At 43.5% G+C, this 243,793-nt stretch overlaps 6 protein-coding genes across 10 annotated transcripts; 3 read left to right on the forward strand and 3 right to left on the reverse strand.

The window, feature by feature from the left end:
* Positions 1–97,153: 97,153 nt before the first annotated feature.
* Positions 97,154–170,574, reverse strand: LOC133974938 (mediator of RNA polymerase II transcription subunit 13-like). Of its 2 annotated transcripts, none has more exons than XM_062412764.1 (31): positions 170,279–170,574; positions 154,071–154,308; positions 126,633–126,717; positions 121,741–121,824; positions 112,122–112,267; positions 111,251–111,457; positions 110,268–110,432; positions 109,862–110,018; positions 109,648–109,752; positions 108,456–109,106; positions 108,125–108,338; positions 107,723–107,801; positions 107,489–107,628; positions 107,249–107,327; positions 106,816–107,030; positions 105,544–105,722; positions 104,358–105,268; positions 104,063–104,242; positions 103,743–103,972; positions 103,442–103,640; positions 102,802–103,075; positions 102,453–102,705; positions 102,157–102,345; positions 101,843–102,066; positions 101,591–101,733; positions 101,226–101,384; positions 100,882–101,046; positions 100,467–100,630; positions 99,389–99,553; positions 99,170–99,279; positions 97,154–99,046 (listed from the first exon to the last, which is right to left on the reverse strand). In XM_062412764.1, the coding sequence occupies exons 1-31, from the start codon at positions 170,348–170,350 to the stop codon at positions 98,914–98,916; spliced, it is 6,315 nt and encodes a 2,104-aa protein (XP_062268748.1). In that variant the 5' UTR covers positions 170,351–170,574; the 3' UTR covers positions 97,154–98,913. The 2 variants fall into 2 exon arrangements, with proteins under 2 accessions (XP_062268748.1, XP_062268747.1); XM_062412763.1 differs by having other exon boundaries at positions 106,816–107,033.
* A 16,549-nt stretch (positions 170,575–187,123) lies between these two features.
* On the reverse strand, positions 187,124–193,005 carry mtfp1 (mitochondrial fission process 1). Its single transcript, XM_062413578.1, has 4 exons — positions 192,850–193,005; positions 189,793–189,920; positions 188,712–188,944; positions 187,124–188,306 (listed from the first exon to the last, which is right to left on the reverse strand). The coding sequence occupies exons 1-4, from the start codon at positions 192,917–192,919 to the stop codon at positions 188,240–188,242; spliced, it is 498 nt and encodes a 165-aa protein (XP_062269562.1). The 5' UTR covers positions 192,920–193,005; the 3' UTR covers positions 187,124–188,239.
* Positions 193,006–193,770: 765 nt separating this feature from the next.
* lman2la (lectin, mannose-binding 2-like a) lies at positions 193,771–198,843 on the forward strand. Its single transcript, XM_062413575.1, has 9 exons — positions 193,771–194,090; positions 194,433–194,551; positions 194,796–194,913; positions 195,006–195,088; positions 195,211–195,243; positions 195,473–195,634; positions 195,951–196,065; positions 196,767–196,892; positions 197,024–198,843. Exons 1-9 carry the CDS (start codon positions 193,808–193,810, stop codon positions 197,164–197,166), a joined length of 1,182 nt encoding a protein of 393 aa, XP_062269559.1. The 5' UTR covers positions 193,771–193,807; the 3' UTR covers positions 197,167–198,843.
* Positions 198,844–203,466: 4,623 nt separating this feature from the next.
* On the reverse strand, positions 203,467–208,186 carry wbp1 (WW domain binding protein 1). 2 transcript variants are annotated; one of them, XM_062413576.1, is made up of 5 exons: positions 207,924–208,186; positions 207,150–207,197; positions 206,619–206,721; positions 205,810–205,977; positions 203,467–204,755 (listed from the first exon to the last, which is right to left on the reverse strand). In XM_062413576.1, the coding sequence occupies exons 1-5, from the start codon at positions 207,984–207,986 to the stop codon at positions 204,226–204,228; spliced, it is 912 nt and encodes a 303-aa protein (XP_062269560.1). In that variant the 5' UTR covers positions 207,987–208,186; the 3' UTR covers positions 203,467–204,225. The 2 variants fall into 2 exon arrangements, with proteins under 2 accessions (XP_062269560.1, XP_062269561.1); XM_062413577.1 differs by lacking the exon at positions 207,150–207,197.
* A 1,076-nt stretch (positions 208,187–209,262) lies between these two features.
* Positions 209,263–212,188, forward strand: LOC133975092 (ADP-ribosylation factor-like protein 3). Its single transcript, XM_062412975.1, has 6 exons — positions 209,263–209,399; positions 210,414–210,557; positions 210,689–210,805; positions 210,908–210,958; positions 211,131–211,316; positions 211,599–212,188. The coding sequence occupies exons 1-6, from the start codon at positions 209,334–209,336 to the stop codon at positions 211,644–211,646; spliced, it is 612 nt and encodes a 203-aa protein (XP_062268959.1). The 5' UTR covers positions 209,263–209,333; the 3' UTR covers positions 211,647–212,188.
* A 17,894-nt stretch (positions 212,189–230,082) lies between these two features.
* pax8 (paired box 8) lies at positions 230,083–242,435 on the forward strand. 3 transcript variants are annotated; one of them, XM_062412206.1, is made up of 12 exons: positions 230,083–230,207; positions 233,004–233,159; positions 235,923–236,088; positions 236,274–236,471; positions 236,711–236,787; positions 237,010–237,135; positions 237,826–238,001; positions 238,207–238,324; positions 238,548–238,787; positions 239,083–239,184; positions 240,354–240,443; positions 241,589–242,435. In XM_062412206.1, the coding sequence occupies exons 2-12, from the start codon at positions 233,126–233,128 to the stop codon at positions 241,657–241,659; spliced, it is 1,398 nt and encodes a 465-aa protein (XP_062268190.1). In that variant the 5' UTR covers positions 230,083–230,207; positions 233,004–233,125; the 3' UTR covers positions 241,660–242,435. The 3 variants fall into 3 exon arrangements, with proteins under 3 accessions (XP_062268190.1, XP_062268191.1, XP_062268193.1); XM_062412207.1 differs by having other exon boundaries at positions 235,947–236,088; XM_062412209.1 differs by lacking the exon at positions 233,004–233,159 and having other exon boundaries at positions 230,085–230,207.
* Positions 242,436–243,793: the final 1,358 nt, after the last annotated feature.

Raw genomic sequence — 243,793 nt, forward strand, 5'->3', positions numbered from 1 at the left:
CTCCCTCTGAGGAGCTGCATGCTGGTGCTTAGATTCCGGGAAGTGTGTCTGACACACACATACACACAAACGCACAGGCAGACACTAGTGTGGCGTCATCGCCTGCATTCGCTCGCCATTGTGTTTTTGTATCCAGCTGCGTGTGCCAGTGTCTATGTGTGTGTGTGCACTTTAAATCACAGAGAGGATTTTATGTATTTAGTGGTGTGCTTGTTTGTGTGTACAGTCACTTATTATTGTGTTACCTCAGATCGTGGGACCACAACATCACTTAACTGATGAGATTTCTGAAAGTACCAGCAGGGCAACCTGTGCAGGATACATAACAGACATGATGCATGTGTGTGTTAGTAAAGCTAGATATGGACTGTATGTTGACATAAACTAAATACAGGAGCACAGAGATACTGCAGCAATTACCAAATGCTTTGTCCAGAGTCAAAACTTTAAATATGCTTGAGTATGAAGGATAATTTCGTTCTTATTATTTTAAACTTAAAAAAATATGTATTTCTCTATAAATCAGTAAAAGGAATTGTGTTTGAGCAGATCAGCCTCAATTAGCCACGTTGTGAAATGCTTTCACTTCTGGGTGGAGAAGAAATGTCAGCACATCCTGGATTAACTAGTTTATTTTCCCCGGGGGCTAATCCATTCCAGTAGCACAGCGGCTCGTTCTGGAAGAATTAAGGAGTTTGCTCAGTGTCTTTACAATTCTGTCTTGTTTTGCTCTTTTGTTGTCTTAACTCTTGCACTTCACCTCATTCGTCATCCCTCCTAATTCTTTTTCTTCTGCCACTCCCTTCTGCCTTGAAGAGCCACCTCGTTTGAACCTTAAACAGCAAGACAAATACAGAGAAAATCTCTTGAAGGTAAACCAAAAGAAACAAAGAAGTGTGAGACAAGTGCTGATTGAAAAAGAGATTTAGGTGGGGACGACTGCTGGAAGTCCAGGACACATTTAAACTCAGAATTGCAATTCCTCTGTACCTTGCATTCTGTTTCTTCCTCTTTCCTCCAATCTTGGTTTTCCTCCCTGCTTCACCCTCAGTTTGGGGGGGATAGAGCAGGTCAGAGGTTTGGGGCTAGGGTTATGGAGAGCGTAGCGGCGCCTGGGTGCTGCAGATGCAGTAAAGCGATTCTGATTTGTGCCCACAGCCATCAGCGTCACTCTGCTCGGCTTGTCAGTCTGTAGGAGCATCAAAGCGCGCTGTCCGGGACTGCTGTCACTAGCAGTAATAGATATCATTTCAAAAACCATTGGACCTGCCCATTGTGTCTGGCTCGAGCCAGTGGCTGGGGCCCACCTTGGCCACGGTTGGATGGGCCTACTCCGCATGCCGCACACAGAGGCCCCGGCGCCGGGCTTAACTGTTGGGTCACGGTCTGATATGTAGACATTCATGGATGGTTAACTCAGTAAATGTGTTGATATGGCCGGGGAGCTGCACTGAGTGGATGGTTAAGAATATGTTCGGGCATAAGCACTGTCATGTGAGGTGGGTTTTACAAGTGTAGGAACGATTTAGGAAATTTGCGGATAAATGCACTGACGTTTGATTTGGCTTGTGTCTGGTCGGGTTGGGTCGCCGCCTCGACTGGGACGGCGTCATTGGCGAGCGCACATTCCGGGTCACGTTGTCCTCTTGCACCAATCACAGTCTCTGCATAGCCTCTAATGGCCATTAACTACCCAGCTGGTGGTGCAAATAATCTGACATCACAAGTGTCGCTCTGCATTAGACCCACTTTACGTCAAGACTCCCTCCGAGATAGTTAGACTCTCTGTCGCTATGTGAGTGTGTGTGAGTGTGTGAGTGTGCACGTGAGATTTAGCGCGTGTGCATTTTTGAACATGCATGTGTAGTCTGTAGTCTGTAGTCATGTGCCTCTGTGTGTGTCAATGCTCTTATTTGAGAGAACCATGTTTTGCCATGGAGGATGTTCTGTGCACGTGTGCGAATCGCCACTGCTTTTGTGCACTTGCACCTGCACAGTGTATACTTGTGTGTACTTGTATTTTTTTAGATTGCATGTGAAATGTGTGCCTGTTCCCTCTCATCTTGTCTTTCTCATTGGTAGCATTGTTCCGTCATTCACGTCCAGTGCGAGCACCTGTCAACCACACATCCATTCATACAGCGGACGCAAAGATCCAACCCTTTGAGAAGCCTGTTGTGGTCGCGTATGATTCTTACCATGATGGACTACAACACCATTAGCCTCATCCGCGCTGTTTGCACGACACGGTTACAATGGCCACCGTAGACTCCCCAAAGAACTAGGGCATCCAAACAGCACATGACACCGTCTGCTTACAGAATACTGCCTCGTGACAATATGCCCCGAGCAAATAACAGGGTCATTCATTGCTTTAGCCACCTTTATAATTAATGGAGCACTTACATGTTGATAAGCATTCTCGGACGTACAGAGTATCCAGTTTCACCCTGGTGCTACTGTGCACACCAACCCCGTCTATGAGAAGTGCTCTCAGGGCAACATATGTGCTCCCCGGACTTTGCTCTCCAGCTTTGATTCCAAGAAAAAAAGACAAAAAGTCACAGAGAGCTGATGGACGATGAGCAGAGAAAGAGTTGGAATTCATACCAGCTTCGTTTGCTTTGTCTGGATATCATAGGATAGTAAAACTGACAAATGGTCATGAAATATTATCAACAAGAGCTCATAGGTCTTTGTCCAAGTATAAGGCCAGGCTCTAAACAGATCTTAGAACATTTATTTAATTTAATTTAATTAATTAAATTTTTTTCCACTGCTGTTATGTGAATAATTGTTCACTATGTTATTTTTATTTTAAGACAATCAGCTGGTGATGCTGAGTCTCTAGTTGTCTGCCATCAAATGTCCTTGTTGTCATTGTCATTATAGATACCTGTTTCGTGTACAGATTCACATAATTTTTTTAATGAAAATTTATGCTGAAAATTACTTATTGCATGTATGTATAATTCAAATTCAGGTCCTAATAATATATTCAACACATTGCCTAATGCTCAAAAGATGAGATTGTTTAAGATTATATCGGGCCATGTTCTTATGAGGTCATCGGTTTTACATGAGGAGGACGTGTCTCATTGCCGGCCCTTGGTGAGCGATGTGTGAAGCAGTTCCAGTGAAGCAGAGAGTGACAACAAGACAGACAGAGAAAGGGATGGACGGCGGAGGGAGAGAATAGCAAAGAGAGAATGGAGATCAACAGTAAGTTGACAGAAAGTGCTCACGACGCACTGCCACTTTGCCTCATCCCTCCCCCCCTCACCCCCCCCCCCCCCACCTCACCCCCACCATCGTGCTCTCGTCAGCTAATTATCAGGAATTAGAATCTTCGTTCACACCAGTGGTGTCAGGTTGCCTTAGCCTGATCTGTCAAGGCCCCTCATGACTGGGTGCTAAACTCACGACAGTTGATGAGTGCGAAGCCCGCCACAGCTAATTGTAAGTGAAAAGCTGGACAGGCCTGACAGTGCAGACGGAGAGAAAAAAAGCGAGAGGAGAGCCGATGGAGGGAGGGTGTCTTTGTTTGAGGACGGGTGAAGGAGGGACGTTTTGTTTGTGTTTTGCAGGTGGGTAGAGGGTGGCATCGGGAGCTGGTGCCGGTGGTTGATGAGCGGCTGGGGGTGTGGGAGAGGGGAGGGAGGCTCAGAGGTTCCTGAGGGCACTGGAATATCTGCTCAGCAAAGGAGGAGGGGGAAAAAAAAGATGGACGAGAGGGAGGAAAAGAGTAGAATGAAGCCAAGTGTGAAAAAAACAGGTAGGTGCGATGGAGGAGGACAACACATCCTTTCTTCCAGGGCATGTCCACCAAGATCTTGCTCATCAGCCCTCATGGCCTGTCACCACCATCGGTATGACAACATGGAGGCTGTGTGTGTGTGTGTGTGTGTGTGTGTGTACATATTATACAGTTACATTTTTCAGTACATGCAGCTACCACATGCTCCAGCAGAGAGGCCTGTGACATATGTCCGTGCATTTGCATTTTTTCTGTGCATGTGTCAAGGACATCATTTGCATTTTAGTGTGGGTGTGTGTCAAAGCATGTACAAATCAATAAATTAATTTATTCAACAACATCAATATCACACCTCCTTATATTTAAGAAAATGTATAAAACGTTATATAGGTGCATCCGCAGCATATTTAGGAATTGTCATCATCCGTTGGACTTTTTTTTTTTTTATTCCTTTAGTGTGTTTCTCTTCAGATGTGACGGTGTGCAAGTGCATTCACGTCTTTGTGTGCCAGTTGGCCTGCTTTGAATGTCTCTGAATGTAATCTTAGGTTAAATGCTAACTTGCCACGCCAAATTAAGTGTGTCACCAGCAGAGAGAGGGCGTGATGTGGCATGATGGGAGGTTGTCACCTGTCTCTTCGGGGCATCTGAGTGTCTGACGGTGGCAGAATCCACTCTCATCCCACTGTCAGTCGACGAATAAATAAATAAATAGTTTTCAAAAAAAAAATCCCGAAACGCAGAAATTGTTCAGGATTTTTAGGTGAATATTACATCAATTTTTTTCTGTCCCTGAAAGAAAGATAAAACGATATATTGCAATTTATCATTTAAATATATTTGTCCAGAAACGTTTCAGTGACATTTTGATTAAGCCAACATATTAGACTTTAAAATTGTATTTATTTAAAAAATGCCCATTTTTATTTGGTTACTCTGCTTTCTGTTTTTAGATTCCTGAAATTTCTGACGCACAAGCTGGAAACTTACCTCATCCAAACATTTCAGAACAAACAAGCTGTCTGTAAACAAAGAGACGACCCGGTATGTGCTCCTCAAAAAACAAAAGTATTTCCCTCGCCCTTAAAAAGTACGTGAAGACACTTTGTAAAAAGGATAATTTTTCAAATTCAACAATATTTCTTTATTATTTTCAAAATGTATTTGAATCCTCCAGAGAATTAAAGAGTGTCAATTGTTACGATAATTCATTGTTGTGTTAATGATTACACCCATTATCTTATGAATCCGGAGGAGCTGTTGACCTTCCGTTTATGTGTTTGCTCGAAAGCTAAACAGGCATCCACCAGGATTCAGCAGTCGGCCAACAGCCTCCACTCCAACAGCGCTTTCACCCACTTGAAGGCTGGAAACAGCTTCTTTTTTTCCAGCTCGTGTAGATTTGTGTGGATTAGGCCGCGGCTCTACGGCTGAGGGGCTGGAGGGACTCCGCAGAATAGGCCAGGAAGCTGTTTGGAATTGGATGTTGTTCCTCCCCTCTCATCATTACCGTCAAACCCTCACAAAGGCCCCAAATCTCCCAGAACCTTTGAACCTGTGTTCAGAACTGAAAGACACGTCCACTGGAGGGTCTTTCCTTAGTCCCCTTTTTACTGAAAGGAGGAGAGAGAGAGGGAGAAACAGAGGGCGAAAGGAGCTTTAGAGCCTAATTTTCCTTCCAGCTCTCCCTCCTTGGTTGTCTTCCGGCCCTGAGCCACTTGTTGGAGGAAAAGGCAAATTTCTGGAAAAATTCCTAGAGTTCCCCCCCTCCCAATCAACCAGAGCCCTCATCCCCTATTTCAAGGCAGAGAAGGAGAGACCCAAAGAGCGGAGGGGACGCATGGTTAGAGGAGGGGACAAGAAAGAGGGGTCTCTGGAGACAGCTGCTGGAGAGGTTAGTTAGAGATTTCCAGCCATTAACTTCAGTCCGAGCCAGTTCGCCCACTTGAAGCAGACAAGGGCCGGGGGTAAGCCAGAGGCCCAGAATGAAAGGGGACGGGACCCAGCTTGATCTTGTGGGGAAATTGTTTACAAGTGGAACCCTCAAATCCACAATGGAGCGGAGTGCAAGAAAGAGGGACGGGAAGAGGAATGAAAAGAAAGGGTGGAGGGACAAAGGAAATAGTTTATTGAAAGAGTGAAACAAATCTGCCAAAGGACAGGAGCAAAAGTGAAAGAGCATGGAGCGAGAGTGATTAAGGATGGACCAATGAGGGCCTCAGACGGGCGTTGTCTGTGGTTGTGACACAATAAGTGGAGGACCTATGGAGGGCAGTGTAAGGGGAGGGGGGGCGGTCTCCTTCTCTTTTCAAAAGCAGGATAAACACGGAAATGAGTCTGTAATCATTTCCAGAAATTGCCTTCCTCTTCGCGTCTCCTTCCCGGGGCCGTCGACTCGCCTCCGTTCATTAGCGGGCAATGGGCCTGATTAAAGATAGTTCATTGTCCCACAGAGAGATACAGGCAGAGGAGCTTCAGGTCAGTCTGCTGTGAACCCCGAGTGATACATCGGGTATGGTCTGTGTTTTTACTGCCATCCTGGTTTACACGTGACAATCTGTTGGTACAATTGCACTGTACTGGAAGAGTAGTAAGATCCTCACGCAAAAGACATATATGACATATATATGTTTATATTTAAATGCAAATGTCAGATTAAAATCATTACCCATTAAAAAATTAATAATTAATAAAAGTGGTAAAGGTCTTTTCAGTGTATAAGTGAAGTTGTTGATCACGACAATGGCACATCCACAGCAGCCGATTCTGCAGTTCTGGGTTTCTCATACTGCGTCAAGTTTCACAGAAATTTGAATCAACACTGCACACGTTCCTTCCAATCAAATACATTTATCATAAATCATAAAAAGATGTCATGAACATACATGTTCTAAATGGTATCGTGACACTGAAATAGAGATACTGACATAACCTTGATCTCCTGTGTGTGCCGAACATTTCCATTCAAGCCTGGCCGGACACTCGTGGAAACGATGAACTCACCACACGGACGTCTAAATTGTGCAATCCATTAATGAACTATCATATCCCTCCATCCCTCTCTCTGCCCTGCAATGCTCTGCAGCGATTCATGCTTTAAGGATTCCAGTGCTCACTGCAAATCTCACTGAGTAAAACTTAATGAGCTTTTTGCTCAGTCAGACGTCCCAGCGGAGAATCTCTGACCTTGTCGAGATGAGCCAGATATTGTCTTTGCAGCGTTTAAGTGGTTTGTTTTTAATGGGGCAAACAGTCAAGTGCAAATATGATTGTGTGTCCTCACATATAAGGGTGCACACCACTAATCACATTCAGAGGAAGCTTGGATGGTTTCAATTTCGTTAAAGTATTTTTAAATGCAGGGAATTTGAAAAATCTTTAGACATTTTAATTGGTACCATCGAGAATCTATTATTTACATCCGTTCCATTCTGGTAAAAGGTTGTTATGCTTTTCACACCATTATTGCTTGGACGTGTTATAGTAATATAATATAATTAAGATTTACAATGATCTTTGTAATAACTTGTATCATCCACATGCAGTACTTTTGAAATAATCTACATACGTCCTTACGTTTTTAAAAAGTTGCATTTAATATCATTGCGTGCCAAAGATACATTTCAGTGTTAGGTAACCTAACGTAACCCTCAGAGTTTCGGTATTGATGACGGGGAACAAACAAGGAAGGCAGGCGACGTGATGCAAATAGTGAAACGCTCTTTATACAAGGAGGATACGTCAGATGGATCAATTGATAAAGAGACTGCTGTTCTCATTATTTTTTTAATCCAACAACTTTAACGCCATGTTTAATATTGCAACCAAGATCATGACTCGTCCTCTAACCTTGAGGAAGTACTTATCTCAACTGAAAACACAATCTTAGCCCACGCCAGTTTCAGTGTGGCGACATAACCAAACTGTTCCGTGAGCTCTAACCACATGTTTATTAATGTAATGATACCCCTGGCGATGAAGGCACGGTTCCAGGAGACACTCCCATGTGTCGTGTCAGAGGCTCGGCACAACCAACCTATAGGGCTGCTCAGGTTGGAGGACTTGTTGATACAGAATCATTTCACACGTCTAATCATGGGAACCAGTCGTGCAGGCTCTCTGATTGTATGCGTGAGCTCTAAGTGCTGATCAATGACATCAGCAGAAAAAACTAAATGTTGGGAAAAGGGTAGGGTGTGAGTACGGAGGTCAGAGAACAGTAGCTCAGTAGCTTCTATGTGTTTTTTTTTTTGTCTGGTTTCTTGCGGCCTCACAGTGTATTTTTTCCATTTATATGAACTCTTACGGAGTGCTGGCCATTCCTGTACGCTTAAATCCTCTAAAACCATGAATCTGCATCAATTTCCTATGGAAAGGGAATGAAAAACAGCATAGAAAAAAAGGTAGAAAGAGGAATAAATCCACGCCATGGTGAGAAATGGTGCCAAGTACAAAAAAAAGATAAAAAAGAATGAACGTAGTAGCCTAAAAGCAAAAGTCTGGTCTGGTCCGGGCAGATGCTGAGTTGTGGTAGCCTTTCCATGCCCGGGGAGGAAGTGTTTGGGTTTTATTGGTTTCATATGACACGACAGAACCTTTTTAAGATGTTGTAGACGCGCTGGTAAAAGAGCAGTCTGCCCACCCCTGCATTAAGTGCCCCTGTGATCTCGGCCATATTTATAGGCACTGTCTTGTGTCACATGGCTTCCATTTCTTCACTTGTTGGGACCCCCTGTGTCTGCTTTTACAAGCACAGGTATGAAGAGGTCAAGAGCAGTGGCCTGGTCAGAGAGGAGATGAGGGTGAAGTCCATTTCTTTCTCTTTTCTTTACTTAATATGTATGTCTGTGATTTTCCATGAAAGGACATGTTGCTTGTAAATCTGGAAACTTTATTTAAGATATTTTTTAAGTTATTCATTCCATAAACTGAATGAAATGGGCTTTCAATTTCCCAAGATAAATGCTTCAAAGTCTTAAAAAACGTTCATGTTGTTTGTTTTTCCATTTTCCAAAGAAGGTTGTTTCTCACTCTTGTGCCTCCCTGACATCGCTGGAGGATGAACAGACGTGTTTGTAATTCTTTAACAGTAATTCTTCTTCTGTCATAATGTTAGTATAAGGGGTGTCGAGTAGCTACAGGTGTGGTTTACCCAATCTGCAAGACAATGGCAGCTTTCATCTTCAGATCAACTGACAGTTTTTTTCAAAATGAATCGGTTTGACTCCTGGACGGAGAAAAAAGAGATTCATTGAATTGACTGATGTTTTCTCACCTCTGCGGAGGAAGACTTGCTGGCGGGCGAAGGTGCCGACAGTTAACAGCCATCAAAAGACGTGATGTGATTTATGACCTTCATTGTTCTATCAATAACATTCAGAGTCCATGATGTCACTGAATAGACAACAGTCGCACCCTGGAATGCTTCTGTGATCGGAGGCAGGAGTGTGAAGTTTATAGATATAATTACAGTGTAGTGAGGCGGAACTAAATACTTTTAAATTCATGTCATTTGGTGGTGACGAGGTAACTGAGCTCTGTTCAGTAAGGTGCACATTTAAGTCATACCTTATATACGGTTAGCTCTATCTTTGAGCAAAACTGTCATTGAATTAATTTTGAAAATTAGACGACTGATAGGACAGGGTCACTTCAGGGGCCAATCAGATTTCAGCAAGGGCACAGCTGAGAAAAACACAAAAAAAGAATTCTAAAACAAACCAAAAAGCCTAAAGCAAAGAACGCACACAGAAACATAAAGCGGTGACGGTGAGGATAATGACTCCAAGCCCCAATTATAGAGCAATCTGACTGGTAGTTGTTTTGATATCTACCAGAAAAGGAGATATTGATCAGTGACGGAGAAATCAACGTTGTCATTCTTGTCGTTAACCAAACAAATCCATGTCTGGTCCTGCTCGTCTCTGTCTCTCTCTCCTCTCATCTTTCTCCCACTCTCTCGGATGCTGCATCTCTCTCCATCTTGGCCATGTGGCGCGGTGTGTTAGTTTTAGTGGGCACTAAAAACACACTGTTAAACACAGTTTTAAAAGTTCCTAAAAGCATTTTTCCCTCTCTGGGGCTGGCACTTTAATCTACTCTCAGGTTTCACATGCTGTACGGGCACACCTGGGGAGAGGAATGAAATAAACCGGCTTTGAGCGCTCCCACGCATCGGAGACTCCTTGTAAAATAACTAAGAAGGAGAAGACTAATCAGATTTATTGTTTTAATCATAGAGGGCGGTGTCTCTCTCGCTCTCTCTCTCTTTGTGCACAGGACTTTATGACCTCTGAACTATCCGGGCTAAGAGTCCTGAGTGCAGCTCAGATCTGAGAGAAAGAGATAAAATGGTTCATCTCAGTGGCTGCTGCTTGTTCTTCAATTCATTGCTTCGTGATGACCGATACCCGACAGATAAAGAGAATTGGATGTTCTTTTGAAGTCACGTCATCAAATCCAGGTTTTTTCTTTGACTTGGTCATAATTTAATGGATGTGGTTCGGAGGGAATGAGGTCAGATCCAAATGTAACGCGGCTCACCGAGAGGAGGCTCTCTCCTCTTTCTACTGTCACATAAAAACTATTTTATTTGCACTTGTTCCACTTTTACAGTCATATGTGTGTTCTGGCAAACATTTGAAAGGAGGAGGAAGGAGTGAAAGATGCCCCCCCTCCCTCTCTCTTTTTCTCTCCCTCTCTCTCTCTCTCTCCCTCTCTCTCTCGCTCTCTCTCTTTCTCTCTCTCTCTCTTTCGTGGTTCCAAGAGTACGAGGCTGTGGGTCACTTCACAGGAGTTCAGATTCTTCATAAGGTCAAAGGTCATGTTCAGTAGGGATAGAGGTGAGTTGTGTGGAGTTTTAAGAACTTCTTTTTATCTGGTGTCACTGGTGAAGTGTTGGGGGGTGAGGGGTGGGGCAGTCCCTTTAAACTAAGGGGTCTCCCAACAGAGCAGCTGTGAAGAAATATACTCATCAATATTCATGGGGAGGAATGGGGATCTGGCTTTGAACTGCACTTGGCTGTGAAACTTTCGGTAGAGACTCTTCAGATTGCTTTCAGACATGCACTGAACTTTTTCTCATAATTTTCCACATTGGTGGCTGTTGGTGAGACTTCAGACATTTTCCGCTACTTTTCCCATCAGCCCCCTTATAACGTATTAGGGAAAATGTCCTGATGAGCTCATAAGAAAATACAGCAGGAAAATATTGGGAGAATTCAATTTTCTTTCACTCATCACACGGATGCAAAACTGAGACAAACAAACATCTTTGGATGATAAGAGCCAGCGCCAGTGTGGATGTGCTGTTGACAAAAACAGGAGATTTCCATTCATTCTCTGTGTCGGGCCTCATTCATGACTTACCTTGGCACCACACCTCGCCTGCATGTTCTGGACATTTTCCTGTTGTTGTGAATGTATCTGACCTGGACAATCTACTTCTGCGTTCTTCATATGTGAGAGACAAACGCCCATATCTCAAATTTCATGTCCGAAAACGGCTTGAGCAAAGTCTTGACTTGTTAACTTCCGATCATAAATCCCCAACCCTTTGCCACACAAACCACTTTTTTGCACTCGCCCTCTTCATGGCCGGATTAAGAGATGAAACATCAGTCATGAAAAGCCACCGACAATTGTAATTTCTGCTGCACAGATCTCCAGACAGGCTTGATTGGATTATAGATATATCTTGCTCGACATGTAAATGTCCCTCATTGGTGCTATAGCAACAACGGTTTTTATTTACTGTTTTGGTAATTGTAATCGGGACCAATCCAATCAAAGCCATGAGCCATACCGCTGCTTTAATTTTCTTTTTTGGGGAGTTGATTGTCTTAAATTTTTCGAGGACAGGTTGATCATCCCTGTGGCCGAGAATGGCAACATCTGTGTAATGAATAGCCTTTCTGCTAAGCTTTTATGATTGGATCTGGGAATCAAAGACTGGGCACTTCACCAGTCGCTAGCAGCTGTGCATACTGTACCGCACAGTGAGGACAAGTCCTACATTTGGGGGAAAAAAGGGGATTAGAACTCAAAACAATTAGTTTGTAAGGCTGAATGGAAAACGACTCTTTAGCCAGGGAAGTGGATTTTCCAAGGCAACAACTTCTTCTGCCTTAAATATCTGAGAGAATGCTTGTATGAATGTGTATTATGCTACATCGGATTAGTGGGATGATTTCACCCAAAACAGTTAAACTACACTACTGGTTTCCGATAAAATGGTACCCTTTCTCTCTTAGCTTTATCCCCTACCCACATCCCTTGGTGAAAATAAAAGAGTAATTTGTGGAACCCTTTCTGTGGAGTCAAATGACTGAACAGTTCTTTTTCAAGTCCTGGTACCAGCCTTTGTTTTAGAATCTGTGAGAATGGCACATTGTTCCGCAGAATCTGATCCATATTTATCAAGCAGTTTTTCCATACACTGTTTTGGGGGATAACGGTTTTAATGTGATGGAAGATGGTGGTTTCTGATCCCTTTGAAGGAATTTAAAAAGAAATGTTATTTCAGAAACAAGAGAATTAATGTTTTGACCCGAGCTAAGCAGCAATAACGAAAAAAATGTCCAAACTGACCCTCCTCACCTCTCTGCAGTGTGCAGGGGTGGGAGTGACAGTGAGGGCGGGTGTGTAAAGAGGTGATCCCCCTGTCACTGATAACTGCAGATAGGATTAATTCAGGATAGATCAGATTAGGGATTGTTTGGGAATAAACATTCAATATGAAACTAATCCTCGCAGATTTCTGTGGACCTGTAACTTAATGAGAGGCTCGCTGAGGAGAGGAGAGGAGAGGAGAGGAGAGGAGAGGAGAGGAGAGGAGAGGAGAAGAGAGGAGAGGAGAGGAGAGGAGAGGAGTGGAGAGGGACACAGGGGCCATCCTGTGTTATTCCTTGAGTCACTGTCTCAAGTATGAATTATTATCACAAATACTACAATTTCTTTCTTTTCTTTTCTTTTATAATTTATTTTTGTTAAAATAAAGTACGGTATATTTGATTATAATTCATACTTGAGACAGTGACTCAAGTATTAGTCACTGTCAGCAGATATGTGTCCTCATCACCGACAATTTTCTAAAACAGTCTTGAGTACAACAAACAAACACACAGACACAGGTAATGTCCACTGGAGACAGAAAAGATCTCCTCTTGGCCTGAGGTCCAGCATTTCATCCAGTTCTTCTATTGATGGAGTACTAAGCCTCTCAATCCCAGATAATTATTGAAACACTTGACAGAATAATATAAACAGTGGTCAAGGATTAAGATTGTTACTGGAGAGGAAGAGTCGAAAAACAAAAGGAAATCATTCATGAAATGACAGAAACAACCTCTGAGAATAAACTGATGTGTACTTAGACTTTTTAGTTTGGTCCATGTCCTATCCACAAACATGGAGGAGGCAGAGGTCAAGATGCTTTGTCCTCACTCCTGGTGAGCCCGCATGTCGTCCATCTGTATATGCAGTCTGAGGTTTGAAGCAATTGGAAGATGAAGTGATAATGAAAAGACTGAGGTGGTACGAGAGAGAAAAAGTCGAGCCATGCACTCGGGACGAAAACAACAATTTTTTTTTTTATAAGTGGCATAAAATCATGGCAGCAGCAGTGGCCTTAGCTCCACAAGCTTTTCCAATGATTTGTCATTATTTGCACGAACAGACGACACAGAGAGTAAAAAGATGGACAAGTCGATCGCAAACTGTGATGTCATTTACAGTCTTTCATGGTCACACTTTATAAGCTGGCTGGGATCCAGGTCCAGCTCAATCAAAAAAAGTGTTGGCTCTTAGGCTGTTGCAACCTTTCTCATCGGCCTCTGTAACCTAAACACTCGGAAATTAAATTTGTAACTTGCTGAATTAAAATGGACCGGCCAGCTCACGTTCTGAGGCTGCCGTCACACGCACAAACACACACACACACACACACACACACACACACACAAGCACACACACACACACACACACACACACACACACACACACACACACACACACACACACACACACACACACACACACACACACACACACACACACACACCCTTTGAATCAATTCCTGTCTCCGCTATCAATCCATATCTCGATCGTTGGGCCTCCTGATGTGAATAAACTAGGATATAAGCCCAACAGCAACCCAATACTTTATATATTTCACCGATGTCAAAGTGTCAGGGAGAAGCGCTGCTCGCCGGCACTTGGCAAACCTCTCCTCTCCTTCCAGGCCAAGTCTGTCTCACGTTTCCGTCGCCTATCGAATGTGTGAGGATGAAAAGTTTCGCGACCTGTCAAACGCAATGCTATTTTCATTCCATGATCGTGCATTTTCCGCAAAATAAATTCCCTGGAAAGACGACTGAAACTATCCGTTTCCCTGCGAATCACCGTTTTCGGTGCCATCACAGCAGCGACCTGCTCGATCAGTGGGAAATGGAGCAGGGCTCTTGTTCAACATGCAACAGTAGCGGTGGTATAGCGTCAGGTATCCAGCAAGTGTAATTACGGGTTTGTCCGATCTGTGTGAAAGCTCTTCCCGGCCACTTTCTCCCCCTGTACCGAAGACTTTGGCACAAGTGGCAGAGCGGGTCACTGTTTAATAATGAACAGGTCGAGCCGGCTGTAACGGATACATGCACCTGCTTTATACATCAGTCAATTACCTAATTAGAACTCTCCCTCAGGGGAAAGCTAATACCTCATCCTAGAGTGGGAGGACAACCCTTTCCTTGTGAACGGAGAGGCGCTCGCAAGACGAACGGATACCTGAACATTTGTGCGTGCGTGTGCGTGTGAGTGTGCGCATTGGCATGTAGTGGTTAGGAACAATAGAGAGTGGGGTCCAGTATTTCTTAGCACAGATCAGGTACCAAGGACACTCATGGGAAATGGCGCTCTACGCGGCCGTGATCCAGCAACAGCCCATCCTCTGCCCAGCTCCTCGCACACACTGCCCTCTGCCCCTCAGCATTCATCCCGCCATGAGAAAGTGCAAAGTTTACATTGTAAAACTGTATGATGGGTCGGTCCTGCTTCTTTCCAGAGGGCACAGATTAAATGGTAGGTTAATAGTCAGCACCTCTCATGACGACCACTTCTCCAGTAGCTGCAGAGAAGATGTTTAGAAATCTATGCGTTGTCCTCGACCAACCTGGAGTCTGTTTATGGAGAATGATGCCACTGATGAATTTTCAAATGTAATTTTTCAACATTTTCCATCAGTGTGACTGATGGACAATGTTGGGGGAGGGAAAGCTTTGGATATTTCAAAATAAATACAGCATAAATGGGGCTACTCTGTGGGTAACGGTGTTATGCATGTATCTTGCAATCAAAGAATCTTGACATATTTCCCATTAAACAGTGATCGTGTTACTCTACTCAGCAGAAAAAGTATGCGATTGTTGCTCATGGCGCAAATAAGACGGCTATGGTTGGACCAGTCAGTGCATGTTTACGTGGCAGATCTGGGATTTTTCAAAATCAGAAGAAATAAAACAAGCACAATCACTGTTTAATGTAAGCTCTAACGTTTTCGAGCAAAGTCACACGTCAATGAAAATCATTAGATAGCTTAGAAATAAGAAATAGAAATAGAAATCTTGACCAATACCATATTTTTTGTTCGTATTATTAGTTAGTGAATAGTTTATAAATAACTTCAGTGGCCAATCAGACCTCAGCTGTGGCCAGTGCCTCCTTAGCCCCACCCCTGGATCCGCCCCTTGCATTTCTTCTCCTTTGGGAAGGAAGAACCCTTTCAAACCACACCCCCAGCCCCTGCTTGCAACTTACATGCCCCTGGACCAATATGTCCGGGTATAGGAAGCAAGTCGACCCCCCAAAATGTTTTCAAATGTAATATGGAGATTTCACATTGCCGCAAAAGTAATCACATTACTTTCATGCTTTGCTTCTCAACTCTAAAGTTGAGAATCACAATAGGTGCCATATCTGAGGTGTGGGTGTTTTCCTAATATGATCAAACCGTCTGCTTCTATGGACATTAGGTTTTGTGTCGGTCACCAGCAGCTCGGAGGCAATCAGGGACACTTCAGCTGTGATTAAGTCACATACTTAAGGCCCTGAAGGGGGGAGAGAAAGGAAAGAGGGAATGAGTGATGAAGCTCTCACTTCATGAAGAGGGAGTGTACAAGGGTTGACCGTTCAGGATCACTAATGTTAGTCTATACATCCTCATATAGGTTTCCCTCGTGACCTCTGCCCCACCCGTTCCTATCAATCAGGCAAATGTAAAACTCGCACGCACCTCCCCGTCCTGAAGCCAACAGGGCTCCGTAAACCAACACCAACCCGCCCTCCTCATGTGATGTTCCTACTGCACAGCTAAATCAATCTTTGCTTATTAATAACAGCTACGGTGTAAATATCCGTTCTACGAGGGAGATGGATGGAATTGAAAGAAGGAAAAGAGGACTGAGATTGTGATGGTGGTGCAGGGAGCAGGCGGGGTCACGGAACATGCTCCTGAAAATCAATTTTCACACAGGAGGACTATTAGGTTATTGAGAAGTGGGATGACTGGGTGTGTTCGTGCATGCTCATGTGTGTGCATGTCAGTGTATATGCGTGTGTGTGTATGTGTCATTACTGTAAATTACCTCACTGTGTGTGTGTGTGTGTGTGTATTTGTGTGTATGTCAGTGTGTGTGTACTTAGTACATATTACCTCACAAGTTTCAAGATGTGAGACTCAGGACTTTTGAGTTATTCTTCATACCAAAACTTGACAAATGATGACTGATACCTTGCAACCAATTTGTATTCAAGGCATTTACTTAAAATTCAACTTTAGAAATAGAATACACATTAAATGAAATAAATGATCCTACCTGTCTCTGTTTGACTGTTCCTTCCTCCTTCTGCTCTCTCTCTCTCTTTTTTGAGATACCATGCCCACTCCGGTGCGGTTGTACCAGAAGGGGGAAAGCGCGGAATGTGTCCTGCCTCAGCAAGAAATTCCAAAGTGCTTGCCGACTCCATAGCTGCTAATACAACTAATGCAGTAATGTAAGGGCCAAGGCGATTAATGAGAGCGCTCTGCCCCTGACATCTCAGACACCCTAATGTTGCTGCAGTGTCTCCCTAGCCGTGCTTTAATCCATCACTGGTCCCTGTAACCCAATTATGGCCTGACACTTTACTTTTAGCTCCTCTGCCGGGTCCTTCACACACATCTGTAAAAGGGCAAACACGGACACATGCGTGCACACACACACATGCACACGTACGCACGCTTAGACAAGGGTGTTTGAGCATCATCATACAAGCACATTTGACAAAAAACTAAAATAGACCTGATAGGAATTGACGCGCCCTCATATCCCCCTCTCACATATTGACAAAGTTATACACTTGGGGCGTCAGGTGAGCTCACGGGACAGGACACTTTTGTATATTTAGCTTGAACTGTATTTTTATTGCATTTGTAAAAATAATTAACTTTCACCCTAGAAATCAGGACTTGCTCTTCTAAATCCGACTTCACCCCATTTTCACACGTTCGATTCCCTGTTGCGTTCCGTGATGCGGCTCTGAGGCTCTCAGCTCATCGTGCTGAACTCTGATTACCGAGATTAACTAACTTCCTGTGTTTCTGTTGTCATCTCCATAAAGCCCCTTTCTTGTTATGATTGTAATCGGAGCATGATGCTACACTAACATGCTTGGTTCCCAGAGGTCCATCAGTGCTCTGTTTTAGCTAAGGGGGGCGTACATATTGAATTTTTCATGAGGTCCCCGTGCAACATTTATGATTCACCCTCAAGGCTTTAAAACAACACTTAACTCCCTATCCCACTAGCATAAGCCCCAACATCTGGAACCTACTGTACATGAGGGCATCTTGATACGACGCAGGACCTGGGAGAGCAGCACTGGTCCTCCCGAAACCCCTCCCTCCCTCCCTCCCTGCCTCCATGCTTTCTCCCTGTCTGTCAGTTATGTCACATGCAGAGTAACAGCTCTGTCAATCAAGAGATCTATGCGCTCGCTTCCTCTAAATCAGGTGGATTGACTCTTTAAGAGTTACTGGAGGAGCCTACTTCCATTAGCCACTCCCAACGGCAAATTAACTTAAATGTACCCGCTCAATAAAGTTCAAGACAATCATTTGCATGTCAGTGTCCTTTTTTTTCTCTGAAGGCTTTTCCCAAACATACAGCTGACCCATGCAAATCCCAAGATTGCTGTGATTCCGTTGCACTAATAACAATTAGCTAGAAAGCCAATCGCAAAGACGAATCGGTTAATTGGGAGAGAAATGCATACGATGTAAAGAAGAGCATATAGACTTGAGAGAAATTAACTCCTTTACGTTAAACAGACATAATCATAGGCTAACTGGTTACTTCCTCCTGCTCTAGTTCTGTATATCCATGCACTGAAAAAAACTGAAATTGTTGGACTTGTTGGAGAAACAGATTAAGTTAAACAATTGTTAACATTAAGTTCCACTAATCACGCAGATAATTATTTAAATTGTTTGATCAAACTTCTTTTTTTAGCGTGTACTTTTCAAAAATAGCAGACCAAAAACTGCTTTTTGTGTCAAATACCTAAAAACTGATAGAAAGCAAGATGCGGACATTAATGTTATTATGCATTCGTCAGGAAAATCGTGTTGTTACTGTCAATCACCTCCTGCACCTGTTTTCCTAGACTTCAGGTTTTCCCTTTTACTCCTTGGAGAAGGAGAGGTGTCACCGCTGGGTTATCTAAAAACATAATTTATCATGTCCATATAGTCATAGGAAGGGTTGCACTGTAATTAATTATTCAAAATCAACCTAGAGATGGAGATCAGCGCGGTTCAGAATAATACGAAGGATCAGTGTATGCACACGTGGGGCTGATGCGGGTCAGAGTAAGCTGACCAGGCCGATGTGATGACAACAGGAAGCCCAACCTGTCTGGTTGAATAATGAAAAGACTGGGAATTATATCTATTTGTGTATCATGGTATTGGACAAAGAGATTAACGCTGCTCCTCCTCAGTGCCGGGGAATCTGCTTATGAAGGATTTGGATGAACACGGGGACTCGGTTTCCTCCGCTTCTTTCTCTCCTATCGTGTCTTTTTAATATACAGCCCAGGATCTCTGCCCAGTTCACTCCTCTCCAGCCCCTGGGCGTCTTCAGCATCAGATGTCATGCTGCCAGAGACAAAGTAAGTCAGACAAACACGTAGGCCGGACCTCTGAGGAGAACCTTGCAGAATGCTCAAGTGCTGTAAGTGCCCCGGAGTCGTCTTACAAGAAACACTTATTGCATTTTGTATTGAGCATGATGTTATGAAAAATTAATACCAGGGTGGTGTGCCTTCCTCTGCTTAGCGTCTCTGTGTGAGTCTCAGTGTCCATTTGTATGCATGTAAATGCACTGTCTTAGTGCCTATATTTATGTTTTGGAATTATGCATCCACTTGAATGCAAGAATGTGGTTCCATATACAGTATATATGATCTTGACATCAGCTGCAATGGTTAATTGCAGTCATATGCGTATCATAGAGGTTTCCCTCTCCAGAGACCTGGTGTTTCGGTGAAAGAGTTTATGATACCCAACTGGACTATTGACAATAGTTTCTGTACAGACCTCCTTCCATTTGGAGCATTTAGTGCATCTATTGACTTGACTATTGGCAAAACAACAGTGAAAAATACTACCGTAAAGTAAATTGATATGTATATGAAAACAAATGGCTGAAACTAGCAGATACACTGCCCGAAATCGAAGTTCTTTACAATAATGTATGTGAAACATATTGTGATATGTTACATATACCATAAACTCAAAGGGATATCATGTCGCACACTCATTTCATGAGAGAACTTTAGCAATAAGTACGAGTCCTTTGAACTGAGCTCTTGTCAGTTTCCAGAGGAAAGCTCCCACTCATTTATTCCCTTTTTTCTATCCCATCTTTATTTCATTTCATTTTGGAAATTGACGCAGCTAACCTGTACTCTTTAAATCATGGTGGATTATTTTGAGGAGATCAAAGGAAATCTCATAAAAACGGATTGCACATAAAAAAAATGTTAAATGCAATATTCCTAAATTTCCAAATCTATGGTATTGAATGGGATTAGCGGATTATTTTTTAAAACAACCTTTTCCCCCGAGAGAACTTCTGCTGCTTAATTTTTTGGTATTAAACTATTCATGCATTCATGCAGAACACCGTCTTTCCCAAGCCTTTGTGTGGAAACGCAGGAATTACCGAAGTGCATTTACTAGAGCTCCTGCCTATGAAAAATGTCACTAAGCTCTTCATAATTTATCAATATTTAAGGATAGTATTGAAGCCAAAGTAATAAACACTGAGTGCATTCTGCACTGAGTGGCTGCTGTAATCAAAAGTTCATGTTTTCGATCATTAACAGCTGAGAGGATGTTGCTCTGACCCTGGTGGAGCAGTGGTTTGCAGCCCCTCAGGTGGGACACCAACACTTAAAAGAGTGCGTGCCATTCGGTCAGCTGGTTCCAGTAGAAAAGGCCACAATATGATTTGCAGAAACCAGATTTAGGCAACCAGGGAGTGATTGAATAATAAATCTCCCAGCTGTTTATGACAACAGCACTCCTTCTCTTCTCTTCTCTTCTCTTCTCTTCTCTTCTCTTTTCTTTTCTTTTCTTTTCTTCTCTTTTCTTTTCTTTTCTTTTCTTTTCTTCTCTTCTCTTCTCTTCTCTTCTCTTCTCTTCTCTTCTCTTCTCTTCTCTTCTCTTCTCTTCTCTTCTCTCCCCTCCTGTCTTTCTAAAAATAGCCATCAACTCTCTCTGGACATTGATAGATGGACTGTGAACTCTTGACCCAGTGAAATGTAACAAGAAGGACTCGTAGCGCCACATGGAGTGTGTCAAAGGTCACAATGTTGTGTTAACAGCCTGCCTTGGCATTGTAGCGCTGTATGACACACAGAGTAGTTTACTCATGAATGTGCACATACAGAAAAAGGCACAGAAAACTAGGTATATAATACCCAGGGCCGGTTCATTGTATAGAAGACCAAGGTAGCTGGTTGCAGGATGTAATTTTTTTCAAACATAATCAACAAAACAACATGTTAAATATGATAATAAAAAACATACGTTCCAAATTCTGACAACATGATGTGTTTCCGTTGGTATTGCATGTTATTGAATGATATGATGCCTATGATTATTATCATTAATAATAGGTATTTCCCCCCTGTTAGAAATTATATGTAGGTCTTGGTCAAATGATGATTGTTTGTTTAGTTCTACCTTAAATCTAGTAGAATAATGTGCTTAGGGCATTGATGTAACAGTATGGATTTACTGTATGTTATATATGAAATAGCTAAAGGTCACCCAGCACTGCCGCTGCCTCCTGTGACACACAGCCTGCAGGTGAAGCAACATCAAATTTCCGTCCATATGTATGATTACATTATTCTAATTTAGAAAAATAAAGGTTCTATGTTTTGCCCTGAAACCAGTGTATCGTCTGATGTTTGTAGTTCTTCTTTTCACGTTTCAGTGAGTGGGTGGTGACGAGACAGTAGTGCGGGGGTGATGTTGTGGTGGCGTAGGGGAACATTTGATTGTGATCTCACTCAGGGCACCAAAATGTCGAGGGATGCCCCCGATGAAGCCTGTTTGTGACACGAACAGACAGCTAGCCATCGATCCACAGACAGGAAGTCAGCTGTCTCACAAAGCTGGAGGTTAGAGCGGCCGAACTGCTGATCAGCAGATGTTGCATCTGGAAGCGGTCTGCAAGTATTAGAACAAGCCTCAGCATCAGCCCTCTACCTCGAAATCTCATCTTAACCTCTGCATAACCTGGCGTGTACCAAGAAACAGCACTGCTCGGAGCTTAATATCAACATCCCTCTGCTAACACATTACTAATACAAATGCTAACATGCTTGTGTTCAGCAGGTATCATGTGCACCCTGTTCACAGCATATTTGCATGTTAGCATGAGGACACTTCCCAATATGCACCAGTACAAAGTACAGCTGAGGTTAATGGATGGTAGTGGTTTTTAGCCATAAACCAAAGTATTGGACAAGATGATGTGGCATCAGGGGAGCTTGAAAGTCGGAGGTATACTGGGAACCATAAAATATCCATACAAAGTTTCATGGGAGGCCGTCAAAGGTCCAGACATTTCACTAAAACCCTCACATATATACCCACTAGTGCTGGTCAGTGATCAGCAATCTAAGTAAGGTTAATTCTCTGGTAACCATGAATGTCAAGTGGTGGTTTGACCCAGTCCAATCCCACCATCATGGATTAAAAACATGTAGAATCACAATTAGTTTAAAAATGAAACTCACTAAGTTTGGGTATGCCGACTTGCTGTGGCAATGATTTATGCTTTTTGTATTGCTTTACTTTGAAAGCCATAAGGGTCGGTTTTCCCCAGAGGAGGAAGAAAGGATGGACTGACATGGAGCTCGTTGGATGGAGCTGAGGTTCTCTCATCACTCTGCCCTGAGGTAAAGTGTGATAAAAATATGACATGTCAAAGACACATAGTTAAATGCTGAGATAAGCCTCTGTCTATCCTTGTGGTGTAATGCTCCACATTTAATTTATTATCTGTTTTCAGAAAATAACCAAAGGCTTGAGGCACTGGTAACCTCGCCTCCCCAGCTCCCACCACTACACACTCTACAGCAATAATCTTAATGACCCTCTCCTCTGCGTTTCCTCGCATCCTCCACCCCTGACCCCCTCCCCTCTTTCCGTCCATTCCCTCTCCCAGGTTACTTCCACCACAACGGAGACGACCAAACACACCCCCTTTTCACTCCCCAACCACACACACTCATACACACCCCGAGGCTGAACCCAGTAGGTCCACCGCGTGTGACTCGTAGCGTCCCCCGTCTCAACTCCCCACCTCGCCGTGTTTCTTCCTCCTGCCTCTGGGGCTTGAACACGGACACCGCTCTCCTTCCCTTCTTTATCCGGTCTAGATAACCTTATGTGTTGGACAGGACGGAAGGACGCCCACTGATACAGTAATAAGCATGTTTGCTGTCACTGAGGAGGCGACGGGCATCATCTCAGGGTCTTACTCCGGGCCAAAGTGACGATGAGGTGCTGGGGCAGTCCGCTGGGGCTGGCGTAAAGGTGGGCCGAGAATAATAGAGGATGTATCATATCTTCATATATTGCGTTCAAGTTAAGCACTAGACTGCTGGAAGGCAAAAAAGGCCAGGGCATAGGGATGATACACAACACAGAGCAAGACCACATCTTGTTTGCCATGTCTCATTAACATGGAGAAGACTTTTTCAAATTTGTGTAATTTAGAGTATGGAAATCATACGGTCAGTGCTGTGTCAAACTTTTGAGAATGTATTTTTTAAAGTGTATTTTAGCCTCCTCAGATGAAATACACACAAGGAGAATATGGTTTCTTATGCTATCGATTCCACGTCTATACCCACTCAAGCCTCTCAAGGCCAACATTAAAATGTCTTGCTTCCTATCTCCATCCTTAATTGATGGTGGATATGACTCTCATCCACACACTCAATTCTCTGCTCTTCACTCCTTGATATTAAGTGTGTGTGAATGTGTATGGACTGTTAAGGTTGCTTTTGTACACTTTACTGGTTATGGCGGCCTTAAGAGCTTATGGATTAAAAGAAGGATGTGCACCATCAGTGCAAGACGAGACATTAGGAGCTCTTTGTTAGCTAATCACACAGACAATGGGCTTCAAGCACTTCGATAAAACATAATGACAAAGGCAGAGGATTATTTGCGAGACTCAGACCCTGCTCTCTGTCTGCATTAATTAAGGGGGTGCCGGTCTGTATCGCAGCAGTTAAGAAAGTGCGGCTGTTAAACTGAGGGTAGAGTTTGAATGACTCCAGGTAACTTATACATGTGCAAAAAGAGGCAGGCCTAAAATGGATGTGGCCGGTCAAATGATTGAAAGAAAAAGCTGGAGTTGATGTGTATTACTCATTATCTGTTTGACTTTTTTATACAAACTAGTGTCAGTGGTCAGTGTTGCCTGGTCAGTCGACTCACTTGGTCCAGGCTGAAAAACCTCAGCTGTCAGATGGATATTTATGGTCCCGTGTGGATGAATTGAGTTTGAGGATCCCCTGACTCTTTATGTAGTATCTACCACATGTTAGAATGCATATAATGTACTTAGCTAGGATGTTTAACATTATACTAGCATTTAGGTCAATGTATGGCTACTCTGTTGTACATCTCATTGATATGATAGGAGGGTTGCATTTGGCATCACCTGTCAGTCTGGCAGCTGTACTGCAACAAAATCTTCTGTGTCAGCAATAAACTCTTTTATAATGGTAAAAGTATCTGTGTCAAAGTCTCACTGATACACGTGCTCGACCAACTGCGAGTCAGTTTCAACTGTCAATCATGATGTTTCACCCGATTTTTATAGCATCAAATAACAGATGCCCCCCCCCCCCTCCCTTACAAAAAGTAATAAGAAACACTTGGACATGATTAGAGCCACCTAAAATGACAGAAAACATCCTTGAGTTTGTCCCATGTCCCATGCGCTAACATGGAGGCAGCATGGTTTATGGTCGTTATTACAGCCAGCCACAAAAGTGCGATCGAGACGCTTTGGTTTCACTCTTGGGGAGTTGTCAGGTTGTCCCTGTTTTTTATCCAGTCTACAATTTACGATTTATCTTATGATTATTTCTGTATTGCACATGGAGATGTTAAACGTTAAAAACAGCTAAAACATAGACACAGCAGAGAAAATATGTCAGTGCCACGGTGCTTATGTTTATCTGCAGAGCAGGATCAAGGGGGACGACACCATTACACACAATACAAACCTGATACAACCACATTTATTTTTGGCCTGTAGAGAGCAGTTCCTCAAAGGAATGGGCGTAATCTTCGAGCTTGGTTTTCGGTTCTCATAGAAGTCACAAAGATCTTCTTGCATAGCTTCTTTAAATATCACAACAAAAAACAGTATAAAAAGTTCAATAACTAAGTATGATGATTTATAAGTATATTTCCACTTATAGATAAATCTCAGTCAAAATTGTAATCCTGTTTTGAATGTTATTGCTATATTTAAAAATGTGAGAAAGCTCCTTCAGTCACCTGTCAATCTCTCAAAAAGCTGTCTCCCCATCAACTGTCCGTCAGCCGTTGACAGCGTGTGGATGGGAGGAGATGAGAAGCGAGCAGACAGATGTGTGGCCATTATATCGCTTGGGTTTTTATAATCTTTCAGCCCCCCCCCCCCCCCCCCCGCCCTGCAATGATTAGAGAGCTAGGAGGGAGTTTAGCACACATCTGTGATGTGTGAAAGCCTGACATGGTCTGCATGGACAGACAGGCCCAGACAACACGTGCATAAAGATCACTTGACGTCTTTATTTAAACACCTTTATGGAATTTACTATACCAGTATAAATTGTATGTGGCCAGTTATCAAGAAGAAAAAGGCTTTTCTTTTAGGGATATTGTATACAATGTAATTCAGTGTTTTTCCTTTTAATGAAAAATAAATTTAAAAAATCACTTATGGGTTTTGACAATCAGATTTATAAAATTACAGCACGCTCAAGGGGCTTTGACAACACACCTCTCGATGGATGTGTCATCATTTTGGCAAAGGGATGAAATCAGGTCACCTAACTTGTTATTAAACACTTTTCATCATCATCAAGGGTGTATGTATGTATGCATGTACATACATGGCACAGTTTTATAGTGTGTGTTGGTGTGTGTATGTGTGTGTGTGTCCTTGAGGGCATGACTGAAGTAATGATTTACTAAATGTCAAATGAACAGTAGTGAGGAGAAAACACCATGCAGGCGTGTTGGCTGGAAGCTCTTTAGCATTTCACGCCCTGATTGTGAGACAGCTCCTTTGGTCTATCCACATCACTGAGGCAGCAGCATGTCCTGAGAATTAATGCCCAAGGATTATATGCACACACTCTTGGTCACTTTAAGCAGCACACTCAGCTCTTAATATGGAGGCAGAACACACACACACATACACACATACACACACACACACACACACACACACCCACACACACTAACCCCCACACACACACAAACACACTCTGTGTCAGCGGCGTGACATGATAAGGTCAGGATGAGCCTCGTTCTCTGCTTCTTACTCCAGCTCCTGAGATTTCTCTCGATTGTTGTCACCAAATTCTGAGCTCTATCACCGACAGCTTTTGAGCAGAAAAGAGCACATTCCATCTGCACAATAATAGCTTTTATGAGTTTGTTCCCTCTCATGGAGAGCACACTGCGGTCTCCTGGGTGGACATCGCAGCAGGCGACAGCGTGATGTGGGCTGAGAGGTTGCCATGTCGGCTGTCTACCCCCTCTCAGGCTCATCTCCAGGGTCCACAGAGACTGTGAAGAGAGGCCTGTCACCAACGCTGCTGTTGCCTAATCACTGTCTTTCTCTCTCCTCCTCTTCCCTGTAGCCTTTCCTGTTGCCACTCGCATTTGCACTCTTTCTGCACAGCATCATTTATTTATTTATCCATTTCCCGAGTGTTGTTTTCCTCTCAGCACTCTGATTTTGCCCGATTTGTGAGGAAAAGGACACAGATGGCACCAAAATGGAAATGCACGCAAACAAACAAACGGCACATTCAAAGCCAATGGTCACCCTGTCTGTAGTCACACCGCATCTTTGACCGCTAATGCTCCGCTCACTGTTAGCGCTCCTGACAGGTGTGTTTGTTGACCACCAGTCTAAGAATAGTAGATGACCAATGACCAATCTAATCTGCCAACAGAGACTTTATGCAAATGTAGGTCATCATGCTTGGTGCAGTTGGTGTGAAGGGGCAATATGACAAGGGAGCAAGCAGTGAGGGTGGTGGTGGTGGTGTGGGGGGGGGAGTGGTGGATGTTGGTATGTTTGAGGAATTGAGTTGTCGCTTCACTCTGCAAATCTGGAGAATGTTTGCTATCCTGAAGTGACAGTGCCTCTCACTAATGAGAGTGACCTCTTACCTTTGCATCTTCCTCTGCCCTTGACACACAAGCACCCACACGGAGACGTGCGGGTCGTTTTGGCCTCATGCTTGATGCGCACGGACAGCTCATCTGACGGGTGGGTCTGGTGGTTAATGGGATTCGAGGTTGGTATGTTGGGGAGGGTGACGGCGGGTTGTAATGTGGGTGTGGGCACGGATGGATGAAAGCTCATCAAAGTCAGAGGTCGTTAATGCACTATGCCAGAACAGGCACACACATCTACCTGGGTTACAGCTGTATATAGGTTGTATATATAGATGGATGATGGGTTTTTGCTTCAACACTCTATGCAGAAATGAAGAAAATAATATACAAACACTGATATCTCGCACATTAAGGAGCAAGAGTCTGGAAGGTAGCGATTGGGGGATGGGGCTGCGGTATTGAGGTTCCACCGATACAAGTGCTCGACCAATTGGGAGTCACTCCCATCTACTAATCATAATATTTCACCCCATTTTTAGAGCATCAAATAACTGATTAAAACCGAATTTACCGGAATAATATACACTTGTACATACAATGGCCCAATTTCCCACTTTTGATGATCTTTGTTGCAATAATGACTTCAATTGTTGTTTTCTTTAACAAATCAGTGTGTTACTGCATCAGCGACTCATTCTCCAGTGCTTGAGGTAATTTATTTCATCAACTTATGTCAGGTTGAGGTTAACAAGTCGGCCGATGAAACCGGGTACATTCTCTCTATATTTTTACCACATACTGCATGTCATGAAATGGGCCGATCATAAATTTTTATGAGAAAATGTCCTCGAGCATAAAAGACTGAGACAAGACTTCTGAGCGAGCCTACCTGACAGGAAGCAGATGCTGCCACATTAGACATGCTACTAAATATGTCTGCGTTCAATTTCCCCGAAAGAATAGCGTTGCTGTTTTGTTCCTACCGACCACTGGTCCGAACACGGGACATCACGTTCAGGACAAATCAATGCCTGAAGACAGCCGTCCACATTTGCATGGCAGATAGCAGGTTATCAGATACGGGCTATTAACAGGTAAATACAATAGATACGCCTGTGTTTTAAAAGGCATTATTTTTTTGGAGCTCTGTTTGTTTTGCCTCTTCGTTGAGAGTCAGATGAGAAAATTGAAAATCTAATTTCTGCCAGATGAATTTGAAGCTATAGCCAGCAGCGAGTTAGTGCAAAGACTGCAAACCGGGGGAAACGAGGGCGCAGGAAGCCACTGCGGCCAAGAAATTGTGCGCCACATAACTCCCCTTTAACCACAAATTGATGTTTTGCATTTAGAATTTTGTAGAAGCCAAAAAACAAGATATAACATAATAAATAGTGAGCGTGGGAGTTGATAACAGAGAAAGGTTGCTACCTTTGGACAGAATTTCAGTGTTTTCACACCAAAATCTATGAGATTTATCCTTTAATTCATCTACATTCTCAGCGCAGGCGAATGAACCTTTGGACCATTGCACATAGCCAGACGAGCTGTTTCCTCCTGGTTTGAGTCTTTGTGCTAAGGTAATCCAAACAACTGCTGCCCGTAGCTTCCTGTTTATGGCTATATTTATCTATCTATCAACACACTGTCTGCGTCCATACTTTTTGTGTGTTCGTTTGTGTGTGTGTGTGTGTGTGTGTGTGTGTGTGTGAGAGAGAGAGAGCTTTAACCCAATTTCCTTAACACACTTGCTCATTTCTTCTCTTTTGTCACCTCTCGCTTATCTTGATTTCTGTGCACAGAAGCAGACAGGTGTTTCTGATCGGTGTTGCTTTCCATCAACGAGAGTGGTAAGGCAACACCTTCGACCCAACTTTGATCCGTCTATCCTACACAACTGTGGTATGGTAACATAACCACTGTCCACTGTGTGCGTGTGTGCATATGTTTGTGTGTGTCTGTCGGTGTAAGTGTGTTCCGTTCTTGCGTTTGGGGGGCTGGGGGTTAGATTTCATCCCGATAGCGGGGGCAGCCATGGAGGAGGGCCAAACATATGTTCCGAGGGCCAGGAACAAAAGCACTGACACGTTAGCCTTTTCACGGAGATGACCTTTCCGCCGCTCCCTATCCGAGCCTCTCCGCCTGCCGCTGTCCTTTTGTCTGCCAGCTTGCCCCGGGCCCAGCTCTAGCCCAGCGCTAGAATTTCTCCTCATCTCCCCAAATCTCCCTTGACTAAATGTCAGGATTACATATTTCCCTGCTCACACTGAGGGCTTTAATTAGCACTATACTGTGTGTGAGTTTGTGTTTGTGTGCTTGTGCATGAGAGGGTGAATAAATGTGCGTTAAGAGGTGCGTGTCACGTATACACTTTTGTGTCCTGAGCAGATTTCTCCGTTCGGTACCCGCGGTCCTCTCTCACTCCGGGCCAGAGCGGCTGACAGGAGGAGGGAGGGGAAGAGGGAGGGTGAGAAAAAAAGATGGGGAATCACACTTAACGGTGGCAGCAGATCTGCTAATGTGCAAAAAAGCTTCACCACAAACACACGCACACCCGTACACAGAGGTGGACACGCGAAACACTGAAACCTGAGGCCACCAGAGGGATTCTCATACAGATGTCATCATTAATCCTTGTCGAGAATTTCCAAATATCTTAATATAGGCTCCGAATAATAGGTTTTTATAATATCAATTAAGCATAAATTCTTCCACAGTGCGAAACAGTTATGAAGCTGGCTTCTATGTTTTAGCTGCTTGACTTCAGAGTAATAATCTGCATGGAAGGATGAATTATTAAAGTGATTGTATGGCGATAAGAACAGGCTGCATGAACTGCACCATCAGCGGCCGGCTACCTAAGTTGCTAACCTCTTTACTAAAAGTCCAACGTGATGTCCCAGAGGACCATTATAAGCCTGCATAAAAACAGCTGTGGCTGAAAAGGTCTCAGGGCTCGGCAGCTGTAGGATAATGTACGTGTGTTAATATGAAGTCAGCATCTGGTGAATGTGATGTGAATGTGTAGCAGAGAAGTCCTTCCTGTGGAAATCTCCCTGCACCTGCAGAGATTTCCTTTTCACTGACTCTTACATAGTGTTGTTATAGCTCCTCGTCTGCATACGAATACAATAGATATTGAAAGTTTAAGAGACACCATTGTGTGTTTCATATCTTGAAATTATTCATTTTAATATATTTAGACCAATTTCAATTGCTCTCAGCTCGAGAGGCTATTTTGTGTCTTGGGCCTGATGTTAATTAGGGAACAATGATTTAATAATTCACGCTCTTCTACCCTGCCCACTGACACTGTTCTCAGAACCCCCCCGCCAAAACATCTCAGCTTCACAGCATGATAACAAATCAACGAAAAAAAATTCACACTACTCTGGCAATACATAACACCAGTGAAACTACGGATTTCCATTGTTCCAGGGCTCCTATAAATATCTGGAGGTTATGCTAATAGATGTGGGACATAGCAGAATTATTAGTGTGTGTTTGTGTTTGTGTGTGTGTGTGTGTTTGGGGGTCTGATAGGGAGAGAGAGTGTGTGCAGGCACGTCACATCACACTGTCAAGACAGGCCCTTCCTCTCCCCCGTGCACTTGGAGAGGCTGGCAGTTACCCAGTCCTCCATGAGCGCACGCCGCGGACTGGTTCTGAACTGGTTCCCTCACTCGGGGCTAGCCTGGGACCAAACCCTGCGTCGCCTCTAATTAGGAGAGGCGCCCAGGCTCGGGCATAACGAGCTGATGAATAATTAGAATTGGAGGAAATTGTGCAGCCAGGGTGGCAAATCTGGAGGGACAAGTGCTGAAAACAAGGCAAGCGGCATTAAGTCCACAGTCAGTCAAATCTGTGAACTTGGCCAGTGGCGTTAACACTAGGCCTGTGTGAAGAGGAATAAAGCTCCAGCACTGGTGGCCAGCCAAGGCCACAGTCAGACCCTGAGGGTCGATTAAGAGAAACAAATAAGATGTGGGTGATAAATGAATCCATAAATTGCAAGCACTGAATATTAATTCCGCAGCTCTCCGGCATCGGGAGGATGCTAATCCATGTGCAAAACGACGCAGTGTTGATAGTCTGATAGTATCTCAATGTTTTGGAGGCAGCATGACATGATGATTGACAGACATGTTTGGCTGCAAGTACTGTTCTCACTTCTAAGCACCATGCTGAGGAGAAAGTAGCCCAGCCACTCTAATGTGTATAGGAGAGTGTCAAAATGTTGGCCACGCGGCTGTAAATTGTCACGTGGGATGCCTCAGCATGTAAACATGTTTTATAATAAACTGGATGAATGTTGCAGCCCCTCACACTGCAAGTTTTCAAGGTGTGAATTTTCCAAAAGTAGAACAATGAATCATCGATGGTGTGGTGGTAAGCGGAAGTGACAGTAATGATGATGGGGTGTTTGCGGGCTAGCATTTGACTGACACACTTTGGGTCGGCCCTTTCCTCCACAATCATCCCCCTCATTAACATGCAAGGGGTCGAGGCTGGCGGGAGAGAGGGGGGGGGGGGCGGGCGGCCCTCTCCGGGGTCTTGATTGGGGTATGGTGGCGGGGGTAGTGACGAGGACATCCATGGGGGAGAATCCAAGGACTGTGCCCCTCCGATGATGTTCTGACAGTCAACGCGGCTGCCCAGCGTTAATTAGTGCTGGCCTTCCCCAGTCACCAAGGTTGTCCACGTCCGTGGGTCATCTAACACGCTGCCTGCTTTCCTCTTGCTCTTTTCTCTGCCAGCTGTGCCACTTTGTCTGGCAGAGTGGAATCACGCCTGGCGATGCAGGGCATTAGACGTGTGACTTTCATGTTTCCACCTCACGTCTGGTGGCCTGTTTGTTTTCGCCGAGCGCACCACGCTGATACGGGCGACATGTTTGCAGTCGCCCGAGAGACGTGACGTTCGTTTCAAGGCCTAAAATGACTTCAGACCTCGTTTTAATGTTATGACAATGTGGTTTTCTTTCATTGAGGTTTTGCCCTTGACAACACCTCGCTCACAGTAGCTGTTAGGGGGGTTATAAAGCTGTTGGCAAGGCAATCATAAAGTATGCCACGGGGAATGTGCTCTAGAATATTACAGCAGTGAATTTGTGTCCATGAGGAGATTACAATAACAAAGGGCTACACAAACTGAGACAACTCTGGAATGTTTTTTAAAAACGACATAATGATCACAGAGAACCCTAGTGATAAGACTGTGTGTGTGTGTGTGTGTGTGTGTGTGTGTGTGTGTGTGAGTGTGTGTGTGTGCAAGGTCAAAGAAGGGACACTATTCCGTAAATTGGGTTTATCTAAGTGAAGAGCTCTGTTCGAAATATATGATTTATCTTTTCAGAGCTTGGATCTTCCTTTTTCCGGCTAATCACCATTGTTTCCCCTGTTCTCTGTGCATCTGTCTCTCTCTAAATGATTTCTTTCCCTCCATTTGCCAGAGCATCCACGTGAGGCTGCAGCCTGTTTTCTTGCATATTATGGACTTATTTCAGGATTGTTGATATCTGAAAACATGTGGTTAAAATAATAAGCAGCCTCCGTGCAATGTGAAGCAGAAAACAGGGCCCAATCATGCAATGATAAACACGACTTCTTTCCCCCTTTCCCAATCTTCCAACTCATTTGAACTTAATGCTGCATTCATCATTTTGATAAGCATCAGCATGCGGCCGATATAGTAGTTGAGGGACGCAGCTAGGCGAGCGAGGCCGAAGCTTGTTAGAGCCACCTATTATAACATTTAGGAGTGTTCTTAATGGAAACATGCCTCAGAGCTGATGGCTTTTAAAAGGAGAGGAGTTTTTGGTTGCCGTGCAGCACGTCATATCATTAACCGTGAAAGGAGGAGTGCAGAGTGTCTCACATCCCGGCTCTCCGTCCCTTTTCCACATACATTAGTGTCCTCATGTCACATTTCATGTGTAGCGGAAGGGGAAACGCGTTGGTTCTCTGGCCGAATGTGGGCTAAGGGGAAAAAGCCAAGCCTTGGGCAATCAGAGCCGGGGAGATTCTTGGCATTAATGGTGATGAGTAGTGATCACAGACTCTGGTCATTAGACTAATAAGACTGTATTTAAATTAGCCAGGGATGTTTTTTTCCTTTCTCTTTTTCCTCCCCCCTTCCTGTTATTTTCATGGTCATGCATTGGAAAACGCATCCACATATTACGATCAGAGTCCCCCCCCCCCCCCCCCCCTCATTTCCTTAATGAAAGAACTAATTATATGAGGCGCTCCATCTTAATTCATAATTATTTTTCCTCTGTCAAGCGGAAGAATTTTAGTTCCCCCCCCACATTTAACATCTCCACATTGTTGTAAACTGTATTTTATTTTTGTAATGTTTTTTACATGGTTTGGAAATGCTCAAGTCAAAATATATTAAGGAAATCTGAAATGGAACAAATTACCATTGCTGTCAGCAAGTATTTTAGATTTCATGGTCAGTCTCTCGGTTTCACTTGTTTCTTTGTTAATCTAATATTTAATAACCCTACAACTTCCGCACAGTCACTGAGATAAGAAAATTGATGTGTGTGCAATAGGTTATTTAAAATGATTCATCTTGGTGCTCCGTGTGTAAAGTGCAGGTGAGACCTCAAGCATGTAAACCTCACGTATTACACGATTAAACATGCTCTAATTTAATCATTAATTTACTGTAGTTTTAGAGCAGTACTTCAATATTGGCTTCACAATGCACTGGTGAATATGAAGCACGTAGTCCCCCAAAAATCGATAATATACACATTGTAATACTCCTATTGCGTGAGCTTCAAAAAGACAATAAGTCCGAAGTGATCTTTATCTCCTCTGTAAGCCCATCGGGTTCTATTATGGCTCGTAATGCCACACATGCGTCGCCTTCCTGCAGGTGAAGGCAGAATAAAGGTCCTTGCGGTCGCTCTGCGTTTAAGCCGCGCCCGCCGCCTGTGCAGAGTGATCATGGCCGACAGTACCACAGGCTACGGTGTGATCAACAGGAAGCCTCCGGTGATAGCGGGCCGCGCATTTTGTCCGAGGCAAACCGCTCTCCTTTAGCTTTCAACCTGCTCGCACGGATGAAAAGCCATTTGGGCAAAGGCACGGGCTTCACCCCGCAGCTCGCCCGCCGCGCTCCCTCTAGCCCGGTGCTGCGGGCGCTGGTGTGATTTTGCAGGCTGACAGTGACCCCGGCAGCGCTGGGGTAGGACCTCTCTGTCCTCCTCCCTTTGGAAATGTCCAGGGGAGTGTGTGTGTGTGTGTGTGTGTGGGGGGGGGGGGGATTGCTGGGGGGGGTCAGTTTATATACCGCGCCCCTACATGCCCCACTCAGCTCGGTGCTGACCTTGCAGGGCCACTCTGCCCAGTGGGGAGAGCAAGGGGAGGGGAAGCGGAAGGTCACGATCCCTGCGGTGCACGTGTTGGACGCAGATGCTAACGCAGCCTGACGAGGGTCTATTGGAAACATATTCTCCGGGCTCCCACCACTTTAGCCGGCTTTTTTCTTCCCTTTCTGTGTTTTCGTCTGACCTGACGGAGCTGAGTAGCGATAGCTGACCTTTTCCCTGACACTGAATTGTTCCGCCCTGCGCCATAGGATCACTGTTTACGCACCCGCGGCTAAGCCCTCGGGGAGGAAAGTGTGATGCCCCGCATAAGCACACGCACACAGACACACACACATACACACACACATGCACGTGGGTCTAACCAAAGTGCCGTGTCTCACGAGGAGCCCTCTCTTCCTCTCTGTGAGTCTTTTGTTTCTGCAAATAGTTATCACGCAAGTTTACCCAGGAGACGACTATGGAGAAACGTCTGAATGTATAATCAACAATGTCTTATTGTGCCGATCCAATGGGGAATCCTCATATATCCAAAATCTGACACATGCTCAGGGTTTCATGTGCTGCAGTTGTTTTTTTTTTTTGTTGTAAGTTTACATCAGGACCAGATAAAGCGTCTCGCCAAAATGTGTTTCTTTGTTCACACCGTACCGCCCCGAAAGCCCGCATTCAAATTTCTTTTTGTGCTTTTGTTTGTTTGTCAGAAAGCTCATAACGTTAACCGCCGAGACGAGAGGGAGCTCCATCAAAGGGGAGCGGGGCGGTGGACGGACGGAGTCGAGTGTGTGCGATGCTCCAGTGCCTCACCACGGTCCTGTAATCTCCCATCTGGAACGTGTAAATCAGGACTCTGTATACGCTCAACTCTGCAGCCCTGACAGATTTATACAGCACAAGCTTGTGTTTCTAGGGCTCCAGAGGCAAAGAAAATGTAAACTTTTTGAAAAGGTTTATCACACGGACCACTGTTGTTACAAAGGCTGAAGATCCCGACCGCTTCGGGTGAGAAATTGATCACTTCCAGGATATGTAGTAGTGAGCTTTAAATACTATACAAACAAGATCATTAGTTAAGAGATGGACGAAAACTATCCCACTTTTCTCTAGCTTTCAAAACACTGGACTGAAATATTTAAATGGATTTCGGGCTTTTCAGTCACCGTTTACCTTCTCTTCCCCCTCCTGAGTTTGGGGGTCACAACTTCCCACAGTGCGTGCGTCGTGTTCGGTGTCAGGGCCGGGGCCGGGGCCGGGGCCAATTGAACGGCGGCGGCAGGGGAGCTGACATCTAACATGAAGGTTAAGTGACAGGCGGGGCACAGTGAGGTCAGCGTCGGCGTGTCACACTTCCAGACCTCTCAGGGAACAGAGCGGCAGGAAAAGGCCCGAGTCAACTGCTTGCAGATGTGTCCGGACGCATGTTTCACTGACAAACACGAGGCAGGCGCCGCTCTCTGATGGTACCACCGGTCACTTCTAATCTGCATCTCGCCGCAGATGAAGCTGCAACACTCCAGTCGGGGTTAGTGTTTGTAATCTCAGACCTCCGATCGGCCCACTTTGGCCCTCGAAGGGGATATTTTGACCGTTCTCCTGATAGCTCACACATTGAGCTGGCTGAGAGGCTCCAGCCCTGTGACATTTTTATGGAAGTGTTTACGTTTATGCGGCCGCTGAAAAGTTTTGGCTCTTTTCAAACTTTTCTTTTGTTTGTTCCTTGTTGATTCATCCATCTTTCTTTAATGTAAATGACAAAAAACAAACGTATTTATTTCCTTTTGCCGTCAACAAAAGAAGCTATACAGTGCATGTTGTCTTCAAAGCACCAGTGATGCATGTGTGACAGCTGTTTCTAATGGATTTTTACAAACACTGGGAATCTACAGTGACTTCCCTGAGGAGAGGCAATCCTTCAAAACAAAAGGCGCTCTTCGCTTCTGGCTCTGGGGGAAGGCTCGGATGTTTCTTGAGTGTTACCATGATGACAGCAAAACCTAAACATCTTTTCAGCTAATTATTTAATGTAGCTGATATGTTGTAATAACATGTTGTCAACACTATATATTTTTACTTGACACTTTAAAAGGAGTCGGCCTGCATAAGGAGAACCTTAACTTTTAACACTTTATTTTGTAAAAGTTAACTTTTAAAATGTGAAACTTTGTTTAAGTGTTGTAAATAATATGAATTTACCATTATAGTGAAATACTGGTTCCCAGTTGAATGATATCACAGAGGCCATTTCACCAATTTCTTCAGCCCTCTCATGGGAAGGTTTATGACACAGCATCACTTCTGACTCAGTAAATGGACTCTTATTGAATGAAGCTAATGAAAAACATGGGATGAAAATATATATACTGCTTTTATATTTGATCATGTGGAAAGATGCAGTGTCACACTCAAAGATTCCTTTCATCCTCACAATAAGATCATTGATCTATGTTGGTAGCGGAGGAAGTTGTGATAATGTAGCTCTCACAGATGCCTGCAGTTTCTTACCAACTTGCAAAGTCTGTCCTCCGAAGGTTTCCCCATCGTTGAAATCTCTTTGTCTCGCTTAAACTATTGGCCTCCCCACGATTTCAAGTGGTATCTATAAGCTTTCAGCATCCGTGCATTTATACGGACAAAGGGAACGCAGAGTAGGGACAGAGGGCTCCATCCGTGTCCACATTGGTCTCTAATGGTGAGGACAATGGAGTCTTTACAAGGCCTGTGTGATGACAGGGCTCAGGGGAGACATGATGATGACCAAAAAACTGGAGGCAGGCGTATTAAGCGGTTTTATTTGAGATAATACATAAAAACATAGGGAGGCACTGGGAAAAGTTCAAAAAACAGTAGAGGGATCAATTCGTTTCAGTGATTACTTAATTAAAGGGGGGGGCGGGGGGCTAAAGTGCTCATGCAGAAAACAATGGGGGCATCTGGTGGACAGGTGAACACGTTGATCTGCGCTCAAGACAGAGGGGAGCACGTAGAGCTCAGCAGAGGAAGTGGCCCGGCTTCATCCGCCACGGTGCCACAGGCAGGTATAATGGGTCTTTTGCATGGGTAATTGCAGAGTGTCATTCCATGCAGACAGGTCCTGATTTTCAAGAGCGGCAGCATCAAACCGTTCGCTTTTCCCCTCAGATGTCTGTGAGGTGTCAGAGGAGAGCAGGGAGAAAGAGACAGGCTCTTTCCTTCCTGACACAATGATGCAAGTGTTCGTGAGAGGAGGCGGGACCCCGGCTCTGCTGCAGTTGATGTCTGGGGTATGTGTGTTTACACATTCGTACACAAACACGCAATAACACACATCCAGCAGCAGTGGCCTAGAATGAGGGACAGCATAACGCTGTGTATTAATGAATCACCTGCACACACAAACACACACACACACACAGCTTCTCCACCTCACCCCTATTCAAGCCACTTTAGACAATGAAGACCTCAGTGTGTAAACAGCAACCTTGGCCTGGAAAGAGTAGAGTATATGTATTTGTGTGTGTGTGCAGTTTTAAAGTGTGCATAAAAAGACTCGAAGGTGAACATAAAGATTGCCTCACTGAAAAGGAAAAGCACAAAATATCTGTCAATATTTTCTGTTCTCTGTCATCGTCTCATTTCTTTCTTCCGCCTTTTTCCCGTCTTGTTTCTGCCTGATTGTGTGCACCTATTGATTGACAACTGGCTCCAGAGCCACTCAGGCCTCTTAAAATACCAGGTTGGGGCTTCAGGTTTCAGGCCCCGGCCTCGGGCCCTGCTATTGTCTGCGTCTGGAAGGCTGGCTCCATTAGGAGCCAAGCCCAGTCAGTCCCCATTCAGCCGGCCTGCTTTGTGTACCTCCACCTCGGCCGCCTGCCTGCTACCCACAGGGCCCCGGCTAGGTGGGGCTGACAGGGTGTCAACACTGACAAGAACATGGCAGTTAGGAAGAGAGACAGGTAGACGGCACACAGGGCCAGGCGCCTGTCGTGGCAGCCATTCTCAAGAGTCTTCCCTTTCTGACGCCGTTCACTCGTCTTTTGTCCCCCATGGTGTTGGCATTCTGTTCTGCTTGTCAGGGCTTCACAACTTCTCCCGCTGGGTTCACTGCAGAGAGTGCCGCAGTGTGAAAGGGAGGAAGCTCGCGTTACATTTATATCCCACAAGTTAAATGGCTGTTTTTGTCTGATGCAACTGAATCTCCAGGATTGTTATATCGTTATTTACACTGCAGTTTTCTTTTTTTAACAATTGAAATTCTGCTCAATATTTATGCTGACGCAGCAGACAAGAACATTCACTCGTCTCGAGTTACTCTGCTTTTATTGTGTTTAGCATCGTGGATCAACAACGGGGGGAGAACACACACACTTTCTTTTCTTCCTCATGAACTGAACATGTCATCTCAGCTGTCGGCTCTACCTGACATTTTAATCAGGCTGAGTTGTTGCAGTGCCACATCCTCTTAGCCCACAGTCTCATCCGGAGAATGCATGTAATGAAATTTGCCCTAAATCACGGACATCGGGCTGCAGGTCCAAAAGGTTAAGAGGAGCACAGGGTCAGGTCCCATATAACGCTCCCTGGGCAGAATTAAAAGGGAAAGGCTTCCTTTGTCCAAGCTGCCCCACATGTCAAGGAGGTCAGGAGGTCAGTGTCAGAGGGAAGTGCCGGCTCCTCCGCCCTCAAAAGCAACAACCAGCCCCCCCTTAAAAAAATCGAACACACCTCCCCAAAAATTAGCGTTGTTTTTATGGGCAGGGTTCAGCTCGGGGCACGCTGACATGATTCGTCGTGCCTTAATCGGGAGAAGAGGAAGTCTGTCTCCGCAAATCCACACACTTCGGAGGTCAGAGGACAGCACCAGCACCTGTGACATTGCTACACGTGTTTGCGTATGAATGCAGACAACATAGGGACAAGAGGTTTCAGGGAGCAAATTGGATTTACGTCAGACCCTCCGCTTATTGATAAAGATGACAGATGCTCGCATAGGCACGGCGGGGCCAGATTCAGACGTTAACGCAGTTAACTGCTGTTTGGTCACAGTGCTGTTATTCTAAATAGCATTACGGTGGGATGCTAGGCGGCAGGGCCCGCTGGTGTCCTGCTAGGGGGGTGTGTGTTTGCTCGTGTGTGCACAAGTTGCTGCTGGTTTCAATATTGAATGGGTACACGGGGCAAAATGGAAGCAGTGGCAGCTGATTGAGACAAATGGTGTTGAGGCCTGGTGTCTCGACTAGGAGAGACAAAGAGCAAAAGATGGACACGTTCTGTGTAATGATATCATCCTGGATAAATGCCACATTAGTGCTTTTGCTGGACATAGTGACACACTTAAAATAGATGTCTAAAGCGGCCCAATAGATGGTGAATGTGTTTGAAAATGCAGAATATAAACCTGCACGTTCACTGCTATAAATCCTCAGAAAAACAACAGAGGGATCAGATAAAATAGTTTGCGTCTGGCTCTGTGTCTTCGGGGCAGATCAAGAGATGTCTGCCATGTTTACGTGGACCGACCCTCATTCTTCTCGTCCATCCCAAGGGCTCTCCCTCTCCGTCTCCCTCTTTGTGTCTGCCTCGGCCTCGCTCGCTCTTATCTGGCCGTCTGTGCTTGTTGACCCTACCTGAGTTGGTTAGTCATCCTCTCCAGGCGTCACTAAGGCAATTTCAGGGATGACCATAAATCAGCTGACAGGCTCCACTATCAGTGAGTGTCACATTCAACATCTAAGCAAAGTTTAATGGCGAGCTGTAAACATTTATGAGTATACCTTTAGTGTGCAACTCTCTGCTTGAGTGTCTCTTCTGAACTCTATCGGTGCCTCCTTATCAGGCCCGCCGTGTCACAGGTAGGAGTGGATGGAGACGGAACAGGCCTTTTTCTTCACCTGAATGCTTAATATATAACCTGTTAAGATCACCATCTCAACAGCGGGTATTGATTGTGTCTACCTGGGTGATTGACTTGTTGAAAAGTTCAGGGTTTAAAGGCTCTGTTAAGCACACAGAGAGGTGTGAAAAGCCAGCTTTGTAAAAAAAAAGCTGCAACGTGGAGGTGCGTTCATTCTGGAGGAAGAGGAATATAAAATAATCCAAGGAGATCTGTGTTTACAGTACTCCCGCTGTGCAAACACTTAAATCAGATAAGAGGAAGGAAGACAATGTCAAGTGGCATTGACTCCTCTGTGATCGCGACAATTTACCAGAACTGTCAAAGGCATTTCTTACTGTAATGGGCTTCCTGATCAGCAATAAGCTCAAGCTCCACTAAGTAAATAGAGAAGGGAGAGAAGAAATGCAAGGGCAAGAAGAAGCATGTCACATTTGTATATATCCACAATATCCACTTTTGATACAAAATGTTTTTGCGCTCACTACTTTTTTAGGGGTAAAGAGGCTGGTGGTGCCAATTACCATGTATGGTTTTTTTTGACTGAAACTAAAACAAAAACATAATCTGTCAACATCGTTTAGAATTCAAATTAAAATTACACACGTACAAGCTGTATGATATTTCGCACACTCATAGTTAAAGGGTAAGGGTTAGGGTTAATGTAGGGTTAGGGTAAAACAATCATACAGTCTCCTGAATCGAGATTCACGATTTTTTCGCTGGGAAATTAATGAAAATGTCAATCTCGCAATTTTTGAGGAACTGAAGGAATAATAACACCTAACTCCGAACCACAAAAAGTTCTTCCCCGACCCATACCACATCATTCCACCAAGCTTCCTGGAAATCCAGCCAGTTGTTTTTTTGTGGGATCCTGCTTACAATTAAAGAAACAAACAAAGCGGACAGGGGTTAAACCATAAACCATAACGTAGTGAATGACTCAGTTGATATAAATCTAATATCATTTCATTTTTTTGAATTTGACAGAGACAGGGACATTTTGGACAAGTCATCAGAAAGCTACAGATCTGCTGACAAACACGCTCACACCTCGGGGCACAGGCGGCACATAAACACCACTGAGTCTCCAGCTGCAGTTTATTTTTCCATTTTCTGAACCTTCTGAGTGTATTTTAATGAAATGGTGCCAGTGCACAGCATGTCTGTCCTGCTTGAGTTACTTCCCTCTCAATGTGATCTATTGTTTTATTGACATTTTGTACAGTTCACTGCACCAAATTGTATGCAATTACAGTGATACGGTGCAATTTTATGTTGGAATAAATCATAAAGGAAAATATTTCTCCATTCTCTGAGAGTGCAAGACAAGATGTTCTAGTATTTTTTCTGTACTGTGGAGATTTGACACCGTGCGTCAAAAGCTGGAACAGCGGGCGGTTGGGGGCAAGCGTGACCACGTGGGTTTAATATGAGCGTCAACACCAGCGCACTGCGCCGGCCAGCTGATAAGGAGGGCAGACAGATGACAGGAGGTGTGCGAGGCCGGTTGGAGACAGGCTTATCTCAGGGCGGGGAGAGACTGCAGCCGCCCAGGCTTCCTCACGCAACGGAGGGAGGGGTAGAGGAGGAAGATGGGGGAGAGGGTGCGATAGGCAAATTACCTGTGAGTCATCCGTCTCTTCCTCCCCTGCTGCGCAGATTGTGGAGGTAAGCTGGCAACAGGTCGTGCCTGTGTCAAAGGTTTACCAGGTTGCAGAAGCCACGAGATCTCAGTGCCACCTTGTGTTGCCAAGGTGTCTCTCTGTTTGCTCATTGAGGATCAGCTGGAATCCACGGAAGTGTCACGTAACCTTGAATCTGAAGGTTAAACCCAGCGAGCACAGGGTTGAGCTCTGTGGCTTCACAAGGTCATCTATTGAATCCTATTGGTGCTGAATCCACGTGTTGGCTACCCCTTTAACAAAGAGTCCATTCTTTTCAAAATGTGTCATAACAGTTTCTGGTTTTCAGCCTGGTATTAGAACTGTGAGTGGGTTAAGACGGGAGAGTGGACGGAGGAGAATAAGTGAAAAGAAAATGGTGAGACAGATGTTCAGTTAGTTTTTTTTATCTAATCTGGAAGAAAGACACGAGATGAGGTGTGAGTACGACCTTGTCTTTCTGTTTGTGTACTTATACGGTTATTTAGTCGCTGAGTGAGATATACATACAAGAGGAGAAAATCCTTATAGCTGGCTGAAAGAGAATGTGTGTGTGTGTGTGCGTGTGTGTGTGTGTGTGTGTGTGTGTGTGTGTGTGTGTGTGTGTGTGTGTTGCTCTGGCTCCTAGCTGTCTGCGCCTCGCTCCCCGCCGCTCACTGCACACCACATTATTTTTAACCCACTGCCTCCGAGAGGAAGCAGGAGACGCTTGGGCCTCTGAAGTCCAGCACAATGAGGAATAAGATCACACACACACAGACACACACACACACACACACACACAGTCACTGAGTTGCGCACATGTGCTTAAACACCGAGACACACACACACACCAGCTTTTGTCATGTGCCGACAGACACTATTGGACAGCGCCGTACCTGCACACACACACGTACACACGGGCAGAAATGCACACTCACTCACTCTCTCGGCACCAGACGTCCATCCTCAGCTCCTCGCAGACACACACAGTGGAACGACACACACACACACCCTCACGCGGCCGGCCCCCCCCGCCTCACCTTGGGCCCCGCCCGTCTCCACGGCGGCGCTGTCTGTCCCCGCTGACCCAGATCCGAGGAGGTCACCCTGGGTCAGTGGGCTGCAAATGACCTGATGCTAATTGCGGTAAACAGCAGCACATCAGAACGTGCGCGCCTGCATGTTTGTTTGCATGCAAGTGGTGAAACGGGACAGGCTTAATTCACGGAAAAGGGAGGTCCCGCACTGCAGCCCCGAGCGGCAATCAGGAGTGTTTAATTGTTCATGCAGAAGTTCTCGGGCTTGAGAGGGCGGGGGGGGGGGGGGGGGGGGGGGGGGGCTGTTTAGCTTTTAGGCTGAGTTCTCTCATCTATTTTCTCACTTCCTCTTGTGAACACTTCGTCATCAGCACGGTGATTGCTATTTGGATTTGGGTGCCATGAGCCGAGACACGGGTTTTCGACACTGCATTCTCTCCGTTACTCATTCGAGTGTGACGTCGCCTCGAATGTTTTTGGACGCAAGCCTGCGAGCCACCTGTTGATGTGGTCTGTGATCCCCTTCACCCGTCATCTCACATGACTCCACGTTGTCTAATTGACTCCACTCTGTGTAACTCACCCAATCAAACGCTCCCATGACGCCCTCCACAGGAAAGCGACTGGCTGACTGAGTGGTGCCTTGTAAGTGTTTAACCTCCTGCAGTGGAGACACACACGTACACACAAACACACACACACACACACACACACACACACAGACAAAGACACACGTACACACACACATACACTCAGCCAAGTCACTCAGTCAAGGCAGAAAATCAGATTGACTCGGCCTCTAAAGGCAGAGCCATTGAAATCAGATTACAGACGAGGGAGCCCACGATTTCCAGAGCACCACATCCACCGCAAAACGCTCTGGCCTTGAAAAACATACACCTCTTCCTTTCGCTCTCTCTCTCCCCTGACAGACGCACGTTCGCGCAACGGTACCCGCACATGCACGTTTACTTGAGGGTGGGGGGGGGGGGGTGATCAACGAGGAAAGTGATGGCTCGGGGGGGAAACTGAAGGTAATTAGGTCCAGCCCTCCCTGTCTGAATCGATGAGATGAGGGGTCGCAGGCCCATCTCACGTTGCACCTTTCCTGTTTCTCTCTCACTAGTTTTTCGACCCCTTACGTCTTCTATACGAACGCACGAGTATGTTTGTGGAGGAGTTCATTAAGTGTTCATCAAGGAGTACTACTCAAAGACCCAAAAACGACTCTCCCTCCACTCCTGCTTTCAATGCGTCACTGCAGCAGCCCTCAGTTCTCTCCATGAGGGCTGATGTTGACATCCTGCTTCACAGCCTGTCCAGCCGCCACAGTGTGTAGCCAAACGCCCTGAGAGTGTCTGCCACATTGTTCTCCCACTTGAAAGTCAGCAGAGCTTTGTCAGCGCCCTCTCATGTAGTCCTCTATCGTATTCACACGCTGCGCTGTATTTTTAGCCCATCCAAGTTCGCTCCCTTTGTTCCGGCAATTCTTGAGCAATCTTTCAGACACCCCCCGCCCCTTCACCTCCTCCATTGTATTTTTAGACAAAGGTGAAAAATGGCAGACCTGACTGGGAATTATGAGGGACCCTCCCCTTGATGAGGGCTGGCTTCGGAGAGGGAGGGAGTGAGACTAGACAAGATGTGTCAGAGGACACTCAACCAGTCTTGGACCACCATGAATCCAAATATAGATAGTTCCATTTACTTCACAAAAGGACCTGCATATTATCAATTTTTCACAGGTAAAATAACTTGATGACTGCGGTTCCTTTTATTTTTTTAGTTGTTTTAACGTTTTGGAAACTTGCTTATTGGCTTTTTAGAGTTGGATGAAACTGAAACCGTAACTCTTCATGAAAATCAAAGTGTCATAGGCCAGTTATGGGTTTCTTTGTTGCCTAATAGCTGTGACTCCATATTTTTACACTTCACATTTGCACAGATTAAACTATAAAGTTTTAAAGAAAGGCAGTTTTCATACTTTTAGGCATAAGTACATGTTTCCAACATTTTAAGTCTAAGCCAAGTGATTCGGCTCCTGGTCTCAGCTTCATATTAACAATACATTAATGAGAAATACATCTTGAATTCAAGACATCTTGTTTAAATTTCACTGAAGATGCTACTGAGAAAAAAAACAATCCAAGGAGTTGGGATGTGAGCGCCCTGCCCTGCTGCCGGCACCCGTGACCAGAAACTATGATTTGGGATGGTGCCAACGTGTTTCTTCATGTAGCCAAGGAATGCTGTAGTAGACAGACGATGCTTCACACAATCACATGATAGTGTCACGCGTCTGAGGTTCACCCACAAGTCGCCTAAACCTTTTCATCAAACAAGAAATATTTGTTCTGATCCAACCGAAAAGTGACTAAAATGTGGGGCATATGTAGAGTTCATTTGTAGAGTTCATTTACAAATACTTAGCAGTCAGAAACTATAACTTATTGTATGCATAAAAACTCGATTCAAGTTCCTTCACAATAAAATACTTCAAATCCATTGCTTGTGGAAATGCAGCCTCAGGAAGGGCTGAGTGGATGAACAAGCAGGATAAAAACTATTTAGAAATTTGATGATCTGTTATTTTAGACCAAAACTGAAAAGCTTACAGCCAACATAACAAGACCACCTGCCTCCAGTTGCTGGCATCACTATTGGTTGAGACCATCAGTTGTTGACAGCCTGGTTGAGGTTGGGGACAAACATAAAGTCATAAAGATGTGAAATATCAACAAATTGCTACCATAAATAAAACTTGAAATGATGCATATGTTAATGAAGAAAGACATTATATGCAAGAAAATGTGCAAAAACAATTATTTTGATAACTATGTTGGACACTTTCAGGAGGTATGGGTATGGCCTTCACGCTTAAGAACCATGTTACCGCAATATATTTGTGCAGCCCCTTTCCAAGGCTTCTTTTTAAGGAGCAGTTTAAATGGGATGTATTTAGCATCACGCTAATAGTAAAAGTGCATTAGTAAACTGAAGCCTGACATATTCACATCATTGCTAATGTGTCCATGTCAGATCTTGACTTATGAAACAACTAGCTTAGATGTAGCCAAAAGAAAACGGCTATATAATAAAATCACAACCAATGATGTGGCAAAACCTGGTGGTCAAGAGGTAATGGGGCCCTATATGAACAGGGCTGCAGCCGGCCCAATTAGAGAATATGTATGTGCTGTTAGGAAGTCGATGGAGTATTTGTGTGTATGTGTGTGTGTGTGTGTGTGTATTTGTGTGTGTATGAGTAGTTGTGCATGTGGATGTAAGTGTGCCGGTCTGCTCCAAGTTCAGGTCTCACGGTAACAGATACGGCCAGATACGTTCCATAGAGAGCGTTTTATTCCAAGACTTAATTGTTTTTTTCTAGTTAGCCTTGGTTCTGACTATAGGCCTGAACGTGGGAGGAGGGGGAGTGTGGGGTATAGAGGGGGAGAGTCGAGCTACTACTTCAACAATCCATGTTAAGGCGACCGTGTTTCATTTCCTGGTGCCTGCCTTAGTTCCCCTTAAATAGCATTACCTGTTGAAGCCAGTTAAATCACCGACAGCATGATTAGAAGGCCACTGAGGACCCAGAGTCTGGGCAACAAAGCACAGACTAGCCTTTAATTCAATTTATCTTTATAAACATACACATCTGCCTCTGATTTACCACAAATTTTCAAGATGTCTTTTGCTGCTTTGACAGAAAATGTTTGGGCTCAATTTACCTCCTAACGAAAAAACACTCTCTCCTTCCCGAACCACATTTATCTGGATATTGATCATTTTGCTCATAATAAGGCCAAAGGTAGTGAGTGCTGCATAAAACAGTACATAAAATATAGTCGTAATGGCGCATAAATGACTAGGATCAAAAGACAACTGTATTAGCCGGGATGATATAAATTTCCTGGGTCAGTTCATGGTTAATGAGGATATATGTTTTCTGTATCAGAGCAGATATAGTGAAATGTAACCCTGATGAATGAGTGCATTTGTGCTCTTTGTTAGTTCGTGATATTTAGCAGAAAATCCCAGGAGCAATGGATTTTTATGTCACTGTAGGAAAATGTTATTGTTTGGTTATTGTGTCCACAACCCATGAATGTCTCCACATGCATGGGTTAGGTTTAAAATCTGCCTTATGATTACATCTTTAATATAAAAAAGACCCTCACACACTCCTGTATCTTAACAGTGTATAAAAGGGCAAATAATACCTGTAGTATGACCTTGTTGCTCCATCTAAACATCTTCACCGCTGGGGACTGGAGACGGGGGAGGGGACAGATGGGTGCTGGAGGACATCAGCTGTGGCCCGTTAGCCAGGTCACCACGCTCGCCATTGTCACAAGCAGACTCGAGCCCCATGTCTACATTCCCAGGTCATGTTCTGGAAGTGCGGGGTCATGCCCCTTCACCTCCAGCCCCCCACCGAAGAGTTAGGAGCCAAACACGATGTAATTACACCCATTTGGCTGGGGACTGGTAGCCGCACTGGCAAGTGGTCTGCAGGCTCTTGCGCCTGTCTCCACGGACGAGGCCACTCAGAACAAGGGCCATGACCTGCCTCTGTGAGCCTCAGACCTCTGAGACGATTGGGTGATCCTGAGACATTTGGAGCAGACAGTGGAGCCAGCGCTATGAGGCTCTGCTAAACAATGTGATTTGATTAACCATATTGTGCTTTTATTTTGTAAAAAGAATGTTTTCAAAGGCTCGATAACTCAATTTCCAATTGTTGTGCATCAACTCAAATGTATTTCTAGGGAGTGAGAGAAGTGGGAAGTCGGTTTCCTGATATGAAACCGTGTTACACCATGTATGGTAAGCCACAGACGTGCCACAGATCATTATGGTGTTATCAGTGGCTGCATCAAAGAATAGGCAGAGGGAGAAGTGTAACAAATCCTCGGTGCTTTGGGTATGATAAGCATCATTTATCACTGAGAGTGCTGCTGGCCCATTAACAACCACGGCTCCATTAGCACTATCTACAAGGCTTTTATAATGCCTTGTCTGTCCACATCTTTATGTTTGTATGAGGAAATCATTAAACATTGTTTGTGTGAGACGGATGCAGCTTTTAGTCTATCTAGCAGCCAGGCTGCGTTCTCTGGGGTCCTGGGAGGTGGAGATATGGAAACTGTTTTGATTTCCAATCGTAAAATAAGTTTTGAAGTGTTGCTAACCGCCCGTCTCCTCATGTGTCTGTTGCTTCTTCTCTGCACAACCCAGTCCTTAGGTGTGCAGGTCAGATGATCTATAAGTGGATTATCTAGGATCGGAAACCCAGCAGAGGATGATTGTATTTACATCTTCATTTCGGATGATTCATGGATGTGTTTTTGAGAAGAATGTGTCGTTGCTCTTTGTGGCAGCGAGCGTTGATGACCACGCAGCTGCAGTCTCTTTAACACAGGAAATGACACTTTCCATTGTTGTGTCACACGCTGAAGTCATGGAGTTACTTCCTGTTGCCTGCACATATCTATATGTGCTTTGTCCTCTGTGTTGCAGGCAGTTGTGGATCTGAGATTTGCTTTAAATCAGGGGCCATAAAAGGGCCACAAGTTCAATTTACAATTCCCGATTCAGTAATCATTGAATATATTTTAAAAGGGTTTCTTGTTCAAGCACATTGCGTAGGCTACTTAAAAAAAGCTTAAAAAATTTTAATTCTTCACAAATTGTCATATTTATTGGGAGTTTTTGTTAATAAAGATATTTTCAGACATGACCTGCGGATAAAGACGAAATAATTGGGTACGGACATTAACCACAGTTTGCCTTTCGCACATGCACAACACAGCTGAAGATTCTCTGCACATACGCGTTCGCAACAGGAAGGAAGTAACGTATTAATCCGCGGCCGAGGTCACGTGATGTTATCTACAGCACGTCGCCACTAGCATCGTCTCTTGTCACCACCAACTCTCCTTACGTCTTTGTCTGTGCCTTCTACATGTGTGGCTCCACTTTTTCAGTTCTTTTTTTTTCTGCGTCTGTCACATGTGACACATTTAATTGTGTTGCAGCGCTTCCATCAACAATGTTTAGTCAAATGAATGATTTGCTTGTAAATTTGCTTGTTTACTCTTAAAATGAAATATGGCAACATTTGTTCAAATGTCTTTTCACAATAAAAAAAAACCATTAAATGAGTAAAGATTATTTCAGATGCAGATTAAAACAGTTTTAGAGCTCGTAAGGAGTCATAGTTAAACAGTGTTTCACATTTTTATTCAGCAAGAGAGCTGTTTGCATCTCACACAAGACTGCTGAAGCTATTAACCGTAGAAGGAGACATCAAATAAATGAATGTATGTATTTTGCTTTAGATGGAAGGTACCTGTTGCCCGACAGCCTATCAGAACTAACGGTTTGCTGGACGAGCCCCTGTGGTCTGTAATCAGGTCTTGTTCACGTCCTGAAGGGGCTGAAAAGGTTTTAAGGGGAAAGGCTGAGCAGTAATTACTATCTGACCCCTGCGCTGGCTGATGGGGAGTTGGGGTTTATAGTAATGGGTGAGGGGTTGGGATTAAGAACAGGGTAGAGGAGGCCTCTCGCTCAGGGAGCAGATGAAGACAGTCATGTTTGTATGAACAGACACTGGAGTTCATTGTCCTCCAGCTTCCTGTGCCCCCCCCCCCCCCCCCCCCCCCCCTCCTCTCCAACATAAAATGACCCCAGACTCATTCTGGTGAGGTATCTTCACCCACCAATATACACACACACACACATACAGACCGTACTTTGAACACGCAAATGCTTATACCCACACACACACACACACACACACGCACACACACACATCCTCCTCTCCTGATCAGATGACATCATTAACAATCATTAGTGGGACACCAGGAAGTGCAGAGATCTCCGGCTCAGAGTCTGGCTGCACGGGATCAGGTTAGCCTGTTAGAGATGAGAGATTTGAAAAGGAAAGCAGCCTCCAAAGCTATTTTACTTCTGGATTTCATCAATGCCTCGGTGCTAGGAGAAGGCACGAAGGGAAGAGGGCAGAGAGAAATTCCAAGCCACCTTAATGTTTTGTATACTTTGTATGTCTGGATATCCGTAAACATGTTTATTTAAATTCTTCCTTAATACACTAACTTGATTTTTCTCTTGTTTGCTGTGTGAAAATCATAAACATCCTTAGAGCTGTTTGTTTCCAATGGTTTTAAACATGTAAGAAAGGCATCCAGATGCCGCCTTGATCAGATATTAAGGCCTATTTACATTACTGCACAGGCAGACAGTCGATGTACAGTGCATTATGTTTAGGGCGCCTCTGATGTTGAATATTTAATTAGAGTTGGATGATCTGTGTTGTCTTATCCCGTCAATTTAAACTGGATACAGGGCTTTGGGGTTTCTGTGGCCAGGTTAGAGATTTGGGCTGGGGCCTGATGCGTGCTGTGTGCTGGAGCCATGGCTCCTCAGAGTGAACGGCCTTCCCCTTCGGGCCCAGAGAAAGCTGACACACCAGGCCTGGGTTAGTCAGTGACAGGCCCCTGGCAGGAAGCTCTTCCAAGTCCACAGGCGTCTCAGTAGCTGCTCTTGTATGACACTAACCACAGCTACCACAAGACAGGGAATACTGCTCACGCTGTCGGAGGCTATGTTACTGTGATACGATGCATGCAGACCTTTCCGTGGGATAAGGGAGAGCGGCCAGTGCATGTGGCGTGCGTGCATGTGTTCATGCGTGCACGCCATGCTACAGACACATGCACGGACGTGTGATTTAATCTTGGCCTGTCAATGCATTTGTGTGTGTCAAGATTTTCTGATCTACTATGAAAGCTTCAGGAGGCAGGAGAGAAGAGTGACCCCTACTGTTAAGAAGAAACACACTAGCTCCGTACCAAGTGGACACAGGACGCCGCAACTGAATCAATTAATTTCCTCCAAAATAATCATCACAGATCATCATCTTAAACACGTACTGTTGCAATATTATTAGTATTAACTGTGCACAAGATGAATCCCTGGCAATATTTCACAAAGAACACAATATTTTTCATGTGGGTTGTCTTCCCAGTAGCCTTCACTGCAGGCAACAATCATCAGTTAACATCACAGCCAGGGCAGTACTTTTATATGTTCCATCACAGTCCACTTGAGCTTTCTGTTGTTTTTTTTTTTCTATGAATAGGGGCTGTGATTGGAGCAGGGAGTGCTGGAAATCCTTTGAAAGAGAAAAACAAAAGGTCTCCTCTGCTGCGATGAAGCAGACCTCTCAAGAGACTGGGGCTGGGCCTGACTCAACCTTTCACACAATCGAAAGCCAACAATACAACAAACCCTGCCCTCGCCGAGCTTCCATTGTCCTGGAGCACGCCACAGCTGTGGAGAATCACATTTAGGTGTCAGAGGCAACAAATGTTTCTTTAATTGGAATAGTGGTATTAGCTCATGTTTCCTCCTCGTGCTTTACGAATCCCCAGTGTCTATTGTTTGGAAGTTCGCGTTGACGTCGCCTTGGCGGCCCCGGCTAATTGAGAGAGTGTGTGTTTGGACCAGGTTCAAAAGGAACTAGTGTGTGTGTGTGTGTGTGTGTGTGTCTGTGTGTGTTTTAATTTCCAAGGTTGTGTCTGGGACAGTAAGTCTGCAGGATCCTGGCGCTGTGTGTGTCTACTCTGTATTTCTCTAGTATTTTATCTCACTTACAGTAAGTCTTTATTCTATTTATTGTAAATGGGAGTAGACACACGCACACACAGACACACACACACACACAGCCTCCACTCTCAGACGGATTAAATCAACACGAAAAAGTGACATTCGATAAATAAATAAAAAATCATAAACAATAACCCAAAACAATATGTATCCATAAGAATTAATCGGATTTCCGGATTCACTTGCTTAATATCCAATGTTAATATTTGATCTGATTTTGAATAAACACTCAAAATATTTTGTTTTTCACTCCCTGAGATTTGTGGAACGTAAGCAGCTTTTGATCAGCTGTCTACACAGTTGACAAGTAGAAAACTTTGTACACAAATTAATTTAATATTCATAATTCATTTAATTAGTAAAGTTGCACTTTGTCTATCTTTCAGTGCCACAATTAATAAGAAGTGTTTATTATTTCTTATTCGATTTAAAGTCGGAAGTGAATCCCTATTGGCCCGATTAGTACCTGATTTTTTGCACTCTCCTAATCTTTCCTAATCTGAGGAGATAAGATTACTGATAATCTAGGGCATCAAAGACACACCAATCCCTTTCCTAATATGGGATCTTAACACTGGATCAAGACAATTCGCCGCTATCCAGGTCACAAGCCCGGATGAGAAAGATTAAGGAGAGGAAGAACTCCTTATTTTCTCACTTTCACTCACTCAAAGAAGTGTATTGTTTATCCAATGTCGAATATAAACAGTGTGTAAATCAGTTTTCTAACTTTTGACTCACTCATACGTATTTCGACAGTCAAAGCCATGCAGGTAGAAAACACATATATATACATGTTATTTTATCAGCATCAATATGATAGAGGTTCTTATTCAAAGTTATGAGATTGTAAAATAATAAGATTTATGAAAAAGTGAACAATTCCTGCATTAAGGAGAGCCTCAAATTTTCTCAATTACACAATCAAGGGTATCTACTGTCGACTCCAGGGGTGTGAGCAGCAGCTACTAATGCTCTCTTGTTTTGATATTGGTAGAAAAAGAATAATAGACGATTATAATACCACTGAGAAAAATACCGCATTTACATTGCGATTCATTTACTCATTTTATGTTTAATTTCAAACTGGACAATTCAAATAATCCACATGTTTGTTCCCAACAACCTGTTTACAGTACGACTGTTTTAATCTTTGATTTCTAATGAACAATAAAATGGAATATCTACAAAGGACAAGTGTGGCGTGTTGTCTCCCATCTTGAGACAGAACAGGTGCTGTGGCCTCCAAGATCAGTGTCAGCCGCGGATTACAGCATGTGTCGCTGAGGGATTGTGAACGCAACTCAAGAATTACTGTCATAGGAACTGAGATTACAAATATGGATTATATGGCGAGGGATAAGACGCAGATAGTGCTAAATTCACCAGATAATCTGTCAGCATGCCCTGATGAAAATATTCCTTATTTGAAAACAGAATTAAGATGGCTTTAGTGGGGTGTGTGTGTGTGTGTGTGTGTGTGTGTGTGTGTGTGTGTGTGTGTGTGTGTGTGCAGGAGGGACTTTTTCATATGTTTATGTGCGTTGCAGAGGACATACTGGGATTATTTCAGTAGAGCGCGCTCTGGGCATCATATCTGTATCCATAACATGAAAATAACTTCATCAAATCAATGGCAGGATTTATATTGATATAAACGCCTTATTGATAATATTTTACCTTTAATATTAGATAATTAACTTTTCATTTAACCTGTAGTCTTAGGTACTGACAAACAATGTGAATCTCATCTCCACGTTATGTGTGTGTTTGTGTTTCACACATTTATTCGACTGTGACCAGTCTAGCTAAAACTGACCTGATAAGAGCATCGAGAGTGTGATGGAGTGTGTCTGTGTGTGTGTGTGTGTGTGTGTGTGTGTGAGAGAGTGTGTGTGTGTGTGTGTGTGTGTGTGTGCAGCGGTGGGCTCAGAAGTGAGTGGTTTGGAGAGAATTCATTAGCGTGTAGACAGGTGGCTAATGTTACACTCTACTGGTGAAAGTCAGAAGCCCGAGGGGTCCTGCACTCTTCTCTCACCCTCTCTCTCCCTCCCTCACCCTCCTTCTCTCCCCTCCTCTCCCTCTGTCTGTCTCTGTCTCTCTCTCTCGCTCGCTGTGTGATCGGTATAGCTACACCGGCCAGGATGACATTTCCAAAGACAACAGGCCACTGATTAGAAAATGGTCTGCACTGAAGCGACAGCCTCAGATCTTTATCAAAGTTTAACATCTCTCTGCCTCTCTCGCTCGGCCTCTCTCTCCCTCTCTCCCCAACCTTGCTATCTATCCGTCTCGAAGGCCTGTCTCTCTTGGGAGCCAACTATAAGTACTCCATCAGGCAAACCGCATTAGTGTAATTTCGTCCCAGGAAATTAGCAGAGCAGAGCGGCGCCAATTAGAAGTCAATAGCTGGCTTTATTAATCGAGCTAGCCATCGCACTTGATTAGATTAAGCTGGGGCTGAGCTCTGTTTGTGTGTATGTGCGAGGGTCCCTGTGTTTATTCATCTGTGTTCCTGCCTGTCAGTGTATTGCTTTTGCATCCTTGGCTCCCTCACTCTCTCTCTCTCTCTGTCTCTCTCTCTCTCACTCTCTCTGTGTGTGTGTTTGTGTTTGTGTGTGTGTGTGTGGGTGTGTGCGTGAAGGCCTCATGCAGCGAGCGGCAGGTGCTGCTGACTTGCTGATCCTGTCTCATTGGGACTGTCTGCGACTCCGTCAGAGCTCAGTAATATGTTGATATTGACCCTCTTCCACTGTTCTCCGGAGCCGCGCTGCAGAGGGAGTCGAGGGGGCCGCGGCCAGAGGCATCGGTTAATACAGAGACGGCTCGGGCCAATCGGATAAATTAAACTGACATCATTACATTAGACCACTGTAATCGTATAGATGCAATTAGCGTGCCACATGCAGAGCGTAATATCATACGATCACAGCGTGAATCATAACACACAGATGGATATTATGGGTAAAACAGCTTCGCAGGTTATTCAATATGCGTGTGTGCCTAGTGTGAAAAGCTGTTTGCAGTCACCTACAGTAGATCAACATACTTCAGTGGATTGGACGGCTTAGGTGGTGTTATTCACTGATACGCCCGAGCGCACACACACGTATCCTGAAAACATGGACATATCTTCCCAGTTTTATCCCCGGTAGATCCTCCACATGCAGATTAAAGTGTGAATTTCCTGTGTTATTACTGCCCCTGCCCATATGGGTAATCTCCAGATCCCGGCTCTCGCTGGCAATCCCTCGCGAACTTGTTTTAATCCATCTGGGATATCGGCCGGCTAACACCTGTTCCTAGAGGAGCGCGGAGCAGAGGAGATGCTGGAGGAGACTCGGGGAAATAAGCATGCACTGAAGGTTCCCAAAGAAGCACAGGTCTTTGTGTCATTACTGTCCATCTGTTTATAGATCCGGTTGTGCTCGTGCGTTCGGTTTCTGTCAGTGTGTTTGCATATCTGTCAGTCTTTTGTCACTCGGCCCCTTTCTCCCTCACTCCTGAAATAAATCTTTTCAATCTGCATCCTGGGCAGCGCTGGAGACGAGCCTGTCGCTTTTTAAACAAACACACTTCAAAGGCATGCGGTGCAGTGGCGTGTATACAAATTACGCACACAGAGAAGGAACGGAAACCTACATTAGAGTGACAAGGTTATAATTTTCCTTTTTCAGCACCAGTCCCTTTGCTGAGGTAAGAGATCTAATCACCGCTGCCGGAGCGGAGAGCTGCGAGTGTTAAATTTCCTGCTAAAAACACTGGAAATCCAAGGCCCCCGTGTGTCTTTAAAACATGGAGTTAGAGAACCACACAACGGTCAACAAAACCAAACCACAGAAACCCCACTCCCTCTACGCACACACGCACACACACACCAGTATCGCTGCTGCCAGCGGTGGCAGCTCAATCTGTGGAAAAAAGCACCATCAGATTTCCAACACAGCTGGCACCCTTAGCTTAGCATTCATTTCAATCTGTGTCGATAGAAGATAAAAATGTCTCTTTCTACACCCGTATGACCCGTCATTCCATCCAGCCACAGACCTGCTACCAAAGCCGAGGCCCCAAAACAGCATCGGGCTTCACTGGCCCAGAAAGGACAGCTCCCCCTGGGCTGCATCTGAGAGGCTGGTGGCTAAGTTGCTCTGACAGCTACATGCTTTAACAGATGCAGTTCCCATCCGGTGAAACAGCCTCTTTGGGGGCAGATAAGCTAAAGAGAGTCGCTATGGCTTCAGCGGCACTGGGTCGCGAGAGTTGATGGAGTGGAGCCGGTTGATATCCGTAGCTGCTGGACAGACCTTGTCCACTGTGATTGAGCTCATGACTATTGCGACTCGTGACCTCATGGACGACATCGTGTCAGCAGAGCGGACGGCTGCGAGCGGGGTTATCAGTGAGTTCAGAAAGTTCACTGATTTGAGAAGACGTGGGTATCACTGCGACAGAACTTTAAATGAAAACTATATTTTCTACTTGTTACAGAATTTATGAGCATAGTTTCAACTTATAATCAAAAAAGTTGAGTGGACCTAATGGCATTGCAACCACCTCAGCTCTACTTCCAATGTGTTTTTGATAAAATGGTCCACCTCGGCATAGCTGCTTTCGGTGATGCAGTGAAATCCGGACATTTTAATGACATTTTGTAAGACAAAAGCAGGAAAATGTCTCTAAAGTTCACAACGAGCGAGTGTCAGATGCAAAACTAAAAGAATACTTATGCCTCAGGATGAAAAAGCGGTGCCATACACAAAGACGCCGCTAAACGTGTGATTTCTGCATTAGAATATGAATCGTGTCCTTCGTCCTGCGTGCTCTACCCAGGCGTCATCCCTCCAAATTATCCTGTCTATGTGAACACGTCTGACTCTGACAATCTTCTGCTGCGTTTTTCAAACTAGAAGGACAACTCTGGAGAATGTCCGGACCTGGTTTACTAAACATACTCTGGAGTTCATCTGAACGGCTTATGAATACCAGCTTGGTCCAAGGACAACAAGTGCCATGGAGCTGTGCGATTTAATACAGCAGCGATCAACTGTGCATCACGCCAGGGGTGGCAGCCCTACACCCCAAGCAGCTTACCGGGCACTTCAGTCTCAAATCTAATCACAGAGGCAACAATAGCTGTGAAGGGAAACAAAGCGAGAGGCATTTCATATTCATCTCCCCTGTGTCAGGTGGACTGAGTGCCAGCTGGACTGTAAGGGCCCGCGAGGAAGCAGGTAATGTTCCCGACTGCAAAACAGTCTTAGGTTACCGAGTAAAACTGGAATCATTGATCTGTGCCACCAGCGGGGAATTGTAACTGCGCTGTCTGAAGATATAGGATTTAAATGTTTCTGACAAGGGGAAGTGAAAGAATGTGGAAGGATTTTCAAAAAGGTTAGTGGTGAATAATTAAAAAGCTGAATTATTGCTATAATCCAACAAAGCTGGTGAGGTTTCAAGTAGATTTTAAAGACGGGGGACAGACATTTTATTTCTCATTGGGCAATATTGCTCATGTGCAGTCTGAAGGGGATGTTCATAGAGCCAACAGAGGGGGTGTGAGGTATAAGAAGGTATATGAGTCAAATGTCCAATATGTATACAAAGTGCTCGGGGGTCTCAAACTAAAGAATAACTAAGACCTAGTTGGTGACTTCTTGAGCAGTGTGCAATCATGGGATTTGCAGATGAAATGATGTGACTATGACTCAGGCGCAAATCATGTTCATAAATGTATTCAAGTTTTAATCATGGTACAGAGGAAAAAGGCAATTAATCATCCATTATGAGTGTCCAGTACAAACAGTGGAGGGGGAAAAAATTGTGTTTTTCCATCGACAAAGCAGATGTGAATTAAAATTGGGTATTTCTCTCAGTTTGACTATTATGGAAAATTTTTGATAATGTTAGCACACAGTCAACAAAATATATAACAAAGGTATAATTGTTCAAATTTTAATGAAAAATTTGTAGATATTATATTTTTTAGTGTGTAAAATAGCAAGGGCATACATTTAAAATGTTTGCAAAGAGCCATTCTCTGCCTTTCAACCTGAATGAACTCTCAAACCCACAAAATAACATCCAATTAAATTCTTAAATTATTTGCTGTTCCCTCTCAAAATTGTAAAATTATGGTGGAACATCTGAGCTTGTGCACTCGTCTCAAAAATTCCCCAGATTTGACAATGGGCCCATTCCCTACCCATTTCCAACAAACGGCACCATTCACATTGGCTAAATCATGTGAAGTATTACAGAGCCATGACCAGCTGCTAACCTCGCTGTCGCAGACTCGACTGTGCCCCGGGAAAACAATGTAAATGAGTTAAAAATGTAGCATAAACAAACAAAAACCATAATCTGGGGCTTTTTAACACGATACTCACGGAGATGTTGATGTTTCCAATTCTTTCCTTTAGTTTCTGAGCCTCGGTGAGGACACGTAAACACCGAATCAAAGAGTGGAAAGTCTGAGAAAAAAAAAATTATCTGTCAGTGCAGCTGAATGTTTAAAATACCATGCAAACAAAATGAGAAAAGCTAAAACTATTTCCATTCTATTCGAAACATTACATTAGGGATGTCTGTGGAGGCAAAACTTTCTGAGGGGCTTTCATTTCTGTTTTTTCATCTATTTACACGAAAAACTCTCCTCTCTTTTATTATTTTGAGAGCCTCCCGGCGCCATGTTCATGTGTGTGTGTGTGTTAGTGTGCGTGTGTGTTTCTGGAAGAAAGACACCACTTATTAGGTGTCACGTCGTGTTAGAAGCTGTGACCTGTCAGGGCTCGTCTCGCTACTTATCTGTCACCACTCGCCTGCTCTGTGTCTGCGGGTGGCTTGGAACACTGCACCTCAATACACATATTTGCTGTTCGAGCACGACCCGAACAACAGAGGGGTCAGCCATCAAGATGACCCTGATTGTCAAACACAACAAATACAAAGATGTTTTAGAAGCCTTCCAACCCTCGGGCGGGGAGGGCCAGACTTTCATTCTCGGCAATTATCGTGTAGCTGAAAAAGCCAGCGAGAGTGATTTTACACCTAATTACAAACACGGAGTTAGTTTAGGAATCGGTGATATTTCAGGGAAGCCATTAATGTTGGCACGCATCAGCTGCAAAGAGAACAAACGTGAAGACAAAGTTCTGAAGCGTTGCCCCGGCGTTCACCATTTTTCCAGGGCTATAAATCATGCTCGTGATGGGGCCTCGAGAAACTGGAATGTGAGAGCATGACAGTGATGGAGGTGAACTGCCAGACAGGGCGTCAGGTAGCTGCCACACAGGGTTGATCAGCCCCGTGACACGCCAAGAGGCCCAGCCTGTGACATGCAGTGCTGTCCAACAGGTTATAAAGGCAGGCAGGACGGCGTTGGGGCGACAAGAACCAGGGGCTGTCAAGAGGAAAACGCGAGGACAAGATGTTCTATTCGCCACATCAACCAGGCGCCACCATCTTTGATTTTGCTCCACTTGGACAGCTGTGAATATGGTGTCCGCATGGCACTGACAGATGCGTGTGTGTCTGTTCCTGTGTGTGTGTGTTGCGTCTGAAGGATGAGGGGTCCCTGTTTGCCCGTTTGTACAAATACTGAGTGTTTAATATCCTTTAGCAGGAAACCGCTGATCCAACTTTTTCTCACACATAAAAACTGATTTAATGACCCTTGGATTTTGAATTCCTCTGCAAGACAGTGGCTCTGCTGTTCCATCCAGATAGACGATAAATTCTTCATTAGAAATCACATTGCTGGCCATCGGTTTATTCATAGCATAGGTGAAGTGAGCCTCTGACGTTCAGTTTAGCTCCGAGCTCAGTTTATTCTGTCATCCGTCCCAGACAAAGCCGGAGGTACCAACTGTCCTCAGCAGATGGATTTGGTGGTGAACTCCTCTCCACGGTTGTTAGCTCAATATTTAACCGAGCTGTTGGGAATAAATCGACAATTGTGAAACGGAAGAAATGCGGCCGGGTTGCGCAATGGGTTACTTTTAAGGGATTCTCATGATGTTGTGAGAGGGAACAAGATGCCTTTTCTTTATGCGAATTGCCATTGAAAGGCAGCATTGAGAGTCTGTTTTCGACATCCCCGGGGGCTAAAAATCCCTGTCATGGTACTCAGTGGTCGGGAAATGGGGAAAGCAAACTCATGCTGCTCTCTGTCTGATAGTGTGTCAAGATTATGACCTGGGCTTTGTGGGTCCCAACCCGTAGACAGAGTGACAGGCCAGCGAAGGGTTTGAGCTACAGCGCTTTGTGTTTCCAAGTAAATTAAAATGATTTAAATGTATTATCTTTTTATTACCTTAAATATGGATGCCCAGAGAGGACATGTTATTGTGCAATACCAGCAACCTCATTTCCTAGTGTTGAAAATCTGTTTTTTATTTTATGTTCCCAACTAAATTTAATTATCAAATTTGATCCAGCAATAACAGTCGATTTGCTCATGATCACAGAACTATCAACTTTTCAACTTTACATGGCTTTTTATTCAATGAGTTTTAAAAATCATATAACGACTTATTTAGAAAATATTAAAGAACCAATTATTTGCATAGAGAACGGTCGGAATTTAGCCTTTCACGATGTCAAAAAGTCAATTTGGCTGCCTCAGCCCACCTCAGGCCACTAAACAACACAAAACAATGCAGTGCTTTACAAAAGACAACCGTTATCGGGTCCATCAGTTGGACATATTCCAGACACAGCAGAAGTTAAGTGATCAAGGTCTGCAGCTGATCACAGCACCTCGGGCCATGTTTAAGGTGCCGTGAACTCAGCGATGAGGGCGTCCCTTTCCAGACACGCACGTATTCCAGCAAAAGGCCTCACACACTTAATAACCATACACACTGACACCAGGCCATGTTCACACACAGACCTAACCTCACCCTGCCCCATCATTTCATGCTCTGCATCAGAGTTAACCTGAAAAAAAAAAAGCCATCCCTTGTTCAATCATGGCCTGTTGTTGACTGAGAAGTTTAATGATAGCTCTAGGGCCTCCTTATGGGCTAGAATCTACTATCGGCAGTCAGTCATTTTTGTCTCTCAATCATTCCTCCTGCTGTCTCTGAAGGACAAGGGTTGAAGTCACGGTCAGGACCCCTAAAAGGGGCCGTCTTTCCAGTTGCTCCACCAATCACAAGACCTGCCTCTGAGAAGCATCGGTGCTAGGTCAGATGACATAGCTGCAGCAGGAGCATGACACTGTTCTGTGCCAGCGGCGAACACACGCACACACACAAACACACACACAACAGTGTGCTCTGCATATTTGCTAAATTTTAAGTGTTACAACATCATGTCATGTGAATCGCCATATCTGATTTCTCATTAATCTACTCACTGACAGCTCCTTGTATCCAAATCTGAACACACACACCAGTTATGCAAGTTCATCCAAAAAAACATCTGAATGATTTCATTGACTACTAGAATGGGAATGTTCCCTTTAACGAAGAAGGACGATTTTTACAGTCCAGTGGGGCTCTTTGTTATCATTTGTGTGGGAGCGACTTCTCCTTGTATTGAAATATCCTTTGGATCTTTAAAACAGCACGGCATACTGTATGTCTCATCATGTAATATTTGAACTGTTGTATCCATGTCAAACAAGCCGGAGAATAGAATGAGAGATGAACTGGGAAAAAGCTTTAGGGTGAATTAGTCTGCGGCAGAGTGCCTTATGCAGTAACAGACAGGAGATCAATATTTACAGACACTCCCTTGCTTTAGACAGCATTCATGTCAGGACGAACAAACAAGGCCTCACTGCAAACGAAATGTCCAGCCCACACACACTGCACTACACAATCAACGAGACAAAAGTACACACGCTTTCTCCTACCCCGTCCCAATCCCACGCCTCCGCACAGAGGCACTCCGCCATGAGACAAAAGCGCAGGCAAAGGTTGACAAAAGGTGTCTATGGATCTTCTGTGTCACACACGGCAACCGCTGTCTACATTCACCCTGCAATTATCTCCTTACAGAACTAATACCGGCAGTTAAGTGGCTGGCTAAAAGCATGTGCACACAACCAGGGCCAGAGAGCAAGGTGGTGCACTTTGTTTATCTGCCGGCTCCATCACATACCTGATATACTGCTATCATCACCGCGCCTGACAGGAAACTACTCAATCTGACCATACGGGCGAGTTGAACAACAAATGTGATGCATCACAAGCCATCATATTTTCACATGCACATACAAGAGAAGAGTGAAACATGTGAGGAGGCCAATTACGGACGATTACAGGAAGCTAATGGCAAATGTGCAAGCTATAATTCAGCAACATTAGGCCAGTATGACTGTTTCTGCATTGTTTAATTACTTAACACCACCAGCCTCGCCCTACCCCCCCCCCCCCCCCCCCCCCAAGGCAACATGCTTTCATGAAGGTTCATCGCAAGTTTAAGCTGCTGCTTGAAGAAATACTGGTGTGTTGAGTCTCCGAGCAGTCGATGACAAATTGGTGTCACTAACACAAGTTTGTGTAGATTTTTAACACTTCCTGTAAATTGTGATTGCGTTGAAGTGATCTATAGGTTAAACCAAGACATGATGTGGTTTCTGGACATGACCTCCAGAAGCCACATCTAAATTGCATTCTAGAAGACCGATATTAATGAGTGTGTACTCAATCTGTCTTGTTGTTTTGCTCTCTAACTGACAAACTACCGCAGAAGATTGGCTCTCTGGAGGAAGGGATAACATAGATAATTAATCTTAAATTTAGTTCATGAGACCAAAATATTATTCACGCAGCTGGTAAATGAGGATGCATGGAAGACAGTACAAGAGATGGTAATATAATAGCTCTCAAATGTCCAGCCTCCTATCTGTCCATGAGCTAGGAGCTAGTCAGTTTACCCCAGCTAAAATGAGCAAAACTGTCTCTAAAGGGAGCGGTGACAGAGGTAACTTGAGCCAGTGTGAATGGACTCATTGTTGCATTGGCTTAATTAGGCGTGACAAGCGAGGCGTGAACAGATTCCCATCATTAGGCCCCCTAAAAAGCCCATTAGAATCAATGGGCCACACTCCGGTCAGACTTTCTGTCTGCCAGCCAGCCAGCCTCCTGCCCCTTCAGCAGGACACTGGATATAGTTACAACCACCCAGCCACAGCTAACTCAAACAAGGCAACTCTATCGCTGCAGCCTTAACACCCGGGGTAATGCAATTGACGCCATGTTCGAGGGAAAAGTGGAGCTTGATAAGAAAGGTAGGGACGTGCGTGTGTGTGATTGTGTGTGTGAGGGGTGGCTCGGTGCGAGGAGCTGTGTGTAAGGGAGAGTGTATGTTTGCGCGAGTGAGAGTCCACAAGCATCAGCCTGTCTGCTCGACAGAGAACCGTAGCAGACAACGCATCCAGGCAGCCAGTGTGGCTGATGAACTGCATGGATTAGCAGGCACTTCTGGAGCCCAAGTGGCCCTATCAATACAGGACCGGGCCCATTGATCTGTTGTCTGGCAGGGTGCTGGGGCTAATTCCTGGACCTTGGCTCTGAGTGCTCCTCGCTGGGGAGGTAGGAGGAGGGCGGAGGTGGGGAAGAGACTCACTGACTACGGGTGGCGCCATCCACAGACCCTACTGGATTTGAGGGCTCAGCGCTGCACATGTACCAACTCAATAGACTCATTACCGCAGCGCGGCCGATTAGGCCTCAGCAGGAGTTGTAATTTTTTTTTAATCGATAATTATTCATTTTAAACAGAGACATGGCTGTGAGTGGCAAGTGCGATCACAGAAGAAGAAGTTGACTAAGCCTATGCTGTAGATATGGCAGAGTTTAATTTGTCACATGACGTGTAACATCAAAAATAGACTATAAATCAAAAGTATTTCAAAAATTACCAATGAAGAATGGTCAGTTGATTAATGTTTAATCTCCTTATTTATATTTAGTTTCTGTTGAGAGTTGTATAGGTAAAATACAAAACCCCCTCAAAAAAGCTACAATTACCAGGTCACCAAAACTTCACTTAACTTTAATTAGACTTTACTGTAAACCAATGCCTCTCTCTAACATTTGTCACTGTCTGGTATGTAAATTGCAGTGTGTTGACAAATGGAGCTTATCTAGAGTAGAGTAGCCTGCATTAGCACCTCCATGTAATCCCTGTCCGTCAAAGATACGGCCGGTGGACAAAGTGCTCAGAGGAGTTAAAGGGATGGTGTGATAAGAGGGGAGTTAACAGGGGCCAAGGTACCTGTTGAAGAAAGGGAGAGAATTACAAGCAGAAGAAGAGAGAATGTAAGAATGTATACAAAAAAAATTGGAAGGAAAAAAAAATAACATGTTAAGAAGTAAGAGAAGGAAGACGGAATTGTTATTTTTGCAGGGAAATTGAGCGGCAGCCTTTTTTCCCCCTACATACCCGAGGCTGTTGTTTTAGCTACATGTACACACTGCTACTGCAACTGATATTGTTAAACACACACATGCACAGCACATAAATCTGCGGAGCCATGCCCTGCGGTAGTGAGCTGCAGTGGGAATTTGTTGTTGCAACATGGAGTTGGACATTTGCAGAAGAGAAGAAACCGTGAAGCAGACTGTGTGGAAATGGAGAAATAGAGAGGAGTGAGTGATAGACTGCTTCTACCTTAATCAGTGGTGAAGACAGAGGATAAACACCTACTGCTGAATATTTGATGACTGAACCTGATTGACTATCTGACTGAGTGACTCATTGTGGCGCTGAGGTGCACAACATCTTTTACAGAACCTGGAGATTCTTGAGGATTCACACAAAGATTAAGATTAAGATTAAGATTAAGATTAAGATACATTTATTTATCCCAAACACATGCACAGACTGTGCATGTCAAACTGTACAAACTTTACACAAGTAGGAAATATGTCAGAGCAAAGATGGTATGCATTGTGCTTTTTAAGATTTCTGCAAACATTTGAGCTTGATGCTAACGTCAGCATGCTAAACGGCTAATAGCATAGATTGCATATAAAAGTGGATTACATGGCTCCATTTTCTCCTGTTGCACAAATATGAAGCTAAAATATCCTTGATTTTTGGAAGCTGGAGTCGAGGTATATATGAGTCAGTCTCAATTATGGCATGACACAACATTAATAAAGCATCAGATAACTAATTCAAATCTATTTAACATGGATGAGGTGGGGTTTATGACCTTTATTGCAGCCAGCCAATGCTTACATGTTGACGTTGAGTTTGTCAAACTATGATCATCATTTTAGTTCATAATGTTAGCATGATAACATTTTCTAATTGGCACTAAATACAAAGCTGAGGTAAACAAAAGTCTTGGATAAACCGTAGACCGTATGTAAAGGATAACGTGACTTTTCATATGATAATGTTGGGTTGAATTAAGCGGTAATGGGACAAAAAAAGTTTCATGGCAAAATACTAACTCACTGTTCAAGTCAACTTTATTATCCCAGATGAGAAGCTTGGCCGACAGTCAGGTGCACAGGACCCACAAATCACCCTGAAATGTCATGTGATACTTCTAAAAGTCAGAAATATATAAAGGAACTAAAAACTAAAGTTCCCTTAAAATCACAAATTTTAGCCTCATTGTGGGTCTAGAGAACAAAAAAACATCAGGATAACTTCTGGGGACCATGAATGTCTAAACGCAATGGTTTTGTTTCAGTCTACACCACAGAGAGCCATTCCACTAGCATGGCTAAAAGAATGATTATAGTGAAGTATTATTACACGTGATGATATTACTTTGGAGAATTCATTCTGCACAAGTTACAAGGAATCCTGCACTTGATAAAGAAATGTTCAGTTGGCTCATAGAAAAAAACTGAAGACATCTAGCTATACACCAAAAACTCATCGCTGCCTCTGTGTCTAGTATCCTATGCAGTACAGAATGTCAGATTTATAAGGTGACACCGGCCCATGTCAGCATGTGATCGTATCAAACGTTTTGACCGTTATTCACTTGATCTGTGGCCGACCGGCTCCTCAGTAAGTACACTCTATGCACAGCTGCAGAGTCATTTCAACTCATTTTATGAAGTGCAAAGTTACAACAGTTTTTGAAGGAGAAAATTCGGCAAAACTACACAGACCTTAACAAATACATCTGAGTATGTATACTCTGATATATTGGCTGTTTGAGGACTAAGGATGTATGGTTTGAAAATAAGTGTCTTTACTGGAAAACGTTTTTCCTCATTAGTGGAGCAGAGTGCTACATGTAGCACTACATTACTCCAAGATCAAATATTTAGGTTTAGAATTTGTGTAAATATTTCTGCAGCACGGAGAAAGAAGCTTCAATATGTTATTCTGAATTATGATATTCAGATTTCCTTGTTTAATATTTAGCATGCAAAGTAGATCCGGAAATCCTTTGTGGCTTGAAATGTCAGGACTGAATTTAAAAGTTAAAATTGGTGACAAATGACAACAGGTGGAGTTGTGATGACCAAATACGCTGTTATATTACTGAATAAATGGCCGATGGCAAGAAGTAAAGTATGTGTTCTCCGTTTATTCCAGCCGCCATTCCACCTTGTCACCACTTTCCCTCATTTCCCCCTCTCAGCCCTTACCGGGTCATCTCCGTCTCTCCATCGATTCTCATCTTTCAGTCAAACTGTCTCCCTAAAATCAACTCGGAATAACTTTTCACCTCCAAATTCCTTCCAGAGACATAAGTTACCTCTCGGCGCCCTTAAGAGAGAAAAGCCGCTCATATTTGATTTATGTCTGAGCAGAAAAGGCAGTAATGTCTCCTGTAAACGCGCCGTGAGTAATCAGGCAGGCTTTTGATGGGCTAACGGTCGGACGTGCACTCCACTTGTGTATCGAGAGGGATATTATATTTGGCAGCTGTGTCACTTTTTTTTTTTTCCTTGTAAAAAGCTTCTCTTTGATTTCCAGAGAAATGGTGATTTTCGAGATTCCACTGACATTTAGAACAATTTTCTCTAGTGTGTTTACTTTTTTGTCAGACAAGGAAAGATAATGAATTTTAGGGTTGGAGTGAGTTGTTTTAACTTTTTTCTTTTTAGTTGCTGCAGTACAAAGCTTAAATGAGAGAATGAATTTCAATAGGTTGTTTTAAAACAGCCCAAAATAGCAAAATAGCAATTTCAGGCCACATATATAGACTAATAACCTTTTTTTGGTTTTTACCTAGTATCATTGGCGGGTTGTTTCTTAACCTAGTCTCACTTTCCCTGGTTTTGTTGGCTGGAGCCTCTTACCGACACGGTGTACTGCAACAGTCTATTAATAAAAGGAGACATTCCTACAGGTGAAAAGGGGTCTGTGATGACTGAGGGGAAATTGGGGGGAAAATGTTGGCACAGAAACTGCTTTAATGTGTCATGTAATCGCAACAAGTGTGAGATCAAGCGGCTTTTGATGGGCTAACTGCTCAAGTGCTCTCCACTCACATGTCACGAGGGATATTACCTTTGGCAGCCTTGTCACGTTTTTCCGTTAAAAAGCTTCCCTCTGATTTTTTTCCGACTAAAAAGCTGCTCTGGCGACATTTACATCCATTTCCCTTCCCCACATGTGCCGGGGAGGGAGGGGAGCCGTCACAGGCTTCAGCCGAAGAAATCCTCTGACACGACCGGCGTCGAATGGAGGATCTACGGTAAATCAGTGAGAATTCCTTCATTAGCCTGCCTGGTGCTGCGTCGCCTTCCTCAAAATGGATGATACTACACTACTCTTTATAGATAGTTTCTCCATGCATAGTGTTTTGGCATCAGGTTCTGTATGGATAAGCACATGACGGTTCACGCACATTTGCTGCTGTTTGCGTCGTGTCAGGGGTTCAGGATCCCCGTAATCATGCCTGACACCAGACCAGAGGCCCCATATGCTCCGCACTACCCCTCACTAATTTCAACCTCACCGGCAACCTCTCTCCCCTATCCCTGCACCGGGCTGACAGGGGCCAGACTGTGGCTCCAATCAATCCACACTGATGGCAAATAGCTTCCAGAGCCGTGCCAGGCTTATTATTTCCCACCCAGAACCTGCACAGGCTCAGGTGAAATTGGCCAAGCTGAAATAAGGACGGAGGGAGGGGTCATCGTGGGGCTGACGCACACAAGCACACGCAAACCTACACACACACACACACACAGACACACACACACATCAGAGCAATCACCCCACCATTTGCGGAGATTCTGACAGCATAAGTGCCGTCATAACCATACACGCTAATGCTATCATGTGAATTTAAATTTACACACACACACACACACACCAGCAGGAAGTTAGGATTCTGGCCTAAAAAAACTCAGGATGCCAGGGCGTGTGGGTCTTAAAACGCACTTCCACAAGGGATCAGGTGGCTTCTGATGAGCACTAGTTAAAGTCTTGAATGTCCTCCACAAGTGCATCCACATTGCCCAGATAATCACGCAGGGACCTCAGACTCCGAGGGAAATATCATGTCAATTTTGAGTGATCATTATCAATACAAAAGATAAATTCTTCTGTCAATCAGTGATGAATTCTAGCTTCAAAATCCTTAATACTGCGTTTTGGTTCACAAACAGCGAAAACAGCATTTCCAAGCGAAAAACGATTTCTGTCGACGTGACTGTCCATACTTATGCGCCTACCAGACATGTGCGTGGTGGTGTACACAGGCAGTGCTTCAGTAATAGCTGGTGTCCTACACATTTAAGCAGTTGTATCATCGCACACAGCATCTGTTAGCAATGGCAGCATGGTCAGCGACTCTTCCAATTGATTATCCAGGCTGCGTGCGACCCCTTCCGGAAGGGGGTCATGTGCTAGGAGCCGGGAAAATCAACGAAGGCTACATCGTGAGGGAAATCAGCAAGAGGTTGTAAGCATCTACATCATTATTGTCATATTGGGCCAGCAGCTTTTCCAAAACTCCTGAGTCGTGTGGACGCCAGGTCCATAGCAGAGTTGTTGCATTTTTTTCAACTAAACGTGGTATTATAGATGTGGCCCTAAGATTGCCACAACCCATCATTAGACACATGACCTGCTGTCCTTTGAAATGTTAGCTGCCAATATCCGAGCCAGTAGTTCTATTAATGAGCTTCCTGTCTTTTTTTGCCAAGCAACACACAGACAGGAGAGAATGGCATGTTTACACAAAAAGTGAATGAACTCGTTTTTAAGCCGCTTGTGATCCTCTAAATCATCCCTGTGACTGACGCATGGGTAACACCTCCAGTGACAGCGCCCCAACCACCGCAGCGAGGCTCGTTCCCCGTTGAGGAAGATGCTGACGCAGAATTATGTTTTGTTTGTTTTAGTTGGAGGTGAGAACATATTTCACAGAGCTGAAGGTCACAGGGCAAGTCGACTTCTACCTGACGAGGGGAGGAAATATGAGCCTTTAAAGCCCTTTAAGTGATTCCCTCACTGTCTTGGCCTGAGGGCGAGGCCAGGCTTGTTTCAACACACCCAAACAGAGCAAGGCCCCAAGCTGTACGTGGACAGGGGAGTGATTTGCGAGGTTGTTGGGGGGCATCATGTGGTCACAAACAGGAGGAGGGAACCACTGTCTCTTTTTCGGTATTTCCCCCCCACGAACACACAGTCACCTGCTCCCGCCTGATCACTCTGCCCGGATACGAGCGCTGCACCTAGACGGCCGGTCACGTCTCCACTTGTCAGATGCCGAGTACAGGATGCTCTTCAGCAACGGCCGTTTGGCTTCTGAATGGCTCCCTTTCTTTTTCCGCTAATGAGAAGTTCATTTTCGGGACGTGACCTTTTCAGAGATAAACCACAACTATCAACATAACGGGAAATTTGAAAAAAAAAGACACACATGGGAAAACACATTTGGGGCTTTCCCTGTTGCGTGAAGCACAAAAACAACTTCTGGTTGGCTGCAGCAGTGAAAGGAAGAAAAAAAAAGCAGAAACAAATACCCAGGGATGTGATAGAGAGCAAATAAATGACTGTAGTGTGTACGTGAGTGTGTGTGTGTGTGTATTTGCAGACAGCCTTGTGCTCATTTTGGGAACCCGCCAGTTCAACTCAGCTGAGGGAAATAACTGTGATCGCTGTATGAGAGAGATTCAGTGTTGCTAAGAACCGACAAAAGTCAAAACAAGCACTGATCAATACAACTCATCACTTGTTCCTTCCGTAATCTCAATTTCGGAGCACTCTACTCAGCTCATTAAGGGATTTCACACGCTACATGTATGAGTGTTATGAGTGTAAGCACAAAGGAGTAGCCCTCGACCGCTCTCTGTTGCTCTCTTTCGCCGTCTCTCTCTCTCTTTCCCTCCCGTCTCTGCTCTCTGTCTCCTTCACCTCATCACCTCGCTGTGTCTCCACCGTGAGGGCGGGAAGCCACGGAGAGCATCGCAGCCTGATTTGTTTAACGGGCCGAGTTGGTGTATGAGGTGTGTCTTTGTGCGTGTGTGTGTCTGTCTGTGTGTATGTACACAAGTGGGAGACAATGAATCAGTCAATGAGGGGGGGGGGGAAAGAGGAGAGATAAGACGAGGTATATTTAATAGCACCGTGTATTTGACGTGAGGTCTGGGTGAAGAGGTGGGTAAGCTGGATGAGATCCATGGCAGACATATTGCACACATGCACAAACACATATACACACACTCATCCCTGGAGTGTGCACCTCCTTGTCAGCCAAGTGGTGCTATGCTTTGATCTTGACACTGTGGGTCAACCCGAGCCCCCATCTCTCTCTCTCTCTCTCTCTCTCTTTCTCTCTCCCTTTCCTTTGCTCTCTGTCTCCCCTCTCTCTCGCTCTGGCTCCCTCCCTCCCTCCAGCCGTCTGCGTGGCTGGCCCGACAGCCTTGGGGTGTTTAGGTTCTGGAGGGATCCCAATTTCCTCTTCTAATCATGACATCATCCTGCCTCGATGGGTTAAAGATGTGGCCAGCATATTCCCCGCTTCCTTGTTCCGCAGCTTCCCATCAAATTACACACATTACATGTTGCCAGCCACGCCAGCAAACTCCATTAGTTGCTAAAAACTAATGTGCCAGGAACTGGCACAAACATGGAGGAGATGCATGTAAATGCTGTTCGCTTGAAGGATAAAAATCATGTGTAGCCGGGCAAAGCATGTGAACACATTTGTGCGTTTTGTTTGTCGATGTGGAGAACACAAGTCAAAACCATGTCCAGGTCATGAGGTAATCCAATAGGGCTGTTCATCAGTAGTTTGGAGATTGTGCCCCAGCCTCAGACTTGATTAAAGGCTAAGGCTGATTAGAGGTGAAGAGTAGCCATGGCCTGCCTGGCCTGTCAATAGCTGTTAACTTCACCTCCACCAGCTTGACTAATCACAACGAGAGTGGCTCATCTGACCTGCTTCTTCTCTTCTCTTCTCTTCTCTTCTCTTCTCTTCTCTTCTCTTCTCTTCTCTTCTCTTCTCTTCTCTTCTCTTCTCTTCTCTTCTCTTCTCTTCTCTTCTCCTCTCTTCTCTTCTCCTCTTCTCTTCTCTTCTTCTCCTCTGTTTAGTTTCCCCTTTTTACCACCACACTTTCACCGTGTTAAGTGAGTAATGAGAGAAGTACAGTTAACCATCGAACTCTTCATTTTTCTTTCAGGCCGACATCTGTGCTCAGCCATCAAGCAAATCATGATGCATCGTTACTGGAACAATTCTGGCCAATATCAGCATTGCCATCACGGGCGTAGGTCTTGTCATAGCGAAATTGAAATTGACTAAAAACCTATCAAATTAATTTTATTTTACATGTAGCATAGTACTGTATACGATAGCATTACAAATTCCAAAACAGAATTTACAGTGCTGAAGTAATCATCTGCAACTGTAGAATGTAAGTTACATTATATAAGGGTTTCTATATATGCACCTTGGGTCTTTACAAGCATAACAATGAGGAAACCGTCCCAGCATATCTCATTTAATGTACCCTGTCTAAAAAAAATATTTGTCTAGGAGCTAATTTATGAATAAATATTTGCACGTATCATTATTAAAGATGTTACGTTCAGATTTGTTTTCTCAGCATATTTACGCTCACGCTCTTGTGTTTATATTGTGGAGGCAGCAACAGCAAACACACACTTCTGCATGTATGATTTCACTCCACAGGTAATTGAAGTGAATGTTATTCGCTGATCTCAACCAATCGAAGGGCTGAATGAGGAATTATGGGGTGTGGTCCGAAATCGGCCTGCTGCCAGTTAGCAAGAGCCAGGCGTGCTGTTCAAAGTAAATGAAACCCCACGTGCGCCAACAGCATCATAAATAAGGTGAGGATTTTTATGTGACCTGTCATGTTTGACATTTTGGCGTCTTTGCCAAAATGTACAAGGTGTACAAAAATAAAAAGAAGATGAAAATCAAGTTTATCCTAGCGCCTTCGCCGCCGGTTGCCCTTTGATGATCAGGTGATTGAGCTTCCATGTCATCCCTCAAATGACACCTGCTCTTTGACTGGGTTCCCTCGCCAGTTCCACTACATTAAATCGGTCATGATCAAAAGGAGCCGAACACAGGCTAAAACAACAGTGTTCTGCGTGTGATCAGAGGTGTGACATGTTAAAGGTGTTTGAACTCACCGATGGAAGCGACAGCAGTTTTTTGCGCGTTCTGGTTTTTATTGTGGCTTGTCCATTTAAAGTCCCATGTGTGGATATCATCGACTGTATATATAATGATGGACAACAAGTCTCCAGTTCTTCCCACCATCCAGAAATGAAGCCAAAATATTCCCCTTATGAACGCTTCCATCTTGTGCCAGTGACATTATTTGGATCGAGAGTCGCGATATTGAGGTCCAGCTGAAACACGTGCTTGACCAATTGACTGTCTCAGCTGTCAATCATGTTTTTCATTTCACCCAGGCTTTATATAACCAAATAACAGGGAAAATGGCAGTTATTACTGTGCTCTGTTTCAAACGGAAACTAAAATCTGGAGGCCAACAAACACTTCTGTTTCAGTTTGAATCAAAATATGCTACATATTCTGGGTCACATTTCAAGTGTATATCAGATTAAAGAGGATAAATAGCAGAGTGTATCATGTCTTTTTTTTCCCTCAAACCCACCATCCAGTGGAATGGCTCCATCATTGCGGGCAGTTAACGTTCCCGTCCACCTGTTACTGAATCTGCTCCTGACAAGGTCTCATGGGCTTGACTCAGGGAAAGGATCATTCTGCACCCTCTGCCCAGAAACCCGAGCCCTGGATTTTAACTCCACAGAGAGGAGCTTTCAACCCAAGGCGAGCCAACAGGGATCTACAGCTCTTAGACAGATTTCAAGCTCCTGAGTATAGGCCCTGACATCCTCACCAGCCATTAACGTTTCCACTTCCCACTGGCTTCTCTTGTGGTCAACTTGGTCAATAGTTTGTATATTATACACACAGAGTCTGCAAAAACATACATGTTGGCCACAGAGGAACGAATCACAACTTCCTTTTCCTTTGGAACTGATATAAGCATTTTAAACCTAATGATGATACTCTACTCAGCTCCTTAAATGTGTTTTTAGAGTATGCCACCACTGGTTTTAGTAGCTGATGTATATTTTGCATTGTGTTGTTATTTTCTTTGTATTTATTTTTTCTAAAAGAACTTAAAACTGTGACAATGTGACACTCTTTTATTTGAATTGTGGCTACAAACATTTAGGTGTTTAAACCCTTTTGAAATTCACGGCTGCAAATCTGATGCGACGTTTTCCAAAGCCGGTTAATGGCAAACCACAGTGGAATTAATTTCAGACCATTTTCCAGACTTTAAATCGAATACATTTAGTTTCTGTGGTCACGACTTTGAGAGTTTTGTTCTTAACATTGACTCCTTTGTACTTTCATTGTCTACGTTGTTTTAAATTAACACATTTAAGATACATATAACAAGTAATCATTTCTCATCTACAAGAAAAGCACAGCAGTGGAAGATCTAAAGATCCCTCGAGAAAAACCTATCCATGCAAAGTTAGCACTTTTAACATTTACTGTAGGCCGGCCCGCGCACAGCCGAAAGTGTGTTTCACATTAGGGAATAAGAGAGTGATACTGTGCTTGAACCTGGCATGTAGCAACCTTTATGGTGGCATGAGAGGCGGTTGAAGTCAAACTCACACAGCCGTTTTTCATTCCTTTCTACTTTTTCATCTTCCACTCAAGCTCGCTCTCGGGAGATCGTACTTTTCTCACAGTGGAGATGACGAACAACGTTTGTTAATGTTACGGCAACACCTCTACTGGGGGGGGGGGGGGGGGGGGGGGGGACTCAGCAGATGAAGGTCTAGCAAATGAGTTCACCTGACATTTATGAAAGAGATATTACCCTGGCAGTATCCCAGTCCGACAAAACAACATACCGCGGGCCTGATGACCGGCGTTCACATGTGTACCCGTGCACTTACGAGCGTATCTCCTCTTTTATTTGCAAAATGAGAAAGGTGGGAGAGGCAGGGAATTGGATTCCTCCGAGCCTGCTGTTCCTTGTCAGTGCGGCTGCAGACAGCTGGGCGCCCACTACAGTTAAGATCAGAGGCCTTGATAACCTGGGCCCTGATTTATGGAGAGCAAACGGCCTCTGCAATCACCTAATGAGGTAGAGAACGCAGAGTGTTTACATGTTTATTAGATAGCCCGAACCAGCTGGGGACAATGTTTTCCTCCACGGCTCCCTTTGTCTCAACACTTAGAGGGTTCGCTCTCATTTCACTGCCGTCACATCAAAGGCATTAATAGCGTATGAAATCCATCTATACATCCATCCATCCATCCGTCTCAGTTCTCTTTTGCCATTTTGCCTGAAAAATTATACAATTATTTTCATTAGCAGACCGTTGCTGAAGAGCGTCATTAGGTCTTAACGTGTAACACTGATCCAACAAAGAAGAAAGGACAGCTGACACTGAAATCCCGGGGAAAACAAACACCCCATTTTAATTCTGTTGCCAGTAAATAGCCAGTTAATGGTGATACACCCATGAGCATGTAACAATGAATATTTGCTTTCTTCCTAATCAGTCTGGCGTAGGTACTTTACGATCCCCAGCAGACCCTATTGTCTGCCTCCGCAACCAAACTTCACCACATACTTTGCTGTTCTCATTACGGGAGGTCATGGAAAGTGTCCTCTGTAGGGGCTCGTCTACCTCTGGGCTTTTTCACAGCAGGGAGGAGACTGGAAGTTACATGCCACTGCAGCTTCACCGGTTCATGCACTGCAGCTTTTAACGGTTTAACATCCACCGACATAAACAAACAACTAACCTATCTTCGTGCTGGTAATTCAGTTGCGTGCATCCTTATATAGAGTTTTTTAGTAACCAGATTTCACTGGAAACCTGATCTTCTAATAATATATTTATTGGTACTTATCATGCCTCTGTATCATGTGCGTTTGTACACATGCGGACGACCTTTGAGGGAACATTGTTCTCTAGGTCAGATTAATAAATTACAGAAAAACATGTGTGTGTGAACACACAAACACAAGCAGAACCCGACACATCAGCATCTCTGGAATCCCTCAGCACCTGGGAAAAACTCTTTGCTGTCCAAAAAAAGTTAATCCACAACAGACCGCCTTCTCGATCTCACCCGCTCTTTCTCCGTTTGGCCTTGTAAAACCTTCGCAAATCAAATCCGCTCTCCATCAGGGTTCTGTAATTGTCGTGTTTGTTAGAGGAACAGTGGTTCTGAGGCTTTTCAGAGCTTGTTTTGTTGCCCAGACAAGATCTTCGCCAGGGCTTGCTTCTTGTTATCTACCGCTGTGCACGAGTGGTGAGCAGATTGTGTCAGAATACAAGCTGAATAAAGGAGCTCTTCTGACTTGTTTTGAAGGCTATGTGACTTATGCAGTGTAAACTGAAACTTTTCTGCTTATTATTAATTTAGTTTCATCCGGTTTCCTGTTTATTCTACAAAATATGCATGGTCCAACATAGAGTGACTTGATAATGAACTTTTGTCAAATCTAAACGTCTGTCTTCTTTGACAAATTGCAGAAAGAAAAATACAGATACAGATGCACATTCATCCATTTATATATGTATTTTTATATTTTCAGATAGACTCCAATGTCATTTAACATTCAAAACAATTAAGCGAATTAATAACCATGAAATTGCATTATTATTTCCTGTTAAATTTTGTGTTAATTTATGGATTCCAACTCTGGGGGAGACAAGGATCAAACCACTGACCGTCTAGTTAGTGGGCAACCCGCTCAACCTCCTGAGCCACAGCCACCCCTCTATTTTTACTTTCGATGTTGTATTACTCAAATACCGTGCTCTCCTAAAGCTTCTGTGAGAATGACTCCTTAGGCCCTTGACCTTCTCTTTGTTCCTCTGGATATGCACTGTACCTATGATACATGGAAAACACAAAGAAGTGATTCCCAAACAGCCCCTGTTAGCAGCAGCAGATTCACGCACCTACTGGTGTTACAGTAATTCCGTCGTCTTAACTTCTGTATATATTCCCCTCCTTTGCCCTTAGAAGCCGACCGGCCGGCGCTCCTGACCAGCCCAGACCCTAACAAATCACTCATTTTTATACAATTACCTCCCGCTCCCTTCCTGCGCATGGCTGGGTGCAAGTGTCGCCCGCCTGCCTGCCATTGTGTGCTAATTTTAGGCCCATTATTTGCTGTAACAAACGTGTAATGGGCAGAGTCACTTTCACATTAATAGTTTGCACCCAGAGGGGAAGTCTTCCCCCTCATCATGGATCAAAGGTCTCCTCTATTGTATCTGACTTCCTGTTTCCCTTTTTAGCCACCGCGTGTTGTTTTTTCTCACTCTCTCAACCTGGACCAAAGTGCTCGGGCCGTCCACGGCTTGAAAAATTGGACACTGCTGTGACTGACAAGCATGAGGAGATGCCCTGTGACCCCGGGGGTGGTTGCCGCAGAGCTGACTCGTGATTTGTGGAACCAGCAGGAGATGAGAGGATATGCATGAAGTGAAAGCTCACGCTCCCGATATCATGTGTCGGCAGATGGGAGGAGAAATCTGGATTCCATTGTTGCACTGTCAGCAGAGGTGTCCGGATTTGATAAAATGCCACGTCACCTCTCTCGGGGTTCAACTCCCACAGATGGTGAATGGTAGACGCAGAGCAGCTGAGATTACTGCGACCTTGGTGCCTAAAATAAGTCTTTTCAGAGTAAAAGGGGACAAGTGTGCGCTCTTGACCGTGCTCTGATAGTCTTACCACGTCCCACTGAGAGGTTAATGCCACTCGTTGCCTTCAGAAGACCGATGTGTCACAGGAAGCGGTTCAGTGTAGCCCACTGTGAAGGCCCTTACGTCACAAAGCTAAACAAACCTCCTCACACAATTGTGCTGCGAACAACCGACACAACACATGCCCGCTATGACTCACATGGACACATCTGTGGGGGAGATAAAGGACAGTAAATAATCAGGCGGAGAAAAGTCGCCATTAGTGTCTGAGTAAAGCGATCAATACATCCTGTGTTAAACCTGAACCTTAAATGAGGTAAACATTTATATTGATGGTAGAGATGAATGATTTCTTTCACATTAGTCATTCTAAGTGTTGCACTTTTCTTTGTGTGAAAAGAGTGAGGATACTGTAAGCTCACTCCCCGGAGGAGGACCCATCGATACCTCTTTACACTATACTTTCACCAGGCTTACTCCAACAGATGCCGGCCAATAAACAGAAAATGTGGATGAGCAAACTCGTAATTACATGAATCTGCAAATATTTCAAACACACGGCCATCTCTGCCCACACAGCACACAGCAAAACAGTCACGCGTTCTGATTCTGTGATAAACAACCATCAGAATACGAGGAGGACCGGGAGGTTCCAGCACGACACGGCGTGGAGGCGTCTCTCCGAGCCCAGTGATCCTGTAATTAGGGCCACACAGAAGGTGAAAGGGATTGCTGATTGCCCAGGGGACGGCCTCTGGGGCGATGATGGGGGGACGGAGGAATATGGGAGCTGTGTGGCCAGTGCTGCAGCCACGAGAGTGTGTCATCCTCCGCCAAGTGACGTGTCCATGTTAATGCAGAACGTCCCCTGTGGGGCGAGGACGGGGCAGAGCCCTGCAGACCTGCAGAATGAGCTGTTTGTTCATGATACTGTAGGTCAAACATTCTCCACCCTACAGTCAAGGCTGATGATTTCACAGAAACTGTGTAGAGAGCCACAGCTAACTCTCGGCAAGTGGAAATTCAAAGAACGTCTGCAGAGTATGAAACACTCAAAATGATTCATATTATTAGCGTTGTGTAAATATTAAGCATCAAACAGAATATAGCCTACATGGAATAAACTAGAATGGCACTCACAGAAGAGCACATTCCTCCACCAAGGCAAAACAGTCCCCTTATATGTAATCACCAAGTTTCACACACTCATAGATATCGGGCCTGATTTGTATGTATCAAATTAGTGAAACTGTCCCACTGGTCCAGATCCACCCTATAATCGAATGGGTTCTTCCCTGATCAGAAACCACATCTGTCCACTAAGGTTGATGTTGATCCATCCAGTAGTTTCTGTGAGATACAACTAAAACAGACAAACACACAAATCCAGGGCAAAACAAATCAATTATCCCCCACAAAAAGTTGATTACCACTGTCACAATTTTACATTTAATATAATGGTTATTATTTTTTTACCTGCAATTTTCACCTTTAACTAGTAGAGGGAATAGAAAAGACAGAGAGAGGGGCATGGTCAGCATGTGACTTTAAATGATAACAGATACAATCTAACTGACTTAGTCCTTTGCTGCTTTTGCTCTATTGCCATTAAGGTACCAAAAGGTACGTGGAATAGGATAATCACTAACCTATGACTCTGAAAACAACAGAACTGCAAGTAGATTTGGCAAAAATAAACATGACCACTTGTTTGTGTTTCTGTGACTCTCACATACGCCCTAATCCAATTTTTCATTAGTGTAAATAAATAACAATAATCCTGCTCTTCACCAGATATGTTGCAGTACTATTAAACTTCTGACTGATTTTAAAATCATTATTTCCAAGAGGAGAGTTCCCTGTTTGCATGCAGGCACACAGGGATGGACAGGAGATCAGTATCCAGCTCAGTATCCCCAGGAGGGAATTTCTCATTTATCACTTCCCCACTGAAAATAATCAAGTCTTATGTGCATAAGCTAAACAGAATCACTTATTCATTTAACTATAGGACACGTCTTCTAAGGCCTCGGTGCCAGAGCCAGCAGTTTTTTTTTCTGTTTCCCCCCGGAATATAAGTTGTTAAAGCCACACTGGACTCTCTGCCTGGAACGAGCACAGACAAATTGACTTTATCCTCTATTGTGAAGTTCAGGGGTCTGACAGACGCACAAACCCGCACAGATGAGGAAGAATATCTCCAAGCATCTGTATGTCACGGAGTCACAGGGCATCTCATGGGGCATGTTAGTATAGTGCGCGGTGAGGGCGGAGAGACAGCGGGGCTGGCGTTGTGTGGAATGGAGCAGTACAAGGGTGGGGGGAGGCGGGTCACTGTGCCTTCGGGCAGGTGGGGGTATAGGCTCAGGAGTTAATTGGTAGTTTGGGGTTTGATGGTGAATGTTGGTGACAAGCCTGTGTGGCCGGACCCAGGGAGCCCCGGCTTCATGTTCACTGTGTCGCCGGGCATCGCGGCAACTGTCACAGCTCGCCAAGCCAGAGAGATGGAGGAAAGAGAGAGGGGGCAGAGTAGAAGGATGGATGGAGGGAAGAGTGACAGGAAATGATAGGTTTACCTTTCTTCAATCTTTTCTCTCTTTTTTCTGTTTTATTTGCACCTCCAGGCAAACTAAACTCAAAGTGATTCTCTTTTCCCCAAATGTTTCTTCTCGTTCAACAACCGTCCAGAGCTATAGTTGCTTTTCCTGGTGAGAGTGGAGAGATGTGAGTGTTTCAGAGGCTGGAGAGAGAGAGAGGGGGGGGGGGGGCGATGGGGCCAGATTGAGGCTCGGTGGAAGCATGACGCTGGGGTGACTCAGTGAAGCCCTGGTCCTAATTGTGGCCCAGGGAAACTACTGTAGCCGGGTTGTAGGTCACCCCGGGCCCCAGGAAGGTTACACTGGCCCTCTTAAACCTGTTGTTGCCTGGCGCTCACATAAAAATTACACCTCGTAAATACGGACGGCTGGGGAGTGTGTGCGGCAGGACGGGGCCGCTTACTTCTCTGAACCCTGCCCTTTAAACTCGCAGTCACCTTGGCCCCGCTGCAGACTGCCTGTTAGGTGGGTTGCTCTCGGCCTGCGTGGCAGAATCAGAGACAGGCAGCGGCGCGTTTACTTGCTCGTCCTGGTGCTGGGTTCGGGTTTTTTGGCACCTCGTGCTCTTTAGCAGAGCAGCGGTGATTTATCTCTCATGTGTTCTCATCTGCTTATTGCATTGACTTTGATGGGTTCTCATACACACCTGCTGAGCAAAATTACACTTTGATTTATTGTCAGGTCGCGATGGCTGTCATTTGATTACTATTTTCTGCATCTAATGTTGTTGAATTTTTATTACATTGTTGAAGTTTCTCCAGCACAGGCAAGCATTCAATTATGTGTGATTATGATCTAGTTCAATAATTTCCTATAATTCAGTAACTCCTGAGGCAATCACCACAAGCCACACAAAATATAACCTCAATCATTCAGCAAATACTCAAAAAATATTTGCTCTTCCTTCCACTAATTAGGATTCTTATCTGCTGGGAGTAATTAGGAAAGCTCTGGTTGATTCAGGGGCAAACAAAATGCAACAATGCAATCAATGTTCACTAACCGAGTGATTATCATTGTAACCATGACAAGAAAGGTTTCCTAACCTTAACAAAGCAGAATTATTTGCCAAAACCTGAAGCTGTGTTTGTCTTAAAGGGATAATTCACTCATTATCAACTCATCACTGTGCTGTTGGAGGGGCGGGTGAAGGGTTTGAGTCAACAAAGCAGTTTTGGAATTTTGGGGATAAACAGCGTTGCAGCCAAATCCAATACAATAGAAGTAAATGGTGACCAAGTCTTCAAATGTAAAAAACAACACAAAAATGCCTCCTTACTGCTCGTGTGGTGTCATCCAAGTGTCCGTAAGCTGGAGCCAATCCCAGCTGACATTGGGCGAGAGCCAGGCCACACCCTGGACAGGAAGCCGGTCATAGTGAGACATGCAGCCGTTCACACTCACATAAATGTCAGATTCCTACATCTTCCTCCTCCAGTTACCTTTTCAGTGTCGCCTTCCAGACTGTAATGGTTTACTATACTCGGATCAGTTTTTGGACACAATTACAGAGCACCTCTCTAAATATTCTCTGGTCCGCCTCCAAAGGCTTAAGCATGAGGTGTACTATATGGTGCGTAGGTAGCTTGGGCCGTGTTATTTTTAAGGTGAGTGTCGGGGATATGGGCTGCAGAGAGCTGAGGAGGAGGCATAGAAAGCTTTGTCGGTCCCATATTGTTCTTAAACGTATTTATTCAGCTTCATCTCTCCCGTTCTCTCTCCCTCCCTCTAACTCTCTCTCTCCTCGCTAGGCCCATTTTCTCCTTCTTTGGTTTCCCAGGGACCTATGTGGGAACAATAGATGGGCAATTAATGTGGGCCAGGCACGAGAGAGTGAGCGTTTGATGTTCCCGTTGAGTGGCCTCCTCGCAGAGGGTAGGAAACCAATGTTCGGCCGTACTCAAGCTTTACTGTGAGCTTCCCTTCCTTCTGAAGCATATTAGCTCCCAGAATATTAAAATTCAGGCCATAAATAAGCTGATGGCAGCTGCAATATGCCAGAAATAATGTTTACAAAGCCAAGGCCCTCATTATCTCCGCAAGGCCTGAAGTAGGAAGACAAGGAGTGGGGGGAAATAAAGGAAAAATGCTTTTAGCCTCCTCCATGCTCACTTTCACCCTGCTCTTCTTGACTCTCAGTTCCTCCTGTGCCATTTAATGGGAGGAGCAACAAAGGGCAAGATGCAATCATGCAAATACTGGACTGATGATAAAGAGAGGCTCTCCACTAGTTTGTAATGATGAAGACAAAAAACGAAATATATACAGTACTTTGCTTCGAGGAAAGGTTTTACTGCCCTTCATTTTCTGTGCGTAAGATTCCAAGGCAGCATTCCCACAATACAGGTTAATTCCTCCAATGGTTATCATGGTGTACGCATTGTGGTGAGCTTCTGTCTTTTAAAAAGGAGAAAAAACATCATCAAGAAGTAGAAAACCCCTCTGCTACCTGTCCTCATCAGATTTGCTGGACTCAGGTTTCTGACGGTTATCCAGAGTCATCAGGAAAGAGCGAGACAATTAGTGCCAAAGGGGAACTGTCCACTGGAGTGGTGCAGCCAGACACAAGCCACGGACCTGAGGAATACAGCCAATTCATCCTGAAATGTGAAAGGGCAGCTGATTGCCTGCATCTTTTGTGACGGCACAATGGCCACCTTTTTGGGGAGGGGAAATAGAGGGAGTCTTGAATTGGTTTTCTTTGGCAACATGAGACCAAGTTCATATAGAGCCTCTGTCATGAAAAGTGTCCCTGGTGAAGGGACACCTCCGCAAACACAGACACACTCTTTTGTGACTCATTTATTTGGCTGCAGGTGATCCTGGATGAAACATGAATCACAAAACCATAACTCTTGTCACAGACAGTTATACGAGCAAAGTTACGCAAATACAAAAACATGAAGGAGATCTATCACTCATATTTACATACAGGCGTTGGTGGCAACAATGACAGGCTGCAATGTGGGTCACACAAAGAAAACACAATCCCTGTGTGTGTGTGTTTGTGTGTGTGTGTGTGTGTGTGTGTGTGTGTGTGTGTGTGCATTATTGCATGGCCGTGTGAAGTAATGAGTGCTCAAACATTCAATAACAAAGGACACATACTGTTGACACACACACACACACACGGACAAACTAGTCGCAACCACACCCGCATACACACTCGCTCGCTGCCAAATCAAGAAACACACCTAATGCATACAGGTTGCGCAAAGTCGCGGCAGGTGCTCGCTCTAAATTTAGTTGTATTGTCAGAGTCTTTGATCAGCAGTGCTGCTGATGGAGGGCGGTGAGGGTCAGAGTGTGTTTTCATAAGAGACGAGGGGAGAAGGCGGACCGAGTGTCACATGAAAGCCTGCTGCTTTGTTGGGAAAGCAAACCGGAGGAAGTGTATTCTGAAGTGTGAAGTAATGAGAGGGTGGTGAATCTTCTCAGGCAAAGTGTAAGCAAATGTGCATCCGCACAGATGCTCACTCACAACGTCACATGTGCTCTCACAACCGCACACAGTGGATGCAAAGAGTCGAAGAACCTTATAAAATATATTGTAGTTTAATATGCGCTGGAGGAAACATACGTGTTCCCTTCATAACCTTCATCTTTTTTTCACCTAGAGCTGGTTGCGTGTTGAAAGCAAAAGCCTTGGACCTCGGAGATGGAAGTTTGCTCACTTTTTGGCAGGATGTCGGCATCTGTCAGGCACGAAAAGGATTTGGTTAGGGTTTGGAAACCATCATTGTTTCACCTTGAAGATCTACAGTGATATCAGCAAAAACAATCTGTTTGATTTGGCGAGTGAGTTATAGGACACACTGCACATATTACTCACAGACAGGACACATAACACACTGTGTAAAAGTCAAACAATATATGAGAAGTGCATAAGAATTGAATGTGATGCACCAGTAAATGTGCATTATTCTCAAGTGTGAGCCTGGAGGAGAACACTGGGTTTGTGGTGTCGTGAATGCCACTGTCATCTTTTCATGAGGCTGATTGCAAAGGAGAAAGTCTGATGTTTTGTTGACTGTTTTCACAAAGACCACAAATCCGTCCCCAATCAAGTACTATGAGTTTTTCTTTTAAAAACAACCATATAGCACGGGGCTACGTGGAAGCATGAGTCATCCTGCTGCGGCCCAAGCTTTTGTTTGGTCCTGGCACTTTGCTGCATGTCTCCCTGGCACAGACTCAAACTGTGAGCGGGTGCCGCGGGTGAATGTCATTTTGTCAGAGACAGGGACAACAATAAGACAAAAGAAAGAAATTACATTTTTTTTTAAGCTCCACATGGAGCGGAAGGATGATTAGAGGTGGAACTTTCTTTTTTCCTTCATTTCATTGTTTTTCTTCCCTTTCTTCTGTTGTGGCCCGTCTCTCTTGGAGTGTGTCTAAGACTTTCCACTTGGCTGTCACAGGAGATCTGTTTCTAATCTGCTGAGAACTCATCTGCTGCTCTCGCCAGCTAATGGAAGTGGTGTAGAGGTGTGGCATCAGAGGATGGCACACAGGCAGAGCTGCTGCAGTGTCCTTGTGTATGGCTTTCACTATCACAGGCATGAGAGGGGAGGATGAGGTGGTGAAAGAGAAAAATCACGTCCCTAATTTAGGGACTCTGCAGCCATTTGGGTCACAAGACACAGCAAAGTTATTAAAGCCTTTTAGTTTGCAAACAATGACCTCCATACGTCAACACCAGACAGTGTTTTGCAGCGAGCAGGCCATTAGAGATAATGTAGTTTGCTCCTTTCAAACAAAACAGTTCAATAAACCCACGACAGCGGCACCAAAGAGTGGTGAAATTTATCGGCGGCACCTAAACGAATTGGCGAGATGGAAAAAACTTCAATATACTCTGCATAGGCTTTAATGAAACGGATACTACTCATGCAATTGCTGTCAGCTGCAGAGCTCCATTTGCAGCGGAGAGGCAGAGAGGATAAATCAGAAGTCAAATGCCAATACGCCATCGGCCAAATCTCTCAACCTGATGAAACACAAGAATAATCAGATTTGGAGACGCTTTTTTTTAGGAGTGGAAGTTCTGGGGGAGCGGGGGTGTTGGGTGATGATATGAGCAGAATGGACAGAACAAGGAGTGCTTTTACCTGACTGACAGGCGGTCCCAAACAAGGCCCGTTGTCTCGGAGGAGGGGGAGACGCACCGGGTCCTGTCCTCGGACTCAATCCCAGCAGCTTAGAGAAGAAAAAAACTCTGAGGAGGAAAATGAAGTTCTTTGTGGAGGACTGAGGAGGCATTGGTTGATCTGTGAGTCAGATAAGGAGGGAGGAACTGAGAGGTTGACGGATGAATTAGTGTTGGCACTTTTTCCTATGTGTTTTTTTTTGTTGTGCTTGCGAATTTGTTTGTTGGTTTCAACTGAATACGTGTTTGTATGTACGATCTTCCTCGATGGTATTTTTATTTACATGCACGATGCAGGATTGTGGTAATTGCACAGTTTTGCGTTTGTGCATTTTGTGTGTGGCTGTAAACACTCTCACACACAAACACAAACAAACACAATAATTCCTGAGACATTTAGAACAAACTCTTATTTATAATTGCAGCCTGGCGAACTTCAACAGCTTTTGTGGAAAGGTGTAAGGGATAAAAACAAATGAAAGGAACAGGACGTCCACGGTGACAAATGTGTGTGTCTGTGTTGCCTGTCACAGGTATTTCATCTCCTTGTTCATCAGTCACAGCCGCCGACAGAACAGCCCGAAAACAACAGAAACATAGCCGCTTCTCTGTCAAGCTGAACACGAGACACCTCGGCTGTCGTTACACGCGCACACAGCCCGGGCCCCGGACTTTATCACACTCTCGCCATCGCCGAGTCTGCCGCCAACTGTTTGCAAACATTCTGCAATGACATGCATGTGTCTGTGAAGACTTAATGAAACGTGAGATTCCTCCTGAACGGGGGTATGTAAGAGTTTCGAGAGCGATTCATCCATCACAGGCAGAACATGTTTGGACAGGGGACTTTGTCACAGTAGTCATAACACTCTTCAGCTCGGTTCAACGCAGTCAGAACTTTACGACTGGAAAGAGGAAGAAAGGAGAAACGGTTCAATGATGAAAATTACTATGCAACACCTGCCGTTATTTATAGATTTAAAGGAAAATAAAACAATAATCTCACATGGAAAATGTTAAAAACTATAAATCTCCATCACAGTACATCCTGTCTGCACTGAATTTATCTTCTATTCGACCACAGAGGAAATTATTTGCAGGAATAAGCTGGTTTACATCTGTTTGTGTTTGTCAACATGAACAAGACCCCCACCACCCATAGGTCACCTACAGTAACAAATAAATAAACCAACAACCCATTAACCCATAATGCAACCATATTGGTTTGTTATTTTAATAAACTTGAGCAGAAGTATAATATTTAAAGTGAAAATCGATATCTATGATCAAATTGATCTTTTTTATTTAATAATTATGTTCACCAAATTATTTTAAGCCTGCAAAGGTTCAGAAGTTAGACAATAATATTACTTTAAATACATTGCATCCATTGTCCATCACAAGTTGTCCACTCAAGCAAGCATTTTAACTGATCTTGCTTTTAAAGTGTTTTCCTTGGAATTATGAATGGTTCTGCAGAAGTCGGAGAAAAGCTGCTGAACTTCACATGTTCCCGTGTGGTGCTCGGTGCTCCTGATTGTGTGTGTTGTTATTTCCAGCCACTGGAAACGAGCAAACACACTGTCCACACAGTGACAATGTCAAACTGAGGAGAGGCTTTTCACATGATGTCAGAGGGCCAGCTGTGTGTGTGTGTGACTCTGGCTGATCCATATACTGTTCATCGCTCTCAGTGAGGGAGCAGCAGCAGGGGAGAGAGAGAGGGAGAGGGAGAGAGAGAGAGAAAGAGAGAGGGCGGAGGACAGCAGGCTACTGTAACGTGAACTAAAAGAAAACACTGGGTGTATTTGTATTAAGGGACATGTCCGCTTGTTGGGAAGATTCTTCTGTCTCTCTGCCTCAAGATGGAGCAGCACGAGGCATGAGGTCTTATATATTTTGTCCTGGTGTCGGGAGCTGTGTGTGTTTGTTTGTGTGAGTGTTTGTGTGTGTGTGTGTGTGTGTGTGTGTGCCAAATGCCAGCCATGCACTGCTCAGTGCCAGGTAGGAAGCCTGAGCACACAGTGCATTGTGTTTCCGTTGAGCAGAGGCCGGCAGAGAACAAGAGCATCACCCGTTTATTTTGTCATGGTTTGAAAGACTAACAGAAAGTGAGTTATTTAATGTGAGTTTATAACGTTAGAAGTTGCCTATACTGTCATTTGTTGCATGCTTATGTAAAAGGGCCTTTTTTGTAATTTTCCTCACCAAATGTGAAACTTTAAATGTATACAGTCATAAATACAGTAATATTTATTTCCGTAATTTAAAGTTCCAGTTACACATATGGCTTAGCATTTGTGTAAGTTAACAATTTTATTATACATAAATATTATGATTGTTAGGTTTAATTTATTTTTAAGGAAGAAATCCAAGACAGGTGTATAATATCACAAGCCTAGGGGTAAAAAAATATTATTTACTACTTTAATTACTTTTATTTATTTTAATTCAATTGTCAAAAATGGTTGCATGCATAGGAAGTTCAGGGCTACATATGAAATTGTCAGTATTCTTACGTTCAAAATGAATCCTCTTTATTATTAATATTATTATTATTATTATTAATATTATTAAATACAGAATCCCGTGTGTCCTGTACAGTTCCCTAGCGCCATGCAGTGGCAGGAGAAAAAGGCTGTTTTCAATCTGGTGTCCAAAATGTCCAGCAGTGATTTATTCTCCACGTGTGTCGCTTCTTTTTTTACAAGCTGAACTATAACTCCTTCCCGGTTAAAGCCCATTGATAATTCTCACGGTATTAATCCAGCCAATTGATTCGATTGTTAGACAATAATGAAATATGGCCTGCGCAGTAAATAAGAGAATTACCCTTTGACTCGCACGCGGCCTGGATGTGGTTTGTCGAAGCCCAAACACACTTTTGTCCGAGTCAACTTTGATGTGAAGTATCAGAGGCGCTTCAGCTGGAACTCTGCAGCAGGAGCAGAGAGACATAATCACCTAATTGGCTCTATCAATTCAAATTGGTACAATAACATCCTGTCGCTCGGTTCAGAGAATGCGCAAAGAAAACGGTGACACTTTTTCTTTCTCTTTCTATTTTCTTTTTCTATTATTTTTCTTGAGGTCTAAGGATTCCTGCAATTTTCCCTCAGCAGGACCCATTTGGAGACGAGGGAGTATTACGCGGGACCGTTGGGGGGGGGGGGGGGGGGGGGGGGTATGCGTGTCTCTACTGAGGGGGACCTGGAAACACGTCGGCCGTTATTAGCGCTTCAGACGTCACACACCGGTTCACCAGCTTCTCTGACACTGGACAGTATAAAATATTTGCTTTTTTTAATTCTGTTTTATTATGATTTAATTATTATCATTATTATTTCTTATTCCTTCTTATTTCTAATTGCTTATTATTTCTAGTAGTGAATACATTTTGTTAATAATACTAGACTATTTCAATATTTATTTTATTATCTTTATGTAGGACTAAATATATATATATGTTGTGTGTGTGCTCGTGTATTAGTACGTTATTATTTTTAAAGAGAACACGTAAGAAAAAAACGTCCTGAGAAATAATTCACATTGAAGAAGTTGCACTGTAAAATATTTCCCCGCTGAATATCTTAGAAGTGAAAAATATCTCAATTATTTATATTTGTTTAGCAGTTTTGCTCAAGCAACACAACTTATAATTAATAATAATAATCATTAATCCAAGTCATTTGTAATTTAAAAAGTCTGATGTATTAACAGAAATATAATTTCTTATTTATCCAGGGACATGTTTGACATTAATTCACTCCCAACATTATTTTTACATATCAATACCAGCTTTAGGTCTTGAATAAATAAAAAGATACAGTCATACTTTCTGCACAGTTTAGCTCTCTTCCTTTTTACCCACAGACAAAATGACCTAAGCAGAATCAATCACATTACAGCAGTGATGATACCAGTATCATAGCAGTCATTTACCCCAGTTGCCTATTAATCACCTTCCATTAGTGTCTTTGACCAGGCTTTCACAGAGGTTCCAGGATCCCCGTCCATGTTTCGAGATAAATGAGTCATCAGGCCGACCGCAAAAATACAATAACCAACTGCCTTTTGTCCCCCGTGTGTCACGCCAGCCTCCTTTTTCATTTGGGTCCGGCACACAATTAAAATATGTTTTCCCACCATCGGGCCTGGACTCGAAGCGTTGTCCCCCGGGACCCAGAACGTAAGTGTGGGCAGAGGGAAGGAAAGGGGAGAAGGGAGACTCATGTGCAACACTTTAAAGGAGGAGGGTTCTCCATCTTGCTTTGTCAGGGGGCCTGCTGACATGGGGAAACATCTGCTGCGTAGAAATAGAGACTGATGACTCGAATTATATGCAGTCAGAGGGCCTGCCAGCTTAGATGGGATACGTAATGGCGGAAAACAAGATAGACAGCATCCGTTCGACCCCGTGGCCCAAAAAGGGAACGGGCCCGAAACACGCTAGATCTAACTTTTCCTCTTTCATAAAAAAAAACAACAATCTGGCACGTCGGGGGCTTTTGTGGGTGTCGAAGATGAGGGTTGGAAAGATAAGCTGTGTGCATGTTCACCCGAAGTGGATCCACACATGTCGGAGTGAACCTCACCTTACGTGCGCACAGGGACGACCACAACAAAACACACATCGCCTTGTTTGTTTGTAGTCCGTCTCCAGTGATTAAGCTCTCTGACATTGGATCCGGCAGCTGAGGAGTCTGTCTCTGTCCGTCTGGGTTGGTCCACTTGAGTGAAACTGGAATTTTTTTCAAGGGGCCGGTTTCACCTCTTGGTTGACTCTGCGACAAGCAGCCCGCCGATGCTTTTATGATTAGGTCGACTAAATTAGAACCAGAGAGGAGCCGAGCAGGAGGAGAGACGGGGGGGGGGGGGGGGGGGGGGGGGGGGGCGGAAGCGCTCGTGCAGCCAAGCGAGGATCACTTCTGCCTGCTACCTTTTCTAGTATTTACCTCACAGAGCCAATAAACCTTTGTTTCAGGAGGGATGGATGTTGTCATTGTTATTGCAACGATGATCGACATATACAGTGGCTCGTGGCACGAGGTAGCCCACTGTTCCTTGATAGCATGTCAGTTGCTGTGTTCATCAGGGCGGACAGGCACAACATCGGGCCCGAGAAGGCTTCATCAAATTTCTCCACCACAATAGTGTTGATTCACATGCAATTGTGAATCGACCAAGTGCCCAACAAAGGGAAGCTGGAGAGTGCGGTAAGGGGAACCTGTGCTCATGATCTCGGTTTCAGTCAGGCCGGTAAGACGGTTTGTCTCACGGCGAGAGGCGGATCTGGAGAAACGTATGCAAGGGGAGGAAGCTAATGGATCATTATTGTGTGTTCTTCACTCGCCCTATCTCCCTAATAACGGAGGGGCTTTGTGATTCCAGCTTTGATTCGGAGCCCGTTCTCCCAATGTGACCGGCGCGGAAGAGCTGAGCTAGGAAACAATTTCTGGGAGATTGCAGAGTAAGTGGCCCCCTGGCAAGACGTTTTTATTTATGTGGCACTTGACTTTTCTCTGTCTCTCGGTGCTGTTTCGGGGGACGGGGGAAACGAGCGAGGCCGAGAAAGAGAGGGAGCGCTTCCAACCGTTATTGATTGGATTTTAGAGGATTGAGACTCACTATCAGACGCAGGTCAAAGCAAATATTAAGAATAAAAACAGTTATTTCTCTAATGGCCCTTTAAAAGAAGAAAGTTGATACTTAGTCTGGTGATTTCTGAATATGTTCACTTTCTTGCCTACAATACAAATCACCAAAACAATCCAGTCTTTTTTATATGATGACACTCAATACATTTCAATGTTATTAGGATCTGTATAGCAGAAGGACCTGAGAGAAAATAGTTCTCACTGTGCAAGTAGACTTAAATTTACCAATTTTCACAGAAAGTGTTCATGGAAATAAAACATGTTTGCATGAATATATTTATAACCTACATATTTGCATGTATTTGAGGAGAAAACAACAAACTCAAGAGTCAGAGTCGACAAACGTTCCTCTGTCTGAAAAGCTTAGAGACTTTTCTGAGGATTAGGTTTCAGTGTAAGGGTTAGGGTTAGGGTTAGGTGTTTACATGAGGACACTGAGCTCTGCTGTTAATTTGCATATGTGAGTTGCAAAAGACTAACACTTTTTAATTAGTATATCTAAATCCATTATCATGTGTTCTAACTACCATTGACATCTAATAATTCCTGTCCACGTGGGCGTGGAGGTGTCACTCGTTTATTCTCGTCGCTGAGCGTCAGCTGTTTTATTCAAAGATTATTCCAGCAATTTTATTTCGCTGGTCATAAGTTGATTGAATAAAGTGGTGAAGGATGAGTGTTATGTTGAATTTACAGTAATACTGTATGGGCAGACCTTTTTTCAAACAATTATTTCATGCAATGCAAAGTCCATCCGTTGACGAACGACTCTCCCTTGTGGGCATGAAGCACATTGCATGAGAAATACATAAAAGGACAGTTTCAAAATGTCCTCCGACCCTCCATCAAACCTCCTGTAACCTCACAGATTCTTCTCTGCCTCACATTTAATCAGTGTTAAACTGTTAAACTGGGTGTTGTACAGCAGGGAGGCAGCTGTGAGAAAGGAAAACAAAAACATTGTGTGAAGGGCAATCCAAATTACAATGTGCGATTGCACTTTCATCAAATAATGATTAAATGCAAACACGCACAAACAGCCGAATGAAACAATAGGCTGTTGCTAAATAAAACAGTGCAGTTGCTAGGCGACCCACACAGGAGTGTATAATTACCAGTGTGAGTGGCAGTTTTCCATCGGCGTGTGTAGCATTAAAATTCACCGTGATTCAGTCACAGGTGTGCCGCTGCTGGGTGTTTTACAACCGCCTCCAACATGTCTCAGCCAGTCGCCGCGGCACACTGGAGCCTCCTCCTCACAATCAGGTCAAATGATGAATGAAACGATGAGAACAATGAGGCTGGAGAGGCCGTGTTTTACATGTCAGAGGCGTTGATAGGCCTCAGCGTGATGCCGAGCAGGGGCTGAAGTGGCCAGGGGCTCAAGGGTTTGAGGAAACGGCAGCAAAACTCCTTTTGTGTTGAGAAACATTTGTATGTTTTGTCTTTAATTTATAATATCGGCACAGTCTGAGAACAATAAGCACTTTGATATGTATTTTGATTTAGCTTTCATAGGCCTGTATGAATATGTATGTCTAAGAGGCGGCAGCAGCATGTTGATATGTCACCGACAAGACACAAGTTTGCAGTAACGACTGTCGGCTTCCAACAAGCGAACGTGGAAAATGTGACTGAGTGAAAACATGGTGCCAAATATGCTGAGGCCACACCCACACAAGTGCTCAATTAATTTTGATTGACTTAATAATGTGTGAAAATGAAAAATGTATTTGCGTGACATTGAAGTGCAGATCTGCCGTATAGACCAGGAGCGATCTTCATAAACGCTGACTCCTCAGGAGGCAGGTGAACCAACACGACAGCAGGTACAGTGTGAAAAACAACACACTTTTAAAACTGAATTCCATGTGTCCTACATCAATTCTATTTAATTTAGTTAAATCTGCAATTTAACTTCTTTTCACCTTTACTAACGTTTACTTATATCTATTTTCTTTAACATCAGATAATGACATTTTTAAAATCAACTACAACCTTCGTACTTTTTCTACAATCTGATTTGCTTCCAGTCTTCAGCCATTTGATCACTCTACTCTACTGATTAAAGTTCAACTTGCGGTTCAAATTAGCCAAGGTTGACATTCAATAAAAGAAATATGAGACAGAGGAGAATTCATGAGAACTCTCTTGTTTACGAGCGGTTACAGATCATCTTAAAAAAGAAAAAGAAGGGAAACTTGGAGCGAAACGCAAACAAACAAAACTGATTGAATAAAATCATCATTTTAAATGTCGGCGTGTCAAAATAATATGTGACAGGGATATTATTAAACACATTCAAACGTGACACATCAAAGTTAATCTTGATTTCAGTTGACTGCTAATGGTCACTAATTCTACTTAAGTTATTCCAGCTCTAGTGATAATTAGTATAAAGATGTTAGTTAGTTGTTTTATGGCTCTATGGCTTTATGACGTGGATTAACCTGCTGTGTACAGTCATCAAGGGGATTAATGTCCCCCAAACTTTTATATCCGACATAAATGGCAGTTGGTTTTCTCTGTGGCGTTTTGATGTGTGTGAGAGAGAGAGGCGCACGGCGGCCGCTTTGAAGTCTGCAGAGCTTTAATCTCTCTATATTTACACTGACTAAAGTGTTAAGTGGACTTCTCTCTCGGTTTGAAGGATGCAATACGCCGCAATGAGGAATTTACAGGACGGGAAATTGCAAACTCTGCCTGGCCTTTTTTGGCGGGGCCCCTATTAACAAAAACTATTTATGCAAATGCGAAGAATGGAGACGGGAAAACACTCCCAGACATAATCAGATGTTTTTCGAGCGGGCTGCCGTGCTGGGCTGGCAGATGTTCTGTCGCTTCAGCTGACACAAAAGCTGCCGATGGCTCTCGACGTCGAGCGAGAGCTGCGTCGAGAGCAGCATTTCCTTGGAGCCATCTGGAAGATGGTCGTGGATGTGCTCGGCTGGGGCAGGCCCGAGCACAGGGGAAGTGAGAGAACTTACGGAAACGACTGAATAGCTCTACTGCTGATGGGAGGGGACAAGATATTGGTATTTGCACATATCTTACATGTAGCAAATATGAATGGGTAGTAGCACTAGTTCAGATGGTGCCCTTGTACCAATCCTTGCTTGGTGCATTAATCTGTTTTTATTTCGTTGTGGGCAGCATGGTGGTGCAGTTTTTAGCACAAGCTCCTAGCATCAACATTCTGGGTTCAAAACAGCCCGGGCCTTTCTTGCACATTCTCCTCCTGCCTGCTTTTGTGTTTCCTCCGGGCACAGTCCAAAACATGCAGGTTAGGTGAATTGCCGACTCTTAATCTCCCATCGCTATGAGAATGAGTGGTTGGCCTTGTGATGGACTGGCAGCGTGTACGGGAGAAACTCCATTGAAAGAGATTAACGCTTAAGACGTGCAACGATTCGCTAAACTAGTCAAATTAGAGTTCAAGTCAAATCAAAGCAGGCACCGTCAGTCCTGCAGCCTCTGAAAGGCCTACTGCCACGTCACCCATCTCACTTTGGATGTTGAGGACCACGACCTGTACCACCCACAGCTCTCGCACGGCCATTGAACCCTCGCTGACCCGGCTGGCACGTCAGCGATCAGGCAGAGACACAGGACCCACCACATTGACCAACCCCCCACATGACCACTGACAGAAGACGACCGAGACTGTGTGTCTGTGTGTGTGTGTGAGAGTGTGAGAGTGTGAGAGTGTTTCTGTTGGTCCCTCTCTCTTCAAAGTTTAGAGAGAGCAGCAGCCCTTACCACCATCTACAAAGCAGTGTGAAGCTACAGCCCCCAGCTGCCTCCACTTCAGAGGGAGAGGACATGTCAAAACAGCACATGGCTCTGCCCTGCCGAAGTGGAGCACTCTCACGGGTCATCTGGAGTGACAGAATGGCTGCGACCCCCTGCTCTGCTCTTCTGAGGCCCAGGAGACGGGACAGTCAAATCTGTGAAAGATCTGGACTCACAGCTAACATGTCAACTGTGTTCTGTGTTCTGTGATTTGTCTACGATGATCTCTGGTGCTAGTCATTGGTACCAAGAAATAGTTTAGCAGTATTTGTAAACGGTGCGTGTTGTGAGTCCAGCAGCAATTTTCCCTTTTGTTGATCTATTATGTTGCTTGCCTGCCTTTTTGTGTGTTTTTTTATCTGCTCTTAGAATGGATTTACAAATACAACCATGACTCAATTCATGTAAATTAAAGTGGTTGTAAATATAATGTAGGATCCTTGGATTCTATAGACATGAATCTAAAATACATTTCAATTACACATCAATATTCAGTCAAAAGCTCCATTAGTAGTGTTAAGTCAACCCATCTGTTCTCCTCACTGGGCTTCTTTGAACAACCTTGTTGCCTTCCCTCCCCGAGCACTGGAGGCTGAACAGCGACATCAAATGTCATTGATTTCTAATTGTGTTTGCGCTAATGCTATGTCAAACCGGCCCTGGCCTCCTTTGTCCAGTCTGTAGGCCATTTGGCTGCAGTGATGCACTTGGCAAGCCAGATAGCAGGTGAATGGCCATGGTCTAATAGGCCATCTGTGGAAAACACATTGCAGTCAATTAAGAGTCCACTTCCTCCAGTTGTGATGGCCATTAGACGGCCCCACCACGACAAGTGACTCTCCAGTTGCTTTTACTCCTTTTCATTCACAGCGTCCTCGAGCTGCCCAGTCCCTCAAACACTGACTCTCTATTTAGTTCTGTTGTCCACTCGCTGTATTCCACTCAAGGATTTTGCATGACCCTGATGGTCAAATAGAACTTCCCTCACTACCTTGTTTCTTCTCTGGTCCAAACATATTCTAACTGCCCCATTACATCACACAAAAGGAGCATAAAGCTCTTAGCTGCCCTCAAGAGGACATCCTTGAGAATCATTACATGCACACAATGAACTAATTTAGGAGCAATTAACATTTGTTTGACAAATCTTCACTATTTTTCATATCGCGGCCCTCAAAAAGCCCAGTGGACTAACACACACACAGGCACACACACACACACACACACACACGCACACACACACACACACACACACACACACAGACACACACAAATACACTGTTGTGTCTCCATGGCTTCAGAGTGCATAGCATTGAATTACATTTAGAGAACATAATTTTTTATAATCATATAATAGAATCCCTAAAATATTACTCTAAGCCTAACCATAGTTACTACTTGCCTAACCCTGACCCTAACATTGACAAAACCCTAACCCTGACCTTAACTTATACGTAACCTTAACATAACTATAACTATTTTGGTCCCCAAAACATGACTACACACAAACACACACAAACACACACATTTTGGACTGAGACAGACAGCATGAGGAGCATTTCAAGGGACTTTGCGGCCTTTAGACGTTCTAACGAAACCCTAATATGTTTAAGCTTCCATTGGAAGTTTTCGGGCCCTGGTGTCCTTGCCTTCTGGGGTATTTCGCCACTCCTAGAGTTTAAGGGGGTTCTCACCAAATGAACCCAGGTGAACACCTGCTTGGCCGACCCTGTTTCAAGGCTCTTGAACAGGCTTCGAAATTAGAAATCACTGTTACCCGCATCTTCCTGCAGCCTTCAGTCCCGACACTGCCCCTCGTTGTGAGCCAATGTGTCACACCCTCCTCCGCCACCACTTCGCATTTCACTCTGACCAATGCCAGCTGACGCAGGTAAGTGCAAGGGAAGCACTGTTTTCTGTGGAGATTCAAATGTTTGTTCATTCTAATCCCTCTCGTTTCTACTCTTTGTAAAGGGATTGAATCAGCTCTTATGTTCGCGCTGGTGAATTGATCACTAGGTACAGACATGATCCTGTTTAACCAGACGAACAACAGATGGGAGACAGTCATTCATTATTTTCAATTGCTTCAATAAACTAGTCAGTAAACATTGCTCCTCTCCAAAAGAGGAGGATATCATGTTCAGTCTCATTTACAATGGAGGGTGTAATTGCTTATTGTCCTGACCAAGCCTGAGACGTGATCTCCGGATGATGCAAAATGGAAAACAGACGTATGAAGACAATTGTTCGCACCTTTTCACTGAACGGTGTAATTACAGGTGTGTCTCTCTTCACTCAGCTTGTTGTGTGGCAAGTTGTGTTTGTTCCTGCTGCATCCCGTATTCAAACCATCTAACGCCTGAGCTGCCGTACTCCAGTGGTTCAGAATTTAGTGTCTCTGAAAAACATATATCTTAAGTTATATATCTTAGATGAATTAATCTGCCCTACAGCTGACCTGATAAAAAAATCTGATAATATTTTGTGTTACTACACGTGACCATGGTTCAAACCTTGTGCAGAACACATCCCTTTTCCATCTTTAACAGCTTTTAGACTTTTTACAGCCACAATAAACTGTACATGCTTCATAGTTAGGGATGTGTTCAGATAATTAAAAGTAGGAATACCACAGTGTAGAATGACTACCGTAAATGCAAGGCCTTTACTTTAAAGGCAAAGGGAACAGAAGTGTTGTAGTAAAGGGAGCAAGTTTTCATATTTTAAATTCATCATGTGTTTTCAGCAAATTCTTTAACCTGGAACTTAAAGCAACACATTGAAGCCTAAAATAGCAGCTTCTAATTGATGGTACTCTGACTTGGAACAAGAAGAGTGGGCATTCCCACTCCAACTGCTGATATCTGGCCCGGCAAGTTTAGGAGCAATGTTGAGCTGTCGATCAGCTAAAAAGACTTACTGCTCTTGTGTCATCCATTGCTGTGATCCACGCATGAACGAGGAGGATAACGGCGATAACCATGGTGGAAATGAAGCAGTTCATAGTAGAATTTGAATGTCGGGGGTTACGGACACTTGGATGACACCAGAGGAGCAGTATGGAGGCGTTTTATGTATCTTTCTGTTGTTTTTTTATTACGTTTGAAGAATTGGCCACCAGTTACTTGATTGTATTGGATTTGGCTGAATCACTGTTTGACCCTGAAACTCCAGAAGAGTTTTGTGAACTCAAACACTTCACCCGTCACCTCCATCGGCGCAGTGGCCAGTAGATAAAGAGTGAACTTTCATTTTTGGGTGAACTGTACCTTTAAGGCCTTGTCTTGTTTCTCTACGTGATAACACCTTATAACAGGGTTAGTCCCCCTGTGTTGCTGCAGAGGGCGCTGTTGCTCACTTAAAGTTGCAATTTGTTGTTTTATATGGCGTTACCTGTTCAGATAAAGTTTTTTTAGGCAAATATAGAGCAGTATAAATTATTAAAACCGTCTGCATTAAAAGAGGAAACCAACCACAACATAATTTTCAAGAGTTTTAATAATTTACTAAAAAAGAGTGTAAAAGTAACAGATCTCTCCCAGTAAAGTGGATCTGTCTGATATTCAAAGTGATGAGAGATGTAACAATTGTTTTTGCAAACTTGCCCTTGTCTGTACATTTGTGTACACTTTACTTGGCAATTCAACCTCTTGGCTGTAATCAAATGGGTTTTGCGCTGTATACTATATATATATATAGATATATAGATATATATATTTATATATATCAAAAGCTCACAGCAAAAAAATACTTTGATATGAATCACTTGAAAGTAAACCAACCAGCATGAAATGTACAGCTTTAAGAAATTCCAAAAAACACAGCTGAAAAGTGTATATACAAACATGCTAGGAATCTAACAAAGAGCAGACCGGGCGGAGCTGGAGAGACGGGCCTTTCTAATGGTTTGCTTGACATCATTTCGGAGAGCCACTGAAATAAAGCATCATTTTTAAATATTTAATTTCCTTGCAACGTTCAAATACCATGTTTTTTTCTATTGCCTATTTCAAGTCTTTTAGCAGAAGAGGAACACTTTATAAATATACAGTATACTGTATCTCCTGCATCAGTTCGTTTAATTTAAACATTTAAATAAAAAGATGTTCAGTATCTGTAGAAAATAAAAAAGACAGAACAACTCAAATGCATTTTCTTTGATAAATGTTCATACTGTGTGTAGGGAGATGGTTGTGTCCCCCAGCCTTATCATTAAGTGCCTGCTTGGAAGAGGTAATATATATTTATGTATATACATATAGCATATCAAATTCTATGACATGATATAATTTGTATAAATATGGCATCTTTACAATTGCATTTAAATGACAAATTTTTATTTCAGATCCCAAGACAATTAACTGTCGACCGGGAAAAAAGGCCTTGTTTAAGTTTCTCGTTTTCTCATTTTAAATATTAAAAATAAGTCTCAATTCTTTGCAAAGGTATGTCATACATTATAAACAACACACCTGCGCCTTAGCTGATCAAATATTTCCCATCGTGTTTCGCATCTACAACACTTTGGAAGGTGAGGAAAAAAGTGCCATTATCAAATGCTCCCTCTTTGGAGTAAAGGAGGACGTTTGCCCTGTTCAGAGTAAAGGTAAGAGGTTCATCGACCGACTGCAAGTCCCAAGAAGCTCAACAGTGCAGCTCTGTACAAAAACATGTAAAAACATTAATGCGACATCGATGTAACAAAGCCATGGGCGTGTGTTGTCATGCCATTTTGCTGGTTGTACAACATGGAGTTAATGTGGCTCTGCACAGACGTCCCCTTTGCACAGGCGAGAATCAGACGCTGTCGCCCCTTGTCATCCACAGATGCTTCAAAATGCCACTGAGATGTGTCGCCCTTGTGGGACCTGACGCTTCTTCCATCAGCAGAGAGTTAACGTTGTGATATGTGTCAACGGGCACAGTTGGACACACATGTTTCTTCCTCAGAAAGCACCAGGACTGGCACAGTGTCAGTTTTGAAGGTACAAACTGGACTTCCACCGAAGCCACGTTGAACCCAAACTTATTGTCCGAAGCATTTCACTTTTCTTTGTCATCACATGCCAGCCCCAGGAGAGTCGGACATGCCCTGTCCTTTTTTTGGCCCTTAGAAATGTATTTCTACCCACAAGCAACAGAAGAGTTCTGGCGCTCTCTGGTGCCTGTTCGGAGGAAGTGTAGGCACGGAGGGAATAAAACCGTCTGTCCCCTACAGATGTCCTTCAAGTCTCCACTGGCTAAAGCATGTTCAGGATGGCATTGTACATTTGGATCAGCACAGCCAGGTGGACAGGCAGGCAGGACTGGCGGTCTTGGGTGGCAGGGGTACACGTCAGCCAGGAGAGGGCGTTGTACTGTTCCAATACAAACCTGTGTTTGGAAAATATACAATTGAATCAAGGACAAATATTTATATATTATATTATAAAGTTTAAGTATAATTCACCAGCATCGCTATACAGTCTAAGGGGGTAATATGAGTTAAATATTTACCTGAGCACATCAGAGGTGGTCTTTGAGTCTAATGGGTGAGGGGTCCTCTTACTCTTGTCTGACACCAGCTCATCTGACTGGGTGATGGAGATATGGTGGTGGAGCGACGCCTGAAGTGAAGAGGAACAATGTAATGTTACATTTTGAAGCAAATGTTTCCCTATAAATGTTTTTTGTGTCCTTTCCAGCACACACACACACATGCAGCACTGCGAGTACCTTGAGGAAGAGCGGACACTGACTCTCAGCCTGAGGGCAGGAGGCCCAGAACCAGTGAGGGAGTCCGTTTGCTTGTGCAGTGGAGACGTAGTAACCCAGAGCCAGTGGCTGCTGCTTCAACTCCTCCGGTGGATTGTCCCTGGACAGCAGGCGCTCTCCCTGGCTCTGTAAACAGACGGGAATGAATTCACTGAAGTAGATCGCTCACCGGTACTACCTGCGCTCTGAGCTGAACCTTAGAATTATGCTACGTCATATATTCCTCGGTTAAAGTATGCAATCCTAGTAAATCCCCATAGAAATATAGCGTCATACTGTAAAGTATAGTTTTTAAATTATACATACAGCTACAGCACCCTCATTTAAACAAAAAGTAATGGTTTGGACTGTCAAATTTCTATTATTTTTTATGTAATTTTCTGCCTGCAGCTCAATGTTGTAATGACACATACAGCACAAGGAGCTCACATGTCCGACCTATAAGTTACTGATATACAACTACACTTTGTCAGAGCCGTATCAAACCTGGTGTATTACAGGTTGTCAGCACAGCTCCGTCTTCCCCTCGTGCCTCCGAGACAAATTCCTCGGCATCTATTATACTTGTCACGGCTAAAATTCTGATTCTGGTTTGATGAAGCGAAGTGTTGAGTGGCAATAAAGACCGCAGAGAAGTATGCATTGTTGTTGCTCCAGATTACACCTATAATAAGCAACGAGGAGGCCAAAAAGGTCTAAACGTCAAATCATGACGCCTGAGTTCCAATAAAAAGTGTGATTATAGTATATGCTATTATTATTCTTATAATCAAACTCTGTGAAATCTGTGTTATTAAGTAAGACAACCAGGTCTTATGAAAACAGTATCTTACTTCTCTCTTGTGCCGGGACAGAGCAGCTAAAAATCCCACAATTGCTAACAGCAACGATTTAAGGGTGAAATGCATAAATACACTAGTTTGTTTTCCCCGTATGAAATGTATGAGTGTGGACATACCATCCTTGTTTTCTTTGTTACACGGTTTCATTTGCTTCAACTGCAGGATGATTTCTTAGTTTACACCAATCACTGACTCACCCTGGTGTGATTGAAGTTGGATCCCATTCCCATCCCGGACGGAGAACCGGGCGAGGGCACAGGGGAGGTGTTGGGGGAAGGGTGGAGGTTCCCTGTGATCAGCATCATGTCGTGGCCGATGTCGTTCTCCAGCTCGTCGGGGAAAGGCAGATCGAACATGTCATCTGAGGGACGGAGCACAGAAAGAACAGTGTCAGCCCAGTCCCAGACCTTAATGCTGGTCATCAATAATGACACCTGTCCAGGCTATGATAATTTCTCAATGATCCAATTAATACTACATCTTTAGTTCACTGCAAAATGGAACAAATGGCACAAAGATGCCCCCTGCTGGTACACAATAATATCCAAACCATTTGAAAACCAGGTCCACAAGCGACAACCACAGTTTGACTATGATCCTGCTAAACGTTACCATTATTGTCCTCTGTGGGGTAGGAGCTGGGTGCCAGCTGGGTGGTGGAAGAAGTGGGGAAGACGAGGATGTGAGTACAGGAAGCATCCTGAGGTGTGTTCAGCTGCGACGTCTGCAGGTTCAGAGCTGTGCTGCGTCCAAACACTGAGCCCATGGTCACTGCGTCTATAGACACACACACACACAGAAACACAGCACAGGTCCGGTTACTGTGTAACTGTTGTGTTAACGTGATACTTAACTAGTGCACAGTAAGATCTAATACTTATATCAACCTAATTATGACCACAAAGATCACAGTTCTAATCGTCTTTTAAGACACACAAAGTGGACGGATTACTAACCAGGCATGATGACAAAGGAGCCCTGTGGCTCCATGGCTACCAGGCAGGCGCTGAGAATGCTGGGAGATTCGGCAGCTGAGATCCCACACATGCGACAAGCCTCCCTCAGCTGGCGCCCTATTGAATGGAGGGAGTGTTCCCCGAGCAGCGAGCTCCAGTCTGGTGGAGAAAGAGAGAGGGAGGTGAAAAGTCTTTTACTGAATCGTTCCCCAGTGAATTTCACCTGTTAAGAGACATCAATACATTAAATGAGAATACAAAAGTGGATAGAACAACTATAAAACACTTTAAAAGAAGATAATAAACTAATAATTTGATTATATGATAATCAGTTTGAGGTTTTCTCCAAAAAGTATGTCACTCACCTTTTAGCTCCCCATGCCCGAGTCTGCCTAATCGACCAATCACAATCCTCCATGGCAGGGAGGTCATCTGGATGATGCCAATACACCACTCCCACAGCTTCTGCAGTCCCATCTTCCTCGCTGAAACCTTTGGACGCCGCGCTCTGAGGAGAAACACGAAACGATGTGAGATATAAGAGGTCATAACATTAAACCGCATGTCGTGCATGAACAGCAAAAGTTACACAACCCTAACTCACGACCCTAACTCACCTATTGGGTACGTCAATGTTGATGATACAGGACTCCAGGAGCTCCCCCTGACGGTCAGTACAGGACACCAGGATCCAGCGCTGGTCATGTGATAGGCAGTATCCTACATAGAGGACGTTGTATCTGGGAGGGATCTCTGCCCATATCTCTCCTTGCTCTGGCTGCTTGGGACGAGCCGGAGTGAGGATGAACGGGGCCGTGTAGAGCTGCAGCGGGCTCGGATGCTGGAGGAGGAAAAGGACAAAGTGTGAGCAAGGATTTTTAGTTTATCCGCATTCAATGATGTGACATATATACATGTTTTTTATACTCGCCTCTGGACCTTTAAGCACAGAGTTGACAGTGGACACTGGTCCAAAGCCAGTGAGGGACTTGATGGGTGTTTTCTGGGGCAGCAGACGTCTGCACTGGGAGTAACAAGAGAAGGCCAGGGAGCGCAGGTGCTGCAGGTACAGGTGACTCTCCCCGCTGGCCGGCTGCAGAAGATACTGGCATGGCACCACCTGCATAAAGTAAAGACAAAAGACGTAAAGAAAAGATTGTGATGATCTCAAGAGCGAGAGCAACTTCTGTTCAACACAATCCGGTGTGGATCTTAGAGCGTTCGTACCTGTAGCACCAGTGCAGGTCTCATCACCTCAGGCAAAGTCTGGAGCATCTCCGTGTAACAGCGTAGGAGCCCAAGCAGCCATATGCTACCGGCCTCTACCTTGTCGCCCTCCTCTTCCTCTCCGCCTTCACCTCTCGCTTCACCTGAGCTGAGAAAAGCATCCACTATGTAAATGACAACCGCTGGTGGGTTGGAGTGGCTGTCCACGGAGTCAGCCAGGGTGGGGATGCCGATTCGAGCCTGCTCTGCAGTTCTGGAAGAGAGCAAGAGAAGGGAGAAGTCGTACTAGTTCAGACGCGAGGAGCAATCAGTGAGATCAGGTCAGTTCCAGCAATAACTCAGGTCTTACAGCTCAGGGGGTTCTGCTGGTGTGTTAGCTGGTGGCGTGGCGCTAGAAGACCCCTTCGAGTCGCTGGTTCCTCCTTGAGTCGTCTCCCCTGCTGGGCCCGAGGTCGCTCCAGTTGGGGTCGGAGCGGTTGCTGAGCTGACAGGACCTTGAGCCTGCTCTCCTTCAGGAGCCCAGGCTTGAGTCGGGCCAGACGAGGCAGGCTGGACTGAGGACGTGTTGTTAACGGGAGGCAGCAGGAGACTGCTGTCCAGAGGCAGAGCGGAGAGCTGGGGACCTGAGAGGAGGAACACATCTCTCTCATCAGTTTACATACAACAGAAGTGGGCTGGGCACGAAGGACGACAACAAAATACACAGTTTTCTAGTATTTAGTTGCTCCTGCAGAAACACAATATTGCAACGCAAAACAACAATGTATGGGGCCGGCGGGAGGAGCTACGGAAGCCCAGGAGGCAACAAAGGGCTAAAGGGCAGTATGGTAATTTAATAATGAAAAACAATGTTGGCAAAATAATTCCATAAACAAAGAACATAACAACTAAATGATAAACAAAATCCATAAATACAAATCTAGAATTATTACTTATTAAATGCATTTTATACATGCTAATATCTGTTCACTAAATGTAAATATTCTCACCTAGCTGCTGCTTGCAGGCGTAAGCATAGAGTTTAAGTTTGCTGAGGTTGTCATTGTGCTGCTGTCCAGCCCAGGGTCCAGTCAGCCACTGCTCCACATCGAGCTCCTCCAGCTTCTCCGGCTCCACGTCCTCGCCCACACGCACAAGACCCTCCCTGGAAACCTTGGCCAGAGGACGGTGCTTCCCAAGGCGGCAGGTCTGGGAACGAAGTCAAGATAACAGTTCATTCTCTCATTACAGACGTCAATCACAATAAACCTTCATCGGGTGATCCAAATGTGTGTTTCCGAAATGACCTACCTCGTAAACAGCGCTGAGCTCCTGGAAGAAGGCCCGGGCCGCCGCCAGCAAGGAGGGGCTGTTGGGGCACAGCACCAGATAGGCCACGTCCCGCTGCCCGCCGTACGGCTCCAGTAGCAGCTTCTCCCAGAATGGTAATGCTAAAGGTGACAACGCTAAAAACTCCTTCTCTCGGTCGTAGCCCAGTAACACCGTAGGGATGGGTAAGGGCTCCGGGGACTCTTCCGAACCTTTGACAAGTACAAAATAAGGAGAGTTTTAGTTTGCTGCAACCTGACAACGTCCCCGAGACTGTAAGGGAAGTGTGTGTGCTGGCTCACCGTAGGAGCCTCTCCCAGCCATCTTATGGAACTGCTGCCAGGTGAGCGGGCCTTGAACGTGTTGGATGTTTTCCCAGGTCCGTCCTGTTCTCTTCTTCTGGATGGCGTCCTGCAGGAAAGGCTGCAGGGACAGCAGCATACGCACCATATCCTGGGACGACAACTTGCTCATGTCCACCACTGTGGAGACACACACACGCATCACACAGTTTATGATCAGTAAATCATTGGTGGACTTATAGTAGTTTGTGGCAGATGTTATTCAGATCCCTTCCATGGGAGCTGAGCTTCTTACCATTAGTGTGCGGCCAGGAGTGAAGAGCTGTACTTCTGACAACAGCTGGATCTACTTTCCCTCCTGTGGAGTTATCCACGTACTGCAGCCCCTGTTCCAAGGCATTGTAACACTCCACGCAGGCATCACTCCCGTCTGCCCACTGCTTCTCAGACATCCAGCTCTGCAGCAGTGCCCCCTTGCGGCCGTGACAGGAACAGCTGAGAGGGAGGTGCAGTGCTGTCAGGGAGGAAATGGGCTGGGAGCACTGCTCCTGCAGAAGAATCATGACCGCTGGCGAGGCCGGCGCCGCGTCCTGAGGCCGCTTGGCCCTGGGGTCTCTCATCGTTGGGTCCCGCCGACAAAGAGCCAGCCTCCTCTCGGCTGCCCGGCCCACCTCAGAAGTCCGACCGTATATATCCAGCTCGTCCTCCAGGAAGAGGCCCGTGCCGTGGGCCAGCCGCCTGTTCACGATGGCACTGAAGCCACACATACAACGGTACTGATCTTCGCAGGTGGAATCAGGGATGTACACCCCCACATCTGCTCCTTTGACATTCATATTGCAAGCACAAATACAGCAGCTGTCAAAGTTGCGATCCTTGAAGACATTGAGGACGGAGTCTGACAGAAGCAAGATAGAGTACAGGCTGTGGGCCTCGGGCAGGGAGGGTCCTGGCCGGGCTTGGGGCTCGACCGAGCTGAGAGGCATGCTGGTGGAGGCAGGTGAGCTGAGCTCGGTACCGTCCTGCTTCACCGAGCCGTGCCCAGAGCTCGCAGCGTTGATACCCCGCGGCGTGCGAGGGGTGCGTGGCGTGGGCACGGAGAAGCGGGGAGTGGCAGGAGACGGGAGGATGCCAACCGTGGTGCCCACAGAAGCAGAGTTGCCGCTCATCTGTGCATACTCCTGGTCTGTGACGCTGGGGACGTTTCTGGAAAACGAAGAATAAAGGGAAAAAACACAAATGGTCGATAGAGAAAGAAGATTATTGTAAGTCTCTGGAGATTGTCTCTTTAATGGTCACGATGCTGCTTTACACCTGAACAGAGCAAAATCCTCAGAGCACTGCAACTCTCAATAGAGGCCAAAAAGTCACCCTTTCATCCTTCAGAAACCACATAGTCCTGCACAACATTTATAAAAGGTTTAAAGATAATGACATGATGAGATAATGAGATGTTCTGCTCGTGATAGCTGACAACTCACGTGTATCCATCCTTGATGAAAGGGTTATTCTGGGGATGCATGACTGCAGGGAAATGCTCCATTTTGGGCATGAGGGCCCAGGATGGACGGTAGTAACACTGGTCAGGAAGCTTGAGTGGCGGTAGAGTCTGGCTGGGTAGGCAGGACAGTGGGGCAAACATGGAGGAACCTATTTGTGGCTGGATTAGAGGGAAAAAATATAAGATTGTGGTACAGTTACAAAGTAACATGATGCATGATACAGAACTAAGCAGTCGAGTTGTGTGCCAGAGGCCGTTTAGTCCTAATCTCACTGTCACTGTCTCAAATCAAAATAAAGTTGTAACATCATTTTTTTGTGGGGACTATTTTTAACAGCAGATTAATGCATTTGTTTCTCTAGTTATTATTTACAGTAGCAGGGGGTGTTTATGGAGTATCACTACAATAGTCAACAAGAAAATAAACTGCACCCAGTGCAACACTGAAGCTCACTGGTGCACATGGAGCTCTAAGGCAGAGTAATAAGCAGCTCATGGCTTAATTACAAAAGCGATAAAGCCAATGTTGTAGTTTTCTTTTCAAGCTGAACTCCTCAGTCATTTATTTATTTTGGTTATTCTCTTCAATTTGTTAAAGTCGGTAAATTCCAAAATCAAATTACACAGTAAAGACTCATTCTATGAACAGAAAAGCAGGAAAAAGAAACATCTTATCTTACCTTTCCCTTTCATATAAATAACATAACCTTAATACAGATGGCCATTCCTTTTCATTCACTGCATTTTCACATCAATTATACATCAATGAAGAGCCTTCATAATGTTCTAAAAAAAGTCTGTTTTAGCAAAATGTTAAATCCTTTAACAGAGAAATTCACTGTTTCTCTAAAATGTTTCTCTCAAATCAAGATCAAGTCCTGTTTGCATGTTTCACACGTTGAGTTAAAGATGCCTGTTGTTTGGAGGAGCTTGTTTTCCGTGCACAGATGCACCTAATGCTGTCCACTAAGTGCAGTCGACTATAATTAGCATCTCCCAGCTCACAGAGCCTGCAGTCAGTGCAGATGTCTGACTCACACCACACAGAGAGTTAATTAGCCAGGTTCAGGTATCAGATTCCAACATGAAGAGCCTGACCAGTCGCTCGGTCAACAAGTACTTGTACTGACTTTCATGACATACATCTATGGATTTTTTAATAATCAGAGTAGAAGTGTAATTTTCTCTCAAAACGTGTGAAGCACAAAGCTCAGTCTGCTGCTCTATGTGGTGACAATTCGCCCCTCCTCACCTTGAGCTCCTCCTGCCTGGGGCTGGCCATGCCCTCATCCATCTCCATCCTGTACTCATTGAGGTGCATGGCGGCTAAAGTCGCCATGTGGTCGGCTGCTCCGCTGGGCGCGGGGGGCTCTTGGCTCGGGGTGTCACGATACGTCGTGATGGGGGAGAAGGCCGGGTGCTGCTCGAGAGAGGGCGGGGTGGGAAACATTCGCTGGAGGTCTGCTACTGCTGAAAGGAGAGAGACAAGGAGATGAGGAGACGGGGAGGACAGACAAAAAGAAAAAAACAGATTCACAGAGGTTTAATAGGATAAAGAGTTTGTAACTTCTATTTCCCAATAAATATTACCCCACATGGAAGTATGAATAGAGTTGCTGTGAATAAAAACTGTGACTAAAATGTATTTAATCGAGATCAACTAAATATGCATTAGTGTGACTCACTTGATGGATAAGGTACTGCAACTCTCCCTTCCTTCCCATGGGGGCGATCTTCAGTCGACAGCGGCTGCTTTGTTGAGTGCTGGTTGGGGTAAACAGTCGACAAATTATTACACACAAGATGAGAGGATCTTCACTGCTTCAGAATATTAAACTCTAAATGGTACTAAGACCTGATATTAGTGCAGCCGCTCATATTCAAGTCATTCAGGTCTATAATATACATAAACTCTGATGTCTCACCCCCAGCTCGTCCTCGTCTTCGTCAAAGATGTTGTCGAGATCAGAGATGTTAACCACCAGATCTTTTTCTCTGGTCAGAGAAGGATTCGCTTTGGCGGCTGCGTCGTCCTGACCCGATTCATCTCCAGCCGCACAAACATCTTCAGACAAACAGTTTAATGTGAAACATCCCACTCTGAAATATGGATTTCATTTAGTTTCATGTTAAAAATGTACATGATGACTGTGCCTCACCTGATTTTGGTGCCGAGTTAAAAATGGACATAGCGTCTTTCCCATCGGGCAGCACTCCATTGCTGGTGATTTCTTCTCCCTGGTGAGAAAAGAAAAAGGAATATTATCATTTCAGTTCAAGACACTTTTTTTTTTATAGAATCCTAAATGTGTCATGAGCATTCAAATTTAAAGCTGTGGTATGTGATGTTTTCAGCCACTTGAGGGCATCAGAACTAAATTGTGAACACAACTCTTGACACACTATCATCGCTTTTTAAGTTAAGCTGGCGAATGTGTTATCGTATAGTTGTTGGTTTCTACATCAAGCAGATATACAGCAGCATTAGCATTCATCTGCTGTGTGCTGGCTAACATTAAATCCAATATTCAGTGTCTTTTACACTCTGTGTGTGTTTCTACCTTGGCCTTCTTGCTGGGTTCTCGTCCTTGGCCCTTTAACCGTTTGGAGGAGGAGAAAGTGTACTCGATGTCTCCTTCTTTAAAGTCGTAGGGATCCTCCCCGGGCTCGCGCAGTGTCTCCACCCCCGGCTGCTGGAACAGCCCCAACGTGTGGATGTGTTCCTTCACCCTGTCCTCTGAGATTTTAAACCTCTTGAGAGTCTGTGTGTATAGTCTGGAGAAAAACAAGAGACAAAAGTGATCATTCAGTCTGTGTTAGTAGTGTTAGTCTTAGCTCCGTATTTCTAGAAGCCATGGTTCTCGATACACACTCCTGTCATGTCTCTCCTACCTCTTTAGCGGAGCTCCTTCCGTGAACGCCTCCGTCTTCACTTCCTCTAATTTATCAGCGGGGAGTTCGGGGGGTCTGAAGTCAGTCTTATCAGTTCTGGGCGTCCTGAAGCCTCTCCACCAGACGGCTCCACTCTCCCTCTGCCTCAGGAGAGCTGTATACACAGCTGTCTCGCTGCTAATCAGCCCCAGACCTGACACTCCGTCTGGACACATAGGCATATCCACGGGCCCGTCCAGAACCTCTGGGTCCTGCACCCGGGGGTGCGGGCTGAGCGTGGGTGGTAGCGGAGACATCGGTGAATGGAGGAGGGACTCGCCAGCTTTCCGGGAGAGCATTTTGGGATACTTGCAAGTCGGCAGCGCGGCCAGAGGCTCCATGGATGGCTCCAGCGCCACAAGACCCCCGAGCTGGGGCCCTCCCGGCGAGTCCTGTTCCAGAGGGGAGTCCTGCATGACAGATAGACGGTGGTGGAAGGAGATCATGGCTGGCCTCTTGGACTGTTTGTCCGCCTTCTCTGTCTTCTCACTTGTCTTGTGTTTGGGCAGGGAGGGAGAGTATAATGACGGCCCGGAGGGCTGAGTGGGGTTGGCACTGGTCTGGGTGTTGGCACTGGATGTATTGGTCAGGTTTAGCTTCTGCTGCCTCACCCTGTAGCAAAGTCAAGAAAAATACCCAAGATTACAATCAAACTGAAGAGTCTTGTTTTAAACAAATGTATTATTTATGTTTTTAATGAGCCTTCTTCTAATCATAAAAGTCTTCAAAAAGATTAACTATAAGAAGCGTTTTTGCTTCATTATGAGATTATGGGAGTCCTTGAGCTGCAAAATCTCCAACTTACATTTTTCACTGGTCATTCAAAAACAGAACAGGTTGAGCTCATCTTTCTTATGGCAAATTAATTTTCATAATACAGGTTTTTGAGTCTTTTGTGCAGAACATTGACAGACTTTACTGCTATCATCCAAAAATACGACTACTCTTGACCTCCACATACTTTTAAAGACTGTATGTTATGTTGGCATCGCTGGAAAAAGTTTAAATCCTTGAACATCTCTTTATTGGAGCATCCGGGATTTGAAAGGCCTTTTATCAAAACCTATTTCTTTTGTGATGAACATGAAATCCGAGCTCAGATACTGTACACGTGGCGCTGATATCGAACAGCTTGGCTGCAGCTCTGTTCTACCTGGAGCAGCTGCAGGGCGCTCTCGCTCCCAGATCATTGAAGTCCCATGTGGTAACTCCATTTGGCACTTCCTTCTTAGGCGTGGAGTCAGATGGTGGGTTCGGTCTGCGGGGAACAAACAGATCCATGAGGGCTGCGGCTCAACTGAAATCGCCTTATTTCAGCGATAAACGCACCGAGCAGAGAACACAAACTTGGTAATGGCTCAACGTACACATGCTTAGGCTGGCTGAGGTAGCACTCCCTCCAGGCCTGGTGCACCACCTGACACGTGAGTTTCTTCCCAGAATGCTTTGGGCTGACGCTAGCGACCCCCATGCTGCTGTCCATTGTGGGAACACTGGAAACAGAGGTCACAAAGCCACTGTCCGCTGAAACGATAAAAAGTGGAACACACATTCAAATACTGGACTTGACGTACTTCAGCCATGATGTTTAATGTCATTTTCCTTTACTGGTACCGGGAACATTCTGGATTATGTAACTACACAAAACAACACAACATATATAACAATATCTTCAAATCAATGCATTTCAGGTACCCTTTTCTGTGATGTGTCTATACGTGAATAAATCTGCATAATGTGGTATCTAATGTTCTAAGTGTGCGTCTCTGTTACCGGAGCAGGGCTGTTCCGGGGACGTTGGCGGCGTGAGCGGCACGCTGCAGTGGTTCGATTCCCTGCTGAGGCCCTGAGCCGCAGGAACAGGTGGAGGCTGCTCCACCGGTAGGTCCCCCTGGGCAAGCAGCACAAAAGCAGCTGGGTAGGTCATCCTCACTCCACCTAGGAAGATAAAAGAGAAGAGATTTATTTGTGATTATGAAACAAGAGGATGGTCGCTGCTGACAAAGATTTATTTAAACTGTCAAAATAGTTTTTCCTTTAAGTTGCTTTTATTGCGCTTAAAGATATCAACACCCTCCCCAATGTCTCTATTCATATATATTTTGCTGAAGAAATGATATGTGAACCAGACATTCCTGATATTGGGTGGCAGCATCTATATAATTACGTATATCCTATGGATTAGCTCCTTATCCACTGATGTGATCACACACTTACTGCTCATATAAAACATATGATCTTAAATCCCTTTGCACTCACAGCTCGACTCCAGTTTCAGGCAGCACATCCAGACAGACTTTCCTCTTTAGATGTAAAAGCCACTGGTATCCATGGGAGTTTTGATTATAATCAGGTCAAACCAATGCTCTGGGATCAGACTGATTAGACAAAGCTGTTAAAGTAACTCCCTGCGGCTTCTGCAACGACTTCTCTATCGCTCCTCTCCGCCTCTCCTCCCCTCTCCTCTCCCCCAGTGCAGTCATTTCCTCCTTTCCTCTCCGAGACGTGCTAAAAGACTAAAAGGATCACTGCAGCAGAGGGACATTTCAATAGCTGCCCATACACTGCTACATCAGCTCAATCTGCCAGAGTCCACATGGAGACCGAGGGTAATCCATGCGATGTTGATCCCTTAGTGTTTGCTTTAGCAGAGCAACATCACCGTGGTCTAATGGGCTTTTATTACTCTGCAACTGCTGTGCTACTGGAGATGCATTTGTTATGTTCCCCGCCGAACGTGTTGACTTTGTCCTCACCTACGATGACCTCCACAGCCACGTGACTGTTGGGACCGTAGGCCTGACTGGCTTCCTCTTTCTCCTTCTCTCCGCCCCCCTCTTTCTGCTGGAGCACCATGGGGTAGAAGTAGCTCCAGTCCTCCATCAGCTTCCGTACGGCCGGGTCACTCATCTTGTAGGCCTGACCGGTGAGAGTGCCACTCAGACCGTATGGACTCAGGATCACTGAAGAGAGAAGAAACCACACTTGAAAGGGGTTCGGGTGCTGGCTCACGTTAAAGCATTCAATTACACCTAGACAAGAAACTGAAAAGTACAGTGGGTTTTCAGAGGGCTCCTTTAACTTTTTGTTATTAAGTAGCCATATCAAAATAAAAGATAAGCTTATTTACTCTTAAATATATTTTCTATTCTTGCACCACTCTATTAAATACTTTTGTTCTGTTTGATCTTGTTTGGTTCATGTAACCTTGTTTAGACGTGCTATTGAAATACATTATGAGTATCATTATTATCATTACACTCCACTACAGTTCAAACTGAAATATTATACTTTACAAGCACATAAAACATGAGATTTTTAATTAATCAAACCTTTCTAGAGGTAAAGTTATCATCACTTTGACCAACTTTAACACTTTATTAATATATATGCATAGTAATAATAATCTGTATCATTCTCAATGCATTTACTGTCATGAATTCATCCTTCACTACTGATATTTTGTTAAATACATGTGATGTTTGGACAATGCGACACTTGTACATCACTAGTGTAACACATATCTGCTTGTACTTCATTGCAGTTCATTCTCACTGAACATCGTTCACAGTTTTGTTGCTGTGCACATAAGCCCCTAGAGGAAAACAATGGCTTTTGTGGTGTTACCTTGCACTGGCGTAATGGAGGTCTGCACAAGACGGATGTGGTGTTCTGTGATGTGGTACGCGGGCTGGTGCTGGGCGATCTCCACGCTTGTGCACACGTTGCTCTCCCCGTGGAGGAAGAAGGTGAAGGAACATGACAGGTGTTCACTGGGGACAGAGGACGGCAACGGTTTAAATCAGGAGAGCACAGAGAGAAGGAGGCAGGGCCGGGAGTTTACATCTCCTGTGTGTCGGCTGTGAGCTGATCATGATCATCTCTGGGTATCATAAAAACAAATCCAATGGCAACATGAACCGGCACTGTAAAAACAATCTGCATTAGAATTAACCTTAAGACAACCGTTAACATATTTAAACTGACACTTGAATTGGAACAAAATTCCATTTATTTATGTAAAACTTCAGATGAAATAAACTAATAATTTGAATCTATTGGAAAAACAAATGTACAATGCGAATGCAGTTTTTCAAGTGCCGTGACAGATGAAAAGTACAATTCTCCAAACACCAATTTAGAGGCCACGCTAAAAATGTGTCTTTGTAAAAGCCTTGAGTTGATCATCTTCATCATTTCCCATGTAGGCTCCTTATTGCAGATATAAATCCTCATTTGTCTCTGACTGATTGTGGTGACTGCATGTTTACATATGCACAGCCCTCTTTATTACACAGCTCAGGCATAGTTCATCATGCATTCTTCTCTTTTTTTAATCATAGAGGAGTAATTGTTGGGGCGTTATTGCAATCTATATACCAGTGGGCGGGCTGGACATCATTAACTACCAACACGGCTTCACTGATGTATATTTTTAATCTATAAAGCTCCTTACCACCTTGGTTTATATATATCAGACTGACAATAAAGTCAGCAGGTACCGTAATCTCCTTGTGATTGCCCTGCTGCCTATGCAATATCTCCTTTGCCCTGAGGGAGCCGGACCTCCATTTGAGCCGTAATGGATCATCAAATTCAATAAAATGGTCAGTTCCACAGTTACTCATGGGCAGAGCTAAACAGTCATGAGGGAGCCAAAAGATCTCGTGGCGCTAACCGCGACGGCCTCCAGGTGGCGCTGAGCACACCTGAAGCGAGAGGAGGCCACTTTCTCTGCTTCATCAACATTCCTGATGCTGGCAGAGAAAAGCATATCCTCCTAACAGCAGGTGGTTCCAACACAGGTCTGCACAATTACAGGAGGAAGAGCAGAGCTGAGGCACATACGTATGCATGCACAAGCCTGCAACACACACCAGGCGCACCAGCACATGTCACACTCACACCTACAGGCGCACACAGACACACACACACGGACACAAACACAGCAGCAGTTCATCATCTCCACAATTCACATCTCTGCAAAACATGAGTCGAAATGCTTTCAATGTCACTGCCCTCCAACCTCGTCCTCAGTGCATCATTACACCATAAGAAGAGCTATATATAGCTGCATAGGGAAGCTCAGGGGAGCAGCTGCGAGTGAAGAGTACCAGTCAAACTCAGTGCTGCGCACACGTGCACAAACAACCACAGTTTGCATTCAAGTATCTTTAGGATCTGGCATGCAAATTGACCCCATTATCCTCCCAGTGTAAAGTCACACGCGGACAGATGCAACATTTCGGTAACAAATTGTCCTTTGTTTCATTTACTGAATGATTTTCTTTATCTTTCACACGTTGTGTTATACTTACATTACTGACAGCCCTGCACAGTTTTCATAGGGATGTGAAATAAAGCACCCATTAGAATGTTTGTCCCTCTCCTGTTGATTATTCTGTTTATATTGGTATCATGCTGCACATTCTTTAAGGGCTGTGCGACGCTGATGGGGACGGATGTGTGTAGAACAACACTATACCTTTAAGACCCCTCATAAAACCGCAGCCTTCACAGGGAATCACAGCTTTTATTTCTCTGTCGCTGCTTTCAAATCAGGCAATGATCCAACAGAATTAGGAGCTGGTTCTCTCTGTGTTCCATCTGAAACAACCATTTATTCTACCTCTGTACTTTTAATTGACCTGATACACATCCTGTATTTTGTTCCAAAGACTAACAAAGGCTACTGAATAAAATAATTGAAATAATTCAATATTGTGTGGAGAGGGAAACAGTACATTTGATAAACTACACATGAACGGTATAACCAGCAACGAATGTGCTGGAATTATGACCTAAGATTAATTATGAGTGCAATAAAGTGCAATTAAATGTGGCGGGAAAAGCAGAAGTAGAAAAAGAGCATTAAACTGTAGGCTGACGCAGCTGGGAGATTGATGCTCCCTGTCCTTTTACAAAGGGCATTTTCCTGCACAGTAAGCTGGTGTGAGTGTGTGGACACACTGGGCTTCTTGCATCCTCCGGGACATTTGTGCAGTCGGCAAGTGGACGTGCTTGTGCTTGTGTGTGTGTGTGTGTGTGTGTGTGCGTGTGTATAAGCGTGTGAGAACAGCGGACAGAGATGTGAGGCAGCTGTGTGTGATGGGCTGTATGAGTACAGGTATTAATAAATGAAGAGGAGTGATGGCTGAGACTCGCCTCAGGGCTGACAGTCCTGTTGAGAGATAGAGAGAGGAAAGAAGAGAGGGAAGGGGAGAGTGGGGGGTGGTTGAGAGAAAGAAGAGAGAGTGAGAGTGGGAGTGAGACGCGGAAGAAGGGAGGGAGGAGAGAATGGTAAGAAAGGACGGCGATGGAGACAGAGTGAGTAGCAGAGGTTAGGAAGGAAATGCTGGGATGAGACAGAGACAAAAAGGGGAAATAGAGGATTAGAGAGGAAATGAGGAGAACAAGGAAAGAAGGATACAGTATAAAGAGCAAAATGTGTGTGAGAAAAGAAGAGGAGTTGAATAATTCAGTGCCACGCACTGCAATTGCTGCACACATATCGATGAGATCAGAGTTTTAATGGGTGGCTACTGAGCACAATTTTATGGTGAAATCAATCAGGGAATGTAGAGCTACAGAACACAGAGACATCACATGCTGCCCTTGGGTGTGTGTGTGCGCATGTGTGTGTGTGTGTGAGATTGTGAGTGTGTGTCTATTTAATTTGGCTATATATTTACAGAACAGCCTACGCTTGTACTGTGCGACACAGTTATCAGCACAAATTCAAGTAAATTTAGGGTATCATGTAAGCAAATGTGCAAATACCGTGTGCATGTGAGTGTATATATCTCTGCAAGGCACTGCATGCACATTAACTTACATATGTATCTTATAATAACACGTGAACATACATATGTATACAGGATATGCATGCATAAATGCCACTGCAGTAAAATGCATTGTGCGCTGGGTTCATGTGTCTTTTCACCCCATCACCATGCTGCCAGCCACCAAGCATGAAGAGCTGGTTAAGGTCTGAAATTCACCATGGATTTCACACACACACACACACACAAACAAACGCGCACATGTGTCACACACTAAATAACAATGGTTGTCTTGCCTGTCAGGCTGCTCTCTTGTCAAACCCAGTGAGAAAAAAAAAAAAAAGATAAAGCAGGATTACATAAAAGAAGAGGGAAAAGAACAAACACTAAAACACACACAAAAGCTTCCGTTTCCACTGTCACACGCAGCTAAAGATTACAATCTGAAAAATGTGTTTAGAAATCATTAACTACCATCACATGCGCTAAGCAGGCATGATAGCATATTCTTAGATTATCTCAGATAAGGGGATTAATCTGCTTAGGTTGCACCTTAAATTCTCTGTCTGTCACCACAGCGGCGCTATTATGAGTTATCTTCATCCTTCATCGCCTCTCGTCTTCTAACCCTAAACCTACACAATCTCAACGCATCTCCCGGAGACACAAGAGCGTAGCTGCTATTCCGGTGTGTGTGGACAGATGTAGACGCTGTTTATCCTCTTGTAAGCTCTTGTGAGCGGCATGTATACACTTCTTCCCCGTGCACTGGCACAATAAGTTCACTCCATAAAAACAAAATCCTACCCAACATTCATAATACACTCAGGCTTATGCAGGTGTGTGCTTATGCCTCTGCATGCATACATAACGCGCAGCCACACGCCACTATTAACACGAGCATGAGGGGGATTCAGTCAGCTTGATGTATTATTCAGTTGCCCCCACTGGGCGGCTTTAGCCAGTGTTACTATCACAATGTTTGTGCTCAAACACGACTCAATCCGGCTATCTATATGGATTCACGATGAAAAGGTGCCACACTCGGGGGGACGCACACTGTGCACACTCATTGCCCTCTGTACGGGCTCAAGCGCCACAGAGGAATAAAAGTCTGCCGCGGTTAAAATTAGATTAGAGCTGAAAAATCACAGAGAGGAACTATGAATACTTTGTCAGTGGGTTCTTCCCGCACAGACGCTGCCAAGAGGAAAACTCGCTAACGTCATGGAGAGCACCCGACGCTACCTCGGGCTTCTACCTTCATATCTCTGGCCCTAATTAAAAAAAAAAAGAGGATCTCTTGGTGAGGCCACTGCTGTGATGTATCACCCCGGTGTCTATTGATCTATGTGTTTTTTCTCTTCCTTCCCTCGCTGTGTGTGTGTGTGTGTGTGTGTGTGTGTGTTTCTACCTTGAGAATCTGGGTGAGAGTGTATCACGTGTGCTCTTTTGTCTCTAGGGAGGCTCGACACACACGTTCAACAACACGTTTCAAAGGAGAAAATGGAAATATTCCATTAAATCAAATACTTAACGGAGGCGTTTACATTAAAGTGGCTGACCTGAACTTGTATATTTTTTCTTATTCTCTATTGTAAGTATTTTAATATTGTCACAGTTCATGTATTCAATCAATGAGCCACTGTGTAGACCTATAAACTGCTTTAGAAATACAGTATCATTTCAAGTGACTTCTCTGTAAAGGCCATTCTGCTGCTAATGAGCTGAAGCACATACAATTATAAAAATAGTGAATGACTGCTAAAGTGCTGTAATGATGAGGTTTCCTGCACACACACACGCTGTACATTTCAGTCTCATTTATATGATACCGGCTTTGAGTTGGACACATTAATTATAGTAGCCAGCAAACTTCAGCATATGCAGCAGTGCAGTCGTGAGGCTTAGGAGTAATTAAATGAATTCCCTGTTAAATGTAAGGGAACCGACACAACGGGGACAAAAAAGGAGTTAAAGAATAAAACTGAAAAACAAGTTTCCAGCTGATGGTGTTGAAAGAGAAGATACACTGAAAGCAGGAGCTGTCAGTTGCATTCAATTGACTAACTGATTGATTTCCATAAGTGAGCTCAACCACTTTGCCGAATTATAAAGACTTCCATGAATCAATGGGATGTCTTCTACTTAATGATGGTCAGGAAGTCCAGAGTGAAGAACTAATCTTATGAGGAAATCCTCATTCAAATCACTATAAAAATTCTCTCTATTCTGAATCCTGAATTCAAACACCTAACACTCACCATTCATCACTCAGTATAACTCAATTAACCTTCTCAACCTGGTCGGCCAACCCGTGCCAAAGCTGTCACCATTGAGACATTTTTCTTGTTGGTCACTTTTACAACCAGTCAAATAATCAGCTGGACACTTAATAAAGAGAAATCTGTTTTCTATCTGATTAAAAGGATTGTTCAGTTGATTTTACAGTTTAATGTTCTAGAATTGTGATGGGTCTAAAGCTTTGGACCATAAACTGAACATTTTCCTCTTTCACACAATGCATATTGCTTGAATGCAAATGAGGAACAAAGTCTGAATGAGCTGGGATTCTGGGTGTTTCACTTTCATTCATCACAAGTGGGAGTTGAGAGTTTTTCGAAGCCCTGAAGGCCCAAAGAGTAAATAACAAAAAATGATGCGTATATATTTGTTTTCTTCTCACAGTTGTGTTTAATTAGTTTCAACCTCATGTTCATGATTAAATGTTGCTCTGCTGCACCCTTCCTCTTAACGTGACACTTATATGGTGAAAACAAATAAAAACAAACAATGTTTAAGAGGAGTCGTGAAGTAGGATGGGAATGCTTTTCCTACTTTTTTTGTTACTACAGTGGTTTTTATTTCTGGTGATGCTATGACCTTCTTCATTTGACCTAACACAGAATGTCTGTTGCCTAGGCGATGGCTAATATCTCAGTGTCCCTGAGAGGAGAAGAGAGGGGACAACTTGAAGTGCATTAAAAAAATCTATTCACTCGGGTCAAGTAAGCATTTCTCAGATTTGGAAAGTATTTAAACAGGCAGCGCAGCTTGTTTTTGTTTCATGGTCAAGCACCAGAGGAGAACTCTGTTACGCTGCAAAATATGAACATTATTTATGCATATGGGTGTGAATGCAGATGAGAGCACCTCGACAAACAAATATACAGTGTACAGTACTTGGCATGCATAGACCTGACTGAACTAATGAGAGAGACAGACTAATACATCCATTCACCCGTCTATAGCAATGATTAATTTATGACCCCCTGCCTCCTCTGATCCCCACCTCCCTACCACACACACACGCACAGCCACCCCCCCCCCTCGCTGCTCTTCCTCTCTCTCACACAGACACTCTCTCTGCGTCCCTGCAACTCTCCCTCTCTCGCTCACATCAGTGTCTGATGCAATCCGTTACCAACCCAGAGTGCTTTCCTCCCATTCAGACACAAAGAGAGCGGGAGAGGAGGGATGAGGAGGGATGGGGGGAATGAGGAGGGATGACGAGAGGGGAGGGGGGAGGGGGGAGGGGGGTGAGCTGAGTGGAGGTGGTGGTGGTGGTGGTGGTGGTGGTGGTGGTGGGGGGGTTGGTTTGGGAATCTTCTCCTGGATGTGCCAATCCTCGCCGTGCCCGGGGAACACATACAAGATAAACACCAGATAAGCCTGACAAAGGCAGCGGTGCCAAGGAGCAGGAATTCAGGAATTGGCACGGGCGGGGGGGGGGGGGGGGGGGGGGGGGGCATGGCATGGACGTAAGTGCCGAAGCACCCCCTGTTGGGGATAAAAGGCAAGGTGTGGGGAGTGAAGAAGAAGACAAAGGAGCTGGCTACAGCTGAGGCAGGAGGTCAGTGTATGTCCAACTGAGCAATGATTCCCTCGTGGCAGGAAAACACTGATGGCCAGGGATCTGCAGGGGTGCTGGGGTCTCTCACTGTCAATTGTGAGGCAGCACTGCTATTCTGGGAACAAGGGACTGAGTGTGTGTGTGTGTGTGTGTGTGTGTGTGTAGCAAGCGTGTGTGAGTCTTTACGACTGCTGTTGGCACATGTGCTGGAAGCCAGTATAGTGGAGAAATGCGAAAAGATACTCATGCTTCACTCACACACCGTGACACAGGCAACAGCTGCAGAGGGTAAGCATGAAAAAAAAAAATACAATATGAGCTGTGCAGCATCTACATACGATTTTGATTCGCGACTGTCTGCGTGTTCATATTTCTCCCTGTTTCTCTTCCTCCTCCTCCGTCTTTCCTTCCAGGATGTTCAATAATTCACAGACAGTTCAAGTCAGGATTGGCACAGCAGGGGGCGTACCAGCTGACAACATATTCATGGAGCAGACTAAATGATAAGAAAATGTACGAAAGAATCACTGCACACACTCACACACTGGGTGTAATTCTCTCTGCACTGAACATATGTCTGTATGCATGTACAGACACACACATCTTAGTCCTGAATTTCTTCTTCTTCAATGGCTCTCTTCAATTTTGAAATCAGCGCTCCCAGCAACTTGTAACGTTTCATTATTTACTTGGTCGTATTTTGCATTTATTTATTTCATTATGCTCATTAAAGTAAAATCATGGCATTTCAAATGGGCTAATTAATGTGCAGCCTTCACAGGATAAATGCACAGACAATCTGTAAAAGTGTCACAACCTCTAAAATAAAACGCAGAAGGATAATAATTAGTTTAATTGTACATGTTGGTCTTTCCATACTGTATATACAGGTTTGCACAGAGCAGCTGTGACTCAGGAAGGTCGAGAGGGTCGTCCACTAACCAGTGGGTCAGTCTCAGTCCCCTAGAGGACACTGAACCCCAACTGTAAGAATGCGCAAGTGGCAGAACTATACTTATATACTTCAAGATTTGAAAAGCTGCTAAAGAAATACAGACCATTTACCTTTGGTACAAAGAACGCATCCTATACAGCAGCAGTGGTTAAGAAAAGAACGGAGGTACTACTGGCATGTGCCATGTAACTCGTCTTTGAACACAAGTTAACTCTGTCTACAACAGTGTCTCAGAAGGGTCCTGTCATCTTCCCCCAACACACAACAATACCACCACTGGATTGTTCCTGTTGCTCTACAGTTCCTGTTCTGCACCACTGAGCTCTCGCTCACTCCAGAAACTCAAGTCCATCATCATCCATACTTAAGTGAACCTAGTTTTATACCTGTCTCATGCTAAATATTGGATACCGGGAAATAAGTTAAAAACACTAAGTATTAGTATGTATAGCCTGTCTACTCTGATTATAAGACATTACTCACACATATAACATTCATCATCATTTATATCAATCACTTTCCCATTTCTATTACACACTTTAACCGCATTCTCTTATTCTTATTCATAAATCCTGACACAGGTAATAATGGATAAAGAAAAAAAGTGTGTAAAGAAGATAAACAAGACACAGAGAAAGATGAACGTCTACAGTGTGATAGTATTTTTGTACACATATTAAAAGATAAATTTCACCCTTTAAGAAGCCACCAGCATTATTCTTTCTCCTCTAATATATTACCAGTAAGAACAGTATATTTCATATTAAAATGCTTTTAGGGACGAAAAAGAAATAGCTATATTATTTTTCTTGTCAGAACACTATTAAGAATGCAATACCAGCGACACACGCTGTGGCACCTCACTGAGGGACTTCCACCTGCTTGGAGCAGCTGAACCTGAGCACAGCACACTGCACTTGCATCAGCAACTTTCTGCAGCCAGAGTTTCCTGCTCGCCGTCTAATTCCCTCCACATTTGAATGACAATGCAATTTACAGCTTTCACAGTTCAAAAGCTGCAACACAAATATAAATAAATGGTAGATCTTTCTGTTTGCTGCCTCTAAGCAATATTGAAACAGATTCCGAAAATGAGCCACTTGACAGCCGCCGTGAGTGGTTTCCTATTTCTTTTTGAATACTTAGCATTTGGGGATCGAGACGTGACTGCCGCTGCGTCGTCACCTGCAGGAGAAGGAGGAGCGGGACGGGCTGAGCTGTGTGACGGGGCTGTAATGGCTGGAGCAACAAGTTGAGCTACTGTCATCACACCCACCCCTCCTATTTACTCAGTTTCAGGCTCTCCCACACCGCCTCCACAGTTACACAGCGTGACACCGACACAAACAGCCGCCCTCCCCTCAGAGAGAGAGAGAGAGAGAGAGAGCCAGTGAGAGTGAGTGGTGAGAGCTCGACTCAGCTCATCTCTCACCTCTCACCACCGCTCACTGTCCGGCTTTTTAATGGTCTCATACCATGAGCCAGCCACTGGAACATCAAGGAGAGACACTGCCGAGCGGCGTCACTCTTTCACACACAGGGTCACACACGTGTTTGCCGATCAGCCACAACATTTAAACAGCTGACAACATCTTGTGTGGGTGTGTGTGTCGGTGTGTGTGTCTGGGGAGGGGGGTCATCTGAACGCTCACTCACCTGTTGCCCAGAGTCTTCTCTTCCAGGTCGTGTGGCTTGAAGAACCACTTCCCGAGTCGCACAAATCCTTTATCCATCAAACACCTGCAGCAGCGAAGAGAACGGGGGAGAAAGAAAATCAGTCAAATAAAAAAACAAATACAGACAGGAAATGATTTAATCTCTCTCTGTGCATCTCATTTAGTCGTTCGCTCACAGGAGGAGAGTTCAACACAGTACAGGAGCCTGACAGAATTAAAACTTCAGTAATGCAACAGGTAGCAATTCCCACGAAGAGGTTCTCACTCAACTCACTGATGATGTCTGAAGCCTACAGGGAAAAACAAACCACTCACACTCACATTCACACCTATGCACAGTCTAAGGTCTCTTACTGCAATCTGCATGTCTTTGGACTGTGGGAGGAATCCAGAGTATCAGAGAAAAACCCACGCAGACATGTTGGAAAACATGAAAACACCAAACAGAAAAGCCCTTGAAACCTCCTGGGTGTAGGACCACAGCAGGCTGACAGAAGGGTGATAGTTGGACGACACTGGGGCGACAGTGGGGCGACAGTAGGTAGACAGTAGGGAGACAGTAGGGTGACAGTAGGGAGACAGTAGGGAGACAGTAGGGAGACAGTAGGGTGACAGTAGAGAGACAGTAGGGAGACAGTAGGGAGACAGTAGGGTGACAGTAGAGAGACAGTAGGGAGACAGTAGGGTGACAGTAGAGAGACAGTAGAGAGACAGTAGGGAGACAGTAGGGAGACAGTAGGGAGACAGTAGGGTGACAGTAGGACGACAGTGGGACACCAATGGGGCGACAGTAGGGCGACAGTAGAGATACAGTAGATAGACAGTATAGGGAGACAGTAGAGAGACAGTAGAGAGACAGTAGAGAGACAGCAGGTTGACCATAGGGGGAGACAGTAGAGAGACAGTAGGGAGACAGTAGGTTGACAGTAGGGAGACAGTAGGGAGACAGTAGGGAGACAGTATAGAGACAGTAGGGAGACAGTAGAGAGACAGTAGAGAGACAGTAGAGAGACAGTAGAGAGACAGTAGGGAGACATTATAGAGAGACAGTAGAGAGACAGTAGAGAGACAGTAGGGAGACAGTAGGGAGACAGTAGAGAGACAGTAGAGAGACAGTAGGGAGACATTATAGAGAGACAGTAGAGAGACAGTAGAGAGACAGTAGGGAGACAGTAGAGAGACAGTAGAGAGACAGTAGGGAGACAGTAGGGAGACAGTATAGAGACAGTAGAGAGACAGTAGAGAGACAGTAGGGAGACAGTAGAGAGACAGTAGAGAGACAGTAGGGAGACAGTAGGGAGACAGTATAGAGACAGTAGGGAGACAGTAGAGAGACAGTAGGAGACATTATAGAGAGACAGTAGAGAGACAGTAGGGAGACAGTAGGGAGACAGTATAGAGACAGTAGGGAGACAGTAGGGAGACAGTAGGGAGACATTATAGAGAGACAGTAGAGAGACAGTAGGGAGACAGTATAGAGACAGTAGAGAGACAGTAGGGAGACAGTAGGGAGACAGTATAGAGACAGTAGGGAGACAGTAGAGAGACAGTAGAGAGACAGTAGAGAGACAGTAGGGAGACAGTAGGGAGACAGTATAGAGACAGTAGGGAGACAGTAGAGAGACAGTAGAGAGACAGTAGAGAGACAGTAGGGAGACATTATAGAGAGACAGTAGAGAGACAGTAGGGTGACAGTATAGAGACAGTAGGGAGACAGTATAGAGACAGTAGGAGACATTATAGAGAGACAGTAGAGAGACAGTAGGGAGACAGTAGGGAGACAGTAGGGAGACAGTATAGAGACAGTAGGGAGACAGTAGGGAGACAGTAGAGAGACAGTAGAGAGACAGTAGAGAGACAGTAGAGAGACAGTAGGGAGACATTATAGAGAGACAGTAGAGAGACAGTAGAGAGACAGTAGGGAGACAGTAGGGAGACAGTAGAGAGACAGTAGGGAGACAGTAGGGAGACAGTATAGAGACAGTAGGGAGACAGTAGAGAGACAGTAGGAGACATTATAGAGAGACAGTAGAGAGACAGTAGGGAGACAGTAGGGAGACAGTATAGAGACAGTAGAGAGACAGTAGGGAGACAGTATAGAGACAGTAGAGAGACAGTAGGGAGACAGTAGGGAGACAGTATAGAGACAGTAGGGAGACAGTAGAGAGACAGTAGAGAGACAGTAGAGAGACAGTAGGGAGACAGTAGGGAGACAGTATAGAGACAGTAGGGAGACAGTAGAGAGACAGTAGAGAGACAGTAGAGAGACAGTAGGGAGACATTATAGAGAGACAGTAGAGAGACAGTAGGGTGACAGTATAGAGACAGTAGGGAGACAGTATAGAGACAGTAGGAGACATTATAGAGAGACAGTAGAGAGACAGTAGGGAGACAGTAGGGAGACAGTAGGGAGACAGTATAGAGACAGTAGGGAGACAGTAGGGAGACAGTAGGGAGACAGTAGGAGACAGTATAGAGAGACCGTAGGGAGACAGTAGGGAGACAGTAGGGAGACATTATAGAGAGACAGTAGGGAGACAGTAGGGAGACAGTATAGAGACAGTAGGAGACATTATAGAGAGACAGTAGAGAGACAGTAGGGAGACAGTATAGAGACAGTAGGGAGACAGTAGGGAGACAGTAGGGAGACATTATAGAGAGACAGTAGAGAGACAGTAGGGAGACAGTATAGAGACAGTAGGGAGACAGTAGGGAGACAGTAGGGAGACAGTAGGGAGACAGTAGGGAGACATTATAGAGAGATAGTAGGGAGACAGAAGAGGGGCAGTAGGTTGATAGTAGGGTTAAAGAAGGGTGACAGTCAGTAAGGCAACACTGCTAACACCAGGCCGCCCTGTATAGAAACAGTTAGATGTATTTTATATTGAGTGTAGTAAGTTTTAGTATCTCTCTTAAGACAAATTGAGCAGAAAGAGATGCAGAAAAGAAATGTTGACTCTCTCTCTCTGACTTCTGCCTCCCTTCACCGACAAGACTCAGCGGTCAATGCCCTCGTCTCTGTGTGCAGGTGCCAGAGAACTCCCCGCTAGATCCTCCGACTCCGGTCAAGGAATTACAAAATGATTTAACGGCCTCCTCTCCACTCAGCCAGACTGCAGCCAGCTATCCAACTCACTCAGCCTCCAGCTCTCCCATCTTTGGTACGTTCTTATCATAGTATCGCTTCCTTCTCTAAACCACGGCTGCTCACTTCACATGTGATCTCTCTCTCTCTCTCTCTCTCTATCGCTCTGAAACTTCTACTTTTATCATGAGATTTACAAAGAACTTGTCTCAGGCAAGAGGTGGAGCAGCCGAGTGCAGTAGACAGTCACAGGGAATCCAGCGGGGGGGGGGGGGGGGGGGGGGGGAATCCCCTAGTGTGTTCACTCATCTAGTTATCCTGGATTTCCACAGACATTACACTAGGAGGCCAGGCAGAGAAAGTCCACAGAGACTGCAGAGTGTCATATTCTTACAGTTGAGTTCACGCATGCACCTCATTCAGAGAAAATACAGAGCTCAGTGCATGTCCGAGATCAGAGCCACGGTAAAGTTCCTAAAAGCTCCACTATGCAGCAATTGCTACACACACCATTAAACATTCACAACAGCTTTACTTGTCATTAGCATCTGAAGCGGTTCTGAACAATGATAGGAAAAATACAAGCGGCCCGACACAGAGGTCAGTTTCCCCTGTACCCTATGACAGAGGAAGTGGAAGTGATCCCCGCTGTGTTGAAATAGTGAGTTATAAAAGGAGTTAGCTTCAAGGTTAATTCAACCTGCCCCCTATGATGATCACTGATGCTTAACTTAATAGAGAGCAAATATGTGCTGCTTCATTTAACAGATGGCTCTGACTCAGAAAGGAGAGCTTTGGGTACTTGAGCAAGTGATTCAGTGCTCAGGTTATAATTTCATTAAGGTGAAGCTTCTGGAAGGAACTGCAGCTGCCTATCAATAAGACCTTAAGTTGTTTTGTTTGCTGAATCAAGTGTTGTATCACGTATCTTTCTTGTGACTTTTTTTTATAAGAGAAAGATTATATTTAACGTTTTGAGGACGGTTAAATGTTCGAGAGTTCTAGTACTGTAGTATACTCTACTCTAATACAGTATTCTGGTCAATGCATGTGGGGACGTTTTAACCGAAGTCTGTCTTATCTGCTAAACAGTCTAATCACGATCTCAACACTGTAAATACAACAGAGCGCATATGTCAGCTGATGTATACATTTAAAACCTTTATGACAAAGAAATGTAATTAAGGTTTGATATTTCACAATTTAACCATGAACTTTATTATAAATAGCTAGTGAAATGTAAATAGTAATGCAGATCCTTTTTTCCTTCTGGCAGATGTAGATGCCAATATGTCTATGAAAGGCTCATGTTGTTGTAGTTGTAATTATTATTGTATTATTGGTGTACAATGATATAATGCAATGGTTTCACGTTATTATGACATTCAAAGATATCAAGATACAATGTAAAACATTATATATCCAATGCTCTAACAGTAGCATTATTTCTCAGTGACCAGCTAAAGTGGAAAATATCAGAAAATACCTTGTTATAATAAATGTTTGACCTTGTGCCATAACACTAATATTGTCATTGCAGGTGTAGATGCATAAAGCAGCCTTAAAGGAAAAGAACCTTAAAAAAACAGCAGTTCTCAACAGGTCTTAAGTCAATGTTTTCTGTTACATTCCAAGTTGAACTGGGGAAAAACAAAAAAATGCCTCTGCATGATATTCCTCATTAAAAATGTATGACATTACAATGTGACTGTTCCTGTTATGTAACATGTTTTCATATTCTGTGTGTGTCATGATGAAGTGCCTCTGGAAGTCGATGATGGTTTTACCTTTCCAGCAGGTTGTGAATGGCCTTGAACAGGAGAGTCCTGCACTCGTAGGACAGTCCGCACTCCCACAGTCCCTCCTCTGCCACTGAAACACAGGGATAAAAACACAACCATCAAATTATGAATCTGAATATGTTATTTAACATACGAATTAAGTGACGGGCAGACATCTACATTCACATGCTTGAAGGCAATAAGCAGCACATAATTCAGCAGCGTGTGTTTATAGCTCACTCGGTAAAAACATGTGCTGATGAGAAAACCTGCACATCACATCAGATATTACCCTTGAAGTATGGTGTGCACGTGTGTGTGTGTGTTTGTGTGCGTGCTTGCTGCCTGTCAGTGTATGTGTGTGTGTGTGTGTGTGTGTGTGTGCAGAGGATGCCTGACTGTACAGCTGTCAGGTTGGCTGCAGCGACAGCCCAGTCAAACCACATGCAGTTGTCAAGCCCAGTTAGGAGGAGAATGAAAGTGTGCCTGTATCCGTGCAGGCTGACACACATGCTCGCGTGCTCAGGTCCCTACATGCAAACAAGAGTTTCGGATCAACTGTTTTTTTCCACGCGTTTGAAATCTAAGAAATCAGCAGCACTTTGGTTCGAGCCTCTGACGCACCAGCAGCCAGTTCACATGTGTGTCAAACAACTCTCCTCATGCCTTTTACCCTGCAACCTTAAACCAAGACACCCCCCCCCCCCTCCCCTCCTGTCGCCCTTCTCCCAAAAAGCAGGAACACACACACACACACACACAGCAGCCAGTTAACAGTGTTCCTCTTTGTTCTTTGCCATATACCTGCAGGGCTGCTGGGAGAACTGGATGATTGTGGGTGGGTGTTTGCTTATAGGGTGGTGGCAAACAAACCAGGCATCACAGAAATACACAAGAAAAAGAATGAGAGACAGTGGCAGATCGCCTGGGGGATGGGTGGCACACGAGGTTCTCTCTTTCCTCCTCCTTCTCTTATTTCTCATTTCCTGATTTTCTTTGCTCTCCCTGTTCTGCCCGTGTATTCCTTTCTCCTCCTTGGTTGCTTTGTTGATATTTCCCTCCTTTTTTTTTCCCTTCTTCCTCCTCATACCACAGTGAATGAAATTTCCTTACTCGCCAGAATTACCCCTGTAACCATGGAAACGCTGGCGGTGAGAACATGGCGCCCTGGCATTCAATTTCAACACTGGTCCCTCCCGCCCCTCTCCCTCCTCCTTCTCCTCCTTCCTCTGTTCTATTGCTTCCAACGCCCCTCCACCACCACCACCACCACCACCGCCGACGCCACCCGCCCCCCCACCCCTCATTTACTCCTGCTTCAGGGCTCAGACAGGAAGCTCGCTCGAGCCAGCTCCTCCACAGAGGAGAGAGATAGAGCAGGCACCACGAGCAGAATGCCAAGTCGCCAGCAAATCCAGCTCATTAGCTCTCGCCGTCTCTCTACCTCTCTCACTCTCCCCCGCTCTTAAAAATCCCCCCAAACTTTTCTCCTTTCTCCCCAACTCTGCCATTCCTCCGCCACTCATCTTCATTTACTTGTCATGACCAGCTCCCACAGCAGGCTCCTGACCCCCCCCCCCCCCTACTCAGAAACTGTGTCCCACTCCCCAAACCTCACGTCCTCCCAGCGCCTCCCATCCAAAAGTTGACAAAACGGAACCGCAAGCCCGCTGATAAAGATACTAAGAAAAAAGACTTCCACCTCTGATCTTTTTAAAGCCCCTGAAAGAGGAAGAGTAACATGTTCCACACATCCTAACAGCGGCGGCAGCACAAACATGCATGCTGGAAACACGCAATCCACATGAGAGGCTGCTGTTTATACTGTAGTTGTCAAAGAGCCAGCTCACTGCACCATATCAACCCGAGGTGTGACAAATCACTTCTGCAGGCAAACAAGGTCGAGCGTCCACACGAGCTACACATACATTATAAATACAGGAAAGGGAGTTTGAGATCCACTATGATCTGATATATTAAAAACTGGGATGTGAGAGGCATGTACTCGGAGGAAACGCCGTGAAACTGTCAATTCACCGACAGTCAGTCAGCGACCAACAGGATTTGAGTTTTTTTGCTGGCTGTTAATCAGAGGAGGAACACAGATGGCCCAGGGGAGAAGCGTGCTGCAGACACTAAATGCACAGCTAAGTGCAATAGGGCTTTAAAGCGTCGCGATCCATCGTTCATCACAGCCTGAGCTACAGGGAACTGCATCATGCCTGAAAGACTGTGAAAGAAGTGCATGTAGTCAACCTCACTCTCAATTAGATTAAACTGAAGGCTCATCATTTCTGTGTTTTTACTGAGAACCACTGATAAACATCCAGACGTCCTTTTTTTTTCAGATGATGCAGATACATTTAAAAGTTGTTTATATCACGATTTTCTGTCCCACGTAAACACAAATGTAATGATTGATTCCAATGAAAGAAAAATGGATTAAACTCCAGATTATGCAAGTTACATTTTTTTTAAGTTATATTGATTATTGATAATTAGTCTGTAAAATGTTTGAAAAACCGCTTTAAAAAAAAAAGGTATTTATCATGTGAATCTTCTTTAAAACGCAAAGATATTTAATATACTTTTGATTGCTAATCATCCTATTCGAAAAGCAGACTCACTCAGACAGCGCGTCCCTCCTCCGAGGCTCACTATGAAACCACAATTAAATTAACTAGATCCAAATATTTATTTGGATGTGCACAAAATTTCACACACTCATAAATATCATGCCTGAGTTTTTTCAGCATGATATATTAATCATTCTTAAAAAAAAAAAAAAATCAATGAAAATGTTATTAAACTCCCTATATTGCAATATTAAAGAAGGGGGAGAAAAAATCCTGGATCCCACAAGAATAAATAGGTTCTTTCTCGGGTCATGTACCGCCCTCCTACAAAAACTGACATACAAACGCAGGGAAATACATGTTGCAGTAGTTTTTTATAATCATTTTTGTTAGAATTAAATCCAAATGATCACACAAAAATGTACAGATGTGCATGAGTACAGTGTATTTGTGGTGTGTACATGGATTTGTTTTCCCCTCACTGTCACAGAAAGATCAGGGATTTAAATGATCAGCATCATGACCAAACGACCCGTGTACTTATGCGTCCATGTTCATTTATGCAGTGTGTGTGAGAAGTGGCTTCCAAAGTGCCCCAGTGCACATGCAACCCCTGTGCCCGACTTTGCATGCGTCTGCCTGCGTACTGTACGTGTGTGCGGTTGTGTGTGAGTGTGTGTGTGCGCGGTGAGGTAACGTCCTGACAAATTCATGTTTATTCCACACAACCCCCCCCCCCCCCCCCCCCATCCCCGTGCCACAATGCTCTTAACTGCAGCGCCACCCCAAACACAAACAGGCAGTGATGGAACTGGGTCGCCTCCACCACTCCTCTCTCTGCAGCTTCCACCTCTCCTTCCAGTCCTCTGTATCCAAACCCCGTCTCTCCATCTCTAGCTGCCTGTTTCTCTCCGTCTCTCATCTTCTCTGAGCACGTCTCCCGCCTCTTTCTCCCCCGTGCCGGTCTCGCACCGCTAGGGGGAGTGACCACTCACAACTACAATGCTGTGCTAACAAACACAAAGATGGTATTGATCTGAGAGGGAGAGGAGGCGGGAGTTGAGGTGTGACAACACTGTCTCGCACACGATGACACTTCTCCACACATTTCCTTCCTTCCTTCTTTTCCTTCCTTCTTCCCCCCTCTCTACCTCTGTCTCCCTCTCATTTGTTCATGTGTCCTGGATCAATAGCACCAGCAGACTTGGCGTCCAGTGGTGTCTCTGGACTGTGCGGGCTGTGGACTCTCACTGGGCAGTTTGTGTGCATGTAACATTGTGTGTATGTGATTTCACACAAAACCCCAGCGCCACTTTACTAATTAGCTGCCCTGCTGCATGTCTGAGCAGAAGTGGGTCTCTGCTGCATATGTGTGTGTGTGTGTTTGTGTGTGTGTGTGTGCCTGTGTGTAAACATAACTTACTATATGTGCTTTACCGATAAGAGAGAATGATTACAAGGCTGCGCAAATGGACAGAAAGTGAAAGAGAAATAAAGGGAGGAGAAATGAGGAATAATATTGACGATGGTGATGATGCGTCTCTATTGTTTTTGTGTGTCTGTGGATATGAGAGTTAGTGCCATTTTCTTGCCTTCAGAATTTCATAATTAAATAGTAATTAATTATTTAAATCTAAGCTCTAGCATTTGTTTATTCTTCAGGAACATGAACATGTGGGGTACGACAATGAAATAAGAATTGGGGCGAGGGAACTTGATCCTTCCTCAGCGCAGACAACGTGATCATCCATGTGGATAATGTCAGATATGTGCTCTGATGAGAAACTACACATGTAAATGACACGTGTATAATCGTGTTAGTGTCGGGTAAAGCTCTCGTTGCGTTTTAAACGGCTCCACCTGTCGTGGCGCGAGCGTTAGCGACTCGTGAACGCTGAATGAGATCTGAAGATGTCAAATGAGAAAACAGTAAAAGCAGAGAACAGGCTGGACAGCGAGCAAAGAAAAGTGATAGTTGACACTGATATAAGAATGCGATCCAACCCTGCACAGGCTGTATATTATTTTTGCCTTAGTGCTACAATTTGGGTTTTGTTTTTAAAGTAATTAATTGATTGTCACGTTTAGACAGTTATCCACTCCCTCCTCTGTTCTTGTTTCTTGCTCCTCTACACTCCGTTGTATTTTCCAAAAACAAATGGGGGGAAATTCCCACTGAGATAGGATGTGAAGCAGTTTGCTGAAATAAGCAAGCAGGGCCAATTTCTCATTTAACACTCACACAAACATTACAGTATCATAAAGTTATACCGTTATTCGTGTAGAGGGAGACACACAAAGCCCAGAAGGAGCTATTTAGAAATCTTTGCGTAAACAATAACAGCGGTTCATTGTCTTCATGCTGGCTGTTAATACGGCAGTAATATGCTGGCACTGAGCAGAAGACAGGTACAGTAGAAGTTCATTCATGGAAAGAAGAGGAACAGCTTGTCAGTACGACTCATTTACCAGTGTGGGAAGTTTTTCTAGAAGGATATTAGAAGAACTTTTCCAGGAGTTGTTATTCAGGAACTTTACTTCCATGTCCACTGGAAAAACCTGCTTCCGCATGAGCTCCAGTTTGAGGTGTGGCAGGTAAATATGAACATGTCGATTCATTTGTAGGTTTGTAAAACATAATGTTTTGAGTTTGGCTGTTGAATATTTTTCAACAAAAAGGTCAAAGCTTTGCTATATGTTTATTTTAATTTGGTTATAGTCCCTCACTTAAAGTTTTAAGACTCAAGAAAACTGTGCTAGAAACGCGCCCACTCACCCGCTATGAGTCACACATTTTAATGGTGTATTCTCAGATGGGCGCGCTCAACTATTTTGCCTGAAAATGTTACAAAATTCAGGGAAATATCCAGACTAATCTGAAAACAGCTTTAATCTTATTTCCTCACATCTGGACGACGACGCTCTGTCCACTTTCCTTTACTTTTTCAAACTTTTACTAATTTACCACTTTCCAGCTCTTTTCGGCCCTACCACAGATGTCTAGACGCTGGGGCCGTCCTATCTTCATAAGCCTGCACTTAATGAAGATGCCTCAAGTTGGTGGGGACATGCTCCGCTGCCTGCTCTATAATCCAATCACATTCCTAAAGTGGGATTAAAGTCGATGGCTAATGAAGCTGAAAACAGCAACCTGCAGTGAGAGGGAGACAGAACTCTGCAGAATATCGCTCTATCAGAGACTGAGATGCTCAGAGACACCTTCAGGGGAGGACCCTGACCTGTGCTCCATGCAGCCGATGGGTTACATCATAGCACAGTCGATCCAGTTCGGGACTTTTCCGATGTCTCAGCCGGTCATTGGTGACACAATCCAAACTGTAACATCTCAGATTGTTATCTTCTGGGGTGAAGCAAGGATTAATCTCTGTGTTTGCTACCATATCAGAATACGGACACTTCCAACCTCGGTGTTGAAGAAGAAGCTTGTTTGACATCAGATGTACATTTCCATGGAATTTAGAAACATTCTCCATCCATCAGTCTCAAAAGATTAAAAGATAATACAGGCTTTTATGTGCACCTGTCAAATTTGTTCAGCTTTGTCAATTTGTCCTGATCACAGACACATGGGTATCTATTATAACTGTGGAGAGTTTTGTGCTCTGTAACAGCAGCTAATTCTTTGCTCGAGCCCACTCTCTCTGGCTTAGGAGGAAGACTGTGGAGCGAGAGCAGAAAGAAAATCTGAGCACCATTTTGTCTGTGTGCTACATCGAGGAAAGCAGCCGCTCTGTGCAGACCCAGGTGGTCTGTTATTGCTCCTGTGTTTTTTCTCTGGTTTGAGTCACAAGAGCATCAAGCTGGCAGGCGAGGAAGAATAACCTCACACTCGAGAGCAATTTACAGGACCAGGCGAGGTCAATTAAACAGCTGGCACTGATGGTAAAAGGAGGACATGGCCTCCGATCCAGCGTTTTGTGAATGCATGTGATTTGTATTGTATGCTGGATTAAACATACAGAGGTTATACTTGCATGAAACACAATGCATGACATGTAACAGGTTCTGATTCCAGCCTCAACATTTTCATTTTGCACCAAAACAATGACAAGGACACACTTTCTTACCTCATCTCTATCTACTCTCCCAAAACTTTTATCAACACCCCTTAACTCAACACATCAGTGTGTGTCTGTCGCGCTTGTAGTCACAATTTAAGAATTCGGACGGCAGTGAACCGGCACCTCTGCTGGCTTTTGAACAGGAAGATACATATTTTAGTGTTTTCTGTAAATGTCAGGTTAGATTTACAACTTCTGGTTAAATCCACGAATTCTGGCAGTGTGCTTTTCAAATTCTTAGAGTCTCTCTGGCTGTCCTTCTGTACTGCTTATCCTTTTAAGAGTCACGGCGGGCTGAAGCCAATCCTACAGCTGGCATCGAGCAAGAGGCACGGTTCACCCTGGACGGGTCGCCAACGCATCGCAGGGCTCAAACCTACACAAAACCAAACACCACACAGAAAGGCCCCGGGACAATCTGGGATTCAAACCAGAAACCATCTTGCTGTTCTGTGCCCATTAGCCATACAGTCTAACAAACATACACTGAGTACATATATGTAATGTCAAACAAGCTGAACGCACACATGGCAGGCACTGAGACCCAGGAAGCCAAGAGAGGTGGACAGAACGAGGGGCAGCAGTGACAGCGGGGAGGAGGAGGAGGAGGAGGTTCAGAGAGAGTGAAGGGATGAGGGGGAAATCTGGAATCAATTAGGTGACTGAGATGGAGTTGCTTGCATAGTTGTGGGAGTGAGTCAGACGGAGAGAGAAGAGAAGGGTGTGAGTGTTGTGCCATGGGTGTATGTATCTGTATAAACACGAGCTCACAAAAGGCAACTGCGCCATATCCCAGCTTAGTATTTAAGAAAGTAACGGTCCACACGTCTATTCTGCCCATCTCCATGTTTTTGTCCATCTTATTCCCCCCCCGACAGCAGCACTCTGGAGTCGAGTTGCAGCCAGAGAAGCCCCACCTCTCCCGAGCTAAGGTCAAAGTGGAGGGTAAGAATGACTTGCTGGCAGCGACCGAGGCCATGTCAACACAGCGGCTCTGAATAATCCCTTACACAACTTCCCCTCATTACTTCTACGCACACCGAACTCACTGCTAAATGTTTTCTCTACCCCCTCCCCCCCCCCATCGCTGGCTATGACGACAGGGGAATTTGACTTACAAAAAAACTTTTTAGAGCACACGCAGAAAGAGCGGTGAGGCTCTGGCTGTGTGTGCAGCTGAGGTTTGCAGAAAGAAAAATCGGAACATGGAGACATGTGCATAGAATATATCATGTCACACGTTGAAGGAGTCACACACAGATTGTGGTTTATTCACATGGGCTCTGCTGCACGGCACGTCACACTGCTTCCAGCAATGTGAATATGCTTGGAGCCTGGAGCACCTCTGCTGGCATGCAAGAGGAGGAGGAGGAGGAGGAGGAGGAGGAGGAGGAGGAGGAGAGGACAGAGAGCTGAAAACAAGGGAGTGCGAGTGTTACTGCGAGTGTGTGTGTGCCTCTGTAAAACAGCAAGAATAACAGGAGGTATGGAGAAGAGAAGCAGACGGACAGAGGGACAAAGTGACCAGGTGTTATTCTCCGAGGGCTCATTCTCTCCAGGCGCAGACAGGGACCTTTTCCACAGACAAACATTTTAAGCACTCCAGAGTGAGGGAATCGTCATGGCAATGTGCAGGAAACAGGGTGGAAGATAAATAATTGAACAACAAAGAGGGCTGATCCCAGGCATGATGTTACAGCGCCACGCAAACACGAGCGCACACCAGTCGCTCACAGCTCAGACTCTTCTCATCACCGCCTGGCCTTTCACTTTCTGAGAGATCGAAAAGATTTTGTTTGTATTTCTACAGAATATTGTTCATTTGTCTTTCATTTAATAAACAGAAATAGAAACAGAAAAGTTTCAGTTCCTGCAGTTGCTCTTCAGTGCGATGCTGCTCGTGACTCCGCAGAGACTGTCATTAGTAAAAGAGCATGTTGACGGTGTGATTTAGAATTGACAAGTTGTTGATGGTATTAGTGCAGAGTCAATGTTGTGATAAATAAAGTGACAGTCACACCGGCGTCAAGAGCAGAGTGCGATTATTCTCTAATATAAAGCACCGTATTATGTGTTGAGGTGGAGATTAGAGGCTCAGGTCGTGTGGAGGAACGCCGTGGAGAGAGGAATAAAAAGAACGTTAGCGTAAAAGAGGAGAGGAGAAGAGATAAGATGGGGAACTCTGGCAGGAGAGTCCTAACAGATGAGGGTTAGAGATATAAACGGGCTCTGTATGATGCTGACAGTTTAACAGTGTGTAGGCCTCTCGCCAGCCCTGACAATCAAATAAAGAGCCAACTGTGCAAAGAAAAGCCAGCAACAGTATTATCCCACATTCTTATGTAATTTGACAGTCACTTAGCCCATTCACTGCAACACACACACACACACACACACACACACACACACACACACACACACACACACACACACACACACACACACACACACACACACACACACACACACACACACACACACACACACACACACACACACACACACACACACACACACACACACACACACACACACACACACACACACACACACACACACCCCTTTTGATGTTTGGCTTGCTGCAGACGAATGGATGCTAAGTGATACGTGCCAAATGTTTTCCCATAAGTCAGTGGGAAATAAATAAATGACTGGCACTTGGTGTCTAAACTGTTTTGCACGTTTATATGAAGACACATTTTGTTATTGTGCTCTCGTGGAATCACAATTAGAATATTGGATTTCATCACAGAATTAAAAGTAAAAAAAAAAAATAGATTAATTCAAATCTTTAAGCACATTTGTGTATTTATATTTGTTTATACATGTTTTCAGCTGATTGTGGGGAGGACAAAATGTATTTATAGTTTGTGTATAAAGATGTTTCTAAGTGGTGATGGTCTGCATGATGGCATTAATAATCCATGCACCTTGGCCCTTTAAAACCTGAATTTGACCACTTTGTGCTTCATCTGAATTATATCATGTGACCCTGGGTGGATGTTATATGGTCAGATATACTGTAAATGGGCCATAAGGGGATTAAACAAAGTGAGTGCAGGAGAGGACATGAGAGGCCACCTGAATTTATATATTTCTTGCATTAAAAGACCTTAACAAGTTTATTTCAATGTACCCAGACCCTAATACTTCTCTCTATAGACAGATGTGAATGTGAATATGTAGAATAGATGAGGTCTAGTTGCCCCCAGGTTAACAGTCCGTGTGGAGAGACACAGAGGCGGATCAAATCGACCAAAATGCATCGGCTAGCTGCTTTTTAACATATCTGCATTCATAGCTAGATAGCTGATTATAGAGATGAGCCAAAGTAACGTCTGGATCTAAAACACCTATTACCTAAGGATCGCTGTTTGGGTTTTGTGTAGAGAAACATGTGGACACGATTGGAAACTGTTCGCAAAAAACGGAATGCAGAGCCTTGGCCCAAAAATGCTGAGTAAACAAGAAGTCCCAAAATATTAGTTGTTACCCCCAGAGGCCCAGAGCCTCCTCGGCAGCTGACGGGCTCTGAAGACAGTTGTGGAGTGGAACAGTACACACACAACAACCCGGGCTGTGCAGCAGCAAGTGGTTGGCGCTAACTCAAAAATGCCACACTCAGAAAATATCAAATTAACATCAAAAGAGAACCAGCCCTTAAACCTTCACCTCTCCATAAAAACACAGCGCCTGCTCTTTTCTTCTGACTTCCACCTCGTGTGAGTTGCTTCTCTTTCCCCAACCGTGTCATCGACTTGACACTGAACTCTGCCTGTGCCTGCTCAGACCGAATCCACCGACTGACTCCCTTCGGGGCCACGCAGCCTGCTCGCGCTCGGCTCACACCACGGCACCGCATGAGGGCGGGTTATTGACGAAAAGAGACGCGTTCGACTCGTCGTTCCAGCAGACGAGGAGCATGGGAAGTGGGAGACGAGAGATCGACCGCGACCAAAGTGGCCTTTTGTCTGTCGTGTGCGGAGCCGTCCCCCGGGGCACGAGGTCAGGCCGGGACCTTGGTGTTTGGATTCAGGTGGAGCGAAGGGAGTGCACCTGCAGCTGTCACAATAATCTGTCACGTGTCAAACAGCTAGAGAAAGCCGGTACATCCATGCAACAAGTATCTGATACATTTCAACACAGAGAAGAAGAGAACACCTTTGTGATTATCACGTGAGAATTAAATAAATGGAAATGTTCTGAATAATGCAACTATAAGACCGTGTAAGCGATTAATATTCACGGTGACGACGTTGCATATTAAAACCAAAGAGGCTAAATTAAAATATAAGAGCACGATATCATTAATCACTGCGGCATTCGCCAGGGATGCCGGAGCTAGCCGCGTAAAAAAAAGGGCCGGTTTCTGTGGTGTTGACCCTCATGTTAAGCCACAGACACTTGAGCACCTCATTAGAAGTGAATGGGCCTCGAGGTGGGAGGCAGGGCGGCTATTGAGAGGCTTAGCGGGACTCCACAGGGCTTCCTAACTGCCACTAGAGGGGGAGAGGAGGGAGACGGAGAGAGAGGGAGAGAGAGACTGATTGACAGCGAAGGCCCCCCCCCCCCCCCCCCCCCGTAAGGATTGTGGGAGAGATGGAGCAGTCACATCGCTGCAGGCAGCAGCAGTTTTATTCATTCATTCCCAGCAGTGCCTGCATGGTGTGTCTGCTCCATTGAGAAGTTAATGTAAAGAATGAGGACACATTTCTCAGTCAGGTCCTCAATAGTTGTGGAACCATTGAAACTGCTGAGATGCCTCACGTCACTTGTGAGGACGTGTTGAATTCAATCTCTTCAGAGCAGCAGCAGTTTCCCAGGCGCGGTGTTGCATGTTGTGGCCACAGTTCGAACCATTTGGTCCCAGTTGCACCGGCACCACACGGTGTTACGTTACCGTGGATTTGTTTACGGCTGCAGGAGCGAGACGGCAGCAAATTAGATAAAGTAGAGCTTGATCTTCTTTTTCTTTCATTTTCAACCACATTGAATGCATGTATCGTTTTGTACATAATATGATGTATTATGTGGTTTTTACATCTAAGCCGCTTTAAGTGATATGTTGATGAGTTTAATATCTCAAGGTAAATAAATGTATCACAGAAGTAAAGTCATGATTTGAAATAAATAAAATTGGAATTTTATGGGTAAAAGTAATAATATTTCAAAAAAATGAAGTCGTAATTTTAGACTACATGTCAATTACAGATGGGAAATCAGATATCGCCTGTTGTTCAATTGAGGGATGTGGAGCATCTTGTCAAATTGTACTTTAACAAATAACAAAATACTTGATTTGCCTCACTAGCACCAAAATATAATAAGTTTTAGGACTTTGTTAACCTCACTGACCTCTAAGCCATTCTGTTATTTCGTAGTAGTATGACTTGTGTTCTAATTAACAACTTTATTCTTGTAATATTACAACATTCCTCTCAATAACCCTATTCTCAATTAAATGTTCCTTAATTATGTCACTTATACTCAGAAAAGTGTGAAAATTTGACCAATCCAAAGAGAGAAACATCCAGACTTACAGTTCTTACAGGGTTGTTATGGATGTTCTCAGAAATGATCGCTGCTGACGGGATCTCATTATCCCAGTTTTTTTAACACTATAACCTAGTACTCTGTCTTTTCATCAAATGTGTGGTTAAACAATATTAAAGATACAGATATGGATGAGGGCCCATTCTAGCTTCACCGGTATCACCAAGCAGTGATTTTCATTGCAATTGGAAGAAATTAAAAAGGGGGGAAAAAGAGGAACCTAAAAATAAAATATAAAACTGAAAACCAAACAGCTATTATTGTCTTTTCAGGCCTGTGTTTAACTTCCTTCTCTGCTTTAAGTGGTTCAAAATGTGACTGAGCTCATTCCTGACAGACAGCCGAGGCTAGGAGTCAACATGTGGAAGCTTTCAGTCTCCCAAAAAAAACTCTCAAGTAATTTTCATAATTGCTTATTGTTTTACCAAACAGCTGTGGCCCCTATAGGAGAAATAGCAGCCATTGTGGAGGCATTGATTGAACGGTTACTGCAACAAAATCAGCATTTCTATGCTGGTCATAAAATACGCCCGGGGAGAAAATCAATCTGTCCGTTGTGGTCACCTGATGCAGACGGAGAGGCCTCGATAGCTGCAGAAATCAAAGGCTGCTGGCGCGTCTTCAAACGGGAGGAAGGAAGGAGACAACAGCCGTATTCATCCCACTTAATCCTCCAAAAATATTTACATCATATGGCTTCATTTTTTGATGTTAAACAAATTTCGCTTTAGTCGGCATACATGTCCTGAAGCGACATAAACTCAATGTTCGAGTCAGACTGAAATAAGATGAAGAGGAGGGCTATTTTTAAAAAGAGCTAACATGGGGGCTTTTTGTTCTCAAAGTATTTCATTATTGTTGAGGTTTTTTGCCATGTACTTAAACTGCTGAAAGCTATTGAAGAACATTTTTAGTACTTATACTGCTTTGTATCATGTGTTGAGATATGATGACACAGGGTCAGGCCAAGTCAATTTGATGCAGTTTTTCCCTTTCCAATAACGATTATCTAATACCATTACATTTATGAAAAATAACAACTTATGCAACATATTTTTACAGTTGCCTGCTACTAACCCTGAATGTATGTCTTGGCTGAGATTAAACAACTTGAAAAACTAATGCATACAGATTAAGAATGCCATTTCATTATCTAGTTTGACAATCGTAACTGAAAAATTACACAAATACATAAATCTAGGGGAAACACAACAGTAACTTCCATAATTAAATAGCTGTAAATATGCACTTCCAGCGTGAAACATTACCAAGTTGCAGATATTTTAGCTACCTCTGGCTAAACGTTACACAACCGGGAATTACTTCTGCATCGCTGCTCGTAAAACAATGCTCGCCAATGGCAGTTCAGCGCAGCTTCTGTTCTGGTGCGGTGAAGAAGAAGTGACTGATAGGAAAAGAAAACTGCAGTTTTATCCGGGTGAAACTAATTTAATGGATCGGGTCATAGAATTTGCGCACTCACTGATGCCCAACATCGCAGATGACTGACCGTTTTTGGTATTTCAGAGGGATTTCCAGTGCTGGTATCATTATGGGACCATCTTTGATTAAAACTAAAAAGACAAGATAGGACTCTATACTGCACCAGGTGTAAAACAGAATCTATGTTTCAGTGAAATGAGGGTACAATACAGAATTCGTGGATGGTGAGGCAGCTACTAACAACTATCTGAAGAAAGAACTAAACTATGACTGATCAGATGCTGGATCAACTTTCTGCTGCTTATGAGGGCGATGGCGTGAGAAAAGAAGTGGATCCTGTGTTTGGTCATTTCGCTGCTGGAGGGGAGGGGCTGGAAAAGGTTGTGACCACGCTGAGTGTGAGATGCCTGTAATGACTTTTCCTGTTTCCTGTGCTCTTGAAGAGTCTCCTCTTTTCTAACTTAAACATGAGTCACGCCACTGGAACACAGGCGCCTTTGTAACGAGCTGCAGAGGCAAAACACAGGAGCAAAAACAAATACATAAACAGACTCTATTTGTATTTGGGGATTCCAATAACGGATATTATACACAAGCACTGGATTGTTAATCTTTCTGAACACAAAAGCAAAAGTGTCACACTTTATTTCCTCCCTTTCCCTCGTGCTGCCCTCCAACTTCCAACTCAGGCTTTGCCTCCCCCCGCCCCCACTGTTATTTCCCATATTTTCCCAGTTTCACCATCTCATACTTTACCCAAATATAATTTCCTCACAAACTCTTTCTGTCCTCATCTTTTCCCTCTCTCCGTTTCTCCACCTCTTTCTGGTGCTCTAACTCTCCCACACACACACATACACACACACACATACACACACACAAAGCTCTCATTCTTTCAGTGTGTGGCTTTTCTTTCAAAACTGAAAGCTTGCAAAGGAAAAACGTACACCCCCACCCTGTGCAGCTGGGAAACTTCACCCCTACCATCTCATCTCTCTCTCTCTCTCTCTCTCTTTCTCTCTCTCACACACACACACACGGCACGGGGTCAGGAGGTCACAGGCCACGCCCTGACGGCCCACAAGGGGTGGAGAGACGAAGGAGGAGGGAAGGTAATCAGAGATTCTCCGTCCTTCCCCGCAAATTTGCAGACAAATAAACATGAGTGAGGCGATTCTTTCCTCACGCCTCGCTCTGCTTCCTTCCCTCCTTGTTTCCTTGCGACACGTGCGTTTGCCTGCCTGCCTGCCCCCCCCCCCCCCAAAGCCATCCCGCCGCCGCCCCCAGAGGAAGCTTTTCATCTCCGCACCATGAATTTTAAAAGTGCCTATGTGACAGCGCTTTGTCCACCCCTGTCTGGAACAGCCAGAGCCTCGGAGCAGACTGAGAGTTTCTCGCACGCAGATATGAGACGAGGGAAAGAAGTGAACAGGAGGTGCGAAGTGGCCGGTTTTTCAAAATAAGTGTTGTTTTTGCTGGCAGGGAGGCCAACGAGAAAATAAGAGAAACATGTGCGGAGCAACTCGCCAAATGCATATCTGAGTGCCCGAAGAGAAATCGCAGATGTTCTCCTCTCGCTCTGCACAAAACCACTTCTTTTATTCTTTTTTTGAAGCACGAATTCCCATCACACACAAACACCCCTCCCTTTCCCCCTGTCTCAATATATGTAGCTCTTCCGTGTCCTTCCCCTCCCACTTCTTCTTCCCACTCTTCCCGCCCCTCCTCCCCTCTTTCTCTTGCTCATGTTTTCTTTTTCGTCTTGCTATCATGGAATCACCGCTTTCCACATGTGACTCACTTTTTCACCAGCCGAAGCCAGACAGGGAGAAAAAAGTCAATCGCTTGTGTCCTCTCTCTCTCTCTCGCTCTCTCTGACTCGGCAATGCTGAATTCCTTCAGGGTGAGGAGGGGGTCTCTTATAACTTCCATAGGTCTCCCTCCTTTTCCGCGAGGTTGTTTCCTATTGAACACATGTGTCAGTCAGTGACCTAGTTCCTGAATCAAGCGCAAAAAAAAAAAGGATTGGGAGGCTAATTATTCATTGCCTCTGTTTGAGCTTTGCTTTGGAGCGCTGTTCCTATAAGACAAACCCTGGAGGAATAAAGGAGGAGGCCTTGATTGGCAACCGCACACCACCCCTCCCACCATTTATTTGCCAAGGAACCAAGTGTGGTCGCGGGCATTCGCCACCCCTAACATCACAGAGAGCAACCCCAAAAACAATGGAGGAGAGGGGGGAGAGAAGAAGAAGCACAACAAAGCCTGAAAAGAGGAGGTGGGGGGGTGGAGACAGGGCTGGAAGAGGCGAGCGTTAGAGGAAAGATTGAATGAACTTGTTGACACAGGAAAAAGAGCTCGAGTCATTTTAGATCAGCGCCGGATTTCTTTTTTTAATTAAAACAGCTTAGCAGTAAAAGCACCTGTAACATTTCTCTGTTTAAAAGGTGTCACCGACGCTCGGCTTGTTCTCTGAGCTCATAGCTTTTCACTTTTTGTTTGCCTTTCAAAGTAAAGGGATTCATTTCAGCAGGATGATATTAATGCCTCTCTGTAGAAGGCTGCTGGTGAAGAATGTAAGCTTTTCATTAATTTATATGAAAACGGTTTTGTTCTTCATGGTGAATGTTTCCTCAATGAAAAACACCTTTGGATGTGGCTCATCTTCATTGACTCTTTTATCCACTTCCTGCCCGCTTCACTTTACCGTAATTGGCCCTTGTCTCGTTAATCATTAACAGCTTTCATCTACTTCCTATTCACCAATTCACCAGAAGTCATAACCTTAAAAGGCTTTCAAACAAAACCTTAGACATTTGTACTTTCAGCCACATTATCTATATAGTGACGACTGGTTCAACGTGTGTTTGCATTCATCACAGTTCACTGTTGTGAAAGCTTCTCCTTGATAATTTGTCGCGACCCTAACCCTCAATTCTGCTCTGATCAGCGAGGACTGAAATCGCAACCTGCTCAAACTGCACGGCCAACTTTTAGTTGTTTTGTGCCTTAACCAGAAGAAGTCACATGGGCTGAAATTTTGGCCCCAGGCACAGATTTCTGGGCGGATTTGCAGATATAATTTAATCAGATTGTGTGCCATCCTTTTATTATCTATGACACTTATCTTCAAAGGTCAAGGGGACTATGACGGGATGCGACCCCAGCTGACACTGGACAAGAGGCAGGATACATCTTAAAAGGTTGGCATTTTTTTCCTATGTTTTTCTTATATTTGGAACTTATTATTTCATTTTTAGTTAACTTAATTTCCTTCCATCTATCTATCCATCCATCAACCCATAATCTAAACTACTTATCAGACACAGGTTGCAGACACAGGGTGAACATTCAATAAGTCAATCATAACTTCTTTTTGAAGATGATGGATGGACCACTGGATTGGCCATTGGAGAAAACATGGTTCTACCCATAAGTGGGCCCAGTAACAGGGTGAGTGAATGACAGCTGCACCAAATTGCACAAACTTAAAGATATCAGATTTAAATTTAATGTGTTCTTTCCCGACCCAGTTTTTGTGCAATCTTGTTGAAAAACTAAAATACAAACCAGCCAATAAACAAACAGACAGAGGTGAAAACACAACCTGCTTGACAGAGGTTAATGTGGTTCTGAAATATCAGAGCGAGCAGTAAAGTGGAGAGCTGAGGGAAATGACGGATTATATACACACCCTGACGCCGGCTATTTTAGAAGAGCTTAAGATTTTTACATAATTCGATGGACCTGAGGAGGTGTCAGCCCCAATATAATCTTAAAGGTTAGATTTCACAGTATATTCAGCTCCTCGCCCTCGCCATCCAAACGATCAGGAGGTGCCAGCTCGCAGTAAATCATGAAGAGCCGGCACTTCAGGATCACCAGTTTGAATCCAGGCTGCGATAATCAAGGAGGCGAAATGGACACCGGCCTCCATTCACTTAACAACTGCTGCTGAGATGCACTTCAGCAAAAAACACTTAACCCGTCACTGATTCGAGGAGGCCCATAAGAAGAAAATTGTGGATGTACTGAGCTGGATGCGATATGTGCTATTAGGTGGACAGTTGTAAATATCTGTCTTTGTATGAGTGGGTTTATAAGGTGTACATGTACTCTGAAAACCTACACTGTTAATGTAAAGTTTTACAAAATAATGGTACATCACATTTAAATGAGGTTATTTAAAGTACTAATGTTTTGCATTGTGAAGACTAAGATGTTACGAGAGAGTATTAGGGTCATATCAAAGAAGATTTCAACAATAATGTTGTGATGTTAGACTAAAGCGGTAATATTTTGAGAATGAAATCTTAATTTAATCAGAGAAAAGTTGTAATATAACAAGAATAAAGTCATTATTGTGAAGATAGTCATGATATTACTGAATAAAGTTGTAACTTAAAGAGAAGAAAGGCTTAATATTACAAGGATAGATTCATAATTTAATAAGAAAAGAGTCTTAATAAAGAGAAAGTATTTTTTCTCGCCGGCGTTTCACTCCTTCTAGATCAAAACCTTAAACCAATCTCATTGAAAAACTACAAAACCCCATCTGGATATCATGCAGATATAACCAATGATAACCTAAGTCGACCACAACCAAACACTTCCCCCACCACAAAAGAGGAAATTATTCTTTCCTTCCAAAAATACATTTTAAAACATGCTCTATTTCAACGCAGGTGATAGATAGATCATTTCATATCCCCCCTCAAACAGGAAATGAAGTCTAAAATGATACTCCAAATGTTACAACTTCATTTATTGATATCTCAGATATTTCAACCCCTTTAAGAGGCCCCTAATACTCCACAATACAATATAGATCCCTGAAATAAACAAGACAATTATGAACATCCCATTAATACCGGAGCATCCTCGCCAGCGGATGCATAACACTAATAACCTCAATCTAACCTGTATTTCTGAAGCAGGTGGCAAGTGGTGAAGAGGGTTTGTCTCCACAGGCCAGATTATGAGTTCACAGCCAGACGTGGACAGATGGAGGCAGAGGTTAGCCCTCCCTCCCACGCTCTCATACACACACACACACATTTGGCAACCATTTTTTTTCACAGGACAATTACCTTGCGACCTCTGCCAGCACGCACACACACACATTCTCGGCCAATTACCCCCACACACCCACACACACACACACACACAACGATAACGGCCACAGTTGAGCCCCACACAAACCTGTCATGATGTGTACATAGACACTCGACATCCCCTCCAGTCGCACAAAAGATGGCATCCAGCTCCGGTCGTGAAGGGCACAGCACCCAGCTGCAGCTTTCCAACGCGGGAGACAGACGAGCGGAGACTCTCCCCACATGTTTGGCACAGATTTTCTTTTCTGCCTTGTTTAAACCCGGTGCCTGAAGTCATGTCCAATTCAATCTGGTTCTCTGTACTGTTAATTCCATTATCTCTGATTATTTTCTCATAAGCATTGCGGCTCTAATCCACTTGTTGGTCACATATCTTTGTTGCACCAGCCAACCATTCAGCCGATAATGGATATGCACGACCCCGGTTTTTAATTCACCTCCTATCTCACTTAGCTCGCTCATCCACTGGTAACTGTGATGACTCGGAACATCATTTTAAAGAAAGATAATAGCCAGCCAGCCAGCCAGCCAGCCAGCCAGCCAGCCCCCCCCCCAAACAAAATAAAATGAATTGTTCTGCTAATGTGAAATGATGCGTCCAAGATATGATGTTTATTTGTCTCTCTGCTGCCTTGTATACCTGTGCTGTTAAGATATTTCTGAATTAAATATGCACATAATTTTTCAGAAACAGTGTGGTTATTAATCCCACCTCTGGAGCAACATTCACCCCCAGCAAAGATTTATTCTAGTCAGACTGTTTTTTTTTTCCCTGCTGGATTTCCCCTTCTTTGTATTCTTCTCAGCTTCACTACGGTTTCAGGAAAGAAAAAGGAAAACTCTGGGGGGTGAAAAGCTCGCTCTTGGTAAAATAAAACTAAAAACACAGATGATTTTTATATTAATTCCCAAAAGCAGCCTTAATATGAAGCAAATATCTCAAAAACCCTTAAGAAAAAAACATTTAGGTGGCAGGGATCTGATTAATGATTCAGCAGCCGGAGATGATCTGATAACTACGCCAGCAGCTGCGACGCATCGTTACGTGAACGGCCCGCTAACTCGTCCTCCTGCTCCCGCGTTCACCTTGACCACACGCTGGTTTGGTGGCACACGGGTGCACCGCCTATGGTGTTATCAAAGTCATCAGCACTTAGTTGTCTGCCGTAGAAATTTCTCCTATAGAACATCCACAGTCTCATCAGCAAATCCATAGATCAATCCTACTACAATACTTGTGTGGCATCAAAACAAACTGACGTTTCCATTTCAGTGATCAAAGCCAATGGTTTTTGAATCAGAGCAATTTATGACAAGGGCAACGACAGAATATCTTAAAATTCAGAAATCATCAACCCAGAGGAAAGGCTGCAAGGCTCAGTGGCCACACAAGCACATGTAGCACTTATTACCGAGTCTTCATTTGTGTTGAAGGGCATCTGCAAATTTAATGGAAGCTGTGTTTGAGATGTTATCTTGTTTTTGTAGTATTAGAATGGAAAATAACATAAAATGTGCAAATTGAATATACGTTAAATGAAATAAATATGATTCAATGACAAAAGCCCCTGGAAAAATAACACGCTGAGAGACAGGAACACTTAAGCGGCATTGTAACTATCCCATTCTTTGAGCCTGAAAAGGATTCGATGATATATGAATCTGAAAATCCTGAATGATGGATTGGATGAAGGTAAAAGATTTATTAAAAAAGGACAATTTTGTAAACAATAGAGAAATAGAGACTGAAATATGACTCAGTTGTAAATTTTGAAGCTGCTGGAGGAGGAGGAGTAATGGCTCATCTCACTCAGGTGGGAAAGTCATTCCTCCACAGCGAATAAAGGAGACTGCAAGGCCACTGCAGGGGAAGAGATAAATAATTGGACAATTGTACCAGAACAGAGAGAGCATGGCCAGGAGTCTAGGTCGTGACATGAAAGTATGAGTTTCGTTTTTTAAAGTCAAAGCGACAGGAGAAATTCAGGGACATTTAGGACGACTTCTGGCGGCAGCTTCGCGGACGAGTGGCAGACGTGGATGTGGCAGTAATATGTTTGTGGATATACTCTGATTTGGGAGATGTGGTGGGTTTAGATAACTGCTGTGTTGCGGGGCTCCCACAGCAGTGTGTTATCTGAGTCACTGCAGTGTTGTCAGTATTGATGGGGAGGTCTTGCCAAAAGAAAAACACCGGCAGTGTCTTGTAAAGGTTGAGGTTAAGGTGCTGGACAAGTATTAGACCGGAGGTGTCAGGGCGGCAAGAACAGATGATAACCGCTCAGCTCGGGTGAAACTTTATCAGTCCCAATGTGTCATATAGAACAGACTGTTGAAAGTAAAGTGTTGTTGGTCTCAGAGCAGCAGAAATCATGTGGTGTAAAAACAGGGCCAAGGACTCGGGTCAAAAGAAAAGAGGGGGGGCCCCAATAACCAACCATGGGGAACCCCAGTGGAGACAGTGTGCACTAACGTTTATTTATGTTTTTTAAGAATACTGCTTATTGCTGTCTTTAAAACTGACGGGAAATGAACATTTGGATGTCATGTTGTTAATATAAAGTCCACAACAGAACAGCTGCCGACAGTGATTTTTGTTTTACATACGATTGAACATAAACTGCTATTTCTGTCTAAACTGACAGTGCAGTTCAGCAACTACAAAGTAAGATGAGAAAATCGAGACAGGGATATAAACAGATTTCATTAACAGACAGCAAACCGCAATACTTAGGCATTAATCCAAAAATCCTCTTCTTTTTGTATAAGGATATGTTTCAATAAAAACAGCCAACCCACATCTCATCCCAAACAAATCCCATATGACACCCTAATGCAACACAGATGATGCCTCTTGTACCGGCAAACTCATACTGAGGTATTCTTGGTACTTTCCAAAAGTGGAGTCAGGTGCTGTTGCGTTATATTTTCTGTGATTTCATCAACTCTCTTCCTCATTTCAGCGTCTCTACGTTGTCCAGTGTGATCTGGAAACAAAAGTGCTACCCCTGCCCCAGCACATTTCCATTCCGTCAAATAGATTAAATACAAATTATAAAAGAACCTTAACATTCTCCATATGCCTCTGTCTCAACGCCACTAAATTTTGTTTTCCAAAAGAATATACAATACCTTTGATTAGAAGGCTGTGAGGGCTTTCATTTGGACTCTGGGTGCCTGCCTGTGGTCGGTATGATGTGGCTGCTGAGTCTGACTTTGAGTGTGTTTGCAGCCGGCCATGTTTTTACCAGACAAAACTCAAGACACATTTTTTAGTCGTTCATTCTCTCATAGCAGAAACACCTCAGCTTGAACCGACGCTGCCATCGACTGCCGCCCCTCACCGGCCCCTGCAGCCGCGCCCTCGCACCACACTGACCCGGAGCATCTGTTTGCTCTTCATGTACACTTCAATTATTTATCAGCCTCAACAAGCCGATAAATAATTCACCACCGTCTTACATCACTGTTGTCACAGTAACGCGATAAAATGACCCTTGGAGTAGAATGTGGCGGTTTCGGTGCAGCGGGTATTTCCAGTAATTACATCAACACGAGCAAAATATCATGTTAGAATGACAGAAAGTGAGCAGCCCTGTAGCAGCACTCAGGTGTAGAGTTCTGTCCATACTTAGAAATAAATAAACTTTACTTATTAAATTATGTTTAATTCAATAAGCTTGGAATATTGCAGCGATTGTGTTTGTCATGAGAAGGATGTTGTGCTGTTTAAATGATAAATAAAATAAATAAAAATTTTAAAATAATAACATAATAACAACTGGTGATGTCACTATACCACAAATTTGATATCTTGTGACCATTACCATTTAATATATGTGAGACTGAATACCGAAACCAATAACAGCAAAAACAAGAATACAAATCAAATATAGAGGCTGCTATATACACAAATGCTAAAAATGGAACCACACATGTAGAAGACACTGAAGTCTATGGAACCTCCATAGAAGATCCAGACCCTATTCTCCAGACTTCTCCCGGAGGCCATGTCTGAAAACGGCTTAACTGATGCGATGACATATTCATCGTGTGTGTGTGTTTGTGTGTGTGTGTGTGTGTGTGTGTGTAGGTGTGTGTGATGACATTGCACTATAAATGACTTCACTGCCTGTGCGTGTGTCGGTGCAAATGCAAATCTGCTGTGACGCCGGGGTTGTGTAACCACAAAGTTCAAATCATATTTTCATTTGTATATGTATATGTGCCCTACGTCCGTCCGTGTGTGTGTGTGTGTGTGTGTCTGTGTGTGTGTGTGTGTGTGTGTGTGTGCATTCATATTTATGAGTCAGGTCCAAAATATGTCACTTTCTCTGGGGCTGTGCTGGCAACATGCTGATGACTCAGTCCATTCAACCCATTAATCCTGTTTGCTCGCAAACTGTACTCTACTCGGGCTCTGATTAAATATGCTGTATACATTACAGGCCAATGTCATTTGATTTTAAAGAAAGTGAGGTGCCATGTGTTGAACATCATGTTCAAACACTTGTCATTGAACCAAAGACAATATTAGAGAGTGCTGGAGTCGAGTGTGAGAGCAGCCGAGAGGTAACACTAGATCATCGCTGCTCACGCTGCTGGCACCATCTCAAAAGGCATGATTTATTTAGACGTAACTTCTGCTACGATGATTCATCACCTTCTAACAATATCAAGACGTTCAACAGTTCTACACTGCGATCGCACTGCAGGATTCATGGCTTCTTCTCCACCACACTCTGAGGAGTTTAACACCAGATTCAGGTTCTCTTTACTTAATAATCCTTTGCTCATCATAAAATAAACAAATAAACTCAGTCAGGTCAGCCAAACCTAAATGCTAATTTAAATAATATATCAAAACTCTAATCAAATGCAACTGTGTGCACACTTTGGTTGACTGACTCCTGAGTTGAGTGTCCTGCGGGGTTTATCTGTCATTTCTGAGCAGGTTTAATTTTACCCAGGAAAAGAATAAAAGACATGCGTCATTGAACTTCCTGACAACTTCAGAGTTCATAACAACTAAGAAAATGGAAATTATAGACGTATTTATGAGGATTTAAAGGAGCAGTTTAACAGTTTAGGATGTGATTCTAAAATACATTTGTAATAACTGCCAATGGGGATGTTGGAAAAAAGGCAGTGTAAAAATATTGAATGAAGTGTGATTAGGCCCCACTTTGCCAGTATGCCCGGAAACTGTGGTTAAAGCGTTTCTTTTTTTTTTTTAACTGAACAGTAAAACTGTATACAGCCTTTTTCTTGTTGTTGTGTAAGACATGTTATGCAACATCCTCGTCTTACACCAAAAACACACCCTCTGAAAATTAATCCATTCACTGCTCTGCTGGCAGACTGTGAATTAGGCGGCTAATTCGACATCATTTCAATCCACCCTGCTTTGATATCTGTCAATTCAAATAATGAATTACATGCTTTGAAATGAATTGCTCTGAATGTTATAATGTGCAGTGAGATGCTAGTCAAATACTTCACATAATAATACATTCAGGAAATGTAAATGTAATGTTTGCAGGGCTGCACTTCCCTTCGTATGCCTCAGGCTGCTGCTCTGCTTGTTTCGCTGTTTATTTAGGTTTCCTTTCAACTGTTGGGCCACACCAAGGGCAGGGCACGAACACAGTGCTGCTTTCTTTCTAATATCTAAGCCACATAACCTGTATGAGCCATATCTGTCCTAGAGAGAGGATCTTTGTGGCTTTGTGCTCAACACAGCTCGCCCCTCGACAGAAATGTGTGACTGTCGCGGCGCAGGAGGGTCTGAATGATCTTCCTTTGAAATGTTAATGGTGGGTTTGTTTCATCGTCGCCAAAGGGGAAAGTGGGAGTGAGAGTATTTATGGATCGGACACAGAGAGATGACGTCCTGTACGGGGTCAGGGAGTCCGCTGTGGTCTCTTTTAATGCAAGCGTCTCGATACATGAAACCATGTGTCCCCGAGGTAGCAGCACATGACACATTATGTCAATATATTTTATTTTTTATGGTAAGGATCAGGTCAGCAACAGAACGAGGCGAGAAGTCAACCAACCGGGAATCGCACGAAGAACAGACTGGCACATGTGAGAGACCAAAAAGGAGAAGTTGCGGCGACACGACAGAGAGAACTGCAGGGGAGAGAAATCTAACACGTAAGACTTTCCCACAGCAGACAGGAAGTCAGTCGAGTAGCTCTTTAACACGTCGGTAAAACACTGATATTCCCCGTGTTACAACCGATTCTAATTTGGGGGAAATCCTGCTTAGGTCTAATGAACGATTCTTAACTCCTTCTCACACCCAGACTGCTATGTTCACTGCCTAATAGGAATTGTGCAGGGAGACCTGTGAGGGTTTTGTATGAGTAAAGAAGTCGTATTATCATAATTGCAGGCGGCATGTGTGTGAGAGTCTGTGCATCTGTCGAGTTGGAGAGTAATCCTCCTCGAGAGCCATATTACATTAGCACAGGCTCGCTACAGCTGAACTATGACCTTAAATTAATACTGGCGGCAAAACACACAACCAAAATTCACGAGTCGCTGATTGAATTTATTCTGAGCTTGTTTTTGAGAACTGTATCCCCTAAAAACGCTCCACTTGACTTGAATTAACCAAATAGTTTTCCCTATTGTGCATTTGTTGTATTGAGTTATTAATTTGTCATTAGCAGACTGCATCTCCATGTTGTGCAATCAGAAAAAGAATGGATAACAAAATCTTTACGCTACTCACACAAGCAATCCAAAAGAATCAATAGCTATAAAGTGTAATTAAACAGGCTGAGATTATTATTAACTGTATTAAACCTCAGTGTGCTTCTCTAAGGGAGCCATAATTAACGGTTAAGGCAGCCATTAGCAGCTTGCAAATGGGTGAAGTAATGCTAAACTGTCACACAGCTACACACTTGTTATATGGCCTCAAGTGACACATTTGTGCTCTGAATGCCGCCACACATTCGCCACACTGACTCTGCATTTGTGTGATTTCACCAGGCACCAGCTACTGATCTTTTAAAGGAGACGTATTGTGCTTTTTTTTTTTTTCAAAGGCTGCAATTTCTGTCCGAGGCCCGACTGAGTTGAGAGGAAATTAACGAGCCCAACCGGAACATGACGAGAATTCTGTTTCTGGGTCTGAACCCCGACCTGAACCTCGTGTTTCCCCGACAGCAGCCACATGCAGCGTAAAAAGAATCAAGTAGACCAGACTTACCTGAAAATGATTTCAACATTTTTGTCCCAACAGAAAACACTGCTCCTGAAACGGCTCGTCAGTGATCCGCGCAATACACCCGGGTCATAGTAATGTAATGTGACATCATAATGCCCCTGGTTTGCATAATGCATGGCTAACAGCTATAGGTCCACCTCCTAACAAAGCCAGGTAGAGTGAGTGTGGCAGCTGACATTTCCTACACGCACTGGAAGCGATCGACCAATCACAGATCAAAGGTTTATGTATGTAAAGTACCAGCAAAACACGCGATGGTACACAAATAAACACAAAAATGCTCTGGAGATTAAATGTAAAATGTTACGTTAGCCCATGTGTGCATTTTCTCTATTACAAATGCCTGCACAGTGCGAATATAGGACTCTCCCACAGCAGCAGCGAGAACATCTGCCCAATATCTGCTGCAGTGCCTGAAAGGCCTATTCACATCAAGTCAGCTTTAATAGGTAACTGAAGACTGGAATTCTCACTATCGCTCCAGCCTCTCCATCCGATACTCCTGCATCTCTCCTCCTGACTGTTGTTCAGGGAAACCGAACCTGATATAATCCCTCTCCCGTTTCCTCCTCTCCCTGTCTTCCCGAGGCTTGGTCGATATGTTAGACTGCTACACACGTGCGCAGCCAGATAATGCAAATGTTTCTATAAATAGGGACAATAGTGCTGACAGTAGCACTCTCTCAAGTGAGATATCACAGTGTAATGTTCACACACACACACACTCTTTGTAAATACCGGCGAGGAAAAATCCACCCTATTGCTGTGAGCTTCATCACAGTGATGGTCCCGAAGCAAATAAACACTGGAGCTGCAAAGCAAACACATTTCAAATATGTACTATATGAGGCTCACGTATAGGACTATACACACACACACACACACACACACACACACACACACACACACACAACACAAATCAATGTACCCGACACATCTTAAACAAAGAGCACACAGCTTGAATCCGCAGCAGACCAAACAGCTTGAATCTACATAATACTTTAGCCAACAAAGCTCACGTACAACAAACACACACACACACACACACACACACACACACACACACACACACACACACACACACACACAGGTATTATGCTTCACTATAAAACTTCACTCGCACAACTCAAATTCATGTTGTACAACTCATTGTTACACACAACACAAAATTCACTACTTCTCAGTAAGTTTTACATTAAATCTGCTAAAAACCATCAGACAACCATATTCCACATAATCATTACCCAGTCTCTAAAATCTGATGCAGTATAAAAAATCTGCCATAAAACTATATAGTCTGTAGAAGCCTCTAAGCTGAACTTTCAGTGCATAAACAGGGGCTGAGGTGAAGCCTGATGAGATGGAAAAATAATTGAGATGGATAGAGGAGAGGCCACAGTCATCCTTCATCTCCTCTGTCTTTTTCTCACCTTCCAGCTCATGATGGATGACGTCAGAGAGGTTGGGCTCCTCGCCCCACCAGAAGATCCACAGCTCCTTTGCGTCGGGCTTTATCTTGCGCCGCCACACGCACAGCAGGTTGGCCTGCACGCAGCGCATGAAGCTGCGCAGCACCGGGTCGTCCTGGGCCGGGGCCGAGATCACCGGCCCGTACTCCCCGCTGCCACGGAAGCTGTAGCAGCGCCATTTAATGCCCGTCAACTCCGCCTACGAGAGAGAAGGGTAATGATTAGAAATTGTCACTGAATGCAGCACAACGCACAAAATGGTTATTTGTAATACAGCAGCGTCGTTAGGTGCAATCACTAATAAACTAATTTCCCATAGTCCTCTGTTCGGATGTGATTATATTTAACCTCAATGCAAAAACAATTTGATGATTCAATCAGACAATCATCAGAAAATTAACCTACAAAATTTCAATAACACAGTAATTGAGTCATTTTTGAAGCACAACAACCAAATTGATTCTTTAATGATGTGAGGAGATTTTTTAGTTGTTTTCAGTTTATATTATTGTAAATTTAATATCTTTGGGCTTTATACAATTTTATGAAATAATCCAATATATTTGAAATCACCATCTTGGACAAAGAACAGTATTTTCCTCATTTTTTTCTACATTTATAATATCATTGCGCATTTATAAATAGTTTTCACTGAAGAAGCACATCACACATTTGTAAATTCACTTTTTGCAGAACTACGTGGTACATATTGTGTTTTACATGAAAGAGACAAACAGACAATGCCGATTCAATCAATAACTGCAAAGACGCTTGTGCATGAAGCTATATCTCCATTGGCTTCCTGTTGCACAGCTTTGATCCTTGTGTAAAGGTTTAAGTACATTTAACGTCTCTCTGTTGTGTCATTATAACCTTATTTAACTGATACCGTCACCCGCTGCCGTTGCAAAGGTACAATCAAGGTGTAACTGTGGCAGAGAGGTGGGGGGGGGGGGCGGAGGCGGTGAGTCACAGCGAGACAAAGGATGGCCTTGAGTGAAATACAGGGAATGAACTACTACAGCCGAGACAGCATTGAAATATAGAGGGAGCTACAAAGAGCGAGAGAGACATAGGAGGAGGAAATACTGTCGGGGTCAGTGGCTGGAGTCCAGCCCGGCTACTGACTCCTTCCCCAGTTAATCTGATGGGATGATAGGTGTTTATGTTTTGCCGGTTGCAGACATGGGCGTGGAGGCTGTGTGCCACTACACTTTAGGTGATAAACCAGGAATATATGGCTCTTTGTCCTCTTCTCCAACAGAGGCTGAGGTGCCAGTGAACATGTGTGTTGAAAATTAACACCAGCCTAAACATCAGTGACGCTGGGATGCTCGTACAAAATATACTTTTTTCATGCTTGTTTGTGTGTTTGTGTTTGTGCACGAATGAGTGGAGTTAACAAAGGCGGAGTCGAACAGGACGGACATTTGGCAGCTTTGAGGATCATGTCTGGGACACTGGCCCTGGCACAGAGCTTTCAAAGAGCAGCTAAGAGAAGAGAAACACTGACACACAGGTAGAGAGGAGCTGCTGGCAGAAGACATTTTTTTACGAGTCTTTAGCCGCGTTTCAAACCAGGACCATTTGAAGGAACTTCTTGAATTCCAATCGCAGGGAAAAGGGTCCCTGCTAAATAAGGATCTTGTCGTGGGGAGGTACTTGACAAAAGTGCAAGAACCTTAAGGAAAAGGCTATGCAGTGCTTGATTGGTGGACTACTCCATCATTTTATTTCAGCTATTATCTTTTAAAAACAGTTTTTAATCTATAATGTTCTCTTGAGTGGACGAAGCAAAGGAGGCTCCACAGCTCTGATGACAGTTAAATAGCAGAGAGCAGGAGCCGAGGATGCTAGCGTGTCTTTTCAGTGTGTGCACAGGAGTGTGGCAGGGACGCGTCCACGTCACAACACGAGTCAATCCAAATGCATTTGAGGAAGTCTGTGTATGCACCACAAAAATATGTTATGACCATAACATAAAGTGCAGCGTCTCTTTATATGCGAGTGCACACCGGGGTTCAAACACGACCCCCGGGAGCATCCTGGCTGCAGAACGCCGCCATAATTACATGCATACAGGCAGTGTGTGTAATGGGAGATATAAACATTGGTGCTGTGATAAGCCGAGCCCTAAAATTAGCCACGACAAGGTCAAGGATGCCGCGTCTCCCAAAGCAAAGAGGAAGACATCTGCTAGCGCTGCCTCGTCACTCCCAGTCAATGTCAAGAGTTCCCTCACTGTTTGACACAGCTGTCTGCTGCTACTGAACCGGGCTGCAGAGACGAGGAGGAGATGATGGGGAGGAATAAGATGTCAGAAAGTATTTTCACGATAAAGGCAGCTGTTTGTTTTGTAAGAGAGGGCACGCTCTCTGGTGAATCGATTGCAGACACGTTTTAAGACATATTTAAATACTCTGCTCGGAAACAATAACTTGACGGATGTGTTATTTCCAGGGGTCAAACTAATACCAGCTGCTTACAAACAGGCAATTTTCATATTTACATGACTGAGCTATCGCTTGTTACAGGTAAGGGAAAGTGGAAAAAACCTGTCAAGCATGTGAATAACAACAACTCTAGGGACGAATTAAATCCTGTAGTGTAAATGAGAACAACCTGTAATTAAGTCAGCTATAATTCAATTAGTTTTAGTCTTAAAAAAATAAAAGAGTAGTGTAGACTTTACACTTAGGTTAGAAATTTTTGATTTGACCCAGAGTCAGAGTTTCGATAAGTGGACAGGGCAGGCGGTTAAGATTGCAAAAAGTGAGAGAGAAAACACATGAATAGACTCATAATCATGGTTTGGGGTTAAGGTAAGGGTTAGGATTATATACAGTATATTATTGAAGTCTTTCCTAGGCTGAAAGGCAGGATTCTTCCACCTCCTGGAAGATACACTCAAGGAACAACATGTGAAAAGAGATGGATACCACTGGTGTTCATTGTGACATTAACTCATGCAGGAATAAAACATATTAAAAACAAAAACAGACATAAAACTATATATACTGCATAGATAAAGAAGACCACCGATAAACATACCATGCAATGGCTGGATCCAGCAGTTTCTAGCAGTGATTCTAGGAGGTAAATTATTTTTATATTATAAAACCGGGGTTTGTAAACAGCAATGATGGTGGGAGGGATGTGAATTTTCCACGCAAAGAGCAAATCAGATACGAATCCAAAGCAGCCAATTCCTCCATAAAGTGTGAGACCGAAAGAGCAGATCAACCATTATTCTAGCCAGCGACCTAAGTCTCCCTTAAAATCTACCGTGGGGGGTAAAAAGGCGAGAGGGGTCAAGGAAAAGCCGGCGGATTTGGTTTCACTGTCAATAAAGCCAGCGCTCCACCAAGCCCCTTGTTCTGTAGGTTGGCTGGTTCAATTTCTGATTGAGTGCAGGAGGAGAAACAAAAGTTTTCCCTTCCATTCCTAAGACGGACCAAAGCTTTGACCTTACCCTCACCTCTATTATCTTTCTCGTCTCCGCTCTCCGTCTCATCTCTCAGCGCTCTCTCACTGTCACGGACGCCTGCTGAATACACCCAGGACTATCTCACACGCTCCCTCTCTCTCCCGCTCATTCATTTTTTTCTATTCCCCTCTTCATGTCTTTTTGTGTTGTAAACAGAGAAAAGATAATGGCTAACCATATGTTTCCAGAATTGTTTGGTGTCAGCCCAGAGGATGCGGGAGATTGTGCTCTTTTTCTTGTTGTCCATTAAAATCCCTCTTTTCTGCTGCTATGAAAATCTGTGTTTCATGCGCTGGGATTGATTCCTTATTTTTATATTAGAAAATAGATTTTTTTTTTTTTTTAAAACATGCAGCTGAAGAGTTAAAACACCATTTCCCGTATTTAAGGTGCACTGAGCCCAGGCTTGGCAAAACAAAATTTGTATCCAAAACCAAAGGTCGGCTGCAATGCACCAGACATGTGCTAACAATCAAAAGAAAATATGGAAGTCAGAACATTAATCTTTAGCAAACATTGTTCGAAACAAACAGGAGTGGATAAAGACTGAGAGCGAGTGATTTACACAGAAAAGAGGATCCGGTTTCCAGGGATTGAAAAGGTTTGTCACTCTGCAGGTCTGACACACAGACACATACATACAAGAGTATTCTGTATATTGTAAAGCGCCCAGGAGCTTTACAATGCAGAGGAAGCTTCCATTTCTTAGATAGCAGAACCGAGAGGGAAACACTTGACATGCTCTTTGCAGAGAATGATTCTGCAGACTGAAAATATTTGTATCCTGCTGCTCTCTCTCCAAAAACTTTTAAATGGACCTTTTGAACCTCCCAACATGCAGCTGCATGTGTGTTTGTGTTGTATTCCCCTTTAGGAAAACACACACACACACACACACACACACACACACACACACACACACACACACACACACACACACACACACACACACACACACACACACACACACACACACACACACACACACACACACACACACACACACACACACACACACACACACACACACACACACACACACACAGAGACAAACACACTCTACGTCCTTTTTCCAAGCATAAACTCAGAAGAGACTTGGCTCCTGCCTTGGAGAGAAGTATGTATATTTCTACTTTCAAGACCGATGAGAAGTGAATGAAAAATACAGAAGAAAAACTGCATGAGCAATATTTAGCCTACTTCCACATCTAACACTGAGTAGTGTGTATATGCAGTTTCTTTAAATGCATGTAAACCCCCTTAAAATGGCAATCGAGTCTTTTCCCGTTGCCAGCAGCGGCACTTGCCTTTTGGTTTTCCCCCCAGGAGCCATATTCCACGTCACTAATGTTCTGCACACACGCTTCGGAAAAACAGGAAACACATCACACGACAGAAGAAACCACCATAGGGACTAGTGACAGTGTTATACTTTTTAATATTTTACTTAAATCCCGCTTCCTAACTCAAGACTGCGTGTCTTGCCATTGATGCTTTTTGCACGATATAAAGGAAACTATATTTCCGAGATGTTAAAAGTGAATAAGAACACAAACAGGCCATTTACACAACAACGCCTGGAAGTTGAATGCGAGGCCTAACGTCTCGGCTGCCAAAATAAAGACAAAGAAGAAGAAATGAGCGCGTTTATCCCGGTGTCACGTTTCCATCACTGCCGATCGTGGCTGTAGCCAATAAACACACTTGTCTACTTCCGAGTCATTTGACCTGGGAGTGAATGCGCTTCATTTCATTCCCGTTGCAGACGGATCCAGATGTTAGAGGCTGTTAGTGTGTATTTTGACCAGTGGAAACTGGGCTTTACATGCGGAAGCTTCCAGCTGCATTAAGGCCACATTTCTATTAGAACTGATGTTAAGGTTTGAGTTTCCACCTAAGTGGAGAGGTGCCTGGTGCTCTATCAAAGCAGATGTTTTTGTATTAAAGCGTACGAGTAGCAGGATGCCACCTCTTTAGGAATCTCACAACAGCGTGAGGGGCTCGCAGTCTGATAGTCTGACAAAGGAGGCACTTTAAGCAATTGAGAAACAGCTTGTATCAGCAGTTTTACCTACTCTGGCACAAGTGAAACACTTATTCTGTCGGAGTGGCATGGCTTTCTCATCAACGTCAAATCGGTTTAGACACTTGACAAACTGCCAATATTTGGGTTGTGCTCCGATCGCCGGCGACGCCTGTGAGTCTCGAGATAAGGCTCGTCTTCATCGACACATGTAACACTATCTGTCTCCCTTTGATTCAATGTCAAAGACCAGTGAAATTTAATTATTTCTAACAGGCTCTGTGAGAGAATCGACTCAGAACAACTTATTTGAAGCTTCAGCAGAATGTCTCTTTATCTAAGTTATAATCCCAAATGCTTTAATGAAATCAAACCCTGTTCTTTATACCCCTTCGTGGTCAGCATTTTTGACCGACGGCCATTAAATGCATTTCCTACTTTATTTATTAATTCTTTCACTCAATTAAAATTACGCAACTACACACTGGAAACAGTGCACATATTTGATGTGGCTTTTTGATATCTTATCTCATTAAGCTCAGCCTCATTGTTTATTGTTCATTTGTCAAAGTCATATCAGAGCCTTTTCACATTAAAAGCACTGGGCTGTCAAATCACTGCCTGTCTTTGATGGTGAGAACGCCTCAGAAAACTACACGTACCTGTCCCTGTGGTTTGCACTGACCTCGATGGTTCTTCAAAAATACATCAACAAAACACGACTACAGTGGTTTGGAGGATTGCCTGACAGCAGATCAGTTTTAAATAAACATTAACGCGTTTCATCACTACTGTTGGCATCACTGTACACAGCATGAGATCACGGTGCATGATGGGAAAAGGCGAAATATCGACTGACTTGGCTTTGTTCAACCGACACGCGCGAGCTCGGCTATAAACAGATGAACCAGTTGCTCCTCTGTTGTGTCTCTGACAAAGTAGATGCTCAGCAAGTGTTTGTTGCAGCACTTGATGTTACCACAGTAACCACGGTATCACCAGATCAGCCAAGAGTGAAACATAACTTTAATGGAGTGGGTTAATTCTAATGCACCAGAGCCACCCGGGATAAATGTGGACAAAGACGGTGCAGGTTGGACGGTTGTGCTGCTATAGTCGGCTGCTGAGAAGTCACCAGTTAGAAGAGCCGGTGGCAGAAATCAGAACGGGCAACGACTCCCCCTTCATCAATTAACCCACCAAAATCAAATTAACCCACAAGGAGTCGTGCTCCCCTCTGGCATTCTACGCCTCAAATGAAGAGCGATGCACGTTACTGCACTTGTGAGGGAGCGAGCGCAAAAGCACAAAAGCACTAAACAGGTGTGGAAAGACGGCCTCTGGGGCTGCAGACACCAAACAGATGCTTTGCCTCTGCCGTCTGCCGCCACCTCGGCGAGTCCCACCAAAACAAGGGACCGTCATTTGATCTGCGTTTCCGCTGCAGCATCCGGCCCTGGGAGGTGAGCAAGCCGAGCGACCTAATTAGAGCAGCGAGAGTCCCCAGGGCTGAGTGACGGATGGACCTGCCAATCACACCGCGGAGAGCCTCCATCAAGCCGTGACTTCTCCTCACCTGACAAAGAGAGGTGGGGGGGGGGGGGGGGGGGGGGGGGGCGGCGGCGGCGGCGGCGGCAGCAGAAGACCAATAAGGACAACGAGACATTGTGTACAGTCAGACTGCCGCATATAAAAGGAGCGGACGAGATCCCGTGCAATCCGGCAAATAAAACAACCGAAAGCTGCTCCGTCAGGCTGCTCTCAAAGTGTCGGGGGACAGGCTACAGCAGTGGCCCCTGCTTAGCCTGAATTATTAACGTGCAAATAAATAAACCAGTCTCTGCTTTACTAGTGTCTCTGATGTAATTTAATTAAACTGTGACAACCCACGGGGAGTGAGACGTGAGAGAGAGACACAGACAAAGACCTGAGCGAGAGAAAAAAAAAAGAGTCACAAAGACGGAAAAACAGGAAACAGAGGGAGAAGTAAAAACAGTTGCTAGGCAACATACAACATCTGTAGGAATTCGGCAAGGTATTCAATTTTTGAGATTTCCGTCTCCAGGGTTACAGTGGAAATATAACATTTCAAGCGCTTCTGGTTTCCCAGACTTTACTCTAAGAATCCCAAAGGAGGGTAGACCGACTCTTTGTCTCTGCAGGTCGTCCGTCCTCGGCTGCAGCACGTCTCACTTTGTGCCCCAACAGCTGGAATTCATCAGCTCAAATTTGGCTTAAGATATTATCGAGCGTGTAATACATGCGTCACCAGAGTCCCGGGGTTCCCAGAAGGCTATCTCTATCTGTGCCAATTATCAATCTGCTGTAGGAGACAAACGCACGGCGGATTGTTTGCATTTCTTGAACCGATCCCAATCGTCCTGGGCGTTGTTGAGCCCACGAGGCAGCGACAGTGCTGCTGTGAGAATGTGTCAGGGGCGAGTTTTGTACTTGGGGAAGCAAATGAGTGGTTCGCCGCAAAAGAAAATGCCACAAGATAAACAGAGGGGAAGAGACACATGTTGAAATCCCGTAGGTTACAAACTCAGAGGTTGCTCTCAGTGGTTCTCATAAAGCAAGCACATGAAATACCTGACAGACTTAATCAGCACCCCCGTTGATTCAGATGACCAGAAGCAAGATGTAAACTAGCTGAATAGGATTAGTTTCTCCAATAAGAGTTTTATTAAAAAAATTAATCAGTGCAATAATTGTACAATTAGCACAGCGTGGAAGCTTCTGAAATGCCTACAAGTATTTAATAGTCTGATTGTTCCTGAAATTGTGCAAATGGAGCATTTAGCTCTGTTAGAAAATAATATCTCATTCGGCTTGTAATTTATTGCACTGATTTCTTTTTCACAGGGATGTTTTTTTAGATGAAATGAAAACTTGGCATTAGTTAGTAGGACTTCTTCTTTCTCCATTATACAATAGATCATTTATATGTAAAGGAGACAAAACTAGGAGGGCAGCAGGCAGGTCACCGTAGGTCACACCTGAACAGGTTTCAACCTGCAGCTCACCTGGCTGCAGACTCTAATGTCTAATCTAAAGTTGTGTGCTTACTAAGTGGGAGTGGTGAACTCTGACACTCAAAGTCCTCTGCACTTCTGCTCACACGTCCAACGCACGCACACACACACACACACACACACACAGTCTGATGTAATCCCTCTCAAGTCCTCCTCTGCTAGCCATTCACTCAACAGATACAGTGGCACCATTGCATGTTCATATCTTTCCCAACACTTGCTTACTTGCTCATGTCTGGTAAACTCTCCATTAACATTTTTTGCATTTGCTATTATGCAGCAAAACAAAAACAATTATTCCAAACAGCCAGCCAGGAATGAAATTGAGCTGTACACATCCGAAAAAAGTCACGGGTGTTTTGCCTAATTCAAGATGAGAGAGAGAGAGAGAAAGAGCGAGAGTGCAAGAAAGAGAGAGTGAGAGTTCAAGAAAGAGAGAGAGAGAGAGAGAGAGAGAGAGAGAGAGAGAGAGAGAGAGAGAGAGAGAGAGAGAGAGAGACGCTTGGCAGCACTGGGAGAATCAATGCACCACAAACGCCTGTGAATCAACAGTCTGCACATAATGTGCTTGTTCTCATCAAGTACCCGTCTGATTGGTCACAGATAATCTCTCAATGGAACATGAACACATGATAATTAGAATTTGAAACAGCACGGCAGACAACATCCCTGTTTCCCCTCTCTCCCCTTGTTTTGCGGCTCTAAAAAGACGCCCCTTTAACCTAAGTGTGCTCTAACTGCAATTGAATCCCAGCCAACCATGATATTGGCAAAGCTGTCTGGCTTGCAGAAAATATTTGCCTGGGTTACAAGCGAGGCAATGTCTCCCTTTAAAGAAATTCTCTTTGTCGAGGTGTCTGCGGTCAGGTGAGGAGAACGCACACAGAAGCCCAGGACTCCGGTGTGATGGCACAGAGACGCCCGCAGCGTCACCCAACACTTTGTTTTGTTTCCAATCTGGTTTTCTGCTTTTTATCTCGCAATCAGACAACAAGCCTCAGAGATTGTGTTTGAATCAGAGGATCTTGAGCAACACACATACAACAACTATTAGTTTGGGAGGCACAAGCCTGAGCCGGGTGTCGGTCAAAGATAAGGAAATAAACAAAACAACAAAATTCTGCAAAGTTACTCAAGCACTGAACTGTATATTTTTACCTGTACAAGTAATCCACTATAATTCAGGGGAAACTAAGGCCCAACAGGCCCTTGTGAAACCACAGTACCGCCATCTACTCTATCCTCTTTAGGGTCAATGGCACTCCCTCCCCTAAACATGTCAGTTCTCATTCATCAAGATCCATGAATTATTCTTGGAGAAATCAAGAAAATGTTGATAAGCGCAATGTAGGAGAAAGTGAAAAAATAAATTCCTGCATCGGCCCTCTGATCCAGATCTGCAACATCCGTTTAAGTTTCGTCAAAATCCTCAATCAAAATGCTTGCGTAATCCAGCTGAATAAACAGAGGCAGATAAAAGAACCTAACCTCATAACCTCATTGTTCTTTATCTACACTTCAGTCAATTAAAAGCTGTAGCTGTACTTTCTTAATTGTAGTTTTCACAAAGGCTGCAGCACCCAGCAAAAATCCCACTATCTATTTGTGTGTCTGTCCATCGCTATGCCAGCTAACTGGCCCACTGTCCAGCCATCACAGCCACTTGATGGTACCAGCTCCCGCCCATTCCTGCCAATCCTTTTCCCACTCAGCCTTCTGTCGCCCTGCACACATGCAAAATCACCAGCGGGCGCTAAGAATAGAACACAGCTGGTACTGCGGGGCTAACATATTTCACACTCGAGCCACCGTGCTTCAAAATACTCCTGCCCATCCCATTCCATCTCCAGGACCAGCGGTGCTTCCCATCCCCCCCCCCCGCCTCGCCATTCGTCTTTGAACTGCTCTTCACCTCCGTGACAGGGCCCTGACAGGCCTACTGCTCGGATGAGATACATGACGACGCTCGGGAGGATTTACCAGGAAAAAATTAGAGATCAGAAGCACGAGCAGAGGCGAACTCATGTCTTCCTGTGCCCGACCAATGCACCGCCCTATTTCTGTCAGCGGCCAACCCCACGCTTATTCACGAGTCGTTTTGTTGAAAGGCCTGCGCGTGTGTGTGTGTGTGTGTCACTACATGCAGGATGCCATGTTCACACAGGTGGGCCACTGCCTGGTCGAGTCCTATTGCGATGACAAGGGATTCCCACAGCAGTGACAGGAGCAGATTAGTGGGAGGCGCCGTGCACAGACTCAAGGTGAAGTCGCTGCTGGCTGTCAGGGTTGCAAACGAGCGCAGCCAAAAGCACCGGTTGGGCGTAGGGGGGGGCACTGTTTAGTGAGGAGTAACCAGATGGAGCCGCTTCATAGGCCACGGAGCAGAGGACCGGGGCTGCTGCATTGGAAACCTGGACCGATCCTCTCCTTGTGCGAGAGGACACTGCAGTGGCTTCAATGTCATCCTCACATATCTCAATATAAACACACACTCGTGGTCTTTACTGTTGAACACAGTTGATACGATGTGAGGTGCCTGCAGCTGCATTCAGTCCTTTTCATGTTTCTGATCTGAATGATCGATCTGGGGGAGAATCCATCCGATAAAATTACAATAAATAGTTCAATCTGAAACATGTGTGTGCGGCCAGAACATGATATGAGACTATTAACTATATTCTACAAACATTTTTATTTCAGTTAATAGACTATTACATTTATTTTTATAACCATTTTATTTAGTTTTACAGACTCTTACCTGTACAATCTTTTTTTTATTTTAACTCTAGCCTGTACCTTTACAACCTTTTCATTTGATTTGACAGGCTCTTCCCTATAGGCTATTTTTTCAAATGTTACTTTATTTTACAGACTCATACCCATACTTTTACATAATTGTATTAATTATTTTACAAATTGTTACCTAAACATTTATTTTACAGACTATTACCTATATCTTTTACAACTTTTTTTTTTTATTTAGACTATTACATAAATTCATACAACTTTCATATTATTTAACAGACTAACTTATTTGTTCTTTTTCTAATTATTTTAATTCTCATGGTCTGTATATATATATTTCTATTCTCAGCTGGGGCAATTGTAAACGTATTGGAGGCCACTCTGTTCCGTGACTTCTTGTTTCTCATATATCACACGTCTGTGTGATTTATCAGCTGTTATTGTCTTACTTACCAGACAGGTTCTGACAAAATTTGATTATGTTGTAAAATTAAAAGGGGGCTTCGTAAATGAAGGATTCGTCATTTCTCCAAATAATGTAAGTAAATGGCATTGCTTCATTATCGCTACCGACACAGATATCACATAAACCCTGTAGCACTGAACAAATCCAAGCGATCCACAGCCTCACTCGACTCCAACTTGACCAGCTCCTCAGCTCGGCAGATCGTGACGCACGCCCTCTTCTTCATCCCCGAGCGCCCTCGCAATATCCACCGCCATTAATAACGGGGAAATGCAAACAGTCCGTATTAAAAAGGCACCAGACCTGATTACCTGCTTCTCCTTACAAGCCTCGGCCATTCACCTGCCATAAATCAGGACACCGCTGTTAATGGTATTCCCTCAGCCACATCTCTTAGCACTTTATTTCCATGCCAGACACTGGTATCATTATCATACATGCAAGATCTCTGTTGGAATACAGTTTGGCTAATGAGCACCTCTTAGTTGATCACATTAGACCTTCACTTGAGGACACTTAATTACCAGTGTTGCACTCTGAGCGTGTGTGTCGAGGGGGACAGGAGGAGCCCTTTAATTAAGGCCTCTGCAATCTACCTGTGTTTGTACAAGTCTATATCCTTGGGATATGTGATATGTTCGCGGCCCGAACATGGCGATAAAACATGTGGTGTGTGTGTGCATGGGAGCGTGGTTGGAAGATTTAGTGTGTGCATGTGTGTTACGTGGTGGTTGTTTGTTTTCTCCTGTCTCTATGCCGGTTTGTGAATGCATCGGTGTGTGAGTGCGTGTATAATATGATGGGTGTTTGAAGTTTGTCTCCTGAGCCTGGATATGACACACACACACACACTTCCTGTGTCATGAGGCTCTTAACTGTCTCCTCCTTGTGTTTCACATTCAGGCTGGGACTTGGTGTTATAAGAGCCTGCCCAGTCCACAGCAAGATGACTTCTCTCTCTCTCTCTCTCTCTCTCTCTCTCTCTCTCTCTCTCTCTCTCTCTCTCTCTCTCTCTCTCTCTCTCTCTCTCTCTCTCTCTCTCTCTCTCTCTCTCTCTCTCTCTCTCCTCTCTCTCTCTCTCTCTCTCTCTCTCTCTCTCTCTCTCTCTCTCTCTCTCTCTCTCTCTCTCTCTCTCTCTCTCTCTCTCTCTCTCTCTCTCTCTCTCTCTCTCTCTCTCTCTCTCTCTCTCTCTCTCTCTCTCTCTCTCTCTCTCTCTCTCTCTCTCTCTCTCTCTCTCTCTCTCTCTCTCTCTCTCTCACAGCTGAAAACATTCCTCCGTTTCTCCTCTCGTCATCCGCCCGTCCTCTCCTCCCAGCCCGGGTCTTTCCCACTCACATAGGGTCTCGTTTGCTCTCTGCCACAGATGGATGATCACCACCACACAAGACAGTTGTTTTGTGGGCCGTGTGATCGCAGCGATCTCAAGCGTCTGACACCGGCCTCACAGAAGGCATGACAGTAATCTGCTGCGCCCCCATACAGCCCCACAGAACGGTCGCTTGTGCTTTCTAAGGTTGGTTTTATTGATGCCGGTTGCAATAACAGCCAGTAAATCAGTGTGAGGGATGAAGTTAGTGCATGTTGGAATGCTGTTTAACAGGCTGGCAGACCAGAGTGCTCACAAGTCGCCTACACGACCTTTACATAAGAGCAGAGATATGACTTGAGAGAAAAGGATAAGAAGGATCCGACCTCAGAGGCTGTTTCTTCTCCGCTCTGGAACGCTGAAGGACCGAGACAACTAATGAACATCATCATATTTATTTAACTATACAAAGTACTGACAAATGCCTGCTACAGTTTCCTGGAAACAAAGGTGACAACTTCACATTTTTGGGTCAAAGACAACCAAAGGCTTTTCTTTCAAAGCAAGAACGGCACTTTTGCCAAGGCAGCACAAGCCTACACGTGAAGTTCTAGTTCTTATAGTAGAGATGTAAAAGAAACAGGAAGTGGTCTGATGAACTAAATTATTTATTTGTCATCAAACCAAGTAAAAGAAATTTATCTGCACCACAATTTAATGTTTTTTCCCAGACTCAATCTAACAAGTTGGTCAAAATGGTTTATCACTATGAACCGGCTAACAATAAACCAACACACAGAATCTCCATGTTAATGTTCTTCAAGGACGCATATCTCCAATTATTGATAGATCTTCAGTCAATCATCTGATTGATTAATCAACTGGTTAAAGAATAAACTAAATATAATTATTCATATTTCTTAAATAGTACGAGATGTAACTTCAGCCACCAGGGATCACTCAGTCGAAACAACAACTAAAGACTTTGATGATGTTGTGAAGCAGCGCGGGATCATGGGAGTTTTCACCGACGTTGCAGTTGAAAATCTACCTGACGCAACTCGGGTGCAAATCATGTTGACGTATGAGGTCATGGAGAAAAGTTTTAATCACATTACACAGCGAATGAAAATGAAATATGAGTACGAATCCATTACGAGGAACCAATACACACAGTGGAAGGAGAAAACAGACGACGGGCTAACAGGCTAACAGGCTAACGGGAGTTTCTTCTTCAGGTTTGAAGTTATAGCAGCGACAGAAGAAACTGGCGATTTCTCAGATTTTGAGAATTGAGAACATTCTGGATAATATCAGTGCAAGTAAACAAACTATTTATCATGTGTCTAGTCATTTTTTGATATTTTAAAGAATGGTAACTTATCATATGTTAAAGTCTTTGGCCGGATCAATAGTCGGACCTGATCTGATTCATTCCTGATGATCAATGCTTCAGCCTCCACTTGTTAAGCTTACAGCGAACATGTGTCTGGCTCTCAACATCAGGATGCAAACTGCATCCCTGGACTTCCCTGCAGGAGCCCTGCCAGTGAGTAACCGCTGTGGCACCAGGCAGCCAGTCATAAATACTCTCAACAAGCCGGCTGATGGATGGTCTCCTTCTCCCCTCAGTTTGAAAGGGATGTTCCATGGGATGGCAACAACGCCACGGCGGGTGAATGAAAGCTTTTTTTCCACGAGGGGAATAGCCTCGACTTGAGATGTTGACAGAAACTTAATCGCTGTTTTCGGCTGTGGGATGACAGGCTGAGGATTTAGGCCGTCTGATAGGTGTGGTGGAGTGCTGCTGCATTTGCTTCCGTGTTTGTGCACAGAAATTCAAACAAAATGCTTTTAAATAGATTAGGATACCATCTTAAATCCCCCTCGTCCTTAATAGCCACAAAAATGAGTAAATACACTCAGAAGGAAAAAACCTCAGGGGCTTTTTAGATTTTTTGCAGGCTGTGTGAAAACTCCAGACTACAGTTACTCCCCTGCATTCCACAATAAGTCATTAAAATCCGTGCCATGTGACACTTGTTTATGTGTCACTTGTGGAGTGTAACTGGTCCCATCTGCTGCAGCTGATGGACAACCTGCATGATCACCTAAAAAGCCCTCAGGACCCCTATGTTGTTGTGGTTCTCAACAGCCTGTGCCCGAGTTCAGTCTACCGCATGCCTTTCCACTTGGCTGCCTGTTGTAGTAGGGGAGTTAACTCGCTGATTGCAGGATGAGAACTGTGAAAACACACTGCTCAATCTTTTTCAGCCTCAAAAAACAGCCAGTTCTGCAAAAAGGAAGCAAAAGAAAACACCGCCTGCCCGCACAGACTCACAAAACACCTTGACTCAAGACAAACAGTGTGAAAGTGTGAGAGTGTCGTTTCCTCTGCGTGCCAGATACATGTTGTTGCTATCTGTCAGAATCTTATTGACCTGCTTTCCTCTGTGTGACATATTCCTCGGTTCACACTCCTCCGATTCATAAGCTGAAGTGAACAGCGTTTGTGGCTCAGCACATCACACTGCTGTTTCCCTCAGATCAGAAAACCGCTTTTCTTTTCTATATCCTCTCAGGCTGCAGGAGTATGAGACAGAAGCAGCCTTCTTTCCAAGTTAGTTGCTTGGCAATGCAACAGCTAGATTTCCAGTGATGTGATTATTTAAAAAAAGAAAAAGGGGGAGGAGGATAATGACCAAAGCTGCCTGTGCTTCTGATGGGAAAAATGAGTGTTTGTGTAGCCTAATGTCTGAATGCCAAAACTTCAAACACATCAGTTTGTTTTAGAGGCATTTTGTGGTTTTATTTTAATCATTGGAAGATATGTTTTGGATTAAAAACGGGACAGTAAAGTGGAGCAGGCTTTGAGCCTCTGGACTCAGATATTTGTGTTATTATAACAGGCTTTTTTCATAAATTATGAAGTGTTCTTGTCCTTCCTCCTCTCGACCACTAACCCGTGTTAATGATTGCCCAATAACAACGTCAGCGAACGGCTCACCTTTGCACGACAGAGAGCAGACACATTTACGCGTGCCTCCCACGGTCTTATGACCAGAGAGAGCGGGCTATGATCGATAAGGAAGCGGTGGCTACTGTACCAGAGAGAAGATGTTGGAGTGGCAGTCCTCAAGGCTTGCCCCGTTAGCCACCCAATTCGCCGATGTAGTCATAATCGTCCGCCGTTGTTGGGGTCGTCAGCGCTGGGCATGTCGAAATCCTACATCGGTATCCAGCACCGAGCAGGGCTGACGAATCCGTCCCTCCTTGATTTCACGCGTCCGTTGCCACAAATTAAAAAAAAGGAGGTCCAGATAATAAGATATATGTCGGGTAGAGGATTTGGGCGTATTGGTAAAAATAAAAAAATAAAAAAAGAAGTGCTAGAATGCATCCATGAAGATCCCCACCTCCTCCTCCTCCTCCTCCTCCTCCTCCTCCTGTCCTCCTCCTCCCCAGCAGATCTCGAATGTTGTAATGTTTGTAAATCCGAGTGTGTGCGCGGATCAAAACATTGTTCCAGCCACAATCCAGGTCAAGCGATTCCAAATGTGGCCACTGTCCGAGGCGCAGGACGCTGGAGCGGTATCCATTTCAATCCACACAGACAAACACACAAACACACAGGGAGAGAGAAGAGGAGGGTCAGCCTGTTTCCATATCAGTCTTTCCGCTCATAGTTTGAATTGTTAAAAAAATAAAATAAAGAGCATAATCCATTGGAAGGCGACTCCCGGTGAAAAAAATATCCTCTACCCTTTTCACCAAAAATGTTAGAGCCAGAACTTCTTTAAAAAGAAAAATTACGCACAGGCAGCTCTGCAAAACAATTAACTTAAGAGAGGAGGCGGCATCGGTGCTTCATGCAGGATATCTGATTCCGTCTGCTCCACACGCTGATGCACCACTTGTGATAGTTTTCGAGAATTGCATGCGCTATTTATAGCCTCCTTTCTTACCACAACCTCACAATGTAGCCCCGACTGGCTCGCGTACAAGCACACACACTCACACACAAACAGGAATGTTTAATCCCTCTGTTGCGAGAGGGGGGGATCTCTGAGGGAGTGGGGAGGGGGGGGTCCAACGAACAAGCTCCCCCAGTCCAGTGCTCCTCCGTGGCGGGGAGGACCGAGTCGGGTTCCCGGTATAACCCCCAAAACCATGCGCCAAGACGCGTCCACACGGGGGGAGAAAAAAAAAAACTCTTCTTGCTCCTCCACCACCACCAGCGCCAGGGAAAAAGACGACAAGCAGGCTCCTGTAGACGGACGTGAGAGGAAGAAAAAAAAAGCCCCTTCCTTCCTTTTCAGTTTTTATATCATTACGAAACGTCCTCTCGCCACAGCGCACCTCGTGGTTTCTCTAAATGAAAACGCACATTTAACGCAGGAGTGTCCTGGCGCGGATCGGCTGCACGCCGCGGAGTGTTTCCTTCATTAAAAGAAGCAGCTCGACATTTAAAAGCGTGTCCTCCTCCCTGCTCCTGCTGCTGCTCCTGCTCCTCCTGCCGCTGTGTCGACAAACGCTGTGATTATTGAATTAAAATCCTCGGCGTGTGCACATGATGTCAGCGGCGGCTCCTTCCCCTCGGTGCTGGTCGTGTCCCGTGGCGCGCGTCGCTATATTGGCAAATAAGTGGAAGTGTGCGTGTATCCGGACTGTGTCATGTCTGTTTGTCTTTTTTTTTTTCTACGCGAAGCTCCGCCGCTGTAGCGTTGTTTCCCTCCCTCTCTCTCGCTCTCCCTCCCTCTCTCTCTCGCTCTGCCTCTTGCGTGCACGATCGTCCAGCCCACCACGCATGGTAATGTAATGGCGGTCGGAAGCGTACACTACCCGAGACTCTGCCTTCCTATTCGGCCAAGTTTGCGCCCACGTGACCAAAGTCTGGGATTACAGTACTGTTTTTTTTGTGTCTTTTGATGCGAGGCTGGATCTGGATGCGGCGCCGGGGACACGGCGTGCCACTCGTGCCCGCGTGCGCGCTCTGACTGCCAGTGGACATGTTTCGTCTTTTTATCGTCACACCGCTTGTTGTTGTGGTTGTTGTTTGAACCGCTGCTTCTGCTCCCACACGTCTGTTTAAAGTGGCCGAAGAAAGATTGCATTCGTATTGTGTATTGTCTTTTTTCTGTTTGTTTCCCCCTCATCACTGCAGGGTGTCATTGTGTGATGCATCGGTTACATAATGAAACTGTGTTCTCACAACAGAGGATGTGACAGACTAGAGGTCAGAATGACTTACTGAGCTCATACTGTTTCATAAGACACATCTATGTGGGTTATAGTCTTAACACTTTAATATATACAGAGACAAAACAATATTAATCACTATGAATCTTATTTAAATTAAGTATATATATATATTTGCAGCTATGTAGATAGAGACCGACTGGTTTGTCTGGATTTTTGAGGCCGATACCGATATTAGGAAGAAACAATATTCTGTTACCAATACATCCGATGATGTCATTATCAAACTCTTATGTAATAGAGGCATGACATGCTGCTGTCTAATCCTCATAAATAAATAAAAATACATTCATAATAGATAATACATTCATAATAGATAATAATAAATAAAAAGAAAACACAATTACAATCAAATATGGAAATAAACATGTAAACATATCTCTCCTGGATTGTTTATTCTTTAAACTAGAAGCTATTATATCTGTCAATACCAGTCTGTCTGTAAACGGGTGGTGTCGGCTGTTTTTTATCCTCCTATCGATTGGTTATATCCAGGGCCGTAATCAGGATTTTAGTGATACTGAGGTCATTATAAGGTGATGTCCCCTCACAACCCCTCACCACCCTACACCAAGAAGAAGGTCTCTAGTGTTTTCATATTGTATTAACATAGAATTATATTTATTGAGTTAATCATGTTTTTCATGCGATGACCCTGAAGAGGATTATCTCCTATACTTTGCAGCTCTGCGGAGCCTTGTCAAATTGTTCAGCTCTGTGTTTTGACAGCTTTACTGCTTTAGTTCACTCTCACTGTTCTCACCAATCTTGTTTTACTGCAGCTCCTGGCAGTTCTCAGCAACAACTAAAAAATGCTAAACCGGCTGTATTCTGTAGCCAGCCTGCCCAATAACCTGCCCAGCACTAAACAACAGAAAGACAATGTTATAAACTGGCTGGTGACATGATGGTGCATTTGGTAGGGGAGGCAGACCTTTCCCTCTGGAGTTGGTGGAGAACAAAACAGAGCTAAAAGTAGAGTGAGTCCTGGAATTACATTTCAAATGAACTTCAGGTGACTCTATGTCAGTGTTTGCAGTTACAGATATAAAGTGGCCTGAAAAAAAAGTCCAGCGGTGCAGTTAATCAAGTCAATTGTTACATTTTTAAATCAATAAGTGCTTACAAACCCAACAAATTGATTGCACTTGTTCCAGTAGTTTCTTTATTTACAGGAACTTAATACATCTTGTAAAATAGAAGTACTGGATTATTTTGCTTGTAAAATGTAGACGTTCTTGAATATACATGTGAGGGTTACCTTCCTACATGGTTACTACACCAGAGAAATCTTCAGAAAACTCCATGGTATAGCTATGAAGCTGGATATAGGCTACCATAACATTATATTAATTCAATTTGAATCATCCAGTGGAAATTCTGGTCAATCGTTTGTACTTTCCAGTCCAATAAACCACACAGGGTTAGGGTTGTACAGTTGGAGGTTTTGCTTACACTGTCTGTAAAAGTGCTTCCTCTCCGTGCTGAGGGGAGATTGCAGGTGGTGCCCTTTAAGGCCATAGAGCAAGAGATTATGAATATAACCACAGTTTCCTGCGGTAGACGGAAGATGTCAGAGTGAGAGAAAGAGCATCAAATATTTGTGTTGTTATCAATCATTTATCAGCCATTATATGCACTTTACTGTGTTGTGTTTGTGTTTTCTTAACGTCTGGATTTACCAAGGTTATAGATTGAAAGATCATCTTACATTTCATTACATTTGTCAACTCGATTTTGACCTGTGAGAGAATGTTTTCCTCACACCGTGCAAACAGAACCGCGACAGCTCAGAATGCCTCTCATATAATTTAATCATGAATAAACAGGAAAATGAACAGTCAATAGCTGCAGACCTTTACACATGGATTCCCCTCGAGGTTTGTAAAAAGATTCAATAGTGAATTTATTGAATCTTTTTCAGTTCATATTTATCCGTCAATAACCTTTTTATCCTTCAGTCACATTGTCCCTCACAAACGATTAAACGTATCACACGGAAATGAATAAACCTTTTTCCTTTTAAGTCATGAAGCTGAAACGATTTGTAAAAATAACATTCATACTATAATCAGGTTCTCTTTCCAAGGTTTTATTCTGCATGCAAATTCAGCTGAGACTAGAATATAATCACTGACACACAGTTATTAATAAAAAATCTTCTCCCAGTCAAGATTTATATTGACTTCAGTTACCATCTGTACAAATAAATAAATAATAACAATCTGAGAGACGTTGTCATTTCAGCAGCAATAGTAGTGGTGGTTGTGCAGAACTGTTCAATCTGAGGATGCAGACAGGAAGTTCATCACTGCAATTTACATGAAAAGTGAGAAATTATATAAAAAAAGCTGGATATTATGGATTTGTGGTAATTGTTTGTATATTTCCTGTTTCTATGCGAAATACACAAAGTAAAATAAAGGGTGTACAGCAAAGGGGAAGTTGAAGAATAAGAATAAGTAATTAATTTAAATAAAAACATATGGGAGGGGACAGTGGTACTGTATTTAGCACTCACAGCAAGAAGGACGTTGGTTCGAATCCCAGTTGTTTGATCTAAGTACAAGAATCGTTATGGTCAAGTAAATATACTTGAAGTATTGCTTTTATTTTCATGTTGTTGTTCTGGGAGCCTCACATTTTCCCAGGCAGACATGTGAACATCAACCCGCCATCATGGGAAGTGTACAAACGGATGCACACTGGCAGTAGTTGCATTTCTACTGTATAATTCATAGGTTGTTCCAGGAGGACTGCAGGATCGTTTCTAAACATAAGATATGGTGCCATGTAAGTGTAAATCCAGCTATTTATAGACAACTGTTCCTTTATATCCTCATAGAATGACATATCCAATCCATTATGACATAAGTCTCACATTAATCACTCGGCACAGCTTTATGAATGTGAGGAAACAGCTCGCAGCTGGTACATATCGCCACAGAGAGGGAGCCTTTAGTCCGGTGATTCCTCTTATATCTGAGAAACGGGAGTGAGGCGGGGTATGAATCAGATGGATGAGCGAGGGCTTAGCCTGGCAGTTATTGATCCTTTGGCCCCTGGAATGATCCACACCTCATTTGAAGACTTTCCCCCCCTCGCTTTTGTTCGATACCTCCTTAAAGAGTTTGAAAAGACTCTCGCACACAGTTTGGCACGCTCGGTGCCGAGCTGATAGGATGCGATACCATCAGTTGGAATAAATCTATTTCAATATGGCACGAATTTCCCCTCGTCAGGCCCCCACTGGCTTGATGTGTCTGTGAGGAGAGAAGATGCATCACCGCTCTGATTAAAGATAATACTGCGTGTCAGACAATCTGTTTAGACATGTTCAGAATGGAGGCATTTATGTGTGAGGTTAATGGATGGGTAGTGGGGCTCTCTGTAAGTATTTGTCAACCTTTCATTAGGGCTCCGATCAAAGTGCCACAAACTACGATCACATGCTCACATGAACAGGCCTCGTGCAGTCGTATGCGCAGCACATAATTGTTGTTCACAGTTTGAATAGTTTTAGCAAATGTTTTACCTCGTTAAAATAATGTTTTTTTTAAATTGTTAGCCATGCAATAAACCAACAAGTCAGAATTGAGGTTATAATAAGCAGTTCATTTGTATACAGCTTTTACAAGTGGATCTTTATTCAAATCAGGACAGTATAACAGGTCTTACTGCTCTAACTAGTTTATACAGTGACATTTTATTGGACAAGTTTCAACACCCAGCAACTATGTAGTTAACTGACAGGGCTAATGCAAGCTAATTTATTACACATTTGGAGTCAAGAGTAAAAACACGTTAGACTGGAACCTATTATTTACACAAGTAAACTGTTGCATCAGTAACTCAACTTGTATGTAATTTGTATTTTTTAAGACCAAGTGATTGAAAGTTGAGTTCAATATGAAATCTTAAAGCTCTTATTCTTTAAAGTTGCATGATAATTTAGGATGTTACAGCGACTTCCTGTTTACATATTTGCTCATTTTTTATTTGTCACAGCCACAGATGTTTCCTGTACAGTCATTTACACACTGAATGTTACAGTCTACTCATGAGCTCATCGTTAAGTTTGAATGGTGCAACCACGATCAGTTTAATTACTTGTCTCAACTAGCTTGTAGCTGCTTCTTGGGTCCGCCACCTTAATCGATTCCTCTTCCTTGGTACATTAACAGACCCTTCCACCAAGTTTAGAGACAATTGTTTCTGTCGTTTTTGCTAATAAAAACAGAAACTCTTTAGAGGAGGAAATTATGCTAAACCGTGAATAGCCGACAGACATGTCCGACGGCACCTTTTTTCTAACCTTAAAACCAGAGTTGTTCCAAAGTTGTGCGTACTTGTTGGGTCCTATTGCTCATTGTCAGAATTGGATTTCGAGGCCATTAAAACATTGCAAGATTGCCGTGATGATAAACACCTTTTCTACATGTCTCTCCACATGTTTTGCATATGGCTAACTGTTGGAGTGCTCATTATTAATTTAGGATGCGTATATTGCAGGGGGATTATGCTCGCCCAGGCACGGAAGGGTGTTTATCGCTCATACCCACAGTGGAAGGTGTTTTTCTTAAGAACAAGCAGTAGCTCGCAGTATCTTCATTAGTGATTGATGGATCACCGTGCGCTAAGCTAACACACACCTAGCAGCAAATTCTCTCCATAAAATCAGATGAGAGTTTCTCCTCCGTTCGCGGCTCCAATACCTCTCTGGCATTTCCTGGAGCGCGGAGAGTCTGGCTGAGAAGAATAGATGGTGTGCATTATAATGAACATGGGCTGACACCGCCTCATCCATCATTCCACCCAGGAAAATTATAGCCGTGCCAGAGAGGGAGAGAGGGAGAGAGAGAGAGACTTTAAATCACAGCATGTCTCCAGGTCCTCTCAGACTGTCATCAGCTCATTGTTGTTGCTTTTTTAACGGCCCGGTCCACTTCTACTTCTGCTCATATAAGATACCGTCTGAGTCGCGCTGTCACTTTATTGTATCTCCACTGTAACTCTCTTTGTGTTTGTTGCCATGAATATGCTTCCACCTGTTTGTACTTATCCGCTTTCTTTGTCCCCGTTCACTCGCCAACAAGACTGGATCATTTTTCTTTTTCCTGAAATCGGAGCCTCAACTGACGATACATTTTTTTTTATTATAGACTAAATCTGTTCATTATGTTTACAGGTAATCAATCAGTATGTACTATCGCAGAAGATAATGGAAATATTAAAATCCAGAGCCCAGGACGGGGTCAGTAAAATTCAGTCCAACATCACATTTCATTTCCGATGATAAAAAAATACAAATGATGATGTTGTTCAAGACAAGGAGGTTTTTAGCAATGACAGTGTCGGCCAGTCATTCAGTCTGTAGGTCCATTCCTCAAATATCCAGAAAATCTAGACAATAATCAGATGGACCAGCAATTAAGTGTACACAGACATTCATGATCTCCATTGGATGAATAGGAGTGATGATGGCAATCCCCTTATTATGCTTTTATAGTCCCATCAACATTTTTATTTATCGCTGATACATCTCAACAAATACTGGACGGATTTAGACATTTCATTTATTCTTGGTCTGCAGAGGATTCATTGTAGCCATTAAATCTTGATGGTTCACGTCGCACCATCACTACCACCATCACTTTGGTTTATGACCAGCTACCTGAAAAACCAAGAATTCACACGAGCAACCATGTCAATCAATATAAAGTCACTGCAAAACATCTTGATCATACTCTGTTGGTTGGCTGCAGTAAAGGACATAGATTGTGCCTCCTCCATGTTAATAGATGAGACATGGACCAAACTAAAAAGTCAAAATATATAAGTTAAAAATGTCCCACAAAGTTGGTTTCTGTCATTTTCGGTATAGTTATTATACTGATGTTTGTTCAAGTGTGCCGTGTTCCATGAGTTTGACTATTTGATGCTATAAGACCGAGTGAATGAATAATTTGGTGTTGATTTACTAAAAATGTTGCCTCAACAGTAAATTCTGATTTGCTCATTTGCTAAAATCTGGTATCACACAGTTTAATATCTCATAACCTTGTCACAATGCTGTAGTTGGCTACAAATGGCCTGTCTGTCTGCAGGCAGAGACGCTGCACTGACCATGATTCTCTCTCCCCAGTGAGCCCACTACACCCAGTATAATTCATCCTGATACTGGTTTTGCTCCTGTGTGAAGCATAATTTAATCACGCTGAGTACTCTTTTTTGGGGCGCCTTGTTATAACAGAGGACACGCTGGAGGTGACAGTGTGTTTGTGTGTACCTCTGTGTTCGGTGTATGTGTGTGTGAGCCTGCAAATGCGAGTGATTCACTCCAGCACCGTGAACACTGTTGTAATGGTGTTTCCACAGCATATTGATTTCACAATGAGCAGACAATGTCTTTGTAAGATGACTTGAGAGATGGGAAATTAGATGTTATCTCATAACAACAGAGGATGAGGGATCATTAGGTGGGTTATCTGATTGTGGAATTATGTCAAGCTGTCAAACTGGCAGATGATGTGTCTGCTGCCAGCCTCCTCTAACGCCTCAGACAGGGATGATTACCACAGATACACTGTGACCAGTAAATCAAGTGCAAGTTGGTAAACAAAATATGGATTTTAATTTAAATTGCAAATGGAAGCTCAAAGTTATGCAGCGTAGGAGACAGCCTGAAGGTTAGAGCGAGGCCTTTAATCCCCCGTTGCCCCAGTAATCCTCCTCAGTGGCCACTATGGAAACATGGTTGAGTTGCACATTTCAACCTGCGAGTGGAAGAATATAGCCCGAGCCGTGTGCGGCGCTTTCATGTAGAAAGATTACCACAGATAGTGTGCTTTAAGTGACCAGCCAGCATTTCCACTTGGCTGCACCCTCTGATGCCACCTGAACAGAATTCACTAGGAGCCTTCAAGCTCCTCATGCATAATGTATCGCTGAAGGTCTGCTCAGTTTTCACATTCTCCTAATTAATTTCACAAAGAGAGAGAGAGAGAGAGAGAGAGAGAGCCCCTCATTCAGAACACACGGCCTCTATCACTGTACACTGTCAAATCAGGAATCACCGCTTCACCGCTGACACTTTCTTGGTGGGATCTAACACCAGTGTCTTTCTATCGGTTTGCCTTCAATCTTTAAAGAGGATTATTAAAGCTGATACATATTGACCCACATGCATCACAATCCTGCCAATATGTCATCAATATAAAGGATCTTATTTCTTAAACTCAGAGGATTGAGGTTCTGACTGTGTTAGGGTATATTGCAATCTATTAAACCTAATTGTTTGTATCTTTTGACTTTTTAAATTTGGCATTTTATTACCTTAAAAATTGTGTTCTATGTGGCGCAGCACTGTTTCCTCAGAGCAAGGAGGTTTCAGGTTCCAATCTCAGCTTGAGGGGCGTCGTTTGTCTCTTTATGTTGGCCAGGGGATTCTCTGGCAACTAGTCCAGGGTGTACCCCCCCCCCCCCTCTCTCTCTCCCAGTGTCTGCTGGGATTGGCTCCAGCCCCTGCTGGGAAAGTCAAAGGTTAAGCGGATTAGAAAATGGAATGGATATCGTATTTATCATCCTTTTGTTTTAACCAGTATGGAATCATTGAACGGCTATAACGCTTGTCTTTATTTCCTAAATCTAGTATTTCAAAATAAATCTCCAACTGTACAACAACAATTATGTGCTAATTTTACCCCCTGTCAACAGTAATGAGCTTGATCAGATCAACATCAGAGAATAATCCAGCAGAATTCTCCACGGCTCTTTGTTTTCATGTCTCGGAGACAGAAACTGATATTTATTAGTCTAATGCTCAGTGACACAGCTCCGGCTTTGCCCTTCATTTTTTTTCAAGTTTTTTGTTTCCTTGCCTTATTTCTTTTGTGGCATGATTTGATGTGCCCCGATTGTCTTTTGTTTCCCCTCCTGCTCACACATCACAAAACCATTCATGAAAATCAATCTAAACATAGCCCCGCTCGTCTGTGCTCTCAAAACGTAGCCTCGTGCTGACCTCAATAAATCGACCGGTGAGCGTTAAACATTTCTGTTAGTGCCCTTAAAGTGGCCTTTCCACAGGCATAGTCCTCCATGAAGGAGGGAGTGCGGGTCTGTCAGTGTGTGTGTGTGTGTGTGAGAGAGAGAGATAGAGAAAGAGAGAGATGGCAGTTTAGTCACCACTATTACTATAATAAATTTAATAACATTATAGCCTTTGCCTGTTGCTAAAGACAGTTTCTGATCATTTCCTGGTATTTGTTTCATTACTGGGGCGGGTCTGCTCTGTCTTCCATCTTATCTTATGTAAGAACGGGATCAAATCGGTACATTTTTAAGAGGAAGGTGCACGTTTATAAATCAATAGTTGAAGTTTTTAGGCTTTTACGCGTAGGAAGTCAAGTTACAGATTGGTGGGGATTGATTGATTCTATCCCAGCATGCAACTCAGGCCCAGAGGACCTCTGGCCCACATCGGTCTGGTGTGCAGCCCTCACCCAGGGAGTATTCACCGGGGACACTTACTTTTCTCCTCTTCACCTGCCGTACTTTTCATAAAGTCACTTCCAGTCTTCTCGCCGATCTCGTGCAGCATGTGCTACATAGTCAAGTAGAGCAGGGGAGTTACTAAGGAGGTTGTTTGTTTGTGTGTAAACAGGATTACACAAAAACAACAAAACAGACTCCCATGACATTTTTTGGAGGGATGAGGTGATAGTTATAAAATAATTAATTATAATTAATGGATCCTGGTGATAAAATCCAGCATGTTTTGGGCATTGAAATGTATGACTACACCATAGAGTGGTGTTCTTACTTAATCGACTTTAAGCCACGTTTCCTTAAAGTGTGTTTTAAGGACCAGGTGCTTGAGACCAAAGAAGAAGAAGCAAGAGACTTAGGCAGAGACAGAAGAAGAATCATAAAATGAAGGGGCCCTTGTTGCCAACAATGGATTACAGTTTGTTTGTTATTATTGGATGTTGGGCTGCAGAAGGGTTCACATGTTAATCTATGACAGAACACACAAGGTCAAATAAAATAATATTTGCGAGAATTGAGCCCAAACAAGGAAACTAAAGTGAGAGGTGAGAGAAAAAACAAGCTTCTTCACTTTGTACTTATATGGACCGGACAGTTGAAGAAATGTGGATTAGAGGAGACACTATGAAAATAAATTTCAGATTGCATGACTCTTCTCTGTGTTCTGGGGTCACAATTAAATGGAACAGAATAACACATGAGCTCAAATTATTTCAATATTGCCTCGAACTGCTTGAACTATACTTTTTTTCCTTTTCATTAAACTTTTATTAAATTAATGTGTTATGATTATAGTTTAAAATTCCCATTTTTATTACATGGAAAACATAATTCCATGTTATATTAGAGCAATACATAACCAGTTTTATTTTAGTATGTTTTGTTATGTATGCACACACACACCACACACACATTGTCAACAGTTGAGTTGCAGTGTGTGCGCAGTGAAGCCAATAAGCCTACGTGCACTTATGTGGATATATAACAGGATTTGAGTCTAAATTCTATCTGAAATACAAACATTGAATGTTGCCATGCAGCCCAAACTGCAGATAAACCTTTTTTTTTCTATGTTTGCTCCTCCTGAGTGAGGGCTTGTTTTTCTTTGCATCTGGCTGTATGGATATGAGCGAGGGCCGTGGGGGTGGGAGCAACTCAATGGCTGGGAATTCCTTGAAAAAAAAAAAAAAGAAGAAGCAAAGCACTGAGACAAGTGAGAAGGAGAGAGGGAGGTCTTTTGGCCACTTGTGGCCTTCACAACCCAGGCACAAATCATAGAGGGACATGGCAATCGGAGTGACAGATGAACAATGCTCCCATTTTCCAACCCCCTGTGAACAGGCCCATCCATCATGGGAGGGGAGATTAATTCAATTCATCAGCTTTTTGTCTCCTTGGGCCCCCTAATGCCACCTGATATTGCTCAAGGGGGACTTATAAATATTTGTTGGTTGAGCCCAGCCCGCTTGCTTGACTCTGAAATTAAAACATTACTCTTTACAGTAGGCACCGGTTTCGCCAACAGTCTGGCGGCCATGCCATGATTCTGATGAAGATGACGTCTTGTGAAGAGGAAAATGTTTGCTGAAGGCAGCAAAAACAACAGCTAGTCCTTGAGATGGCAAAGTGAGGAGAGCTTCGGTGAGGACGTCTCATAGCAAGTCCTTGTCAGTGTTTGAATGAAAAAGCTGATTCACCACTGAAAGAATGTATCAATGCATGACGTAAACTACCTTCAGGCATATAATTTAAACAATGAGCTGTCTATATCCTCAACAAGTTTGGGCAACTTAACTCCAACAAACACTGTGCCTCTTCTAAAACCCACACACACATTACTGAGGCCAGACATCCACTCATTGTGTCACTTTCAAATATTTATCACTATTAAAGTTATGCTCTCAGATAAAAACTAATGAACTGGGGCCTGAAGTTTGAGTGATTGACATATTACTTATTGAGTGAGTCAGTGAATTTGCTGGTAACACAGAGAAATAGTGAACCTGCTGTAGAGTGCAATATGCGGCTCACTACTGAGCATAGCTGTAGTGTTGCAAATGGCACGAACACGATGTTAGGGACGACCTCTAGTGGCCATAACAGCAACTGACTAAAAGTGATTCCATAGTGTGGATCAAACAGAAGCAACATCCACCTCTTTTCATTTTGAAAGCATATATACATCAATGACAATACATATAGAAAATTACCATCTGTTTGCCAAATCATGCAATAAAACAAAAATATATATCACATATCAAACCTGTGTACAGTATAACTTGTCTTATTTTATACACAAGTAGGAGGCGACAAACTTAAACTACTAAACAGAGAACCTGCACACACATTTCTTAACCAAATTGAAGCTCTTGTCCAAAAAAATCTATTTGACATCAATACCTTTATTTGGAATACAGTGTCTATCTAAACAAAAAGTCTGTATCCATTTAAAATCGGTATCAGCCACAACTGAAACAGATGTTATGAGGCAAATGGTTTTAACAATTTAGACATGGTCTTTTGAAATCAAAAATAAATTACAGAAGGACTTGCCGCACTTATCATACACATCTATTCTAACAGCTGATTTTTAAGACAGCAAAAGCAAGCAACCGTCACATTTATTTATTCGCGCACTACTGTTGAGACTAATATTTTCCTTTGTTAAAATAATCTATTGTAACTTTAAATAGTGTATTCCACCAAGGTCCTGTAGTCCCCCTATTCAAACAAGCTGTAATAAATTTCACACACTCAAATATCAATCTCCTAACTATTCCCTTGGCGGAGGTAATAAATTGAGAAATGAGCAGTGTTGTGCAAGTTCGCACCATTCATGAACTAGTTATAAGTTCAGTTCATACACGTAAACATGAATAGTTCACTTTCATAGTTCACATTTTAAATTTTTAACTAGTTCACAGTTCAGTTCATAGTTTTTAAAAAGGTGGAAAGTGAGAATGAAAGACTTAACTTGTTAACGAAAACCTTATTCATCATTACCCCTTGCCTTTACTGTCGGACCAAGTGAATGCACTTTATTTCAGCATGAAGAGAAAAAAAAGGGACTTTTTGTCTGCCTGTGTGTGCATCTGTTTACAGTCCAAAAGTTCTTGGGTAGGAGTAACGGAGTTATGAACAAGAAGTGGGTCGTGTTCGCTGGACTTTAATAAAGTTACACATAAAGATAGAAGTTTCCTGTCGTCTATACACGAGGACGCTACAATATGAACGTGTTCACTGTTCAAATTCGTTATTGAGTTGCGTTCAGATCATCGTTCTCATAAAAGTGAACCTGTTCAATGAACGCGTTCTTTTGCGTTCATTCATGAACAGCACTGGAAATGAGACACCTTAAAGCTTACTTCTCCACTAAAGTTAACTTTTATTTGTATTTACACGACGAGCTGCTTCTGCCGCTGGTAGTAGATCCGGCCTCCTCTCCAGACGCACAGGTAGTAGGCCGTGCTCAGACATCCCACGACGGACACCAGCAGGACAGTCACCACCAGGCCGATTTTCCACACCACAGACTCTTCTTCTTCCAGGGCTGACGAGAAACAAAACAGTGCTCAGTGCGCGTAGTCAGCGGGTGTCATTCATGGTCCCGATCGAGCACGATGCCCACCTGGTTCCTCGACAGCATGCGGCTCTGGATTAGTGAGCAAGGCTGGGTCCTCCAACAGGATTTGGTCCGCCACTCCTGCTGGTACGTCAGGCCATGACCTCTCCTCCATTAACCTAGGCGGTACAGCTTCGTAGTCAAACCGAGGAGGGTCATCCGCGCTTATCCATATGTCCGGGTAGTATTGATGAGCACCTGGAAACGTTTATATATGTCAGGAGGATGATACAAAGGGAACCGTGTGCAGTGTGTTCAGCCACAATGATCCAACCTTCATCTAACAGGTGATAAACATGCTTTTCTTACCTGACTGACCAGACGATACAGCCAGAAGCGACAAGAACACAAGGTTAAGCACCAACATGACTGCAGCCACTGACGGGTTGACTCTCCCTTCTTTTATGTGGGCCCCTCATCTGTAGAAGTGAGATCAGCTGTGGCCTCCTGACTCAATCAGGATCGATGAAGGGACTCGACTTTGGAGGATCTCAAGGCCAGAGCCCGATTTGAGTGGCTCCCATTTCATTGGTTTAACCTTCCAGAGAATTACACCTTTCGTCTTAAAGTGGCGGTGTGTGGCGCTCAGAGAGATGGAAGCTGTGGCTGCACAGAGAGGAGGCCGTGCCTTTGAAATCACACTAAAGTGAGGTGCTTCATTTGGAGTGCTTCGTGCTGACGGTGTTGACGAGAAAAACGTTGCCGAATTGGGGTTGTCACTCATGGTTTCTAAAATCGACAAAGTAACTCTGACTTACAGGCTGTCAGAAGTTGTACTGTAATAGCAAGACGATTGCAAAAAAAGCACAGAAAAATCAACTTTACAGGAAATTGAATTGCTGCTGATTAATGACCCATACACCAGGTTGTTTCCGTCATTCATTGCATCATTTATTACATGACAAGTTGTTTTTCTCCAGTGTCTTCGAAGTTACTACAGGATATGAGGATTGCTGAATATTTTTTTGGTGTCGGCTGTGGAGAACGAAGCATTTATCAGCAGCTTTCGCATTAGAGAAAAAAAAAATGACTGAGCTTGAGGTACTTTTTTACCCAGGTGAGAATGAAAATTTGACTCATAAAAACCAACTTCCAAACACACAACCACATATGAAAATGTAAAAACTAAATTGTTCCAAAAGTGTAAACCGTTCTTTTGCAGCACGCAACAATAAAAAGTTTTCACAATGTACTTTTCTTCAGAGGAGTTTGGACATATCACAGCAGAAAAAGCAAATGTTCAACTAACAACCAATAATCCACTGAAAGTTCAGTGTGTCGAGTTTAGGGACATCTAGTGGTGAAGTTGCAACTGAACACTCCTCACCTCACCAAAGCCTTCAGACTCAACAATAGATGTTTAGTTTGTAGTTTGTAAAATGTAAAAAAAAAAAAACAGACTTACAGACGACCTGCTCCCGATGTAAATATAAAGTATTTAAATATAAAGGGCCCATTCTAGGGTTAAGAAAACAATCATAAAATTTTGATGGAACACGGATGAAAACATCACTAGGGTTAATTAATGTTCAATTTCTGCCAATAGATCACTGTCATCTTAATCTTTAGCACTGAACCTTGAAGGTGTTGATACTGGAGCCTTTCGAACACAAACCTGTGCTTTTTCTGCTAAGACAAATCTAATTGGCATGAAAAAGGTTAAGTGGGTGATAATATTCAATGCTACATACTCTGGAACCCTGAGGACACGTGTTTAAATCACAAAAAAAGCCAATAAAAAAAACCTAATCACTGTTTAAATGGCCTTGTGGCCTGATGTGATTATTAAATCCGGTTAAATAGGTTACAAGAGTGAACAGTACCAGCATGTAGAAATAATGGCAACTGGTGCATCCCCAGTTTTCAAAATCATCTCTGTCAGCATATCTTTCACATCCTTCATAGCAAAGAGAATATGGTGCAACACAATAAACGTAGGTTATTGCTTAAATGGTACACTAGTGTATACTGACACAAAAAGAAAATGGATAACAGCAATTCCCAATATGTCTCAAATCGACAGCTCATTTAAACGTTATGAAACTAATTTACCAAATCCCTTTTAATTTGCACACTAATGCCTTCTTTCTTGTTGCATAGTTCAGCATGAGATACAGTTTATTATCTGGCTCCTCAAAGAAAAGCAGTGGCAATAATATACATACAGTATCTGTTTATTACTAAAGAACCCCCTTAAATCATCCCCTGCATAGAAATACACTGACCTTCACAGTGTGCAACGCTACATTAAATGTGCTTATACAAGATGAGTTTTCTGCATCAAGGCAGAAAAAGCTATTCAGATTATTTGTGTGACACTTAAACAGCTCCTGGGTTAAAAGTAGGGTTGGTAAGTTGTTTCTGAAACACTTCATCGTGTATGTTGAAATCCTCTTAACGTCCCGATGGCCATCAACAAATAAAGAATTATCTATAAAGCTGGTGTCTGTGGGGCTCGCCTAACTGTAACAAAGACGACTGCTCATTCACTCTGATGGCATGAAATGATCGGCTGGCGATCTATCACTGACTGACCTGACTGCCTGCGTGCACCCTGCCCATGCTACCACTGCACGTGACCAGAGTCTTCAGCTGGAGGGACACATGTCCCTGAAGTAATTTGATAGCCGGATGTAAGTGAGCGATTCATGGAAAAGTTGTCTTCCAGCAGTCGTCAGGCAGCGAGCGTCCATGTGTAAATCTAGCATAAACTAACCTGGGAATTCTATTGTTTTCACACAACAAAATGTCACAGTATCGCTACACCAGGAGTGTCTGATCACAAACTTTCTAAATGAATGGTTTCATGCGTACTACCTGATTGACCGACAAGTATTCTTACCTTAATATAACTATATATTACACTATTCTACTGTATGTAGAATCATATGGACCGTAATCCTGGTGTAAAACAATGTTCCCAGTGCAAACTTGGCTCCTGTGACCAACAATATGGTAGAATCAAACAATGGAAAAGTGCATCGGAAAACACAACAATTCCCCAACACAAAGAAGAAAAAACACAAAGAAGAAAAAAAAAAAAAATGTGACAAAGTTATACTGGGAGAAGATATAGAGGGACATCATTGCTAACTGGCTGTTTGGCCGGTCGTTTACAGTATCACTTAATATGGCTGGTTTGTAATTAATCTCATGAGGTGAGGCTCTGCCAGGCAGAGAAACAGCTCAGGGCAACCTCGGAGGCAGTTTTCACGATGATAGGAATATAACGGTACACTGTAACACTGCTGGAGAATGTTCATATAAGCAGTGTCTCTCTTTCCTCTGTCAAGCAGAATAATAATTCATTTTTCGTATTTTTACTTTCCTTTTCAAACTCTTTTTGGGTGTTGCTACCCAGATTGCCCTGAGAGGTTGAAGTTAAGGATCCCTTGAGGGACATTTCACAAAGCAGGATTTCACTTTTAACAACTAAACTGCTACAACTTTTTTAATATAATTCAGAAATATATTTATTATATGTCATTGACTAACTGTGAAATCTCCCTCCATGAAATCCTTCTGTATACATCTTCACTGCTTCACAGCGGTGGATAACAGACCAGAACAGGTCTGTGTGAACACTGGACCGGTCTCCGCTCAGGAAGGGGACAGTGTCTCCAGCGATGTTCCTTCCTCATTCGTGTTTCTCTCCCGCATTGTAGACTTTCCGGAGGCTGGCATCCAGCAGGAAATCCACTGACCTGCAGGATGCAGAGTGGAAATATAGTGATGACACAGAGGTTTCAAAACTTCCAGCAATGTTACAATATATGTAACAAATATTTTATTTAATCCAGCTCTCTAATTAAACAAATCTCAAAAGTGGTTGCACTGACATTGATTACAACAAATTAAAAACGTATAGAGTTTATGGTAGATAAAGTATTGAAAACCCCTAATATATGGCATCTCTTCCTGTAAACATAAATGTATATTACATACTGTATATAGCAATAAAATTAATACCACAGTTAAACATTAGAATGTGCAGCAATTTCAGCCCATCTGTAAGCACCCTCACCCTTAAGGTTAAAGCTTCCATCAACCTACATAATCAATGCACACTGAACATATACAAGCAGAACACAGACACAACTTGTGCCAACCTGTCTATGGGATGGATGATGAAGGGGATGGTGGATAGGCCGATAGCTGTGGTGGTCCACTTGCGGACTGACAGAGGCAACTTGGTGGTTCTGCCCAGCAGGTAGAGCGATGTGGCGCACACGCGGTTAATGGTGAAGCCCGGGATGATCACAGAGGCGAGCGCCTGCCACACAAACGTGTCCACCACCGCTGCGGCTATCCGTGTCGTCTTCCCTGGGTTCTCCCCGTGGGCCTTTGGGAACAGATGGAGGATCAGTAATGAGAGTAGAAATAGCTCCTACAATCAGGTCCGATAACAACCCTCACTTCTGAAACTGTATCTGAAACAAACAACCCAATGGCAGAGGAGCACAACTGAAAGATATGTTTATAACAAATGTTACATTGATCTCATCTGATCTGAAGCCTGCTTTCTGTTTGTTTGATACTAATCTATTTTCAGCTAAATTAAACATAGTGGATACACAAATTAATGTTTAATACTGGTTTGGACAAAAGTTGCTTCTTTATTTGTTCAAGCCTGTTTATTTAGGGACCCAGTTTCTATTTGATCTAAACACAGTAGCAGTTCAACCAAAGACAGTTTTTTTTACTTAAATTCTTACTTCATTTTTAGAAAATGATTAGACTATGCTCTCTCTTTAATGTTTCCAATTCTTTCATCGTACAACTCGGGCTGTCACGATAATAATATATATCTTTATTGATAAATCTGCCAATTATGTTTCTCAATTAAGTGCAAACACTTGTTATATTTTCCCTTAGTCTAAAAACTGCATACAAAAATATTTTTCTATTCAACCAACAGTCTAACACCTTGAGATCTTACATTTTCTACCATAGATGACAAAAACAAATGTTAAATCCTGACATTTGAGAAGCTGGAACCAGGAACAGTTTGGCACTTCTACAGAAAAATTCCCCCAAATCATTCATTATTAATAAACCAATGACTCTACCCTTAGTGGCAGCTCAACTTGTAGGAGCCAGTCAACAAAGATGATGTTGACAAAAGCTTTATTTATAACAGCAATACAAATTTGACCATACCGGTCAGTAACACAAATAGTCCTATCTTACCAGAGCTGCCTTCTTCCCTTTGTCCACAGCGTCAGCAGTAACGTACACAGTGGCCACAGCATAGGTGCCCCGCACCACACTCACTGGCACCAGGGCCCGAAAGGCCTCCCCAACCTCATTGGCATAACCTGTGGACATAGATCCAGAAATTAAGGTGAGAATTGAACCCTCTTAGTGTCCTGTAAATGCATCATACCTATAGTTAGCCTCACTGCTGACACATGCTAAGGCTTGGGTCTGTAAAAAGAAACATTAGTATTGAGTTTTTCTGTCATTTTCAGCTTGGGGAAGTTCCAGAACTATTTAAAGAGCTCAGATGTCACATGTAAGGGAACTCAGACAAATAGATTGTTTTTATGTTTAGTTGTTTGATCTGTATTTTCAGCATTCCATTCCCCAGCTTCCTGAAATATACAAGAGACCTATAAACCTTTAGAAAATGAAGCTATATCCATTCGACGGTGGGACGACATAAATGTCCTCGATCTCTAATAACAAAGTCACCTGTGCCATACACCACAGTACGTATGTAAATCCCAGATAAAATGAGCTGCAGTCACACAGGGAGCATTATGTTTGGTCCACTGGTGACAGAACCAGCAGAGCCTGGTGGAGTCAGATTCTGCTGCTGTCGAGCACCTCTCCATAGTGGTTCTGCAGGATGCAAACACAGCACTGTACTGGTATACCTGTCCTGAGGAAAACAGTTGTGTGACAGACAAGAACACCTCAGTCGATTAAATGAAGCCTGGTGACGATTCATCATCCCAATCACTGGATGTCAAAGAGCAGCTTCCCGGTTTGGAGTTGGACTTGGATAATAAAAACGTCACATACATCATCTTTATTCTCCACTTAAGGCAATCAAATCGAGATTTAGTACATGAATCCTCTTTATTACTTTATTACTCCTCTTTATTACTGGATTAGGTAACACTGACTACTTTAAGTCCCGCTTTTATGGGCAGCGATATATAAAAGATTGAATAAAAAATAATTCGGTGTTGAAAACAAACAAATGGTTGTAGGACAAATGAAGTAAGAATTCAGCTTGAAAAACATTAGCTGTTGCTCATATCTCTAAATACTGATAAATTCTGGAAAGCTGGCAGAGGATTTAATACTTCAACCATGAAATGAACAGTGAACTCTTGGATCAGGAGCTACAGAGGCACTGGTGAGTAGAAGGTGATAAAAGTTAAATTTGGATGATAGTGTGACAGCAGGGGAAGTTTAGATAAGATTATGTACCAGCTGGGCATTTAGTCGATAATAAATTACACCTTGCCCTGGCATAAGACAATGTTAGCATACGTGAGCAAAGGGTTCAGATTACCTGTAGTTAGTCAACATTTTCCGAGTGGACAGTGAGACGTGCAGGGGTGTTGGGATGAGACAATGTTCACAGAAAGTGACAGAATAGCCGGATTTATGTAGTGAGGAGATCTCACAATAACAGCGACTGTAATCCAGGAAATAACAGACAACTGTGCTCTGCAGCTAAATCCAGTCTCTGATCTACAGCTCAGATTTTCTGCTGTAGCATTTAGCAACATGGGATTTGAAGTGTAACCCGGTGAGCTTGAAAGAAGCTGTCATCTACGAGGACATCACACATTCCTATCTCTGCTCAAATGTTAATCAAATCACAACTACCCTACTGTATATTACCACTAAAATCCTTTGATCTACAAATGTGCACAATTGAGCTAGCGGAACCACTAATATACTATGTTAGGTTGCTAAAAAATACTTCAATGGTCAATGCCTGAGCCGTCACATGAAAAGTAGTAAACGCATCAGGAACAGGACATGAAATCCTGTCCTTGTTGCGTAACCACTATTCCAGTTTCTCCATGTTGGTATAAATAATTTAATCTGTGTGACTTGCAGAGACATCAAGGGAATCCACTGAATCCAAAATATGCAAACTTGTTGTTGTTATGAAATATTCGTGTGCTGACACTAAAAAGTATGAGTACACTGCAGCCCCCACACATACAATGGAACAGCGGATGAAAAACATTGGCTCATATTAACACCTAAATTATTCAAGTAGCATACACACAACAATTGTAGGAAAATTCTTCTGCTCTCCTGGCGGCTGGGCAAGAAAACAATCAATGATTATCGCTATATATCTATCATCAATGGGATTATAACAAAAGTCCAATATATTTGCTTATACACAATGGAGGAGGTATGATTGATAAATATAAGATAAGATAATAATAAGATAATAGATCTGATCCTTACGGAAGAATCACAACTTTAACTCAGGAGCAAAAATCAGTCTTAAAAGCACAATAACAGTAACGTCAGCAAACTTTATTAGTTTACTTTATCTAGATGTAATTTTAAGTGGTGAACACCGTTGTATGAGTTCTGCTCTTGTGCATGGCTCATATTCACACAAACATCACTCAAATAACACATAACAACAACAGGAAGATGTTTTATGATTGCAGCACACGTGAAGGATTAATGATGGCAGCTTCTGATTTTATGAGGGAGATAAAGTGACTGTAAAGTATCAAGAGGTGATGGGGGGGGGGGGGGGGGTGGACGCCCTGTACAGTGCTGCAGCATGTTTGATGCCCTTCACTGTACAGACAGGGGCTCGTGGATTCACCGGTGAGAGGAGACCAGCCCTGAAACATACAGACACTGAGCCCGATCACTGAGGTGTTGAGTTTCAGTCTCATATCTATGGGCGTTCCTTCGTGGTTTTGTGAGTCACTGGGACGACTTGCTCAACAACTACCTGCAAACGAGACAAGACTGGAGCCACACACACACACAAACACACACACACACCACTCAGCCGGTGGAAGGAAACACAGCAAGACATTCAAGACTATTCTTGGACGTCGGTTGTGTCCTGTGGAGACTAAATGTCCTCCAGGTTCGGCTATAAATAGAAGTTTAAAAGAGTGGTTAGCCTGTGTCAGCTAGCTAGCTAGCGCTCGGCTCCAGGGTCACGCCGCGGTGTAGCCTCTGCGGTCTGTTCAGGTTCACTCAGAGATAACTCAATGTTAAATTAAAACAGTCACATACCGAGGAAGCGGACCCATGTGTCGCGGTAGATATCGACCGCTCTGCTCGTCTTTTCTTCTGTGGGATCCATGTTTATTGGCTTTTACTCCATCCCCTCTGGTTCGGCACTACTACTGCTTACTTCCCGTAGGTGGTGGAGTGTCAGAGCAGGAAAAGCCCACACGGAAAAGGGGTAGTGAAGGGGGCGTGATTTCACCCACAGCATCCAACTGACTGCAGAAGCGAAAAGGATCCGGAGAGATGTAGTGACTTATGATGTAGAAATAAGACAGAATATACTATCAGGTGTGATTTAAAATGTTATTTCATGTCATCACAACTTTAAGTTATATTTGGCTTCTTCAATTAGAAAGTAAAAGGTAAACAGAATGTTTAAAAAACGCTCAAAACATGGACCTCTATGTGGTCATAAAAAGATCAGGGTCCCTAAAGGTCATTCAAATTAGATTCAAGATCATTACTGTAACAGCACGATATGAACAGAATTCGTACACTGATTCCAACAGCCCTTGCGTTTTGTGAAGTCTTGTGTCAAAAAAGATCATATCAGATAAGTTAAGGGGAAATGTTACAGCAGCAAGAGTGAAAACGAGAAAACATCACGAGGGTCATGGGATATTTTTTCCAAGAAACTGTTTAAAAAATGCAATGTTACTGAAAGTGAAGCATAGATGTTTCAGAAACCTACAAAAAAGCTGCAATTGGATCAAATGAATGGAATATAATATAAATTATGATCATAGTATAATACAAAACACGAGATTTTATAAATTCTAATCGTGTTATATGTAACTAATTATTAAGGCCTGCTCTGTTTTGACTTTATGAAGAATAACCAGATTAGCGTCGGGAATTTAAAGAGATTCTACGGAATTTATCAAACTGCTGGATTTTTCCCAATCACCTTCAACTAAAGCCAATAGAAAGAGTGCCTTGTGATCGACGCTCCAAAGGACCAATGGAGACGAGCCAGGTAACACGCTGGGCCAATCAGAACCAAGCTGTCGGCGGAGTGGGAGGAGTTTTTCCCTGTACAATGGCCGCCGCCTGCAGCAGGAATCATCACAGGGAGTCTCGGCATTCAGCGCTCGGTCTCTTCTCCGCGGGGAACAACATGTCGTGTAACTCGCTCTGGACTCTGGCTCTTGTCGCTCTGACACTGAGCCGGTGTGTTGCCGACGATGACCACGAAATGGAGGAGTTCCTGAAGCGGGAGTATTCCCTCTCCAAGCCGTACCAAGGTACCCGACCCGTTAGGAGTGCATCCGCCGGTTCACAGGCTGGGGGGAGAGATGTTTCTAGAACAAGTCGATTAGCGATGACATAACAACAGTCTTCTTTCTCATTAATGTACATTTGAAGGTTTGTATTCCTCTGATCGACCTCATCGCTGTGACATTCAGAGAAACGAGGCGTTTTACCTGTATTCCCACTTATACACCGAGCACTGTGCTTCAGCTTCTCCTTCTACTGACCGTAATGTTTCAAGTCATGACAAAGCAGTTTCATTCTGCTGGGTCAGCTTCTGTCATGATGATTGTGTTTCTGTGTGTTTGTGCGCGTGTGTGTGCGCGCGCACTCAGGTGTGGGATCCCTGGGCTCCTCCCACTGGGAGCTGATGGGGGACGCGATGGTCACCACCGAGCAGGTGCGCCTCACACCTGACATGCAGAGCAGACAGGGGGCGGTGTGGGGCCGCATGGTGAGTACACACTGTGCATCCACTGGTTCAGGTACTATCACATCATACTGCATGTTGTGGTCAGAGATGATACAGGCAGAACTTGAGGGTAGGCTCAGGCCAAAGCTAAATCTGACTGGCTGCGGGCTTGTATGGCAGCTCTATGAGTCACAGGAGTCATTACCAAATCAAGTTCAAGACATCGTTTTCATACTCTTGTGAAAAAGCAGGCTTGATATTTTACAGTTTACCGTTGTATTTCTAGCCTTGCCACCTGAAGGACTGGGAGATGCAGGTTCACTTCAAGATTCACGGGAAAGGAAAGAAGAACCTGAACGGTGACGGGCTGGCCATTTGGTACACGAAGGAACGCACGCAGAAAGGTAAAAGCTCTACCTACCCCACCTCACTCCCTGTTCAAGAAGAAAACTACTTTAATATATCATTCACACTCTGTCTTCCTATTGTCTCACAGGTCCTGTGTTTGGAAATATGGACAACTTCACTGGCCTGGGTGTGTTTGTGGACACGTATCCCAACGAGGAGAAGCAGCTTGAGGTACGCCACAGATATCACCTGTTCTGTGAACGTAAAAACAATGGGATGAACGTATAAGTGCTCTTGCAGATTTGTGTAAAGGGGCTTTATTTGTGTTCTTTTGTGCGACCATTTGGAGACAGGCACAGAAGAAGAGATACAGTCCTCGCACACAGGTAACTAGTTCTTTGGAACATTTCCTTTCATCAGTGTGTTTTACCTCCGTGTACAGCCTCTACTCACCCTCACACTTCTGTGTCTAAATGAAAACATTGACACAATACTGAACTCTGTCTGTGTGTGTGTTTTGTTGTGTTTTTGTCCCTGCATGTTTGCTGTGTTTATTTGTTTTTTGTCACAACATATGCTAATGGCCTCTCTCATTTCCCCCTCTGTGACTTCAAGAGGATCTTCCCCTTCGTTCTGGCCATGGTGGGGAACGGCAGCATCAGCTACGACCACGAGCGGGACGGTCGGCCCACCGAGCTGGGCGGCTGTAACGCCATGGTGCGCAACCTCAAACACGACACCTTCCTCTTCATCAGATACGTGCGCCGCAGGCTGACGGTGAGAGACACACTTCTAACCCTCGTCTTTGTGCTCAACTGTCCAACATGTTAATTTTATGGACTGGGTGGGCTTGACTATTATTTGAAGTAGAACACCCTGTTTGGTAAAATAATGTATCACTAATAGACTCAACATATCAGAGTAATAAACACTATACAAGCAGCTACAGACACCTATTGAGAAAATGTCATTTTCTTCATTTTACTTGCCAAACTATTCAGATAACTTAATAGAGCTGCTTTGGGGGAACAGTATATTTGTACTCTGACCTTCTGAAAGTCCCTGCTGCCTCCTGACGGCCTCTGTTCCTCAGGTGATGATAGATATCGACGGGCAGCACGAGTGGAGGGACTGTCTGGACATCCCCGGGGTGCGGCTGCCAGAAGGATATTACTTTGGAGCGACCGCCGTCACCGGAGACCTCTCAGGTAAACAGCGTTCCAACATCGCATGCAGCTGTGTGGTAACAGTCACTTCAAACACCACTCTGTCTATTTTTAGCATTGTCAATGATGTAAACAGACTGATGTACACATTACCAGTGTTAGCTATGAGGGGAAAATTACGGTTTGTAAGCAAAGTTATCAGAAATGTTTAAGTATGATGTGTGAATTTGATGAATCTGCTGTTGTGTAGATGTGAATCAAACAGAGTATGAAAAATAAAGTTCTTACCAAACAGGTTTAGTGCTAATATTGTTTAAAAATCTAAATTAAAGGCTCTGGTCTGGAATTATCTATCTATCTATCTATCTATCTATTATCTATTTTTACCAGCATTGGTATTGTGTATAGGGAACATTACACTTCTCAATAACTCAATGAATCGTTTTCCTTCCTCTAACGCCTCATTGATAGTTTATTTTCTTCCTTCTTTCAAAATCAGCTTAGTTGACTTAAAGCACCGACGAAAAAAGAGCTGCTGAATAATGGAAATAAAACGTTTTACATGCAACACACAATAACCCTTCAGTCAGAGACACACAAGTACTAATTGTTCCTAGCGAATGTTTGCACAGTTCCGTTTATTGTTCCTCTGTGAACAGTCACGTGGAATAACCTCTGAAGCCATGAGACGTTTGTCTTGTTCTCTAAACGTAGTCGTGTTTCCTGCTTCTCTTTGTGCGCAGACAACCATGATATCATTTCCCTGAAACTCTACCAGCTGACTGTGTTGAGGAGTAAAAAAGAAGAGCAAGAGGAAGAGGAAGACAAAATAACCATACCCAGTGTTGATAACATGGACCTGCTCAGATGTAAGGCTCTCACTGACACACACACACACAAAACACCATCATCATCATGACAAATGCTGACAAACCAATTGTTGAATTACACTGAATCCGTTGTCTCTCTCTTCCTTCTCCCTCTGTTCCCTCCCCTCCAGTGGAACTGGTTGAAGAGAGGATGAGTGGGGTCGCCATTTTCTTCACAGTGCTCTTCTCCATGCTGGGCTTTATCTTCCTCATCGTCATCGGCCTGGTGGTGTACAGCCACTGGAACGAGAGCCGCCGCAAGCGGTTCTACTGAGGAGAGAGCGGAGACGGGGAAAACAAAAAGTAGGTGACGTGACTACTGTACTGCGGTCCTCGGACCCCGACCCGCACAGAAGCGAGACGCTACTGTCGGCCAGCAGAGCGCAGCAGCTTGTTGTATCCTGACAGGAGATGGAGTATCACCTGCTTCAAAAAGCCATTCTCCCGCTCTGCTACAGATTGTCATGAAGCAGCAGGAGGACTTGATTTGACACTTTGTCCTCATCTCCTGGCTGACACGCACCCACTCGGCCTTATCGTCCCCGTCCTCTGGATTTGTTACACGCAGGACATTACATGACCTTTTGTGAGCCGCTGCATTTTATTTATTTCTCATTACCTTCCACCGCTTTTGACGGAAATGGAAAAAAAATACACAATTTAAACCAATTTCTACTTCACCACTTTTTGGTTTTAAGGCTTTCAGAGTTGTGAATGAATATAAATACCTGGAGATTTGTTGTTTGACCTCATGTGCGAACCAAATAATACTGATGTCATCTTTACTGCAGCTCCCTGCTAAGAAAAGACCCATCTATTATTTCAACTTTGTGTATGAACTATATTTAGCTGTATATTCTGACCCTGTAGTCGCTGTAGTTTGCATGACATTCTGAGGTAATATGTTTTTTTATGAATTGTCCAGACTGCCACACTTGTACTTTTTTTACACTGTGCTTCATTGTTTTGTGTGTTTGTGTGCAGCCTATGGAAACTTGACTTCTGCCTCATTGGTGCATGTGCTGATAAAGATTTGAGTGTGTCTAGGAAATATTTAGCTCCAATTAAATTAAATTTATATCAATATTGTTTAAAGACTATATATATATATTTCAGCAGGGCTCATTTCTGTTGATTTAATAAGTTTACATGAGCAAATTTGATCAAAGTCCTGATCAGTTTACAGTAAATTCTTCCAAATATATTTAAAATAAGATTTTAGACCTACTGTGATTTTTAGAAATGTATCTTTGCACTGAAGAGAGAATTGGAGGTTATTAAATAAATACATTTTTACAAGCTGTCTTTTTTACCCTGCAACAGATGCTTCTTTTCTCTGCACATTGAACACTACAGTGACCTTTTGTTTGTGCTTTTTGTGTTGCATGTATAAACATCACCTGTTTTCCTGTGAAGTGCGTCATACAATGAATGTTTCTGCAGTGGAGCCAACGAACTCGCTGATTTAGCCACAGGCTGCCTCTGATAGATATATATATATACTGTACTGTAAGACTGAGCCGGCGGTTATTGGCTCTTCTATACGTTCTGGAAATGATTCCAAGCCTCATGTTAACATCAATTTTGTTTTATTAGGTGCTTTGTTTTTGATTGTGCAATGTAGGAGGACTCACTCATCTCCTGTAGCCACTTTGACAAGACACCCTACCTTAATTATATGTACATCCATCAAATCATTTGACCTGTCTATTTTGCTATTTGTTTTATCCAGCATATTAAGTTGACTGATATTTTTGATTGTGTACAATATAGTGTGGCTTGACTAAATCTAATGGGACTGTTGGGCATCTGCTCTATTGAGTGCCATTCTAGTTTTATTCTATTGTTTGTTTCCATGAACACTGCCTCATGCATGCGTTATTTTAGAAACATTTCATCCTGTTGCTTTGTCCAAAACTATTTGCCTTGCCTCATTAAAAACCAAACAGACCTTGCCTTACTTCCTTTACTCTGAGTTTTTCGTTATAACACACAGGTTATACTTAATATAACCACACTTCTGTGTCTTTTAGAGTGTAATCTTCATTTAAATGCAGCTCAAAAAAGAAAGTTTAACAGTTAATCAACCTTTTCATATATATCCTCATGATCCAAAGTAACTTCCAGTGGGTTTGGGTTGTGTCACACTTTTCCAAATGACATAACAGTCGTACAGTCAATACGATCGAGTGACCGCCTGAGGTGCTCCTCACTCAGCCATGTGACCGTCCTGCGGATCAATTTCACAGCTTTGTCACATGTGTTGCTGGGGGAAGCCTTTGCACTCTCGCTGGCTGAAGATCCATTTCATTCTGGGCACATAAGAGAGATTCTTTATGGTCAAACTTAAATGTTTAAAATAAAATCCCTGGATCCTGTAAGAGGCTAATTGAGGTGAATGAAGAGGATTTTGATTGAAGAAATGTCAAAGAGTCAAGTCAGCTGAGTGCCAATGTTTGTTTTATTAAAAAAATAAAATACAAATGATGACCCAGAGAGTACACAGCAGACTTCTTTACTAAAACCAAAGCATTTTTTTTTTCATCTGTAATTCAGTGCTTTCATTATTTTTCAGTTTTTTTTTCTTCCACTTCACTCATTTTGGCTTGTTTAAAGTTATTAGGAAAACAATGTGGAAAGAGTCTGATGTGTGTTTGTAAATGCCTGCTTCCTTCTCAAACCAGGGTGTTTCTCATTTTGGTTATAAAAACAAAACAAAACAGAACCTGCATCTGTTTGGTATCATCTAGAAAAAAGTAAGTTTCCCTGTTGCATGACAGAAACATGAGGGTGTGGTTTATTCTTTTATAAATTCAGAATTCAGGGGTCCACAAGTCATTCCTGTATCAGTCTCATATGTGCTGGTCTAACGTGATCTGACTGTGGTTCATGTCGAGGTCTGTCATATGCATAATCTATACAAATGTAGAAACTGATCAGTATCGTTATTTCTGTGGATTAAAAGGCAACAGTTAAATATTCAATGACAATTCATGAAGATGGAAAACAAAATAAGCAGGCTGTTGTTTAAACTGAGATGCACTGAATTAGTGCACCGAATGTGACGGATGGGAACGTTTCAAACAGACCAAAGATAACCCATAGGAATTTATCCAACGAAAAAACAATATGTTCAACTTTTCTCTCACTTATACAACTTAATAATGTGGTTTATTCATGAGTCAGGAGGAAAATGTTCTAATGGATTGAGAAAGCAGGCAAGAAAAAGCCAAACAGAGGAGAAGAAATAAAGGATTATGAAGAATGGAATTTCAACTCAAACCCTCAGCCGACACTGAAGCATACATACGCACCACATCATTGTAGTAGCATTACAGGTATATTATATTACATGTACACAGACCAACCAGAAGTAGATTACAGTACAGTGAAGGGACACAAGTACTGAGAGTTATATTGCTTGTACTAGTGCCCACGGATACACAACGGAGAAAGTGAGACGCAGCATATAACAGTAGTTTTATGTATTTGCATAGCCTAGTTGAGTAAAGTACAATACACTACAGAGATGCGTGATGCAGAAATAAAGACGGGCGACGACCAATGGAACAACCGCTTTGGCTTTATGACGGACGGGTGAAAAAAGAAAAAAAAAGGGTTACTTTCATACTCAAGCACTGCTCGGTTAAAGATGACCCTGAGAGAGAGGGAATCCAAACAGATCGTCGTCAGGCCAACACACACACACACACACACACAAACACACACACACAACGGGGAAAACAAGCGTGGAGATGGCAACGACTTTGGTAAATTATTCTGTCGACTGCTTGAGCGTCGGCTGTTTTTTCTGTTACCAAGACGGAGCCTGGTGGAGGGGGGGGGTGTCACGGTCCACAGAGAGCCGCCGGAGCGAAGCAAAAACTCTCCGGCACAACCGCACATGCTGTACTTACATTTGAAAGAATAGTTCTCATTGAGCGGAGGGGGAGGGGTGGGGGGGTGTCGCATCACGCACCTCCGTTGAGGTCGACAAAAGCAAAAAAGGCAAAGTTAGAGCCTATAAAACGAACATATAGTCGTTTACAATCAGCTATTGGTAAATATGAGCTCTGCCATCAACAGGACGTCCACATCCAAACACTGACCATGTTCAAAATCGCAAATATCTGTTCAGACGATGGAGCTCAGCAGCTGCGGCGTAAGATGAGCAGCTCAGGGCAGATGAGCCGCTCAGTGACATGGATGCATGTGTGTATATAGCCCTTGTTCTCAGTAAACACATGAAAAATCGTGGAGGCATAGTAGTTGTTTGGCAATGGGAAAACTATGCACCTCCAGTACACACGCAAAAAAGAACCATCACTCCCCCACTCCCCTCCGCTGTTATTATGTCTACAAAGCTTTACAAAGCAAAACTCAACCTTAGCATGAACTCTCTTGCTGGAGTTAATATCTGTCCTCAGAATGCAAAACACAGATAGGATGGATAACAAAGACCAGAGGAAATCAAAATATTATTTTCTCATTTTCGTCATGCCTCAGAGTCGGTTCATTTCACAAACTAATCACGACTAGATCCTTGGAACAAAAACAGAGTGAGCGAGAGCTCAACAATCTGGTGTTGACAAATTCCATCAGTGCCACAACAAAACAAGTAACAATATTGTAAATTCAACACAACCACCCCTCAGATTCAAAAATCATTGCAAGTCCAACCCTACTTGAGCGTGTGACAGTTCCGGCTTTAAAATGTTCAGAAACCACATCCTCTCCTAACAAAGCGAGCACACATCCTCAGAACAAGCTTTGATGTTATTCTCTGTTGTCACAGACAAACTGCGCTGATCTAAAGCGATCATGCTCAGGAAAAAAAAAATTACTACCATCCAAAAGAAATCCAGAACAACCCCACCTAACTAGGTCTACTCTAATAAGGCTGTAGCACATCAGTACTGCATATAGAGGCTAGATTTTATTGTGCAGTATAATCAAGACATTTGCTCTCTAGAGATGCAGCAAGGCAGCTTGAGGTGTGTTGGTCAAAAAAAGGATTTAATGTTGCTTCAGCTAATCTGTGTGCAAGGACGCTCACAGTGTAACAGCTCCTCTGGAAAGGTCATTGTCATGTTAGCATGGCTTCGTATTTATGCACCTGCTCAACTACGCAACACAAGGACTGCAGACTTTAACCTAATGCAGCAAGAAACTAAATTATCTTTCATTCTAAGCTTTAGGGAGCTGTGCATTCATTTTGTTTCTCTCTATATTCAGATATTTGGTGCACTGGCCCTTTTATATTGTTCTCCCACAGCAGTAAGTTCTCCAGCTCGATGAGGGAACAAAGACACGAGCAGAACCAGGACAGAGCTGCTGCTGGTTGGAGGAATGAGGAAACACTTTCTTAGGCCACTGAGCTGCATGTGTTTCGCAAACTTTACATACTTTAATGTGCGGAACCCAGAGTCAAGTCTTGTTTAGTGGCCAAGAATTTCCCTCACGTGTCCTTGTTATAGTACAATCAGCTTTTTTATGTTTGAATAAATATATATTACAAGCATGAAATGTCGACACTGTGTCCACACGTTGTCAGCTACAGAACGTTTGAACTAAAACGCTACAGGACATGTTTGGAATCTGCTAAGTGACAAATGCAGTCATGTGAATGCTGGAGACTGTTCAGGGCATCTTTCACTTAATAAATCTAGATGATAAAATACTGCACAATGGAGCAGTATTTAGTGAGCGTGCTGCGTGAAGCGGAATGACCGACCTGAGTCTTTACACTGTGCCCATTTTCCCACACAGTTTCAGACCTGACCAACTGCAAATTAAATTTCTCAATTTAACAATCTCTGACTTATCAGTTACTTTTTATTTTGCACAATGATTTTTTTCAAAAATCTTCCAACAAATAACGGTTTGCTTTTACTGTCAGACAACACCCAGCTCGACGGCTATGCTCTGAATACATACAATGCACACAGCAAGGCCGAGCAGCATGCGGTCGATCACAATAGATTCTGCAGCTGTGTCATCGCTGACCAAACCGCATATAGGAGCCTGCATCCGCCCTCTGCTGCCAGTGGAAAATACCACCGCAAATCCCTCGCACCGCCAAGAGCTGTAGGGGCCGCAGAGCCCCAACAGCTCCGGCTGACTAGATAACCGCACAGCGTAGCACAACGCAGCAACCCCTGTAGCATCTACTGAAGCACAGCCGTTTATGTATAAAAAGTACATCCTTCCTCCTTACATCCAAACAATATAATGAGAAATACACGTCTCTATCCTGGAGCCACCACAAGGCTTTTTATTTAGAAAAAAATTGGTGACGTAACCCTCTTGTCTATTACTATCACTCAAATGCATTCAGATACCAAAGAGGGGAAATCACATGCACACAATCAGTTAATCACCAAAAAGCTGGTCGCACCTAACGTTAAGTCATGCTAACTGGTCATGTGAACACAATATGGATATCAAAAAGAGAAAACAAATTGTGCTGAAGGGAAGATATGACATTTAAAACGCAAAATGAAACCTCAGCTCTTTCCTGTCGCTGCCTCTGCTAATTGTTGCTGGTAAGTCCCCCCCCCCCACAAACCCCCACCCTAATCTAGATGCAAAACCGCCCACAGACCCAGAGGGCACCAGACGGTGGTTACTATGACCTCAGCGCTGACATCACCATGCAGCTGGCCACAGCGCGCACACACACAGACACACACTCTCACGCACCATACGCCTTCGGGGAAAATGAAATGCGTGACGCTTGACAATTAATCCAGCTTTCTCTTGAGTTATCAAGAGGTTTATTTTTGACTCCTCTGCCTGGTCGTAGTGAGGACGTGGGGAGAGATGTTGACCGTGCTGGTATGCTCTAGGATGATCATAAGGTCAAATGTCAGATGGAAGGAGGGCCGGAAAACTGTCTGACCAAGGGGAGTGACGACAAAGAAACGGAAACATGATGGCAGTGCTCAAGGATATTGCGGAGCAAGGGAAACAGTCAATTCTGATTTCAGTAACAATCAATTGCTGCCTTCTCACTGTCTAATGACAATCTCTTACTTAACACTAAGGAGAAAAAACCCAAGTTGTGTATCAACAAGTGTTCGCTGGTTTACCCACTACGGAAAAGCAAAGCAAAAAATGAAGCCTAATCTTTGTCCACATAATGTGTCATTCATCTTTCGTTATCAGGCGCCAGTAAAGATTAGTTGTCATCATCATCTTAACGTCACGCCTGTGTGTTAGTTCAAAGAATTAAAAACACAGACAGTGTTTATGGTGATGATGATGGCATCAGCTTTATCATTTAACCGTGTGTGAAGCAGAAAGCCGAATTGCTGGTTAGTTATGCCGCGGATCACACCATGTGGTCTCCAGTGCTGGTGCTGGCGGTCTGGCTGGGCAGCTCAGGGCTGTGCTCCTTCTGTCTGAAGGTTTGCTGATGACGCCCAGAGCAGCAGTCCCCACCGGTGACCTTGCACATCCGGTGCTCCTCGTCACTCTCCTCCTCAAGCCCTGAGCCCTCGTCTACGTCTAGCTGGCAAACGCACACCTCAATCCCTGAGTCGCCGGTCACATGCCGACGCCGAGTGATGAGCTCCTCGTCCTCCTCTGCGGCCACCAGAGAAGCCGCCGCGTTCTCCTCCTCCTGACACTGTGCCTGGATTGCCACCGACACAGCTTCCTGTTCTAACGACGAGCTCGCCGCCTCGCAATTCGGTCCTGCGTGGGTCGGGGGTTGTGGCACTGCGGCAGCGTCTGGCTGGCATAGTTGTGGAGGGAGTGCTGGAACGGTCTCAGGGGGGTTTTCAGAGTAAGGGGGGGGCGGCGTTGGGGGATGGCCCACCACCTCCTCATAGTCCGGAAGTTTGCAGTCGTTCCAAAACCCTGTAGGAAAGCAAATAAACACTCTTTAGTTCACCAGCCACCATCCCTGAAAAGAGAAATGTGCCTTTGTCTAATTGATTAGTCAATCAACAAAAAAAATTACTATTCTGATTAGAGATTTTTAAAGTGTTTTGCTTTTATAGTAAACCATATATCTGTAGGCATTTAGCAAAGGCAAAATGAGAGGTCAAGAAAGATCAAATGAAAAAATTCCGGAAATACCTGGAAAATATTTGGAAATGTCTGACTATTGTCTGAACGGCGAGCACAGGACACGTTGCCAGGTTTCTGTGAGTCGATGTCTGTGTGTGCTCTCTGTCAGATTCAGATTTTTAACAGCAAGTCAGGCCTGTTCACTGAGAGCCTGAGACTCCGACAAGTGTACACCTTGTTCCACTCCTGTTTGTGATATTAGTGGACACGATATCACGTTGCAAAGAAGGTCTGGAGTGACCACTGACATTAGCCGCGGCATCTCCGCTGTCTGCTGTCCCTCGAGTAACATTCGGACAACACTCTGATCAACCCTGTGATCTCTAATATAAAGTACATGAAGGAAAATGTGCAGCTGAGTATGATGGGGTCAGGGACAAGAAATCCGCACCTCTATATCTATTTTGGCTAGCTCTTGTCTGTCAAGAGATGTAATGCAGATATTTAATAGGACATCGACGATTAGTGGAAAGGGAGCAAAGTTGAAATATCTGACCCTTACATGTCTGATACCTAGAGGAATAAAGTTATACACGATGACCTTGGTATTAAGCTGCAGCCCTGCTTTGAATCAAGGGAGAAACTGAAACTCTCAGCAGCTCCAGCAGCACACGAGGGACCCAAAGGAAGCACTAGAGGAAGTCACTGTAGGAAAGATTCTTTATCAGTGTCCCCTCCCTCTGATTGCATGGGAACCCAACAACAAACAATAAACTAACAGCCTGCACATAAAACTGCAAGATGACAGAGAACATGAAATCGCTAGTTTGTAGGAAAGTGAAATCACTGTTGAATGCTGGAGGGAATCTGTCACAATACCATAGCAAAGAGGACAACTCACTTAGATTGAGTGGTGGAGGGGAGATGAATGAGCTGGAGGCTCCTTGGTAGGCCATGAGGCTGATCTCACGTTGACGTTGCTCCTGCTGCAGGCGCATCTTGACCCTCCGGTGTCGGTAGGCGCAGCAGCAACTCAGCATGATGATCAAGGTCCACACTAACCAGAACCCTAGAAGGAGGGAAAGATTCAATGGAATGTTATCATCATTTCATCACAATTGATCTGAATAACCAAGGAAAATGTTAGGTTTGCAGTTAGATCTTATCAAGATAAATATTATTTTAAGTATAATCATTATTAAGATGAGGGCTGGACAGTGTGGCCAAAAATTATATCAAGATAAAATCTCAATTATATTGGTAAAGGTCAAATTAACATTTCCTTTAAATTCAAAGACAGATTTTTCCTCCTGAGTTAAGTTGTAGTTTTAAAAATCTTCTTTAAGAGCAGAGAATGATTAACACAAATCTGATGTAGATCACTTATTTTTGTATGATTCCTCACAGGGCTAGCACAATGTATATGCAACATATCTATGTATTTAAATACAAATATATATATATAGTACATATTTGTATAGTTCAGTACATGTTGAGGCATTTTAAGTACACAGTAGCTAACACATAAAGTGATACTAACTCGACAGTGAAACAAAATACATCAAAGAAAACCAATTCTTGAGACTTAAATCTCCAAAATTAGAAATAAATTGACAACATGGAGGCGTGGAGGCTACGCAAATACACAGTATATGATTAATCAAGAATAAAGACTGGTTTAAAAAGAGAGAAAATATTATTGGTACTTACACCAGAGCTCATAGTAGTAGGTGCAGCATTCAGTCTCTCCACAGCAGTACCCCATCTCACAGCGATACTTTTCATTGTTGACCCCAGAACAGAACTCCTTTGCCTATAACACACAAAGGAGGTACACAAAGTCACTGTCTGTGTCAACACTCAATCACGGGAGCAAACGTGGAAAGGAATAGCAAGCTCCTGATAAACTGACCTATTTCTAGGATCTATTCAGTGTCTGTCATTGTCACTCCAGTGGCATTTCAGTGTGCACTCGTATTTGCTAATTCAAGATAAGATAAGATGGCCCTATATCTCCCCAATGGGATATTTGCCCTATACATCCCTGTCTGCAGGCTAAAATATATGCATGTTTTTATATCAGTATCTCCATACACTAGATCCTTACATGTCACAAGTTCATTACGTGTTATCTTACAAAAAAAACACCGTCAAATGCATTCACCCATTACACATTCATGTACATGGATTAACTTTACATATAGATCCATATAAAACATTGATCAACGACAATATACACACATTTTCAGCCCAGGAGGTGTCAAGGCCCTTGGATACTGTAGTGAAACCCTGTATTTAGGTTAATAGTAATAAAAAAAATGTTAATTCTCTTTTGCAAGGTTCAACTGAGGGGATAGGAAAATAACACAACAACATACACGTCCCGTCAGTGAGCCAAACAAGTCCAACAGCATTTCTATCATCACATATTTTAAAGATAATGTCATCACATATTTTAAAGATAATGTCATCACATATTTTAAAGATAACAGATTTAGACAGGAATTCGTATTAAAAGAACAGTGTCAAACGATGGCGGTGTAATTAAACTACAACAAAGCTATCTGGACTGTTTTATATTATAGTTAATGTTGTTATTTGACTTAAGTTAATGTAGAGATTCTGTTTGAAAAGCCAAATGTAGCGACTGGCCCTGGCTGCCCTGCCCGGTGACCCCCTATCAACAACAGGGAATAAACACGTCAATTTGCCGGTTGCCAGCTAGCTCGGGCTAATGTTAATCTCCACACGCTCGGCTCAAACTGTCGAGTTGTGTCGATAAAACAAACCCCGGTTTTTCGACTCACAACTTGAACTTCCCATCAAGTCCATTGTGGAAATAAAGATGAAAACTTTAACCGACTGACGTCACCCTGGGTGCTACAGTAGCGAGCCGCGCAGCTTCCTTTGTGGGGGAGACAAAAGGGCTCGACACCGAGGCCCTCGCCCAGCCCGGGAGCCGCGGCCTCGCCTGCAACAGCCGGGCCGACCCCGGGAGCTCGAGCGCGGACTTACCTGCACCAGACAGGCCCCGGTACAAAGCAGAGCTACAAGGGATCCCAGTGCTTTCGGCGGCATCGTTCTGGGTTGTCGGCCCTGAACTCGACGGGAATCATATAGCAGTCGCTGGAACCGCAGCCGTGTCAATGCAGGTGGCCGCTGCGGGTTTGACGCTTCAGTCCGCGGCGCTCGAACATGTTTTTGTTGTTTCCTGGAACCAGAAACACCAACAGCCCCGGTAGTAACATGAACCAGAGGCGGCGGCTAGCCTGTAGGGGGCGCTGCGCGAGCATGCTACTGAGGCTGACACGTCCGACACAGGATTTCACTTTAGTTCCACGAGAGAAACTGTACTTCTTCAAAACCTTAAAGTACAAAATGATCTTTAAAGTAAATAATTCCATCGTCTTTATTTCATTAATTCAAGAACATGGAGCAGCAGTTATCACATGTATTACAACACTCAAAATGTAATGACCTCAATTAAATACTAAGTAAACTAACACATATAATATAGGTCAGTGTGGCTTTTATCAACAGATGTTAATGTCAAATGCATTTGAACAAGCATCTAATTAAAATCATTTAGTCATTTTACCACTTCATCAACCACTTGTGGCTTTCATCACACTGACATAGGTAATATCAGATTTTATTTTAGAATACAGGACTAGATGGTGAATACCCCTTGTTGGTTAAAAGGTCATGTGCACGAAACAAGGGACCCACTTCTGGTGGATGTCAGCAGGTACCAGCATCACTGACGTCAGTAACCATCAGCAGATGTAGGGACATGTCTTCAGTTGTGTACATTAATTTAATTAATAATGTATATTTAACCATATTTAATACTTGACACAATAAATGATTAAGTGTTTAAAAAAATAAAATAAACATTTATCAAGACAAGAAACCAATTTATTTGTGAAAACTTTCCTTAGAGCTGCATCATTTAGTCAATCAGTTTATTAGGCCATCAACAAAAAATTTCAAAAATAAAATTGAACTTATTTCAATCAAAAATTTCACATATAAGTGTTTGTAGCTGATGAAAGATTTAATGCTTTTCTTTATGTAAATTGAATATGTGTCTGTTGGTCAGGTGAAAAAAGACAATTGCAAACAGCACTGGTAAATTCAACAATAATTTTTATTATTTTCTACCCTTTTTCAGATATTTAGTCAAATAATTGAATTAAAAAAATCTTTATTATTAAATAATGCAATTTGTAGTTCTGAATGTAGTTTACATAAACAGAACATAGCACTTATTTCTACCTTTTTGTGAAAATCATACAAATGCTACTATAATTTCTCAACCTCCTGTTTTCTCCTGGTGTCATGCCAGGGCAGCTCACACGCTGTTTACGTTGACGTCATGGGTCTCCCTGGCAACTGAACTTGACAGCTGTTCAACAAGGGAACATGGTCAGGGAAGATGTTAATCCACTCAGACTGACCGAGGACCGCAACAGCAACCAGGGAAACATGGTGAGTTATGATGATTCACATTACAATATGAAACCCAGATAGCTCCTGTGATGCTGGGAACTGTGAGGCAAGTGTGAATTACAGGGAATGGTCCTGCTAGGATCGGATAACAAACTGATTTTGGTTTGATTTAGCTTTTTAAAGTGTCTGAAATGTAAACAATGGGTCATACTGAGCCGGATGATGATAATATGTGTTATTGCTAACATATCTTTACATATTTCTGCATATGATCAATGCTTTAATGTCTTTTATTGTACTTTGCAACAGGTTTATTCATTTTAAGTGCTGGTGAGCGATTTATCCTAACCCTAACCCAATTTTTTTATTTATTTGAAAACGAGGCAAGGAAGAGGATGCATAAAACAGAATAAAAAATATATAAACAACATATGATAATGTTATAAAATCAAGATAAATAGAACAACTGAGTTATTTGTTAATGAGGATGTGCACTGGAAGGAGCTGAAAACATTACTATCATGCATGGATTTTTTTGTATTGATAGGGAGTCGATTGGAAATCATGATCATTAATCCCATTTGATTCCAGTTTGGACCCAGTAAATAAATGTTGGAGGTGATAGGGTGCAGAGTTTTCAATCTTAAAATAAATAGCTTGAGCCAAAGCCTTCCTGACCACCTTTCGGACACGAGCCAATCAATGTGCTCATGCCTAATCTTGGCCGACCAATGAGGGCCTTTGGCCTGCTGCATGTGTCGGTCACTGCAAGCGTCTAACAGCTAAATCCTCATGCTCAACATGATTCTGGCGTAGGGTGGGTGTTAACCTCATGCTGGGCACGCTCCCTATTGTTCCTCTGCCAGGGACAGACTTGTCTGTGGTGATGAGTGCAGACTGATCAGGGTGTCAGTCAGATGCTTATTCAAACCTTTACCTGATATAGATGAAGCTGAAACTCTGTCGAAAATGAAAAAGGGTGACAATGAAATTATCTAGGAACCTGTTGTTGAAGTTTACCACCTCTCACTTTGTGCTGGGATCCACCTGCAGGGCCTGTTGTCCATTCTACGGAGGCTGAAACAGTCCCCAGACCAGGAGGTGCGCTTACTCTTGTTAGGTCTCGACAATGCTGGGAAGACCACTCTGCTGAAACAGCTGGCAGCTGAAGATATCAGCCACATCACCCCAACTCAAGTATGAAAACACACGCTCTGATGTGTCTTTGAAGAAATTTAGTTTTTTAGATAAACACATGTCCAAATCACATCCTGCTTTAATTGACATGCCACAAGTATGAGATAAAGCATCCCCATTCATTTCAACAGGGCTTCAATATAAAGTGTGTTCAGTCCTCTGGCTTCAAGTTGAATGTGTGGGACATCGGAGGTCAGCGCAATATCCGTCCTTACTGGAGGAACTACTTTGAGAACACAGATGTGCTGGTGGGTTCAGTTTGATATGTTGGATCTGCTCGTTACAATCTCCGGATTCAAAAGATATCTCTCTTCATTATGTTTTTGTATATGTTATTGTATTTTCTGCAGATGTATGTGATTGACAGCTCGGACAAGAAAAGGTTTGAAGAGACAAGCCTGGTGAGATTTCATTTTTCTGTAGTGATGAAAAAGTGATCTTGAAATACTTGTGATGCGATTACTTTTATTTGACCAACTCCAGTCTATTTTTGGAATATTTTCTGAGGATATCAGGTGCAATCAAAGTGTTAGACAGTTGATTATGTCACTGATTCCTTGTGTGTGTTTGCAGGAGCTGGCTGAGCTGCTGGAGGAGGAGACGCTTGCTGCCGTGCCACTGCTAATCTTTGCTAACAAGCAGGACCTGATGACAGCCACCGCCGCCTCGGAGCTGGCAGAGAGTCTCGATCTGCACACGATCCGGGATCGCATGTGGCAGGTCCAGGCCTGCTCAGCAGTCACAGCTGAGGGAATTCAGGTGAGGAAACCTTGCCCCCCCTCGGCAAATACACAACATCCACTGACTTGTTAAGGTTTGAGAAAACACAGCATCATTTAAAAGACCACTTTACTCAGATTTGCATTGTGACACTTCTTCAAATCGACAAATGCATTTTAACCTATCAGTATTTCTGTTTATCTTAATTTGCATTAAAGTGTATGAAGTCATAAATGAAGTAGATTGGCGTAGAAGAGGAAGTTCCAACTTCTACAACTTGTATGGACATGTTTGTAATTCATATTAATTTCCTTCTTCCAGGATGGGATGACCTGGGTTTGCAGAAATATAAAGTTCCGGAAGAAATAACCGAAGAAGCAAAGGATCCACGAAGAATTGCAGCTGCACTTTACACATAACGCAGTTATTTTTACATCAGGATGAGAAGCCGACAGATTGTGTTATTTTTTTATTTATCCTATTCTGTCTTCACTTAGCATTATGAAAAATATAATCAAGTCTTTACAGTGATTCCACACATTAGCTTCTAAGCCCTGTCAATGCAGATCTCTCAAATGTAAATACTGTATAAAGGATGTTTTGTTCAAACTGCTGACTCTGCATGCATTGTGTGTAATGTGTTGTTTATCTTGTAGGTATGGAGACAGTTGGGAGTTGCATGCCTGTAATTCACACTAGTTGAAGCTAGAGGGCGGTCTTGTGCTGGCTTTGTCTCTCACTGCCTGAAGCTCAATTATTAATATTATCTGCTTCCCGTCAGTGATGTGGCTTCCTGTGCCATATTTGATATGTTCATTCACACTCACCGAATATTCCTGAACTCAACGATGTATGTTCTTCTGCCAACAGAGATGTACAAATTGATTATAAACCAAGACATTAATCAACAATCATTTGTCTGCTCATAATTTGTTTTAAAGGTCTGACACTTTCTTCATTTTGACTTCTGTAAGGAGCAAGCAATGCAGGAATAAAACATTAAAAGACACAAATAGAAAGAAAAGCCATTCTGCCTCTGTGACCCCACTCTGTTCTGCTGGAAGAAAATCTGTATCCAAAGTGACCGTAAAACGTGAACACTTGCACCTGCGCGCAGAAAACACACTTCAACACATCTTGCTCAACACACCCACCAAACAGTAAAGAAACACCTTGGCCATTCAATTACTCAACTTCTCACCTTGTTCACAACGCTTTACCACAAGCCAATTGCAGTTTCCGTCCATTTTTCTATTTTGTCTTTTGCAGCACATTTGCAACAAACCCCACTAATCTGCACTGGCCGAGTGATCCGCAGTGGTCCTAAAGGAAATTTACATACAAACCTTTTCCAGGACTAATAGCTCTCCAATAGGATTTGCATTTATATAGCCCCCTTCATACTAACATGATTTGGAGCCTTTGCCCATGATAAAAATAAACCTTCTCCTTTGGCCTTGAGTTACTGCCCTGCTGCTGCTGCTGCTGCTATGTGCACATGTGTGTCCCTATCCGCGTGCAAGGTTGGCTGATTTTAATATGTCAGAGCTGCTTGATCCTCCGATAGAGGCTGAAACAAGTGCAGAAAGCCTCAGAGTGGACCTCATAATGGTTCAGCTGTCAGTGTGGGCTCTGGTCTCATGCAGGAGTGTGTTTTTATGCATACGGGACATTTGAATAATGTTGAAACTGCACTAAGGGACACTTGATCGGGGCAAAGAGGTAAACGATAAGCTCTAAACGGACGGGGGGAAAAGGAAGAACCACATTTTTCTGTTAAAGCTGCTTTCAATTTGCCTGTGCAAATGCATCCGATAGTTTTACAGGGCTCCGTGGAGCTAAAGAGGAAAAATTAATGAATGAAGAAATGAAAGTCTACCATGTGAGACAGACAATAAAAGGCCTCCCCTCTCCCCGTGGATTGTCTAATCATTAACATCTAATCCACGTGATAATCACCCAACCTGTGAAAAAAATATATCCCCAATTACACATCGAAGTAGCCTGATAAATCTTTACAATTGTGTCTCCCAGTAGCACGAGAATCAGATGGCGAAGGCTGTGATGTGCGTTTAAATCCTAAATGATGGAAATTGGATTCGCCATATATAGAGGAGTGGATTGGAGCGACCACTCCTCGTTACCTCTGGCTCTATCATCAGAGAGGTGAAAGGCAATCAGGCCTGCAAAAGGCCATAAATCATGGGACTTTCCCAGCTACTCAGGCCTGCACAGCGGCCTCCCACACAGGGGAAACGAAGGGCAGAGAGTCTGATTGACTCACAGGGGCAGAGAGAGGACGCGAAAAACGGTGGAGAGAGAGAGAGAGAGAGAGAGAGAGAGAAATAGAGAGAGAAGGAGAGATCCTGTGACTTAATTAAAGTGTTGTGTATCTCACACACACTGTAACTACGGTTCAGTTGCTTCGGTGACAGAGCAGCGGTGTGGGATTCGTTATTGTTTTAACTGTACATGTCAATGAAAAATATTCTGGTTTCAACCATTACAGAAAAAATATAGATTTAAGGGACATGAAGTACATTTAGAAACATTAACTCTACAATGGCCCACAGTAGAACACATACCTCTCTCAACACACAATCAGATATATATCAGTTCGCTAAATATGTAATTTTTTTCATCAAGATCCATGAATTAGTCACAGAGAAATAGGTGAAAATGGCAAAAGAAAAGTGTTCTATCTTGATTGTTAAAGAAAAATGAGAAAAACATTCCTGGATCCACCTCTTTGTACAAATCATTGACAAAATGGAATGGGTTTGTTCTTGGCCCATGTGCCAGCCCTCCACCAAGTTTTGTGGAAATCTATCGACAAACAAGCAAATAAAAGAAACCAACACACAGGGGCGCCTACATAAACCTTCTTGGTGGAAGTAACATGTAACTGAGCCAGAAAAACAACAAAAACAAACAGTATCTTCACTTCCTTCATAATGTTTTGAGTTGAGAGCCAATTTCAAGAAAGCACTAAGGTCTTCACACTATCTGACACATCACAGCGACTCACAACTGTTCAAAAAAGTGGCAAAATGTTGCAGAGACTGAAAATACAGTTCTGGAAATCCTGCACCTGTAACACAGGGGGAATATTTAATTCCAGCTCCACTAATATGAGAATTTCGTCACCTTGCCTTTGCTTCATTGAAATTTAAATATCTTTTGTGCAGAGGATAGAAATCTTTACTGTCCACTTGTGCGAACATTATTTTTTGGGAGCAAAGCATAGCACATGGTTTATTCAAAAAGACAAAAGAAATCCCAATGCAATCATAAAAATATAAATTCAGATGTGTGCAATAAATACAATTAACCATCTTACATATAATATCTTTTCTCGGATCATGCAAGAAAGAAATCATAATTTTTGCAATTTTCTGACAATAATAGGCCACACAATTATTTGAATAATCATGAAAATAATTGGCAGATTAAACAAAAGTGGAAAAACATCAGTAACTGCTTTAAATCTCAACCATGTGTTAAATTGAAACAATGATACTTGGTGAAGTATTAAAATATAGTTCATACCATTTATCTATATCTTCCTTGATACCTTGGATACCTACATGCCAACCAAAGTAAAGTCGGAACAGTGATGCCATGCAACATATATAGAGTTCACTCAGATGCATCTTTACAGTCACATCCGCCACATCGGCCTCTTTCTGTTCTGTTCTCCCACTCTCTCTTTACATAAAACTCCAATGTAGCAGTTACGCTGCTGTAACTGCACTGGATCTGGCCCAGCCCTCTATTACAGTGTTGGGGGGGTAGTTTGTTTGGCCAGCACAGCGTCCCTCCTGCCTCGTTCCCAGGCCAATCCTTTATGATTAAGCAGATAAGTGCTGGTACTGGATGATAAAACAAACAACAAATGTCCACATTCCTCTCATAGCTGCTTTGATGCATGTGTGTGTTTGTGTGTGAGTCACTGTGAGTTTGTGTGTGTGTGTGCCTCTTGGAGTCTCTTACCTCTCCGAGCCCCCTTTGCTATAATCAAACTGCAGAGTCATAAACAGAGAGGGGACGGGGACTATAAAATTTATCGGGGGGGGGCTCTATCAGCTGAGGGACAGGAGTTCACACCTCGGAGCGGTGGGGTCTCAAAGCGTGGAGGGGGTCAGCTCGGGGGTCGGCCTGCTGAGGGGGTCCGAGGCTCCGTTTGATGTCCCTGAGACAGAAAGCAGAGAGGGAGAGACGGTGCGGTGCTGACACAGTGGGAAGCTAACAGAACATTTCACTGACTTTCCGGGAGGGGAATTAGTGTTTTCGCTTGTTATGAGCAAATTCCAACTATATTAGGATCCGGAATTTTGTTTATCATGTGTAGGACTATTATTTTTATTAAAAAAACTCTACTTGTTTATAATTATTATTAAGATGGGAATTGGTGATTGCAAACTTGAATTAAATGAACAACATCTCACTGGCAAGACCTTTAACAACGAAATTTTTAGTTGAAACTTTTATTTTGAAGAACTTATTAATTTTCAATTGTTAAAACAGGTCACAGTGTCTGTTGATATATAACCCTAACATTTTACATGTTTCCACCTTTTTCATGCCTGAAGATTCAGAGAAAAATAAATATTTTGAAAAATGCTAGTTTTTGTGTGTCTGAGGTGTTTCAAACATGTTTCTGCTTTCCAGACCCTTATTCTCCTTTTGTTTGGATAATTCTCTACAAAAAGAAAGGAATCTTGTCTCCCTATACAGTAGATGAAGAATTTAAAGTAGTATATTACATAAAGTATATTCTTTATGTATATTATTGCAGTATCATAACTCAAAAGCAGTTTTTACAGTAATCAAGTCCTTGTCTTATCTCTGTGTACAGCCAATCACTACAATCGGAAACCAATCACGTCCAATAGATAATAACATGAGTAAACTGTGAAGACCAATAACTGAGCGAGTGTTGTCTCACTCTGCAGCAGCCGGGGGTCAGAGGTCATACTCTTGACCCCTCACCGACCCTTGACTCAGAACTGCACTGGGAGGAAATAGCACTTTCCACCGTGCAAAGCGTTTCCAGATTGACTGATAGCCCTTATCATTTGACGGATCTGGTCCAATTCTCTTTTCTCTGTCTCTGCTCCCCCCCACACTCCCTTGTCCCTCCCCGGCACTCATAATTTGACTTTGTATCACCTCTCGCTGAAAGAGAGACCCAGCCCCATCTGTCATTACAGCACGCGCTGACAGCTCCTCACACATGCATGGATTTTTACATTTGACTCAATCCAGGGGCTTACTTTGCTGTAACCGATTCAATATTCCTCAAATGAGCCGACCGATCTATATACACGCCACAGTGGATGGGATGATCTATAGCATCACCTTAATAGATTTCCCATGCCTCAGAGCCTGGCTAGTTTAGGGGAAATGGCATAATTTGTGCAATAAAAACATAATTATTCATTTGACTTGCTTGATAATTTATGTTACTCACATTTTCCAGTGTGTGTATGTGTGTGTGTCGAAGGGTGGGTGTTTTAATAAACCTCTATCATCAATCTATTACTGTCAGTGAGTGTAAGACTAGTAACCAACATTCAAATGTAAGGAGCTAGTTTAGCCTTTAGTAATGTGAAATTCATTTGCTAGTAAGCGTGTAAACAGGCAGTGTTAATGTCATAAGTTATATTGTAACTAAAAATAGTGTTGGCTTGCAAAGGGAACACAATCCTTTATCCATGTGGGAATGAAGTCTGTTTTGAACAATGTTCATGTAATAAAGCTCACATCACATATGACGACCATTTTATTCATTTTACTCGTCAATAACAACCTAACTTGGTTGTGTTCGCTACATCCCGCAGTTACCATAAGAGTCGAAAAACGAATCCAGTGTTATTGCGAAAAACATCTGAATAATTAGCCAAAAAGAGCTTTTTGAGTTATACTTTAAGTGTTTTTTTTTAGATCATATATATTGTGTTGTTCCCTAAGTACATTTCTTTGTTTTCCTTGGTTTTGGTGCCATCAAACTGTTTATTATGATAAGAGAAGTAGCAGTAGACAATGGACTTCTCCAGTTTACAAAGACTACTGAATATTGTGGAACAAAAATAGTATAGAGTCTTAATGACAGTTTACCATAAGAGCAGGGAGTAACGCTAAGTAGAGTCCCCTTAACAACTAACTAGCACCTTCAAAATCTGGTGGCACAATTAAAACTGTGTAAAACAATGGTTGATGTAGCACCTTCCATCGAAAAGCTATGTATTTTAAATTTATAATATTTATCTATTTGTATTAACCGTGTCAGAACCATCTTTCATAAAAACAATCGTTTTTGGGGCAAGATGCTAAATTTACCAAGTATACTTTGGATTAATTCCTATTAATTTAGCCACATTGAATGTATGATTCTTAACACACAATCTTTTATACATGTGGTATGATTCTATTTTGCTTATATATTCATACATGAAGAAATGCTGTGAGGTCTCAGTATTTAAACAGTATAAGAGACATTTTCAATGATGTCATTTAACCGTTTGGGAAAACATTTTGTCATTTCTAATTTAATAACTCTGACTTTACATCTTAATTAAACAGTATTTTGTCAAGTGTCAGATCAGATAAGTCAACAATATCATTCATTTTATTTATTATTCTAAAAGGAGACATATATCATTAGCCAACAATAGCTTGTCAGTTGGATCCATATTCACTTATCCATACACAAGAACTAGTTTGTGTGTTGAAACCGGTTTTAATTTAGTGATGTGTAGATACGCATCTGGAGAAAAATAACACAACAATGCTAATGTATGAACAGCCGATGCAATTGGCTCGGATGGAATTTAAAAGGCTGAGAACAAATTCAAGGATATCACAGCAAACAACACAGCCAGCTTTAATCTTTCCAAAGATACTTCATCTTTAAATAAAATCATGTACATTTCCTGCAGCAGGATAAATTAAATGTTTACGTTCACGATGCCGGCTTCATTTTATCCACATTAGGTGTATAATTTGGTGTATTTGCATGTTAATCTCTGCGGGGTTCAGTCGGAGGAAACTGTGGCAGAGAGGGAAAGGGAAATATTGTTTGTGTTTTTATTTTGTGTATATCTCCCTGCGTTTTATGGCCCCGCGCTCGGAGCTTTGTGGTGCCAGAGTGTAAAAGAGCGGGGAGAGAAAGAGAGTATTCTCAATTTCCTTCTAAAAAGAAAATTCATTTGCAGTTGCTAATGTAATGTCATCGTTGTGTTTACTGAGCGTGGATGATGTATAGGGGATGTTGCATTGAGTGAGACTGCTTAATGATGCATAGAATTAAGTCTGTGGCTTTCAGCTGAGCTCCCCTCTCACTCTCCTGCACTCCTCTCCCTCCCCTCCTGTCTTGCACACACACCCTCAAAGTCCAACTCCCTATTCCCTTCCTCTTTCCTTTGCTTCTTTTTCTCTTTTTTTTTTTTACCTCTCTCTCTCTATTTAATCCCCAGCCTCCTCCTCTTTCTCCTCCTCCTCCTCTCTTTTTTCCTCGATGCAGGGCTGTCTTGGACTGTTGGCCACACGTTGCTCTGTGCTCTGTTGCCTCCCTCCATCAATCACAGCGAAGGGAGAGAGGAGAGAAGAGAGAGAGAGGGAGAGAGAGTCAGAGTGTGTGGGGGGGCCTAAAAAGAATAAAAAATAAGATATGGTTGGGGGGGAAAAAGAGAGGGATGAAAACACACATGTTGTGTACAGACGTCGTACGGGATCTGTTTTAAAAAACCTGCAGGGAAGAGAACAAACGAGTGGGAAGAACACCTCTTACATTTAATGATCTGCTGTGCACGGTGCCAGGCCCGAATACTGGGAGAATATATGGATGCAGTTGTGTTATTTCTGGCTCTCGCTTTGATTGCAACTGTGCTTGAGCCAGGGACAATGACGATAATGATGATTGTTACTACGAGGGTGTGATTTTAGTGCTTATCTGAGCCATTATTTAGCTGCGTGAGATCACTACCGGGCGGAATAAGAGCTGAGTGGGAGGGTTGTAGTTGTGGATGATTTGCAAGAGGAATAAATAAAGACGTCTTTCTAGGTTACGAGTTAAAAACACCTCACTTGATTCATAGATTTTTAATTTTCACCTGTTTGTTTTTCCTCTGTGGGTTTCTGTGTCTGTTGATTGTTTAAAATCACTCATTGTGTATATCCTGGGATATTAGCACGGCCATGAAAATACTGTAGCTTGGCTTGATGAAGCGTCAGCAGCATTTTGTAACAAGTAACGAAAACCAAAACACCCGTGATTAATGTGGATATTAAATCTTGTGTAAAGATCCTGCAGACATCTATGAAATGTAAGGATCTCACAACAACCGTCCAAACAAGTATGGATAATAATAATTGTCTTTGCTGTTCATCTGTCTCAAATGTTATTGCCGTGTTTTTACAACTTACTTTCTTTTCAGAGGTTGTGTTTGTTGTGAATCCTCATAGGGAATGAGCATATGTGAAGCGATATTTCTTTATTGCATATAAGTATGTTCGAGGGACACTTGCTGAACTAACTGCAGATTGTGCTCTCCCAAAGGTGTGAGTATTTTTTTTCTTGGTATTTTAAATTCATAAAACTCTTAAGTAGCTATTTGAGAATTCAGGAGGATGAGATGAAAATAAAAAAACAAATTGCTTACATTACTATACATTGGACTGTATAGTGTGTTGTCACATATGTAACAGTGTCCAAAGTGTGATTGACTCATTAAGGGCTCGGTGGGACCGATAGTTGCTGCAGAACTCAACAAACTCAGATGACCATGAAAAGTGAACTGATGAAAAATCATTTGAAAGTTTTCATCAAAGCTACAGCATCACACAACTGATGGAAAGTTTTATTTGTAACGATACCTACCGTAAATATGGTGGTTCCATTTGCTATTATCTTGTTTTTAGAGAACAACAAAGAAGTGACTGGGACTTGAATGTGCTGTCACTGGTTTGGTTCATAACAAACAGAAACTGCTTTTGCATTGTCTTCGAGTGATGAACTGAAAGTCCACTGACGGCTACAGATATTCTTAATAGATCATCTAAATTCAAATACAGCTGAAAACGTCAAATATTCTGTTTCGCAAAAAAAATCTCTGACAAATTGCAAATGATGCAAAAATGCAAAAATTTTCTGTGATTTATATGTTAATTGCTCATAGCATTGCTCATAATAAGAATTGACACAAAAGGGGCAAGAGTTTGTGAATACAACGATTTACTTTCATTGGAAGGAGTCTTAAAACAGGCACGTCCGACATTGTGTGGTCAGGGAAGGTTTGTCTTTCTCTGAACATGACAATTTGTCTCCATGCACAGAACCAGGTCCGTAACGTAACAGTTACCTCAGTTTGCTGCACACCTCTGGAAGGAATTTCTCAAAACTCGAATATGAGCAGCTGGTGGTTATAGCATCATTTTAACGGCCATGTTTTATGGACCGAGATGTTTCTACACATCCCGTGTGGCTGTTGTGTTCAGGTGTCCAGACTCTGATTTGGCCTGTTGAGACCACAGACGTGTCAGGAACACTCGGCCGTGTGACAGTGTTTTGTTTGCGTGTTGATTTTCCCACTTTTTCACTCCCACACCCCACTTCTTCATCGCTCTCTCTCTTTCTCTCTCTCTCTCTCGCTCTCATACTCACTCACTCCATTGCTCCATTGTGATCCAGTTGTCCAGCCCATTCATCATCCCGCCACTCTTCCCCACACAGAATTATTATTTCTCTTGATGTGTTACTAGTTGAAAACAAATCCATTTCTCCGGCCATCAATTTATCATTTCGAATGGGGGGAGTCACACTTGAGTTGTAGGGGGCGACCACATTTTCCCAATTCCAGCTTGGTGTACAGTGTGCGTGTGTGCGTGTGAGTGTGTGCGTGTGCGTGTATGCGTGTGTGTGTATGTGTTTGTTTCTGCATAATAAACACATCCTGTTGTGATCAGAGCTAGACTAAAATGTAGGATGAGAGAAATCAGAGGTAAATTAAAAAAGACAGTTTTTTTTAAGGGAAAGAGTGAGGATATGTTTGTGTGTGTGTGTGTGTGTGTTTGTGTGTGTATGAGAGAGAAAGGGGGGGGCTTTCCTCTCTCTTCCAGTCGCCCTCCTTCACCTAACGTCTGTGATAATTTATCACTCCTTCTAGCTTGGCTGACAAACTATTTGCAGGAAAATGAGTTTTTCCGCCACGGATTTGTCCTCTGGGAATAGAAAGGGGAGCTGCTGTGTTTTTATGCCATCGCACACCCACGCACACACACACACACACACACACACACACACACACACACACACACACACACACACACACACACTCACACACACACAGATGTATGGTTGTATACATGCACGCACACTTACACACACACACACACACACACACACACTGAGGTCTACAGTATTTATTGGGGGGAGGAGGAGGTGGTTAAGATAAATGAGGTAAATTAATAGAGTCACTGAGGGAAGAGATCTGCTTCCGCACCAGCAGATCTGCAACTGACACACAAGAGATGAGCACATGCACCCCCCCCCCACACACACACACACACCCCCACCCCACCCCACACACACACACACACAACCACCCCCCTCCCACCACCCCTTCTTATTCACTCTCTATCCCTCCCTTCCTCCCTCCCTCACCTGCCATCCCTCCCTCCCTCCCTCACTTTGCTCTCCGGTCCCGCTGATCCCTCGTTTGCCCTCCCACAGATGACAAATGTAACACTCAGACAAACAGCGATCAGGGCCATACAGCATAATGTCAGCTTAGATCAACACTGGGACAAAAGCAAATATCACAGCAGCGGCAACACTGCATTACAAGCACTCTGCCTGGGCATGTGTGTGTGTGTGTGTGTGTGTGTGTGTGTGTGTGTCTCTGTGTCTGTGTGTCGTTATTAAGGCGGCTGGCCCGGGTCACTGGATTCCAATCTCACTTTCAACCTCATCAACCAAGATATTGACAATGTGCTTGACGGAGAATTACACGACAGTAAAGGCCTAATTACGCCGCTATTACCCTGGGCCATCCGTAATCGTCAAACACGACGTATCAGTGGGACATCACAGCAGTAAATCCGCAGGCACCCGCTCTGCCCCCGCTAATGCCCGTTAGCATTACTCTGTGGACATTTCCCTCCACTTTATCAACTGCTGACAACACCCATAGTCAAACATCTCTTGTCTAATAGATAGAAAATTGATTGTAGGAGAGTATAGGTTTGAATAGGCTACAGGGGGAAACTGCATGCTTAACTGTTTGTTTTTTTTTAATTCTCACTCACCTCTTTACACGCAGCTTGACGGCAATAAGTGTCGATCAAATCAAGACAGTGAGAATTTTACCAAGGCCCATCAGTCCCCTTAAATCCAATCAAGCTGCACCGCATTTCACACACTCATAGATATCAGTCCACTTAATATACCAGATTTATTTTATCAAGGTCCATGAGTTTTTCTCTGGGATAACTTTGAAAAATGCCGTATCTCGCAATGTTAAACAAAAGGATATTAAAACTTCTTGGATCCCCCTCCTGAGACGTATTCGCCGCAAAATTTAAAAGTTGTTTCCTGGTCCATGTCTCCAACCTTCCACCAAGTTAATCCGTTTTGTGTATTTTGCGTAAGCATGTTGACGATCGAACAAATGAACAGAAGCCACTTTCAGACATGAACTTTCCATGTTTTTCGGGCTTTGCCTTTCACATATGAAGAACGCAGCAGGAGCTTCCAGGTGAGCGGTGACGTCTGGGTGGAACATGCAGGAGGCAGGAAGTAACATGTCAATTCAGCTGCAGTACTCTCCTATTTTTATTTACAGCCCTTATCACCTAAAGCTTTCAAATCTTGTTTTTCTTTCCAAGACAATGGTGTCTTCTTCATGGATGGCACCTCTTTTTTTATCCTGAGATATGAGTGTTGTTGTTGTTGTTTTTTTAGTTTATCGTCTGACACGTGTTTGAAACGTCATGAACATCCCCACTGGCTCACGGCCATTTCCCTGCTGTGTTCTCACGTGTGCTCCCATCAGACCCTATCCAGCGTTTTTACTCAGAGGGCTGGCATGCAGGACAGATTCCAGGAAAAGATTACTGAATCCTCTGATTCAGTAACTGGAGTTCTCACATACAGCTTCTCCGGACAATTTCAGGACAATATCCGGAGATCAGTGCATGTCTGGAAGCAGCTAGTCTGAAATCATGGCTCTTAGCAGTGATAACTACTCGTTTTTACTTGTCAACCCGATGAAACTTTGAGTTTGAGGCAAGAACCATCAAAACGTCACATGTCCAAGGCCTGACGTCAAGTGGATATTTCTCTGTGTCAAAGGACCAGTTTGGCCGAGTGACAGCATGACTCCTCTACAGGGTGTAATCCACAGACCTCATTGTGAAAACGTCTCACAGGAAATGCCTCTGTCCCTTGGGCTGAGGGAGAAAAAGAGTTTGCTCTGGATTTGTTTTTGTAATTTGTTCCAATGGACACTTTCGATTCACTCAATTATAAGTGACGATCTTTCCTCAAGGACACTTGTGCGTCTCAGAATCTTGCTCGCGTGTAAACCGGCCCTGTTCTGAGTCTATTTAGCAAATTAATTAGAAACAAGTGCAGTAATCCACTCACTTCGCTGACATTCACTCCAACTGCTAACAGAGTTGTGGCTTTTGTTTTTTTTTACATTTTCTGCGTTACAGCGACACACTGCTCTGTGGATAATGAGGCTCCTTCGCTTCTCATTTCATTACATGTGCCGCCCGCCGCTCGGCGTGTCAGAGGAGCACCTGAGTTCCCGCGAGGACACCCACCTCCGCGTCCCACGCAACACGGCAGCCAATTGCCAACTCTGGGATGCCCGTCTCCCTGGAAACCCCCCTTCTGACTGACAGGCATGAAGACAAGGTTCACCAGTCGCTCTGATCCTCAAAGTCTCCTGCAATTACTAGTGTGTGTCGATGGGGGTGCGTGCAAATGCGTTTGTGTGTTTGTGGCCTGTATCACTGGACCCATTCATGTAAATCATTAAGGTAAAGAGTGCACGTTTTGTGCTTTCTGACACGTTTGCCCGCCTTTAGCAGAGAAGTTCAAATGGAGCGAGGGAGAGGGAAACAAAAACGGAGACAGATCGAAAAGTCATGGCTGATCGATTAAAGGTTGGAGGAGTTCACATCAGACCACCAGTCCAAATTGCACGCGGGCTAAACACAACTAAACACTGCTCGCAGGCCAGGCCCTTCTGTTGCTAATGGCCATTACGGCCTGTGTGCCATTGTGAGCCTCACAATAGCAATCACGCTGGGATTTTGTGTGGAGCTTGCTGGCAACAGTTATTAGCTACCCCCCCTCCCCTCCAAAAAAAAACTTAAAGGGAGAGCAGTCAAGGGAAGAACAAGAAGATTTGGGGTCCCCGTCAGGGTGGGTTTTTTTTGGGGAGGAGGCATCAGCAGGAGGGACATGGGAGGGGGGCACAGAGCGCGGGGTCAGAGGGCAACACCAAAGCGGAAATGGGAGGCACAGGGGGGAACAATGGACGGGGCTGCACCAAGACAGACAAAGCTGGAGGGAGGGTGGACAGTGCACAAAACACAGGAAGATGGGGAGAAAAAGATGAGAGGACAGAATGGAGGGGAGCCAAAACAGATGGTAAAGGCTGGTCGGAGAGAAAGGGATGAAGAGGGGAGGGGAGGGGGCTGAAAAGCTATTGGTAACACATGCATCATGACAGTAGCAGCGAGGAGGAGCGGCTCGGAAACCTCAACACAACTGGGTCCCATATGGCAACGTATGGACAACACTGTAAACCCCTGTTCTACCCAGGAGGTTGCGGCTCTCTAAGCTGTTACACACAACTCCTCATAGCAACAAACATGTACTGTTACGTACTTAGCTCTATTTTGAGGGGGACATGTTGCGTTCCAGTCCCTCTATTGAAAAGCATGGTCGTCTGAAGGCCCTTAACTAAATGTCTGGTTTGATAATCTTGAATCTCTGTCCACGATCAGCAGGAGGTTCTGCTATTTGCTACACAAACTGCTCAGGGACGGACACAGAGACTCAAGCTCAAATTCTCCATCTCCTCCATCCTCCCTCTTTTCACTTGCCACATTTTCACGTTTAACTATTACACTAGTGATGTGTCTTCTCCTGTGTGTGTCTGAGTGACCCAGCTGCCTGTTAGAGCTTCTCACCGATATACTGACCATGGTGAAGCCACAACATGTGAAATTAGAGGATTCAAACCATGCTTCAGTCTGGGAGTAATATTGTATTGATGTAATTTACAAGTCTGGATCATGTGAATGGCTTTTTATTCATGAGTGAAAACTATGGTTGTATACTGGCACCATCATGATCCACCATCATGATCCACCACCATGGTCCACCACCATAGTCCACCACCATGATCCACCTTCACCATAATGATCCACCATCACGATCCACCACCACGCACCACAATCATGATTCTACATTATGATCCACCATCACCATCCACCACAACGATCCACCACAACGATACACCATCATGACCCACCACCATGATTTATCACCATGATCCACCATCACCATGAGACATCACGACGATTCACCATCACAATCCACCACCATGATTTACCACCATGGTGCACCACCATGATCCACCATTATGATCCTCCACCATGATTCTCCACCATGATCCACCATCACGATCCACCATTATGATCCACAATCATTATATCTGTTTTCAAGAGGTGGAAAAACAAACAGAACCATGAAACTTGTGTGAATAAAAATAAATCCTCACTTTCATCCTCCTTGTTTATTTTAAAATCAAATGTTACCACCCTCCATGTGAACATGCAGAAACCTTCTTTTACTAAAACCAGCATAGAAAAAAAACACGTTTCAGCACTTCACTTGAGCACTGCAGAAAAAAACCCATTGGCCTAATGTGATCATCAATACTGAGGTGTTTCTCCAGCTATTATGACCTAATTATCTGGCTCATCTCGACTGGCTGACCACAAAGAGACGTGCTGCCCGCTCGGCTAGATTTATAGAAGTTGTCATTAAGTGGCGGCTTCTCCCCGGGAACCATTCATCTTTTTTCTCGTGCGGGAGCGCGCAGGGGTGATGCATGGCTTGCAGGGAGCGCGCACCGAGAGTCCGGAGGCGGTGGCACCTCTGGATGCGAAGCCGGGCTCCAACCAGCTGCCGACATAGTTTGAATCCAACTTTTACGCAATGTTCCTACACGTGTTTGGAGCCAAGTCTCCATTGGGTCTTATAATAATATGTGTCCACTGGTGCGCACTGCTGCTGCGCCAAAGTGACTTTATTTGGGCCTGTTCCTCGTCGATTTTCATGCAATAGCACTACTTTTTGTTTCTTCTGTCATGTTTAATTACGACCCGGTCTAATACGCTCTTATATTTGAGTCATGTGACCTGAAACCACTTGATTTTACATCCGGAAAAAACTATGTTTTCCATTTTAATTCGTGCGCTTTAAGCCACCGGGTACCTTAGATATGCATCTGCTGTGTTATCAGGGTTGAAAAGTATCTGAATCATTTTAAACATCTCAGGGTCTGTGCGTGTTTCCTCTTATCACTGCAGTCGGAAGTGTGCGCTCTGACCTCTCGCCCTCACCTCTTGTTGCCACCTGTCGCCGCAGGTTACGCACCTTTTTTTTTTTGGCGGACACACAAACTTTGCTCGGGGAAATAAAGACAAATCAACAAGACACACCCGGAGAGAAGAAAAAGACACAAAACACTGTTTGATTTAAAGCGACCCGCTCCTGACTTTTATCTTTCAGTCAGAGTCTGAGTGAAAGAGCGATGTCATCTCAAGACGCAGCCTGAGATGAGAGACGCTATGAAATAAGCTGCACCCTTCATCAGGCAGTTTTCACCTGTTTACTTTGATGTAAATACTCATTTCATATATAATATGAACGGTTTAATACAAAATCAGAAGCATTTATGTACAGCAAAGGAAATATTAAAGAACTGCAGATTTAAGAATAGGAAAATTTGCAGGAGTCTTTCAATGGGTCACATTTTAAGTGTCCACTTTCTATGTAGACATTATTAACATATAATCAATATATACAAAGTTAATACTTTAACTTCTTTATAACTTTATTACAACATTCATTATCTGATTATACAGCAGATTCCTCTGAGGAAGTTTTGTATTATGAGTTTATAACTACAATTCATCACATAAATAGACTATTTGCTATTACTACTACTATAAATAGGTCACTTAAAGTAAAGTGTTATCAAAGTGTGTTTAATAATTTTTTGATCTGTTGCTTCTCTTGTATAAAGAGTTATAACGTTGGAAACTTTTGTATTAACTGAGCCCATTTGCAATTAAATTAAATATATTTATAAATATCAAATATTAGCCAGTGTTCAAAATATATTGTATTATCAAATCTTTTTATTTTCTTTACAACCTATTAATTTCTCATTATTTTTCCAGAATTCGTTTCCCAGGTTGCACCTTGTCAGCATCACCCAAGCATTTTATTGGTTATTTATTGGTTATTCACTCATGCAAGTTGGCATAGACAAAACACGTTTTTGGAAAAATCTGTCTGTTTGATATATACAATATTTGTTTAATGAGACGTGTAGCCTCATAATTACAATAGAGTCGTGGGTCCTTTGTGTGTCATTAAACTGTCAGTTGTGTTTTAGGCGACTGGATTCTATTTTTGACGACAGAAAAGAACAATTCCGATCATTACAAAATCCAGAATAACCTACTAATAATAACAGTGTGTTGTTTTTTTTTCAAATCCAGACTTTTTCGCCTCAGTTGTGTCGCATAAATAAACTCAAATGATGATTTGTTACGTCAGCCAGGTTGAGAGCTTATCTAAAAACGAACAAGGATAAAATATCTTAATTCGCAGTATGACGAAACCGCTACAGCCTCAAATTCTTCCACTGCACTTTTGCACGTTTTACTCTTTTCCTGCGTTATGCGCAACGAGAGCCTGGAGTTGAGGGCGTGTGTCTGTCTGCCCCTCGGCGACCGGACCCGTATAATTACGATCTATTTTAATTCACAGTATCATCGCGATAATAGATACCAATCTGTGAGTTTTAATCCCTTGTTAAACTCTCTGTAACCTCCCTCTCTCCCCTCTCCTCCGGGCACTTGGTCTTTCTCTCTGGTCACTTCACAGAGGGAACGGTCTCTGTATCCATCTCATGTTATGATTCCCTTTAGTCTCTTCAGCATTTATTTATTTCAAAACACTCGTGCCATTGTTCTGCAGCGGGCACTGTTGTGGAGTCACAGCTTTTCTTGTCGAGGACTTCAATCACCGACTGACCAGAGAGGGACTGGTGCTTATTCTCATTCCAATGTCTAGCTGCAGGGAAACTGGATAAATGTTGCGTAAAATGTGATAATTGATTATCCAAGTTCTGCTCTCACCAGTTACTTCACATTACAAAATAGATCAGTTTCAATTTAAAACACACACACACGGACACACACGCGTCCATATGGTTGGATAGACGTGCAGGAGACGAGGTGCCCTGGCTGAGTGTCATTAGAGGTGTTGTGTTTGTTTTACAGGTTGGTGAGAACAACATTAACAGCGTTTAAACTCGGGGGGGATCCAGACACCCTGGTGTGACATCACGCACGCACACGCACGCAGGGCCTGTTTCACGCAGCAGGGTCATGTCACAAACACAGCAGCACAGAATGCCCTCCACTCGCAGCCACAGTAACGCGCTTTAGTTTCTGGGAATGAGAAATTAAATCTATAGCATCCAGAGCAGGATTCAAACTGAGCAGAGAACACCTGGAAGTTACACAATAAGAAGGAAAACATAATTTCAATCTCCTGGAGGCTTTTTATCCTCTTCTTTTATATCCCTTTGCTGCACATGCACTTTCTAAACGAGGCAGATCAGTCTCCATTTCAAAAATAATTTGGAGGAAAGGAGCAAAAAATTAAATTAAAAGTTTTGTGTTATCATCACATTATTACGGACATTAGTAACAAAGTGGGACAAATTTTACAAACAAAATGCCTTACTGGAGGAGTCAGAGGAAACTACAGAGTTTAGATTAAGTTTTGTTGTCATTCCAGATGTTTTATAGGAAAAAGACGATGTATTTTCATGCATTTTGAACATACAGCCCACAGGTAATAAATTATATTTAGATATTTATGGCATTTGAGGTCAAAGCTGTTTTTATATAATAATCAATTAATCAGTTTTAACCAGAGTTTGACAAAGTTGGAAAAGTTTATTGAGCAAGTTTGGATGTAAATCTGTTTAGATTTACATCCAAACTTTCATTTTTCTTCGAATTTGCACCATGTGTTCAGTTAGATAGAATAAAAACATGGAGCCAGACGTGCCTGCTTGTCTCCCTGGTCCAGGTGCTAGTGAACCTGTCAGGCTCAACCTGTGACGGATCGCAGCAAATCGAGCACTAAATTGTGTGTGAACGCCGCGCTCGGAACCGGCCGGAGACGCGCAGCCCACACACGCCTGCGCACGGTCTAATCAAAGCGGGGCTGTCGCTGGAGATGAATGGAAACAAGGCGTCTCCTTGACAAGTGTTTCCGTACAGTCCGCTCAGTGCCATCAAAACACATGGGTCAGTCATCCTCCTCTCTCCTTTCCGTACTGAACCACTCCTCCTCCTCCTCCTCCTCCTCCTCTTCCTCTTTCCTCCAATGGCTGCGGGGCGCCATCCTCTGCGCAACCCCGGTTGGATAAAAACTGGCTGACTGTCGGCTGCGCACACCACAGCACAACACAACAGCCCCGGACGCGCGACTATACAGTGCCACCACAACAACAGAGACCAACCATATCGGATAATATCAGAACATCTGCAGGGGGACGATTTTCATTACATTTTTTCAGACCCAACGTGGAAAAGGTAAGCTCTCGTTTGAATTCCTCGTGGAGACCTATTTGTGTGAGAATGTGTGAATGACACAGATATGCAGTCCGTGTAGAAACGGCGAGCTGAAGCCTTTTCAGACTTAAATGATCCACAACACTCTGCAAGACGCACCACAGACAGAGAAGATATAGGATTATTCTGTTCGGAGACGCAGGGGAAAATCTACGCAATTTACTGTAATAACGGTGTAAAGAGGTGAGTCAGGTCCAGATACGCGGAGAGTTTAGCAGCAGGAATATTCATCCACACTCACCTCATGCTGACAGTCCTGGTTGTAAATAAAAGAACCGAGTTTTAAATTGTGCTGAGGGGATCTGACGCTGTAGATAAATAATAATCATGCGTAAACGTGCGTATACATGGTTTAAATTACAGAACCTGTGACTGGTCAGATTTAGGAGTAAACGTGCTACAGTTTAATGTATTACAACTTTTTTCGGGTTCTCATTTAATGTGGTAAAATACTTAAATGCATTTCATGTGAACATGATAAGCAGACCATTCTCTGATACAAAACGCAGTCGAGACAAATGTGACCGACATGAACAATATACAAACAATTAAGTTAAAAATTGTATTGTCAGAATAAGACAATACAATAAGACAGGTTTTATTTTGGTGAAATTTGGGCTACTTTTCCTAATAAGACTGTAATAACGTAGTAAATCTGATTGAATCATCTGTCCCTATTGGCCATGAAATAAAGTCATAAAATTAAAATAAACTCGTTTAGAGCAAGCAAGTGCAGCTATGAATATATAAATAGGGGGAATTTTAATTTCAAAGAAAATTTTTTTATCTTACTCTGTGTGGAGAGTTAGATATTTCCATAAACCAAAATCTTATAATGCGAAAAGTCTCAAGAGGCAGAAAACATTAGATGATGAAAGATTTACACCGAGGCCAAAAGTCCAAACGTCCAAACCTGTAGCATAAATAGAACAACAGCTTTTATTAACAGTGGTTATTTTAGTTGAATATTAGTATTATTATTGCAAATGTTTTTTATGATTACGTTATAGTCAGAGCGACACATTTTAAATAATAAAAAAGTTTAAAAGTTTACTTGTCGACCCTTCAATCAGAACTCACTGCCATTAACTGGTTTTATCAATTAGTGATCTATTAATACCTGAAATATATATTCATATGATGGATGTGATTTTATAAATTGTGTTGTTGCAGCCAATTAAAACAGTTTTATTAAAATATAAAAATGTGAATATAGGTAACTTTTTTAAATATATGATTTTCACTATCACTCGACAATTTCAATTCTTTTGTATCACATCACTGATTTAGAGTTTGAAATCCAAATATATAGATTTTTTTGTTCATTGGAGATATTTTTTTAAATCGTGACTTGCATTCATGATATTCTAAAAACTTAAATATTCAGCTAAAACCTAAAGTTATATTTTACGTTACACTGCTTTCCATACGCGAGTTCAACTAAATTTCAATTCAAATTAAAGCTCAGACATTAAACATCAAACGTCTAAACTTTATCAAATCAAATCAAGGCTTAATTTCTGATCTTAAGTCACAGTGTAAATGTTGTGTGCGAAAAAAACGAAACTAAGTGTGAACCAAATCCAACGAGGCACTCTAACTTGTGTCGTCAGTCGTCACTTGTAATAGACTGTGACACTGTGCTAATTATTTGGCAAAATGTTAGAGTGTCGCCCAGCAGGACACGACAACACTCGACACACACTCACATCACAGTTACAATGTGACAATTCAGCACAATTAACAGGGGCTTTAATGACTTTAATATGAATCTGACTCTTTCTCACTTGCGAAACCTTTTAAAACCCAACATCATATTTATCCCGGGTGAACATCTATGTCCAATGAATTCAATATGGTGGAGTCACTGTCTCATTTTATTATTATATTATTTATATATCCTGCTCATATTGCTGTGATCTTCATGGAGCTGGACGTCTGTTAAGCTCCTTGTGCAGAGAGGAGAGTGGTGACACAGCAGCAGCAGCTGAGCAGATGGAGGCTGTACTCAATGCTCAACAACAACTGCCAGTCAACACATTTACAACAGACTTCCCATGTTTTAGTAAAGAGTTAAGATTAGTTACCACTTCCTTTAAATCCATCACTTACTTTATTTAACATATCAAATCCAAGATGGAGCCACTTGATCTTTGGGGAATTATTATTTCATATATGCTCATCTAAGACCATAACCATAGCTTTTATGCTATTTAAATTAAGGTTATTGTCGGGTTTTCTTCCAAATAAAGTGAATCCGGAACAAAGACAGCCACCATTCCCTCAAACTCTCACTCCAACTTTACTTGTTCCACTTAGATCGCGACCACCTTGCTTCATAACAAATATGTTACTCCTAAGTTTTGCTATTTTAGAGGCTAAATGATATACATTGCTGTGTATACAGTGATTAATGAGACCAGTCAAACCTAATTACAAAGTGTTTAACAAAGGGAAATTGTATGTCTACCAGGAGCAGTCACCTGATCCGGCCGAAGGGGAACAAACCCTCTCATGTTTTACAAATACTGATCATCAAATTAAAGTGTTTCTTAGATAAAAAGACTTTTCTGGAGAGACTTAAAGTTAAATGAGCTCAAAATATCTGTTCGGACTGATAGAGAAACATGTGCACAGGTCTCTGTACAGACATAAATGAAGACACCCGGGGGGCCACAGTGACTATTTCCTCAGAGGCCTCACATGTCTGACAAACACCCGCGTCTCATGAAACCCCCTGCATGTGTCCTCCTGCAGCGTGTGACCGGCGGTGCACACTCATGCCAGACGAGGCAGGCCGAGGAGTAAGAGCACCTTAACTGAGTTAAGACAGTGTGGGAGGAGAGCGTCAAACGTTGGGCCGGTGGAACGAGGACCAAATGCTCAGGGATATGTCCAGCCACTCTGGAAGAGGTAACTAACACAAGACAAGCTGCAGGGGTCCGGGTCTCCTCAAGACCCCTGGGATGGAACTGATCACCTTTAATTCAGCTGGCATTTCATGAAATTAGCAGGAAATGGAAATAAGCACAACATAAATCATTACTTTCTCCACATTTGATATGACCCTGTGGGGCTTGAAGTTTGAAAAATCAACACTTTGCTCTATTTAGCATTTAGAAGCTGTTAAAACACAATATAACAATTGGCAATGCGGCCAAGGGTATAAACAGAAAACCTAATAAATAAAGTTGACACAATTTAGGGAGTGGACGTTACAACAGTTGACAAACATAAATATATTCTATTACGTTGTATGTACTTAGAAATACACAGCACAGAGTGCTGGGCTATAAACTATTTATTTAATGTCTGTGTAATGTTTTTGAACGTTAAATTGGTACTTTAAGTAAAGTACTATCATTTTGAACATCAGCTTGTTCCAGCTCTTTGTATTTACAGGTAATTTCTTTGTATTGAACCTCATTTTATATTCCTTTATCCAAAAGTTGGTCTGAAAGTTTGGGATCAGAAACCACACCACTAACACCAGTGTTTGGGATGTGTATAATACCAGGTCCGAATGCTGGTTCGTCACATATTAGTTGTGAAACACTGAACATATCCAGAGTCAGAGAAGTGGCTCATCCTCACACTGAGTCGGTGAAGGGGGGACGTGACGTTTTCTTCCGGTTGCTGTGAAGGATTATGAAGAAGTTAATTAGTTGAAACATAAATCAATTCAGATCAATCTATCTATCTATCTATCTATCTATCTATCTATCTATCTATCTATTTCAATCCATCTATCCATCGATCGATCTATCAAACTATCTATTTGATTCTATTTATGTGCTTTGTTTTTTTCGTCGTGCACGCGGTGCCTGCATGCATGTGCGCGCGTGCTCGTGCTCGTCCCTCCCCCCCGGGGGCTGCTCGGCTTTAATATCCTGCAGGTTGATGAAGCTTGGCGGGGAGATTTTTTTCCACACTCCGCTGGCACCGTTAATAGAGGCTCCCCTCTCTCCCCCATGCATCCATCCATCCCTCCATCCCTCCCTCCTTCTCTCCCTCCCTCCCTGGGCCCGGTCCGGTCTGTTTGATGTGGAAATGCAAGCTGGGAAAAGGCAGAGAGAAACAGAGAGAGAGAGAGGAAGAGGTGGATCAGTGGGTTAAATTAAAATCCGTTGTGTGTCAGTCCATGGAAAGGATGGATGGCTGGATGGATGGATGGATGGATGGTGGATGGAGGAGGGCGCTCCATGGTGCGTCTCTGTCTGATGGTGCAGGCGATAGAATCCTCCGTCCTTTACTTTTATATACACTGTATGTCTGCAGATGCAATATAATGACATTCATATGCATTACATATATATATATATATATATATATATAAAACGTCTGGTAATAGTTGTAAAGTATGATGCATTACTGTAGCCTACGTCAATTCTAAATGATAAGCGTATAACTTTTGTTTTTACCTATATCCCAGATAAAAAATATATAATGGTCATAATACTTCTTATAATAGTAATAACATTAATAATAATTAATTTCTATAGCCAATATTCACAGATCACAATTTGTCTCTTGACAAGGTGAGACATCCTCTGCCCTTCACCCTCAACAGGAGTCTACTTATTTTTAGAAGATATAATACAATGTGCTGCACTAGATGGAAATACATTTAAAAAGAAAAATATCCTACAAGTTAGAAAATGTAAAATATTTAACCAGCTACTCTGTTTTAACTTATTCGACATCGTTTTAATGTGGCCAAATAAGAAAATGACAGTTTTTCAAAGGGCATGGTTCCATATAATCTCAATCAGAAACCAAAAGATGAATTAGTGGCTTTTAGAAAAGAACATTGACAATGTGCCTTTAAGAGTTTTTATATTAAGCTAAATAACTTGGAAGTAATCAAACCATTGTGAGGTGAGTTTGGACTTTGCCATTTGTAGGTGATGTTCAACAGGAAGAGAAGAGAAAAAACAAATCGTTAAATATTGTACTTTTGTCGTGTTTACATTTTATATCATAGTTGTTCTTTTGGATCAGGAAGTTCCTCTTTCATTTTCTCAATTTAAATAAATCTAACCTCTAAATCCTTTATCAGGAATCATGTACTGGAACCTTCAGCCCGTTAAATCGGGTTTGTCCGAAAAAATTACCCAATTCTCCCTGGTACATTTTAGTTACATTAATTTAATACAAATACAATTTCAAATAAGATATTACAACTGTATGAAATATAATATAAAATAAAAAAAAGTAGTAGATTGTTTAGTTTACCTTTTACTTGTTACATGACATTGGTCAATGACTGCAACGTCCATTTCGACATAGACTGTTCTTGTGTTAATGTCTACATTATGTTTTTTGACTATTGTGTGAGATTATGTTAAATATACATATGTATATATATTTTTATTATGTATAAAGAAAACTATTGTGGGGCTAAATTAGAGGCTTTAGTCTCAATATTACGAGCACATGTTAAAATACTTACGTCTTCATGTTGGTAGTGTGTTCCGAGTCGTTCCTGAAGCAGTACGGGTCTAGTGTGTGTGTGTGTGTGTGTGTGTGTGTGTGTGTGTGTGTGTGTGTGTGTGTGGGTGTGTGGGTGTGTGTGTGTCCAAGTTTACATGACTTATATAAATGCCAGTTGCTGTTACGTTTCCATGTCTCAGATTCCTAGACATTTACAACTGTTCATCCCCCCTCCTCCCCCAGGTCATGGGGGTCTTAACCAACTAGGCGGAATGTTTGTTAATGGCCGACCACTTCCGGAGGTGATCCGGCAACGCATTGTGGACATGGCCCACCAGGGGGTTCGGCCCTGTGACATCTCCCGGCAGCTCAGAGTCAGCCATGGCTGCGTCAGCAAGATCCTGGGACGGTAAGTGCACCAACGAGCACATTACTCAACTTCTGGTTACTGTTGATCGGCCTGTCTGTGTTCTTTGACCTCTTAACTTCTGTTTACTTATCACAAATGTTTCGCTCTCTGACTCCTAAAGCAACAACTGAAACTCTTCCACTCCCTTTTAATTAAAAGTTCCTTCACGCCCTCTTTTCTTCCAGCTACTACGAGACAGGAAGCATCAAGCCTGGTGTGATTGGCGGCTCCAAGCCCAAGGTGGCCACCCCGAAAGTTGTGGACAAGATCGCCGATTACAAGAGGCAGAACCCCACCATGTTCGCCTGGGAGATCAGGGACCGGCTGCTGGCAGAGGGAGTGTGTGACGGCGACACGGTGCCCAGCGTGAGCTCCATTAACAGGTGACAAAGTCAATCATGAATGAAATCATGTTTGTGCCCCGGTGGCTCAGCAGTCACGGAAGGTGGACAAGGGGGACAAGTGCAATGTTGTGGTTATGAAATCAGCGTCTTCCCGTCAAAGATAATCCTCCAGAGAAACTTTAAAACTTCCTCACGTACTTCCCCCTTCAGCACTGCTATGCTGTCATCGTGTTAATGTTTATTTCCAACCAATAACAGTCAAGTTTTTTCTGTTTCAGAATAATACGAACTAAAGTCCAACAGCCGTTCAACCTGCCTCTCGATGGAAAAGGCCTGAGTCCCGGACAAACCTTAAGTAAGTCGGCACCAAACACATGCACATGCACGGTGAAGCTTGTGTATCATTGTCCGTATCAGCCTGCGGTGCCACATGACGCTGACGGATTAAGGTTAAAGATAGGGCGCGCTCATTGTTCTGTGGGATTAAACTCCTGACCTTGCCGACCACTGAGATGTGCAGCATCGTTTCCTGCTCTCCGTCTCCAATCTGTCTGTTTTTGTTTTTCTCCCTCCCCAGTCCCCAGTTCAGCGGTCACCCCTCCCGAATCTCCTCAGTCCGACTCCCTGGGCTCCACCTACTCCATCAGCGGCCTGCTGGGTATCCCTCATCCCAGCGCCGAGGGCAAGAGGAGCCACGATGACAGTAAGAATCAGATCAAGCCAATGAGACGCTGCATGTCCTCGGTTCGAGTTTGTGCTCTTGCGGTGTCCATCAGAAGAACATCAACTGCCCAAGCTGTTGCTATTCCCACCAAAACAGAGGAAACACTCAAAAGCTATTTTCAAAGAAGTCATTTGCCATCACTCACACTTAAATCTAGCAACTTTCTTTTTAAATGTGATGTTTAATTTCGGACCTAATTTGAATTGAACACTATTTTAACATCTCGCAGGCAGTCGTTTACTCTGAGAACTCATGTCATGAAGCTGAAACGCACACCTTCCCACTGCAGATTGCTTTATTTAATCACTTATTTGACCTTTATTGTTGCCACGATGAACAAGTTTCTCTGCCTCAAGTCATTAAACATAGAGCTGTGAGATTAATTCAAAATACCTGATTCATCCCTGAAAGGCCATTTCAGGCCTGCTAATGGGAAACTATTTCACAGTACATTCACACATGTTTAAGTATAAACCCTGTCTATAAAAATCTGTTCTCCTGTATCGGTCACTGACGTGAAAGTTTAGTGTCGGGGTAAAAAACAGTTAAATAGTTGAGTCGTTTACTAATGACACAATTCATTTTCTGTGGCCAGAATCCTGCCTGAGGGATTTTAGAGATTTGATCATTTTTACCACACACGTCATATCCTCCCTCTGCGGCTCCCAGGTGACCAGGACAGCTGCCGGCACAGCGTGGACTCTCAGGGCAGTGGCGGCGTCCCGAGGAAACAGATGAGGCTGGATCACTTCTCAGCCGCCTCGCAACATCTGGACTGCGGGTTCGATCGTCACCACTACCCGCCGGACTCATTCGGCTCGGCCTCCGGCAGCAAGGCAGAGCAGGTAACGATCAATACAGGGACACAGAACCGAGAAACACACAGTTATCAAGGAACACATATTTAAACACAGCTCAGAGGGGAAGGCAATCAATTGTACATGGATTTTTCTTGTTTTCGTATTTTCAGATTTGTTTTTCCACCATTTGGATGTTTTGTCCTTGCGTTTCACTTCCTCCAATGGCTAATCCCAGTTTGTCATCCCTCAGACTTTGTACCCGCTGTCCCTGCTCAACGGCAGCCTCGACGAGGCCAAGACCAGCCTCTCGGCATCCAGCTCCACCATTGGACGGAATCTGGCGCATCAGGGCTACACCATGGTGACCGGTGAGACTCTTAATGTTAGATGATGGCGATGATGCCCTTTGACCCTCCCACACACAAAGCGCATGGCACAAAGTCCTCAACATGCTGATTCTTAGCGTCAGCATTTCTTACACCACCCTGACATCTCTCACTCTTTTGTTTACGCGTTACTCGTGTTTTTTTAGTTCCACTCATGTTCATCATTTGCTTTTATTTCTCTCACCCCCGCCCGTCACCACCTCAGAGCCCCTTCAGTCCCTGCCGCTCTGTCTAAAACAGGAAATGTCCCCAGAGGTGACCAGCACGAGCCCATCGCCAAACATGGCGGCCTCCAACCTGGCGTTCCTGGAGCTGCAGGCGCTGCAGAAACCTGTTTCTCTCAGCGGCAGCAGCTGCAGCTCCAACCATTTCCCCAATGCATTCAACTCATTCTCCCATCATGCACCAGTGTACGGGCAGTTCAGCAGCCAGTCTGTCATCTCAGGTAACATTCATCTCATTCATGTTCATCCTCATAACCAACGTTTTTGTGTTTGCAGGGGGACAGTGAGGGCTTCAAAAAAAAAAAAATGTCATTCTTATCTGCTGCTTATTGATCAGGTTTTTAACTTGCTCAATGGTTTGATTTGATTGGTTTGTTCTCACAGTCCAAAACTATAAAATATATAATTAATTATAATTGAAGACAAAGAAAAAACGCAAATAATCACATCTGTAAACATTGGCGTGAACTTCCATCTTAACTTAAAAGCTGTGTGTGTTGCGGTGTGTGTTTTCAGGACGTGACATGGTGAGCTCCACGCTGCCAGGTTACCCACCTCACATCCCGTCCCCTGCACAGACAGGATACTCCTCCTCTGCCATCACAGGCATGGTCGCAGGTAAGGACCAAATCATCTCAAGACGGAATTAAAGTACATCACTGTTTAAGAGTAAACACACATGAAACATGTAGAGAGGAAGTGAATGGAGGGAGATGAAGGCGGGAAGAAAAGGAATAAAGAGAAAGGAAAGGCTGAAACGGAGGCTTGTAGATTAACAGGGAGACTGGCTGAGTTAATGAGTAGCCCTGGCAGGGTGGTGAACTTGTGTGTGTCTGTGTGTGTGTGTGTGTGCGTGGGTGCACACGGGCCCAGGGGGTACAGGGAACAGGCTGGGGGTTCCGCCCTGCTGCCCACACCCCCCCACCCAGACACCTCTGACCACCCATCGCCATGGGAACCAGGGGGCCCGGGAGGGAGATGCAGGGGTGGGCGGAGGGGGTGTAAAGTCTGGGTAGGAACGAAGAGGGGGCGTTGTGTGTGTGTGTGTGGTGTGGTGTGGTGTGTGTGTGTGTGTGCACGTTTGTGTGGGTTTCTGTGTGTGTGTGTGTGTGTCTTTGTCAAGATGCCTGCATACGACCAGACAGAGTGTGTGTGTGCGTGCGTGCATGTGTGTGTGTGTGATGTGCCTTTTTTTATTTGAAGTCTGCCCTCCGAAGCGCGAAATGAGAGGGTCTGATTTATTATTTTTCTGGTGGGCTCGCTGTGAGGAAGCGTTGATACACAATTACTGAGTGAAGGGGTGGGTGGTTGGGTGGGTGGTGGGGTTAGGACAGGAGGAGGAGGTGGGGAGCTCAGGGATTCATTCCAGCCAACATAATTACCAATTAGATATTGGAATGTTAAAAAAGAAAAAAAAAAGGGACGAGGAGAATAGAAAGAAAGAGGAGTGCCAGGAAGCAGGAAGTGCAGGACGGAGGGAGGAGGAGGGCAGAGGCTGAGCGATGCGAGGGGCCGAAGAAAGAGGGCGTAGAAGGTGATGCACGCACCACTGGTCCGAGGGATTTCACCCTCAGCCATCCACCTGCACCACAGATTAATGGTTTACAGGCTGCACTAACTGTTGGTGAATTATGAGCTAAGGCTGAGCAGCCGCTGGGACACACACAAACAGAGTTCTCAGCCATGACTTAGCCTCACTCCTTTTAATAACATGTGTTGTCTTTGTTGTTGGGTTTTATCTGCAGGACGTGAGTGTTTGATCAAGTTGTTTTTCTTCTGTGTCGCAGCAGGTGCAGACTACACCGGTCAGTCCTACACCCATTCCCCCTACACCTCGTACAGTGAGGCCTGGAGGTTCACTAACTCCAGCATACTGGGTGAGAAGGACACGCCGACAACATAGACAGTGTGTTTGTGTCTGTGTGTGTCTGTGTTTGTGTTTGTGTGTGTGTGTGTGTGTGTGTGTGTGTGTGTGTGTGTGTGTGTGTGTGTGTGTGTGTGTGTGTGTTTTCGCGTGCGTTTAATATATATTGTTTATCTGCAGATGACAACCTCATGCATCTAGCACCTCGTCTCTGAATTCACTTAGTTTTTTTCCTGTACGATGATGAACGTGGACCTTCACAATAAAAGACACATTATTTAGATCTTGATAGGGTTTTCAGAAGCGTCTGCATTAACTCATTAAACTCCCCTGGAAGTTAAGAAGAAATCTCTCCTGCCAAATTCATGATTAATGGTGTCTAACTGATTGGCTGACATGCAGGAAGCTGCAGGCAAATGCAGTTTCTCCCTGTAGACGGATTACTTGGAAGTTATTGCTTTAATGTTACTTTGAATCTATTTTAACTTTATTAAACCTTGAGAAATACCTTTTCAAGGTTGGAAACCTCTTATGCAACCTAACAACTTGCAGAGAAGACAACATATAATAAGGAGTCATTCACTAAATGTAATATCAGATAACTCAATTTAAACTCATTTTACAGACAATTCCAGAAAAAGGGAATACTTTCTTTCCTAGCACTGTTCATACTTTACATTTATATATATATACATTTATTTATGTATACGTTTTTACTAATGAGGCACAACAAGAGGAAGCCTTCAAGATTAGATCTCACGACAATCAGCTCCATTTCCCCACATATATTTACTGGCAGCAGATATACTACATCTCCCCGGTCTGAGATAAATATTGTTTGACCATGCAACACATAATTTAGCTAATTTAACTATCTATGGATCCACATCAGACTGCGTATCAGTTGTGATAATAACTACTTCACATGAGGCACATATGTTTTAAGGAACATCTCTGGGAAAGTCCTGCACTTTGATTCCTGAAGAGTCACATCAGAGGTCGCGACTCGATCATGGACTCGATCCACTTGCAGGGACAGACAGTCAGAGCCGCTCAGACCCTCTGCTCAACCATCTGCTGTGAAAGCTCAGATAAGAGGGGATAAACAAAGTCTGATCCACCACCAACCCCTTCCTCCCTCTGTGTCTCCCCCCGCAGGTTCCCCCTATTACTACAGCTCAGCCTCCCGCACAGCCCCACCACCTTCATCCGCCTACGACCACCTCTAGTCCCTGCTGCATGGTGGACAGACTCTGTTTTCTGATGGACCGGACTCGACCCACCGGGCTTAGACTGGAGAACCTTCACACCGTCATGCGGATCAAGGCATGAAAGTCAAAACTGGATGTGAACTTGAGACTCTGCTGACCAAACCAGCAACATGGCTGTTTGTTTTTGGATCACATCCTCTCATGGTACACCAAACCATCTTCTGCGTTATTTATTTGTCAGGACCTCCACCACTTTTCCAGGGTTGACTCTGACTCGTGCACGTTTACACATTGCTGACAGTGAACTCCTCGCGGGGCCTGTTCCCTGCAGAGACTCAGCCTGATATCAATATGATCAGTGCACAGATAGCTCTCTGATGCTGTTTTGGCCAAAGACTTTCGTTCTCGCACATCTGCAACCTGACTCTTCAGCGAGTAGGGATATGCAACTTCTTTATAATGAACTATGCCCACATTTGTTTACAATTAACGCTTCTTTGTCCTTGATTGTGAAACCCTGTCAAATTTCCTTTTCTTGATCTGTGTCTGCGTGCAAATTCATTTTTGTGATTTCCTTTTTGTTGTTGTTTCCACTGTAAATTCAGAGCTTGTCCTGGTTGTGAGTCCAGACCCGAAGGGCGACACATTTAATCACAATTACCACAAAAATGCCAACATATGCCCCTCCAAGTCAATTAATGTATCTGTTCAGCAATGTGTACATATTGTAAATGATGAATTACTTATGGGGAAGTGATGCAATTTTACTCAGAGAATGACTGATGAGGGCGGGAGGGGGGTGAGGGGGGGTGGGGTGGGGGGGTGATTTGGCTACTGAAACCAACAGGGCTTGAAATGGGCCTGCGTTTGTTTTGCTTCAAATAAATTTAGTTTGTTGTCATGCCGATTGTTCTGATGTTTGGTAAGAACTGTGACTATTTTTTCTTATACTGTTATTAATATTATTGCAGATGTACATAATGAATTTCTAAAGAATTATTTTAATTAAAGCATGACAAATTTACCACTGCTTCTACTGTCTTTTTTTTTTTAAACCTGTGAAATTAATAAAAAAAAATAAACATCCAATTCTTTTTTTTATATAATTTGCATTTATGGGTACACAGAACATTTGTGGATTGTGATTATAATACACTATAATGTGTAGTGATGACAAGGTTCTTCTTCAAAATTATTGTTTGCTTGTCTTATCATAATTATTATTATTATTATTAAAGTACACACTGAGGCTACTGTAATGAAACGTTTCACACCAAGGCAGCTGTAGTTTATTTTCCAAAACTATAGGTATATTGTCTGATTGTATTATTATTATTATTAATAATAATGATAATAAAATGCACTCTTAGGTCACTGTAATGAAGCCTTTCAAAAAGTATACGTATTTACTGTCAGATTTTGTTAACATTATTATTATTATTATTATTATTATTATAAGTACAAGTAGTATTATAAAAACTGGTCGTCGAGTCTTAACCTGAAATGATTTGGTCTTTTCCTTTCTTTTTGCAGCTCTGAGCGTTTTTAAAAGGACGAAACCAATGATCCTGAAACCACGCGCATCTGTTTAATTTGGTCTTTTATTTTCTGCATCATGTAGTTTTATTTGCAGTCGCTGCGTGGCTCTTCGCGGCCTCATTACTGCGGCGCGTTAACGAGGCCACGGTTCGTCGGTGCCGCGGCCCACCTGGTGCCACCGCCACACGCGCAGCCCCGCGAGGATGACGGAGAGGGAGGCCGCGCGCTCGACCCCCCCCCCCCCCACACACACACACACACACACACAGCACGTGACATATAATAGTAGTAGTAGTAAAAATAATAATAATGATATTAATATATATATTTACACGTGTCAATCAAACAAATTGACGTATTTTTTAAATAATTTACACTATCAAATATATAAGTGCTAAATATATATGATGGTGCTTTAATGTGAATATGCATAACTGGTGGGTGTTCTGGCGCTTTTCATCACAGCCCATGATCTTCCTCATTCGCCATTGAATTATATCATGTGATATGAGTATTAATGAACGTATGAATGAGTGCGAACATGCCAATGAATGTGCATAGGCCTACATATGTATTATGTGTAATAAAGTTTATTTTAAAAAGCATATTCAGG

The sequence above is a fragment of the Platichthys flesus genome, chromosome 19, assembly GCF_949316205.1.
Source record: "Platichthys flesus chromosome 19, fPlaFle2.1, whole genome shotgun sequence".
In the NCBI taxonomy this organism is placed as follows: domain Eukaryota; kingdom Metazoa; phylum Chordata; class Actinopteri; order Pleuronectiformes; family Pleuronectidae; genus Platichthys; species Platichthys flesus.

Bases quoted from the DNA above. Each gene is read 5' to 3' on its own strand.
- LOC133974938 (XM_062412763.1), bottom strand. From the start codon at position 170,350: ATGACTACATCGGCGAATTGGGTGGCTAACGGGGCAAGCCTTGAGGAC. The intron at 107,802-108,124 runs GTAGAAACACAC...TTTTCTCACCAG, and splicing joins AACCCAGCAAGAAGGCCAAG to GGAGAAGAAATCACCAGCAA. The intron at 107,328-107,488 runs GTGAGACATCAG...TACCCCAACCAG, and splicing joins AAGACGAGGACGAGCTGGGG to CACTCAACAAAGCAGCCGCT.
- mtfp1 (XM_062413578.1), bottom strand. From the start codon at position 192,919: ATGGATCCCACAGAAGAAAAGACGAGCAGAGCGGTCGATATCTACCGC. The intron at 189,921-192,849 runs GTATGTGACTGT...CTATGTCCACAG, and splicing joins CACATGGGTCCGCTTCCTCG to GTTATGCCAATGAGGTTGGG. The intron at 188,307-188,711 runs GTTGGCACAAGT...TGCATCCTGCAG, and splicing joins ATCATCCATCCCATAGACAG to GTCAGTGGATTTCCTGCTGG.
- lman2la (XM_062413575.1), top strand. From the start codon at position 193,808: ATGGAGACGAGCCAGGTAACACGCTGGGCCAATCAGAACCAAGCTGTC. The intron at 195,089-195,210 runs GTACGCCACAGA...ATTTGGAGACAG, and splicing joins ACGAGGAGAAGCAGCTTGAG to GCACAGAAGAAGAGATACAG. The intron at 195,244-195,472 runs GTAACTAGTTCT...TGTGACTTCAAG, and splicing joins GATACAGTCCTCGCACACAG to AGGATCTTCCCCTTCGTTCT.
- wbp1 (XM_062413576.1), bottom strand. From the start codon at position 207,986: ATGCCGCCGAAAGCACTGGGATCCCTTGTAGCTCTGCTTTGTACCGGG. The intron at 206,722-207,149 runs GTGTGTATATTG...TGTGTGTTATAG, and splicing joins ACACCTCCTGGGCTGAAAAT to GCAAAGGAGTTCTGTTCTGG. The intron at 205,978-206,618 runs GTAAGTACCAAT...CCCTCCTTCTAG, and splicing joins CTACTACTATGAGCTCTGGT to GGTTCTGGTTAGTGTGGACC.
- LOC133975092 (XM_062412975.1), top strand. From the start codon at position 209,334: ATGGTCAGGGAAGATGTTAATCCACTCAGACTGACCGAGGACCGCAAC. The intron at 210,558-210,688 runs GTATGAAAACAC...TCATTTCAACAG, and splicing joins GCCACATCACCCCAACTCAA to GGCTTCAATATAAAGTGTGT. The intron at 211,317-211,598 runs GTGAGGAAACCT...TCCTTCTTCCAG, and splicing joins TCACAGCTGAGGGAATTCAG to GATGGGATGACCTGGGTTTG.
- pax8 (XM_062412206.1), top strand. From the start codon at position 233,126: ATGCTCAGGGATATGTCCAGCCACTCTGGAAGAG. The intron at 233,160-235,922 runs GTAACTAACACA...CTCCTCCCCCAG, and splicing joins GTCCAGCCACTCTGGAAGAG to GTCATGGGGGTCTTAACCAA. The intron at 238,788-239,082 runs GTAACATTCATC...GTGTGTTTTCAG, and splicing joins CAGCCAGTCTGTCATCTCAG to GACGTGACATGGTGAGCTCC.